Raw genomic sequence first — 270,236 nt, 5'->3', positions numbered from 1 at the left:
TTTTCCTAGGAGCCACCCATAGCCAACCCCGTCTAGCCCCGCTGCTGCCTCGCTGCGTGACCTTGAGAGTCACTTGGCCTCTCGGAGCCTCAATTTTCTTATCTGTCAAATGGGGGGGTCCGCGGGAGAAGGTCCCGCTGAGACGTGGCTGGGAAGAGCCGGATGTGCCGCGGATGCCGCCCCCTCCCGCGGTTGTCCAGGGCGCTTCAGCTCTCTCCCTCCCACCCCGGACCCGGCCGCAGACTCTGCACCCACCAATCCACCCGCTGCCCCCAGCCCGCCTGCGTCGCCCGGGGTGGGGGGAGGGGGAGCCCTAGGGGCCCGGCCCTCTTCTGCCCAGCGCCCCGCCCGCTCTCGCTCACTCACTCTTGGGACCCGCGGCACTGAGCCCGCACCCGGCCGGGCCGGCGCCACCTCCGTGCGCTCCCGCCCGCCGGCCTCGCTGCGGCTGCGGCTCCCGCCCGCTCTCCGCGCCGCGGCCCCGCTTCCCGCCGCCCCGCCCCCGCGCCGCGGCCGCCCCCTCCCCTCCCCGCCCCTCCCGCCCCTGCGCGGGGCTCCGAACCGCTGGCTGCGCCTCCCCCCACCGGGGGCTCCCTCTCGCCCCGCACGCGGCGGGCCCTGCGGCAACTTAACCCCTCCCCTGCCGCGCCTCCTGGGAGGCCAGGGCCGCGGGCTGGGGCTGCGCCACCCGCCGCGCGGAGGGTGGGCGAGCGGAGGTCAGGCCTCGCGGGGCGTGGAGGGGGGGGAACTAAACCGAGAGCTCTCTCTCCCCACCCAGACGCCCCTATGCCCCCCGCCCTGCCTGGTGTTGGGCAGAGGAAGCCGGGAGGGGCAGGAAGCGGACTGCGGTGGGGAAGGGGCGCCCCGCCCAGCCCCCGGCCCGGGTTCCTGTTTTCGAAGACAAACCGTTCCCACGGGGCTAACCGGACCCGGGGCCGGGCGTCTTCCTGCGGGCAGAGGGGGGCACAGACCTGGTAGAGATCGGGGGCGTGGGGACAGCGGGTCCTTGTGATAGCCTGGAGCAGGGGCTAGGAACATTTGGGGACAGGGGCCTGTGGGAGGGAGGAATGAAAACGCGGCTACCTGAAAACGTGGCCTCGATGTCTGGGGATGGGGGCGGGGGGGCTCCAGTTCATACAGTGGGGACGGGATCCGGAAGCCTGGCTCCCCACGGGGCCAGATGGGAAGGGGCAGCTGCAAGCCGCGGGTGGGTTCTGCGCAGCTTGGAGACTGGAAACCGGCGTGCGGGTCCCCCCACCCCCGGCAGGGAGGAACTTGGGAGGGGCAGCCACAGGCAGTTGGGGTCCCCACAAGCCAGGCCCAGGGGAGCCGGTAACCATTTCCGGCGGTTTGGGTTCAAACACACTCACTGTGAAACCACGGGCCCCAAACCTGCCTTTGGAGGCTTGCCCTTTCCTGCCTCAGGGCTGGGGAGGCAGAACCTCCCCTACACCTCAGTCTTGATAATATGAGGCCCAGGAACAGGCCGTTTCTGGTCCTCAGTTTCCCCAAAGTGGGAGGGGGCAACACTGGCCTAGCCTAGACGGTCTGTGAGTGTCCCCCGCCCTAACTCCCCGACTTCAGACCAAGCGTAGCCACCTGCTTAGAGACCCTTAAACGCCGCAGTGGGGCGGGGCTAAGGGCGGAGTCCAAAAGGCGTCAACCACCCACAGGCTCCTCCCCCTCCCAAGTCCTGGCCGGGACAGCGTGGATCCTCGGTAGTCCCGGAGGCCTCTGCCCAAGTCCCAGCTCCCGGCCCCGGTGGGCTCCACCCAGGAGACGCCCCGCCCTCGGCCAGCCTGGCAGGCCGCTGACCTAGTATGGACACAGCTCTGGGAAGAGAGGCGTGGAGGGTGACGCCTGAAGGAGGCTGGAGAGTCTCGGCCCCGCCCCCATGGGCTGCCCCCTCCTTCCGAGGGGACGCACCTGCGGGTGGAGGGGTGGGGCACGGTGACTGCGCGGCGGCTGTTAGGCCTGCCCAGAGCTAAAAATATTTCCCAACAGACAGAGGAATAAGGAGGCTCCCAAGGAGAATCAATTTATTGGGGAGTGGGTGCAGTCGGTGAGACCCATACTAGGAGGGGCAGGGAGCCGGAGAACAGGATGGGAGCAGCGTCCTCAGTCATGCTGGACACGAGGATCTTGACGCCGGGGGAAAATGGGGGGTTCCAGGAAAAGGTTGAGAGATCTAACTGTAGTACCCCCCTCCGGACGAAGAGCTGGGGTTGGCCCACCCAAGGGATTGCAAACAAACTCAGGGGCCAGTTTGGGGTCCGGTCTGGAGGCTCAGATGGTCTTGTCAGGGGCTGGCAGGCGCGTGCGTGAAGGCTCTATGCCCCAGATATCCTGGGCGTACTGGGCAATGGTTCTGTCACTAGAGAACTTGCCTGATGCGGCTATGTTGCGGATCACCATCCGCGTCCACTCTCTTGGGTTCTACAGGCCAAAAGACAGCTCTGGGTTCATTCTGCCCGTGGGATCCCCAACATCCACCACAGCCCAGCCAGGGCCACCAAAGCCTTGCTGACCCCTGGCCCAGGACGCCTCACCTTGTACAAGGCACTGACTTTCTCCTGGCATCTAATGTAGTCTTCGTAATCTGCAAAGACTTTAAACCTGGAAAGGAATAGAGAGGCAGGGAGTTCCATGAAGTCAAGGGCCAAGCCCGTCCTCTCCTGGTGGTCTTCCGGGGGCCAGGAGAGTAAAGCTGCTTCCAAAGGAGCAAAGGAGCCTGGCCCCAACTGCCCAGGACCGCTGCCCAGCCTCCCCACACCGCACCTGAGCCGTTCAGCCCAGCAGCCCCACCTGCACGGTTCCCTGGCCAGTCAGCTCACCGGTCATGGTGCATGAGCATGTTGACGATGTTCTTGAACAGGTCCGGCTGTTTGGGGGAGAAGAAGCCACTGCTCAGCTGCTCAATGATCTGCCGAAGCTCGGGAATTCGGTCATAGTACTCCTGGGCGTTGTACCTGTGGGGAAAGAGCGGTCAGCGCCATGGAAAGGAGTTCCTGGTTCCTCCTCCCAAGAAAACCCGAGAAGTCCTAAGCGCCAGGGTCAAAACCCAGGCCCAGCCTGCTGCTGCCCTCTCCGGAGCAGCTGCACCACCTCTGGCGGTCCTTCCCTGGCGGCCCCCTCCCTTCTCTGCCCAGCTTTTCAACCCCCTTCTGTGCTTGAGGCCCCAAACCAAGTGCTCTTCTGCACACACACCGCTACCTCTGCTAACCAGTATGTTTCCTTCCGGAATGCCTGGGCTCAAAACCCTCCCCAAGGCCAGTCTCATCTCTTTCCTTCCCTCCCCACCTCCATCCAGCCACTCAGGCCAAGGAGTGGGTGCAGTGGGTCAGGATCCACAAATACGAGGGGGCAGGGAGCCAGAGGACATCCCTCACCCCGATCCCCAGCACTGACGCTGGAGGCCACTCTCCTCGCACTCCGGTGTCAGCCCACACACTGGGGCCCCCACCTGCACTTTGCCTCCTCCTCCCCTGCAGTCCAGTCTCCACCTCGCAGCCAAAACCGTCCTTCTGGAGCCTGCTTCTGAACATGTTGGATCTTGCTCAAAACATGTCCTATCTCCCTCCTGTCCAAAGGACACAGTCTGAACTTCCTAGTCAAGCCCAACAGGAGAATTTCCTTTCAGTATTTAATGCCAGCTCTCAGAAGCAGTTGGGGGGAGCGTAAACTGGTACCAACTTTCTGGAAGGCCATTTGGCAACATGCATCAGGAGCCTTAAGAACTCATACTTTAAAAAAAAAAAACAGAAAGAAAAGAAAAAAAGAACTCATACCTTATTTGACTCAGATATATCCCCTCTACTAATTATCTTAAGGAAATAAAGATGGAGACATGGGTGTAAAAGGATGATCATCACAGGGATATTTACACTGCCGAACAGCAGAAATCAACCTAATGTCCAACACTATGGAACTAGTTCAATAAGTTATGACACCTCCATTTTGATGGAACCCCGTGCAGACATTTAAAATATTTTAAAGATTGGGGCGCCTGGGTGGCCCAGATGGTTAAGCACCTGCCTTCAGTTCAGGTCATGATCCCGGGGTCCTGGGATCGAGCCCCACATCGGGCTCCTGGCTCGGCGGGGAGCCTGCTTCTCCCTCTCCCTCTGCCTCTCCCCCAGCCCATTCTCTCTCTCTCTCTCTCTCTCTGTATCTCTGTGTCTCAAATGAATAAATAAAAATCTTAAAAAAAATAAAATAAAATATTTTAAAAACTGTTTAATGATATCAGGAGTCAAAATTGTGTGAAGGCATCAAAATTGTACAGGTGTTGGTCCCAACTTTTACAGATACACACACATAGGTAAGTATGTAGAAAAAGAGCTGTGACTTTAAAAATGGATGATGAGATTATGAATGACAGTTATTTTATTCTTTGTGGTTTTGTATGTTTCCAATTCAGGAGCATGTATTGCTTTTATGATAAGGAAAAAAATATATTTTAAAATAAATTTTAAGGGCGCCTGGATGGCTCAGATGGTTGGGCGTCTGCCTTCGGCTCAGGTCATGATCCCAGGGTCCTGGGATCGAGTCCCACATCGGGCTCCCTGCTCCTTGGGAGCCTGCTTCTCCCTCTGCCTATCTCTCTCTCTCTCTCTCTCTCTCTCTCTCTCTCATGAATAAATAAATAAATAAAAGTTTAAAAAAAATAAAATAAAATAAATTTTAAGAAACATAAAGCCAGGAAAATATCTACTTTGAAAAATGGCATTTCCGACCACAAACACAGCTGTACATACTCTACTTATATTTCCCTTTTTGCCACAGCTGCCAGGGGGTCAGGATTTAATTTTACTTCCAGAAATTCCAGAAATAATATCATGTCCTAGGATTGATATAATTTTCTTTTCCTTTGCCTTGAGTTCTGTGTGGCTTCTTTCTTTTCCTATGCCATTAACCTCATGTGTTATAAGTTACCTCAAAAGTTCTCCAGAATCCTGAGGGCCAAAACTAAGACCGTACACAGGCTGGACCAGCCTTTCCAGGCATGCCCTCTGGCCCCCCAAGCCCTACCCTCCAGGAGCCACACCTCGGTGCCTCCTGCCCACGGACTGTGAACTTTGGAGCCCTTGCCCCCCATACCCTCTCTGGTCAAGCTTTTCCACATCCTCCACCCGCATGCCGAAGATGAAGAAGTTCTCTTCTCCCGCCTCTTCCGCCATCTCCACATTGGCCCCGTCCATGGTGCCGATGGTCAGAGCCCCATTGAGCATGAACTTCATGTTGCCCGTGCCTGAGGCCTCAGTGCCTGCTGTGGAGATCTGCTCAGAGAGGTCAGCGGCGGGGATCACTGTGGGGAAGCAGCAGGGGACAAGCTCAGCTCCAGGAATAGTCCCACCCCAGCCGGGGACTGCGGAGTTAACCGGATTCAGAGCGCCCTCCACCCCAACCCTACAGAAGTCACCCACTGAGTCTCCCTCTCATCACCAGCCCCCTGTCACTGCTTGGTGATCCTTGAACACCTGAGATCTACCCTGGACTCTCTCCCCAACCCTGCCCCACTGTGTGTGTGATTTGAAGGGCAAATCTTCCCTATCATTTCTGCCTGAAATTCCACCATGAGAGGGGGACATCCTCGTGATTTGAGCATTGTCCTCTCCAGATTCTGCTTCCAAGTGCCAGCATGCTAGGAACAGGTAACCAATAGCTCTTCCTGGCACTGAACTCATCAGAGCCTCTCTCTGGTGGCACCCCACCTTTCTCTGCCAGCGAGACTCGGTAGTTCTCCAGGAAGATCACACGGAGGCGGTCTCCTACCACCGGGTCATGGTTAACCACATCCCCAATGGCCGTGATGAGTTTGATGATCATCTTGGCCATGTGGTATCCAGGGGCAGCCTGTGGGGGCAGAGTCTGGGGTCAGCCCCACAGCACGGCCCCCTACCCCCTATCCTGCAACCCAGCCAGGTCAACCTCAACCTGGGTGTCGAAGGACCAGAGCCACAGTCTGTGTCCTGGCTTCTCACCTTCCCTCCAATCATCACAGTTCGGGGCACAACAAACCTATTGGGTTCCTGCTTGATGCCTGTAGAGAAACAGAGCAGAGATCAGTGGACCAGGTCTTCCCTCTGGGTAACCCCTCCTGACAGCACCCATCCAGCCAGGGCCTTGGCCAGGAGACAGTGGACCTGATTTGGGCAACCACTTGCTATGTGACCTCAGATCTGCCATTTTCCCCCTCTCTGAGCCTCAGTTTGCCCGTCTATGAAATGGGGATAATCCCATGTCCCAAGAGTTGTCCCAAGGCCAAAGGAGAGACATTGATTAGGAAGTATGGAGTACACAGAGGAGAGCCCCAAGAGACCAAGTGAAACCCTGCCACTCACGGTTGTACAGGGTGATGATGTGGAGGCAGTTGAGGAGCTGGCGTTTATATTCGTGAATTCGCTTCACCTGGATGTCGAAGAGCGAGTTGGGGTTGATATGGACTTTGTATTCCTTCTCTAGGTATGCAGCGAACTTTAACTTGTTTTCCTGAAGGGAGGGAGGGAGAAGAGCTCACCAACAGGCCTCAGCCTCAAGAAATCCTACAGTGTAATTTCTTTCCCAGAAAGGTGGAGGATGGGAGTCTCGCTTGCCGCCCCCTCCACGCCTGCCCCAGAGCAGACATTGCTAATCAATGTCAGCACTCTTCCAGGGCCATCAGCTGATGCCTTCTCGCCATGGACTCCAGGCAACTTCTACCAGGGGCCTGAGGTTGCAGGAGAGACGGGCTCCCCTGGCCATTCCCGGACACAGGCAACCGGCGCCTCCAGCACGCTCCCTCCCACGCTTGGCACGAGGGTCCCGGGTTGTCGCACTGCCTACCTGCTTCACTTGAGCCACATCCCGGATAAAGGCTTCATCATCCACAAAGGAGAGCAGTTTGCGCAGCTGGTCCAGGTCTGAGATGTAGTCCTCCCCAATGCGCTGCGGGAGATGGCGGTCAGGCCTATGTCCCTCTTCTGTCCTCCCTCACAGAGGGGTCCCTTTCCAGGTCAGCCAAGCCCTGTCCCCGGCAGACAGCCCCTCCTTCTCCAGCCTCCAGCAGAGGCGTGGGGTGTGCACAGCCATCTTCCCTCTGGACCTTGAGCTCTGATGGCTGACCCCACCTGACCCCAGCAGGCCTTCCTCCTGGCCTTTTCCTCAGACAGGCAATGACCCCGAAGCCCTGCTCACAGTCTCTGCCCCCTGCCGGTCTCACTTCTGATGTGACCTGCTGATGACCCTCTCCATTAGACTGTGAACCCGGGGGCCCCCTACAGTGACCCACCTCCACATCCATACACAGCTGATCCCTGTAGTGACCCGTGTTGACTCCTAGTGGCCATACAGTGACCTCTCACCTCAGCAATGACCTCTGCCAGCCCAGGGTTACACATAACTAGCCAGCGACGAGGGGTGATGCCGTTGGTCTTATTCTGGAACTTATGAGGCTCCAGCTCGTAGAAGTCCTTGAAGCTGCAGGATGGGGTTGGAGGGTCAGTACTCGTCCCTGTGGGATGAAGGCCTCCTCCCTGAGGCCTTACCCTGCTTTCTTGCTGAGAGGGGCCTGGAGGTGAGGGGGTGGTTGTGTGTGAGAGGGGGTCATCTGGGGACAGAAGTGTTCTGGACATCAGGGCCACGATGCTTATAAAAGCCGTGCTACCTGTGGAAAGGGCCAGCAGGGGTCAGGTAGTGCCCCTCCCCCGCCCCCCCCCGCCCCCCCCCCGCCCCCGGCCCCCGGCCTGTATGTCAAGGAGGTGGGCCAGGGGCGGGGCCAGCGAGAGGGGCGGGGCCAGTGGGAGGGGTCTCACGGAGGGGCCAGAGGGAGGGGCAGGACCAGCAGGGGGCGGGGCCAGCGGGAGGAAAGGGATGTGTCTCACATGGTCTTCTTGAGGATCTCTGAGTGGATGCGAGCCACGCCGTTGACCGCGTGCGACCCGGCGATGCACAGGTGGGCCATGTTGATGCGCTTCACTGTGCCCTCCTCCACCAGCGACATGCGCCGCAACCGGTCTACATCCCCTGGGAACGCAGCTGCCACCCGCTATGCGGCGACAGCCCAGAGCTCAGGCACGGACCTGTAACCCAGGTCCCCAGCCCCATACCCCCAGAGCTCCGCGCATAGCGCCCCCCACCCCCTCACCCCCGCTAGTGTCAGGATGCCTACTGCGAGAAGCCTTCCCCAGCCCACGCCCCCAGCCCAGGGCTCCTCCGCTCACATTCAGGAAGCGCTGGTTGATCTCATAGATGATCTGGAGGTGGCGGGGCAGCAGCGTCTCAATAAGATGCACGGGCCAGCGCTCCAGAGCCTCGGGCAGCACAGTGTGGTTGGTGTAGGCGCAGGTCCTGACTGTCAAGTCCCAGGCCTGATGGGCAGGATGGGGAGTCAGGAACCCTGGGGCCTAACCGCCAGGGCTCTCTACACGCACAGTATGCAGCCAGGAGCCTGGGCCCTGCCACCGAGGAGCAGGTTTGAGGACACTCGCCCTCTGGGCCTCACACTGCGGTCTGTTCCACGGGGGCGGCACTCCCATATTTCCGCTTCTCACACTGGGAAGGGAACCCTGGGACGGAAAGAGGGTCAGTCACTCCTGAAGCTCACCTTGTCCCAGTCAAGCCGCTCCAGGTCCACCAGGATCCTCATCAGCTCAGGGATGGCCAAGGAGGGGTGGGTATCATTTAGCTGGATGGCCACCTGTGGAGAGGGGGGCTGGGAGTCAGTCTGGGATCCAAACCACGGCTGTGATCACTGTCCTTTGCCCCTTCGAGCCCCCTCCAAGGGCCCACATGGCCCCAGGGCAGAGCTGGGGGTAGAAGTCCTCAGAGGGGCAGCTGTGGGCAGGAGGAGGGGGGCAGTCCCCAGGTGATGTGCCCATCGATTGAGGGTCCTGAGCAGGGTACCCTCAGCCTCTACTTCCTCCTCTATAAAATGAGTGGGGCAGGCGGAGGCTGGAGGGGAGAGGTGGCGGCACACACGTCATGGGAGGTGTGGAGAGGGGCCCTCCCTGGGCCCTGGTACCTTATCCGGAAAGGCATCGAAGCTCGTGCGCACAGGGTCGCAGCAACCGAACTTGGAGGACTTGAAGCGGCGGATGATGTCCTGGAGGGTGGCGGCCACTACAAAGTACTCCTGCTTCAGACGCAGCTCCTTCCCCTCAAAGAACTGGGAACAGTCCAAGGCAAGGTTAAGCAAGTCAAGGTTGGGGGGGTTGGCTAACACTGCTGCGGGTGGGGCCAGGAGACTCCTGCCCACGCCGAGGCCCTTGAGCCCTGAATAAGCCCCACCTCCAGGGCCCAGGGGTCTTTCGCCCACCGAGAAGTAGTGGCGGGGGATGGTGTTAGGAGGGAGGCACACAAGGACCGGTATTGTCAGCATCACCAGGGAACAGCAGATCCAAAGTGCCCTGCCCTAGCTTGCTGTCCCCAGGACTTAGGTGTCCTTTTAAAGAACTTGGGGGGAAAACAAAGACACACAGGAGCCAACAGTATGTCCCTGGGTGCAGGGCACGTGGCTGGCTCAGTCAGAAAAGCACGTGACTCTTAATCTCCAGGTCGTGAGTTCAAGCCCTGCATTGGGTGTAGAGATTACCAAAAAATAAATAAACTTAAAAAACAAAAACTATGTCCTGGGTGTGACTAGGGCACCCAGGGACAGTCCCTCCCAGTCTTTGCCCTCTCCCAGGCCCTCAGGCTTCCTGTCCCCAGCCCAGGAGGTGACATACGTTGTCATTGGGGTACAGGACACGCGAGATGTTCTCAGCGAGGTTTCGATCCAGCACAGCTTGGATGTAGCCACCGACGTTGACTGAGGGGTGAAAGTGGGGACAGCGTCAGGCCGGGGCTGAGTGCGGGTGGGGTGGGCGGGGCTGCTGGTGGCCAGGGCTGGACTCACAGTCCTTGAGGTTGAAGTCATTGGGGGCCTTGGCCGACCACAGGCGCATGGTGTTGACGATGTTGTTGCGATAGCCGGGTACCGGCGTGTCGTAGGGCATGGCCAGCACCACCTGCAGGGGTGTCGGGCTTGGTGTCAGGAGCTAGGTATCTGCCACATGAGTCGTGGGGCCCTGAGAGCTGGCATTCCAGCCTTTGTCCTTGTGCTTTGCCAGTTCCCAGCCCTGGGTTCCCGCGCCGACTCTGGGTGACCATGAGCAAGCCTCTCAGCCTCTTTGGACCTCGTCCATAAAGAGAGGACCCCCCCCCAGGACCTCCCCACACCCCCCACCCCACCTTGCCTGGATGCTTGTGAGGATTACAGGGGGCAGTGATGAGCCCGGAGCCCGGAGCTGGGCTCTCTGTTGTTGGTGGCCACCCTGCAGGGATGGGGATGAGCTGGCCCACCTGGTCTGAGCGCAACCTAGAGGACTCTCTGGGCGCATGAGAGGGCTGGGGGGAGCCTGGGGCCCTGCTGAAGGGGACACAGATGTCAAGGCCATCCCAAGGGCTTATGCCCGCTTGACCACAGGGCTAATCGGCAGTATCTAATGCAGGCCCCACCTCCCGCAATGAGCAGACGTCAAAAATCGCCGCCAATGGTTCCTGCTACCACGGACCTGGGGGCACATCCACGCCCACCAGGGGGCAGCACCCTTTCTCCCCAACACTAAGTCACTGAGCCGCGGACTGGAACAGAGTGGAAGCTGCAGCTCAGAGAGGGAAGGGACTGGCCCAGGAGCATAGAGCTTGGTGGGCAGCCAGAGCCCCTGCGGAATCGTTATCACGATGGCAGCGGAACCAATGCCTGAGTCTGGAAGCCAAGAGGTTTCTGTGCAGCCCTCTGGAGGCCCATGACCTGCAGCCACAGCAAGAGAACTGACGGGGCTGGGATTCAGACACCTGGTTTGGCTTTCGGCTCCCTCTAACTTGTCGTGTGACCTTGAACAAGTCAGTTCCTCTCTCAAGGTTTTCACTTTCTCCCTGTCCCCCTTTCTGGGCTGTTGCTTTGCTCCCCATCAAGCTGCCAGTTTCGATGTGCTGGGGAGTCAAGTCACCGTGATTATTCTTGGCTGAGTCTTATGGGGTGGAAAGGAACCAGGTCAGGGAAAGGGCACTGGTGGAGCAGGGTGGCCTCTCTCCTCCTCCTGGGCTCTGTGCTTTGGCCTGGCTCCTCTGTGATCCTGTCTCCAGCCTCTCCTGGCTCCAACTGTGTGACCTTGAGTAAGTCACTTAACCTCTTTGAGCCTCCGTGTCCTCCATTATAAGTAGCCCTGGGTCCAGTAGCCTCCAGGCTCTTGCCCTGTATCTCCTTGTTTTCTTCCAGAGCCTCCCCACTTCCCTCTCCCTGGCAGCTCCCCCAGCTCCCTCACCTGTGTGTCTACCCACTTGGCCCCCTGGTTGGTGTGTTCCACTCGGCCATAGAAGTGCACCGGCAGCGTGAACTCGGGGCGGCCCTTCTCCCAGGGGTTTCCATAGCGAAGCCAGTCATCAGCCTCCTCCATCTGAGCCCAGGGCAGGGCGGGGAGAAAGGAAGGCAGCGTCAGACCCAGGCTCAGACCCAGACGTACACCACAGGGGGCAGTGGGTAGGGCAGGAGCCAGAGCCTTGGTATGCCCTCTCTAGAGTGTAATTTAAGGGCCCTAGGGTGGGTCCCTGGTCTGGTGGGGTATCCAATGGGACATGGCATGTGTATATGGGAGTCTGAGAGGTTCCATAGGCGTGGACCACCTGTTCCAAGAGTGACCAGCAGGTTTTGGGGCCAGGGGGAAGGGACAAGGATGCTTTCTGTCAAAGCTGAGGCTGGTTCTGGATCTATCCAGAGGTGGATGACCCAATGGGGGTCCTCTCCATCATGCCTGGGTCCCCACAAGGCCAGGGCCCAAGGTTGCTCACCTGCCAGCCCCCGCAGATCTTCTGGTTAAAAATCCCAAATTCATAGCGGATCCCATAGCCATAGGCAGCCAGGCCCAGTGTTGCCATGGAGTCCAGAAAGCAGGCTAGGGGTTTGCAGGGAGGTGGGTGTCAGGGACCTGGCAGAAAGGAACCCTACTGCCCACCCCACCCCTGCCACCCTGCCCACTTACCGGCCAGCCGACCCAGGCCCCCGTTGCCCAGCCCCGCATCCTCCTCGATCTCCTCCAGCTCCTCCATGTCCAGGCCCAGCTGGAGGGGGGAGGGTGTGGCAGTGGTCAAGGCCAAGGTCCAGCAGGTGAATCCCCCAATTCCTCAGCTTGCCCCACTCCCTGCCCCGCTCCCAGCCCCCTCCACACCTGGTAGGTAGCCTCATCACAAGCATTCTCCAAGGCCAGGTTCACCATGGTGTTTTGTAGTGTCCGTCCCATGTAGAACTCCAGAGACAGGTAGTAGATCCTCTGGCCGGAGAGACAAGTGCAGGGGAGGGGTCAGGGCTGCCCAGCAGCATTTGGCCAGGCCTCTCACACCTCCTGTCCCACTCCTCGGGCCCGGCACGTGCCAGCCCTGTCTCCATTTATTTTCTCCCCATCTCAGGCTTCCGGACCCATCGGGAAGGTTCCGGCCCAGCATTTCCTCTGACTTTGGACACACGGCTTTTCTTCTCTGGGCCTCAGTCTCCACATCTGGGAAATGGGGCTGCCCTATCTACCTCGGGGATTGAGGTGCTTAGGAGAGGTGAGAACCCCTGCCATCTCACACGAGCCTCCCGACGGCCCACCAGGGAGTCAGGACGTGGAGAAGCCCCTCCAAGTACTCCCCCAGAGGGGAAGGCCAAGGTAGCGGAGAAACCAGTCATTTGCTCAAGGTCACCATGACTCACGGCTAGAGTTGGCCACCTCCTGTCCTTGTGGTGCCCAGTCCCCCTTGGTCCTCAAGCCTCAGCCCCAAGAAGAGGACAGAGGATGCTGACGGTACCTGGCCTCCTGGTTTCCTAGGTTCCCCTCCCTGGCCCACTCGCCTGCCCCTCCCCCTCCCCTGCCCACGAGTGTCAGGTTGCTGACATTTACCATGACCCCAGCAGACACTTGATCCCACTACCCCAGCTGTCCCGGCCGCACACCAGCACCACCCACTCCACGGAGACACCACGCTCATATTGAATGACCCGGCCTTCCACTTCAGGTCCAACCCAGGCCGCAGGGGTCTTCCCGACCACCAGAAGCCCCTCTGCTCTCTGAATGGGCACTTGCCTTTGCAACCAGCCTGCCTGATCTGAGCCCTGCAACCTGCCCGCCACCCTGCCCCTGGGTTTCTCTGCCCGGGGTTGTCCCTGCCCCAGCTGCACTTGGCACTCCTGCTCCTCCAACCTCAGCAACCTGGAAGGACCCTTTATTCGAAGGACCCCCCACGAAGGGCCGCCACTTCGTCAGGATCTCCCGGGTGGGGGCCCCAGCCCATTTCCCACCCGGGGCGCCCCAAGCAGCACCTTGGGGTCCTTCTCGTAGTAGTGCTGCTGCGTGCGGATCCAGCGACCCACGAGGTGGTCGCGCACGGTGTGGGCCAGCGCAAAGTAGTAGTCCCTCGGGGTGGCCACATTGCGGTCCTTCACGAGTGTGAAATGGAGGTGCCGGTTGAAGTTCTTCTTGAGGTCGGTCACATTCTCCACGCCAGCCAGGCCACGCACGCTGATTTGCTTTCTCTTCTCCTGGTCTGACAGGGGCCGGGACATGGTTGCGGGAGGGCAGGCCTGACTGATGGGTGGACAAGCAGCCTCGAGCAGTGCCTCTAGCCAGGGAGTGGAGATTCCCCCCCTGGCTGCCTGGGGTTTTAAAGCCTGGCTCCGGGCGGCTTGCCCCGCCTCCCCCTGCAATGGGAGGGTCTTGGCCTGGCAGCTCAGGGAGCTATTTTGGGGGCAAAGGAGGAGGGGGAGAGGGGAGAGGGGCAGGGAGAGCAGGCCCAGCCTGGCTCATTCACAGCCTGGGGCTGACCCACTTCCTCCAGGCCTCGCGCACTGGGGTCTTCTGTGCCTGCCTCAGAGACAAGATGCCGGCATGTCGAGTGCTGCCTGAGAGGCCTGAGGCTTCACTGGAGCTCAGGGGCTGTGCCTTTGGCGAAGAGGTTGCCCTGATCCGGGCCCTTTCCCTGGGGGTTGTGGATGAAGGGTGGGGCCAGATTTTGGCCTCATTCAGGGCTCCTGGAGAAGCCAAGGAGGGCTGTCAGGGGGCAGGTGTCAGGAGGCTCAGCCTTCATCAGAGCAGCTGGGCTTCTGTTTTAGACATTTGCCCAAAGACCACCAACCACCAGCTGGAAGACCTCTGGTCAAGCTTCCATGGTGGCCCTCCCCGGGGACGGGGCAGGGGACTGGGCCTAGGTGGGGAGGTCATATGCTGTGGCAACAGGGGCCAGGACACCCCCATGCAGGCTTAAGGGCCAGGAGCCGAGGGTCAGCTGAACAGAAGAGGTGTAGCCAACAAAGGACACTGGGTGCCCGAGAAAAGGGGGACCAGGACTCTGGGTTCCAGGGGGTGGTATGGAGGAAGGAGGTCGCCTGAGGCAGGGCTACTGCCCCCCCCCAAAGCTGAGCCACCCTGAGTTCCCCCTGTTGCTGTCCTTCAAGGAGCTCTGAAGTGACCTTTTGAGAGGGATGGTGGTCAGATTACAGGCCAGCTTTGGCTAGGGACTGCCAGCCTAGAGCAGGGGCCTCTGGGAACTGTAGTCCTGGGCCCACAGTGGTGGAATAGACAAGCATCCCCCACTGACTCATAGTACTGGCCAGTGGTATTAGGTCTCCCTGTGACACAGCTGCCAGGTGACTGGAGCCCTCCTCCCCTTTGTTCCTCCCACCCGGGCCACATACGGGACCGGAATTCAGTGGGCCCAGGGATCACAGCTGTGACCTTACCCGTAAACTGGGAGCCTCTGCACCCAGAGCTGGACACCACTCACTCGTCTTCACGGCTGGGCAGCTACGGGACTGTCCCCAATCCACTGCTCATGCCCTGGCCCCAGCACTGATTGCTGTGCGACCTTTAGCTGGTTGCTTTACTTTTCTGAGCCGTTGAATTCCTTCATCCAGTTTATACTCTCAAATGAGAATATAAATTCCTGCCTCCTCCAGCTGCTGCCTCCTACTCTTGTGGAGGCAACTTTGGATCCTGCTTTGTTCTTTGAGCAAAAGGAGCCCAGGGCTTTGTGCTATTTCAAAGGATGCCTGGGCCTCCCAGGGCAGTGGGCTGGTAGAGAGGGGCTGGGTGTTCTGGTCTGAGGGCCAAGGAAGCAGGTCAGAGGCCTGGACCAGCTGCAGGGTGCTACTGAGAGCCTGGTTTGGGGGAAGGCTGAGCTGTCTTCGAGGACATTCTGAGCCACGGCAGACCCAGGCCTGGAGGTACAAGCTTAGCATGGGGTCTAAACTCCGAGTCTTCCAATTCCCGAGCCCTGCTCTCCCCTGCCCCCAAACAGCATTACGGTGTTGATCTCCCATAGCTGCCATGCTTCAAAGTGAGAAAAAAGATCAGGAAACACCCAAATGTGCCTACAGATGTAGTGGGAATATAGAAAACTTCCTTACATTTCACGGTATTTTCCAGTTTCTCCTTTTGGTCTTTTGTATGCTCTAGTTCAATAGGGTGCTTGGTGGCTCCGTGGTCTCTTCTGAGCCCCCATCCCCAAGGCTCCCCGCCAGGGCTGTGCCTCTGCAGGGGTCACCCACCCTCCAAGAACCTGGTCTCCAGCCTTGGCTCGCATCTGGGGCTGCTGGGCCCGGGCTTGCTCTCAAGAGGCTGCTCTGAGTCAAGCTCAGAAGGCTCCTTGGTGCTTAGTGCTCCCTGGAGAAAGCCACCCGTTATCTGTGCTGTCACCTCACACCCCTGTTGTGGCAGCGTCCTGGCCACACAGCTCTTCTACTGACCCCTAGTTGCCTACCAGTTTCTTTTCCTGCCACTAAGGACATGCTCCCAAACCATTCCCAAATTCTCCTACTCCCCAGTTGAATCCAGTGCTCTTCCAGCCGACTGGTTCTGATGCCCCGCTCTGCATCAGCGCTGTGCTCGCCCTTCTTCGGGGCTCAAGGCACTTGCTCAACTGGGACTTGGCCTGTTTCTACTAGGAAACAAATTCCTTTTTTAAAGTAGGCTCCGTGCCCAACGTGGGACTTGAACTCACAACCCTGAGATCGAGAGTCCCACGCTCTACCGACTGAGCCAGCCAGGCACCCAGAAATTACTTTTGATTTCTCCACCTTCCTTCCTTGTGGGTCCCTTCCATCTTTGCTGTCTGTGCCCCCCCCCAAACTGTTTCCAGGCTTTTTCCAGGGGTGACCCCACCCTGGGGCCCCTCCGTTTATTTTGCAAGCCCCAGCCCAGCATGAGACCTTGAAGGCTCAAACTGACCCACTTCATGTCCTAATGTCCTCTGCAATTCCTCACTCCCCCGTGCTGCGGGTGCAGATCAAGCTGGAACCCTGGAAGCACTTAATCAACTTGAATAACCCAAGGTTGTTTATGTCTTACTAGGTTTCTAACCAGAAATCCTGCCTCCTTTTCAGACCAATCTTGGGTTTCTCCAGAGCCCTAACGCTGACCTTTCCCAACTGGTATTCCTTTCACCAACCCAGCTGGGGGGAGGGGGGGCGGTGCAGACGGGAACAGACCTGGTGGAGCTAAGGTTTTTTCCTCCACCCGAGGTGGTCTGAAGGTGGGTGGGAAAGCATTTCTCCTCTCTGCCCACTCTGCCACAAAGGCAGGTGCTCCCTGCACTTCTGAGGGCCAAGCCTTCCTGCTGTCTTCCATCTCAAGGTCTGGAGCTCCTTGGAGAAAGGCCTGAGCCCGATGCCTTAGTTAGCCACTTTGTTCCTCTCCAAAACCTTAACAAAAGCTGACAGCAGGGAGCCGGGAGGGAGCTAGCACAGGAATGGAGCTGGCCCCGGGGGAGGGGGGGGGAGACGGAGGAGATAGCTAGGCTGCGGTTAAGTCATTTATTGATTTTATTTCTAAAACCCACATAGCGCCACTTTGCCTCTTCCAGAGCTTCAAAGAGCTAATTAACCGCCCAATGAGCCCACCAGGGAAACCAACCTTGTGGGGGAAGCAATGAGGTGAAGCCAAGGTCAAAGAGGGTTGCTAGGCCCCAAGCCCTGCCCCCATTCTGTCAGTTAAGGACAGAAAAAAGATCATTCTCTCCTTTTAGTCAAGTGAAGTTTCAGTCTTGGTTAGGGAAACCCACTAAACTTGCCTTGCTTCCGAGGCTTTGTTAACTCTACTGGCCTATAGCCAAGTAGTCCAGACATCCCGGACAGGGGGCCCACACAACCCGCTTCTGCTCCAAAGAGCTGTGGTCAGATCCAACTTGAAGGTAGAAAGCAGCCCAGGCCAGAGGTGTCCCCACTGCCAGGTGCTGGGGGCAGCAGAAGAGTGCTGTCCCTTAACCTCCCCGAAGGAAGGAAAGGCAATCAGGGAAGGGCAGGCTCAGCACGGCAACAGCTGGGTAAGGACCTCATGCCTTGTGGAGCCCTGACGTGGATTCTTCGGGTGCCACAACCAGCACTGCCCACTGCCCCAGATGTGAAAGAACAAGACAACCTGAGACCCCCGCTGCGAAGTGCTTACAAAGCACAAGACAGGGCATTTTTTTTTTTTGCCCCCAGCCATCCCCAAAGCCTGCAGTGCCGGCAGGCTGCAAGTCACCAGCAGAGAAAGAAAAAGCCACTTGACGGTTTTAATTTTAGCTGCTCTGTGCCTCACAGGCAGGATTAGTTAGCTTGACCTTTAGTGCTGATGCCTCCCTAGGCCCAGGGCCTTCCGTCAGGTGGTAGCTTCCAGGCAGAGATCGCAACCAGAGCTCAGCAAATATCGGGGTCCAAGCCCCAGGGAAAGGCCTTCAAAACAACAGGGACCAGGGGATTGAGGGGTGATGGGGGTGGGTGGTGGTGGTGAAGAACCTGGTTCTCAGCTGTGAACCAGTAAACAAGGGGGAGATGGTGGGACCACCCACATACTCAGCTTCCACCAGCAAAGCCACACATAGGGATGCAGGCAAGAGGCTCCCTAATGAAGGTCCCAGGGGTTCCCCAGAGAGAATGGGATGGCTGGGGCCAAGTGCTGAACGTGGGCAGGTGAGGTAACTTTGGAGCTGCTGCTAAGGGTACAGGGGGTTTGATGAGAAAAGAAAAATGAAGAAACAGACCCAGAAAACCACACTGCTCTTTTATTCAATGGAACATCCCCCTTTTAACGCAGTGTTGAATCATACACCGAAAAAAAAGCCCAGAGAAATTTCTGCAGATAAACCAGTGAAGAGAACGCGCATTATACATTATTGTCAACATAATCACTCCATGAAGGGGGAAGGGGAGAAAAAAGTAGAATGAAAAACAAGGGGCTTAAACCCCTAGACACTGCAAAACATTCAGACGTTTGGGATTAAAATAAAATTTGAAAGGAAACCTTCCAGGAAGGAGAGGAACAAATGGAATCTGAGGCAGCTCAGGTGCTCAGGGAGCAAGGAAAGGACTCTCCAGGGTGGCAGACAAGACCAAGGTAGCTTGGGTGGCCCCACCTACCACTGGCAGGGGTGCCAGGATGGGTGTCGGCCCGGAATCTGGAAATTAACCCACTACTACTCTACCAAGGTGGCAAAAACAAAATGTCACACTACAAAAAAACAAACAACAAAACTGGGGTGGTCATGGCAACCTTGAAAATCTTAGAACCAAAAGTAACCCCCCCTTCCAAATAGCCTGACATTAATGGCCAAAGTTTGCGCCTAAAACCATTTGCTCCCTCCTCTCCTTGGGAAGAGAAGAACAAGGAATGGAGAAAAAGGAAAGGAATCTAATTGCAGCAGAAGATCGGGGAAGAGCATCTCCTTGGACGGAGTCTGAAGAAAGGAAGAGATACGGAAATAACAAAGGAAAAAGAAAAAATTAATAAAAATTTCACGATATGGAGCCAGCGTGTTCCGATTCCGTCCACAAAAATAACTCAGGCTGCTTTGCCGAACCATCCTGTCCACCAGGGGCGCTGCTGAGGCTGTCTGCCTGGAAGGGTCACCAATGGGCGCGGAAAGTCCTCACTCTCATGGCTCGGGCCATCGCCGCCGCGGGGAGGGATCCTGGCGGCCCGGTTTGGGGAGAGGCAAAGGGAGTTGGGTGAGGAGAGAAAGAAGACAAAGAAGACACTCGATGCTACGGGGCGCCAGGAGAGCCCAAGCTGGCGCCCCTACTATCGCCTGCCCGTTCCCAAGCGAGTCCTCAGTCGCTTGGCCCAGCCCGGTGCGTGCACACACACACATGCGTGCACACAAATCACATGCGTGCATCCCAATGTCTGGCTCCATATGGTGAGGTTCGGCGTGTGTTTAAACGAGACCAATTCTCTCTCTCTATAATATATATTTTCTTAAAAAAAACCGAGTCTAGTTCTGTGGTGGAGGCGGTGGGGGAGCTGGAGGCATCCCGAAGGGCGGCATGCCCGCCACCCCCATGCCCATCATGGTGACAAAGTTAGAAGGGTCCATGGGAGGCGGAGGAGGAGGGGGCGGGGCATACATCATGCCGGCGGAACCAGGCGGCGGAGGCGGCGGAGGGGGAGGGGCCCCGGGCGGCAGAGGCGGCTGGACCCCGGGGGGCAGGGGCACCATAGTGGGGTTGCCTTGCATCTGAGGGGCTCCTGGAGAAGCTGCGGCAGCCGCCTGCTGCTGTTGCCATGGCGGGATGGACCCTGTGCCAGCGCTCGTGGTGGTAGTCGTCGTATCTGGGGTGGTAAAGAAGCCCAAGGTCACACGCGCGGGGGCACACCGCGGCTCTCTGCGGCTGCTGCCTTGGGATGGGGGGGCGAGGGGCGCCTGCTCCTTGCTTGGCATGCGGTACGGTGGTGGGGGGCGGGCGGGCGGGGCTGTCCTGGCGATGGGGAGTGGAGGGGTGGGCAGGACTACCCTGGGGTCAGCCTCGAGGTCTCTGGGCTTAGCAGAGCAAGCCCTTTGTCACCAGTGCCCCTAGAAGGGCTGAGGGGAAGGTACCAGACACAAGAACCGGCTCTGACATCCCTCCGCCCATCCGCCGCCACCACCGAACGGCACATTCAACCTCAAGGCCACAGCTACTCTCCCCACAGCCCGGTCCCAGCCCTGCCGTCTCTCAGGCCCCAATCACGTCCCTGTGCGCAGCATGCAAGCACCCTCCCCACCCCAGCCTTACACACAGGCTCGGGCCAGCCAGCAGCCGGCAGCTCTCGCAGCCCAGCCCAGCCCGTGACAGCCTGGATTTCTGGCACCCTACCTACGATGGCAGGTTCCCTCCAAGTCCCCCAAAACCGCTCCCCAGACACAACCACGCCAAACATCAGCTCTCTTCCCCAAGACCCCCAGGGGCCACGAGGCCCTTTCTGCTTACACCCCCAGCAGAGAACGGCGTCTCCTCCCTGGCTGTCTGCCTGCCTCTGTGAGCCCCACCTCCCCATCCCACCCACCCCCACAAGCCCCAAATAGTCCACTCACTTTGCTGCCATGGCAAGGGGGTACTGGAAGCCATACTGCTGCTGGGCGGAGGGGGTGGCGGAGGCTGCTGCTGCTGCTGCTGCCATGGGGGAAGAGGGCCAGAGGGAGGGGGCGGGGGCTGCCCACTGGGCGGCGGCGGCGGCGGCGGCATCATGCCCATAGGCGGCGGCGGCATCATACCTGCAGGAAGGCGGACGCGAGGATGAGGCCTCAGGGGAGGAGAGGGACTCGGGACGGAGACCCTACTCCCAGGCCCAGGGCATACCCCAGAGTAAGCAGATGACAGGCCGTATTACCTTTTCCTTGATGCAGGCGATAGACCCCAGAGCCCACAGGCGTACTTCCCAGGTACTGATCTTGATGGAAGGAAAGAGCAGGGACTTAGCAGGACATTTGAACTGGCCAGGGAAGATGCCCCCACCGACAGCTTATTTGGTTCACACAGCTCGCAACCACTACCCTTATAAGAACCATTCTGTCGGGCGCCTGGGTGGCTCAGTTGGTTGGGTGACTGCCTTCGGCTCAGGTCATGGTCCCGGGATCCCGGAGTCCCGGGATCAAGTCCCACATCGGGTTCCCTTGCTCAGCAGGGAGTCTGCTTCTCCCTCTGACCCTCTTCCCTCTAGTACTATCTCTCATTCTCTCTCTCTCAAATAAATAAATAAAAATCTTAAAAAAAAAAAAAACGTTCTGTCAAAAGCTCATGATTTAATGTATGGTGATTAACATAACAATAAAAAATTTTAAGAAAAAAAAAAAAGAACCGTTCTGCAATCTGGAACCTTGCCTTTAAGACGTAGGTCTGTGTCTACCCCACACACAAACCACTTCCTAAACCAGGATGAAGTCTTGCTCCTTCTGGAGCCCCAGCCTTGGCAGGAGACCCAATGTAATACCCAGCCACTTTTGAGAGCTGCTTCTGGTTCGCAGCAACCTGACGTCACCCTTGCTTATCCCAAAGCCCCAAGGTTTCTGGTCTGACACTTACTTACCCATTGGAGGAGGGCCATGATGCCCAGGTGGGTGGGGGCCCTGGTTCATCGGTGGTGGTGGCGGCTGCATCCAAGGGGGTGGGGGTCCGTTAGGGTTGTGCTGCATGGGATGTCCACCATGCCCACCTGTCAGGCTGGGTAATGGGTGTGGGAAGCTGTGGGGGCCACCTCCAGGCCCACCAGGACCACCTCCATGCATGCCATGGTAGGGCCGACTCTCTGAAGGGCCAGAATTCATCCAAGGTGGGCGGCTCTGGGTGGTAGACATGAGAGACTATGTGAGAGCATTTCCCGCCAACGTCCCCGCCTGCTCCCCCTGGTGGCAACACTGTTCTTTCGGCTGTGCCAAGAGGACCAAAAACACAGGAGGACAGGACCTTCCTCAAGTGAAAGATCCCCAAACATCCTGACACCCGGAAGAACAATGTTGCCAGCCATGTCTGTCAACGTGCTCTACCCAAAGCACCTGGTCACAGCCCTCAGTCTCTGAGGAAGAGAATGGGGGCGGCCAGACCACAAGAACCAGCCCCTGAAACTCACCGGTGGAGGTGGGTTGTTGGCGGGAGCAGCAGGTCGAGGTGCACTGGCCAGGGGCGTGGTGGCGGGCCCAGAGGTGGAGCCCACAGATGCCGGCACCGGTGCTTCGCCCAGTTCAGCCATAAGAGACAAATATTCTTTATCCATCCGTGCTTTATCCTGAGCTGACTGGGGGTCACCAGGCCTGAAGACAGGATAAGGAACACAGAGAAAGAGAGAGAGAAGAGAGAAAAAAATTCATTAAGAAGTAAAGTTCTATCCTGTAGAAGAACTGACTTAAGAGTTTTTTGAGGAAACCAATCATCCTTTCTAACCGTTCCTCAAAATAGTCTCATCAAGTCCTCAGTTCTGTGCCCAGCTCTGCATCTGGGAGACCACATGGATTTCTGCCACAACAGAAAAGATCGAGAGCACCCAGCCAGCCACACGAGCCAGGAAAGCACAGGCTCTTCCAAAGAGCAAACCTTCATCAAATCCTACATTCCCAGTTTGAGGGAAGGAAGGCCTATGCAAGACTAGAGCACCTGCCAGGTTTTCCAAAGGAGAACAAAGTAGAAAAATGTTGCTATCAAGTGCTGGTTCAAAACTGGTCAAAAATCCAGATGGCTTCTGAAACCGATCCTAAGCAGCAAAAAGTAGTTAATACTGAGCCACAGTGGAAACATTTACACTCAGGATGGAAATTTCTAGTTTTCCTGAATTGAAGATGAGGCACAAAATACTGGCGTTCGCACAAGCTGCTTCTCATCATCCCAGGCTTTAACATCACACCAATACAGACCACATTCACAGAAAGGAAGCTTCTCCAGAGTCCAAAGGTTAACAGCAACCAACCAACACACTCAAGAAATGTCTTGAACACCGCGGCTACAAAGAAGCCATAATCCCAGGCCCTCACCTTTGGAATTTGCAATCGGAAGCAATGTGTCCAGCCCCACCACACTTGGTACACACTGTGGTATTGGTAATGCTGCGTGTCTCTGAGCTCTGCCAGGGTCTTAAGATCCTGTCGAGGACCAAGGGGGGGAAAAAAAAGTCACGTTAAGGGCTACGGCCAAGCTTCCTACTTCCACAGGTTCTTCAGCTTTGCACACTTTCCACTCTAAACTGATCACAGACCTGTTATCATCTTCCCGAAGGGTCCCATTCAAGCGAGCCAACTCCCGAAGCTGCATCTTCCGTAGATCATTCTGGTCCTCAGGGGTCTCAATACCCTGCTTCAGGATGTTTCTTATCTAGTGGAGATGCAAGGGGCACAGTTACATAAAGCGCTGGGGCCACCACTAGATTTCTAGCAAGAAGCTTCCTTTCTGGCTGCCTCACCTGTTCCACAGCTTTCTTCACATTCTCCATGGTGTTGGCGGTAACTAGGGCATGAAGTGGCTCATCCTCTCCAGGGAGCATCTGGCCATCTTTGCGGCCAACTTTCCCTTCTTTAACAGACCCTTTCCCCCGGATCATAATCTTGGCATTACATTCCTTCTCTATGTTCTTCAAGGTGTTCCCTCTATCAGGGGCAGAAAAAGTTGAATTATTAGATTTGATAGGCAAGTTCCCGTGCCAGAGGGGACAGAGTGGGCAGATCACACCGGCAGGAAACCATGAGTGCAAGAGTTGGATTTTCCCACCAAGAGCTCCATGATCTCTTTTGAGTTAAGGGCAGCCACACCAAATCCACAAGATTTGAGTTCTCTGCAGTAAAATGGGGTTGAAGAGATTTTCTCACAGAAAAGTGTGAACTCCCACCAAAAACAGGAAGGGAAGCCATCAATGGCACCCAGCTGGGCCTCAGACCCACACGGCTCACGGTTTCGGAACACTCCTGTAGCCCACAGGGTAGCAGTTACTCACCTGGGCCCAATCAGCAGACCCACAAAGTTGATTTCTGGATACTCGTCTTGTGGAATCATTACTTTATCGCTCACGCGCGTTGCTGGAGGTCTAAAAAAGAAAAGACTCATAGACTCTGCATGTTTCTGAACAGGACACAACCCACAGCTTTTAGAACTAACCCTGCTACCATGTATTAACTATACACGATTTCAGGACAAGAGGTATGACGTTAGTACCAAAATAGTTCCACCAGATCACACATGATCTGTACGTGTCCTTGGCCTGGACAACCTAGCCCCTCTGCTTACTTGTAATCTGCAGGTGGCTTGAAATCAGGGTTGAGGGCAACCATCTCCGTGATGAGGTTATGCCGCTCCTCTTCAAGCTTTTTGCGTGTGCGGAACTCGCGGGTGTTAAGCCGCTTCCCCTCGCTATTGTAGATGGGCTCAGGGGAAGGGGACCTGTGGGAAACAGATCACCGTTACTGCTCTGCCTTCACTCTTCTCATCCCACATGGGCTAAAATTAGTCTTCCCCAGCCCCTCTGCCTCTCAGACCCTAACACAACACTCTTCGGAGGAACCGACCGTAACGTGTGCTACTCAAGATCGTGTGGAATGGGGAGATGAAAGCTGGCTTAGCATTAGGGGGACTGGGGTGTGTGTGAGAAAGAAAAAAAAGGTCTTGCTTCTAAGTGTTGAGAAGAAAAAAGTCTGTCCTTCTGGGGGAAAATCTTTGGACTGTAAATGGCAAGGACAGTATCATCCTCTGGAGTCTTCTTGCCAAATATGGATTTTTCATTTTAAAAAACTGTACATTATTACAACTTTATGAACCACGGAAACCCAAAAGTTTAGGTAAAATGTGAACTCTTGCAGAGCTCGTGCCCTATCAGGAAGAGTGTCTGCACCCCTGCCACATAGTATGAGCTCTTTAACCCAATGCAACTGGGACTCAAGGCTGCTGCAGCTACTTGGCCCCACAATGGAGAGAGATGGTTCAAGGCTTCGTCTCTGCTTTTCCTTCAATGGCCTGGCTGGCTGTGTCCAAGGCCCAGGAGTCAACCTGTTTTCTGGCTGTTCGAGGTTGGGGAGTCTGGGTAGAGAAAAACGTTAACGTGCTAAAGCAGCTTCTGCTAGAGGCTGCAAATGCAGATTTGGTCAAGTACTTGTCTAGGGTCTGGACCTGCAAACGGCAAGGGGAAAACCTAGGATTCTCCACCAGAGTTTACAAGTCCAGAAAGCAGATTTTCTCTCTCTCATTTTTTTAAGGAGTAAAATGCTGTTGCTACAAGTAAAAAATAGTAATGATAAAATGGTCAGTTTACCACAGCTGGATTTTGCGGTAATAAAAAAAGAGAAGTTACACTCCTAGAATTCTGAGTTGAGATTACAAAAAGGACCATAGCTTGATATTCTGAATGAAAATTTAGTAGCAGCTGCAAGAAGGGAAGAGACCATGTGGATCAGGTTATTAAAAAAACATCCTGAAAGTAGTCAAGACTCCTATACCCTTGGTTTAGTTGAGAGAACCTTGCCTAGTTGGAGAGCAAGGACTGAACTCGGCTGCTCCCACTGTCTTCAGCCTAAAGGGAACCATGTCATACCACGTTACACACACGATGGAATAAAAGGTCAGGTTTGTTCATGGCTAATGACGGCTAAATGACACCTCCGTTTCTAGCGTTTATATAAACTGTTAACACAATCCAATAATAATGAACAAAAGCAAACATACCCCAGCTCATTAGACTATCATCTTATACATTTAAGTCTACAAGAGATTTTTAAAACATTTTTAAGTGTGCAACTTAAGCAACATCAAAATAGCATAGTGGCTTAATATTGAGAATACACCTTCTTAGGAAATAACCTCAGTAAGGTAAGAAACTCATGCAGTTCCCTCCAACCTGGGCTCAAAAGCAAAACCAGTCAGGCATTAGGCCCTCTTTCAAACTGAATACAAGGGAGGAAAAAACTGCTCTGGTTTTATTTCTAACGTGCTTGACGTTTCTAATTCCCACCCCGTAGCTGTCTAGAATTAAGCGTTTCTGGCTAATCAACAAAACAAGGTTTACCAGTACCAAATTGGTCATTTAAAAGCCTCACAACAGTTTAATCTCTTCCCAAATTGTGGATGTGAAAAGGCAAAAGCTAATATTCTAGAGATTAGACTGGCCCAACTTCTTCACTTCAAAGAGGCATCGTATAAATCAACTAAACTCTAATCCCATTTCTCCAGGAAGCAAAGGTTTGTTAAAAATTCAACCTTTTGAGGAATTGCCTGGTAACCTGTTAGACGTATTATAAAGGGAAAAAGGCCAAAAAAGCACTCAACAGTTGTGGTCTACAACCTACAATGCAAATCTTTAAAAAAAAAAAAAAAAAAAATATATATATATATATGTATATATAAAACACAACACAACCCTCCAACCAAAATCTGCAGGTAAAAAAATAATAAATTTCATTAAGTAAAATTAAAGAGCCCATGTGGAGAGATTAAGTTAATTTGTTCCCTGGCAAAGGGCAGCAGAAAGATGCGTAAGTGAGTGGCTTCTAAAATCATTACATCATCTTCCTGATTTAACAAGCCATTAATTGGGTAATAAAAGCTAAAAACACTACTTTTTAAAGTGAAGTGTTTTCAACTATGCCGCATGCACTAAGAGCAATTTCACGGAGAGGGAGGCATACTGCCCTTCTATTAAATGGACCAGATTTAGCTGTTCAAAGTTCAACCAGCCAATAAAATTCCTGGTTAAAAAGTTCATTTCCCTCAGACTTTTTACTTTTCAAAGGTGAGAGAAATTGTAAACTGAAAGGACATGACCACAGGTGTTTGAAGACCACACTCTTAAAAAATAAAGGTGATTTAGGGTTGGTTGCTAGCCTTCCCAAAACAGGCGAGAATATTCTGGCCCCTCCCAATAACCCCAGGCAATGGCCAAGGCGGAAAATTCACTGGCAGTGAAGGAAGCTGGTTAGAAATCTCATCTATTTTAAAACCATCTCAAAACCATGAGCAGGAAGACTGCAGCAATGAGCTAACCAGACTGAGCTTCTGGTCTGCTCAAATTCAGTGATGCTCAAAAATATTCTTAATCCCTGCACCGTGTACCTGTGAGAAAAGCTCTACACCCTCGGCTTTCAACCAAAGCAGTTACTGAAAGGCTGGTTAACGGGCCACCTCACTGTCCCTACGGGTGGGTAAATCAGGTTAAAATCTACGTGCTTACCAATTGGAAACCAGATGTCCATTTTCCCGTAACTTTTTATTCTGCTAGTAATTAAGTTTCATTCCAATTTTCTAACTGACGACGACTGACCATACGGATTGCTAATTAAACCCTAGGCCCCAAAATGGTCAGAGTATTATCACAGTCGTCTTACTAGGATTTCATTGAACTGACACAATATGTTGCCACCAGTAAAACGTATTGAGAAAAAGGTAAAAGCGTTACTGTCAGCTGGTTAAAACTGTTTCCCAACCTGTCCTCAGGGTTAGGGGGGATGCCCAGGTCTCCTGTGCGCAGTTTACGAGTCAGGTCTTCTATCTGCAGTTGCACTGGAAGAAACCAGGTTAGGAAAGAAAAAAAAAGGATGGAAAAAAGACAATGTTACCAAAAAACATCTCAAATCTCAACAACAAGCATGAAGAACTCGGAGACTTTGAAAGGGACGATTGATCAGTGAACACATTGAGGCAAAAACCCCCAACCACCTATCGGCAGGAGTCCATTTACATCTATAGGTATTTTTCACTTCAAAATGGTTATCACTTAAGGAAGCAAACAGTTTGTTGGAAGAGGGGTTAGCAGTATAGACTGTTCACTAAGGCTAACATCAAAGCAATTATTAGGTGTTTCACCTCTCCCTCCCCTCCAAGGCTTGCTATACAATTGGCACCCAGAACAAACCATGTTATGTTATCACCAATACCCTGTTCCCAACCAAATTACTTCGAGGGCAAGACTCTTGAGAGTTTATTTTTCTTCATTAAATATTAAGCATAGCCCAAAATGAAATCCAATTAACGTGGGACAAGGAAAAATACCAGTTGAGCAAAGATCATTTTCATTGATACCAGGTTCAAAATTCCTTCAACATGTAAGACATTTAATAACCAATTCAACACCTCATAAAAAGCCCATTATACATACTCAACCAGATCCGTACTAATAAGGATCTCCCAAAACCTGTTGCTTTTATTCAAGTCTTAGGTAACAATCCATATACCTTAATCAACCAGTAACCATAAGACGTTAAGAAGTCTGTTCTCAGACTTGCTCCTCATGAGGGGAGTAAAAGTAGGGGATGTAGAAAATATAAAGTGTGGGTCAAGGAGAATGTGCGTGGCCCTCAGATCTTGACAAAATGAGGCTGTACATAAAAAGGAGAGGAAGGTTTCACAAAAGTTCAATGATTCCAGGGAAATGTTACCCGGGTGACTTCTCAAGATAATGGCCAACTGTAGAGCCAGATCACGGTCTTCAGCGTGCTGAAGAACCACCTGTTTCTTACCTTTGCGGCATCTGAGAGTTGCGAGCAGGCATCTCTAATAAGGACAAGTCTTAGTGGGTTGGGTTAAAGTTGAGCTGGCTCCAAAACAGGATTAATGCATGTCTTAACCCAAGATAACCTTCTAATTTTAAATACACCCCACAGGGCTATACCACATACCCATTCCAACTCCAAAAAACTGAAAACCCACATTCACATCAAGAGAAGATATTGGGGGCATTGTACAAAGCAATGTGTACCCTGAGAGACAGAAGATGAATTAAGATACATAGATTCCCTAAGCTCTTCTATGCCAGAAAACTTCTGACTTGACAGTCAAGTATTTAGCTCAAGAACTCAAGGTGAAAGTCAGCTTCATGGAGGCAGGCAGCCCTCCTAATTGAACTGTAGGGGTGTGGGGTCTGACCTGAGGAAAACTGGAACTTACATCAGAAGTTTGTGATCTTTCTTGGAGCTGAGATCTACACTGGCCTCTGCTTTGGCTCTATCCATTTTCATTAGAGCTATAAATACCCTCAGGGCTCAGTGCCTTAACTCCCTGCACAGGAAGAGAACTGGAGATGTAGAGAGTAAGTCTGTTTCCCCCTCTTTCTAAGTCTGCTTGTGTCCTTGGAATGTCATTCCACTAAGGACATTTCCACAAGGTTGTAAAGACCCAGGCCGATCTAATGAGACAAGCGGGTGGGTGGAAGTAAATTGAACAGTGGGGAAAGAAGAAATATTAGTACTGTGAAAACAAGGTACAATTCCAACACCTCAAAACTCTCAGCAGTTAAAAAAGGTAAGATATAACGATCCTCAAGAATAACACATGCCAGCCTTGAAGCTTTTGCTCTGTGTACAGCCTCATAGGCCTAGGCGGCCTTTGCCCTAATTTACTCCAAAGGGGATGTTTATTTGGTTAGTAGGAAATGTTCATCGAGTGAACTTTTTGGAGACAGCTGCAGATACATGAATAAAGATGAAACTCGCATTAAAAACCTTATATTTAAAAAAAAGTAATTTTGAGATTAACTTCATTTACACTGTGGACAATTATTGTTAATTCCTGAAATTTCCCCACAGATAAGATCTTTTATCCTACCACCTCGTTCCATATCCAAGTAGTACCCCTTTCCCAGCAGAGTTCTTTGATAGTAAATAATAAAAGAGCCCTCGTTTTAAGACAGCTCTCCAAAGACCAAACCAGAAAAGATGCTGAAGGAAAGGTTAAATTCAACAAAATGGTAAAAAGGGGTGCACTGTTCAACACTTTCAGGACCACTCTTTGATTAAACTGAGTTTTTCTTTTCAGAAAGTACCTATAAAAAGTAAAAGACCACATTTGAAGGGGAGGGAGAAATATGAAAATGGTGAAAGGCCATGCTGTGAAAAAGGTACTTAGTTTATAATACCTGCAGTGTTCTCCACTGGGGCCGTGTCCAGAGAGGCAGAAGACACTCACCTCACCAAATGGCAATGACAGCAGCTGAAAAGGGTGGGGTGGGGTGCTGGACTGGGACTACCCTCACTCCTAAGTGGGTCCCTCTACCTTCCTGGCACTCATGGAGAACACTGCTGTTACAAACAGACCAAAACAAGGAGCTTCAAATGCAAGACTTACAGAGTAAAAACTGATGGGTTACGTCAAAGTCACGAAAGTACACCTGACCGTACCTCATCTCAAAAGAACAAGACTTTAAGGTCTCAACTTATAACATGTAAAATGTTGCTCAGAATAAATCGTATCAATCTAACAACGTATTTGGATGCAGAACGTGTATTTACCTATATACGCTCTCTCTTGCTCCCTCGTCAGTCCGGGGGGGATGACCGTAGGCATTCCCGGAATCACCGTCTTCTGTTCCATTGTATCCTGGTTCCAGCGGCTCCTCTTCCGCTTCTTACTTGGGAAGTCTGAAGGCAGATAAAGTCCATCAAATGCAAATATAAACCAGCAAACTAATTACCAACAGGCAGTTCAGGATACTTATGATACTAGACACGACCTCGGCAGACTGGGAAACTGAGAACTCGACCTAAAATGTATATGGCAAAAAAATGAACACAAACCCGAGAATTCAGAGACACACGGCCACCACAAGGGTACCTGGCTCTGGATACGAAAAGGTAACATTTCACATTTATAATACGTATCCAAAAAAACCGTGAAGTATGTAAACAAGCAAACACATCTTTCAGATATGCGACATCAACCATGAGTGTTTTAAAAGCCCCAGGGGAGACAAGGTATACTGAATAATCATACCTTGGTAAAGCAAGATTGGGGAAACTGCTGATTCTTCTCACCTCCACTCCCCACCAGTCACCTTTCTAAATGGGCCGAACACAACCAAACCTAGAATTTACTAAACGAAAAAGCCCAGTTCTTCAACAAGATCACTTTTTTCTTCAGAAATTTAGCCAAGATAAGGATTCAATTTTCCTGGCCAACTAGACACTTAACATCTGAACTCCTAGAGGGTGTATCAAAGTCTGACAAAAAAAAAAAAAGCTATACAACAGCAGCCAAATCCTCCTCCTCTGATACAAAGGTATAAACTCCATACACTTTGGTACACGTAAGTCAGTTCTACTTCCCAGGGGAAAGCCCCAATAACTAAGGGGAGGCATACCAGACTTCTCTAAGATAAATGGAAATTAGGAAAAAATTCCTTCCTCCCAGACCCAACCACAGTCTAAGGATTTTTGACCTCTTCTTTCACTGTAGTGAAAACCTCGCCCTACTACAGAAAGAAAAACTACTCTTGCTACTTTTCTGCCTTTTGAACTTCTCTAGAACCAGGAAGGAGGAGCTCCACATTATCAGCTGACCCTTTCATGCCCTCCTGACATGCACACCCAATACCCCGTCCACCAAATCAACCTACTCGACACCGCTCTCCTATACCAGGGTCTAGAATACGACAGAGACACCCCCCCCCCCACACCGACCAGATTATAGTCGGGCCACAAAGCCCGGCCGCCACACTGCGCCTGCGCACAGCAACCCTCCGCTCTCCCCCACCCTTCCAGCGCGCGTGCGCACTCGGGGCCCGAGAACCGGGCCGCGCGCCCCGTGGCGCCTCCGCCCGGGGCCTCCCCGTGCGCGCGCGCGCCCCTGCCGCGTGCAGCCTCCGTCGCCGCCGCCGCGCGCCCCTCAGGCGGCCGGGCCCGTCCGCGCGACGCCTCTCGCGCTCTCTCGGCCCGACTCACCTCCTCCGCCGCCGGCCGGGCCCGGCTGCTGGTCCTGACGGGGCGGTTGGGGTGGCGGCGGCTGCGGCGGCGACACGCGCTGGTAGAGCGGCGGCGGAGGGGGAGGCTGCGGCGGCGGGTACGAGGAGCCCGGGGAGGGCGGCGGCGGCGGCGGCTGCTGGGGAGGCGGGGGCGGCGGCGGTGGCGGCGGCGGCAGCGCCGCGAAGGGGAAGGCCGCGGTCAGGGCCCCCACCGAGCCCACGGGCGGGGGCGGCGGCGGCCCGGGCACCAGGAGCCCCGCCCCAGGCCCGGGAGCAGGCGGCGGCCCCGGCTCGAAGCCCCCTTTGGGCCCGGAAAGGGGGGGAAGGCCGGGGGGGCCCAGCTTACCCAGCGGCGTGGCGTTCGCTCCGGTCGCCATGGCGCCCCCGGGGACCGGCACCGGCGGCTCCTTTTAGGCGGCGGTGGCGGCTTCCTTTTCACGAACCTTCCGGGGGGAGGGGACCCGACTGCGCTGCCGCGGAGCGCGTCCTCTCACGCGGCGGGCGGCGGCGGCGCGAGACGCACAAAGAGGGAGGAGAGAGGGCGCCGCGGGGGCGGGCCGGGGGCGACGGGTCCGAGGCCTGGATTGGGCCGAGCCGAGGCAAGGGGGTCGAAATCGGCGGCCTCCAATTGGTGGAGCCTTAGCCCTCCTCGATGCACGCTGGGATTGGCCGGACCGTTAGGCCAGGCGAAGAAATGGCGGCCGAGCCTGGCGAGCTGGGAGGTGTCGCAGCGCGCACTTCATTTGTTACTGCGCGAGCTGAGCTCGGAGTCCAGAAAGGAGGGGATAGGGTGGGGTAAACTCTGTGACGTAGGGGCAAAGGGCTTTCTCATTGGTTGAAGTTGGTTGAGTCAATCATTCTCAGTTGCGTCGTAGTGTCGTGGGATTGGCTGTCGCTTGTTCGATTCTTTTTCTACTCCCCTCCCACGGGGAGCAGCTTCGCTGGGATTAAGCGAGAGGTCGCGGCTGTACCCCGGCTGAACGAGATTTGCCGCCGGGGAGGAGTGGAGCAGGAGCGCGCATGCGTAGACGGGGCAAAGCTACCTCTCCGCCCTACGCTTCAGGGTCGACCCCGGGGTCCGGCGCGGAAGCCCTAAGTGACGTCAATTCTCGATTCCCATGGTAACCCGGAACCGAGGGACGGGGAAGGGGCCGGCGCGCGCCCGTAAACCGGATCCGTTGACGCGCCTCAGGTAAAAAGGGACTTCCTGTTTTCTTAAAAAAAAAAAAAAACGTATAAAATAGTCTTTTTGAAGGATCAAAGCAGTATCTGGGCGTATGGAAGGACACGTAATCTTAGGCGGAAAACAATATAAAGTCAATTCCAAGATTAATTTACAAGCACATTGCATTTCCATTAGAATCTCAACTGGGTTGGGGGTCGATTACATCATCTTAAAATATAATTTTGAAAATAGTGGGGAAACTTGAAAACGAGGTTGAAGAGGAACTTGCTTTTCAGACAATAGGAACAGCACACAAGACAGGGTAATGAAACAGTGATTTTGTAGGAAAGACAGATTAGTGCTACAGAATAGAGACTGGAAATAGATTGATTCCCCATATGTAAGTAGACTCAGTAAAGAAAAAATTTAGCTAACAGATTGTGTAGGGTCCTAAATTAAACAATAAAACAGACCTAGAATACAATACAGGCGACTACCACGGTCATCTAAAGGTAGAGACTTTTAGGGAAACAAAAACTCAGACCAATAAAAGATACAGTTGATCACCAAAGAAATTAAAACTGATGAAAGTCAACAGACAGTTACACATTAGGAAGATATACTTGCCAGACATGATAAAGAGCTAATAAGCAAAGAAGTCTCAAAAACTAATTACAAAATAAGACAAAAACAATAGAAAATGAGCAAAGATTGTAATAGGCAAGTCTCAGAAGAGCAAATCCAAATAGCAAAAAAAAAAAAAAAAGGAAAAGGCACCAGTACCCACCCTCTGCAGGAAAATGCAAATTAAGGTGATAAGAAGGAATCTCTTTATATAACCATCAAAATAGCAAACAACCAATGTGCTAACACTACTGAGAATTTATTTTTTGGAAAGCATTCGTTATCTCTTAAAATTGTACCCCTTTCAAGAAAAATTAAAAATAAGCCTTTTTAATGTATCAGTCCCACTCCTGGGAATCTGCCCCAAAGCAAGGCGTGTGATTATATAATGTAATGTGTTCGTGGTCTTCTACTGCATTTACTGCAGCACTGTCTGTAATAGTGAAAACCTGGAAACAAAGTGAGTTTCTTTTAATAAGTGAAGGGTTCAATAAACTGGAATCCCTAACCTATTTTAACAGGCAGACTTGAAAATCAGTTAATTCATACCAACTGATTTAGAGGGACGTCTGTGCTGTTACTAAATAAGAAAAGCAGAGAGATATTACATGATCTTGTTTTTGTAAAACCCTGTACATGTGTGCATGTGCCTGTCCGCGTTTGATTATGCGAGGACAGAGAAAGCTATAGAAGGGTATACGCAGCATGTTATTAGTGAAGACATTGGAGAGGAAAACAGGTTACCTGGAAATTGTTCCATACGTTTCAAGAACTCAACGTATTTTTAAAATATGCCTCATGGGGGGCACCTGGGTGGCTCAGTTGGTTAAGCGTCTGCCTTCGGCTCAGGTCATGATCCCAGGGTCCTGGGATGGAGCCCCGCGTTGGGCTCCCTGCTCAGCGGGAAACCTGCTTCTCCCTCTCCCACTCCCCCGGCTTGTGTTCCCTCTCTCACCGTGTCTCTCTTTAAAAAAAATATATGCTTCTTGGGACACCTGGGTGGCTCAGTCATTAAGCGTCTGCCTTTGGCTCAGGTCATAGTCCCAGGGTCCTGGGATCGAGCCCCACATCGGGCTCCCTGCTCCGCGGGAAGCCTGCTTTTCCCTCTCCCACTCCCCCTGCTTGTGTTCCCTCTCTCACTGTCAAATAAATAAAATCTTAAAAAAAAAAAAAAGACTTTAATAAAATCTTGGTGCACCTGGGTGGCTCAGTGGGTTACGTGTCCAACTCTTGATTTCTGCTCAGGTCATGATCTCAGGGCCATGCGATCAAACCCCCCCGCCCCTCCCCCACTGGGCTCTGCTCTCAGCAGGGAGTCTGCTTGAGGCTTCTCTCTCCCTCTGCTCCTCCCCCTGCTTTACAAGTTTTTCACTCTCAATAAACAAATAAATAAAAATCTTAACTAATATTACACTATATGTTAACTAGAATTTAAGTTAAAAATTGGAAAAAAAACATTGCAATAAAAATAAACTGTGCTTCATTCTTTTTAAAAATTTATGACAATCCCATTTTTTAAACATATAACTATGAACATAAATGCATTGATAGGAAAACACCAAATTTCTTATTTTTTTTTTTTTAAGATTTATTTATTTGAGAAAGAGTGAGCAGGGGGAGGAGCAGAGGGGGAGAGAGAATCCTGAAGCAGACTCTCCACATAGTATGGAGCCCGACATGGGGGTCGATCCCAGGACCCTGGGATCATGACCTGAGTGGAAATCAAGAGTCGGATGCTTAACCAACTACACCACCCTGGTGCCCCAGAAAAATCACCAAATTTCTAATGGTGGTGGGATCTCAGCTAATTTTCTACTTTTTTTCTCCTATTTCTATATGTTCTATATTCTACTTTAATTTTCTTATAGTGAGAAAGTATTAATAAAAATGAAGCTAATATGGACAAGAAAAAAAATATAAGCTGTTTAAATCATCTGTTTGAAAATGAAAGAAAGTTAATTTCTTCAGTAAATACAAATTCTCTGGAGGAAGAGAGAAAAGAGTCATTCCATGTGTGAGCAGCTGTTGAGTGCAAGACAGGTTGGATACCAGAGTAAATGAAACACAGTTCCTGCCTTCCAGAAAATCAGTCTAATAAAGGAGAAAGACAAATGCACAAATGAAAATGTACTTTTTTTTTTAAGATTTTATTTATTTGACGCAGAGAGAGAGAGAGTGAGCACAAGTAGGGGGAGTGGCAGGCAGAGGCAGAGGGAGAAGCAGGCTCCCCACAGAGAAGGGGGAGCCCAATGTGGAACCGGGATCATGACCTGAGCCAAAGGCAGTCGCTTAACCAACTGAACCACCCAGGTGCCCCGAAAATGTACTATTTTTTTTTAAGATTATTTTTTTAAGTAATCTCTACAACCCTCATGGGGCTCAAACCTACAACCCCAAGGTCAAGAGTCGCATGCTCTACTGGCTAAGCCAGCATTATAATGATGCTCCTGGGGCGCCTGGGTGGCTCAGTTGTTCAGCGTCTGCCTTGGGCTCAGGTCATGAACCCAGGGTCCTGGGATCAAGCCCCACATCAAGCTCCCTGCTCCGCAGGAAGCCTGCTTCTCCCTCTTCCACTCCCCCCTGCTTGTGTTCCCTCTCTTGCTGTGTCTCTTTCTGTCAAATAAAATCTTAAAAAAAAATAATAATAATAATGATGCTACCATACTGATCTTGGTAAAGGCTACAACTCCGTCTGACGTCTGCTGGGCCAGTCCTTCTCACTGCCCTCTAGTCATTTCAGTTGCATTTCCTCTTTTATTTTTTTTAAGATTTTAATTATTTAAGAGAGCGAGAGAGCACAAGGAGGGGGGAGGGGAAGAGAGAGAGGGAGAAACAGACTCTCCCACTGAGCAGGGAGCCTGATGTGGGGCTTGATCCCAGGACCCTGGGATCATTACTTGAGCCAAAGGCAGACGCTTAACACCTGAGCCACCCAGGTGCCCTGTGATCAATTTTTATGTGTTCCAAGGGCAAATTTAAGAGCTAAGAGTTTAGATGTTGGCTACTCCAGGCACTGTTTTGGGTTTTCTACATAGAGTAGTAGTTTATTTCATCTTCACAACCACCTTCGGAGATGGTTATTATCTCTAATTTATAGATGAGAAAACAGGCACCGAGAGGTTAAGTCAACCAGCCCAAGGTCGCACAGTCTACCAGTATAGTCTACCAGTCCAAGACTCCTGTTTGGTCAGAACGGGATTGGAATACCGTCCACGCCACTTTCTGGCCGAGGACCATCAGGCTAACTCTTCCCAGTTTTGAGGCAAGTTGGAGCCTTACAGACCCAGGCCAGCCATCCACCAGCTGGCAACTAGGGAAGTAATTTAATCTCTCCATGCCTTAGTTTCTTTGTCTGCAGAGTGCAGACATTGACACTACCCCTACAGGGTACTGTGCTCCTTCACTGAGATCAGAGAGCACTGTTGGTTTGAATAGGATACCTCTTGAGTTGCAGGGGCAAGAACTACACACAGATTTCAGACACAGATGCCTCCAGATTTTCTACAAGGCTGCAGTACAATAAAAAAATAATATATATTGCTTTGTCCCAAGATCCTGGCACAGAGCTTCAAATACCTTTAGGATTTCCTGAGTGATAAGACACTCCTTCCTTGGGCGCCTGGGTGGCTCAGTCGGTTAAGTGTCTGCCTTCGGCTCAGGTCATGATCTCAGGGTCCTGGGATCGAGTCCTGCATCAGGCTCCCCGCTCAGCCAGGGAGTCTGCTTCTCACTCTGCCTCTGTCTGCCGCTCTGCCTACTTGTGCTCTCTCTGTCAAATAAAATCTTAAAAAAAAAAAGACTGTCCTTCCTTATTCATAACAGGCCCCTTTGGACCATACCAGACTTTAAGCTAACAGGTGACACATTGCCATCTCCGAGAGCCCTGGGATAGCTTGAGGGTGCTGGCTGATCAGAAAAACCAGCCAACTTTCAGCCCCACTTCTGGGGAGGGGAAGGGGGCTGGAGATTGCATTCAGTCACATGGCCAGTGATTTCATCAACCATGACTGTATAATAAAACCTCAATTTAAAACTCTGAACAGGGGGGCGCCTGGGTGGCTCAGTCGTTAGGCGTCTGCCTTCAGCTCAGGTCATGATCCCGGGGACCTGGGATCGAGCCCCACATTGGACTCCCCTGCTTGGCGGGAAGCCCGCTTCTCCCTCTCTCACTACACTGCTTGTGTTCCTGCTCTCTCTGTCTCTCTCTGTCAAATAAATAAAATTTTAAAAAATAAAATAAAAAAACTCTGAACAGGGCCTCCGGGGTGGCTCAGTTAAGCATCTGCCTTTAGCTCAGGTCATGATCTCAAGGTCCTGGGATCAAACCCCACATTGGGCTCCCTACTCAGCAGGAGAGTCTGCTTCTCCACTTCCCTCTGCCTCTTACCCCCATTCGTGCTCTCTCTCAAATAAAAAAATAAAATATTTAAAAAAAAATAAAAACTCTGAGCAATGAGGTTTGAAGAGCTTCTCTTCAACATACTGATGTAACAGGAGGTGGTACATACCCTGACTCCGCAGGGTCATAATAAGCTCTTGGGCTCAGGACCCTTCCACACCTTATTGCATTTCTTCATCTAGCTAGTCATTTGTGTTCTCTGCAATAAAACAGTAGTCATAAATGTAGTGCTTTCCTGAGTTGTGTGTGTCCTCCTGGCAAATATTTGAACCTGAAGGGGCATTGTGGGAACCCTGAATTTGCAACCAGGTTGGACAGAGGTGTGGGTAACATGGAGACCCAGGACTTAAGGCTGAACTCCTTAACCTGTGGTGTCTTCACCAACTCGGGGTAATTCGTGTCAGAATTGAATCGAATTGTAGGACGTCCAGTTGGTGTCAGAGAATTGTCGCTGGAATGTAAAAGGTAAAAAGTTCCAGCCCTTCGTACTAATCTTTGGTGTTTTCGGTCTTTTAACTCTGTATCTTATAGTTCAGAAACCCCAGCCCTTGGTGAGATTGATTGGTAGTATCTTGGAGCTAGCTAACACTATAGAAGGAGCAAGTCCATGGCTGTTTGCCTCTGTGTCCACCCTTTGGAGAGCCCCACCTGCAATTCCATTACCTGAATTAGGAATAATATCTACCATGGAGTGAGGGATTCACTGTGCACTAAGAACTTTTAATAATTTTGTCTTTCCTGGAAAATGAGGTTTCTTTACCACTTCCTATTATTAAAGGTAATTTGAACCGGGGGGAGATAGGTAGTGGAATTTGTGCCTTAGGCACAGACTAGAAATAACAGCATAATAGGTACGTGCAGATCACTTATCTGATAAAGGACTTGTATCCAGACTCTCAAAAACTCAACAAGAAGACAACCTTACTTCTTAAAAGGAGCCAAAGATTTGAACACTCTTCTCTTTTTCTTCTTTCTTTTTTTAAAAAGACTTTATTTTTAAGTACTCTCTACACCCAATGTGGGGCTCAGACTCACACCCCTGAGATCAAGAGTCACATGCTCTGCCAACTGAGCCAGCCAGGCGCCCCTGAACAGACTCTCTTCCAAAGAAGTCCTATAGATGGTAAATAAGGACAGGAAAAGATGCTCAACATCAGTCATGAATGAAATGCAAATGAAAACCACCATGAGGGGCGCCTGGGTGGCTCAGTCGTTAAGCGTCCGCCTTCAGCTCAGGTCATGAGCCCAGGGTCCTGGGATTGAGTCCTGCATCAGGCTCCCTGCTCCGTGGGAAGCCTGCTTCTCCCTCTCCTACTCCCCTTGCTTGTGCTCTCTCTCTCGCCGTGTCTCTCTCTGTCAAATAAATAAATAAAATCTTAAAAAAAAAAAAAACCCACCATGAGATTCTACTACACATCTGTTTGAGGGGCTAAAACGAACCAAGACCGACCATACTGAGTGTTGCCGAGGAAGTGGAGAGGTTAGAACTCTCCCTATCTTGCTGCTGGGAATGCAAAATGAAAATGGTACAACCACTCTGGAACAGTTTTGCAGTTTCTTTTTCTCTTTTAAAAGATTTTACTTATTTCACAGAGACGAGACACGGAGAGAGGGAACACAAGCAGGGGGAGTGGGAGAGGGAGAGACAGGCTTCCCGCGGAGCAGGGAGCCCGATGCGGGGCTCAATCCCAGGACCCCGGGATCATGACCTGAGCTGAAGGCAGCCACCTAATGACTGAGCCACCCAGGCGCCCGGTTTCACAGGTTCTTAAAAAGTTCATCAACACTCACCACACGATCCAGGCCTTGTACTCCGAAGTATTTATCCAAGAGAAATGAAAGTATACGTCCACACACAAGACACACATACATGAATGTTCATAGCAGTTTTATTTGTAATAGTCCAAAACTGGAAATAGCCCAAATGTCCAACAGGTGACTAGCCAAACAAACTGTGGTACATCTATGAAATGGAATAGTACTTGGAAATGAAAAGGAACAGCTATGAATACACGCAACAACATGGGTGAATCTCAGATAATCTGCTCAGAGAGGCAGAGAAAAAGTGCATACTGTACGATTCTATATAAGTTCTGAAAAATGCAAATTCATCTATAGTGATGGAAAGCAGTTCAGTGGGTACTAATGAGGAGCAGGAGGGCATGATTACAAAGGGGCAGGGGAAATGGGGTGGGGGTGGTTTCCCATGTGTAACGTGTCATCATCAGCACATTTTCAACACATGCAGGGTATTGGATGCCAATTTTCCTTCAATAAAGCTGTTTTTTTAAGATTTCGTTTTTATTAAAGATTTATTTCCGTGAGAGAGAGTGTGTGCTCCTGCGTGCAGAGGGGAGGGGCAGAGAGGAAGAGAGAGAAACTCAAGCGGATTCCGTGCTGAGCAGAGCCTGACCCGACCCAGGGCTCAGTCTCACGACCCTGAGATCACAACCTGAGCCCAAACCAGGAGTCGACGCTTAACCAACTATGCCACCCATAGTTGTGCCCTTTTTAAGATTTAATTTTTTTCTAATGTCCTTTTTTTTTTTTTTTTTTAAGATTTATTTGCCAGAGAGAGAGCACACAAGCAGGGGGAGCGGCAGGCAGAGGGAGAAGCAGGCTCCCCCCTGAGCAAGGACCCCGGGATCATGACCTGAGCCGAAGGCAGATGCTTAACTGACTAAGCCACCCAGGCGCACCTCAGTTTTTATTTTTAAGTAATCTCTACACCCAATGTGGGGCTCAAACTCACAACCCTGAAATCAAGAGTTGCATACTCTTCTGACTGAGCCAGCCAGTCCCCCTCAATAAAGCGGTCTTAAAAAACAACAGAAGAAACTAGAGAGAGAGATCTGCCCGTAGTTCTACTCACAATGCTGATTTCATAACCTAGGAAAGGATTATCCTGGCTTTTTTTTTTAACCCATTACAAGGTTTTATTTTTTGAGTGATTATATTTAAACTTACATTTTATTACATAGTATTTGATACATACAAAAGGATGTGTGGCACCTTGTCTGAGTTAGGGACTGTCATACCTCGAATGCCCACGAACCCACCACCCAACCTGAGAACCAAGATTTGACCAAAACCCTTGCAAACTCCTGGGGTCCTTCCTCATCGCTCCTCCACTCTCCTCTCCGAGACCATCGTCTTGAATTTTGTTCTTTTTCTTCCCCTGATCGAATAGGGTTTTATCACATGTGCCTGTCTCACCAGACAATAAATGGTTTCCTTTTGCTGGTTTTTTTGAGCTTTTGAAAATGCGACCGTACTGTGTAGTTTCATGTGATTTGCTGTTTTGAGTTCAGTATTCAATCTCTGAGGCTCCTCCGTGTTGTTGCATTTTGTATATTACAGGATTTTCAATCCTCCCCATGGCCCTGCAGGCCGATTTAGGATTTGCTATACGGGGAAAACACAGCTCAGCATTTGACAGTAGCTCTCACAAGAACAAACACGGCCACTCTGACGCAGCAATGTCGCTTCCAGAAAGTCACCCTACAGGACACTTGAATGGCCAGAGTGGCATGGGCATGGTATTTATTGCACAAGGATATTTATTGCAGTGTCCCTCGTAATATCAAAGTCGTAGAAACACAGTTAACATCAGTAGGGATCTAATCGCAGTGAGTGAACAGGAGTTGTGGGAAAGTTATACAATGGAACACCACTAGCTATGAAAACAAGGGGAGGGGAGCACTGATGATGGAAAGCTCTCCAGGACAGATTTTAAAAGGGTAAGAGCAGAACAGTGGAATGTGTTACCGCACATTTAAAAAGGGGAGAAGAATAAATCATACGGAACTGCTTAAATACTTCCAGAAGGGTTCAGAAGTAACTGAGACCTAGGTGGGACACTTTTCATTGTATCCATTTTGTATTCTTTTAAAAAATAGCAGACCTTGGACAAGGGCTACCTATTTAAAAATACATAAAATAACACTTTCAGTCTTTTCAGTGCAAATTCCCAGCTTCCTGGTCTTTCTTTGGCTTGTAGCCAGCCTGTGCTGCCAGTGAATATTTTATCAGAAGCCCTTGCTTCCCCCCCCCCGTGCTTCCCCCCCCCCCGCCCCCGCGACCTCCCACTTTTTGGCATGTTACACTCTCAACTCCCCCAAAGCCCCTTTGCCGACCCGGGTGGCAGCCACGGGCCGGGGGGCAGCCTGCCACAAGGTGGCGCTCTTTGCGGGCCGCTGCTTTGTAGGAGGGAAGGTCGTCCTCTCCCTGGCACCTGGGGCGAGGGTCAGGGGCCTCTTCTGAGTGGGAGCTCACCTCCCCGCCCCCGGCACTCCTCAGCTTAGTCCTACACCTCCACCAGGAAATCTGGAAAATGGGAAGTTAGGAATCATATCATGTCACTCCACCATTTGGCCCATCAAACGTCCTCCAGGCAGGTGCAGACTTCGAGAACTTGGGAGGTGCCTGTCACCCTCTTTTGGGTCTCAGGGAGAGGGCAGGTGTGAGTGCCAATGTACAGCTCTCTCTCCCTCCCCGTCTGACAATCTATTTCAGCCAAAAAACCTTAGGAGTCAGAGCAGTCAGGGCTCTGCGGGGCGGCAGACAAGGGGACAACAGAAGAACCGGGGATGGCCGGGGCCCCTGGCAGGGGCAGTAGGGACTGGGCCGCTGCAGGCTCTTCACCTAAGCTGCCATCTGTCCACCACCCACCCACCCATTTGCATCCATTTATCAAATACCAACAACCCACCAGGTGGAGAGAAATTCTTAATTCAAACAGTTGCCTTGAATATCAGAAGAAAGGTAACTGGGCCACATTCGAGACCTGAGCCCTGGGCCTTTGCTCAAGCTCTTCCCCCAGACCCAGGGCCTTCCCACCCTATGCAGCCATGTGTGTGCACCCGACCTGTGTGTGCACCTGACCTCTCCTTCAAGGCTAGCAGTCATCCTACCTCTTTGGCCTCACCTGCCCAAAGGCTCTGGTCCAGAGCAGCCTGGTCAGTGCCTGGGGCAATGGAGGGGGGGCTTCCTGGCCTGAGGATATGGAGCCCTCTAAGAGGGAAAAAGTGCAAGAATGACAATGCAAAGCAAAAGGTCAGCCGCGGGCAGACAGATGTACCCTCGAGATGCAGGCTCCAGCAAGGATTGCTGCCTTCACTGGGGGCTGGTCCACATCTTGGTACTGACCCCTCTGTGAGCCCAGGGTCTGGCACTGAGGAGGCTGTCTGGGAATACTTGTTAAATGGACACAGGCTAATCTTCCCAGAGTCTAGCCTGATGACGGAGCCCATGCTCTGCCGTCTTGGCCTGATGGAGCACACTGATACCTAGGCAGCAGCTGGGAGGCAGGGAGGCAGCCCCAGGCTTGGGCAGGGGACACAGGTCATAGCAGGCTGTGTCCACAGACCAAAGCCCCACTGGCAGTGGGTGGCGCAGCCAGTGGCTGGCCCCTCCTAGGCCCTGGCTGCCTGGTGAGACCCTGAACAGGGCAGGGGTGCCCTGGATGAGAGTCCCTTTGTTCAGCTTGGCCTCCCCCCCATCTGCATGGTTCCTTGGCCACAAAAGAGCCTCACACTTCAAAGCTGAGGGCCCATCCTGAGCAGGAGAGCCCGGGAAGACAGTGCCCCTGAGATGTCTTTGGGCCTCTCCATCAGCTCTGCCAGGCTCCCCCATCACCTGAACACTGGGCCCCCCCCCTTCCCTGGTGCCACAGAGAGATGTGCTGGAGGGAAGGAGGGAGATGAGACAGTGGGCTCAGCTCCCCCGGACAAAGAGGGATCAGTGGAGTAAAATCAAACCAGCTTTTAATACCAATATAGTCTCTCTTTTAAATACCACGTTCCCCAGGACAGGGTGCAGGGGCAGGCTCTTGGCAGGAAGAATGGAAAGGAAATGTGGAACAAAATGGAATGGGTCACCTGGGCCTGCCCCCACCCTGCCCGGGGACCCTTGCCGCAGGGCCTGAGCTGCCCACAGGGGAGGGGGAGGTGACAGCAGCTTCCTCTGGTCCAGTTTTGTGGGGGGCCTGGGGTGGGCTTCCCCCCACCCCCAGCCTGCAAAACTCTTCTCAGGATTATTTCTGCCCTTCAGACCAGCAGAGCCTGGGCTCCTCTGACCTGGGAGGGGCCCCTTTTGCCTAAAAGGGAATGCAGCTAAGGCCTGGGGGCAGCGTAGAGGGGGATGCCCCTGGCCACGCCCGGCCCTCTCAGTAACTGCTCTGGTGGCCTGTGAGGATGTAGAGGTTGCTGTGAGCCCCTGGGTTGTCAGTGGGAATGCTCTCGAGGATGATATCCCTGGAGGGGAGAGAGAACCGGAGGTGAGGCGGGCAGGGAAGACCTGTGGGCACATCCATATGGCCTCAGGGGCTTCTGAAGGGGCGGTCGGGGCACCGCGTCCTACCTGTGGGCCCCAAGCACTCGGAAGATCCTTGTCTCGTCTGTGATCTCCTGGGTCACCTGGGAAGAAAAGGGGCACTGAGGCCACCCCAGTGGCTCTTCTCCCAGGAGGTGGCGCCCACCAGGCCAGGGGCAGCGAGGGTCCAGAGTTCCACTCACCTCGTTGGTGTCCAAGCTACGGCCTTGCATCCCATGGCTCCAGAAGGCCAGCACACTGTCTTGCAGACACACTAGGAGGCATCAGGCTGCCTCAGCCCTGCACCTGCCCTGAGGATGCTGGCGCCCGCAGCCACACCCTGGGCCCAGGTCTGGGCCAACGAGGTCCTCACAGACCGCAGGTGACAGGTGTGTCACCTCTTGAGAGGGGCTGGGCACCTGCCTCCTTGTCCCACTGCCCACCCTGCCCCGGGCCACATCACATGCTCTGGGCTGGGGACCTTCCCGCCCCCCCCCCCCCATCCAGCTCACTCACCCACAGTCTCAATGGGAAAGTCAAAGGTCAGCACGGGCGCCAGTGTGGCCGTGGGCTCACCCAGCAGGTTGACCATCCTCACGCAGCCTGTACAGGGAGAGGGCTGGTGGGTGCAAATGGGGTGGTTCCCTTCTGGGGAGGCAGACCCACATGCACATGGCTTCCCTCAGCCTCCCCTTAGCCCCTCCACTGCCCTGAGCCCTGACCTCAGGGGCACTCACGGTCAAAGCAGACTAGGACTGTGTCCCTGTCCACCTGGATCACCTGCTGGGCGGTGCCCGGGAGCCCCTCTGCAGGCAGACAAGGGAGACACGGCCTGGCTGAGCCCCGAGAGGAAGACCTGTGGGCACGGCTACAGCCAGCCGTCCCCACAAGCGCCTTTCAGCCCCACAGCGGCCCGACTGATTCCCGCACAGCGCAGCTGGGGCGACTGAGGCTCAGAGCGGCTGAGTGAGCCGCCTGCAGGCGCACAGAGAGGCAGAGGTGAGTCCCAGGGAGCCGTGGGAGGGCAGGGTTTCTGGAGCCGGGAGAAGCACCACGTGCGACTCCACCACTGTGTGACCACAAGGCTCTGAGCCTCAGTTCCCTCACGTGTAACCCAGGCAGGACGATGCCGACCTTGCGCGGCTGTCGTGAGGAGTAAGAATGAAGGCCTGCGTGGGAGGCCCCTGGCTCAGGGCCTGGGGCACAGCTGGGCCTTAGTCCAGCGCACCCGTCCTTCTTGACCCACGGCCACTCGCTCTCCTCCCGAGCTGTCCCGACCCAGTGTCCTGCTTCCCTGCTCAGAATGAAGGCCCCCGGGCCCGCCCTGTCCAGTTTGCAGCACCCTAACAAAATCTTTTAGAGAAGCCCCGCTGAAGGGGGACTGGGAGCCAACAGCTGTGGTGAACACAGTCCCCTGCCCTCCCCCTCTCTGTGACACACACACACACACACACACACACACAGCCCTCTGGCTCACCAGGCGGTATGAGGACGTCAGGCGTAAGACCAGCCTCCAGGGGCAGGACGTGGAATAGGACTCGGCAGCCCGGCCCCTCGGGGCCCTCCGCCCCCACGCACACCTGCGGCAGCTCCTTCCCGTCCAGCACCAGGGGCTCCAGCATCCCCGCGGGGCTGGGCAAGGGGCTGGAGAAGTTCTGGGGGCAGCAGGGGTGCTCAGGCCTCCATTTCTCCCCCCAGGCCCACTGCCACCATCCAGGGCCCCCCTCCGGCTCCGCCCCTGGCCACCCCGCACCTTCAGCAGCAGGAACTTCTGTAGTGGCTCGTACCACTGCAGCAGGAGCAGGCTGGCAGGCAGGGCAGCCAGCAGGAAGGTGCTGCCCGTGTAGGGGTTCCGCACTGCAAGAGAGGCAGGCGGTGGGGACCCGGCCGCGCCCGTGACCCCAGCACCCCCACGCCCGGCTCTTACCCACACGACACTGCAGGCAGCCTTTGGTGTCTGGAATCTTGGCGGACAGGGCAAAGCGCCTGCAGGGGTGACGACCGGGGCGCATGTCATGGGTGCCATCCATGGTCAAGGCCCCACAGAGCCCTGAGATGGGCACTATCCCCTTCCCTGCCTGATGGGGGAGAGCCTGAGGCTCCAGCACCCACCTCCACAGCCTGCGGCCCAGGGGTGTGGGCACAGAAGTACCTTTACCTGTGCCACTTTGGGCAGCTCACTTAACCTGCCCCTGCCTCAATTGCCTCATCTGGAGAATGGGGGCAACCGTGGCACCGACCCCGTAGTGAGGAGAAGGGCTTCCGGCAGAGCCCGGCACGCTGCGTGCACTCACGCAGGGCTAGCTTCTCCCATTCCGAATGATTGCTGCCCGCCTACTGTCCGTCACTGAAAATCCTTCTGAGGCAAAGGCAAAGTCTAAAAGCAGACGTGAATGAAGAAACAAGGGCACGGAGGGGGCAGGAGCGGCTTCAGCCCCGCGAGCACTCACGGCAGCCCCCCCTCCGCCTGCCACATGGCACACGTCACAGAAGGGCAGGCGGGGCCCAGGAAGATTAAGACTTGCAAAAAAACCACGAACAAACGGCCTGCCCTCGCTGAAGTGACACCACAGGGAGCCGGCCGGTGGCTGGCTTCGGTGGCAGGGGGAAAGTGGGTAATGTCCTTGCTTTGGTTACTGGCTGTCCCCCAAGCCCTCAAGGAACCTCCTGAGCCTGTTTCCTCCTCTAGGGAGCAGGGTTACATGTCTGGAGGCCTGCCACCCCCTCCCCGCAACCCGGGCCGTCTGCTCCTGTCTCCTCTCTCCCTTTGTTTTGTCCACTCGCCCCCCCAATTGGCCTCTGGATGGGGCAGAAGCAGGTATTTTTGTATCTGTTTTTTTCTCCAAACAATTCTGGCTCTCTGCTTTTTATGTGCAAGGTGGACAGCGTGACTCCGTGACTTTCCGAACACACACCCGAGCTGGGGCTCTGACAGGCCTGTTTCCTGCAGGTCCTGGGACAAAGCAGAGGTTTGCTCGGGCACCGAGCTCAGGAAGCCCCAGGGCTGCAGGGCTCCAGATGCGGTACATGAGGAGCCCGCCGCAGGAAGGGCCTGGGCCCACAGCTCTCCAGCTGGGGTAGCCACTGGCCTGACCCCTCCCACCGCCCCTACCAGCCCCCACCACCGCCCTGGGCAGGGCAACATCTAAGCCTACTGCCCAGACCCCTCCTCGAATTCAGCCACACCTAGCCTACGGTCGATGGAGGTCCCACTTGCACATCTCAGACTCAATGTGACAACACTGAATTCTGCTCCACCCATACCTGATGACAGATCTATCCTTCCTGCTGCCCAGGCCAAAAACCCTGGAGTCATCGACTCCTCCTTTGCTCCCATCTACCAACTGTCAGGAAATCCTACTGGTTCAACTTGCAAAAGAAAACCAGAATTCAGCTGCTTTTCATCTCCTTCACTACTACCCTGGCCCACGCCGCCATCACCTCCCACCTGATGGTTACAAGAACCTCCTGACAGGTTTCCCTGCTTTCCCCTCACCCTTTCAGTCTGTTCTCAACACAGAGGCGACAGGGATGATCCCCTCAAAACCTCAGTCCCTGTCACTTTCCCCCCGGATATCGACAAGGCTTGCTCTAAGTCTTTACTCAAACAGCACCGTCTCAGAAAGGTCCTTCCTGACCACCTTGTTTAAAACCACCATCCAGGCCCCACCCCTCCTGGTCCTTCTCCCCACGCTTTAATTTACGTACCACGGTCCCCTCGGCACCTCACCACAGAATACCCTTTTTATGTTGGTTGTTGTCTGTCTCTCGTGACAAGAAAGTCTGGAGACTACGAGGGACTCTTTAGTTCACAGAGGCCCCCAGGCACGTACTAGGTACTGAGGAGATACTCTCTGAATGACTGAACAAGGGCCTCTATCTGGACAACTCCCCCCCTCCCCGCTGACGCCTCCTAAAACACACGACGGGATCCGCTCCCCCAAGGTCTCCCAGTCCCTCCCTTCTCCCTCCTGCTCACTCTGGTCAGGCCCCAGATCCTCTCAACCCCACTTCCTGAATATGGCTCAAGTCCGTTCATCTCTCACCACCCTGTAGCTTAACGCCCACCGCTTCAGGTCACTACACTGGCCTCCTTCCCAGGTGCCCGCTCACCAGCCTCCCCCTCCAAGTCTTCGTGACCACTCTCAGCACAGCCAGCCAGCAGATGCCTCTAGTCTTCATCTGTCTCTCTTGACGCCCCAGCTCTAGGAGAGGGCACGTGACCCAGGCCTGCCCCCCGCCCCCACCAAGCTCCTCATGCCGTGACCACAGTGACAGGCTCAGAGTGGGCAGGGACTTAAGCTAGACCATGAGAAATGGCCCCCGGGGTTTGTGGGAATTACTTGGAAGCAGAGGTTCTAGTACCACAAGCCTGTTAGCTAATGGAACGCTGGCCTGGAACCACTGCCCTCCCTCCCTGGACAGGAAAGCCTACCTGAGAACGAAGGTGATAGGGGAAAGCAAAGCCAAGAGATTCCTGATGAAGCCATTTAAGCCTGGATCCAGCTGGGCCTAAAGCTAACCCTACTCCTGAACTTGCAGTTACACGAACCACTAAATTCCCTTTTCTGCTAGTCAATCACTTGCATCGCCTGCAATAGGAAGAGTCCCGATTGGCATACTGAGGGATCCTTCTAAAATGCTCCCAGCACTGGGGCACCTGGGTGGCTCGGTCGTTAAGTGTCGGCCTTCGACTCAGGTCATGATCCCAGGGTCCTGGGATCGAGCCCCGCATCGGGCTCCCTGCTCCGCGGGAAGCCTGCTTCTCCCTCTCCCACTCCCCCTGCTTGTGTTCCCTCTCTCCATGCGTCTCTGTCAAATAACCCAGCACTGCTGCCAGTTGAACAAAACCCAGATCCTGGGCCTGGCATCAAAGGAAGGGCTCTGCCACTCATGCGTCTTCCCCTCAGGCTGCTCCGCCCTCTTCCCCCAGGCCAAATGCCTTACATCTCCCCAGATCACCCACAAGAATTTGCTGGTGCTCTTCCCCTTGCTGGAATGCCAACCCCAAATTCATCTGCCCGGAAGCCCACTGTGCACTTGCCAACTCCACGCCCTCAGGCGGCCAGCCTCTCAGAGGCCTCTGCGCCCCACCGCCCCACCCCGAACCCCCTGCTCTCCCCCAGGCTCACTTCAGGGCCAGGTTCTGATTGTCAAGGATGCATTTGATCTGCTGTCTCCAAGCCCAGCTTAGGACCAGGCCTACAGCTAGCGCTCAGTACCCTCACGACCAAAACTGCCTCACTACGGTCTCCTCGCTTACCTATGGGCCTGGTGGCCCAGGGCGGGGGCTACCAAAGCTCCGACAGATGAGGAAAGTAGGTTCAGAGAGTCAAAGCCACGTCTGAGATCACAAGCCCAGTCACAGGCAAGGCCATATTCCAACCCCGGCTTGGCCCCTCTGCCTCCCCCCTTCCCACCCCGCTGCACATCCAGGCTCCCCCAGGGTCCCTGACCTGGGGATGATGCGCTGAGTGAGGCGGTTGGTGGGGAGGGAGAGGGGAACCTGTTGCTGGAGTCTTCGCTGCTCAAACAGGCCTGGGAGGTCATGGGCCCAGATGTGCGTGGATTTCCCTGCCAGGGAGGGAGAGAGGGGCTCAGAGAGTGTGGGCCGGTGGGATGCAGGCCCTGGCCCCCCGCCTGCCCCAACCTGTACCTGAGAGTGACAGCAGCACATTATTCACGCAGTAGAGCCAGGTGCAGCGGTGTGAAATCAGCTGGAGGCCACAGAGTGGTTGATGGACAGGGAGTCAGCACACCAAGCCCCCCAGGACCCTCCCCACTCCAAAGCCAGCCGGGCCTCACCTTCTCCAGTGTATCTTCATGCAGTTCATGCAGGTTGAGGGTGTAGATGCCTTCCTCGGCCCCCACCACCAGGAACTGGTCTGCGGGGGTGGGAGGGTGGGGGGGTTTACGGGGTCAGAGGTCAGTCACACCCCCTGGCCCAAGCTGGGGATTCCGGGCTCCTGCTTCCTCCCTGCCCCGCCTACCCCGGGTGACAGGGTGAATCCAGGTGACAGCAGCGTGGATCCGCAGGGGGCAGCCATTGAAGACCTTGGAGAAGCAGGCACCCATCTGGGGAGAAGGCAAGAGGCCAGCGAGGAAGACAGAGGCGGGGGAAGGCAGTAGGCTGGGGTGGGCAACAGGAGGGCAGGGCTGTGGGACAAACACTTACATGCACTTTGGGGGTTGGGGGAAGCCCGTGACAGGACGATCTCTGGAAGGGTGGGAAAGAGTCAGGGCTGAGGTGGCACCCCCAGCCTCCCATCTTCCCAGCCCCTCTGGAGCAACCCCTCACCTCAGGATCCTCCCTGTGCTTCATGGTGGCCCAGGCAGTGGGGAGCAGTGGGGGGCTGTTAGGGCCTGGGGGAGGTGGAGGTGGGGTTCCTGCGGGCACAGACAGGCTGTGAATTCCAGCTCTAGCCCCACCCGCTCCTGCCTCCTGGTCCCCCAAGCCTGGACTCACCCAGGGGGCTGGACAGAGGGTCTTCAGCTGGAGGCTCAGGGGGGCACAGCCCCAAGAATGGGGCCCGCTTGATGGTTCCTATAGTATCGTCTGGAGAGTCCAGCTCCTGGCAGGAGAGTCAGGGGACTGAGCCTGGCTGTCAGCAGGACCCCATAACCTGGCCCTACCTACCCCAACCGCAGCCTCTGCAGCCCTCTCCCACTCCCTGCTCCAACTTCCCTGCACTCCACACCTGGAGTTCGGAGGCTGGCCGCATGGTCAGGCTCCTGCAGGGACAAACCAGAGGAACACGAGGTGTGAGATGTGACCGGGCCCCAGGCCCGGCTGCCCGCCCACCGCCTGCAGCCCCAGCCTGTCACCTTTCCTCCAGGGCCTCCTCAACGGACTGCAGCAGGCTCCTGGGCAGGAGGGGGTGAGGTCAGAGGTCAGCCTCTTCTGCCGCTCCCACCCTCCCCTGTAGCTTCCCTCTCCCTCCCCCACCCTCCCCTGTAGCCTCCCTCTCCCTCCCTCACCCTCCCCTGTAGCCTCCCTCTCCCTCCCTCACCCTCCCCTGTAGCCTCCCTCTCCCTCCCTCACCCTCCCCTGTAGCCTCCCTCTCCCTCCCCCACCCTCCCCTGTAGCTTCCCTCTCCCTCCCCCACCCTCCCCTGTAGCCTCCCTCTCCCTCCCCCACCCTCCCCTGTAGCCTCCCTCTCCCTCCCCCACCCTCCCCTGTAGCCTCCCTCTCCCTCCCTCACCCTCCCCTGTAGCCTCCCTCTCCCTCCCTCACCCCTCCCCTGTAGCTTCCCTCTCCCTCCCCCACCCTCCCCTGTAGCTTCCCTCTCCCTCCCCCACCCTCCCCTGTAGCCTCCCTCTCCCTCCCTCACCCCTCCCCTGTAGCTTCCCTCTGCCTCCCTCACCCCTCCCCTGTAGCTTCCCTCTCCCTCCCCTACCCTCCCCTGTAGCTTCCCTCTGCCTCACTCACCCACTCAGCTCCTCCTTTCCCAGCAGTGTCCACTCCTCCTCCCACTGCAGAAAAACCAAATCAGAAAGACCAAAAGAGAAGCAGAGAGAAGAGAAGCCACATAAGAGGGTGATCGAGAGACTGCGGGAGAGAGAGAACAGACAGATGAAAAATGACATGGTAACAAGCGAGAGAATTGTGAGAGGGACAAGAAGAGACAAAGAAACTATGAAAGAGGAGGACAGACAAACGGCAAGAGGGGACAGACGGGCAGCAAGAGCCAGAGCTGGTGGGTCAGACAACTGGGCGAAGACACAGAGCCAGCAGAGAGAACCGTGCTGAGCGCGTGGGATGGGGGCTCAAGTCCATGATAGGCCCATTTTTTAGAAAGGTGAGGTCACCATGCCCAGGAAGGAGCTCCCCCCTTTCAGTGTCACGGGCCTCAGGGATCTGAGGCGCTCCATCTCTAGTCCAGCTCCCTAGGCCGCCCTTGCACACCGCCCTTCCTGCACCACCAGCCCCCTCACCAGCTCATTTAGTGGGTCTGTTTCCTTCCTGCGTGGGGCGCCAAATTTCACCTGGTGAACTGGGGGGCCCAGGGTACACGAGTTAGCAAGGCGGTCTTCCGACTGACCCCCATACTCACACCAGATCCCCACACCTAGCCCCCTCCACCAGATTCAGACACACACAGCCTCTGCCATAGCCTCCCACCAGATCCCCCCCGACAGCACCCCCCACCAAATCCACATACACAGCCCCCCGAATCGACACATAGCCCCCCAAGTCCACACAGCTATGCTACCAAATCCACACACAACCCCCCACCAAATCCAAATACCAGCCCCCCACTCTACATACAGCCTCTCCCCAAATCCACACTCAGCACCCCCATCAAGTCCACACACCCCCCACCAAATTCATCTACACAGCCCCCAACCATAACCAAACACACAAGTCCCCACCAAATCCAAATCCACGCACACAGCCCATCAAATCCACACACACAGCACCCCGCCAACCACATCCACACACACAGCCCCCTCCACCAAATCCATACACACAGTCCCCACACCAGATCCACACACACAGCACCCCCCAACCAAATCCACACACACAGCCCCCACCCACCGAATCCACACACACACACACACACACATGCATATACACACACATAGGCCCCCACCGGATCCACACACACAGCCCCCCCTACCAAATCCACACACACAGCACCCCCACCGGATCCACACACACAGCACCCCCAGCCAAGTCCATATACACAGCCCCCCACCAGATCCACGTGCACTGCCCCCACCAGATACTCACACAGCCCCCCCCCACACACACACACAACCTCCCGAGCAGACTCACACTGGATCTCCGAGGGGGTCCTCTCGGCCGGGCCGTGCTGTCCCCGGGAGTGAATGGTGTCTGGAAACATGTCATAAGTCTAGGAAAGAACACAAACACGAACGGTTGACACACACCCGGCACTCGCCTTCCGCCAGGTATCACTGGAAGTGCTTTACCCACACTTTGTTTTTACAATAACTCTCTGAGATTATTTTAAGATTAAAGATGAGAAAACCAGCACAGAGAAGCAAATAACTGGCCAAAGATCACACAGAAACCAGAAGAAAGCTAAGCTAGCATCAGGTCAGCTTAAGCCAAGCACAGGAATTTACCAAGTGAGGGGTACGGTGGGGGCGGGGCAAGATGGGCCCAGGAAAGATCTCTAATGGGTGGGCTCGCCTGGAGGGAAGCTCCCAGTGCTGGAAATAGGCAAGTTAAAGGAACCTGATCCATATCACCTCTGCATTCCTTACCACCTGGCCAGGCCAAGATCCATTCCTCAGCTCCCCTCACTTACCTCCAGGTCACAGTCCTCTGGGGAGGGGGTTCCCAGGTGGGGGTCATTGGCTTTGTCCAACAGCTGCGTGAGGAGAGCCCGAGGGAGGTGCTGGGCTGTGAATGGATGCTAGAGGATTGGGGGGGAGGGGCACAGGTTGGTTCCTGGCCTCCAGGGCCCTGCTTGCAAACACCTAGGCTCCTGCCCTGCCCCCATCTCCCACCTGCAGAAGCTTCTCTGCTGTCGGCCTCTTCTTGGGGTTCTTGGTCAAGGCCAGCTTGAGGAAGTGGTGGAAATGCTGGGTCCTAGTGGGCACAGGAACCCCCGCCCCCAGACCCAGGTTAGCCCTCATGTGGGGCATCCTGTGAGCTCCAGAGGAGGGAGTCTGCTTCGGGAAGGAGCCAGACCAAAGCCAAGGGCAGCTGGCCTAAGCAATCCTGCTGTTGGGGCACAGCAGCTCCTCTACTATAACCATCTGCCCTTCCTCCCTGCCCACACCAGTCCCCGGGCCGAGGGGCAGGGCTCAGGCCCCTCCCACAGATGGTCCACAAAGGCTGAGAGTGCGGGGCTCCTCAGGTTGCACCCTGGGAGTTGGCAGAAGGTTCTCCACCCCCATGGAGACTGCTGGAAAGGAGGCCCCAGTGGGGGATGTAGGCCCTCACCAGCGAGTCTTGTCTCTCAGCCTGGGCGGCTGGAAGCTACTCTTCGACATGAGCATCAAGGCCCTGTGGAGAGCACAAGGTCAGGGGACAAGGTCAGCAGTGCCCTGGAGGTCAGGCAAGGGGCAAATAAGTGTTCAGCGGACCTCATGGGGTGCAGGTGGAATAGAGGGGGCTGCAGCTCGCCCAGCTCGATGGCGGTGATGCCCAGGGCCCAGACATCACAGAGCTCGTTGTAGCCTCCTTTGCGTTCCACAGCGGCCACCTCTGGGGCCATCCTAGAGAGGGGGTCACAGATGGGATGGCCAGGTGCCCGACCTGTGCCCCCCCTCCCCCCTCAGCCCAAGGCACAGCCTCACCAGTATGGAGTCCCAATGAAAGACCTCCTCTTAGCCACAGATGCCGTCAGCTCACCTGATACCCCAAAGTCAGCTGCAGGGAGAAAGAGCTGCTCCCACCCGCCCTCTGGCTACCACTCCCCACCCACCTCCAGGGCTGAGGCTCGGAATGCACCTGAAGGGTTCAGAGAGCAGGCGGCCCAGGTTCAGCCACAACTGCCACACGTTCTGAGGCAAGGCCAGGGCCCCCTCCGGGAGGGGTCGACTACCTTCTATCCCTGACCAAGGGTGTAGTCCCAGGTTAGACTCCATACAGACCCAACCACATCCAACTTCTAGCGGGAAGGAGGACGCTTCCACTTTCTCAATGGGGAAACTGAGGGTTAGGTGGTAAAGTGACTTGCTCACGGACACCCAGAACTTAAAGGCAGACCCTAAGACTCCATAAGCTCCCACGGAACCCTCACCCTGATTGTGTCCCCGGGGTACTGACCCAGTTTGACATCTCCCTGGAGGGTGAGGAGAAGATTGGCTCCCTGTGGGGATGGAGGAGAGAGAATCCCATCTGGTGCTCCCCAAGAGCCTCCCCCTCCCTCCCGGGATGTCCTCGGCCAGACCCCTACCTTGATGTCTCTGTGGATCTTCCCCTGAGAATGTAAGTGGTGCAGCCCCTGGGGACAAAGAGGAGCTCCTCAGAACAGCCACCCAGGACTATCTCCCCTTTCCTGAGCCCCCTCTAGCAACTGGGGCCCCCCACCCAAGCAGCTTCCTCCTCCCCTCTCCCCAAACAGGAAGTGACTGAGCCAAGAGGGAAATGTGCTGCTTCCGGCAACAGGGCTGGGGCCCCTTCCCCCCTAGGACCCACAGCCCCTCAGGCCAGCCCTGCCTGAGGCACTCCACCCACCCCCCAACACACACACACACACACACACACACACACACACACACACACGCACACGCACGCGCTGGCCAGGCCAGCTGGGCTCCCTGAACCACAGCTCCTGGGGACTGGGGGTGTGAACAGCCGTACGGGCCCAGCTACCTTCAGTGCCTCTCGGCAGACATAGGCAATCTGCCGTTCCTCCAGGGGCCCGGTGGCTGAAACGGAAGGGGTGAAGACTGGCATGGAGGTCAGGAGGATATGCTGACCTTCCCAGGCCACCCTGTGTGGGGGGAAGCAGCAGGCACTGCTAGATGAAAGAGGTGTTGGCCACATCCCCTCCCTGCACAGCCTGGGATAGAGCCCAGAGAAGGACACCAATGTCTCAAGGTCACACAGCCAGTGAGGAGTGGAGAAGGGCCCAAGCCCAGGACCTCAGCTCTCCTCTCCTGCCCCATGCTGGGGAAGGGTGGGTTGGGAAAAGGCTGTGGCCCTCTGGGGCCTGGAATCCTGGCCCTCACCGTGGTAAATCTCCTGCAGGGACCCCCCTCCGCAGAACTCCATGCAGATCCACAATCGGTCATTCCTGGGGGGGGTGCACAGAACTGGGGTGGGCACATGGCAGGGCCACATGGGGGCTGCCTGGGGGTAGGCAAGGGGATGAAGCAGCCTCACCTGAGGTAGCTGCCAATGTAGGCCACCACATTGGGGTGACGGCACTCACGCAGGATGGTGATTTCCTGCTGGAGGGAGCTGGTGTCGTCCCCTGGGGAGCACAGGGCATCATGGAGGGGGTGCATAGGGATTGCTCTAACTCAGTGCCCCCATCTGCAAAATGGGCACATCCGCGCCAGAAAGATCCCAAGTGACAATACCCTGGGGCCTTCCTCTCAGGGGGCCAACTCTCAGCGCCCGTCCGGCGCTGTGCCCTCCCTCCAGCGCAGAGGCCCTGGCCCCGGGCCCTCACCTGGGTCTAGCTTGACTATCTTGACCGCGGCCAGTTCGGACGTGACCGTGTCGCGGGCCTGCAGGGGCGGAGGAGGTGAAGCAGGATGAGGAGGGGCGGGGCTGGGGGCTGGATGCGCGGTAGGGCGCAGAGCCGGCACCCTCCCCGCCGCTCTCCCGCGCGTCCGGCCGCCTGGCGCACCTTGTAGACGTCGCCATAGGTCCCGGCCCCCACACGCTGCAGCAGCTCGAAGCGGTCGCGCGGATCCTGCAGCGACACGTCCCGCAGCAGCGCCATTGCCCGGCGCCGGGCGGGCCGGCGGGCGGGCGGTCGTGAGCTGAGGAGCCGCGGAGCCGGCGCGGGGCGGTGCGGGGCGGGGCGGTGCGGGGCGGTGCGGGGCGGGGCAGGACCGCCGGGGCGGGCGCGGGTGGCTCCGAGGCCGCGGAGGCGGGGCCGGGGCCCGGGGCGGGGCCGGGAGGGGGATGCCCCGCCGCCCGGCCGGGAGGAGGCGCCCGCGGGACAGGCCCTCGGCGGGGAGGGGAAGCCCCGAGGCCGGGCGGAGCCGACCCGGCAGAGGCCGTTTGGCCAGCCACCCGTTCCCTGCGCCCTACAGGTGGAGAGCCCGAAGGCCAGAAAGCAGGGGTAAGAGGGGGCCCCTCTCCCTCGTCCTGCCCACCTCTCCCGCAATTTCCCCGATGAAACACGGACGTGTATTTTTTTTTTTTTACAAAATGTATTCATCTTCCTTGGAACTGAAAAATAAATCTATGTACAAAACAGGAAGAGATCAGGCTCCCCTCACCCACTCGCAAACCCCTGCAGATTTCCTCCGGAGTCCCCTGAGACGGGCTGGACCTCGGGGAGGTTCCCAGAAGGTCGGAAAGAGGTCTGCTCTGATCTGGGGCCAGTTTGGTCAGGAAGGGGGCGGGGCTCAGGATTCACAGGCCGGAGACTGCGTTTCGTGTCCCAGACTCGCAGGACAGAGAAGGGAAGAAGCTAGGATTTCCCCAAACTCTGGAAGTTTAAGTTCTTTGGGGTAGGGGGCTTGGATTCCCAAGGGATGGAATTCTGAAGTGCGAAAATGTACTCCTAGGGGTTGAGCGGAGTCCCAGGTTCCCGGGTTGGAGACGGGACCTGTGCTTCCGGGGTGTAGGGCGAAACCTCAGCCCCACGGGCCCGGGAGCAACCGTGAGCAGCCCCGGTCTGGCCCAAGGTTAGAGCCTCGGTTCTGAGGTGGGGCCCTGTTTCCAGTGCTTGGACCTTTAAAGATTAATGATGGCGCTCAAAATGAGGTTTCCATTGGCCGGCTGGGCTTCTGGGGCATGGGACCTAAATTCAATGACCGACAGAGCCCTGGAGTAGCCTGTACTCCAGCAACTTGCAGCCTGGGTTCCGGGTTGGGGTGGGGCCTGGAGGAGGGGCTTAGGCCCCCTTGGCCCAGGGGAGGGGCTGAGGCTCGAGGGGCGGGCGGGGGAGTGGGGGTGACTGGGGTGGCGCCCTCCTCCCCACACCACAAGGGCTGACAGGTAGTTCAGAGGCCCTTGCGCTGACGCTTGAGAAAGGAAAGAGTGTAGTCGCTAGGTGTGGACACCTTCTGCTTCTTCATCTGCACTTGAGACTGCGCCGTGAGCTGCAGCTTGATGGCGCTCGAGTTGATCTTGGTGGCCACCAGCAGCTCCTTCATGCCCTTCATCTTCTCGCTCTGGAAAGTGAGCACCGGACCCTCCGGTGGCGGCGACGCTGCGGGTGCTGGCGCCGGAGCCGTGCTGCCTCCTTCAGGGCCTCGCGCAGTGCCGGGGACGGTCCCTGGGGGCTTCCGAGGGGGTCCCGACATCGCCCCCTGGCCTCCGCCAGGGCCCTTGTCCAGCGCCGGCTTCTTAGGCGGCGGCGGCTCCTCGGGCTTGGACTCACGCCGCGGGCCTCGCCGCCGTCCCTCCCGGGCTTCCTCGCCCCACAGCTCCTCAGCCTCGGCCGCCTCGGCCTCGCGGCTCACAATGCGCACCTTCTGCCGCACCTGGACAGGGAGGAAAAGTGGAGGAGAGGCTGCAGGCCGGCGGCTGGAACCCCAGGACCAGCCTCGGCCGCCGCGTCCCAGGGCCTCAAGTCTTATCTGCACTCAAAGGGGACAAGCCAACACTCTTCAGGACCACAAAGGTTCTGCCTCGGCAGCTGCCATCACCCCCTGGCCCCCCCCACAAGCCACCCTGCACAGCTGCCCCTCACCTGCCCCTCAAAGCGGCCTAGGGACTGCACGAGGAAGGTGGCCCAGCCCACGTGCAGCACCGGGGTGGGGCTGCCCTCTTCCCACTTGCAGATGCCGTCATAGAACCGCAGCAGGTGGGCGAAGCACTCTGGGTCCTGGAGGGCAGAACCCTGGCTCTGGGTCCCCTGGGCAAGAGGAAATGAGGGCGCAGGTTAGAACCCCCTCCCATCACAGGGCACAGTCCAAGCCCCTTGCCTAGGCAGACAGCCCTGGCTTCAAAAGAGGTGAGCACAGCGGCGCCTGGGTGGCTCAGTCGGTTGAGCGACTGCCTTCGGCTCAGGTCATGATCCTGGAGTCCCAGGATCGAGTCCCGCATTGGGCTCCCTGCTCAGCGGGGAGTCTGCTTCTCCCTCTGACCCTCCTGCCTCTCATGCTCTATCTCACTCTCTCTCAAATAAGTAAATAAAAATATTAAAAAAAAAAAAGAGGTGAGCACAGGGGAAAAGATCACTTAGAACCTCTTTCCTTTTATAAAACCAGTCCTTAGCCAGGACTTGGGGGGAAAGCAGAAGCCATCTCTTACCTACACCCCATCCCCTCAACTGAATGAGGGGTATGCACCATGAGAGAGATGGGCTTCCACCCCCTTTACCTGAAGGCACAGGGTAGAAACCCCTAAAATAGCCTCAACTCCCTCAGAGCCAGGCCGGGGACCCCCTACTGCAGCAGAGAATGTAGCTCTCCGCGCAGAACCACCTTCCCCCGGCAGGCCCCAGTCCTGCACAGTAGCCCCCAGTCCTACACAGCAGTCCCTGTGTCCTGGGATGGGGAGCCCTGCTGGGGGTGGGGGGGGTGGGCAAGGTGAACACAGGCTGCAGCTCCAGCTCTTCACCTGGGTCTGCTCCCCTGGCCGCTCCTCGCCGGCCTCCAGCAGGCTAGCTGCCTCCTTCAGCAAGTTGGGGATGACATCATTGGCTACTTCAAAGAACTCCTTGTAGATCTCCTCATCTTCACGGCAGTAGTTGTAGCTGTGAGAGCAGTAGGGCGCTGTGAGGTCCGGGCCATGGCAGGGATCCCCAGGGACCTGGTGAGCGGGTGGGGTCTTCACTTGGAAATGACGGGTCTGAGCAAGGGGGGCGGCGTGGGGCAAGGCATGCGGATTCTACTGCTGGATGTCAGTGGTTGGAAACTGGGAGGCCAGGGGAACCAGGGAAAGGTGTGAGGCCCTCATCAAGGGGTCCCAACCTCCTGCGTGATGGTGGCCTTGGCTGCCTAGGGACTGGATGGAAAGGGGATAGGGCTAGGGACCTAGGCCTCACGCCTGGATGAGGGTGGTTGGGAATTAGGTAGAATGGGAAGAAAGGCCGGCCTGAGGCCCTAGTGGGGGGATCCTCACTCCTGGATGACAGTGGCCGTGTCAGCCCAGGCCTGGAGGGCTTCGCGCACATTGCGGTTGCGGCAGTGGTAGCCAGCCAGGTACATGTAGGGGTAGATGTGCTCATCCCGGTAGTAGGTCTTGGCTGAGGCAATGCCCTGGGGATAGAGCAGAGGGACCTCAGGGAGCAGCCCCAGTGGCCCTGGATGGCACAAATCCAATTGGGTCACACCCATGAGGCGCAGTAGGCAGATCCCAGCGGGTCCTGCCTCCAATCTCACCTCCACTCCCTTCTATCCTCTCTGCCAGGTGCTCCTCCCCAGGGTCTGCACAACTCCCTGCTGAGGCCTGGGCCATGCTGCAGGGGGCAGGGACCCCCAGAGAACAAGGGCTAGGAAAGGGAAGGGACCCATCCTCCAAGCTTGGGGCATATCCATTTCCCTGGCTTTCTGACACACTCCTACCCAAACACCAAAGCCTTCTAAGCCCAGCCCAATGTCCCTCCTACCCCACCCCCCACAAACTTAACAACCCCTCCTCAGTGCTCCCGCCACATGTGACCTCTGTTATACTCTAGGACAGTAAGAGGCAACAGAAAAAGCAGGGCTGAGGGGACAAATTCAGGCCCCACCCCTCCCAGGCTGGGGAACCCAGAACATCCCTCTTCAGACAGCCCGGACTACACTGAACATGCATATGCTAAATACAAAATGGGAAATGGAAGGGCAATACCCCCCAATACACATAAAGTTCCTCTCTCCTCACCTGCCCCCTCCCAGTCCCCAGGTAGAAGGGGACCCCAGCTACTGTTGGGCCTCCCTTCTGTACCCTCCTGAGATGTCCCCACCTTGTGGTAGAGGGTGAGGGGGTCTGGCCGGCCAGGGGTGGGCTCCAGTTCCTCCAGATCTGCCAGGTTCCCCAGTGCCATGGGGTACCTAGGAAGGGGTCATGAGTCCAGGCTGCCCCCCCAGCCCCGAGGCCCAGCCTGGCCACTTCCCCCTACTGACCTTTCCAGATGTCCCAGGTCGTAGAGCAGCCAGAGCAGCTTCTGGGGGGGGGGCCGAAGGAGAGAGATATGAGCTGGGGGGAGGTGAGGAGGGTCTCAGTCTACCAGGCAGATGTGAGTGGCATACCAGCAGGGACCTCCCACCAGGTGGGTGGGGCCAAAATTCAGGAACCAGCCCCTTATGGGAGTCAAAGCCCTTTTGCATCTCAATTCTACTTTCCCAAGAACCCTGGGAAAGGCCAGGCCAAGAATGAGTAACCCCTGTTACCAAAGGGGAAGCTGAAGCTCAGGAAGGGAAAGTGCCCCCGCCCATGGTCCCACAGGCACCTCTCACCTGCTGCAGCTGCAGCAGCTCCAGGGAGTCGGTGTGCAGGTCAATGGAAGGGTTGATGGCACACACCATAAATGCCACCTCCATCTTTCGGTCACAGCGCATGTATGATCCTTTCAGGTACAGCCAGCTCTTGGGAGAGGACAAGACCAGATGTCTCAGGATGGCCCCACCTGTGCCTGCTCCAGGGAATGACAGCCAGGAAAGGGGCACTCCCCCTTCTCGGCACAGGAAGGTGGTGCCAGGAAGAGGGGAGGTGGCTCAGACTAGAAGAGGAGAGTGTGAAATGCACAAGGTAGTGGGAGGGGGCATACCCGCTCAGCCACACCCGCGTTGACTGTCTGGCCCCTGCGATCTTCGTTGCCCTTGCCATGCCAAGTGACCTCAGCTGTCTGTTCTCCGTTGGGCCCAAACACTACCCAGGCGTGGTCCTCAGACAGGGCCAGGTGGACATCCCGGAGACCCAGAGCCTGGCAGGCCCCCACTACGGCAAAGGCCACACCAGAGCTGTCCAGTTTAGTGCCTGTGGACGGGAAGGGCATGGAAGAGAGTCCTCTGAGCACTGATCTGGGGAAAGGGGCCAGGTGGTGATGGGCCATGCTCCCTCCCACCCTCACCTCCAAGCCTGTACCCAAACCTTAGATGGTCCTGCCCATCAACGCTCAATCCCTTTCCTCCTATGTGTTCGAAGCCTCTCCCTCCCCCTTGACATGCTGCAGCGAAAGACCTTCTTGGCTCTTCCACAGCTCCACCCAGCCTTTGACCCTGTCCCTTCTCTTTCTCTGCAACCGTACTGTTTTATTGTGCCTATTAGGTTATAACAGGGACAGCAAAAATGGGACCCTCTGGCCAACACTCTTTCTTCACACACCCACTGGTAGATACTCCTAATTTATCTCTGTACTCTTTTCCTGCTAGGCGCAGAAGCAGCCTGATTCCTTCTCAACGTGGCTCTCCAGGACCTGACTGCCAGTCAACTGGGCTTGGAGCAAAGAAGAAAGTTCTTTGCAAGCCCTGAGTCTTAAGCTCCTTGACACGAAGCCCCTCCCTCATCCGTTCACTTTCATTTAAGTGTCTCAAATGTAGCCAGATTTTGGCTCCTCTCTCCCCAGATGTGCTCCTGCCTTTAGTGCTTCATACTGGGCTGAGGGTCTCCTGTAGCTGCTCAATGGCAGGGATGGGGGTGCTGAGGAGGCAGAGTCAAGTGACTGAGGTGCAGGCCCAGCCCTGCCATTCTGTGCCTTTGGCATGTCACTTCCCTTCTCTGTGCTTCAGTTTCCCTAGCTGCAAAGAGGGTAATAACACTTGCCCCACTTCACAAGGCTTACAGATCTTAAAGGGCTCTGCAAACCATACAGTGTTGTGAAGAGGTGGGCCAAGGTTCCCAGGTGAGACAGGATTCTCCCCCTTTGCCACCTGTCAGGCTCCAACCTGTGATGAAGCTGAAGAGGGATTGGATGTGGGCCCGATCCTTGAAGTAGGAGCGGCTGAGGCTGTTCCAGATGACATCGGAGACCTTCTTCACCAGTTCTCGGCTGGAGACACCCCCCTCTCGCGGGTAGAGAGACAGGTCGACGGCGCCACGGATCTGGGCGGTGAAGCGGGCATACAGCGCGGCGATGATGGATAGGTCGGCCACCGGGAAGTAGGTAAGCCCGCCGGGTGGGTCGGGCGCGGGGCTGGGCTGGAAGGTGAGCTCGGGCACATTGGTGGGGATGACGCGGTTGACAGCTAGGAAATGCTCCACGAAGCCCAGTACCAAGGATAGGAGCACCAGGTCCGGTTCCTCTCGGCCCAGCTCGGCAGCAAACAGGCGCACCACGTCGTCGATGGAGCGCAGCGGGAACAGCGTCTTCTGAGCGGCCTTCAGCCCCATGGCGGCGGGCCTCGGCCTGCGGGCGAGCCGGAGGAGGGAGGGTCGGGCGGGCACGACCGGGGAGCCCCCTCCCAGGCTCGGCTAAGGTTCTACACGCCTATTCCCTACATTCTCTTGCTTCCCCGCCCCCCTGGCCCTCCGCTCATCTGTTCCCCCTCTTCCGTCGGAGACCCCTCAGCCGAGGCTGTAAGGGCCTCCTCGTCCCCCACAACCCCAGGAGCCGCGGCCCCGATGGGGGTCCGCCTCTAGGACCCCGCTGGGGAACCCTCCATGGCCGCTCCGCCCCCTCTCTACGACCGTACCCCCGGACACCTAGAGTCCGTCCGGAAGGCGCCCCTAGGCCATGCCCCCCAAATCCCAAGGAGAGTCCTGGCCTGGGTCCCCCGCGCCCACCTCCGCGCTTACATCCCACACAAGGCACCGCGGCACCCGCCGCCTGGAGCCTGCTGGGAAATGGAGTTCCGCCCCTTGGGCAGCACTGCCTGCCGGGAAGTGCAGTCCCGGGCCCTCTCCTGCCCTTGCCGCGTCTTGAAATGGTGGTCGGCCGACTGTCCGCGGTGGCTGATGGGAGTGGTAGTCCGCTGCTCTGGGCTCCCCGGCGGTAGGTGAGGAGTGGAGGCTGCACCACCTTCCTGAGATCCTCGGGGATTGGTCACGCCATTTCACGCCCCCCAGGTAGGCCGTGAACCGCGGTGCATTCAGGGAGATGTAGTCCGGGGAGTGACCCAGACATTCCTCAGGCGGTCCCTGCGCTTAGGCTGTCACGTGAGGTCAAGATGTGAGGAAAACTGGGGCGCCTGGGTGGCTCAGTCGTTAAGCGTCTGCCTTGGCTGAGGTCATGATCCCAGGTCTTGGGCTCCGTGCTCCTCGGGAAGCCTGTTTCTCCCTCTCCCTCTGCCTCTGCTGTGTTCCCTTTCTCACTGTGTCTCTGTCAAATAAATAAATAAAATCTTTAAAAAAAAATGTGAAGAAAACGGGTACTTTCAAACACTGCCAGAGTACTGTAAGTGCGTTCAAACACTTGAATTGGATATTTATCAGTATCCGTTAACATGTAAACGTGTCTGCTGTATGTCTAGCAATTCTTCCCTAGTTCTGCTCTTGAGAAAATTTAATATATGTGCAAAGATGAACATCTGAAGAATCATTATTGTTATTTGTAATAGGGTAAGAGCATGTTGTTGGAGGGAAAAAAGCTTCAGAACGATATGTATGGTAAGATACTATCTATATTAAGAACATTTTTATTTTTTTAAAAAGAGGCTTTTTTAAAAAAAAGATTTTATTTATTTATTTGCCAGAGAAAATACAAGCTTGGGAGTGGCAGGCAGAGGGAGAAGCAGGCTCCCCACTGAGTGGGGAGCCTGATGTGGGGCTCTATCCCAGGACCCCGGGATCATGACCTGAGCTGAAGGCAGATGCTTAACCAACTGAGCCACCCAGGCACCCCTATTAAGAACATTTCAAAACTTCAAAATAATACTAAATAATTTCTACAGAATCATCCATTCACCTTCCTTATTCATTCAACAAACAGATTTTTGGTGCCTGTGGGCCAGGCACTCAGTCCTAGGCACTGGATATATAGCAGTGAGTAAAGTATCAAATTTCTGCCCTTCTTCACGTCTGTGGGTATTTTCCCCCCAATCCATAAGCCTAGTCTAATCATGAGAAAACATCTGGCAAGCCCAAACTGAGGAACATTCTACCAAACACTTGACCAGTACTCTTCAAAAGTGTCAAGGTCATAAAAGATGAGGAAAGACAGAAACTTTTGCAGATTAAAACAGAGTAAGAAGACAGGACAACTAAATGCAACATGGTGTTCTGGGTTGAATTCTGGGACAGAAAAAGGACATCAGTAGAAAAAAATGGTCAATAGGGTGGCTGACCGTCATAGCCAGGACTGAGGGCACTTCGAGTATGGGACTTTTAGTCTTAACACCAAACTAGTCAGGGCACCTGGGAACCCTCCTTGTGAAATTCAAATAAAGTCTGTGGCTTCGTTCGTAGTTTTCATCAGTTAGGTTTGATAAATGTATCACTATTAGGTCAGATGTTAACATTAGGGGAACCTGGGCGAAGAGTATATGGGGGATGAGATCACCAATGACCTAGTTCTGGGGTACTTCTTCGCATAGAGATTAGGAGACCAGGAGGAATGAGCAAATGAGACTGCCGGAGAGACAGGAAGAGAACCAGACGAGCATTTGTGCAGAAGAAGATGGACCACCGAGACAGGGGTGTTACTGATAGTGTCAGACGCTGTTCATAGGTCAGCAAACTGAGCATGGAAGACTGACTGGATTTGGTTCAGGGGGAATGCCTGGTGACCACATTAAGAGCAGTTTGGGAGCAAAAGCCTGAAGTTCCTTGGCTCAAGAAAAATGAGAGGAAAGAAATTGGAGACAGTGCTAATACTCAACTCTTTCAGGGAGCTTTGCGGCAAAGACAGGAGAAAAATAAGATGGCAGCTGGTGGGTGGGGCGGGGGAGGGGGAAAGAAGGTCAAAGGAGGTTGTGGTGGTGGTGTTTAATAGGGGAGAATTGCAGGACTGATGGCCTTGAATGCGTGGAGGGAATGGGAGTTCCTGAGTGGCAGGTTTGGCCTTTGTTAGGAGCATGAACAGTTTCTCTGCAATAATTGGAGAGAAGGCAGAATACATGGGAACATGTCCTGGTACTTTAATTTTTTCAATGAAAACAGGAAACCCAGTTGGTTATCTCTTTTCCTCCACACCTTTGCTCAGATGTCACCTTCTCAATGAGGCTGACCCAGACCTGACCAGCTTACTTGAGATCACACTCTGTGGGGCGCCTGGGTGGCTCAGTCGGTTAAGCATCTCTTTCTTTTTTTTTTTTTTTAAGATTTTATTTACTTATTCATGAGAGACAGAGAAAGAGAGAGAGAGGCAGAGGGAGAAGCGGGCTCCCAAGGAGCAGGGAACCCGATGTGGGGCTCGATCCCAGGACCCTGGGATCACGACCAGAGCCGAAGGCAGACGCTTAACCATCTGAGCCACCCAGGCTCCTCTCTTTCTTTTTTTTTAAAGATTTTTTATTTATTTGAGAGAGAGAGACACAGAGAGAGAGGGAACACAAGCAGGGGGAGTGGGTGAGGGAGAAGCAGGCTTCCGGCTGAGCAGGGAGCCCGATGCGGGGCTGGATCCCAGGACCCTAGGATCCTGACCCGAGCCGAAGGCAGACGCTTAACAAATGAGCCACCCAGGCGCCCCAAGCATCTGACTCTTGATTTTGGCTCCGGTCATGATCTCAGGGTCCTGGGATTGAAGCCCCCCTCCTCCCCTGGGCTCTGCACTCAGGAGGGAGTCTGCTTGTCCTTCTGCCCCTCCCCCCATGCTCTTTCTCTCTCAAATAAATAAAATCTTAAAAAAAAAAAAAGATCATACTCTCCAACACAAAATTCTCCTTCAGTCCCTCCACCCTGCTCTACTTTTCTCCCCCCTAAATTACTCACATCTTCTAGAAGAGAGTTTCTCAACCATGTTACTATTGACATTTGGGGCTGGATAATTGTAGTTGGGGACCGCCCTCTGTGCTGTAGGATGTTTAGCAGCATCCTTGGCTTCTACCAACCAGATGCGAGTAGCACTTCTTCCCCCGTTGTGACAACTAGTAATGTCTCCAGACATTGCCAAATGTCCCCTGAGGGGGAGGGGGGCCAAAATTACCCCCAATTGAGCATATTATATAACCATTCCAGCATGTTATATAACTTACTTATTTGTTTATTGTTTGTCTCCTACCACCAAAATATAAGCTCCACAAGGACAAGATATTGTCTGTTTTGTTTATTGATGTGTCCCATATGCCCAGAATAGAGTCTGGCATATAATTGGTCTTCAGCAAAGATTTGCTGAGTAAATAGATGCATTATGCAAAAGAGTAACTATAGTGATTGACCTGGAATTTATGCTGCGTGAGGAGAGACGTAAGGACACATGAGGGATGAGGGACAGCAAAAGTGTGGCAAAATCCGTGGATTGTAGGTTCCGGTGGGGTCAAAAGTTTACCGGAGTTGGGGTGATAGAGCTGGACAGATAGGCGTGTTGGTTAGAGATGCTTGAGATAGGGATGCTTGGGACTGAGATTACGGGGAGAGAGCTGCTGTTATTGGCAATGAAAAGACCTAGCCCAGTACTTCCAGTAGAAATATAACATGAGCTATATATATAACTTTAAAATTCCTAGTAGCTATTGGGGCGCCTGGGTGGCTCAGTCGTTGGGTGTCTGCCTTCGGCTCAGGTCACGATCCCAGGGTCCTGGGATCGAGCCCCGCATCGGGCTCCCTGCTCCACGGGAAGCCTGCTTCTCCCTCTGCCTGCTACTCTCCCTGCTTGTGTACTCTTCTCTCTCTTTTGCTCTATCCCTGGCAAATAAACAAATAAAATCTTAAAAAAAAATAACGTCTGAAATGTTATTTCAACTTGTAATCGGTATAAAAATTATTAATGATAATTTATATATATATTTCCACACTAAGTTTTTGAAATCTGCTATGTATTTTATACTCAGAGCACATCTCACTTCAGGCTAGTCACTTGTCAGCGGCTCCACAGCCCATGGAATTGGTGGCTCTCGTGCAGGTCTGGAGCAGCTTTCCAGGATGGCTACAGGAGTGTGTGGCTTGGGCAGAGTGGAAGACACGGTCACGGGACCCAGGGCTGGATCATCTGTTTGTTATGGCACAGTCTCTAAGAATGAAAACCGGAGCAGGAGGGAGAGAGTGACAGGAAGCCAGGAGCTAGAAATGGTCAAAAAAGGAACGATCCATGGGTTGGGAGATGTCAGAAACAAACTGGAGTGCACGCCAACTTGAGTTTTTGAAAGGAGGGAGGAGGATGTCTGTAAGCATCAATGAGAATCATGGAGAGCACCTACCCCACCTCCAGGCCCAGTGATAGAAGGTGGGGGGCAGTAGTGACCTCAGGGTTCCTGCTAGAGCAGGGGGTTAAGGACCATCTACAAAAGGGGATAAGGACATGGGGGATTTTGCTGAAGACGGACCAGGAGCCCGGAGGGCACCGTGGAGAGCTATTAGGAGCTGAGCATAGAGATGAGGTCAGAAAAGGGGACGGCCAGAGTATGGAGAACCTAGGACGCCTGAGTCCCTTGCCGTGAAGCTGAGGGTGAGGGAACCTGCCAAGAGTAAGGAAGGCCTTGAAGCTCTGACTTGATTCCCGCTGATGGAAGCAAGGAAGCTGCAGGAGGGTGACCCCTCTTGATGTCTGGCTTATATGGCAACACATAGACATAAACTCATCTCATGGGGGGAGGGAAGAGAGTCACAGGGGAATTCACCCTCTAATTTACCTCTCCTCTAATTGCCTCTCCCCCCTACTTGAGTTCTTGTTCACTCTGCTCTCTCTTTCTCCCTCTCAAATAAACAAACAAATAACAGGGAAAAAAGACCAAAAGAAAAGATTTTATTTATTCGAGAGAGAGTGAGCATGCACACATGAGCAGAAGTAGGGGGGGTTGCAGAGAGAGGAGAAGTAGACTCCCTACTGAGCAGGGAGCCCACTGTGGGGGCCCCATCCCAGGACCCTGAGATCATGACCTGAGCCCAAGGCAGATGCTTACCAACTGAGCCACCCAGGTGCCCCAGCTACGTAATATTCTTGACAAAAACGTTAATGGGGAAACCATCAGAAAAATGTAAATTGCAGTCCATTCAACAAAATAACAAGCCTGGACCCTTAAAAAATGTTAATATCATGGAGACAACAAAAACGGGAGGCCAAAAGAATTGTTCCAGGCTAATGGGAGACTAGAGAGCCTAGACCAAATGCAACATTTGATCCATAATTAGATACCCGATTTTTAAAAAATGGTATAAAGAACATTTTGGACACAGTTGTACCATGAACTGGGCAGCTTAAACAACAGAAAAAAATAGAAATGTCTTGTCTCCCCATCTGGCATTTGGAAGGCTGAGGTCAGGGTGTCAGTGGGGCTGATTCCCTCTGAGGCCATGAGGAAGAATCTGGTTCAGACCTCTCCCCAGCTGCTGGGGGTTTGCTGACAATCTTTGGTGGTCCATGGCTTGTAGAAGCATCACCCCGATCTCTGCCTAAAGCTTCACATGGTCTTCTCCCCGAGTGTGTGTCTCTGCATCCAAGTTTCCCCCTTCTTTAATTAAAAAAAATTGGGGGGGTGCCTGGGTGGTTCAGTTGGTTAAGTGTCTGACTTTGGCTCGGGCCTTGATCTCAGGGTCCTGGGATCGAGCCCCGCGTCAGGCTCCGAGCTCAGCACAGAGTCGCCTTGTCCCTCTGCCCCTCCCCGTTTGTACTCTGTCTCTCAAATAAATAAAATCTTAAAAAAAAAAAGGTAAAAAAAAAGTTTTTAAAGTAAACTCTAACCCCCATGTGAGGCATGAACTCACAACCCCAAGATCAAGAATCACACGTTCTATCGACTGAGCCAGCCAGGCGCACCCAAGTTTCCCTTTGGAAAAGGAACCGGTCATATTGGATCAGGGCCCACCTTAATGAACTCATTTTAACTATTTCTGCAATGGTTCTCTTTCTTAGTAAGGTTATACACTGAGCTATTTGGGGTTAGGACTTCAACAAACAAATTTGGGGGGATCACAGTATATCCCATAACAGATTGTCATTAAATAATATTGTTGCATCAGTGTTAAATCTCTTGAGACAGTAACAGTAACTTCTGGTGGCTCCTTATTTATTTATTTATTTATTTATTTATTTATTTATTTATTGCCAGAGAGAGAGAGAGAGAGAGAGAGAGAGAGAGTGAGAGAGCACAAGGAGGGGGAGTCGCAGGCAGTGGGAGAAGCAGGCTCCCCGCTGAGCAAGGAGCCCGACGAGGGACTGGGGCCCTGGGATCATGACCTGAGCCAAAGGCAGAGGCTTAACCGACTGAGCCACCCAGGCGTCCCCACCTTTCTTTGGATCTACTTATTTAGAGAGAGAGCGCGATGGGGGAGGAGGGGGCAGAGAATCTCAAGCAGACTCCCTGCTGAGCACGGAGCTAGACCCTATGCTCGAGCCCAGGACCCCGAGATCATGACCCAAGCCGAAATTAAGAGTCGGACACTTAACCAACTGAGCCACCCAGGCGCTGCACAGTCGCTCCTTATTCTTAAGGGATGCCCAGTGAAGTATTTAGGTGCTCAGTTCAAGACGTCTGCAACTTACTTTCAAATGGTAGCAGGATACACGCTATGTACACATGCAGGTATTGACAGATATGGAGGCAAGGCAGAGGCAGCAAAATGTTAACAGTTGGTGAGTATAGGTGGAGAATCCAAGGAGTTCTTATTTTCTCGATCATTCTGTAGGTTTGAAATTTGTCCACATAAAACATTGGGAGAAAATTAATTATATTTCTTTATTTTTAAGATTTTATTTTTAAGTAACCTCTACGCCCAGCATGGGGCTTGAACTCATAACCCCGAGATCAAGAGTCGCCTGCGCCACTGACTGAGCCAACCAGGTGCCCTGGGAGAAAATTAATTTTTTAAAAATGTGGAAATCTTTTGGCTAAATCATTGCTGGGTATCTGGGAAGCAGCATTTCCCCAACTTGGAGAGGATGGCTGCGGGCCTTAGCTTGCAAGAGGTCTCGGTGTCCCTGCCCCCTCTCTGGGGTTCTCCATCTCAGTGGGTGGAAGCAAACATTTCCAGAATGGGCTGAAGGCATTTTACACTCATTGCACCAAAGTCTCGCCAGAACCTCCCATGAAGTGGGTTTTAGGATCCCCCATTTACAGATGGGGAAACGGAGGCTTAGAGAGGTCAGATAACTTGTTCATGACTGCACAGCTAGACTAGAATTCAGGTTGTGTGACTCTCGAGGCTGGAATTCCCTGGGCACCCTCCAACTCCCATCCCCAAGCAGATGTGACACTGGGGTCCCTTTCCTGGTACTTTCCCCAGTTTAGGGCTGGCCATGAGTCTCAGGGCATAGCCCTCAGCTCCCCAGGCCTGCCCCGGTTCCAGGGTCACAGGCTGTACGCTCCTTCCTCACGCGCCTCTTGGGTCCTGTCAGTCAGGGAGCCTTGAGCTAGGAACCAATGAGAGTCCTCCCACGCCTACCAGCCTGGGTGGGGCAACAGGGTGCTGGCACCCCTGGTGTGCCCTACAGATCCCGTTCTACCTTGCTCCACCCAGCTCCGTGCCCCCAAGGCTGCGCTGTTTCCGCTGTTCCCGGAGCTGCAGGGAACAGGCTCTAGTGTCCTTTGGCTGCTGCTTGTGTTTGGAACGAAGGGAGGCGGGAGGTGGAGGGAGGGAGTCAAGGGAGGTATGAGGAATTTATTCCTGGGCTGGCTGCCTTTCTGCTCAACCACAGCCAAGTCCTACTGAGAGCCACAGTGACTATCAGGGGACACCACTGCCTCTTCCTGCCTGTGGGGGCTAACAGCTTCCCACCCGCTAGGGCTCAGGAGCACCGCCTCTCCTTGGTGGGCTCTACGACCACTGCCCACACTTTTGTAAACCGTCCCTTTGCTGTTGAACTGTCCTCACCCCCATCTGCATGTGTCACATGACTCCTGAAAGTATGGGGGAGACAACTCAGTCTGTAACTGTCCCTGACATCCCTGTTCCTCCCTCCATCTCTGATCTTCCCCCTCCCCCCGCCCCCATTTTGAGCCCCACGGGGACAGATCCAGGCAGGGAGGCCAGCAGCTTAAAAAGTCGTCTTTATTGGTTTCTTACTGCCTCACAGAGCATCAGGGTCAATCCCTCCTGGGAATATGGCGTTTGAAGAGATAAATACTTATTTTGCCCCCAACTTGTCAGTAGAGGGAAGTTTAATAAAAATAGTAATATAATAACAATAATAATGACTATGATCAATAATAAAACGCCCCCTATGATCCCCTAATACACAGGTGGTTGAAGCTTTGAGAAGAAGGACCACCCCCCTTTCTGGGAGGGGCCAAAATGTACCTGGAGACCCTCCAGCGGCCCCCATCAGGTGCCATCTCCCACCACGTAGCCTTTATAAATACCCTCCCCATCCCATCCCTGTCTAGGAATGATCTCCCCCGTGGGCGGATCAGATGCAAGGTCAGTTGGTTCTCAGGGCCCCTCTCTGTTCCCAACCCCGCCAAGCTCCTCCCCAGAGAGAGAGGGCCCCTATCAGTAGTGCTCTCCTCCCGGGCCCCCCTTGGCTCTCTGCTCTTCACTGCTCCTCCTTTATCCCCCTCCTCCTCTGGATGCCTCTTCCCTCCTGCCTCTCCCACTTCCTTCCCTGCCCCTTCCCTCTCCTACTTCCTTCACCTACATCTTCCTTCACTTACAGCCTCCCTGCTCCTTGTCTATCCTCCTTTCCTTTGAAAAAAAAAAATATATATATATATGTATTTTTTTATTTTGTAAGTAATCTCTACACCCAACGTGGGGTTGAACTCACAACCCTGAGATCAAGAGCCACATGGTCTACTGACTGAGCCAGCCAGGGGCCCCACTCTCCTCTCCTTTGGATCAGACTCTGCCTTTCCTACCTTGACCCCGAGCGGAGACGGCAATATGCCCCAACTTGGCCTCACCTAGAGGCTAGACGGTCCACAGCCAAGAGACCCCACATTGTTCCCAGGGACCCAGTCCTTCTCCATCCCTCACCCCAACTCTTGCTTGCAGGCCTTCTGAGGCTTGGCACTGGAAAGGAGAGCTTTGGCACAATCGCCCCTGGACTCCAGGGCAGATGGGCCCCCAGGGCAGAAAGGGGGCCATCCTATTCCCAGTAGCTAGCACAGACAGGGGCTGGGAGCAGAGGGGAAAGGCCGGATAAGGGCTGGGAGTCAGGGCCCCCAGGTCCTGGGTACCCAGACCAGCCTCCGAGTCGCTCTCCAACCCAGGCCCTCCCTGAGTCCGAATTTCCACACATCCCGGGCCAGCCGGAGCATGGCATTCCTCAAGCTCTTTGCTCGTTTCTGTCTCTCGGTCCTGGGATCGGGGTGGGCCCTGCCAGAGGGTGTCAAGGGGAGCCCTCTGACTCAGGGGCTGGGGGGAGGCTCCGGGGCCGTTCTGACACCTGGAGGGGAAACAGAAGGAAGGACTCTTTTCTCACCAGACCAGTGGCCCCCAGGGGCCTTCCCAGGACCCATCACCTCCTGCATCCAGACCCTTGGAGGAGGCCAGATGTGAGGTGGGAGTGGGGCTGTAGGAGAAAAACCCTGGAGCCCAAATCAAAGTCCCTCTGTTCATTTACTCTATTCTTCCTCAGTCAACAGACACGCTTTACTCTGGGCAGGCAGAAGACAAACCTGACCTTCGCTATCAGGGAGCCCACAGTTGAGGGAGGAGGACTGGCTTCGGAGGAAGACCATAGCACAGAAGGACTGACAAGGAGGGGTGGAGGGAGCAGGGCACGGGCCCTAGGGAGGCTGGTGGCTGCCAGGCAACCAGGTGATTTTTGGAAAGGGTGCTATTAGTGCAGAGCTTTGAAGGTGGCCTGGATGTTAATGAAAGGGCCTTCAAAGAGGGTGGACGTCAGGGACAAGAGCCGGAAGGTGTGAAAGAATATGGCAAATCCCAGAGCTCTGAGTGGCCTGGTGCGGCTCCACTGGGGGTGGCAATGGAGAAGTGGCCTGAGGGTGAATGGGAGCCTTCCCAGCTCCCCTTATGTCTTCCCCTGTCCCCAGCCAGAGTGGACTCTCCTCTGATCCTTCCACCTCAGGTTGGGCCTCTAAAGAGTTGCCCTTCTGTGGCACTCTCCCCATGTGTCAGGCACCCTGCTGAAATCATCATCACCTCATACGGTTACCACTTCTAGAATAATCTCAAATAATAACCTCATTTATAAGTGAAAGAAGCTGGACATCTCGCCCAGGGCCACACTCCTGGGACAGTCAGGGCCAAGATTCCCACCTAGGCCGACCTGCCTCCAGGTCTCTGTTGGGGCCCACTGTGGGGAGAGTCTGCTTCTCGTAGGATCCAGGGCAGGGATGGGCTCAGCTTGTTCTCTGGCTTCAGGTCCCAGCACAGGGTCTAGCACAGAACAGAACTACCTGTGTTTTTACATGGGAGGGGAAAACCCCCATCAGCTCACCTGTATCAGGGAGTCTGCGGGGCTCAGAGATCCCTGGGGGCAGGACACGGACTCGCTGGACAGAGATGTCCAAGGCTTCCTCTTCACTGCTCCAGGAGCAGGGTGGGGGCGGGGCGGGGGAGACACAAAAATCCAAGGTCAAATATGAGGGGTCCAAAGGGCGTGGAAACTTTGGGGAGGGAAATGGGAGGCAGTGGAAGCAGCGGGGTTGTCCTTACCGGCGTCCGCGTCTCCAGCGAGCCCGTCGCTGCCCACGGAGGCTGGGCGGCGCGAAGCCTCCGAGAAGCTATGGGGACGCTGGGGGCCGAAGCCGCGGGTACCTCGGCCCTTCCCTTCTGGAGCCTGTTGGGGGACAATGCAGAAGGGCTGAGGCCGGGCGGCGCACCATCCCAGGGCAAATGAACCGCAGTGGGGCCCCCAGCCTGGACGTGCTGAAGTCCCGGGTCCGAGGTAAGCAGAGGGCTGCGATCGGCTCAAGCGCGTCAGGAAGGCCCGTGATTGGCTGAGCCTCACTAGGGAAGCTCGTGATTGGCCCCGGAGAACTCACCCGGGGCAGGTCCCTGGCGCTGGGCTTCCCGTCCGTGGGGCCCACGTGCACCAGGTGGTTGAAGTTGGTGGGCGGTGAGATGAGCTTGGAGCGCACAAAGGGGTCCTTCAGCATCTCCCTGCGGGTGGAGGGAATATGGGGGGGAGGGGCGGCGCAAGAGATCTCCTCGGCCCTCTGCCGAAACGCCCCCGCCCCTGGAACCGGCCGGGGCTTCGCCCCGCCCCCAAGCCTGGGGGGGGCCCCGCCCAGCCGCCGCGTCGCGCACGCGCACCTGCGCCGCTGCTGCCGCTGCTCCTCAGACACTCGGAAGAAGAAGTGGCGCTTGCTCTTGGTGCGGAGCAGCTGGCGCCGGCTGTTGTCAGTGAGGTCGGGGATGTCGAACTCGTCCTTCTCTGTGGGAGTAGCAGAGAGCCGGACGGTGCTCCCAAGTCCCCAGGGCCCGTCCGCTGGAGCTCAGGGTCACACATCCACACGTGAACGCACACACTCCGCACTCGCTTGCACACGCACGTCCTCACCTGCCAGCCGGTTCCTGAGGTAGGTCAGGCGGACCTTCTCCGTGCCAAAGAGGAACAGGGAGCCCTCCGGGTTTAGGGGTCGCACCTGAGGCAGCAGGCACAGAGGTCAGCCGTGCTCCCCAACTGCACCCCGGTCCAGGGCCAGGGAGGGGTCTGGGCAGGCCCTCACCTTCTTGAGTGGCACCGTCTGGACCCATTCTGCTTTCCTTACATCAAACACATCGATGGAGTTCTCGCTGAACACTGTCAGGTAGGGGGCTGCATAACCTGCGGGGCAGGAGACCGCGCTCGTCAGGCACCTCTGGGGGCTTGTTTCCTCGGCTGTGGCCTGGGGAACACCCCCCTGTGTCCTCCGCCCTACAGTAACTTCCACGCCCAACCAGAGGTCCTTTTGAAGACTCCAGGTTGCCCCACCCAAGGTCCATAAGGAATCAGAGATTACAGCCATGGAGCACTCGCTCCCTATCTGGCATGCCAGGCAAAGTTCCAACCACTTGGCAGACTTTTTTTTCCTTCACTTCTTAAACAACTCTGGGCAGGTCGTATTATCACCCCTAACTTACAGATGACAGAATGGAACCCCAGAGCTAAGTAAGGGCCACGGTCACCCAGTGGTGAGTGAGAGCTGGGAATTAGCCCTGGGCAGTCTGATTCCAACTCCCACAGACGAAGTCTGGGCTGCACCCAACCCACAGGCCCAACCCCAGAAGAGCCACTGCTTGTGAAGGGAGCTCTGTCCCTGTCTTCTAGCCTGGACACCATCTCACAGTTACCTCCTCCACTGCCCTGTTCATTCGTTCATTCACTCATTAATTCCTCCAAACATTCATAGCCCCTAAGGTGTGCTTCCCTGGGCTGGGTGCAGGATGGGATGAAGAAACCAGCCCCAGCCCATTCCGTAGGCCCCCACTGTACCAAACCAGTCATTAGAAGAAGGTGCGAAAAGCAGTAGGGCAGAGGTCTGCACACAGAGGTGGGGGAGCAAAAAGGAACAAAGGACCAGCAATGGGGGAAGGCAGGGCAGGGAGCGTGAAAGCAGTAATGACAATGGCAGAAATCATGGTGGTCGTTTGCGGAGAGCCTACCAGCTCCAGGCCCAGAGCTGGCACTGCGGCTGGACTTGGTTAAGAGTTTGCCAGGTACAGGAAGAACAGTTCAGGCAAGGGGGGAAGAGCATGAGCAGAGGCCTGGGAGAGGAAGATCTGGGGCAGCCCACTGAGGGCAGAGCAGGGGGTGGTCAGGCAGGAGGACCCTCCACAGCCTGGCCCTCTGCAGGCCTTACCCCAGCCCGTGGGCACTGCTGGCCACAGCAACTCGTGGATGCGAGACTTGCGGCCGGCGCTGTCCACATAAACCCCCGCAGTGGTGAAGAGCAGCAGGAACTCACTAAGGCTGAGCTCCACGGCGCCCAGTGCCTCGCCCAGGCCCCCGCGGGACGGTGGCAGCTCCTCAGGCACCAGACCGGCCCCTAGCGCTAAGGGCGCAGCCTCGTTGAGCAGCGGGTAGAGGGCGAAGGCACCGGCGGCTCCCACGCACAGCCGGTCGCCCAGCAGCCCCAGGCTCTGCACAGGTGCGGGTGCCTGCAGCTCTCGGATGCGGCGCTGCCAGGGCCCTGGGCCTGGGCCCAGCTGGTAGCAGAGCACCTGGCGCTTGACGGCTACACAGAGAACGGGGGTGCGGGCCTGCAGGATGCGCCCGGCTGCCAGCACCTGGCAGCCTCGAGACTCGGGGATCTTGGCACCCACCACCTCCGTGCTCTCCAGCTTGGCCAGGGCGAAGAGGCGCACGCTGGGGCCACGGCCGCACAGCACAACCAGAAGGCCCGCCACAGGGCTCACAGCCAGCCGCTGCACCCGCCGGCACTCGCCCACCTGGAAGATGTCTTCAGGGTTGGCAAAGGAGAGTGTCACCAGCAGGTGGGTGAAGAACAGCCCCGTGCCCATCCTCCTCTGGCCCCTGGGGCTGACCCCCACCCAGCTCCACCCTGGCCTGTACCATTGCTATGCAGGTGGATCACAAACAGCCCGTCCTCGGTGCCCAGAGCAAGCCGGTCCTGGTCTAGTAGGGGGAGGGAGAGAATCAGGGGTCAGGGAGCCCATCTGCACCCTCCCTGTCCTTGCTGAGCCTCAGTTCCTCCTGAGGACATGGGGATGGCAATCACAGCTCTCTAGGGCAGGGGCTGGCTCAGGGCCGCGGCCAGCTGCCCGGGGAAGCCAGGAGGCACTGCTCCCTCACTTCCTCATGGAGGTTCCGCTGAGCGCCAGGCTCCTGGACAAACATAGCAGCTCCACAGGAGGTGGTGTGAGGCTCCCCTGTGGTCTCCCTGCTGCCAATAAGAAAGCCGGGACGGGAGCCCTCATTCGTCTCTTGCTAAAAGCCTTTGCTCTTTTCACTCACAAGATTCTTTGAGAAAAAGCAGAAACTGAGGCACAGAGAAATGGAGTGGCAGAAGCCAAGCCCCCGGCCCCCTGGCTCAGGCTGCCCACACAGCCATGCCCAGGGGAGGGTGACGTCCATAATGTGGAGCGTCCGCAGCTCATGGCTGTAGGGACTGGGCAGGGACCCTCCCAACAGGCCCAGACTTCTCCCCGGAGCCCGCCCAGGGCGATGCCCCTCAGCATGCGGCTCACCGATGATGGCGGCGCAGAGTGCATGGGGCAGCAGCGGCAGCCCATTGTCATAGGCTTCCTTCAGTGTGTACACCGGCCTCGGCCTTGGCCGCGTGTCCAGCAGCAGCCGCTGCAGCTCGCCCAGCACCTGCAGCCAGCGCTCCCGCTCGGCCTCGCTCTCGGCCAGCAGCAGCACGGTGCACACGGCGGGGGGCACGGTCAGCTGGGAGGCTGTCACCTGTGGGCAGGGACCCAGGCTGCAGGGCTGTGGGTCGACAGCCGGCCATCCCCTCCCTCCGCCCCAGTGCCTCTTAGCACCAGGTGAGCGGCCAGGTGCAGGGCCAGAAGCTGTCTTATAGTAGGTGATTCGCCAGACAGGACGGTCAGAGCGTCACACCAACAAGGCCACAACCCAGAGCCAGTGCCGTAGTCGGGGAGGGACAGGGCATCGTGGGAACACACAGCCCCAGGCCGACAGTGAAAGATGACCTCCCCGGGGAAGAGACATTTCTGCTGGAGCCCAGGGGGTGAGTGGAGTAACCAGGAATGGTCCAGGCTAAGGAGAGGCTCGGGGGCGGCCTGAGCCGAGCAGAGCAAACAGGATGGGAAGGGTCCGTGGTTATAGGGCACTTTTGGAACTGGAGAAAGCGAGCCGTGTTCCAAGCAGAGAGAGGCTCCAGAGGGAGGCCAGGGAGGCCCACAGGGTCAGAAATATGAGGCCTCAAGGCCACGGTCAGGAGCGCCCTGCGGGCGATGGGAAGCCACAGAAGGATCCTAAATGAGCAGAACATGGCCAGCTTCACAAACGGAAAGCACACTGCACTGTGGGATGGAGGGTACCGTAGCCATCCTTGTGGAGGTGGCGCGGGGGTGGGGTGGGTGGGGGTGGAGAGGGCAGCCACGGAGAAGGACACAGAGAAGGGTGGCTGGAGCAGGGCTGCATGGAGGCGGATGGTGGCCCGGCCCAGCCTGCCCGGCACTCACCCTAAAGATGCGGGGCAGGTCCCTGGACTGGGCGTGGATAACATCAGAGGCCAGGACCGGGGTGGCTGAGAACTGGGGGTCCCTGGGGAGGTCCATGGAGTTGGTCAGAGGTCACAGGGCCCCTGGCCGCCTCCCCCCACCACCATAGCCCTTCGCCCCTGCCAGGCACCCACCTCAGATCGAGGGCCTGCAGCAGGGCCCCACTGGCCGGGCTGAGCCGTGGGTCAGGGGCATCAAACAGGAGCAGGCGGGAGTCGCTGAGGGCTGCGAACACGCGCTGCCAGCCGCGCCGGACACCCGAGGGCCGCGGCACCTGCACGGGGGCGGGGGGGGGGGTAAGGCAAGCATGGGAGGGCCTGCTGGGCTCGGCCCCGCCCGTGCCAGCCACCCCTGCCCCCTCCCCGGCCAGCTGCCCCCTCCCCGGCCAGCCACCCGCTCACCGACAGGAAGCCCTCGTAGGCCGTGCCCGTGCCCGTTTCGGGGTGCACTCCCAGGGCTGCGCGGAGGAGGTCAGGGGGCACGGGGCAGGGCGGGGCCTGGGGGGCACACGCTGAGTGACAGAAGTAGCCACAGGCTGTGGGGAAATCAGGAGAAGCCGGTGGTGTGATGCTGGGTGGGGACAGCCCAGAACCAGGACTCTGAACTCTCACCAATTTTCCCATCACGTGAGAAGAGACAAAACAAGAGAGCAAAATGGAGCAGCGGAAACGAGCCGCGGAAAGTCAGGGTATGTCAAGATTAGGGCTGTCTCATTCCTTCCACCCAGGGACGGGAGGGGGGCGTGAAGGTGGGGGGGGGGGGCTCACCATCACAGCCCAGGCCCTGGCGGCCCAGGCCCAGCATCAGCGAAGTGCAGCGGAGACACTTGGTAGGGGATGGGAAGCTCCGGGGCCGCAGCACGTGTGAGCCAGGCTGGGAAGGTGGGACAGCCCGTTACCCTCGCCTGACCGTGGCCTCCCAGGGCCCTGCATCCCACCCCCAAGGCCAACCTGAGGGGTCAGGTGGGATGGGGGAATGGGCCCGTGGCAGTGTGAACCCAGCCCCAGTGAGTCTGTCACAGCGCTCAAACTCACTGCCACCGTCCCCCGTGGGCTCTACCAGCCATCATGCCCGTGGAGGGACCCAAGCAGGTCCTTGGAGACCTGGCAGAATGGCTTGGTGCCCCCAGCCTCCTCCACCCCTCCAGGTGCTGACCTTTGCAGGAGGACCTTCTGCAGGGGCAGTGGGAGCAGCAGGTGCCTTGGGGAGCACGGCCTGAGGGGAGGCAAGCAAACAGGTGAGGAGGGCACAGGCAGCCGGTGGGGCCCAGCCCCCCAGACATGGGACTCCCGCCTGTCCTCACCCCCAGGCGCAGGCTGCGGCGGCCCTCTGGCCTCAGCTCTGGCTCCACACCAGGCCTCAGGGCCTCCCCTGAGAGGCCAGGGTCCTTGGTGGAATCCTTCTGGGGAGTGAGATGGGGTGGGGGGTAGGGGGGAGTCAAGGCCCCTGTGCTTCTCCCCAGGACTCCTCCCAACCAGCCTGCATGCACAGTTCTTACCTCTGAGCTCCGGAGGGACAGGAAGGGAATCAGGGAGTTCGAGGGCTTAGAGTCTGCAAACAGAGAGCACAGGTCACTGGGGGTGGGTCCCTGGCCCAGGCCTAACACTCGTTCCTGAGGAACTGGGGGTCAGCAGGAGCCTCAGTTTCCACCTCGGTGAAATGGAGCAATGACTGCAGGCCGTGGTGGGCTCCGTAAGTGCCAGGCAACAGTGGGGTAAGCAGCAGAGTCTGGAACGAGCTCTTGTCTCCACAGTCCTGCAAGGCCATCGTGGGCCCCCCTTGGTCCCCACGAAGCTTGAGCGGGGGTCTCGCTCCCAGACAGGCAGGCAGACGAGCACTTACCCCCTGGGCCGCGGGCCGCTAGTCCTTCCCGCAGCGCAGCCAGTTCCTGCTGCAGGCCCTGGTTCTGCTTCTCGGCCTCCTGCAGGCGGCTGGGGGAGGGAGAGCTCGTCAGAGCCCCCCACAGACGTCTGGAGCCCCCTTTGCAGGGCCTGCCCGTGCTCTCACCTCTCGGCCTGCAGCTGGGCCTCTTGCATCTGTGTCAGCCGCTCCTGCAGGCTCTGCTTCGCCCGGATCTCAGCCTCCAGGGCCGACTGCAGCTCCAGCCTGGCAGAGGCCTCCATCTTCTGCAGCCGCCGGGCCTTCCACTGGTGGTCCTGGTGGCCAGGGGGCGTCCAGGTAAGACGCCCCCCAGGGCCTGGGCTGCCTCAGAGGCCCCTCCCACTCGAGCGCACTGCCGTCCATGCCACCTGGCCAGACTCAAAGCTCTAGACTGGCCACTGACCCACTGTGAGCTCAGGCAGTCACTGACCTTCCATGAGCTTGGTGTCCCCGCCTGCCAAGTGAGGCTCCTGGCACGCCCGCCCCCCAGGGTGTTTGCAGGGGCTCACCAGCGGCCGGGGAGGGAGCGTCTGGGTGCCCACGTTCCGCAAGGACTCCAGCTCCTCAGCCATCTTGGTGGCCAGGGCCTGCAGGTAGCCTCTTGAGACCTTCTCATCATTCACCCTGATTGGGAAGGCGGCTCAGGGTCCTGGCCTGGACCCTCGGCCCTGCCTGGGCCCAGCCCCTCCCCGCTAGCCCCTCGGCCCCCACCAGCTGAGGATGTCTGCGATCTGGGCCTCCCAGTTGCTCTCCGTCTCCCGCCGTTCGCCCTCCAGCTGCTGCTTGCTCTGTTGCTCCCGCTCCAGCTCTTCCACCAGCTGGGGGCCAGGCGGGAAGAGGGGTCAGTCCCCAGGGGCCCCCACATGCCCCGGAGCCCCATCCGTGTCCACCCTAGTTTACCCACCATAGCTCGCCTGCCAGCTGTGGGTGCCACTGGGCTGGGGAGACCGCCTGCTCTGGGACCCTGGCAGCTCGGACTGTCCACCCGGCCAGCTCCCCACCCCTGTCCCACTGCCTGTAGTTCTGTCCGCCCTCCGTCCGCCATGCTCACCCGCTCCTGCTCCAGGCTCAGCCGCCGGTTCTCTTCCTGTAGCCGGCACAGAGCCTCCTCCTTCCCACTCAGCCTGGGGAAGAGAGGATGACTCGATGACTCCCAGCACAGGCCCTCCTCCAGTCCCCCACCCGGCAGCCCAACTCACCCGCGGCCCCGGGCCTGCTCCAGCTGCACACGCAGGGCAGCCACCTCCTTCCTCAGCTGCGCTTCCTGAGGCCCGCCCTCAGGCAGCCCCGTGCCATTGGTCTCAGAGGCTGTGTGGATGGTCTTGAGGATACAGAGAGCGATCAGGGCAGGGGCCTGAGGAGCTATGGCCCACTCCACTCCAGGGACCCAGGTGGGGCCCTCAGGGCCCTGAGTAGGTCGGGCCAAAGGAAGTGTCCCTTGGAAGAGGGTAAGACCTCACTACCTTGACCCGGAAAGATTCCTTCTCAAGACTTCGCTCCCTCTGTCTCTGGAGCTGTGTCACCTCCCGGCAGAGGGCGGCCACCTGGGCCTGCAACTGTGACGAGGCGTGGGGGCAGCCACTGCTGACCGTGTCCACCCCAAGCCACTCCCCCGCCTTGCTACAGACTCTGGGGCCTGCCGGCCACAGCAGGAATGCAGGCAGTGAACCTCCAGCCGCCGCCCGCCCCCCCCCAAACGCATCCCCTGGCTCGGGCCTCAGTCAGCCACAGTGGGGCCACAGAGGCACGTGGTGTTGCCAGCACCGAGGCCTGAGCTCCCTAGGCTTCCTCCAGCCACCCTGGGGGGCCACGAGGGCAGGGCTCTGCCGCTGTCCCCACCTGCCCCCATCACTCACCCTTCTGCTGTTGTCCTGGGCTTCCTCCAGCTGGGAGCTCAGGGCCTGGGTCTGGCTGGCTGCGGCTGCCTCTCTCTCCTGGGCGTCCTGCAGCCTCTGGAGCAGGTCCTCCTGCCGCTCCCGGGCTCTGCGGAGCTCCTGTGCCTGCCCCCGCAGCCCTGCCTGAGCCTCGGCCAGCTCCTGGGCGGCCCGAGAGGAGGCGGGGAGGGCAAAGCCTGGAGTCAGCACACGGACCCCCTTAGCGTGGAGCCCTGGGCCGCGCCCCCACCTCACCAGGCCCTCACCCGGACGAGCCGGTCTCGCTCCTGCCGTAGGTTGCAGTCCTGGCCCAGGCTACCACCATCCATCTGGGCCTTGCTGTCCTTTGGTGTCTCTGCCAGGAATCGTCACTGAGGCCCACACGTCCTGATAGCCTCAGCCAGACACTCTGCATGCAGTGGCTCACAGAACCCCCACCACAGCCTGGGAAGTGGGTCTCCTTGGCCCATTTTCTACGTGTAGGCTCAGAGAGTTTAAAATACTTCTCTGAGATCACACCTCATATACAGGGTCAGGGCGGGACTGGAATCCAGGTTGGACTCAGGTGTGCTGGGGAAAGCCGCTCAGCCTCCAGGGCAAGCACGGGGGAAAGAGGTGGGGTGGCGGGGGGGGGGGGAGCGGGATACCTGACAGCCTGCCCTGTAGGGTCTGCACTTCCTTCCGTAGGCGCTCCAGCTCCCGGTGGTCTGAGGAGACCTGCAGGGCCTCTGCAGAGCAGGGGCACCCGTTGGTGAGTAGCTAGTCCAGCAGCAGCTCCCGGGTCAGACCCACCCGGCCCGGCTGGGGAGCCCGTACCTTGGAGCTTCTGGCTCAGCTCCATCTTCTCCTGCTCCAGACAACGGAGCTGCTCCTCGAGGCCAGCCAGCTGCTCAGAGCTGCTCTCAGGGCCCGGACTGGGGACAGCAGGGCGACCCGTGTTGGCAGAAAACCCTCCCCCCCAATAGCCCGCCATCTTCCCGCATCCAGTCGTCCGTTCATCCAAGAAACACCCTCTGTCCGCCAGCTCTGTACCCAGCCCTGGGCTCCGTGCTGGCAGAAACAGACCAGCCTGGACCAGACCCCAGCCCAGGGCTGTGCCCGAAGGTCCCCCAGACCCAGGTTCAAGCCCCAGCCCTGGCCCTTTTGAACAGTCACCTAACATATCTGAGGAACACCTCAGTTTCCTCACCGGCCCTCTCGCAGGGACTGGCACCAGGATGGGGTGTTTTGGGCCAGCTGGCCCCATGCCCAGCACACAGTGGCGCTCGGGGTGCGGGTCAGACGCCTTTGCTTGCACCTCAGAGTGCCTCCTCATCTCAGTCTCAGGCCAGCCCCTCGAAGGAACTCGATCACCCAACCCAGTGTAAAATTGGCATAAAGAGGCATAAAGTGCAGCTCAGGGACTTGGAGGGGCCCATCTAACTCTAGGCCTCTGGTTCTGAGTCCAGGACACTCTCCGCCTGCGTGGAGGGTCCTCTAAGGGCCAGATGCTGGGATGGGACCCATGGGGGGCATAGGCAGGGCTCCACCAGAACTTGAGGACATGGGAGATATCTTCCCGAGGGCTCAGAGCATACTCCCGGAGCACCTGTCACATGCAGGCACCAGGTAGGCCATTCAGCCTCTTTCCCGGGGTCCCAGCGGGCCACGTTCCCAGTGTCCTCCAGGCCGGGCCCCCCTCTAGGTATGTGAGGACGAGACTCACCTGCCCGAGGTGTAGGTGAAGCCCACGAATGGCAGGTGGTGGCCGGAGAAGGCTCCGTGGGAGGGTGGTGGGAGGGTCCCCTGCAGAAGGAGAAGCAGTGTCACACTCAACAGGCAGGCCTGGCTCCAGGCTGAGGCTCAAGACCCAGGGGACTCCCCTGGGACTGGGAGTGCCGACCTCCTCCTGCTCAGAGGGAACTGAGAAGGGTGACGTGGCCCCCGCCTAAACAGACCACGATTCCCATAAGCCTTTACGGCCATGGCCTCCCACGTGCCGCTAGAGTCTTCTCCCTTACAAGACCTCTGGTTAACAGGATGACACTTGAGGTCCGAGGACCTTCAGCCGTTACAACCCACCGTGGCACAGGTGAACCCGCTCAGGTGAACCATAACGCCCGTGAGCCTCTGGAGTGCGAGGGCCTCATCCTCCACCCAGCAGCTGCTCTGGAGAACTTCTGGGGGCTCCCCACAGCCAGCAAGGGTCCAGGCAGTGGGACCCACTACTCACCGGATGGTTGAGGGTGTCGTCGTCCACGTCAAAGTTGGAAGTGTCCACGGGCCCACGAAGCTCAGGGATGTAGGGAGCAGTGCTGGTTGCCAGTCGCTCCCAGTCCACGCCTTCAAAGAAGGGGTGGTTCCGGAAGTCGTCCAGCCCCCCGCGACCCAGCCGCCCCTCCTGGCGGCACAGCAACTGGCGGATCAGGTCCCGGGCAGTGGCCGGCACGTCAGGCACGTCCGAGGGAAACTGCAGATGGTCCTGCAAGCCAGGGGGAGGGAGGGGTGCAGGTGGGCGCCCAGGACCCCACCCCCACCTGCGGGCGTCCCAGCCGTGGGGGCTCAGGACTCCTGCTGCCCTCCCAGAGCCCCAGAGCCTGGCAGCCAGACCTCATGGTTCATGATCTTGCCGTAGGTTTCCACCAGGGATTCAGCATAGAAGGGCGTCTCCCCGAAGAGCAGCTCGTAGGCACAGACGCCCAGGGACCACCAGTCACACTGTGGGCCGTAGTGGCCTTTGCCTTCCTCCATGGCCTGCAGGATCTCAGGGGAGATGTAGTCCGGCGTCCCTACTGCCACTGACGAATCCACCTGGTGGGGGAAGGGAGGTGAGGATGCCATGAGGACAGCCTTGGGCTTGGCTAGGCCTGATGGCCCCTCACCAGAGCCCCTGGTCTGGCCCTGACACCACCACCGCCCCCCCTCAGGCTTAGCCAGCCTGCTGACCCCACCTGGGGCCTCGACTCAGTCCTTCCTTCCCCTGGAAGCTCTCTGGGCCGGGTGCCCCTGCCCTCACCCTGGGGCCTTACCATACCACTGTTGTTGAGACGGAGGCACGAGCCGAAGTCAGCCAAGCGGATGTGACCGTTCATGTCCAGTAGGACATTGTCCGGCTTGACATCCCTGGGGGAGCGCAGGGGAAGAGGGGCTTGACATCAACCGCATGTGTAGGTGTGTGTTCAGGCGCATGCCTGGATGTGAGTACATGGGCACATGCAAACCCCAGCGCGTATCTGCTCACACGTATTCCCGTGAGCACACAAGAACGGTGTGTATGCATGCATACGGTGGGGGGGCCGGTGGGGGGGGTGGAGGCTGGTGGCGAGGGCTCCTGGCTCTCAAGAAGGAAGAAGGTGGTTAGATGGGGAAAAGCCGACCCGTAAGGATGATCTCTGGCAGCAGCAGGGCACGCTGTGGGGGATGCAGGAGTCAGACTTCCCGGGTGCAAACCGCTAGCTGAGTCACCTCGAGCCAGGTGCTTACCTAGGCTAAGCCCTGACTTTCTCACCTGTAAAGTAGGGACAAGGGCAGCCCCCATCACATAAGCTTTTTAGCATGAGGATTCAAAGGCGTCATGTGTACGAAGCACCCAGCATAGGGCTTGGCATGTGGGGGTGCTCAGCAACTGTCAGCTGTCCCCAGGGCAGTCAGCAGGTGGGTTGGGGGCCCTACCTGTGGACGTAGCCCAGCTGGTGCAAAGAGTGGATGGCCAGCACCATCTCAGCCAGGTAGAACTGGGCCAGCTCGGGCGGGAGGCGGTCCTCAAAGCGGCTCAGCAGAGTGAGGAGGTCCCCACCTGCATAGTAGTCCATCACCAGGTACTGGATGGTGGTGGAAAGGGGGATGGGCAAGAATCAGACAGGGAGGGTAGGGGGGTACCTGTCCCAGGGCCCTGCCTCCTGCCCACCTCCCCATGGTCCTGAGGGGTTCTGGGAAGGCGAGAGTGTCTCCCAGCAGCTCTAGGGTCGCCAGCTTCCAGCCAGAGCTCAGGCAGGGGCTCCAGGCCCAGCAGCTGGTGGGGAGTGGAAGCCTCGTGGTTCCCACAGGAGGGGTCTCTCTCTCCTCAGACCCAGCATCTCCTTTGTCCCCAGGCAACACCCTCCAACCTTGCCGAGTCTCCTCACCAGGTACTCGTCATCTTGGAAGGCATAATGCAGAGCAGTCACCCAGCGGCTGTCCCCCTTCACCAGAACGTCCCGCTCCTCCCGGAAACAGGCAGTCTGCAGCAGGTTTGGGGAGCGGGGGAAGCGTAGGATCAGGGCCCAGGAAACCCTCCTCCCCAGCTCACGGGATGAAGAATAAGTAAATCTAGGAGCTGGGACCGAGGTTGCCTGTGTGAGCCAGGGCCTGTGCTCTCTGGCTCTGGGTCTCAGTGTTACCATAAGGAAAATGGGAACTATGCTAGCTTCTAAGAAAGGCTTATCGTGGGGAAGCAATGGGGGAGGTTGGCAGTTGTTGGGGTGGGTCCTCTGCGGGCTCAGCAGCCTCGCCTGCCCCATCCCCAGCATGCCCTGTATGCCCCAGGGGCAGCACACCCGCCCCCGCCCCCTGCCCCTTGGTGGGGTGCCCAAGTCCCATCGGACCCCAAACTGACCTCAGCCCTCTTCAGCATCTCCCACTTGTGCAGCATTTTCATGGCAAAAATCTGCCCACTGTCCCTCTGCCTCACCACGGCGACCTGAGGCCATAGGGAGCACCGGGGTCAGCTCTGCCCAGGTGCGAACCCCATCTTCCCACCTACCCCATGCCTTTTGCTCACCTCCCCGAAGGCCCCTCGGCCGATCACCTTCAAGATCTCGAAGTCATCTCTCTGTAGCCTCAGCTCTTTCACCTTCGCTACAAAGGGGCTGGCTGAGGGGCACAGAGTGGGGCTCAGGGAACCCACAGGGAGGGCCCTGGCTCCCTCTCTTGCCTGGGGAAAACAGAAGCTGCAACCCCCAGGAGGCCAGAGCAGGGATGGCCTCCCCAGGGGCGGCCTCTGGCCAACTTGCTAAGAGGGACTGCAGACCCCTCATTCGTGAGTAGGAAGCACAGAAGGTGGGGTCTGGGCTTTGCCGACCAGCTGGCCCCCAGACCTCCTGAAATCCGTGGTTCCCTGGACCCACATCCCCAGACTCGAGGCATTCTCAGTCCCAGGGGCTGATGGAACTTGTAGTCCTTCCCAGTCTGGGGTTGACCCTGGCTGACCAGGTCACCCTGGGGAGGAAGGGGATACCGTTCTCACCCTCAGCTCACAGTTCTTGGCGCCTAGCAGGACCAGGCCTGGGCCTGTCTTGGGAAACTGGACGGACAACATTCCTTGTCCCCAGAGTCTTCCTTGCCACCGGGAGCTGTGAGCCCTGGTCTTGGGACCCTACAGGCACGGAGGTACCTGGCTGGGAGTGAGGCCTGAGGCAGCCCCAGAGGACAAGTCACACAGTGGTTCCGCAGGGCTCTGGGAGGACAGGCTTTGTGCTCCCCATGTGGGGCCTTCTCAGTCTGGAGGCATAAATAGGTCTGCCCACGTTCTCACAAGACTTAAAAACGGAGCCAAAAAACCTTTCCTGGCGCCTGATGCTGGCACCTGAGGGAGCGAACACTCAAGATCTTCTCCAGGCCTGACCAGCCCTACAACTCTAGGCCCTGCCTCCCTCTCTGGACTTGGCTTTCATCTGGGCAAGAGCCTCCTCTCCCAGTCCCTGATACTCCCTTGAGGGGCATCTCCAGCCACTCCCAGGCCTTTTCCAGGCCGGGAGAAGCCACGAGCCTGGGGAGGGAATTGGAGCCTGGAAACTCAAGGAGGCAAGAATGACTGGTGGGGGGTTGGGGGCAGCTGCAGTCTGGCTCCCTGCCTCAGTTTCCCCCTGCCAGCAGGTAAACTCCCTGCCAGCTGGGCGGGTCTGTGGGTGGGACAGAGAGCTGCTCCACAGGTTTATCAGGCAGAACCCCCACAGCAAGGGTGGTGTGGAAACTTCTTTACAGAAATTAATTGTCTCCTTCCCAGGTCTGTGTGTGCCGCTGGGGAGGAGCAGCCCGAGGCTTCCAAGGGGGAACTAAGGCCAGCGTGGCTACCTATCAGCCAGACAGGAGCCAAAGCCTGGGGCCCATAGCCAGGAGGATCACGGTCCCCAGGACAGGCTGCCCAGTCCTCTGGCCTTGCCGCAGGGGACAGGGGCTCTGGGCAGGAGCAGGGACGAGGTGGGGCAGGAGCAGAGTGAGTCACTGCCCTGCTGGTTACCTCGGGAGATGTCAACAGACAGGTCCCCATGCTGGGGTCCCAGGCGGAGACGCCAGAGGCTGGCAGGGAGGAGCACATGTGTGTGCAAACACACACACACACACACACACACACGTGTGCATGGGCATCACAGCAGGTGATGACAGCACGGTCAGATACACATGAGTAAGGTGCAGAAGTGACAGGGAGAGTGGCAGGCACCGGAGGCAGGGGCTTCCTGGCTGCCCTCACCCTGGAGGACAGGGCTGGGCTGGGGGCTAGCTCACTGGAATGTCTTGCAGGCCCCCAACCAGGCCAGGCCAGGCCTCGTGCCGGCCCAGAGCTAAGGAGTGCCAGGAACGCTAGTCACCCACTGGACAAACACCAGCCTCACCCCACCCTCCGGGCCGGGCCCCTATGCCCTCCCCGCCACGGCCTGGCCTGACATAACCAGGGAGGCCTGGGGCTCGTGCCAGGCCGGTGTCCACACCGGGTTGAGGGTTGCCCCAGGTCAGCCACTTCCGGTGACTCAGAGGAGTCAACCACGAAGGGGTGCAGACCCACCTCCAGCCAAGCCCCCCTCCCCGGCCCTGGGGAATAGACCTCAGGAAGTCTGGCCAGCGACCTGCACAGGGAAAGGAGCTGAGGTTAGTTCCTGTGTCCAGTTTGGGGTGGCCTTGTATGCCGAGAGATGGAAGTGTGTGTGTGGGAATGTCTGCAAGTGTGCAATCCCTGTGGATCTGGGAGTGGAAGTAGGCAAGTGTGTAACAGCCAGTGCAGTTGGGGTGGTGTTCAGGGTGAAGTGTGGGGCTCCCCAGGTCTCTCCTTGAGCTGTGAGTATCTCAGCGTGTCCGTGTGGTATGGGGGAGACTGAGAAAGCGGGTGTCGGTGCGGGAGACACACAGGGGTCTGCGTGTGTGCCTGTTTGTTCTCCAGGCTCATGAAGTATGATGTGTGAGCGAGGAATCCCGGATGTGACTCTGTAGCCATGTATTGTGTACCTGAGTCTGAAGTCTACACTTGGGACCAAACTTGCGTTGTGTCTGTGTAAGTTGTGTGTTGTGTACACGCGCCAGCTTCTGTGAGCGGGAAGGAGTGTGTGTGTGTCTGAGAGAGGGTAAGGTGTGCAGCTAACCGAGAGGGCCCAAGGGGTCGGGCGGCACGAATCGGGGCCGGTGCGGGCTCCGCGCGGGGAGCCCGTGGGGGTGCCGCTCCCTGCGGGAGGGTCTGTGGGCGCAGGGCGCGGGGGGGGGTGGAGAGGGTCCCGGCACGGTATCCCTCGGGCCGCCCCACCTTGGCCCCACCCCGGTCCCGCCCGGGTCACTCACCCCAGCTCAGGAACTGCGCCACGTTGCGCTCCCGCCGGAGGGGGGCGCTGCTGAGCTCGTGGTGCAGCCCCAGCAGCAGATCCAGGAGGCCGTCGAGCCCGGGGCCACCGCCGGCCTCGCCCCGCGCCAGCCGCTCCAGCGCGCGCAGCCGCCGCTCCATGGCTGCGGCCGGAGCCCCGCGCCCGGGCTAGAGCCGGGCCTCCCGCATGCCCGCCCGTCGGCCCGTCCGTCTGTAGGTCCGCGGGTCGTCCGCGAGTCCTCCCCCCACCCCTCCCGCCCTCCCCGCTGTCACCTTCCTCCGCTGCCGCCTGCGCGCCCACACCTGGGCGCCGCGCCCCGCCCTCTGCCCCGCCCCTCGACGGACGGGCAGGTGAGCGCCGGCCAATGGGAGACGCGACTGGAGGTGAAGGTGGGAGGGCGGAGGCGCGCGGGGGCGGGGCCAACCCTTGGCCAGGAAGTGGGGGGGCGGGCCCCGAAGAGTAAACTCCTGGCTGGGCTGGACAAGGGGGTCTTCCCGTAGGGGCCGGGAAGGCTGCCTGGATTTCCGCGCGGCCCCAGACGCAGCCGTACCCGGCCCTTCGCCGGCCCCTAACCTAGGTAGGGGATGCCCGGGGCAGTTCGGCTTCCCTCGCCCCCCTGGGACAGCGACTGCCTCTCCCTCAGCTCAGGGAGAGGGGGCTGGAGACGCCCGCGGCCCCGGAGCCGGATGGGAGTTGTAGTCCCCTCAGTCCTCGGGATGCCCAGAGCGCTTGGCACTCCCCCCCCGCCCCGACTCCCAAGGGCTGGCGGGGAGAACCTCGGTAGTTTCAGATTTCATTCTATTTGGATCGTTACAGCCGACCTGGGAGACAGGTAGGTGAGGCGGGGATGGTTACACCCATTTGGCAGATGGACACACTGAGGCTTGAGAAGGACGAAGGTGAATGGAGAGGCTGAGGGTGAGGAGGCCCCGCAGCTAGACCCTGGAGTGGGGCTGGGCTGGCAACTCCACCACAGGCTTTTCAAGCCTAGGCGGGAGCAAGGCCTGCGGCCGGCCTGGGACATAAGGACCAAGAAGAGGTGGAAGCTGGGCTGGAGAAGGTGGGCGAGCGGAGGGACTGATTCTGTCCAGTGTCATTTCTGATTTTTGCCCAGCTGGAGACAGCTGGTCTGGACCGGACGCCATGGGACTGTGGGTCTGTCCAAGAGGCGGGAACAAGGGTGGGGCATTTTAGTGGCTTTAGACAACAAATTTTTCCATTAAAAGATCTCTTTGGGGTTTTTGCCTGCCCCCTCCGACGGGGACCTCCTCGAGTCCAGACAGGGTCATTGCCAGCGTTGGCGGAGGAGGCGCTCTGTGAATGTCTGCGGAGCTCAACTGAGCCTCTCTGGCAGTACGCAGGGGACTTTCTGTCAGGCCTCCACTATGCTGCCCTCTGAGACCTGCCCTGTGGCTTCCCTGTGCCCACCGTCAGCGAAGTGGGGAAATGGAGTCAGGCTGTCTCACTCACTTCCGGCAGGGAGTGGAAGCAGGAGTTCTGGTGTGTTCTCACCTGAAGCATTCTGGGTCCTCCTAATGGGGCAGGGTTGGGGTGGGGCCCACAGGAAGATTCCCTCCCACTACAGGCCACAGGGGGGCGCCAGAGACCAGAGGAGGGCCAGGTGCTCAGGCCAAGTCCAAGTGCCCGTCTCCTAAGGAACTCGGGTAGGGAAGGTGTCCTGGGTGGGAAGATGGGCCATTCCTCACAGCCCCTCTTGGCCACCCTGATTCCCTGCCCCCCAGCCGGCCACAGCCCCCAGGGGTCAGCAGTCACGGGCCAACCAGTGAGGCCTCTGGGTCCTGGATCACTCCAAGTGCGACCTCTGGCAAGTCCCTAGCCTCTCTGAATGCTGTTCTCAGACAAGGCTATCCTCTTGCTGAGAAGACTCCATCCCCACGGGGGGGCCTGGCTGGCTCAGCCCACCTTATGGTGACCTGAATGCCTGGAATTCCTGCCTTTTACTGGGGGCTCCCCCACTAAAAACCATCACAACACAAGCCCCCGGCTGAATCCGTCCGTAGAGCCTGGGACTCTTGATCTTGGGGTTTTAAGTTCAAGCCCCAGGGTATAGAGGTTACTTAAGAAAATTAAAAATCTTAAAAAGAAAAAAAGATTGCGGGCGCTTGGGTCGCTCAGTTGGTTAAGTGTCTGCCTTCGGCTCAGGTCATGATCTCAGGGTCCTGGGATCGAGTCCCACATCAGGCTCCTTGGTCAGTGGAGAGTCTGCTTCTCCCTCTGCCCCTCCCTCTCCCTCTTGTGCTCTCTCGCAAAAATAAATAAATAAAATCTTAAAAAAAAGAAAAGAAAAAAGATGCCATCTGCACGTAGGACGGCAGAAAGGAAACTGAGTCACAGGCAGCAAAAGCTGAGTACTGCTGAGGTCTGCTTGGACTCAGAAGGGACTGGCACTTGGCACTCCCCACCCATCCGGTGCTTGATTCTATTTGGTCCTGTATTTGTTTTGTTTTGTTTTGTTTTTATTAAAGATATTTTTTTTGTTTATTTGACACAGAGAGAGAGAGACACAGCGAGAGAGGGAACACAAGCAGGGGGAGTGGGAGAGGGAGAAGCAGGCTTCCCGCGGAGCAGGGAGCCCGATGCGGGGCTCGATCCCAGGTCCACTGGGATCATGACCCGAGCCGAAGGCAGACGCTTAACGACTGAGCCACCCAGGCGCCCCCTGTTTTCGTTTCTGTCACATCCTTGTTCCAAGCCTCAGTTTCCTTGTCTGTAAAGGGGGTTGGGTTCCCTGCCCACTCCTGTGCGGCCTCAAGGTCAGAAAGCCTCTCAGGACTCAGTCGGTGCCTGAACTCCTGCTCCAGCCTCCACAAGCAGCCCGTCCTCCAGCCCTGACGGCAGAAAGTTCTTGCGCACAGCACTGCTGTGCCTCAGTAGATCTGTTCTCTGAGCTTTTGTGAGCCAGACCTGTAGGGCCACAGGTCCTTGCTCCAGGGAGCCCTGGGTGGGAGGAGGATCCTGGCCCAGGCCAGCGGGTGCTCACCGGGTGAGTCTGAGCAGGAGACCGCCACCACCTCCCTCGTCCCCACTGGCCTCTTGGTGACTGCTTGTGGGAGGCCCGCCCAGCTGCAGGGGCTCCTGCTCCCCCATAACCTCTTCCCTCCTCTGAGTCCCTTTGGTATGGAGGTGCTGGCACCATCTCTCACCCAGCCCTGTAGGGAGCAGATCACCTGGATAACACCTTACATTCCATTCCTATGGTGCTGCTTCTGAGCACTTCAAAGTGACTGCAGATCTGTTATCTTCAGGAGGAGGGGGTTATTATTTCCTTCTCTTAATAGAGTAATACTTTGAGGCCGTGGAGGTGGGAAGTGGGCGGTGCCAGCTTGCCACCTGACCCAGGCTGCAGGTGTCTGCCAGTACCTGGCAGCAGGAGGGCAGCGTGTCGTGCCCAGATGCTGGCGACAGGGGTGAGGACATAGTCCTCGAGGACATAGTCCACAGTGGACTTGACATAGACTTCTGTCAAGGTCCTTAGATGGCGAGACCCAGGCCTAGCAGGGGAGAGAGGCTGGCCCAGATAAGGGGGCCCCAAGTAAGTGACAGGGAACGCAGCTTCTCCCGCCCCCAGACCATAGCCCTCTGAGTCTGCGAGGGGACCAGAAGCAAGCCAGGCTCCAGGGTCTCTTGCATCCATGGCCATATCTTAAGCCTCCCCAGCCTGGTCTGTGGCTCCCCTTTCCCCCAAGGTCGAGCAAGATGCAGCCCCAGTGGCCGAGGCTGAGCCCCTCCCAGCCCTGCTTGGGAAGCCACTCTCAGCAAATGGTCCTGCAGGGCTAACTAGGGTGCCAGACTGCCCTTGCCCTTGCCCTTGGCCACAGCAGAAGCAGTGACCCACTCCTGCCCCAGAGAGCCAGGGAAAACCAAGACGCTAGCTGCGGCCTCATCCAGCCCTGCTTACTGTTGACCAGGCATTGGCCTTGGGCAAGTCACTTCCTCTCTCTCTCTGGGCCACTGTGTGCACAAGGGAGAACTGCCCAGCTCGGGCGTGAGAGGCAAATGGTCCACAGGATGGCCACCAACGGTTGCTGGAGCTTGTTTGTCTAGTTAGAGTGTGGGGTTGAGGGGGGCTGGTAAGTCGGGGGGGTTCCCTGTGTCCTGCTGCTCAGGCACTTGGGTTTTATCGCCCTGTCTATTGGGGTGGCTTTCCGGGGAAGGACTGATAGAGATGGTAGGGTTGAGGGCCCCCACTCCCCAAGCTAGTCTTGGCAGCCCCGCATGCCTGCTCCTCCGCCCTCCCCAACACACCAGGGGTGTGTCCTTTGAAAAGTCCAAAGCTCCAAATGGGTGGACATATGGTGATTTCATCATCCTGGTTTTTCTTCCAAAACCCTTCTCTGTGCTGCTCCAACACGCTATAGGGGCTCCCACGCTCCACACAGCGGCTGCAGCCCCACGTGGTTTTATAATTACCAATCCCTCTGGGTGCACAGGAAGCCAGGCCCTCAACCCCCTTGGCCACCGCCCCTCTGGCCCATGGGCGCCACCCAGTCTGCGAGCTGCTTCAGGGAAGGGTGGGTCCTGCCTGCTTTGTTCTGGGAGTTGGGTGCGGTGCTGGGCTCCCTGCACCAATCCTTACCACCCTCCTGACCAACCACGGTGGGCCTCTGGAGCTGGGCACCCCAGGGGCCTTCCCTCTGTGAAGCTGGGGTCCCTGCATTTGGCACACGAAGAAAACAGCCTCGGGAAGAGAGAGGCTAAGTCCTAACAAGTGGCCGAGCTGGGATTCTAACCACCCCTGCCTGGCCTGAGGCCTGCTTCTGGGTACTTGCTCAGCTGGGGTGTTTCGAATGCAGAGGGGCAGCGGTCTAGGGAGGCAGGGAGGAGGAAGGGATGGGGGGCCAGCCCTCAGGAGGGTGGCCACATCTGAACCTAGAAGACCCCCCACCAACTATAAAACACAGACCAGGGACAGGAGCTCTGAAGCAGCAGGGGGGCAGACACCTGCCGAGGGCCTCTCCTTCAAGCCTCAGATGGGCATCCATTTCCTGGGGCAGCACCCCCATGCTGAGGTTTCCTGGGGCAGCAGCCCCATGCTGAGAGTGCAGGCCTCGGCTGGAAGGGGCAGAGCGGGCCAGCAGCGCCTCTCACCCACATTCCGTAAGAATTCCGAAGTTGGGTTTTCCTTCTCTAACAGCTTGAACGAGCATGCTCTACCTCTTGGGTGACCCCTGGAAATTGAGGACTGTCCCAAGCCTTCAAGGCCCTGGGCTGGAGTGACCTCGTTGGACCTTCAGTGTGGGGTTCTCAAACCTGAGTCTTTAGCACAGACTTTGGGGACACAGCGAGCTTCCCCACCCCCCCCCTTTAAGATTTTGTCAGAGAGAGAGAGCACAAGCAGGGGGAGCAGCAGGCAGAGGGAGAGGGAGAAGCAGGCTCCCCGCTGAGCAGGGAGCCGGACATGGGGCTCAATCCCGCAGACCCTGGGATCATGGCCTGAGCCGAAGCCTGACCCACCCAGGCGCCCCTCAAGCTTTTCCTTTTTAAAGGCTGCTTTCAAGAGCCCATGTTCTGGAGTCGGGCAGACTGGGTTTGAGTCTCCCAGCTCTCCCGAGTCTCCACTCCCTGGCTGTGAAATGGGGAAAAGTGACCTCCTAGGTCTTGGAGGTCAAGGCAAACCTTCTGAGTGGTAACGGGAGAGCTGGTGGGCCCCCCCCACTGGCTGGGCCACTGGCCATCAGACCAGGCGCCTGCCACACGAGCTGCGGCCCACAACCTGGCCCTCCAAAGCCACGGGCACCTCTTTGTGCTCTGCCGTTTGCCACACATGGGCCAGCCTGGACCAGTCTCCACCCAGACTGCACCTCGAGTGTTCTACCTTCCAGGGCGCATCAGCTTCCGATTTGCCACCCTTCCCTCCCCTCCGCTGGAACCAACAGTCCCGGACCCTCGCAGGCCCCACCCTTCCCAATTGTGTTTTTGTCGGTGCTGGTGTGCCTCTAGGCCTGTCTCCAAGTCACCCTGGGGCTAGCGTGGAGCACACTAAACCCTTGTCTCCTTGACCCCTTCTGGTGCCCCCCATCTGCCCGAGGCAAGGGATGGGGCCCAGGTCGGAGAAGCTGTGAAGGTGGGAGAATGTGGGTACCTTCTCCCCCAGCCCCTGGGGGGCCAGCCTAGCCTGTCCCCAGAAGTTCTCCTGACTTTACCCCTTCCCACTCTCTGAGAAGGCAGCGGCTGCCGCCCAGTTGAACATCGCAGGGCAGGGACCACCACCGCACCCCGGCAGGCTTGCCCATCGGTCTCTGCGGGCACCTCGGCCCTCCACATGCTCTGCCAGTGTCCCAACAGGCGCTGTGTGGGGCAGGTCCCTGGAAGTGACAACTGAGCACCGAAAGCTTCAGCACAATTAAACCTTCTTTTAATGCAAGAAAAAAAAAGCGGTCTTTGGTTGCTTTTTCTTCCCACAGGCAAGTGGGGATGAGCCAGGACACCTCACAGTGACTTCCCAACCAGGAGGCTGCCCCCGCCCTCACCTAATACTGCACACAATGGTGGGCCGAAGCCAGCCACAGGTAACGCAAACCCTGCAGAGGCCCGGGGAGCAGCCCTGGAGGGCGGGGGGCGGGGTGGGTGGTGCCAGAAGAGGTCCACCGGAGTCCCTGAGACCTACCCTGGGAGTGCCTGGTGGGAAGCGTGCTCCCCCCACCGCGGTTCCAGCAAGGAGCCGGTGAGTGGAGCGCATCCCGGCCCTCCGAGGCTGTGCTGGGTCCCGGCCCCCCCGAGGCTGTGCTGGGAGAGCCCGGCCAAGGCAAAGCTGATGGGGCAACCGGCCCTGGCTGCTCACTGCCTCCAGTCCCTCGTACCTCAGCCTGGAGGGAGGTTATTCGAAGGGCATCCAAGACGTCCGCTGCCCCGCTTTGCTCAATAGGAGGAGAGAGCTTCCACGGGGAATGAACGGCGGTGCAAGGAGAGAAGGGTCGGGGTTGTCCCTGGTCTCTGCTGTCTGGACACTAGGCCTGGGCTGGAGCACCAAGCCAGGCCAGACTCATGAGGGCCCACCACCCATCCAAGGTGGGGGAGGAGGTACACCAGAATGTTCCAGGGGGTGAAAGGAAGAAGCAGAACACAAACCGTGGCGTCACCGACAGGGTGTGCTCTGCACATCCAACAGCTCCTGGGTGGAGCTGCCCCCTTGTTGGAGTGTGAGAAAGCAGACAAAAATCACAGCTTCTGAACAAGAGGTTGGGAAGTTACTGGAAAAGTCGGTCAAGTATGAAAGGTGTCACTTTACAGAACAAAACTAGCTTATGTTTTTCTGGGAGACGTTCTCGCATCCCCCTCATCCCTTGGACCTCATAAAAAAGGGAGTTGGGCTTGCTTCTGTGACTGTCAAGCTGGGGGGTGGGGGTGCGATGTGAGAGCAAAGAGCAGGGCCCGTGCATGGGGGCCACCGGGGAGGGCAAGGCGGAAGGCACCAGAACCAGCTTAATCCAGGAGCAGGGCGAGGGGGCAGAGCTGGACAGGGAAGGAGCCAGTGGCTCAGTGAAGCAGTACTCAGCTTAGAAACAAACTGGAATCCTGGGGTTCCTGTCTACACACGGCAGCTGCCGGGGGGGGGGGGGGCAGTGGTGGTGAGCCAGGGGGGGCACGTGCTGTACAGCAGAGCTGGAGGTGGGGGGTGGGCGGAGGACAGGGGCAAGAAAGAACGCTGCCTCTAACGTTATATATTAAAAATATCCATAGTTCTTGTGCACAAAATTCCATCATTCACATACAAGTATATCGCCCACCTCCCTGCTGGGCCCACGAACAGCCTGCAAAGAAAGATGGCGGTTTTCCTTTGTAAGAGCCGAGGAAACTCTGCTCAGTCTTTCCGGCCCCTCGCCACCCCCTAGTGGGCCCGGCCGGGCGGGGCGGGGCGGTCACTCGTGCCTCCGCTTGGACGGCGGGATCAGGTGCGGGGGCAGGTCGGCGGGTAGCTCGTGGCCCTCCAGCTTGACTTTGATGAGGTGGTTGGCCAGGGCAAACTCCTCGTCATCCAGCAGCCCGTCCTTATCCACGTCGGCCAGCTTCCAGATCTTCCCCAGCACGGTGTTGGGCAGCTTGGACTTCACCATCTCCTTCTTGGCATTGGCGCCCGTGATCTTGCCGTTGACAGGCGACAGCGTGTAGAAGATCTCATCGTAGGTGGGCTTGTCCTTGCCCACCACCCACTCCACGTCGTCGATGCCCTCGCCGGCCCCCTCGCCGTAGCCGTGCCCGAAGGGCCCGTTCATGGTGCCGTCGAAGGCGCCGCCCTTCACGGCCTGAGAGGGCATCAGGGACTCCTCCTGGCGCACCATCACCATCAGCCGGGCGATGTCGTTGGCCAGCATGTCGTCCACCGTGTCCAGCAGCTTGGGCTTCAAGGCCTGGAACTTGCTGAAGTCCTGAGTCTGCAGGAGCTCCTGTGGTGGGCAAGGGAGGGGGAAGGGCTGGGTCAGGTGTCCACGGACTCCAGGCAGAGTGGCCGGAGCAGGGGGTCCCGAGCCACAGAGCCGGCCCCAGGTCACGCCCCCACCGAGGCTTGCCCCTCAGCCTTGGCTCCCCAGTCTGTTTAGTGGAGATGGGAACAATTCCTTCCCTGAAGGGCTGGCGGGGGGGGGGGGGGAGCCAGGATGGTGCTGGAGGGCCTGGCGCCCCGCCCTTTCCCCACCCCTGGGGGTGAGTCACCGCATTCCCCTCTGCGGTGTCATGGCCGCTGAAGTCAGGGGCTCCCAGCTGGGAGGCCCCATCCCAGGGAGGGCGACGAGCGGGGGACAGCCATACCTGCATCTTGCGGAGACTCGGGAAGTCCCCGGGGGAGATCTGATGCTCCCGCTCGATCTTCTGATAGATCTCTCCCAAGTTGTTCACCAGCTCCTTCTTTTTGCTCTCTTTCCCGAACACGTTGGGCATCTCCTTCTTGAGGGAGCTGATGATGTAGGCGTGCACCTGGAGAACAGGAAGGGGCACCGTGTCGGGAGGGGGCCTGCGCCGGGCTGCCCCAGAAGGCCAGGACCGTCACGTCACCGGGGACCGCCTGAAGCAGTCCAGGACCCATGCTCTCTGGGGCGCCGGGTGCACCCCCAGCTTCCTGTCCCGCGGCGGAGATGCAGAGCCCGCCATCCCACACGCGCACACCGGTGGCCGCCGACGTCGAGTTCTCAAAACCCCAACACAGCCCGAGTTCTGCTCAGTGTATCACCCGGACAGCTCGGCGTGAGTAAGGACTAGGAAAACCACATGAGCCTTCACCCAGATGTTCTGAAGTTTATCTGAGCTCAGTACCTTACTTCGATGTTTGCCAGCGAAGGGCAGCACACCCTTCACTTCCCCATGGCGGGCTGGTAATGCTGGGCACCCTCCAAGGCCACGGGCCCTCAGCGCCCTCTGCCTTGCCAAGTAACGTCTGGGCATGGAGGGCTGCAGCCGGCCAGCCTCCCCCTCCTCCCCCCACTGCCAGCTCTGCACCATCGAAGCCCCTCCCCCGGCCTGACCCTGTGTGCGAACGGCCCGAGGGCAGCAGGTCTGTCACAGAGCATGGCAGCGGCCCCTTTGCCCATCACGGGCCCGTGCAGGTTGGCACAGAAAGCCGTTCGCTCCAGGAAAAGGAAACAGCCTGGAACCGCAGGTGCGGGACGGGCCGAGATCGGAGGCCCTGGGGTTTTCCAGGCGTGGTGACTCAGGGTGCCCAGAAGCCAGGCGATTACACATCATTTCTGCAGATGAACGGGGAGCCCGCCCTTTGTTCTATCCCCGAAGGAGGCTTCGCGAGGGCATAGGCGGCCCTGCTGGCAGCGGGGGCGGGGGGGGGGGTGCTGGCCAAGGAGGGAGCAGCACTGCCCTTCCCTGCAGCCTGGAACCGGGAGGCCAGGAGCCAGTGATGCGGGTTTTCTCACGGGGTCCCTCTCAGAACCAGCTCCCCACATTGGGAAGCTTCCAGAAGTGAGAGGTGGAAGACCCCAGAGCAGAGTCTGCAACCTCACTGTGCATACAGATCCCCAGACGGCTCAGGTGTGTGGGGTGGGGCCCGAGGGCTCGCGCTTCTAGCACGCTCCAGTACGGTCCACGAGCACTTTGGTAACCAGCGTGGAGACACAGACTGGTGTTAGAAAATGAGAGATCAGTTCTTTTTACTCAAGATGGTGAGCATCAAAATGCTACCTGACTTCAGACCTCGAGATGGGTGTGGGGCGGCCTGAGCCGCTGTGTGTGGCCCACAGCGGACTCGCAGAAGCCGGAGCTACGCTCGGGCGGCTGGCTCCCGGAGGCAGGAGCGAGGGCCGCAGGGCTCCTCCTGGCTCTCCCCGGAGGGGGCCTGCCACCTGCAGAGGAGGCGCCACTCCCCAGGCCTTTACTCGGGAGCCCGGGGCCACCGCTGCACCGGCCACAGGATGCCTTCCCTGAAGCCCTAGCCCCGCACCCACCCCCCCCCCCCCAGCCAGGAGGCAGCTGTGAACACCCCTGCCCTCCGCGGCCACTTCATCAGAGGAGCGGTGAGGCACTGGGTCCCCGCTGAAGCCGAGCATGATCCACGCATGCGCACGGTGGCGGCCCGCGGACTTCTCCGCGTGGGCTCATGACGTGCGGTCGCGCTCAATCAGGGGGTGTTCTGCCCCTCTGCGTCTGAGGGGCCCGCTGGGGGCATCAGCCTTCTCTCCCAGGCCCAGCCACGCCGGGTCTCCCTGAAGTACGTGGCCCGGAGCTGAGATTCCAAGCTCTTGAGCAATCCAGCCGCCGCCAGCAGGTACCAAGGGAGGGGCCGGATGGTTTACGAGACCTCTGGGGGCTGAGGCCGCCCAGGGTTCTCCCTCGGCCCACAGGATTGCACCCCATCTCTCCACTAGCTCCTTCCTGTCCTGGCTTATGCGTCAGCACCCACCCGTGGCCTCCCAGTCGCCTGCTTCTGGGGCATCCCACGACAGGACAAATAACCGTGCCTGACTTCCCTTTACATGTGCCGCTTTCCCGGTACCACTGGTGCGCGCTGGAAGGGCAGGGACTGTGCGAGTCAGTCCCCCTGTGTCCCCAGCACCCCGCACACACGGAGTGCTCAATCAACAGGCCTGGGAGGGGAAGCCGATGAGGACCGGAGCCGCACCCCCACTGGCTCCCCACTTCCCAGGCCACCCCTTGGCCCAGTGTTCCCTTCCCGCTTAACGTCGGCATGCATCAAGAAGACTCAGTTGAGCAAGGGCCACAACCCATGGGCGCACAGAGGACCCGTCCCCGTCTAGACACAGGGCAACATAGGTGTGGCTGTGGGTCTGTGCGGATGGGTCTCGGGCATCCCAAAAGCCATGGCAGATCAATCCTGGCCCCAGGTGCCAGTCCCAGCCCCCATGGGCCCCACCCAGCAGGGGGCCCTGCCCCCACCCCCAGTCTACCTTGGCCAGCCGTGCCCGCTTGATCAGGTCATTGAGCTTCCTGAGGGCAGCGTTTCGGGGCAGAGACTGGATGTCTTTGAAGAGGTCCTGCTCCTCCGCCTCAAAAAGCTTGCGATTGTCAGGGATGAGGAGCGGGTGGGACCAGAAGGAGCCGATGTATACCCTGACCACCTCGGGGGTGTTGATGATCTTCCCCAGGGACCACATGAGAGCCCCATAGACCCGCATCAGCTGCTGGGTCTCGATCTGGTCTGCTTTGTTCAGCACCACGCGGATCTTGTCCTCATGGTTCTTGAGGGCCTTGATGACCTCGGAGAACTCATCAGAGATGTCCAGCTTGTGGGCATCGAAGAGCAGGATGATGCGGTCGACCCGCTCGGCGAACCACTCCAGGACGGCAGCGAAGTCGTAACCTGCAGGAAGAGTGGGGTGAGCTTGGGGGCACCGGGGGCCAGGCTGCTCTGAGAGCTCTCCTCCCTGACCTGACCTCGAACTTCTCAGCCTGGTGTCATTTAAATTTCCACCATGTGCCTCACGGGGCCAGCACAGCACCCCGAGGGCAGGGGCGTCAGGTCCCCCCTATTTCTGTACCCACCCGATACCCTCGCCCAGCAGCACCTGGCATGGAGAGGTGAGCCACCGATAAATAATGCAAGAGAAGTCACAAAACCCAGGGGCGCCTGGTTGGCTTAGTCCATTAAGCGTGTGCCTGAGGCTCAGGTTATGATCCCGGGGTCCTGGGATTGAGCCCCGTGTCGGGCTCCCTCTCTCAGTGGGGAGGCCTGCTTCTTCCTCCTCCTCTACCGCCCTGGGCCCCGCTCATCCTCGCTCTCTCAAATAAATAAATAAAATCTTAAAAAAAAAAAAAAGAAGAAGAAGAAGAAGTCACAAAATCTGGGCTCTAAAGTGGCTCAGACCAGGGCAAGAGTGAGGAGGCGGAGCCCAGCAGCGTGGTGAGAAGAACGAGACTCGGGGGCTGCCGATGCCAGCTGGATGCCCTTACACGACAAAGGACAGTAAGGAACAGCCGGGACACCTGCAGCTGCTACGCGTGGGGTGCTCGTGCTGGGCCCCCCTTCTCCAGGAACCTCACTTATTCTCCACAACAGGGGTTGGCAAACTGCAGCTGGCCCATCACCTGTTCCGTAAATAAGAGTTGGTTTTGTTTTGTTTTTTTTTTAAGATTTTTATTTATTTATTTGACAGGGGGAGAGGGAAAGAGAGAGGGAACACAAGCAGGGGGAGCGGGAGAGGGAGAAGCAGGCTCTCCGCTGAGCAGGGGAGCCTGATGCGGGGCTTGATCCCAGGACCTTGGGATCATGACCCGAGCCGAAGGCAGACGCCTAATGACTGAGCCCCCCAGGCGCCCCCCGTAAATAAGAGTTTTAGCGGGATACGGCCACGCTCCTCCGTACCGTCTGTGCCTGCTCTTGTCCACAGCAGCAGAGTTCAGCCACGGCAGAGACCACAGGCCTGCAGGCCAAAAACATTAACTCTGACCCTTCAGAAAAACTTCCCTGGCCACTGCTCTACAACAAGCCTACGAAATGCTACACACCACCATGCCCTCTCTAGGCCTTAAATGCGTCTCTAAAACGAGGTAGCTGGACTAGATCACGTCTAGCTCTCAAGTGTAGGCTACGCGGTCTCCCAGCGTCCAGTGGAGGCCCCTTGGTGGGCGGGGCCATCAGCAGCAGAGACCACGCACTGTAGTTCTTCCCTTGACAACGGTCTCAGGGCCCCCCAGTTTAAGGGGCCCCCCAGTTTAAGACCGCATTTTCTAGCCTCTCCTGTGGCAGAAATGAACAAGGTCTATGAGACCTTTGTCCTTTTCTCCCTTCCTGAGGAATGAAATGCAGATGTGATAGCAGGGGCTGGAGCAACCACCTTGAGTTCAGAGATGAAAGCTGAACGTTCAGGATGGCCTGGACTGTTATTTTCCACCCAACTAGCTGATATCTGGTTTAAGCCAATGGATTTTGGGGCCTCTCCAACAGCAGTTTACCCTAAATCCTATTTCACAGTCACGCCTCCTTTTAAAATGTTTCCACTTCTTCCACGGCCCCCAGAAGAAGTGAAGGTTCTATTTCTCATCTTTTATTTATTTATTTTTTAAGATTTCATTTACTTGAGACAGAGAGCACAAGCCAGAGGGAGAAGCAGACTCCCCGCTGAGCAGGGAGCCCGATGCGGGGCTCCATCCCAGGACCCTGGGATCATGACCTGAGCCGAAGGCAGATGCTCGACCTACTGAGCCACACAGGCACCCCTATTTCTCATCTTTTAGGAATAAAGATGAGGAGACGTAGGAAGACCAGGTGACAACAATGGCCTAAGAGTCTTTGGGAAGCTTGGGTCGAAGCCCCCGAACTACCGTGTCCTCTCCGGCTGATTCTGGGCAAGCCTCCTCGTCTCTGGGCTCCTCCTTGTTCTTCACCTGCTCCCCACAGGCCACCTCAAATACAGGCCGGGCCTCTTAAGAAGCACCCAATACGCCCCAGAGTGCAGTCAGCCTCCGAAAGTAGGCCGGAGAAGCTGCTCTCATAGAGAAGAGCCCGAGACCCTGCCCAGAAACGGGCCCACCAATCTCGTCCTGACAGCCTGCTCCTGACAACGTGCTCGCGACCCTCTGACCAAAACGGGATTTAGCCACGCATGATCCAGACTGCAGGTTACACAAAAGTAGCAGGTAGAGGGGGAGAACAACGAAAAAGGACAGAGTGAACTACCGCGCCGTTGGGGGGGGGGGCAGCCCTCCCCACCCCTCCGGTAAGGAGCCCGCTGAGTGGGTCATCAGAGTGGTATTCGGCTGCTCCCAGTCCTGCCAAGCCTCCCGGACTGAAGGCAAGTCAGCAGCCGGGCTCCCCAAGAGGCTACCTCCACTCAGGCCAGAACCAGGCCCCCATCGCAAGGGCTCTAAGATAAACAGTTAACACTGGGGGTGCGCCAAGGGGTGAAGGTCTGCTTGGCAGGATAAACATTCTCGCCGCCAGGCCCCCCAGGTTCAAGTGTGCTTCAGAGCCGTCTGTGCGCCCGAAGCCACAGCGTTCCAAGCCTCTCCCCACACTTAAGCACTTGGAAAGAACACAGGCTCTTAAATAAGCCAGCCCTGGATTCGACTCCCGGCGCCGGCCGCTGACTGCGACCTGACCCGAAGTTCTGAACTCCTGAGTTACCATTTCTTCATCTGTAAAATTCCAAAAACAACTCCTCCTCCTCTGACCGTAGGGGGGGATTAGATCAGGTAACACAGGGGGATCCCAGCACAGGCCTCACAGGCAGGAGGGGCCGAGGGGCTGGGGACAGTGGAACCAGTCAGGAACTGAGAGCCGCTGAAGTTCAGCCTGGTTCTGAGACCAGTGGCCAGCTTTCGTCCTGGGGGTGAGACACCGGAACCTCAGGAAAACCCCAGATTCACTGTTTCTGTTGACTTAGCACGGCAGCCTCGCGATGCCAGCAACGGGCAGTCTGTTCCCCCCACAGCACGCCAGGGAGACAGGGTGCTCCGATCAGAGGCAGTCCCTCAACCAGCCAGAGTTTCTAATGGGGGCGGGGTGGTGGGGGCTGGGCAGTAAGGTCCCGGTAAATGTGAACTTGAGCCTGGGCAGGGCAGCCATCGGCCTTCCCTAGGCCCAGGCAGAGGGTTGCAAACAGCCGGACCACCTACCACCCAACTGTCAGTGCTCAGAGAGTGGGAGACAGCCTGGAGCCAGCACCCAAGGCCGCCGGGTGCAGAGGACATGGCCACCGCCACCATCTCCCCCCTGGCCCCAAGAGCCACAGGACAGCATGCCCAGAGAGACGCCCCCAGCAGAAACCGAGGACGGGAGGGCCGAGGAGCAGGCGAGGGAAGCGGGCAGGGAGCCTTTTATGGCTGCCTCTGGGAACGGCAGGTCAGCCCTGGAAAAGCAAGGCCTCAGGAATGAATGACAGTTCCCTCTCAGCAAAAATGAGGCCCAACTCGTCCTCTCGTCACACTGCCTGTCCTCAGACCACCGCACGCTGACGGAGCACAGATTCGCAGAGCTGGGGAGGCAGCGATGCCGGATGCAAGGTGCCTGGAATGGGAATGGGGGGCGCCCGGATGGGCTGGGCTCCAGCCCAAGTTCGCTCTGGCCCCACAGTCAGGGCGGCGCACAGGGAGCTGAGCTCACCCCCCAGACTCCTCCCGAAGTGGCCTCACGCCCCCTCCTCCACTGGTGGGGGCCCAGGAGGACTCCCGGAAAGACAGAGAGAGGAGGGGGAGGGGTCCCCAGGGCAGAGCCGAGAACCCCAAGTGCCCCCTCCTGCCCCGCCCACAAAACCAGTTACCCGCCAACACCTCAAGTTGGAGCCAACAGAGCTCTAAGTCCTTTTTTTTTTTTTTTTGCAGGTAAATGAAATTTCCTGTTTATTATGAAAAACGCTCCCACTTTTGGGGAGGGAGACATGGTGGCTGGCCAAGTACGTCCACGGGGTCACTAAAAGGGTCACGGCACGGGCGGTATGATGTCATCACAGGCGTATGACCGCACAGGCCCACCCAGCCCCCATCTGTCCACCAAATCCTCACTCTGGCCTGAGAGATGGTGTCTTGAAAGACGCCGAGGGCTGGACCTGCAGCAGCAGCCGCGAAGCCTCAATCGGGTCTGTGCCCGTGGCAGGGAGGCCGCGGCCACCACTCAGCCCGAAGCGGGGCGGCAGGGGACAAGTGAGCCGGCGCCCCCACCCTCAGCACTGCCCGAGGCGGTGAGCCTCCAGGTTTCCGGACCCACGAGGGGTCTGCCTCGGTGCCAGGATGCGTCTGGCCACTGAATCCACAGCGGGAGGAAAAGCCGGGGCCGTCTCTGCTACGGGACAAGCTCTAGCGCAGAAAATTCTGGGACTTTGAGGACATTATAAACTAAGCCGGGCACAAAAGGACCAACGCTACACGATTCCATGCATCCGAAGTCCGCAGAGACAGAAAGGAGAGCGGTGGGAGCCAGGGGCTGTGGGGAGGGGGATACGGGAAGAGTGGTTAGTGGGCTTACGGCTTCCGTTTGGAAGATGGCAAAGTCTGAAAGGTGGACAGTGGAGACAGTCCCACGACACCACGAATGTACTTGATGCCACCAAACCGTGCATGTAGAAGGGTTACCGTGGTAAATCTCAGCGCACAGGCATGCACCGTCGTGGGGACGGGGAAAGAGGGGACAAAGAAGAGTCGCTTGTGCGCTCAGGGCCACCCGGCCTCGGGAAGTAAGCACACGGGCCCCGTGGACAGGCCTCCGCTGTTCCCAGCCAGCCTCCTCCGGACCGCTCGGGCTCCTCACCAGTCGGCCGTCCGGACAAGAGTCCCGCTCCCCACCACAGGCACAGAGGCGGAAGAGAGGAAGTTGTCACAGGTCCTCGCCCTCTCCTGACACCCTCCAAACACAGGTAGTTCCAGCAGCTGGTGGAAAAGCTGCTTCATACATTCCAAGTTTCTAGAACATCAACAATAGAGGGCTTGTCTGCAATCGACTTTTGTTTCCTGCCATTCAAGCTGTGTGGGCCTTGCTTATTTCTTGCCGTGGCTCCCACCATACACGTTTCCAACCGGTGCCGGGCCCGGGACAGGGGGGCACAGGAAGGCAAGACGAAGATTAAGGAGCTGAGAGAGGACCGACATGGCTGCCGCGCTTCCTCCAGCGGGCACACTCTTCAGCGAAGGACTTCCTTGGGGTGGCTCAGTGGCGAGGAGAAAGGGGCCTCCCCATTCCTAGGTATTTACCCGAGGGAAATTAAGAAACTGAAATCCACCTGTACGCAAATGTTTGTAGGAGCTTTATTCAAAATTGCCCCAAATTGGAAACCCAAAGGCTCTTCAGCAGGCCAATGGGTAAGACATGAGGGTACATACACGGAACGGGAGCAATGATGGGTCGACGCTCATGCTCTCGAATACAGGAAAAGCACACACTAAGTGGAGGACAGGCACAGAAGGCTTGTATGGACATCCTGGAGAAGGCAAAACCTCAGGGATAAGTCTCAGGTCCGTGAGTTGCCACGGACCGGAGGGGACTACAAAGGGGAACAGGGAACTTTCCAGGCTGATGGAAAGACTAGATTTGATCATGGCGGTGGTGGTTATGCAACTGCTTCCTAGAGCCGTGCGCCTAACAAGGGCAAAGACCTCTGCAAATGTGACCGGGAGATGGGCAAAGGGCAGGGAAGGACAGATGGACTCTGGAATGAGGCCGGCACTTGAATCGGAGCCCTCTCCTTGTCAACCAGCTGCATGACCCCAGCAGGCCACGGCCCCTGTCCGAGCCTGTTTCTTTGTCTGTAACGGGAGGGTGTTAAGTCTCTAACGTGCGGGGCTGCTGTGGGCAGCAAGGGAGTGCCTGGCACACTGTGAGCACTTGGTAAATGTTTGCTCTTATTTACACAGAGGAATTGTATTTTGGGCTCAAGGAGCGCAGATTCTGAGCGGTGCGTAGGCGAGGACCACTTCTCACGCTCGAAGAATGCCTCGTACCACCAAATATAAATGGAACGTTCGCAAGCGCTCACACAGCTGCTCGAGCCGGCTGTCGACTCGCAGCCTCGGAACGCACAGGGGCCGGGCGCCGGCTGGTACCAGTCCTCCGCGGGCGGCGGCCCACACCCCTCGGCAGAGCGCCGCATTCCCACCAAAGGCTCGGGCCAAAAGCTGTCCAGGGGACCGGGGGGGGGGGTGGGGTGGGGAATGGCGGGGGTGAGAGGGAGGCTTGGAGGAGGCTGGGGGCCTTGGGAAGGGAAATTCCGGCTGACTCAGTGTTCCCCTAGCCTCTGGCCTCCTCGGGATGTTAGTCAGAAAAAGGTCTTTCTAATCAGTCTGGGAATCCCTGGATTTTTGGGTGTCTACTTGTAATTAGCTGACATTGGCTGAACATGTCACTGAGCACTAGGTACTAGGGCAAGGGGTTAGCACATGGGCTGCAGTAACTCCCCAGGGTCCCCGGCTCCTAAAGTATTGCGCTGGGGCCTGAACCTTCTGTCATCATCTGTACTGTGGGCGCTGGGAATCCAAGAGGGATGCAGCACGTGGCCTAGCCCAAGGCCTGCAGGCAACCTCATGGAGCATTCTAAGGGCTGCAGAAAACCCTGACCTGGATGGAGGGCTTTTAGGGGTGGGGCAGCTCCGGAGGTAGTCAGCACAGGGGTCAGCAGGAAGGGAGGGCTGCCCACAGCGCGGCCCCATCTCGGAGTCAGAGGACTCCGTTCTGCACCTGGAAGGCCCTACCTGCCTAATGGGATGGCTTCCAGGCTTGGAGGGAGCCTGGGAACCAGGGACAGTCAGCAGGAGGGCAAATGAGAAGCTAGGGGACCAGCCAGCCTCGACCAGGGGTCCTACACCCACCCACAGAGGGTGTGGGGTGGAGGGAGCGATTTCTGGCTAGAGGCAGAGAACAGGGAAAAGGAAGAAGATATCAGCATGGTTGTTCCAAGCCCTGGACCTCGGGTCCATCTGTGAACTCAGAGTCTGATTTCAGGGCGGGAGAGAAGGCAAAGGCCTGTCAGGAGAGTGCAGAAGCCCTGCGCGGTCACCACCTGAGGGTCAAAGACTCGCCCGGTCTGCGCTGTCAGCGCTCCCAGGAGCCGAGCTGAGCCGAGCCGAGCATCCGCTCTCAGCAACCGGGTGGCAGGAGCACAGCTCCTGCTGGGCCCGCAGACACACGCTAGCCCATGCGGCAAGCCTCGGCCTCCTCATCTGCAGAGCAGCAGCGTCCTCCCACGGGCAGCTGTGGGACAGCTAAGGGGTGCTGGCTCCCGAGGCGAGGACGCAGATGGTATGCAGAAAGCCGGGCACAAGGCCGGCTGGGCGTCGGTCCCCAAACCCAAGTTTAAGGAACGCTTCCCCGCTGACGCGACTCGCGTGGGGGAAACCAAGGCGCAGAAGTTACGGCCAGCTCGCAGCCGCGTGGTGACAGTGGCAGGGAGAGCCCTGGCCAGGACCCTGAGCCCCAGGCAGGGGCCTCCACCTGAGCCTGCCCCCCGGGGACCCGCTCTGGGAAACCTCTGCTCTGGCTCGTGCCTGTGCAGGCGTGGGCGGCAGCCTGGGAGCCAAGGGCGCCCGCTCCACCGGGCCCCGGGTGCCCTTTGGAATGCCCTTTATCAGTCACATAGCACTCAAGAATGAATGTTGTCCCCACAGATCACCCTTCTCTGCTGACATACGAGAACGTTTATCTTTAAAGTCCCTCAGATTAGCACAACGGGGAAGTGTACCCTGAGACCCCCACGGAAGCCTCTTCTCTTTCCCGGAATAATTCTCAGGGGTCTCTCGCAGAGCCTGGCCTCTATCCTGACTGCTCTGGGCCTGCACAGCCCCTACGTTATCTTTCCAGACAGTATTTCCTGCACACGTAAGGGACCATGGGGAAAAGGGGAAGAAACCAGGAGGGGCCTGGCAGATACGATGGGAAATGGATGTAAATCTAATTAACAACTCTAATGCACAGGCAACCTCCAAAAGAACCTTCTGTTTCCAGGGAACGAGATCGGCAGACCACAGAAGCGCACGCTGCTTGCCCAGGACCCGTGTTTTCTGCTGGCCCTATCTCGCTGAGAGGGAAACACCTGCTCTCCATGCTGTCAGCAAAGGGAGCAGACGGGCGAGCTGGCCGGGGAGCCTGGAACGCACTGCCCTCCCCTGACTTCCTCTGCTGGACAGGGCAACACGGGACCTTTGCGAAGACTGGTGGGCGGGGCCTCCAAGCAGAAGGCCACTCCTTCCCCGCCCAGCTAGCGGCCACCTCCCTTGAAGATCCCGGCCAACAGAGCGGAGAGGTGCTGCGTGATGATCTCTCTCTGGATGATAAAACGCCGACACCATGGGGCGCCTGGGTGGCTCAGTTGGTTGGGCGACTGCCTTCGGCTCAGGTCATGATCCTGGAGTCCCGGGATCGAGTCCCGCATCGGGCTCCCTGCTCGGTGGGGAGTCTGCTTCTCCCTCTGACCCTCCCCCCTCTCATGTGCTCTCTCTCTCTCTCTCTCTCATTCTCTCAAGTGGATAAATAAAATCTTTAAAAAAAAAAAAACAAACGCCGACACCAAACACTGCAGAGCAAATCCCAACTTGGTAACTTTTAGAAAGCCCTCCCCCAATCAGAGCAATGCCCTTATCTTTAAGCCCCACTCCTCCTTCCTGCCCATGATAGGGTGGGGGAGGCCTTGTGCCGCCCCAGGACAGAGAGGGGCCAGTCTCACACCTGGAGGGGGGCAGAGGCAACCAGGGGTGAGCCTGGCGTCTCTTGCTGGCCTCCTCCTCCAATATCTGCCACCTGCATGGACAGCTTGAAGGCCAGGACTGCCTCGCGCGCCACATCCCCCACTGGCACAGCCAAAGTGCGCCCTGTGTGCCGATCCCCCGCCTGGACGGCCCAGGGAGGCGCTGCGGGGGTGCCCGTCCCAGAGGGCGCAGGTCTGGACATCACTGCCCACCTTTTTGCCAACCAGGGAAGGAGGAGGCAGCGGGGTGGGGGGGTGGGGGGGTACATCCCAGCAGACAGGACCAGGGTGCCCAAAGCAGCAAGACCTATACTCCCAACCCGTCAGCCCACTAGCCTCTCCAGACCCAGGCTGACGTGTCAAAGACATGCCTCCCAGCGGGGGAATTCCACGGCACTGGTGGAAAACAGTGGTTACAGGGGTCACAAGGACCCTACGCCCTTTCCCTCAAATGCCATAACCCCCAGCTCTGAAGGCCACAGTGAGCACAGCCTGCTGAGGTGGTGAGGCCTCTTCTGGTGAGCTACTGTCCCTATCCAAACACGTGTACACATCGACTGACCCCTGGGCTGGGAGCACCGTGCGCACCCCAGAGGTGGCCTAGTTCTCTAGCCCACGGCCCCAGTCAGAAGCAGCCCCTCTGCCTGCTCTTCCAGATCATTACGAAGATAACACTGCGGAGCCTCGAAGAAAGTCCCTCTAGGATAACTCAGGCCTGGAAGTAAACGGAGAATAAATCCCCCCTTGTGGGTCTTCTTAATGCTTACCAGACTTTTTTTTTTTTTTTTTTAAGGTTTTATTTATTTATTTGACAGAGAGAGACACGGCGAGAGAGGGAACACAAGCAGGGGGAATGGGAGAGGAAGAAGCAGGCTTCCCATGGAGCAGGGAGCCCGAAGCGGGGCTCGATCCCAGGACCCTGGGACTATGACCCGAGCCGAAGGCAGACGCTTAACGACTGAGCCACCCAGGCGCCCCATTTACCAGACATTTTCTTAAAACCAGCTTGGAACAACAAGAGCAGTAAGGAAAAACAACCTCACCTTTTTATTTTTAAAGTTTTTTTTTTTTTAAAGATTTTATTTATTTGAGAGAGTGAGCGAGAGAGCGAGCGAGCGAGCGAGAGCACGAGCGGGGGTGGGGAAGAGAGGGAGAAGCAGACTCCCCGCTGAGCGGGGTATGCGAGGCAGGACTCAATCCTGGGACCCCAGGGATCATGACCCGAGCTAAAGGCAGACGCTTAACCGCAGGTACCCCTTCTTTTTTATTTAAGTAATCTCTATACCCAACGTGGGACTCGAACTCACAACCCTGAGAGCAAGTGTCGCATGCCCCTCCAACTGAGCCAGCCAGGCACCCCTAGCCCTCGCCTTTTTAGAAGGGGTCCCAAAGCTGCTCCCATGAACTCCTAGGATTGTCTTTATCCTTAGGGTGCAGAGCCTAAGAGCTTAAACCAGACTGAGAGATAGAGCAGTTTCAGGATGCTCTGATGCAAGCCCTTGCTGGCAGGGGCCCAGAGCCTGGAAAAAAAAAGAGAAGCAAGGTTTCTCAGCACCAAGAACGGGGCCCCCGCCCCCTCGGAGCCACAGCAGACATAAACATCCCCCAAATACCAGGTCGCTGGCTTCAAATGCAAAGCTGACCAATGCTGGGCAGCCCAGAGGGAAAGGGGCACAGGAAAGATTTGTAAGTTAATGATACACAAATCCGGCCCCTTCTCAACCCCTGTTTGAGTGCTATCCTATTTCATTTTCACATCTGCAGCTGCAGGCTCCCCTCCTGGCCTGCCCTCATGCTCCTGCCAGGAAGCATTCAGGCCCCAAGGCTCCCCGCCCCTCCACAAAATGGAACAGCAGCAGAAATATAACCCAGTTCAGGCTCATCCTGAACCAGATCTTCAGAGTCCAGACAGCAGTTGACACAACCGGGGGCCTGGAGTACCAACACTCGGCACGAAAACCTTCCAGGCCCCGGGAAGGCTGCTGATTACCAACCCCGAAGCAAACTGAAACACTTTTCCAGGAGCCCCTAAACATTTAACAAATTCCTGCAGCTCCTCCTTCCGGCTGGCTTGTTCGGGTCCAGTGTTTCCTCACAGACCTGCTGGGCTTGCCAGGAATTCTGACGGCGTCAGGAGGCAAAGCTTTTACACACCAAGTAAGGTGAGGGCGCCCCAGGGGAAGAGCAATGCTGGCCGAGGTACCCAGAGCTCAGACACGGAGTGACTTCCCGTGACCTCACAGCCAGCCCCAGGTGCCATCTCGCCAGCTTGCCCTCTGTCCCAGCATGCCCCGGGCGTTGGAAACACGAGAGCCACGCAAAATAGGCTGTGCTCTCCCCCCGACAGCTTAGTAACCTCGGCACAGGGAGCCAAGGGAGAGAGCAACTTCTGCCCCTTCGGGGTTCAGGGCGCTGGGCAGACACGGGCTGATGTTAAGACGGGTTCTCGCTTGGGCTGAGAGGGACCTGGGGGGCAGCATGTGGTCCGCGTCACAGACCGCAGAGGGAAGGCGCCCTGGGCTGTGTCAGAGCCTGTTTACCTCTGCTGATGCGCTGTTTCTCTCCAGACAGGATCCCAGGAGTGTCGATGATGCTTATGCTGTCCAGGACCGGGTTGGGCAGCTGGGCACACATGAACCTGCACGGGAGCAAAAGCCGGAGGGGAGACGTCAAGACTCAGCTCTTGAGGCTCCAGAAGTGACAGGGGGCTTTCTGTGTACTCTCCTCTCCACCTCTGCCTTCCTTTCCCGAAGCAAGGCATTTACAGGAGGTTTTCTAGTGTTTCCAGGGGTGGCCCCTGAACTCTGTATTGTCTTTTTTGTTGTTGTTATTTTATTTATTAGAGAGAGAGAGCACGAACGGGGGGAGGATCAGAGGGAGAGGGAGAAGCAGACTCCCTGCTGAGCTGGGAGCCCGATGCAGGGCCTGATCCCAGGACCCTGGGATCATGACCTGAGCCAAAGGCAGACGCTTAACTGACTGAGACACCCAGGCGCCCCTGAACTCTGTACTGTCTTAACTGGGAATCCAACCAGTGGCTCAAACTGGCTTGCATCAGCATTTCCCTCACATTAGCTTTTCCCCCAGAGTTCAAGAGTTCAACTTTCAAGTTGCTGATGTGCTAGTGAAAACTGCACGAGCCTAGGACACCGTTCAACTCCAGAAGGGAAACAGAAAGGTGACCCTGGGACTTTAGCTAGCTAAATTTCCACACACTGAAGGTGGGGAGAGGCTTTCCTGCTGCTGCTGGGACAAGCCCACCCCTCCCACCCAGCTGCTTGGATGAAGGGACAGCAGGGGGCAGCCAGTACAAGCTGGGGGACACGTGGGCTGGTTGGCGGCGCCGGGAGTACAGACACCATTCTCCGAAAGCCGGAGCAGGCCGAGGAAGAACAAATGAAGCCACAGAGGCGCTGGCAACTCCTGAGTGAGGGCTTAGCCATGTGTGCCTGAGTTCCCACTGAGGGGAGAACAGCCCAGAACAGCAAGGGGCTGTCCCAACCGATAGCAGAAATTCTTTACTGGACACAGAAAAGGCTCCTTTAAAAAAACTTCCCTGAAAAAGACACTGTGAGCAAAGAAAATACTGCCCCTTTGTCTGCAGGATGCAGGCTTAAAGCCGCCTTTCCAATTGTGGGGAGGAATCTGAGCTGGTAAGGTTCTGCTTTTGGCCCTACCCACCCCCCAACTCCCCCGCAAGTGACCAGTGGCCAGGCCCGCGGCACCCGGCCAGGGTGAGGGGTGTTGCCTGCAAGCACAACGGAGCAAAACCGGCTGACCCGCAGACCTCGGACCCGGTCCTCACTGTTGCCAGCGGCAGCACACGCACGCCCTGATCGTGGCGCACCACCTGGGGCTCCTGCTAGGGAAGGGTCACAGAGGGAAGACCGAATCAAAAGAACCTGAAGTAGAACTGGCTCTGAAAAATAACAATACATAAAACCGCCCTGTAAAGGAGACCTGCGAGTAAGGTAACATCGGTAAGACCCAGAAATGCGATGCCCCGCAGTCCTGGGAGCTTGGCGGGGGAGACAAGAAAGGGGGCAAGCAGTACAGATGCAGCCGCCTCATTTCCACCACCAAGGACACACTGACTGCCTCTCGCCCCGCAAGCGGCTGGTGGCAGCCACACAGTGAGTCTTCCCAGGATGCTCTTAGGACAACGTGACTGTAGTCTGTCTCGGTCGGCTCCACTGGATTTTAGTCTTAGGGCAGCCACTTAGAGTAAAAAGGGCAGAAAGTCAAGTTCATGGCTCAATGGGTCTCTTTAAGCTGCCCGGAGAGGCTGTGTCAGCCAGAGAAGAGCCCCCTTTGTACGGCTAGAGCCGGAGGCACTCCATGCACTCCACAGGCTGACACAGCTCGGGGCCCTGCCCCAGGGCAAAGCCTGTGCCCTCCCTGCCCCTCGGCTGATAAGACCCCTTTTGGCAGGGCTGTTAGCGATCGAGAACGCTCTGGAGATGAAGTGGCAAGAGGGAAATAAGGGCCGCCTGGCCGGCTCAGTCAGTAGGGCGTGCGACTCTTGATCTCAGGGTCATGGTTCAAGTCCCATGTTGGGCGTGGAGCCTACTTTTAAAAAATAAATAAATAATAAATAAAAGTGTGGGTCTTGAATCCTGTGGCACCAACATCATCAGAGTGTCTGTCTTGGACCCAGCATCCCTGACCTGCGCTTTTTTTCCGGGCAGAACCAACAGCAGGTGGTAACCGGAGGCATCAAGGCCGGTCAGCCAGTGAGCGCTCCATTAAGCTGCCCTGGTGAGCTCAACAAATCAGCAGAGCCCTCCAAGCTGGGGCTTCCTGAACCACCTAGATGACGTCTATGATCCCCTCCAACTCTGAAACTTTAGGTCTCCAAATTCAGAAACAGGTTGAGTACCCCGTTTCTCCTTTCAAAAGCAGTCTGCTCTCACAATAAGAAGCGGAGGCCCAAGGACAAGAAGGTGTACTTATCCCTCCTTCTAGCTTCCCAAAGTTCTGTGTGAAAGGCAAGACCTAATAATGCTCGGAATTCCCAGCACAGCAGCCAAACTGCGCACAAGATCCTCTGGTGCCCACCAGCTAAGAGTCTGGGCCAATCGCCCGTGTACGGGCACGTTAATTCCGAGACACAGGTATTCTCTGGAGGAGGGCTCAAGGCGAAGAGGGTCATGCCTCTCACACGAAGGGCTTTATTCAGCTCCTGCCGTGACACACCAATGCCATCAACCATAAAACAGGAGGCCGGGCTTAAATGCCCAAAAGGGGCAAAAAAACATAACAGGAGTCTGCCTGTACTCTCTGTTAAAAGTCAGCTCTGTGCACAGAGCTAGGCTGGCCACTGGCCTGGATCAGGAGCAAGCTGGTTCACCCCGTGTGGCTGGACAGTGTCGGGAAAGGAATGTGATCATACGGGGCGGAGACTTGGAAGGCAAGAGTCAAGGATTCTTTCCTAGGTCGTCCCTGACACAGACTTTGAAAGGCATGTGGAGTCACTCCTTGAATGGGGGCTGGTAGGAAAGGCAGATCTGTGAAGTCCTTTGGTCTTCACATGTCCCTGGGGGCAGGGGTGGGGACAGGGATTTTAGAACCACTGACAAGTGCCTTCGAGCTCCTTTAGAGTAGCGTGAACTTGACTCCATAGAAAGACCAATGTTTTCCATTCCCAGCATCATGAGGGTCCGAGTCTTGGAGGGTGACCCGGATCATGAGGAGGCCGATTTCACCCATCTAACTGGGGAAACTAAGGCCTAAGAAGGTTAAGGAACCTCTTAGTGAGCGAGTCAGGGCCCAGATCTCATTCCAGGCCTCCCAGTGCTACAGACTGAGGCTGCTTCCTGAAACCCCTAAAGGAGCACAGACCCTTTCGAGCTGCCCCCCCCCCCAGGAGAAGTGTTCACACTCCATCTGCCTGCTACCTCGCGGACTGCCCCCAAACTCAGCAGGCCACAGCAGATCCTCCTTGTCCCTCCCACACAAAACCAGCGGTCCCGGGGGCAGCACAGCAGCAAAGGGAATGACGGAAAGTTTCACATATTTTTCCACGACACTTAGGCAGCAGCCACTTGAAGGAAGGGAGGGGGAAAGGGGTTGGTTTGAATGAATTCGGTGCATCCAGTCTGGGACTACACTGGGAGGAGGTGGAGACAGGAATCTCTCACCTTCCCAACGCTGACCCCGGTTCTGAGGGAAGTGGGGCTGGGATCTGCTGGAAGGTTTGGGAGTTAAACTGATAACCTGGAAAGTTCTGGGGGTGACAGGGGCGGGGGAGGGGGCGGCGATACCCTCCCCCCAGACCTCCGGGTGGGCCGAAGCGGCAGGGGCCCTTGTCCCAGGGAGCGGTCGCCGAGGGGCTCGCTAGGGCCTCGGAGACAAAGGACGATGAGGGGAGGCGGGGCCGGGCCGCGGCCGCGGTACGCTCGGGACCCGAGTGCGGCCCCGGGGGTCCCCCTCCGCCCCCCTCCCCCGGGCAAGGGGCGGGTACCTGTTGAGGAAGGCGTTGCCGAAGGCGTTGAGCTTGCGGAAGGGGCGCCGCGGGTCGACGACGAGCGCGTTGCCCGGCACCACGCCCTCGGTGGGGCCGTGCATGACCGCGATGAAAGAGTCGGTGGTGGGCTCGGGCCCGATGCGCATGCCCGGGAAGTCCTGCTCGATCAGGTGCCGGATGAAGGTGGTCTTGCCCGTGCTGTACTGGCCCACAAGGAGCACCATGGGCTTGTTGTCGAAGTCAGCGTCCTCCAGCGCGGGCGAGTGGAACTCGTGGAAGCGGTAGTGCTCCTCCAGGGGCAGCAGCTTCTGCGCGTACAGCTGCCGCAGCCCCTCGGCCACCGTCTGGAAGAGCTCCGGCTCCTTCTTGCGGCGGGCATCTTTGCTGACCCAGCTGAACATGCTGCCGGGGACGGGGCTGGCTGCTGCGGGGCAGAGCGGCGGCTGAGAGCGGGGCGAGGGCGCGGAGCCGAGGCGGGGCCCGGCCGGCCGGCGGAGGGGCGGCGGGGAGCGGCCCGCAATACGCAGGCGCACGGCACGGCCCGCGGAGCGCCCTCCGCGGAGTGGAGCGCGCGTCTCCTCGTGCGGCCTTTATAGGGCCGGGCCCCGCGTTCGGGCGCGCGCGCGCGCGCCGCCGCCGCCGCCGCTAACCGCGCCGGGCCGCGGGGAGCAGGGCCGGGGAGGAAGGAGCCCCACCCGCGAACTCCGCGCCACGTCCTCCCCTCCCCTGCCTCCCATTGGCCGATTCCAAGTATCGCGAGCGCCGCTCGCCGTACTCCCCGCCCCCAGCCCGGGTGCCGAGGCAACCGCACCTGTTTTCGGCCCGCCCTTGGTGGAGCAGCTCGCGCAAGTGTTGCGGTTGGGAAGGCGGAAAGCGAGGGTCGGGCGCGAAGAGGTCCCAGAGCCTACGTGCCTTGCAACATCCGCGAGACGCCGAGTTAGACACCCGGCTCCCCGGCCGCGCGCCCCACCCGCAGTTCCCCCACGAACGGTCCTCCCTCCCCCGCTGGCTCGGAATTCCCCGGAAGTATCGGCGGACCCCCGGGGCGGGGTGCGGGGGGGGGGGGCTCGCGCCTCCCGTCCGAGCTACCCTTCCTTGCCGCCTCCTCGCCCCTGCTTTCCTGATACTACTTCCTACCCCTCTTCTTCATCTGCTTTGGGAGAGGGAGAGAGAGAGTGGAGGAGGCTGAGGGAGTGGAACATCCGAGGTCGGCTGGTAACTGGGGAAAGAAGAATGGGGAGGGAGGGAGAGGTCCCTGGGGAAAATCTGACCAGCAGCAAGAGGCCTGAGCTCCCCGCAGGCCGGTGGGGCTGGGGATTGGAAGAGGGACACAAAGGACATAGGACATGTGGGGAGAAGAGATGGCCTCTCTGAGGAGGCTGCATCTGTGGGTGGGAGAGGGTAGGGGTACACAGGAAGGCCTGGACGCTTGAGTTTTGAGGAAGTGAAATCGGAAATTCCCTATGTCCGGGGGAGGGGAAATGTGGGGCAACAATGAAATCTTGTGGGAATTTAGGGGAAATTAAAATACCCAAATACTTCTGCTTTCTTCTCAGGGTCACCACAAGTCACCCTCTTTTACTCTGACCTGTGGCCCCCCCCTTACCAGTTCCTGGCTGTTCCATTACACTCATTCCCCCGCCATCATTCCTGGCCACACATCGGCCCCCTTGGCTGTCCAGGTTGGTGAGAATCTTCAGTGGGTGATGTCAGAGCTTTGGGGGACTGTGATTGTTAGGTAACCAGTGTCAGGACACCAAAGTGTAGGAGGAGGGGGTGGGGGTGTGGGGGGTGCAGTGGTGGGGTTGGGGGGAGACTCCTAGGTAGATCTAAAATGCACCATGTCCAACTTTCTGGCTTCTGGGAGATGTGGGATGGAGGCAGGAACTCAAACCTGAGAATGAGCCGAGTTCTTAGGGGAGCTGGGTCAAGTGGGAGCCAGAGAGGGCAAAAGGGGAGGTTTTGCTTGCCCGCCCCTTGTAGGATCAGGCCCCAGTGCCTTCTGAAGAAAGAAAATGTTCAATCCATCGCCTTCCCCTCCCCCCTTTGCCTCCCTGACCATTGGAGAGCCCTGTCTGCACTCTTAAGCCTCTGGCTTACTGCTTTTATTTGGGATTTCGTTAGCATTCTTTTCATCAATACCAGTAAACCAGAAGCCGCAAGACTCTTTTCTTGGTGGACTCCTCAAAAGGCCAGAACTCCTGGGCAGGGCTGTCGCCAGAGGCTGCATGCTGGCTGGTGATCAGAAGCCTTGGGTGGGCCCAGTCCAGACTTCCTGGGCCAGCCTTAGAAGCCAAAGGACTTGCCTCCTCCATGGCGCTTTGAGGGGTCCACCCCGGAGATGTAGTTTTTGGGCTGTTCCAGGGAAGGGCTTGCGGCTGAGGCTCCTGAAAGAGGTGGTTGTTCAATGGCCTGAATGAGGCTTCAGGAAGCCCCCTCTCGGCGGAGTTCGCATTGACCCGCCGTGGTCTTCACATCTCCCCAGAGTCCTCTGTGCTGGGAATAGCTAGCCCGATAAAACTGAAAACAACAAAATGTTCCTGGGTTATTTATACATGAAACTCCAGCCCCTGTTTGTTTTATATGGCGGCTTGACTTTCTCCAAGGAGCGCAAAGAACTGAAAGAAGGCATCTCTCCCCCTCAGTGAGGCTCAAGAGGACAGAAATTAGTTTCCCCCATTTCATGGAGTTGGCACTCGGGTCTTGGGCAGCTTCCTGAGCTAGTAATTCCCAGACTGTGAAAATGTCCTAATTCTCTTTTTGTTGTTGGAGCCGGCTGAGATTCTGTTCGGTGGGAGTTTTGTAAATCATGAGTGAAGCATTTCACTTTTGGTTTCTCTATTTCACTTTCTGTCTGTCTTTGCCCAGGGCCGTGACAAAAGACTAAGGAAGCGTTCAAATATTTTCCTTTCTCGTGGAAATGAGGCCCGTCCCCCACTCCCAGGGTTTCCTTCTTTCAAATTCAGAAACACACACCTGCACAAGTGGGCCTTGTTCTCTAGGTCTGCACGGAGACTGCTCTCAGCAGAAAAGACCTACCTGCTTTCCCTCGAGGTGATCTGCTCAGTCCCATAATGGCCGGGTCTACAAAAGGGTCTATGTACAAGGCCCCTAAAAACAAAAAAAGGGAGAGGGAAAAGAAAAACAGACTTTTGTCCAAATATGGTAGAAGAGTCAGGCTAGAAAAAAAAACACATGGGTTTGTGCCTGGGATGAGGAGTGGTTCATTCTTCCTACCGAGAAAGTCTGTAGACCCAGCTTTTCTTGCAGTCAGAAGGAGTAGATTTGGCCAACAGACGAGTTTTGTCAAACCAAGGTAAAGAAAGGGGGAGGTCTGTTCCTCTGCGGTCTGGGGTCTCCAGCGCCGGCTGCAAGGGCATCCTCTGCACCCTGTGAAGCCTCTCTCCCGAAGGGGTACGGCAGTGCATGTGGCCATGGGGCTAGGGTCCTGGTGACAGTTGCTGCGTTCTAGGGGCCTCTGAAGGTGTCCCGCGGCAGGGGTAGGCCCAGCTTGGAGGTGACAGGGTGTCAGGGCTGCTCGGGATCTCTGCTTTCAAATCTCAAATGAGAAGAGCCCAAGGCCCAGGGATGGTGAGTGCCTTGCCTGGAGTCACTCAGGCTGAAGAAGAAGCTGGGCCTTTGGAATCTTAACGCCCTCTCCACGCTCAAATCTTGAATTTGCAAGGTCAAGGTCAAGGTCAAGCGGGCGGCCACGCAGAGGGAGAGGGTTTCCAGAACCTCCTTTCCAGATGCAGGCTGGGGTGAACTCTGTCTGTAAGCTCTGCAGCCTGGGGGCCCGTGCTGCATATCGACAGGGTGCTGTGTATACAGAACCCAGTAGTGCTTTGCAGAGCTGAGCCACAGAAGCCTCTGAGCACCTGTGGTAGACACTCCACCCACTGCTGGGCTTCCCAGCATCCCTTCTTACAGGGGCCTCCGGGGCAGGGGCTGCAGCTGAGCACAGGATGCAGTGTTGACACTAAACTCCCTGGGACAGCTCAGGCACCACCTACGGGCTGCCCTCCAGGTCTTTGCTGTGGACACATCCTGTTGGGGGACTCCATGGGAGGTTGTTTTATTATTTGGCACATGAGAATTCTGCTTTCTACAGTGATAGTATCAGGGGTCCTTTGGCAGGGTCTTGGGGTCTCCTTACTCTGTGCTGATAGAAATGGAGGGTACAGGAGAAGAAATGGCAGGACGATGCTGAGGTCAGCAGGGGCCACTGAGGATTCGAGGAGGCCGTGGGGCGGTTAAGAGGCTGCCAGGGCTCGTGGCGACGTCAGAGACAAGACGAGATTTGGGAGGTTTGATCTGAGCAGTCTGAGGGGGCACCTGAGGGGCTCAGATGTTGCTGCCTGAGAGACCACAGGTGTAGCTCCACCTGTGTGAGTGCAGGCCACTGCCCTCCTTGCGTCCCCTTCACGCACGCTTTTCTGCTTCAGCTCACTCTCCCTCACCATAGCCTCGAGCCCCTGTTGCCCCATGGCGGGAGTGGGGGGGGGGCTACCCTGAGCCTCTGCATGGGCCTCACAGGCTGCGGGCTGGGGAGCAATTCTGTGCCCAACAGGGTGTCACACGTGTCTACCAGGGCACAGGCCCAGCTCCCTTGGCCTCTGGCCCAGCCCCTCACACCCACACCTCCATGGGGGTCAGACATTGTGCCCAAGGCCACCCTCCAGGCATGTCTGCTGACCTACATCTCCCTCTTCCTTCCCCCACATCAGTCTCCATGAAAGTCCCACTGAGCTGGGTGGTCCATGCAGCTGCCCCAGGTGACCTGGCTCTGCCAGGAGTCAGTCTCTCACTTCCCTTTTGGCCCAGCTGGAACATTTCTCTGACCTGCGTCTTCTTCATCCTGCCCTAAGTACAGGCAATGAAAATGGGTCATCTGAAAAGAGACTGGGAGCTGGGGAGCTGAGAGGACCCAGTCCTGCCCAAGCTCCATGCTTGTTCTCAGGAATAACGTGTTGGGACTTGTTCAAGGGCAGGGATGCAGCAAGACCCTTCCCAGAGCTGGCGTCGAGCCTCCGTTTCCTGCTCAGCTAGCCTGGCCTCTGGCCCCTTGGTTCCAAGACCTCGCCCTGAAACACCCCATCACCCTTTGCTAATCATGGTAGGCAGAATTCCAAGCTGTACCCAAGGTTTCCCACTCTGGTGTACACAGCTGGTATAGGACCTGGGATTGTGACTGATGGGTCTACTCTGTGATAAGTCATGTTCAGTGGCACAGTTGACTTTATTTTGTTTATTTACTTAAAAGATTTTATTTATTAGAGAGAGCATGCGTGTGTGCACGAGGAGGGGGGAGGGGCAAAGGGAGAGGGAGAAGTAGGCTGCCCGCTGAGCCGGGAGCCCAACGCCAGCTCGATCCCAGGACCCTGAGATCATGAGCCGAGCGGAAGGCAGACGCTCAACCGGCTGAGCCACCCAGGCGCCCCCACAGTTGACTTTAGATACGAGATTCTCCCAGTGGTCTGACCTAATCACAGGAGCTCTTGAAAAGCAGAGTTTTCTCCAGCTGGTTGCAGAGGAAGGAAGTCAGAAATTCAAAGCTCAAGAAGGATTCAATGTACCAGTGTTGGCTTGAAGATGGAAGGTGGCCACGTGGAAGGAATGTAGTGGCCTCTAGGAGCCGAGAGCTGACAACCAGCAAGGAAGCCCAATCCCTGCCAGAGGACAACGAGAACAGGCATGGAGGGAGACTCCCTCTACCCCTGAGCCTCCAGCTGAGAGCTGGGCTAACACCGGATCTCAGCGTCCGAGACTCTGGACTTCTGACCCACAGAATTATGAGCTAATAAATGGTTGTTTTAAGCCACTAAGTTTGTGGTGGGAAGACTGCTGCAGCAGTGGATGTGTCTTTTGGTCAACTGATGATTTATTCGATTGGCAACACTTGGCAGCCATTCAACAGGCGACGAGAAAAAAAGAAAGGAAATTAAGAGTGATCGTGGAGTCAATAACTGAGAAAGCAGATTGCAAGACTGAACACAGTGCAGCCTGGCTCAATACACACACACACGCACACGGTTCCCAACCAGAGGTGGTTTTGCTCCCCAGGAAACATCTGGCAATGTCGAGACATTCTTGGTGGTCGCAACTTGGGGAGCATTGCTGGCATCCGGCGGGCTGGAGTCAGGGATGCCGCTTACCATCCTACAATGCATAGGAGAGCCCCCAACAGAATTATCCAGCCCCGAATGTCGACAGAAGGTTGAGATGATCCCACTTGCACCCAGCCACTGTTGTAGCATAAGGATAGTGCAAGATCAGGTTCCGGTCCCACCAACTGTGTGATCTTCGGTAAGGCTTGAGCTGAGGTCTCTGGGACCAGCTGTAAGGAAAGCACCTACTTCTAGGAGTAAATGAGTTAATGTACAATGTGTGTAGAACAACAATGTCAGCTAACTTGAGTGATTACAGGAAATGTCTACAGGGCTATGCTTGCATCATAGGAGCTGGGGCAATTTTTGTTGACTTCTATATTGCTCAAATTTGATATAATGGACATCTTTGACTTCCTTAACTGGGTGGAGGGGGGGAAGCTGAGGGACAAAACAACTGGCCTGTACTCTCCAAAAATGTTGAGATCTTGACAAACAGAGCAAAACTGAGGACAGTTCCAGACTAAAAAAGGCTGAAGGGACCTGGCGACCACATGTGAGGTCTGATCTCCATTTATTGGGACAGGTGGTGACATTTGAAAGGGGATAGCAGGGGCACCTGGGTAGCCCAGTGGGTTAAGCGTCCCGACTCTTGATTTCTTCAGCTCAGGTCATGATCTCAGGGTCGTGGGATGGAGCCCCAGGTTGGGCTCTACACTCGGCACAGAGTCGGCTTTGGATTTTCTCTCTCCTCTCTCTGCCCCTCCCCCTGCTTGTGCTCTCTCTCAAATAAAAAGATAAAATCTTAAAAAAACAACAACAAAAAGAAAGTGGATGGCATGTTCGATCGCATCACAGTATTGCTTCACTGTCGCCAGGCCTAAATTTGGTAACTGTATCGTGGTTGTGTAAGAGATTTCATTTTTGGGCGGGGGGGATACATGTTGAAATATTTAAGGGTGAAGGGTCATAACCTGTATAACCTCTCAAATGGTTCAGAGGAAATTTGGGAGGTGTGAGAGAGAAAGAGAAAGAGAAAGCAAATGTTGCAAAATGTTACTACTATTGGTGAATCCCGGTGAAGGGTAGATGGGTGTTCATTGTACTTTTCTTGCAACTTTTTTGTTTTGTCAAAAACAAAAACAGGCCTGTGACTGGGTGCTCCTCCTTCAGGCCCTCCGGGGCCTGGGCCAGTGTTACATTTGCTGCCCGATGCCCGACCCAGCAGTGCCAAAATCCATTTATAGTAAAATGGAGAAACCAACTGTTTTCTATTCATACAGTGGAATGCCGCACAGCCGTGAATGAACTGAACGTGAGCAAACCATGGCCCCAGCGACCTCCTGGGGACAGCCGGACCCAGCGGCAGGGTTCCATTTGGATAATAAACACATACCACCACCAACAAAGACAGGCAGAATGAACGTATATTGTTTTAGGCTGCATACACCGGGGGTGGGGGGTGGGGTGGTGAACCCCAGGGAAGGGCCATGAAGTGATGATCATAAAGGGCAGCATTGTGTTTACCTGGGGAGGGGGTCACCTGGAAGGACACTTGTGAGGGGGGGCTCTGAAGCACAGAGATTTTCTTTTCTTTTTTTAAAGATTTATTTATTTAGGGGCGCCCGGGGGGCTCAGTCGTTAAGCGTCTGCCTTCGGCTCGAGTCCTAATCCTAGGGTCCTGGGATCGAGCCCCGCATCGGGCTCCCTGCTCCTCGGGAAGCCTGCTTCTCCCTCTCCCACTCCCCCTGCTTATGTTCCCTCTCTCGCTGTCTCTCTCTCTCTCTGTCAAATAAATAAAATCTTGAAAAATTTATTTATTTGAGAGAGAGAGCGCGCGCGCAAGCGTGGAGGGGGGAGGGGCAAAGAGAATTTTAAGCAGACTCCCTGGTGAGAGAGGACCCCCCCCCACCCCCGCCCCGCCATGCCTTGATCCTCGGACCCTGAAATCCTGACCTGAGCCAAAATCAAGAGTCCGAAGCTTAACCGACTGCACCACCCAGGCGCCCCCAGGGATTTTCTTTTTTGAGTGGTAGTTACACAGGGACTTACTTTATAATTACACAAATATACACTATACATTTATGTTTTATACACAAATAGCAGCTGTAAAAGTCCCAGCAAGGAACCCCCCACTTTGTGCCAGGTGCGCCCTGAGTGCCTGGGACCTGCCACTGTGTTAAGGACGCTGACTGACCCTTGTGAGGGCCTGGAGGGGGCCTGGAGGGGGCCTGGCGCCCGCCTCGGACGGGCTGGGGAGGAGGACCGGGAGGACCCGCCCCACCCAGCTCGGGAGGGACGCGACCCAGTGCACCCCCTGGTGGTGGCTTCAGGGAGTGAGGCTTGTAGAAGAGCGAGTTCCCCACCGCCCCCAACCCCATGCCTCCTTCTTTCAGCACCTTTCCCCCTGTTATTCCCTCCTCTTCCAGTGCTCACCACCTGTTCCTGGGAGTCACCTCAGCAAAAGCTGGACTCGCACTCACCTCTCAGGGAGACTTCCCCAATCAAAGCCGCTGTACTCTGACCTTTCCTTCCCCCATCGGCCTTTCTTTGCGGGTCCAAACGGTGAATTTGCATATCCTCTCCGGACACCTGGTCGGCATCCTGTCGTTTCACACATGTGTGGTGAGGGTGAGGGCCGGCACTCACTGAGGGCCTCCCACCTGCCAGTGCTGGCTGACCGCCCGGCTTCGGATGCCTGCCTCCCCCCAGGCACCTCCATCCACGCATCAGGCAGTCCTGCAGCTTTGCAGTTATGAAGATGCTACCATGTGCCAGTCTGAGGCTACAGGAAACCAAAAGTCAGTAGCTGGTGCCGCCCGGGGTTCACAAGCTGGGCGGGAAATAGCTAGGCATTGGTGGCGGCTGTCATGGGGGACTCTAAGAGAGCTCACAGAACAGCCTGGGAACCAGCGACTGGGACGGCGAGCAGCAGGCATCCTGGAGGGCTCAGGAGGAAGTGGGAGCAGCATCCCGGCGAGGCAAGATGGGCACAGGCCCAGGGCCTGTCGGGAAACGGCCACAGGTCAGGGGAGAGAGAGGAGCCAGTCCGAGGCAGCTGGATCTGCCTTGCTCAGGAGTTGGGACGTGACCTGCTGGAGCTGCAGATGCTCCGTGGAGGCTGAAGGAGGTGGACACCCAAGGCAGGGGCGGCTGCCTGCCACCACCTTCCACCCTAAGCCAGTACTCTGGGCCTGTGGCCTGACAGCCCCGAGAGGTCAGAGTTCAGCTCCTTGCCATTCGGCCAGTGTATCTTGAACACCTACTATGCTGGGGCGGGGCAGGCAGGAGGACTGAATCATGGACTTTGCCCTCAAGGAGTCTCAGACCAGCACCAGGATATCAGATAAGGGCACAGAGGGGCGCCTGGGTGGCTCAGTCATTAAGCGTCTGCCTTCAGCTCCGGTCATGATCCCGGGGTCCTGGGATCGAGTCCCACGTTGGGCTCCCTGCTCAGCGGGGAGTCTCCTTCTCCCTCTGCCCCTCCCCCCATTCATTCTCTCAATCTCTCTCTCTCAAATAAATAAAATCTTTAAAAAAAAAAAAAAAGATGGGCACCTGGGTGGCTCAGTCGGTTAAGCGTCTGCCTTCGGCTCAGGTCATGATCCTGGAGTCCCGGGATCGAGTCCCGCATCGGGCTCCCTGCTCAGCGGGTAGCCTGCTTCTCCCTCTGACCCTCTCCCCTCTCATGCTGTTTCTCTCTCTCTCTCTCAAATAAATAAAGAGAATCTTAAAAAAAAAAAACGCAGAGCTCTCAACCCCACAGGAATAAGATGAGGGGGTGGTGGGAGAGGCCTACAGAGCCCAAGGTGCGGTGGGGGTGGGCAGCTCCTGCAGTCATGGAAGGGCCCTCTGAGCAGGGCCTCAGTAGAGATGGGGGCCCAGGGAGCCGGAGCAGATAGGGCAGTGTGAGCAAAGCCACACTGGGAAAAGTGAAAGTGTCATAAGGGCCGGAGAGGGTGGCTGGATGCTTGTCAGCCGCATAGTCCATGGAGAGAGAAGGTTTGACTACTCTGTGACTTTATTATTATTATTATTATTATTATTTTAACGATTCTCTTTATTTATTTGACAGAGAGAGACACAGCGAGAGCAGGAACACAAGCAGGGGGAGTGGGAGAGGGAGAAGCAGGCTTCCCGCCGAGCAGGGAGCCCGATGCGGGGCTCAATCCCAGGACCCTGGGACCATGACGTGAGCCGAAGGCAGATGCTTAACCATCTGAGCTACCCAGGAGCCCCTACTCCGTGACTGTAGCAAGATGTGCACCCTCTATGAGTCCGTGTCTTCATCTCCGGAATAGGCTCATGACCGTGGCTTTGCAAGGTCATCGAGCTGACCCCAGGGGACTGACGTGAGCAAGTGCTCAGCACACAGAGAGGGCACAAGAACCGGCTCCTATTATTATGCAATTTGAACTTTATTCTTAGGTCTATGTTTCCAGTTTTGGAAAGTTTATCTTTTAAAATATATATTTTTAAAGATTTTATTTACTCATTCATGAGAGACGGAGAGAGAGAGAGAGAGAAGCAAAGGGAGAAGCAGCAGGGAACCCGATGCGGGACTTGATCCCAGGACCCCGGGATCATGACCTGAGCCGAAGGCAGATGCTTAACCATCTGAGCCACCCAGGCGCCCTGGAAAGTTTATCTTTTGGCAGCAGAAGCCTTTTTATTCAAATGAGAATGTCTCCAGAACTGCATCGTATCGAAGCCGGGCAGGAGTGAGGCTGTGTGGGAAGCTGGTGCGGGGCCTGGGTCTGCGGTCCTGACTGCTAGGGTGCCCAGCTGGTGGCGGGGCCGGGGGAGCCTGGGGGTGGGGGGGTGGGGAACCCGAGAGAGAGGGGGGGGCAGGGAGGGAGCAAGTGGAGGGAGGCTGGGTCCTCGTCCTGGGGGGAGTTCTGACACAGACTGGGGCCCAGGGCCCTTGGCCCCTCTTGGCCACACGGGACATTGGTGGTGCTTCCTTGGGGTGCAAGACAAAGGCTTAGGATCTGTTCAGACATTTAGCGAGCACGCACCTGGGCCTGGGCTGGGCTGGGAGCCGAGCTCCCAGGTGGTGGGGGGGATGGACACACTGAGGGAGTTCTGTCCTCTGGGGAAGCACAGGGTGCTGGGGGCGCCCAGGTGGGCAGTGGGGATCAAGTGGGCTTCAGGAAGGCTTCCTGGAAGCAGCAAATGCTTGGGCAGAGCTGGGAACAGTTAGTAAGGTGAACCTGGCCAAAAAAAAAAAAAAAAAAAGCTGGAAGGGCGTTCCAGGCAGAGGGAACAGCATGGATAAGGCACAGAGGCTTGCCACAAACAGTCCATATAGAGGTGGGGCCCTAAAGCAGCACGGGCTCACAGGAGGGGAAATGGAAAGGTAGGAATTAGACAGGAGGGAGTTGGGCCTGAGTGCTGCACTGGGGCAGCAAGTCTTCATTGCCCTCTGGGTCCCCAAAGCCCTGTCCCTTCCCCCACAGGTCCCGGTGGCCGGCATTGAGGCGAACATACCTGTGACCTATGGAATTGGCAGCCAGAGGGGAGAAGAGAGCACTGGCTGTCAATTCATAGGTCAGAGCCCTGTGCACTCGGTCTCAGGAGCCCGCTGACGGCCCACCGGCCTTGGCCATGCTGGGCCTGGGAGCGTGGCCATGGAGGTCCCTGCTGGTCTGCTGGGCAGCAGCCACCTCTCCTCCTCCGTGCATACTGGCCCCCATCCCCAATAACAGCAGCCCCACTGGAACCAGTGGGCACTTCCACATGGAGTTGCTGTTACAGGGGGTGAAAACCGGCTGGAGGCCTGGGCCCTGCCTGCCTGGTAGCTGCCCTTGGGCAGAAGTCTGGGGAGGACCTCATGCCCACCCATCGGGTCCATGGTCTTTTTATTGAGGCTCCTTATCATCCGCGGCCCACACCTCGAGTCCCTGCACCAGCCCCCCCCTTCTCTGGGCGAAGTCCAGGCTCAGCCCCAGCTCTGCTCATAAAGCCGGGAGTGGCTCTGATTTACAGCTCCCGGGCAGCCTTTGCCCACTCTGCCACCCCCACGCCCTCTGTCCCCAAGTTCCTTGTTTCCTCCTTTCTTTCCCAACCAGAGCGGGGCCTCAGTTCCAGGTTGGGCCACGGCGGCCTCCACCCTCTGCCCTTTGCCCACCCTTCCTGCCACAACCGCAGGGCAGAGGGACAGCGAGGGACAGCTGGGCATCTGTCAGTCTCCAGGGCCCAGATTCCTGGGGATGGCCCCAGATGAGAAGCAGGAGGCAAGACTGAGAGGGGTGGGGGTGCAGGGGGGAGACAGAAAGTAGGAGAGTGAGGCAGAGAGGCCAAGAGAGAGGCAGATGTGGAACAGGAGGGAACTGGAAAGGAACAGAGCAAATAGGGACAGAGAACGGTGAGGGGGGAGGCAGGGGGAGAACAGGGACCTTGATGCTGATACACAAACCTGCTGCTGACCGCATGCTAAGAACAGGGCTGTCACAACCACCATCGGGAAGAACACTTAGCACCTCAGTGGCCTGAGAGCCAGCAGGGGTCTGGGAGCTGGGTGACCTTGAGCACGTGGCTTAACCTCTCTGAGCGGTTGGCTGGTTCCTCACGTGCAAATCAGGGCCTGTGAGGCCTGTCCTGCCCTCTGGCTTGACTGGTGGGAAGCCACCCTCCCTTCAAGCTTTGGTTCCATCCCCGCTGTGGGGAGTGGAAGGGGCTGCTGGCTGTGGTCCCTGAGCGGGCCCAGGACCCCCAGAGGAGCGGACTTTTCTCCTGCAAAGTGTGTTTGCACCCACCCTCCCATTCCGCAGACAGGATCTGGCCCAAGAGGTTTCAGTGACAGGTTCCAATGCCAATCCCACCCCCACCTAGGGGACATTTTGGAGAACCCAAAACTTCTGGAGGGGAGAGGGGACCTGGGACTCTGAGCCTCGAGAGTGGACTTGGGTAGTGGAAATGCCCAGAGAGGCAAAGGAGGCTGCCCAAGGTCACAAAGCAGGGCCTTGAGGTCCGTCCTGTCTGGCAACTTCTCTGAAGTGGCCTCCTTCCTCTTGGGATGCAGTCAAGGTGGGATGGGAGGTCCCTGGGCAGGAGTCCTTTGCCTGGGAGGACAGGCCTGTGAATGAAGACACCATAGCAGGGGACACCTCCCACCCGCTTGAACCCAGAAGGCCCTCCCGAAGACGCCCAGGAAAGGCTAAGCGCCAGGCTTGGCGGAGGCAGTGGTGGTGGCCGCCCAAGCAGGAGTCCCGGCCCTCTCATCTCACAGGGGGAAATGGGGGCCCAAGGCTGGAAGGGACTTGCGTGGCTCACGCGGCAGCTGCCTAGGCCCTTTCCTTTCTTCCTCAGAAGGCCTGGGGCCCCTGCAGCAGGCGGCTGGGCTCAGGACAGCCCTGGGCTCAGGGGATGTGGGGGTCTGACTGCCCGGGGAAGGCTCTTACCTGGGTGCCTGGCTGGCCCTCGGGGCACAAGGAGGAAGTAGGGGCACCCTGGGCCCAGTGCCTTTTGAGCCGTTGGCCCAGCCCCTGGCGGTGGTTAATGATTATCCTGTTGCCTGTCAATAGGGATCGCAAGTGTGGTTCGAAGGGCATGGAACCCTGGACTGTGCCCAGGCAGGGTGGGGCACTTCTAGGAAGCACCAGGCTGGGCCACCCCCCCCATCCCCTCCGGTGGCATCAGACCCCAGACCCCAGCCACCCACACCCTGTCTTCTTCCACTGGCCCCCCGCCCCGTCCGTTTGGCTGACTGCCCCAGGTGACCATGGGCGGCCAGGACCCCCGGAATCCACCTGGACAAAACTCCTGCTCTGTTCACTTGGTACCCAGACACAAAGGGGACAGCAAGGACACAGAAGGGACCAGGGGGATCTTTGCTCCCCCGAGAGAGCTGTAGATGACCCTGGCAAGTGAGGGTTCTCTAAGTCTGTGCCTCTTAATCTGAGCCTCAGCTTCCCGAGGCCCACCGCCCACGTGCTTCGGCGCAGTGCTGCCGGGGAGCGAGGTGGGTGGGGCATGCTCAGATTAGCCCCTCGATCTGAAGAAACAAGGTATGTGTGCGTGGGGGGCTGTAACGGGGTTTTCCCTACCCCAAGTCAGGAGCCCTGCTAGCCAGTGCCGCCCCAGCACCCCTCCCCGTCTAGTGCCCTGGAGCTGGGACCCCAGGGCAGAGGCTCCGATCACGGGACAAGGCTTCTGCCAGGGATGGCAGGAGCAGCCTCCAGGGGGCGCAGCCCTCCAGGAGTGGTGCCCGGGTAGGGATCACCAGGAGGGGCCCGAAGCTCAGAGACCCCGGGTGTAGCCTCAGACCACATGGGCAGGGTCTGAACCTTCTTGGGGCACCCCACCGCCTGACCCTGTGCTCCGGCTCAGTGTCCTCCTAGCTGTCCCCTCACCCCTGGCCCTAGGTAAGGCTGGATCCTGGGCTCTTGCAGGGCTAGAGCCAAGAAACATTGTCTGGGTGAGGTAGGCTCCAGGCCCCCTGGGCCTCTTCGCTCAGCCCCTGCCGCACAGAAGTGGGGCCGGCAGCGGCGAGGGGCAGAGTGCGGACCGCAGGCCAGTCAGGGGTTCTGCAGGGCCGGACAGCTAGCTGGGGGCCAGTTTTAACCTGCTGGGCAGGTGTGGTGACCCCTGGTAGGAACATGGGGGGATCCTGGGTACAGAGATGGGGATCTGGGTGAGAGCCAAGGTCAAGGCTGAGGCCGGGGCAGCGCAGGTACACAGGATGAGGGGGCCGGCGGCGGGCACAGTTTATTGCACTTCATGCAGATACTGACCCACACGCTCCAAGGAGCTTAAAAATACATTGACCCCCAACAGTGTGTGTCCCCCACCTCCCCCTAGACGCAGAGAGACACTTGGCTGAGTGGGGTTGGGTCTGAGGGTCCAAGAGCCTCCGTCCTGGGACAAGGCGGCAGTGTGGGCCCAGGCGGTGGTGGAGGCGGTGTCCTTTCTCCCCAGAGGAAAAGTGCAGAGACAGGGCTGAGGCCCCAGGCAGGGAGGCCTCGTTCTCACAGCGACTGGCGGGGCGGGGCGGGGGGGGGGGGCAGGCAGGGTCCTTCCAGGTCCTTCCCGAGGGCCCGCCCGGCTGTGGGCCGAAAGCTCTGGGCAGGCGCAGGAGCCAAGATGCCACCAGGGCTGGCCGGGCGAGGTGGGGAGCAGCGCCCTTGGGTCCTGGCGCCCGGTGCTCAGTCCTGGCCTTCGTCCGAACGCCACTTGAGAGCGTGGTCCTTGTGTGCGTCGGGGAGGATCTGGTTTCGCATCCCCCCGAGCAGACTGGACGTGGCCTCGGTGGCTAGAATGAGGGGCTTCACCACGGTTGGGGGCAGCTGGCGGATCACGCCGCCCACGGCGCCCGTCAGCCCCTTCTGCTCGTGGCCCCGAGATGCCACATCACAGATGGTCTGAGCCGTGTCCAGGATGCCCTGTGGAAGTCGGAGGTCAGGGCGGGGGTTTGGGGGCGGCGGCGGGGGCGGGGGGAGGTGGGTGTGGGACTGGGAAGCGGGCAGGGTCTCATCACCTCTCGAACCGTGTCATAGGCCTTCGCCACACCCTCCCGGAGGTCAGCAGGCTGGTGGCCCCTTCGGAGCCTTCGCACCGAGCGCTTGTCCTGCAGGGAGCGGGCGATGGGCGCTGCCGGGGACAGGATGTCGTACACGGTCTCAGCTGTGGCCTGAGGGGACACGGAGGGCACCAGATGAGGAGAGCCAGCCCGGGCACACACACGAGGCCCCTAGGACCCCAAGCCAGCCCCAGAGGACCGTGCTGGAAGCCCCGGGCAGCCCGGGGTCGGGGGGCATCACGCTTCCGCCTCCCCCACGGCCGTGCTTTGCGGTACGGCTCCTGCATCCTGCCGATGCTTCCAGCACCCAGGTCGGGGGGCTGCGGGTGGACGGCATCCTTCCGAGGGCATTCTCCTCATGTTCTCTGGACCCCAAACCCTCCTCAGGTGGACCACCACATCTGGGCCCTTGCCCCGTTCGTGAGCTGCCGCCCGTGTAGCTTTCTCGAGACCGAGTGCACCGTCCCCCCTACCCTGCCCCTTGTCTGGCCCTGCCAGCTCTCGGGGAAGCCCGGGCGGAGTGCTGGGGTCCCTTAGCTCGCCCCCACCGACTCTGATCTACCTTCTTACGCTGGCTGCTCTGTTCCTTTTGCCCCTCACTTCTCACCGTGCCTCCTCAACCTAGCTGTGCCTCTGGGGGGCTCTCTGGGGCCTTATCCTTCCAGCCTCCTCGCTAGAGACCTCGCCCCCGGCCTGCAAGGGACTGGGCGTGCAGATCCCAGAGAGCCGGGAGCTCCCCCTTGCATCTGCACGCTCACCGCCCCACAGAGGCCTGCCCATCCTCGCCCTTCCACCAGCGTTCACGGCACTGAACTAGAGCTGCTCGCAGGACAACTCCCGGGCCTCCCTGGGGATCTGTCTGGGCCTAGCCAAGGGCGGGGCCTGAATGAGTGAGGGCCAGTCTGCGCCGCGGTTGTCCTGTCTGTCAACAGAGCCACACCCCCTTCCCTCCTCTTCGAGAGCTGGCCAGGCGCAGACACCCGGTGGGCTAAAAGCATGCAGGGCACCCACCCCCCGAGGAGTTGCTGTGGGCCCCAGGCCGGTCACTGGGCCTCTCCTGTCTCATAAAATGGGACCGCACACCCAGACTGTCCATCCTTAGTAGCGCTTTGGGGACAGAGCAGGCACCGTGGAGCAGACTCTCCCTGCCCTACCTGGCCTGGAAGCAGGTGCCCACTCACCTGGATAGCCTGCACCAGCCGGTTGCTGAGTTCCAGGGCGGCCGAGGCCGTGGACGAGCCAAAGGAGGCAGCCCCCCGCTGCAGCCCCCGCATGAGGCGCCCGTCCCTCCTGTACTGCTCGATGGGCAGCCAAAGCAGGTCCCGGAACCCTTGAACTGCAGGGACCGGGCTGTCAGAGATGCCCGAGGCTGTGCTGCCCGCACCGACCCTGACTTAGGACCTCCTCCCCCTACTCCTGGGGGCAGCTTCTAGGCTGCCCAAGAGTCAGAGCCGTTTCCAGAGCCCCCACAGCCAGCCACTCACAGAGCTGGACAACTGAGTGCATGGGGCCTACACCCCCCAGCAGGCCGGGCAGCTGGTTCTTGCGGATATCCTGCAGCCACTCATTGAGAGCGTAGCCCAGCACCTTGTCCACACCCAGGAGTCTGGGAAGGGGAGAGGAGAGGAGGGTACAGGGGCAGAGCCACACACTGAGGGGTCCGGGGGCCAGGACCCGCGTGAGGTACCCCAATGCTCTCCATAGCAGGCCCCCCAGCCCAGTGCAAAGGATGACCGTGCCCACTTTACAGAGTGGAAACTGAGGCACCAGAGGAGTGAGGACTTGGCCAAAGCCACACAACCAGTCAGGATGTAGCCAAGGGAAGACAGGAGACTGGGGGTGCTGGAGGGGATTGGGGGGGCTCACCCATGTCGGCAACAAAGCCGCTTCAGCTTCAGCTCGGAGCAGTTGAGCTGGGCCAGGCCGATGAGGAGGCCAGCGAAAGTGCCCTGCGGAAGGAGGGATTTGGGTTCACACAATTCAGCTCCTCGGAGCCCCTGGAGGCCGGCTCAGCAGGCACTACTGCCTGGATCAAGCCGCGGCCCCCAGAAGACGAAGCCACACCTGGGCAGAATGGGGACCCCCGAGAGGGATGGCCCAGGCAGCCACTCCGCGGGACAGCCCTACTCACCACCTGGTCCATGGTGACGTGCTTGCCGTGGTAATCCAACCAGATAGGCACCTCGGATGTGAAGCGGAACTCCCTGGATGGGGAATAGGGAGAGGGGGCCTTCAGTGCCTGCCCCTGCCCCCCTGCAGCCTGGGCGAGGACCCCCCAGCCTTCAGCCCTACCTGAAGTAGATAGGCTGCTGCTCAGCAGAGGAGCTGGGTCCACCGCCCGCGGCCTCCTGGGAGCTGGTCATCTCGGCGTCCTCAGGCCGGCCCTCCTGGAGGCTGCCGGGCTGGACTCGGGTCTCAGGGCGAGCTAGGGTGGGGGACACCGATGGGGGATGGGCCCAGGGATGGCTGGGAGGCGGGAGGCGGGAGGCCCGGGCCCTCCCCTCCCAGCTCAGCCTCTCACCCTCAGCGGATGTCTCTGCAGAGACCATGGGATTGATGCTAGCCACCAAGCTGGTGAAGAAGTCCTTGAGGAAGAGCAGGGCGTCCTGCCGGGGAAGGGGCAGGTCAGAGGGGCCCAGAGGCAGTGGGGCTCACCGCGCGCTCTGCCCCCCGTCTGGCCTACTCACCTGGTCCACGTTGAGCCGCAGGGGCATCAGCGAGACCCGGAGACAGCACTCAGGCCCCCCCAGGTTGGTTGTGGGGGCCACGTGCAGTGCTTTGATGGTGAGCTAGGGGCAGAGGGCAAGCTCTGGGAACCCGCCGGGCCTCGGGCCCCTGCCCCCACCCTGTACCCCCACCCCCGGTGCTGCATCTGCACACGCTGGTCCCTCAGCTGGGTCTGCCTGAGCCCCAGCATTCTCCCAGGCTCCCAAACCCCCTGCTGTGTGGGCACACACGGCCCTGCCCGCAGCGGCAAGCGGGGGCGGCCGGTACCATGTTGGAGTGGGCGCGACGTGGCATCCGCTCACTCGTGTGCAGGTACAGGAACTTGTTGATCTGGGAGGAGGCCAGCCGGTCCCGGACCTCCAGCTCCTGCACAATGAACACCTGGCGGGACAGGGGCCGCTCCTCGAGCTCCTGGCTGGGGGCCGCAGGGCCTGTGGCTGGCTCCACCGGGTACACCTCGTGCTGGAAGCTTACCTGCGGGGCAGACGGACGCCTGAGCCGGGGAGGCAGGGCCCCGCCTCTCCCAGCCCCCACTCAGCCGCCCACCAGACTGCCTCCCCAGCTGTCCCATAGTCAGTTCAAACCCCGCTTGGCATGCTGAACTCTTGACCTGAATGTCTCCCCTGAATCTCCTTGCTCCATTCCCTTCCTGTCACCCTAGAGGCCCCTGTGTGCCTGTCACCAAGCGCCAGCACCGCCCTTGTCCACACACCCAGAGGGATTTTCACACAGCACACACCCCCTCGGGGCCTGGAGGGGCCCGGCCTCTCCCTCCACCTTGCTCCTGACACGCCAGCCCCACTGGCCTCTCTCTTGCCCCTCACAGAGCTCAAGGCCCTTCTCGGCTTTGGAACTTGGCCCTGGACTTCCCTCTCCCTGACCCAGTGCTGGCTCCCCAGCCCCACTGGCTGCAGAGAGCCCCCGAGTTTGCTCGGCACGACAGCCCCGTGTGCTGGGGGAGAGGGCCCGCATGGCCTTGCCCTCAGGAAGCAGCACCTCTGCCTGCACCGCCTTGTGTCGCCCGGCCTCCCAACCTGGGGTTCCTCCCCATCCAAACTTCCCCAGGATCGGACCGCTGTCACCGGCTCCGCGGCTGCCACCATCCTGTGCGGCCACCGTCTCCTGTTGACTGCATCTCACTCTAGTATAAAAGCCAGAACCGTCCTGTGGTCTGCGGGGCGGTTGGCAGAGCGGTCGGCAGCCTGGCTCCCAGTCAGACCCACGGCGCCCCCACGGCCCGGCTGCAGTCCTGCTGGCCGCGTGGCTCCAACACGGCAGGGAGGCTCCTGGCCCCGGCCTTCGTGCTGCGCCCTCTGCCCGAAACCCTGTTCCTGCCCCCTTCCACGGGTCTCTGCCAACGGCACGGTCTCAAGAAGACTGTGCTGATCCTCCCCGGCGCTCCCTGTGCCCCCTCCCTGGCTCACCTTCCCCAAACACCGATCCCAGTCCACACCATACGGATCTGTGGCTCCCTCCACTACCACACACGTGATGGGCAAGCAGGGCTCTGTCTGCTGTGCTCGCTGCTCCCTCCATCGTCTAGAACAGCACCTGGGGTGCCGTGTGGCCGCTGCTCTGCAAGCGCTCGGGGACTTGGTGCCTGACCAGGGACCCGGAGCCAAGTGGCCGTGGTGGCATGCTGGCTGGGTGCCAGCGATGGGAGGGCCTGCCCTGTCCCCCTCCCAGGTGGCTTTCTGGACTCTGAGCCCCCAGCTCACCTTGCTGAGCTGGATCTCCATGAGGACGTGGTGCTGCCTCCCAGTGCCCCCCTGTGTACGCCAAGAGTTCTGGGGCCGGTTGGGGCCGGAGCAGCGGGAAGGAGAGCCCCTGGGGCCCATGAAGCTGCCTCTTGCCCTGGAAAGAGAGACAGAGGACAAGCTGACTCGGAGGAACCCCCTTCCCGTCAGAGCGGGCCCTTCAGCCTGGGGCAGGAAACCCTCTCCAGCCTCAGCCCTGGGCGGGGTCGGGGGGGGGCGGTAAGGAAGGAGGAAGAACGGGGGCCACTGAGGCAAGGACACTGCTCAAGGTTATCAGCGGCTGAAGGTCAGAGCCGGCCCCCAGCCCGGACCCCATCTCCCAGCTGGGTGGGCCCCACGCCATTGCTGCCACCTGCACCCGTCCCTACCTGGGGCCAGGGTGGGGGCCGAAGTCCCTGCCCCCATAGAGGTGCCAGACGAGCGAGACCTCACGGAGCACCACACGGCTGCTAGGCACGGGGAAGTGGGCAGGCGCCCGCAGCAGATCCGTGCTGCCCAGGGGCCGTGAGAAGTACCCGTCCTGCACGACAATGGGGCCTGGATGCAGCTGTGTCACCACGGGCTCCCCATCTCGGGGCTGCAAGGAGGGGGCCGAGTGAACATAGGTGCGGACACCTTCCCCAGTCCAGGCCACCCTCTCCCAACTTCCTCCCCATCCTCGTACCCCCCCCCACTTTGGACAAAGGATGACTGTCGCGGGCCACCGTCCCCAGAAGCTGTGTCGGAGTGCTCTGTCCAGGGGGGACCTAAGTGCCCCATGTTCTTGCCAGTCCCGTCTCCCCGGGCCTGGGTCTCACTTGCATGTGACATTCCCATGGGCTCCTGGGGGCCAGCCGGTCAGCACCCCGGCAATCAAAAGGTTCCCCTCCCCTCCTGCCAACCACCCTGGCCCTCTCTTTCCCTCCCCTTGAGGTCCTGTCCCCCTCTGTCCTGGACGCCATTCCTTCTTCCTCTGGAAATCCACTTGCTCCTTCAAGGCCCAGAGTCAGAGAGACTGCCATGGACCCAGACCCACCTCCTCAGTGACAGAGACCACCTCCTAGCCCTCTCCCAGCAGGAGCTCTAGAAAGGTGCAGCAGGGAGCCACCCTCTCCTTCCACTTGCGGGCCCTGCCCCGCCTGCCCCCCCACACACCGGGATGCCCAAGCCAGGAGCATCAAGGATGCAGAACTCGTCACTGTCCAGAGTGTCTCCATCTCCCTCTTCCTTTTCATCTTCCTTGGCCTCCGAGCAGGACCCCAAGCTGCCAGCGGGGGGCACAACAGGGGGCGAGTGGGGCTGGGCCCCACTCCGTTCACCTGGGAATAGGTAGACTGACACAGGCGAGGCCTGAGGGGGGGGGCCACCTGTGGAGACAGACACCAGTTTTGGGGGCGATGCCTGATTGTGTCCCCCGGCCCCAAAGCACCACTGCGCCCCCCCCACCCCGCACCTGAAGGCTGGGTCAGCTCCCGCAAGCTGCGCTCAGTGTCCAAGAGGGCGTCGGCCAGGTCCCGCTGGTTGATGAGGGCCGTCTCCACTGGAGGGCAGGAGGGCAGGGAGGCAGGGCTCTCGGAGAGCTGGGCCGGGCAGGGGAGGAGTCACAAATGAGGGACACGGGAAGGAGGGGAGCCCCTCCTCCGAAGCCAGGCCCCTGGGGGCTGCGGCAGGAGAGTGGGCCCGGCAGAGTTCCGGTCGCCTGTAGGGCCAGGCCTCACCTGTACCTTCTGGCCGGCGATCTCCGTGGGGCTGGGGGCCCGGGGAGGGGGGTGTAGGTCGCCCTCACTCGTTACGTACTGGAGCAGGTTGACCAGCAGGGCACAGGAATCTGCGCAGCTGTGCACGTGCACCACGTTGTTGGAGCAACGCAGTTCGAACAGCGGCTGGTTCTGGGGGGTGCGAGGGAGGGGGAATGGGGCACCATCAGCCCAGGCTTCATCCCCGCCACACACAGATAGGACCCGGCCAGGTCTTCCCGGGGCTGGTCAGTCTGCTGCCCAACAGCTCCACTGAATGAAGGAGCAAAAGGAGCCCAGGGAGTGAAACCACCCAAGGAAGCAAGAGTGCACTCCCCGCGTGAAAGTGTTCCAGTGCCCAGGCCTTTATCGCTCACCTCAGCCTGGCCACGTGGGGCCTGTTACCTCCATTTTACAGAGGAGGAAGCAGGCCCTGCAAAGGCCATCTGACTCCCGAGGCCCTGCTTCTGCCCTGGCTGCAGCTGCCCCCTGGTGGTGGGGTTCATATTACGGCACACCCAGGCTAGGCCTGGCCCTTCCCAGGGGGGCCACGAACCAGAGCCCAGCATGGAAGGGCAGGCAGTGATCGCAACCTGAGCCCAGACCCAGGGAGCAGAGGGAGGAGAGAGTGCAGTGGCAAAGGGTGATCCCCTGAAGGCTCCCTCGGCCCTTGCACCTGCTCTGGCTCCGGAGGACTCTGGACAACACTCACCAGTTTGCCCTCGGTGCTCCCCTTCCAGGTTTTAATCACAAGCTCCAGAAGGTCAACATCCAAGACACAGACATAATCTGAAGCAGAAAGCAAGAGAAGCTCCAGTTGCTTCTTCACGCCCAGCCCCTGGCCCACCACCAGAGCAGAGAACCTGGCGTTTCTCTAAGTGCAGCCCTTGCGTGCGTGCATGCGTGTGTGGGTGCTAAGAACCCAGCCAGCAGCTAGGTGAGGACTTCTGGCTGCTCTGGGTGTGGCCGGGGGCTGTGGGCCCTCAGAGGGGAGGGAGCCCAGTCCAGGCCCTGCCCACCTCGCTGCAGATCCGGCGTCTCCACCTCACACTTGTCGGACAGGTATAAGGCTGAGTCGTCCAGGATGAACCTGGTGGGGAACAGGGCTGAGAAGGGCCCAGGAGCCGCTGCAGGCTGCAGCTCCATGGGAGCCACGGGGTGGGGCCCCTAGAGACAGGCCGAGGGGAGCCACAGGGGGTCCCAAACCCACAAGAAACTAGTGCTGGGTCCTCTCTGGCCTCGGTGTTCTTATCTGTACACTGGGGAGACTGGCCTGTCTCCTGCGCCGCAGGCCCAAAATAGCGCATGCTTGCTTAGGTCAGAGGGCAGGTAGCTCTCTCCAAGCATTTTCTGCTCCTCCTCATCTAGGCCTCGCAGCGGCCGCAGGAGGGAAGTGTCCTGCTCCACCCCCCCCACCCCCACAGCATTCATTGTTCTTTCAAAGTCAGTCCTTATTTTAATGGCAACACAACACAAGCTCTTTTAAGATATTTTAAAACACGGGAATAAAAAATAATCTCTAACCATATTCCCTTAATCCCAAATTCTGAGAAAAGCGCCCTGTGCATTCTCTTCATCTCTTCTGTGAAGCCACAGACATGTATACAAATAAACCTTTATAAATCTTAAAAAACATCACCACCACGTAGAGCTTTCTATCTCGGGTTTTCAGCACATATTGCATTACGGCATCTCTCGTGTTTTTCAATGTTATTCTTCAACTTGACTTTAATGGTCGGGTCAGCCATGTCTACTGACTCAAGTTGTCATCTGGGGGCATTTAGATTGTTTATAAGTTTTAAATTCTACTACAAAGGCATCGCATTCCACCTCTGTTATCTTTATATCCTTAGAACAAGCACGTCAGTGAGCCGATCAGGTTAGAGAGCACAGATGTTTTTAAGGCTCTGCTGAGGAGGTGCCAACTGTTGTCCGGGAAGGTGGAACCAATTCTCATTCCTGAGGGAGGGATCATCACCCAAATGTACAGAAAGGCTCAGAGACTGAGGACACAAATCAGGTAGGCAGGACGCTGGGGAGTAGCAGTTGCAGCCTAGTTTGTGTGTGTGTGTGTGGGGGGGTGGAAAGTGAGCTGGGTGGGGGTGGTGCATACCTGAGCAGGAAGGTGGAGGTGTCCATGATGATGTTGCTGGAGAGGGTGAAGGTCTCAGCGGTGACAAGGACACGCACAGGGAGGTAGAGGGGCCTGGTGGGGGGTGTCACACATGCACTAGGGCGGGCTCCTCACACACAGAGAGCCTGCCCCCCGGCCCCTGGCTCTTGGCCCACCCAGCCTGGGTACCTGTAGTCCACGGCGCAGGAGAACAGGTGAGTGTGTAGGACAGTAATGACGGTAGGGGGCAGGTAGCCCAGCACTGGGTCATCAAGCACATCTAAGAACTCCAACAGCTTTGGGGGCCAGGACAGGAGGGGTACCGAGGATCAGGGGCCTCTTCCTTCCTCTAACCCCCTCCCCGCGCCCCAGCATGGCTCCCCACCTGCTGCCCATCAGCTGCTACCATATCCCTTGCCCAGGGGCTTTGCTGGGAAGTCAGCTCTGGCCCAGCCCAGGCCCCTCACACTGGCCTCCCCCCAACTGTAGAGACCTGCCTGCCCACACCACTTTCGCTCACCTGGGAGTGCCAACTCTGTTCTGGTAAAGCCATGAAGTGGCGCAGGGTGGCCCTGTGGAGCCTCAGTGTCACCAGGAACTCCTGGAGGTGGGGCACAGTCAGCACGGGGTGGGGGTGGGGGCTAGCCCACCAGGCACCAGGGAGGCAGTTGCCCTAGCCAAGTGGGTAGACCAGAAGCAGGCACTGTTGTACCTTGACATTCTTGTGGGGGTCCAGATGGATGCGCACAGCCGTGGACAGCATGTGGGGACCGCGGCCCTGGCCCTTGGGGCCCGAGGCTCCCCGTTCGGTCACCCCTTCCTCCGATGGGTAGATGGTTGGGGCCAGCTGGGCCGGAGGAGCAAAGTTGGGCAGCTCCAGGCGACTGGGCAGCAGGTGGTCATCCACAACCGCTGGGGAGGCAGCTGGTGAGCCCCCTGCCAAGCTGGCTGACCGTCCCCTCCACCCAGGGCCACGTCCCTCTGGCAAGTCCCCTCCTTTCACACCTCGGTGGTAGAGCTTGGCCTTCTCGGCTTCTAGGCAGAAGTAGCCGAGTCCCGGCTGGCCTCGATACTGGGAGACGCTGAAGATGGTGCCTTGCTCCACATCCAACACCAGTTCCCCGTGTGAGGTCTCTAGCCGCCTCCCAACCTCGTCCTGCAAGCAGAGCACGTGGCGTGGCCTCACCAGGGCCCTCGGTAGCCCCCGCGCCCTCAGGGGGGGTGGTCTCTCGGAGCCCTGGCCTGAGTAGGACCCGCTCTCGCTCTACCCAGACTCTGCTGAAGACCTAGAGCAGCACTTGTCTTTTTTTCTTTTTTTTCTTTTTAGAGAGGGAGTGGGGAAGGGGCGGAGGGAGAGGTAGAGAGAGAAGGTCTTTTTTGAGTGGGCAGCGGGGGAGAGAATCTTAAGCGGGCTCCACGCCCAGTGTGGAGCCTGATATGGGACTCCATCTCAGGACCCTGAGATGACCTGAGCCGAAATCAAGAGTCAGACCCTTAACAGACTGAGCTGCGCAGACACTCCATGACTTGTCTCTTTTGCCAGCAGGCGAGTCATCCCTGCCCTATCTGCCATCCAGCATGAGCTAGGGGGCCATGAGGACCCCTAGCCTGGTGCCTTACGTGTAACGGGTGCTAATGGGGTGTGATGGATGGTTGGGGAGGCATGGGTGGGTCAGTGGGGGTGGTGGGTGCGTGCTGCTGGCCAGACAGACCACTCTCAGCCACACTGGGGTTTCTTTTCCCAGATTCCCAAACTGGAGCTGCTCACACTGGTCCTGCTCTCCTGCCAACGGTGGGTTGGGGGGCGCTGGAGTCAGCGGGGCTCACCTCCCCAGGGCTGCCCTCACCTTAGTCTCACAGAGGGCTGTGATCCGACCCTTCAGCACTGTCACCAGTGTAGAGAAGGTACTCTGGGAGCGAGGACTTGGGGACTCAGGGGCAGGGGGCTGGGGAGCGCCTGATGCCCCTACTGAGAAGAAGTGGGCATCCTCATCATCCGAGTCTGAGTCTGGGGTGAGATCAAGGAGCCAAGTGGGAAGGAGACCTGGGAGGGCTGCCCCAGCCCTGCCCAGCTCTGGGGGCCTTGGGGCCCCTGCTGGGGCATCCCTCCTACCCAGCTTGAAGGCTGACTTGCACATCTTGAAGTTGTCGTGCCAGAAGCCTGAGGGGCCCGGGAAACCAGCAGGGTGAGCGGCGGGGTCAGGGGTGGGAAGCAGGTCCGCAGGCTCCCACATGAGCAGGTCGTTGTTGATCCTGGGGCAGGTGGATGGAGAGCAGCAGTGAGGGTGGCCCAGCCCAGCCCCTCCCCACGCTCCCCCTACCCACTTGAGTCACCACCTGTTATAGAGGCTCTCGTAGACCTCCTTGCTGGGCAGGAAGATGTGGGCGCTGGGCAGGAGCACTTCCAGGCTGCAGCGCGACAGCGCCAGGGCCCGGCTCTGGAAGGTCCTCATCTCCTCAGGGTCTCCAGGAATCACCATCTAGACAGGCGAGCAGGCAAGGCATCTGAGACATGTCAGGGCCTGCTTCTGGCTCGGCAATCAGACCCTGGTCTGCACGCTGACCTCCTATCATTCATTCATTCTCATTCATTCATGGGAGCCCCTCTCTGCTGGGATGTACGACAGCCAGCTCGTGCGAAGTGCTGACCGTGTGCCAACCCTGTTATGAGGGAGGACCTCACGTGTGGCAACTCCTTTCTCCTCGTGATAAGCCTGTGACACAGGTCATTGTATCCACTTTCAAGATGAGGAAACTCATCTGCGTAGAACTCTGAGATTAGACCAGTTCCAAGAGGATGAAGCCACCGAATGGAAGAGCCTAGATTCAAACCCAGACCTTTTGGCCCCGAGGCCAGGCCCTTAACTGTCTCTCACTCAACTCTCAGCACCTTCAGAGAAGAGGATCCTGAGGTCCAAACACACACCGTCAATAGACGGGCTTGTGGTCTTCCCCATCAGGGACCTGTGCCTTCCAGGGCCTGCCCTCACCAGTGTCCTCATGCCCAGGCCCCATGAGCTGGGGTGCTTTTGACTCCCCACTGGTCTAAGATGATGGAAGACATGAAACTCTAGCTGGTGCCACGTCACGCCAACTCGTGCCCCAGGTGGTCCTGTCTTCATATCCCACAGCCACCAAGTGGCTCCCCTGGGTTCCAGGGGCCTCACCTCCTCCGTCTCGTACATGGTCCTCTTAGAGGAGAAGGGCGAGGGCTCAGGCTCCCGCAGCTCACATGGACTCTCAGCTGACAGCTCCAGCAGCTCTCCCTTCTCAGGGGCCACTTCCCACTGTGCGCTGCTGAGCTGGGGCCGCAGAGTCACCACTACCCTGCCAGGGCACAGGCCTGTCACTGGCCTGCAAGGCCCCCCTCAGCCCCGGATCCCACCTCGGGAGCCACCCTCAGCAGCCAAGCAATCTCCTGTCCATCCCTTCCAGAGCCCCCACTTACTGGGGCAGGAAGTATTTGCGCCCAGGGCTCTTGGGATCCAGGGCTTTGGAGACCCGCAGGCAGGGGATGGGTGGCTTCTCTCCATCTTCGTAAGTGCCTGGAAGAGTAAGGAGGAGTTGGGGCTTGTCACGGCTGCCCTTCCCCATTTCTTCCCCAGTGGGGGCGGGGGGTTAGTGGGGGCCTGAAACGTCCATCATGGTGACTGTCCCTTACTGTTTACGGGCCTGCGCTCTCCCTCACACCCACAATCTGCAGCAGGCCAGGGATAAAGGGTCCACTCTGCCCACTCTCAGTCCCCTGGGGGGCTCTCACCATGCAAGTCGGAGCAGGTAAGTTCCAGGCGGGTGGGGCCGGGGGGGCCAGGACCGCTGTTCAACTCTGACCGGAACTGGGGCTCACTCAGCTCCAGCCGCAGCTGCTCGGCCCGCACAGCCCGGCCTGCCCAGGGGTCCCGCTCGGGCCGCAGGTCGGCAATGGGGAAGCGCAGCTGCAGCGTGGCCCGGGGTGCTGAGAGCCGCACCACCGTCTGCTGCTCGGCAGCTGGTGCGGGTTCTGTCTGCAGGAGGATGGGGGGGGGGCGGGTATCAGAGCTGCTGCCAGGGGACCTGCCACTGAGGCTCTGAGCCAGAGGGTCCGCGCCCGCTCCCTGCCCCAGCTGGGTATCTCACCAGGAGGCCGGCAGGTGGCTCAGGAGGGGGTATGGTAGCCAGGTGCAGCAGAGCAGCAAGCCGGTCCAGGGCCCCCAGCTCCACATCTGCCTGGAAGTCAGCCAGGTCCAGGGCCAGTTCTGAGTGGCAATGGTAGGCAGCGGGGCGCCGGGGTCGGCTCTGAGGGCGAGGGTGTTCAGGTCAGCGAGGGCTGTGGGGTAGGTGAGGGCAGGATGGGAAGGGACCCCCTTGAGCAAAAACAAAACACAGAGCCCTCCTGGGGGGTGGGAAGGAAAGCTTGAGCAGGGGACCTGGAGATCCTCACCGCATTGCCTGAGAAAGATGACCATGTTTGTTTAATAAAAGCCACCCGATATCTGGAGACCCGCAGGGGTTTGCCAAGATGAGCCAGGGAAGCGGCAAGAGCCAAGGGGGTGCCTTATGTAGGGCCCAGCTGTCTTCAAGGGCTCCCAGATGGGGAGGTGTGCTCTAGCTGAGCACGGGCAAGGGCGGTGGAGGGTGGGAGCAGGGAAGTAACTGCAGAGGCTGAGAGGCGAGGAACAGCCAAGGGCCCGTAGGCATGGGGTGAGGTGGGTTACCTTGGACATCCGGCGGAGAGTCTGTGTGTGACGCAGGTGGGCACAGGGCCGAGCTGAGGCCTGGGAACTTAGGGTGCTGGGGAAGCTCAGGATCTGGGATGGGACACAGGAGGCAAAAGTCAGGCCGAGCCTCCACACCCACTGGAAGCTGCAGGCCTTGCCACATACACACTTGCTCTTGGCCCTCACCTCTGTGTACTCGGCCTCTGACGTGTCCCTGGGCCACAGGCACTCCAGCACCTCGAGCTGCCCAAAGTGCACCTGTGTGCTGGTAGTCCTTCGGCCCCTGCCTGTCCGCAGCTCCCAGGACAGCTGCACAGCTGTCCCCGTTAGCCTGCGGGGAAGAAGCTGGGCATCAGAGGTTGGGCTTGTGGGGCGGAAGGGGTCTCTCCTTGGGCCCCTGCCTTGGGCTTGTACCGGACATGGCTACGGGGACAGGCCCTCTGGAAGCGCGGTCGGAGATGGTGGAAGTCACGGGAGCCGAAGGGCGCATCCTTGGTGGCATCAAACTCCGCAAAAAAGTGGGTGGTGAGGTCAGGTGGTCCGGAAGATGGGGCAGACGTCTGCAGCAAGGTCAGGGTCATGCCCCCCAAGGTCATCTTCACCAGCGAGTCAGGGCGCAGGGTATCCGGGAGGGGCGTGGGGGCCGTCTTGCCTGAGAGGATAGAGGTTTCGCCAGGGGCTTCCCAGAGCTCGTGGGTACCCCAGGTAGAGGGACGGTCAGACACTGGGCTGCGGGCTGGGAGAAGCCCTGGCCCAGATGGACTGTGACTCTGGCACGGGGCTTGGCTGGGCAAGGCTAACCCCAGAGCCTCGTTATGCCAGGTACTGAGCCTAGGCTCAATCCAACCCTCTCAAGGAGCTGGAAGAAGTAGAGTGATAAAGCACTCGGGCCAGCACCTGACATATGTGATCTCTCAATAAACATCGACCAAAACATACATAGCCTGCCAAGGTCAGATCTTAGTATGGCCTTCTCACGGAAGGGGAAACTGAGTCTCCAAGAATTTAAGTGCTTGGCCCAAGATCACGGACTTTGAAACCTGGCCTCTATCCATTGTGTTACCAGCCTCCCCTGAGCATCCCCAGGGAACCAAGTAACCCACAGTGGACAGCTAAGCATCGATGGGGGCCTCCTACATGTACATGACATCACATGGGCCCTGAGGCCTTTTCCAGCTCCTCTTGCTCCAGGAGCACTCACCAGCTGGGTGGGCATGGGCAGAGAGCCGGCAGGGGGCCATGTCGCTGTGCACAGAGGGTCCCAGGTCTACATCCGAGAGGGAGAGCTCAGAGAGGGCTGAGGCCACACTGCTTGTGAGGCCCGCCATGGAGAAGAAGAGGTCTGTGGGCCAGGGCAGGGGAGGTCAGGGAAAGCCACACTTGGCGCCCGTGACTCCTACACCCTGGCTAGCTGCCTGGACCACTGCCAGGTCTGGCCCCACACCCACCAGTGTTGTCCAGGTTGACAAGAGGGTTGGTAAGGGGTTCTGGGCTGAGGGGCTCAGCCACAGCCCCTGCCTGAAGCTGCTGGTTCAGGTCCTGCTCAATCAGCCACAGGTCTTCAGCACCGAGCGGGCGGCTCTTGTTCAGCTTGTCAACCAGGTCGTCAGGGTCTATGGAGGAGGACACTTTTTGTGTCAGTCCAGCCTAGCCGGCCCCTCCCCAGCCATCCCATCCCCTGGAGGGCCCAGGGGCCTTACCTGCGAGGCTCATGGCACTGAGCAGTTCTTGAAGCTGCTGGAGCTGCTGAGGCGTCAGGAGCAGGTGCAAGGAGCCCAGCTGTCCAGCCACCTCCAGCTGGGGACAGAAGGGGCCAGAGGGGCCAACCATGGAGCCTACACCTGCCACCTCGGCTCTCTGAGAGCCACCGCCCACCTGCCCTCACCCAGAGGAGGGAGGATGCCAGTTGCCAGGCTAAGCTCCAACACCACCAAGGAGCTGTGTGACGCTGGCCACAACTTGACCACTGAGCCTGCTTCTCTACTGCCCAGAAGACAGTAATTTCTCCCACTCAATGACCCTGCTTTGTATGGGGCAAGATCAGCTCTGCTGAGGAGTATGCTGAAATGGGCCACACTCCCTCCTCCACAGGGGCTGGGGACCCACCTTGGGGCCTGGGAAGGCCTCATTCTGCTTCAATTTCACCGTCAATTCCATATACCCTGAGCAGCTGCCGATCTGCAAGGGGGGTTTCGGGGGATCTTCCTGGAGGCAAAAGGAGACAGGAGGGAAGCGGTCGAGAAGATGAGGTCAGAGATGGTCAGAAGGGATGGGGCGCAGCGGGGCAGGGAGAAGGTGGAGATTAGAAGGAAAGAAACTGTGGGGATCAGAGCCAGCCCACCTGCGGGGGTAGCTCCTCGAAGTGCAGGCGGACTCCTGCCAGCTGCAGCAGCTTGTGCAGAAAGGCAGGAGGCTGGTGCACGTCCACTGGAGGCGCCTGGCTTGGGTCCCGCACTGCCTCATCACAGTACTCCAGTCTGCCGAGTGTAGGATCAGCCCTCGCCCCAGCCACCCCAGGCTGGAGCCCTTCTCCCCACGCGGTACCCTGTTCTAGGGGCCTGGGGACCAGAGAGTCTGGCCAGCAGAGCTGCCCCATCATAGCCAGGCCATCCTGGACCTCCATGGCCAGCCCTTGCCCTTCGGACCCTCAGTGTGTAACCTGATCCTCGGGGTGTCCCAGCCACCTTGGGCCCGTACCACTTGGCCCCTGGACACCACTCCAGACTCACAATATGGTCTCCCTCCCACCTGAGCCACCACCCAGGCCCACCCAAGATTTGCTCTGCTACTTCCCGGGAGCCCAAGGTGGGGTTAGGGGCAGGGCCAACACCATTCAGCAGCCCCTCACTCCCCCTCATCTTCATCCCAGCCCACCCCGCTAGGCATACCCCTACCTCTGTACATGGACTTCTACTGCCACGCCATGCTCCCCATCACCCGGCGAGTGCTCCACCCTCACGACAGTGTCCAGGAAGGTCACCTTGATCCTTCGCAGCACTGAGGGGTGGAAAGGGGTCTCAGGCCAGGCGGAACAGCAAGGGGCAGGCAGAGTTTCCCCGCTGGGGCAGCAGTGTGACCATCCTGCTGTCTGGGGCCCCTGTCTTGTGGGCTATGGAGGCACAGGCAGCAGGGCAGCAATGAGAGGCCTACTTACCAGTCTCAATGGTCTGGGCAAACATTTCCAGTCCCTCCAGGGGCTGTGGGGGCTCCGAGGGCTCGGGCAGCCCGTCCCGAAGGCACTCCTGAGCCAGCTGCAAGCTCGTGGTCATGCATGAGGCCCAGCTCTGAGAGTCAGCAGCCCCTGGCCCTGTGAGTAGGAAGAGGGTCTCAGGAGAGGCAGGCCTACTCAGCTCCTGGGTGCCCAGGCCTACTCCTACCACTTGCTCCCCACCGCCCCCAACCCCAGCCTTGCCCTGCCCTCACCTGGGCCCCGACGAGGCTGCAGGGTGAGCTGGAGGCCTGACACGTGCACGGTGCAGTGGTCAGTGAGCAGCGCAGCCCAGGGCACGGCCACCTCGATAGAGCCCACGAAGCCTTCCACCAGCTCTAAGGGTGATTCTATGGACTCCAGCACTTCGTTCACAGACTAGGAGCAGGGAAGGGACAAAGCCGGCTCAAGGAAACCCCAAATGTGGCTGTCTCCTTGGCTGCCACACTCCTTGTTAGTCTGCTCTGACCTTGGAGAGCTCCCTTGTTCTCCCCGTCCCCACCATGTGCTACTCCAGAGTTCTACCCTCGCTTTAGCTGATTCCTACTCTTGGCCCATCCAAACATCTTTCATCCTTTAAGCCAGAGGAGGGGGTGCTTGAAGCATGAAGAGGAAGCCAGGCAGAGAGGACGGAAGGTGGCATGATCGAGGCACGGGAACAGCATGTGGAAAGGCCCAGCAGAGTGCACCCACGTTCTCTCTGGGCAAGTATGGAGTTCAAGCGGAGTATGCTGGAGAGGCTATCAGAGGACTGAACTGAGGCAGAGGGGGACCCCCCCCAACTCCAAACATTTGGTGTAGCTGTACCTCTTTGAGGTACAAGGCTGAGAGCCCCTGGTTACCAAGAGGGAGAGAGCACCATCGCCATCTGGGAGCTAGGCAGCAACCCACCTGCCTGGTCCGTGTGATCTCAGGTGCTGTGTGGTACCACCCAGAGAAGTTCCCAGTAAACACTTGTTGGATCCAAGAATAAACAAACACATGGCAGAACTAGAAGGCTTATAGAGGTCAAGTTGAAACTCCTTACCCAGACATCCACAGATGGGAAACTGAGGCCTAGAGAGAAGGAACTAGTTTAATCACTCAGTGTAGTGTGAGGACTGCAACTGGGAGACAGGCCTCCTCTCCTCACCCCATCCCAGGACCCCCAGGCACTCAGCTTCTTCTGGGGTCTTCAAGGCAGGGGCTGCAGGCTGAGTGGGGGGGGGGGGGGGCTGGCTATGAAAGCACCTGCTTTTCACCAGGGGATAACTCCTCCCTGGAGGCCAGCCCAGAAAGCAGCCTAGCTCAGAGCCATTTCAATCCCCACCAAGAGGGCAGGGCAGAGCAAGGCAGGATGGGAGTGTTTTCTGGGACTGGAAATAGAAAGCAGCAGCCTAGAGGTCTTGGCCATTTCTTTCAGGCCAGTCTAAAAGTCAGCGGTCACAAAAGGCCTCCACTAGGATTCACAGACAAGAGGATACGGGAGGTGTCCCCAACTCTGGGCTTGGATGTCTCCCTCTGCCTCTACATTTGCTCAGGAAGTCCTGGCCTACCCCTAAAGCTCAGCTTTTCCTGCCCCAGACTGCGTTTAGGCCAAGCACCCTGTCTGCTCAGCCAGAAAATTGAGAAGCCCCTGACCCCACGCCCACCCCTGCTGCTCTGGAGTGGGGGGTTGACCCCCTGCCAGCCCCGGCCTGATGCCTCTAATTGGTGGCTCCTTTGCAACTTCCCAGTTCAGATGAGTTGAGTCACTGCCCCTCACCGCTCCCAGCCTCGGGCTTCCGACCCAGACCTATTCCTCCCTGCCTCCCCAGCATCTCCCCTGGCCTCCTCCCTGCCTGAAGCCAAACCTCTCCACCTGTCCTCAGGGGCTTCGCTGCAGGTAGGGCGGCCGATTCCCAAGCCCCTCCCCAAACACCACTGGGTCCATCCCACTCTCCCCAAAGCAGGAAGTAGGCAGCGGAGGCAGTCACACGAGGTGTTGATCAAGACGGGTGCTGACGCGGTTGTTGACATCCCGGTCCTGAGGCGAACCCCACCCACTTGGCCCAGGATCCGAGGGTCAGGAGGTCAGAGCACCTTTCCCACGGGTGCTCTCAGCAGGCCTCCAGACCCCTACACCAGCCTTGCCTTACCAGCTAGCGGCAAGGCTCCAACTCTGTCACTGCCCTGGACGGGTTCTGTCAGAGCCCCCTAGTTCCTTCGCTCCCTCTTCACCTTCTCCTTAGCTCCTGAGGACCACGCTTCTCAACTCGGGCCCCCAACTCGATGTGCTGACTCTGGCATTCTCCAGACAAGTGACATCCCCTTCCTCAGCCTGTTTCTCCTACTGTGAACTGGACGCAGGGACCCCCCCCCCCCTTCCCACCCAGCTTCTGGCTCTGAAGCCGATCAGTCGCCTGGAAAGGGCCTGACTCCCACAGCCCCTTCGCGCCCTCTGCCCGGTCCCCCAGCCTGACCCTTTAGCCAGGATCCTCAGGTCTCTGCGCACCGCTCCCCCGCTTCCCGATCTTGGGCCTCGTTCCTCACCCAGATCTCCAGGTGGATATCCCGCAGGGCAACACTGCCCTTGTACAAGTCGAGGCTGAGCTGATCCAGGCTGAGGTGCTCCTGGAAGAAGTGACCCAAGTAGTGGTGCAGCAAGTAGCGGCATACCCGCTCTTTCACACAGTTCGACCATGGCCACAGCCATCGTGACATCTCGGAGACCGCCGGGCCCAGGCCGCCTCCGCTCGCCGACCGCCGGCGATCCCTGTCCGGCTTCGCTGTTCACTAGAGCCCCGGGCTGTCCCCGCCGCTTCTCTCAGCGCCAGGCCGCGCCCCCGGACCCTCAGCCACGCCCCCCACGCTCACTGCCATTCGCCGTTGTAAAGGGCGAGGCCTAGTGATTGGCCGCGGGGGGCGGAGTCTTCGAGCACGAAAAAGGGACTGGACTCTCTGCATGATATAGTGCTCCCAATCCTGATTTACGCCTGCGTAAAAATTCTGTGGGGGCGAACCTTTAGCCTCCCTTCTACGGGCTCTGGGAAGGCTGCGGCTTGAGGTGCCAGCCCCGCGGAGGAACGCGCATGTGCCGACTGGTCCACCTCCTCGAGGTAGTTGGGGAGAATTTAAAGGGACAATGTCTCATCAAACTTAATCGGAAGCTCCCCAGAGGAGTAAGAGTCTGTGTGAGAGCTCCAGCACGCGTCGTAGAAACAATTAAGTGAGTAAGCATTTGCATTTTACAAAACGCTTTACCATCTTTTATCTCATTCAACCCTTCTAATCCTCTAAGGTGGCGATTTTACAGATAAGAAAACCATCTTACAAATAAGAAAGCAAATTTGTAAAGGTTGCTGTTAAGTCCATCACCAAGGAAATCTTTTTTCACCCCTCCTCACCTGGAATGCTGATCAGGACATTTACCCACCCTCCCTTCTCTCTGCTTTTGGTCAGGCCTCCAGCTCCTCTGAAAAAAACAATGGTTTTTCTTATCTCTAACCTAAAGTTAATAACGAAAGGATTTTAAATCCCTTGAGCAGGGGTCTATTGTTTTTGTACAATTTTTATTTGCTTTTTTTTTTTTACATTTTTAAGTAGTTGAAAAAAATCCAAAAAATAAGATTTCATGACACGTGAAAATGTCATAAAATTTACATGTGAGTATCCATAACGTTTTAGTGGAACACTGCCACACTCGCTTGATTAAGTACTGTCTGGGGCTGCTTTCTTGCTACAGCAGCAGAGTTGAGCACTTGGCGCAAGGGGGGTGGGTAACTTCAAAGCCTCAAATAATTGTTTTCTGGCCATTTACAGAAAGTTTGCCAACTCCTGCTCAACAGGGTTGGTCACCCAAGCCCTCTTACATCCTGGGTGACTTAAAGGATACCCACAGGTAATTATAATCCTATTTTAGCCTTACAAGGGAGGGGGACTCTACTGCAATCTAATGCTAAAAGTCAGCCTGAAGCAAGGGCAAACACCCTGGCCTGAGGGGCAGGGACCTGGAGTCCAGTCCTGTGTGGCCTAAGGCAAAGTCACTGTTCCTCCAGGAGCCTGTTCCTATCCCCTGTGACCTGGGGTTGGGTTAGTAGGTGGTATAGCTCATTTACTTGGAAGGGACTAAGGAACAAACTCAAAAGAGAATCTGGGGAAGCCCTGGGAAGTTTCCATTCAAGGAGGCAGGCTAACAGGGAAATGCTTGTGGAACGAATCAAAAAAGATCAGTCTTTCCCCATGACAGGCCAGGGGCAGTGTTGTGTTCATCACATGTTTATTAAATTAATAATAATTAAAGTGATAGACACAATGAATTGAGCCTGTGTGATGTCCTGGGCCATGGGCTTGTCACTTTATAGGCGTTACTTCATCTGCTCTTCACCACACCCTTGGAGGGAGGCACTATTAATATCCCCATTTTACAGGAGAGGAAAACTGAGGCTGTGTGTCTAAGAGCCTATGGAGCAAGTGAATGAACAAACATCACTTCTCCCAAAGGCAGTGGGGATGGAAGGGTGTATTCTGGAGTCCAGGGAAAGTTGTCCTGATGTCCAGACTAAGAGAAGGGGTCATTCCCTTGCTGTGAGAATGGGGTGCATCATGTACAAAGCTTGGGAACACAGAGCCATTCTCAGTATCCAGGCCCCCAATCCGGGTGGCTGCTTCTTGGGCCAGCTTCCCTCCAGTGAGGCTGTACTCACGTCTGTGACGTAGCACAGTGTCTGCACCACAACAGAGGAAAAAACAGGACTCAGGGGCACAAAAGTCTTTCCTGCTGCCTCCCCCAGTGTGCCATGAGATCCACAGAAGACCAACTCCAAAGACCTAGTCATTCCACAACCTGGCCCGGGCCTTGGAGCAGGAGCTGAATGGGAGAATAAAAAATACAGAGTAAGGAGAATGGTATGTTCTCAGGAGGGAAGGTGGTGTGGGGGCCCCTCATATATTTCTGGGATGAAGACCCGGGCCATGGTTCCTCTCCACAGAGATAAAAGGGGGGAGGGTCAGGCTTTGTGGGGCCTTGGGGGGAGGCTCTCCCTTTCCCAGGGATGGTCCACCCCGAAGAAGCCCCTCAGGGAATTCCCTTCAGTGGCCTTTGGATAGGTGTGGAAGGGATCATGGAAGGTAGCCTGGGGGCTGTGGCTTTTGACTTGATCCATGGTGGAGGGCCTGGATTTTGCATTTTGTCTAAATTGTGGTAAATTACACATATCAAATTTACCATCTTAACCGTTTCTAAGTGTACGGTTCAGTAGTGTTAGAGATACTCACATTTTTGTGCAACCAATATCCAGAACTTTTTCATCTTGGAAAACCGAAACTCTGTACTCATTAAATGACAATGCCAAAACGGGTGAACTGTGTGGTATATGAATGATATCTCAATAATGATGATTTTAAAAAGGAATTTTTACCCAATACCCCCCAGGTGACACTGTATCTATCTTGAGACCCAGTTCAAATGCCACTGCTTGTAGGAAGTCTTACGTCTTCCACCATTCAGGCCCCCAAATCCTCAAATGGAGCACACCCTTTCTATAAAACATGAACCCTCCACACTCATTCTGGCCTGGAGACCCTCAGAGTTCAGGGCACTAGCCTCCAGGGAGCCTAGCGTGGGAGGCTGGAGCTGGTGCCCTCCTGACTCAGGCTGGGAGACCTGTGGTCCTAGCTTTGCGACCTTGGGCAAAGCACTTCTCTTCTCTGGGCCTGGGGGTTCTCACCTGGCTGGAGAAGGCTCTGTGGGCCTGCTGTCCCCCAGCTTTTTCTGCACGGATGTGGGACGGGCTTCACTTTCTGAGCCTGGGAGGTAGGCAAGGAGAAAATTGTGGGTTTTCATTTGACAGATAAGGACACCAAGGGCAAGGTGGACAAGGCCGGCTGAAGATTACCAAGCAGGGGGGCTTCTGGCAAGCTCCTCAGTCGTAGAGCCCTTACCCCACCTGGCTAAACTACGGCCTTTGCTTTCTGTTGCTCCAGCAGGTGGGCACCTCTCAGGGAAGATGGCTGGGTGGTCACCAAGGCTTAAGGCAGGGTAAGAAGACTCTGAAAATGGCCCCAGTCCCGTTCCCGACCTCAGTGTCCAAGTCTCATTGCCCGTTCCTGCCGTTTACATGAACCAGTTAGTTGTTCATCCCAGGCAAAACTTCTGGGTGGAGATTTCACAGTGTAGTGTAGGGGATGGAGTTAAGAGATATAAAGGGTGTTGGGGTCCAGGGTCCTAAGAAGGAGGCCCGAGACTGTAGGCCAGGAACTTTTGTCCAGAATGCCAAACTCCTGGAATCCCAGCTGTACCTTGGATGCCCTGCAGTAGAATTTTGAACCAGAGACCCCACTATCACATCTTAGGGCCTAGAGGGGTGAAGGGAGGTCTGTCCAGGGAGGCCAGCTTGCCTGGGGTGGGATGGCACGCCAGGGAGCACCCCCTGCTCGGATGCTTTGCCATATCCACGCTGGCCCTTTAAACCCTACACCATGATGTCACCATAGACAGCAAGGGATGGGAGGGGGACTGCAGGCCTGAGGGCGGACTGCATTTCCCAGCAGTCTTGGGTGCACCACACCTCTCCCAGCAGGCACTGGTTCACCGCAGACTATTTAACCAGTTCAGTGCCCGTTTCCAAGTGGGTTTGACGTGTCCGGCCATTCTGGGGTGAGGGTGGGATTCCGCCGCGGGTGGAATGCCTGGGGCACAGATGAAGCGGGCCAAATCTTTGGGCCTGGTATAGGATTGGGCCTTTCTCCCGTCACGGTCCTGGCCTCACCCCCAGCTTCCTGGTGCAGACTTCCGAATCCTCTCTTCCGATGCAGTCTCCTTTCTAGAACGTGGGAGCCTAGCCCCAGTTGGACCCCATCCCGCTCTGCTTAAGCTTTGACCCCAGGCCCCTGCAGGGGTTACCCCTTTGGTCTGGCATCCCCCTTTAAGCAGCGCGGGGACTACATCTCCCAGTGGCCCTGGGAACTTTCTGACGCAGCACCCCCCTCCACCACCCCCCACCCCAGCCCTCGGGGAGGTGCGGGCCGGGCGGGGGGAGGTGACTTGATGTCATCCTGAGCAGCTGGGCGGCGGGTGCCGGTGCGCACAGAGCCAGGGCTCCCGCAGCGCCGCGCCGCGCTGGGTCGGGTCCCAAGACTTGAGGAGAGGTCTGCACGCTGCCGGGGTAGCCCAGAGCGCACCGGACGCCCGCACCCCGAACTGGGGCTGAGCTGGGGGCATGCTCCGGCTCTCCCGGAGCCCGAGAGAGAACCCAGGAGCGCCGCCACCCAGAGCCAGCGCCCGGAGCGGAACCGCTGCGAAGGAGACCTGAACAGCCGCCCCTTCCCCACCTGCAGCCCCCGGTGGTTGGGGACGGGAGTCTGGGCTTCTGAGAAGTGAGTGTTCCCCCCCACCAGGAGGCAGATGAGATTTGGGGGGCGAGGAAGGAGGAGCTGAGGTGGAGGAGGTTGCCAGATTTTAGGAGGGAGGGGTGGCGTGGGGATAGGGCCCCCATTCTTGGGGAAGTCGCTGGTGGCCTGGATTAGTGGAGCAGAAGGGGGCCCCATTCTTTTAGGGGCCAGGGATTAGGATGGGGTTCCCCATTCTGGGGTAGGGGCTGGTTCGGGGGATAGGCCCCATCCCAAGAGGGGTTGTTTTGGAGCCTGGGATCTTAAGGTCTGGGAGAAGGGTGGGACATGGCTCCTGTGGGAAGAGACTGCACATGTATTTAGGATCTGAGCGAGGGTAGGAGGGAAAAGAAGACTTGAGCACTCGGACTTGGGCAGCCCCACACACTGTCTTTCCTGGAAGAACTGACAGGCTCTCTCTGTTTCTTTTGCTGGTCTCTCTGCCCTGACTGCATTTTCAAAAGAGCCAGGGTGAGAACCCTAACTGGACTCTTCGGGACCCCCAGGAAGGACCTGAGGCCTGAGCCATCCTCCTCTCTACTCTGCCTGCCCCCAGGACTGGGCAGTTGCCGAAGGCCCTGGCGGGGGGGGGCCCAGACTGTGGTTGTGTGCCCCCCCCCCCCGCCAGGATGGGCCCAAGTTAGTCAGCCTCACCCCATTCGGCATCCTCCAGGCCCAGAGGGAACCCCAGGGGCTCTGAAGGCTTGACCCACCACCTGGCCACCATGGAGACAAAGCTGCCCCCTGCAAGCACCCCCACCAGCCCTTCTTCCCCAGGACTATCTCCTGTGCCCCCACCCGACAAGGTGGATGGCTTCTCCCGCCGTTCCCTCCGCAGGGCCCGGCCCCGGCGCTCCCATAGCTCCTCCCAGTTCCGCTATCAGAGCAACCAGCAAGAGCTCACTCCACTGCCGCTGCTCAAAGGTGAGCCCTGCTGCTGGCTGCCAGGGTACCTGAGTCCCACAGCGGGCAAGCAGGGCTGCAGCGTGTAGTGACAAGCCCTGGCAGCCGTGATTAGAGGGTTTAGATGGCCCCTTCCAGGCGAGGGACTCCACCACTGGAGATGACCCCCACCCCCAGGCCTCCAGCCTTCTCTGCTGACGCATGGCCTGACTGGCCTGTCATCTTTGGAGGTGGGGCATCTGGAAGTGGCGCCACCCTGGGGGGCAGACCAGGGCCAAGGGTGGGGCCCAGAGCCTGGGTTCCAGGAGGCCACTGCTAGGGTCCTGGAGCAGGTGCTCAGCATGGCTCCCTGTGATCACCATGTAGTCTCCCCACCTCTGGGTCACAGGGCCCTCAACTGGCTGAGCCAGAGAGCACCCAAGAAATCCTCAGGCCCCACCCTCCTTCTCATTTCTGGCTCTTAGAACAGAGCGCCAGCTATGAGAGGGAGGCATGGTGGTTTCGGGCACCTGTGGAAAGCCCGGGCATCCAGGGTCTCTTACCTTGCTTTAAGTCAGGCCATCATGCTGTCTGAGCCTGGGTTAGGAGGAAGAGATGCAGCTCCTTTACCCTGCAGGAATGGAGGATGGGACAGGAGTCATTTGCTCCTTGCAAAGAGTGGGGGATGTCACAAGAGCAGGGGGTCTGGGGGCAGGGGAGGCTGCTCTGTGGATTCGGAGGGCACACCGATGCCCAGAGCCGTGGTAACTGGGGCGCAGGCTCAGCCTCCTCCCTTCTCCCCAGATGTGCCAGCCTCGGAGCTGCACGAGCTCTTGAGCCGGAAGCTGGCCCAGTGTGGGGTGATGTTTGACTTTTTGGACTGTGTGGCTGACCTGAAGGGGAAGGAGGTGAAGCGGGCAGCACTGAATGAGCTGGTGGAGTGTGTGGGGAGCACCCGGGGGGTCCTCATTGAGCCTGTCTACCCAGACATCATCCGCATGGTAAGCACCTGGCCCCTGACCTCTGGGGGAGGGCTTGGGGGACATGGAACCCTACTGACCTGCTTGCGGTCCTCTTCTTCTGCAGAGAATACCTGCCTCTCTCTGGCTTAGCCTCAAGGCCCCCATCTTTCTCCCCTCCCCCCATCCCCCAGCCCCACTGCGTCTGGCCTGAGTAGGTCCCTCAGTGCCTCCTGGGCCTGACCCACCCTACACTTGGGCTTATGCTCTCCTGAGGCCTGGTGTGCACTCCCACCATGCCCCTTACTGCCATGGCCTGGCTCAGGTGCTGCTTCTTCCGTGAAGCTTCTCAGTGTTCGAGCTGGAAATCTCCTTTGTGCTGACTAGAGTGTAGACCTTACCACTTAACATCTTGTCTTCCCTGCTGGACTGTGCCCAGTAGAGGGCAGGGATGTGTCTTGTTTATTTCTGGGTCCCCAGCACCGCCCCCCCCGCCCCGGCCCAGGGCTTCCGTGTGTTCAGGTAATGATTGATGAGGAGTGACTTGCTTGCAGAGGCAGGTGCTGAGGCTCATTAGAACTTTGGATAAGAGACCTCCTGACTTCTGCCTTTGAGGGCTCTTCCTAAAAGAACCCTGATCCTGCCCTTCAGATCTCAGTGAATATCTTCAGGACCCTACCACCCAGTGAGAACCCTGAGTTTGATCCTGAAGAGGATGAACCCAACCTGGAGCCTTCCTGGCCACATCTGCAGGTGTGGGGGGCTGGGGAAGGCAGGACGCTGAGTTTCAGTAGAGGGGAGAGGGTCAAGGAGACTGGCAGAAGGGGGCCATACAGCAGGGGGAGGAGGGAGGCTGTTCCTGAACTCACCTTTTTGTCTTGCCCCCTCTCCCAGCTGGTATACGAGTTTTTCCTGCGTTTCTTGGAGAGCCCAGATTTTCAACCCTCCGTGGCCAAGAGATATGTGGATCAAAAGTTTGTGCTGATGGTGAAGTGGGGAGCCCAGGCCGGGTGGTGCCGTGGGACAGGGGCAGGCTCTCTGAGGGGTGTGGGGATAGGATGGAAGCGACCTGGGCTTGGCCTCCCCCCCTGACCCCTGACCCTGGGTCCCCTAGCTCCTGGAGCTATTTGATAGTGAGGACCCCCGGGAGCGTGAGTACCTCAAGACCATCCTGCACCGGGTCTATGGCAAGTTCCTGGGGCTCCGGGCCTACATCCGCAAACAGTGCAGCCACATCTTCCTCCGGTGGGTGCCTGCTGCCTGCCCAGCTGAGACCTGGGGAGGGAAGGGAGAGCTGTAGGGGAGAAGATGGAGGCAAAGGCTCCCGTGAGGTCAGCAGGGCAAGGGTATTTATTTCCATTTTACAGATGAGGAAATACAGACTGAGAGAGATGGACTGGTTTGCAGGGACTAGGCCAGTCCTGGGGGCCTAGGATCAAATCTTCTGACCCTTATTGTGCTGAGCCATATAAAGACCCAAATAAAAAGATTCTTTCTGCAAATGTGTATTGAGCAACAGTGCCCACTGGGCATAGGGGCCCACGTGGCCTTGTAGTTGGATTGGCTTTGGAGCTCAATGGCCTTTTTGAGTTTGGTTCAAATGTTTCGGTGAACGTGGGCAGATTATTTCAGTTCTCTCATCTCTAAAATGGGAATGATAGCTCTACTCACCCCGGGACAGTCATCAGGGTGAAATGAGACAATGTCTCCAAAGCACACAGTATGTAGCTCTTTGACCAAGGCTGGGACTCTGAAACATTAGCTCTCGCTCTCGCTCTCGCTCTCGCTCTCTTTCTCTTTTAATATTTTATTTATTTATTTGACAGAGAGAGACACAGCGAGAGAGGGAACACAAGCAGGGGGAGTGGGAGAGGGAGAAGCAGGCTTCCCGCCGAGCAGGGAGCCCGATGCGGGGCTCGATCCCGGGACCCTGGGATCATGACCTGAGCCGAAGGCAGACGCTCAAAGACTGAGCCACCCAGGCGCCCCTGAAACGTTAGCTCTTATGGTATTGGCGTACAAAATAGCTGAGAGAGATCCCTGTCCTCCAGGAGCTCCAAGTCCATTAGAACCCTTGCTTACTAACTTTGGGGGCAGGTGTCATTGAACTGCTGAACCTCGATTTCTTCATCTGTATAATGGATCTAATAAGCCCTATCTCTCATTATAATTTTGAGAAGTACGTAGCACAGAGTAGGCGCTCTAAGTGTTTGTCATTCTTTCAGTTGAAAGGCATGAAGAGCGAAGGATGCAGGCTAGGTGCCTGCTGACTGGATGGGGGCCAGAAAATGAGAGTTAGGGTCTGGGGGAGAAAGAGACAAGTTAGAATTCCTCATAGAAGAGGAGTTTGAGCCCCAGTGCCTGGGCTGAGGAGGGTGATTCAGAGGTGGGCGTGGATCTCAGTGGGGCCTGGTTTGGGAAGGGAGCTCAGCCTCTGGGGTTGGGAGAGAGTTGGATTAGTGTGCAAGGTGGGGTGGCGGGTAGGATGGCTGAGGGAGACGGGGCCTGCTGTAATTGCTCTGAGCCCTTCTGCATCCTGCTCTTCTTCTCGCAGGTTCATCTACGAACTTGAGCACTTCAATGGTGTGGCTGAGCTGCTGGAGATCTTAGGAAGGTGACTCTCTGGGCCTTGGCTGGAGCATCAGGATTCTGGGAGCGAAGACTGAGGCCCGGTCATCTGAGCCCTCCTCCTCTCTTCTGCCCCCTCCTCAGCATCATCAACGGCTTTGCACTGCCCCTGAAGACCGAGCACAAGCAGTTCCTGGTCCGGGTCCTGATTCCCCTACACTCTGTCAAGTCACTGTCTGTTTTTCATGCCCAGGTAAGGCCCAGGCCTGGCCCTGCCGCAGCAGAGAGGTGCCGACAGAGTCAGGGCGGCCGTGGGGTCAGCCCAACACTCTGCTCCAGCCACACTAAGTCATGAGCTCATGGGATCCTCCCTCACCTTCTTTTTCTTTGCTAAATCTGTTCCATCCACTTTAGATAATTTCCACAGCACTTTAAGGCTGATCTCAGACATCAGCTTTGTGCAGCCTTCCCAGCCTTTTCCGTCCCGGCCTGCCCTAGGCAGGATTAAACTCTTCTCTTTCCATATTCCCGTAGATTGTGATGTAGATTTCAATTATGGAAACTTTTGTGAAATTTATAAGGGCTAGTTTGCAGCATGTTCCCGCTGGGGGCACGTGGTTGTGTCCCTGCACACAGAGCGTGGTGCCTGGCACATCCGAGGTAGTCGGCTAGTCAGTAAATGTTTGGTGAATGAGAGAGGAGACACAGTGAGGGAGCAAACACCTGGTGTCCTGTCATGGTCCCCTCCTGACCCCAGTCTTCTTTCTCTCTACTCCCCCCCCCCCCCCCGGCTCAGCTGGCCTACTGTGTGGTGCAGTTCCTGGAGAAGGATGCCACCTTGACAGAGCACGTGAGTACCTCGGGGCGGGGCGGAAGGCAGGCCTCACCCCTGCAGGTCTGACTCCTTTCTGCCTCAACTCCCACAGGTGATCCGGGGGCTGCTGAAATACTGGCCAAAGACCTGTACACAGAAGGAGGTATGAAGAAGGGCTCTGATGTCCCCCAGAGGGGGGTCAGGAGGGCTCTGGTTCCAGAGGGCAGCCAAATGTGTTGGGGGGGGGGAGATGGGAAGTGCTGTCTCCCGTGTCCCCACCCCCAGGTGATGTTTCTGGGGGAGATGGAAGAGATTCTTGATGTCATTGAGCCCTCCCAGTTTGTGAAGATCCAGGAGCCGCTCTTCAAGCAGGTGGCCCGCTGTGTGTCCAGCCCCCATTTCCAGGTATGGGGTGGGAACAGGTAGGGGTGGGAGCCAGGGTATGGACGAGGAGGGCAGACCAGTCGACCTAACACAGCTCCCTCCACCCTCAGTTTCACCCTCTCGACCTGCCAGGGTCTGATAATGGGGAGATGCTGGACTTAAGGTCAGGAGACCTAGGGCCAGGCCTCAGATATGCTCCCCACGGGCTGAAGGGCCCTGGGCAATCACTTTGCCACTCGGATCTGATGAAGCTTCCTCATCTGTGAAGTGGACCACAGTGATCTCTTCACAAGGTGGTGATGAGGACTAAAGAGAGTGTCGGGCCAACCTATTGGGTAGACTGGAGTGTGCTCCAGAATGGGTTCTTATCCCCGCTCCCCTCTTCTTTGTGGCTTTTGATTCCGTTAGTCCCACTCTAGTGCCCAGCCGGGCGGTTCCACTTCCCCAGGCTGGCTGTAGTTGCTGTTTTCTGCACATGTGCGCAGACGTCCGCCCATTCACATGTGCCTTAACCTGGTGGAAGTCAAGTCTTCCTCCCAGGGACTCTGGCATTTAAGTTTATTAAATACCTCATGTGATTCTTACAACAGCCCTGGGGAGATAGCTATTATTAGCTCCATTTTACAGTTGAGAAGACGGAGGCTGAGAGGTTAAATGCCTCACCCTAGGACATCTGTCCAGGGTGTAGTGGAACTAGGATTCAACCCTGAGCGTTGGATTGCACATCAGTGCTCTTTTCTTTTCACTACATTGCCGCCTCCTGTGGGTCAGACGAGCCCTGGGGATTGGGTGTGTGGAGGACAGGGCTCCCTGGGTTGTGGGGGTGGGGGGTGGATATACCGGGCCTTGCACCTGCAAGGGAGGCCACTACCAGGCGCTCACTCTGCCACCCTGCTGCCCCAGGTTGCAGAGCGGGCTCTGTATTTCTGGAACAATGAGTATATCCTGAGCCTCATCGAGGACAACTGCCACACTGTGCTGCCTGCTGTGTTTGGGACCCTCTACCAAGTCTCTAAGGAACACTGGAATCAGTGAGTGCCTAGGCCTTGACCTAACCCACAGAAGCTGGGTCCAGGGCCGGCCAGTCCAGACCTGAGAGGGTCAGGGATGGGAAAAGGGGCAGGTTGAGAGCAGTGCCTGCGGTGTTCAGAGCGACATGTGTGTTTGGGGAACAGGGGTGGGCAGAGCGCTAGGGAGGGAGATGGCACCAAACGAAGCTGTTCCCATTTCCTCACCCCTCCCCGGACCCTGTCAAGAACCATCGTATCTCTGATCTACAACGTGCTCAAGACGTTCATGGAGATGAATGGAAAGCTGTTTGATGAGCTCACAGCCTCCTACAAGCTAGAAAAGCAGCAGTGAGTGTTGGACTGGGCATGGGGGGAGGGGAAAAAGCAGGATGGAGCCGGCTCCTTGCGGCTGGAAGGAGCCTAGGAGGACGGCCCCACCTGCTGTGTGATCAGATGCTTAGTCTCTCCCTGTGTTCCTGCTGGACCATCCATGCCCAGCTCCCCACTGCATCCCCTCCAGTCGTGTTCCCAAGTCTTCTTCCAGGTCTGGAGCCTCCTCCCGTTCAGCTCCATGACCACAGGCCGGGGCTGGTTTCCCAGTGCTCTTTTCCTTAAGCGGAAGGTCCCGTAAAGTCCCTTTACAGTTGGGTGGTGGTGAGCGAAGCTGGACGGTAGGTGGGCCCGGGTAGGGGAGCTGCCTCACCCTCTCTCCCCAGGGAGCAGCAGAAGGCCCGGGAGCGTCAGGAGCTATGGCAAGGCCTGGAGGAGCTACGGCTACGCCGGTTACAGGGGACCCAAGGGGCCAAAGAGGCACCCCTCCAACGGCTCCCACCCCCGGTGGCCACCAGTGGGGGTCAGAGCTAGAGATCCCCTAGAAGGGGAGGAGCTGAATCCAGAGCTATCAGTCCCTCCATCCCCTCTTCCTACCCAGGGGCCCACAGAGACACACCTACCCCTGGCCTTGCCAGAGCGGGCTTGGAGGGCTCCCTGCCTGGCCCAGCGTGGGCAGCTTTCACTGTGGGGAGAGGAGGAGAGGAGATGGTGGTCCTGGCAACAGAACTCGCAGGCCTTTGTGGCAGGACTTGACCAGGGCAGGCTTGACCGGGAAGCTGCCACTGGGGACTGCACCTGCCCCGCACAGCTGGGCTCCAGACTGCAGGCAGGTTCCCCCCCTGCTCCTGCCTAGAGCAAGGGGACTCAGCCCCTCGCCTGCCCCGCCTCGTGCCAGCACGAGGTCCTTCCTCACCCTACCATGGGATCCATGGTCTATTTATTCTCCCCAGCTCACCCCAACACATGCCCCTGGGGCGTCTTCTTTCCCTCCCCTCCCTCACCCTGTACTTCCTTGTCCCCTTTTTATTTATTGGGCAGGGGGAGGGGTGAGGGCACAGGCAGAGGAGATGCCCCGTGTCCTAGGGTGGGGGGGGTGTCACAGTTACCATGGTCTGTCCCCCTTCCCCTGGCTGGGGGTAGACTTTAAATAAAGAGAGCAACTTGAGAACTGCTTGCTTTATTTAGGGGTAGGGACAAAGAGGGGAGTGAAACGGTGACAGACTGGTTGGGAGGCCAGGCCGAGGCAGGGGAGAGGCAGAGACTGGCCTCTTCTCAGGAGTGACAATCACAGAATCTTAAGAGAGCGGAGCTGTTGTCCTCGAGGAGGCTCAGGATACACAGGACATACTCCAACTCAAACCCTCTGACCAAGGCGGAGGAGGAAGGGAGAGGACGGGCTAGTAGCGTGACAGGCGACACATGTCACACTGGCAGGCCCTGGCCGTGAAGATCTCCAGCTCCTCCCTCCGGTCCCCCCCACACTGCAGCTGCACCTTCACCTGCAGGAGAGGGGGACCCGTGTTCCATTCACCTTCCTTGGGCCATCTGCGATCTCCGTCTCCCCTGTCTCTCCCCATCCCCGAAGAGCCACTGCTGGGCTGGGCTGTCTCACCTTCTTCAGGCCACTGATGGTACAGCACTGAGAGACGGAGGTCACATTATGTCGATAGCCACTAGCCACCAGCACGGAGTACCGGGAAGGGAAGGCGCTAGACTCACAGTGGCCCACACAGGCCTGTGCCACATGGGAGCCCTGGCAGGTGCCTTGGCGGTCACTTCGCACTGTCACATTGAAGGCTAGAAGGAGACAGGCGAGTGGGAGACAGCGCCTCTGCAAAGCCTCACCTAGCTCCTGTCGCCAGAACCTCCGCGTGGGTCCATTGAGGGTGCTGCCTGCCCTTCGGTCCCATCCATTAGCGCTCGGCTCCCACCCAGGCTGTCTGCTCCCAGGGTTACTCACGGTGCAGGTGGCAGCCTGGGATGGCCGCCTGGCGACCCCAACCTTCCGTGACCGCCAGGACCAGGAGGCAGAGGAGCAGCATTTGGGGGGATGCCATGGGGATCTGCAACACAGTGGGCAGCTTGCTGTCTCTAGATAAGTGTGCAGGCGGGAGGGGCAGTTCTTTACTGTGTGCCTCCTGGTGAATGAGCCAGGGTGAGGCTGACCTTTCTGACTGGGGTGAGGCAAGCCTGTGAGCCGGGCTGTCTTTTTCCCCCGTAGCTGCCTTTGGGTGCATGTTGTGTCTGCTTGTGCGTCTCTCATGATGGGTGTGAGTGTGAGCAGCTGTCAGCCCACGGCAGTGATTCTCCCCTGGAATCTCCTGACACCTGGAGTACAAACATCTGCCTCCCTCCATCGGCCCCATTTACAGGCCCCAGGCCCTCCCCAAGCTCCTCCTGCCTCAGGCGGCTTACCACTTCCAAAGCCCGTGAACCGAGTGGCTCGCGGAATGGGTTCCTCAGGTCTTCCGCTCGTCTCCAGACAGCGCCGGTTCTCCGGATTTTTATTTGCCAGCGTCCTGGAGCCACGCCCTCTTGGGGATCAGCTTACAGGCCTGCCTCCCGAGCAGAGGCCTCGGAGCAACCCCACCTGGGAGATCCGGCTCTTCTCTGAGGTGTAGTCCTCAGAGAGTGGCTTCTGCCGCTTTCTGCTGCCTGAGGTCCCGGGCTGGGGGCAGTGAGATGTGGAAAAAAGCCCAGGAGCTGCTGGAGTGGGCGGCTTGTGTGCACGTGGGGAGAGGACTCAAGACTGGGCTGAGTTGTGGCCGCCAGGGTTCTCTTCTCTGCTGTGTGACCTTGGGCAACACACTCCCCTGTTCAGGGCCTTGCCACCCCAACCCTAAAGCCACTAAACTCATTCTTGCTTGTCCCTTATCCACTGCACAGGAAGAGGGTTGGAAGGATATTTTTATGGGCAAAGGAACTGACACCAGTAAGGGCCCCTTGAGATATGCTGGGTGGCAGAGTTGGGGAGAATGGGGGGTTCTAAGTCCATTTCAGACCTTCATTTTCACTCGTCCTCCTGGGGGTCAGCCACAGAGGGCGGCTGCCCCTAGTCCCTGGAATAACAGGGACCTGACTCCTGGAACAGTCTGAGGCTGTCAACACCAGCAAAGCCCATCTTTTGGTCCAGCTCTGGCTCAGGTTTTACAGGTAAAGCAGCTAAGGCTCAGAGAAGGAAAGCTACTAAAGGTCACACAGTTGACGTCAGGCCAAATCTGCTCTCCATACGTGGTGCTAAATTACACTTGGGGCAAGAATGTGGCAAATGGAAAAGATCCCTAGTCAGCAGTAGCTGCATGGGCTCGGGCCGGCCAGGGATCAGAAAGAAGCCTATGGTGATTTGGCCCCCACGTCCCAGGGCCACTGCCTCACTGATCTGCTCAGAGAGGCAGAGCCAGCCGCACACACCACCCACCTTCCGTTGTTCAGACGAGAGAATCCAAACCAGAGGGGAAAGTGACTTTGCCAAGGCCTCACTGTAAGCTCGTCAGAGTCAGAACGGCACTCAGATCTCGAGATTCTGGAGCTGTGCCTTTCAGCAGCTTTGTAAAACAGGCCACGTTTGGGACAGGAGGACAAAGGCTATAAACACAACTTGTCCTTAATCTTCCAGTTTCCCTTCGGCCCTTCTCCCCTCAGGACCTGGGCCTGTCTACAGCAGCCACGTCTTCTCCCCCTCCAGGGTAAGTCAGCCAAACAAGGGGACCCCAAGGGACCTCAGCATTCCAACCCCATCTCTGCCATTCGTCACAGAAACCTTCCAGCGTCTGACAGACCATCAGCTCTGTTTAAAGACTAGAAGTGACAAGGACTCATCTCACAAGGTGGCCCATTCTAATACTGGACATTTATAACAGTGAGATTCCTTTGTTCTGAGCTAAATTGAGTTTCCCTATATTCCCATCTATTTGATCTGTGGCCACACAACACAAGTCTAACCTGTCTGTCCCAGATCAGCCCTTGGGTTACACGAAGTCAGAGCTTGGGTGCCCTGGTCTTCTCCAGGGCCCCTAAACTGGGCTGACTTGCAGTTAATCTGAGAAGCTAAACTGCATTACTGTCAAAAGCCAGAGGGATAGGTGAGTGGAAAGCACTTATCTACTGAGGGTGCACTTAGGGGCCAAACTGGGTGAATTTGGGATAGATGATATCTTGAGGGTCAGCTGGGCTCAGGAAAGTGAGTCTTATAAGACCCCATTCTCAAGCCCTGGCGGGGAGGCTAAGGCTAAGGTTTGCCGTCAGCTACAGACCCCACCCACCCAAAGCATCCCACCAACAATAACTAAGTAGACCCAGGGGAGAGGTTTCAGGCATCGCTTCCCTGTATCTTCAGGGAAGAGTCTGCTGTCTCTCTATTTCATGAAATTCAGTCAATAACTCTTCATAAATAATTTATTTTCATTACGATCCTAAGTGCTGGAGATGAAAGACCTAAACTGGCCCTCAGAGCAACCCACTTCTTAGACTAGAACATTTTAGGAAGTTCTTTTCTCAGTGTTTTAAGTTGAAAAGAAAAAAAAAATCCATTGTAAAGGGGCAAAGGATAGGACAAACCCACAAGAGGACTCGGGGAGTTTGGGGCCTGCATTCCCCATGACGGAAATGTCATACACAGAGGACGGAATGCGAAGAGTCACTGCGAGAGGACACTCTTCCCACTGTTGCATCTGGCAGGTTCACTGCCTGCTCTTTCTGAAGAAATAGCGAAAGGGGAAGAGAGAGCTGTGGGAAAGAGAGCAGAATGGGTTGAGATTCTAGAGGTCCCTCCCTTCTCCCAGTCCCATTAGGGGCATTAACAAGGGCATTTTTACTTTGGGGAACCACTGTATGGATTCAACTCTGGAGCAGCATTTGAAAAGGTACCCAAAAGCTAATTTGGCTTTATACTCAGGAGTGGGGCATGAAGAAGGAGAATTGCAATGGGGCAGCTGAGCTCTAGAGAGAGAAAGGGATTTGCTAACATTCTGCAAAAAGGACTCTGAAGATTCAGAGGGGAGAACGGAAGCATTTTGGTAACCGAAGAATTCTGAATGGCCCAACAATAAGAACAGTCTCTGTCCAAGGAGAATTTATGGAATGAGGTCCAATGCTAGGCACCTTGGGGTGGGTTGTGTAAAAATGAACAAGACACAGTCTTTATTAAATCCAGTTAGGGTCCTTGTGCTGAGTCTCATTTCCATCATGTATCCTGGGGAAAACAGAAATTATGCAGGTAATCTGCTTTCTTTTCTAATTTCCCTGAGAGACTCAATGAGGAAGACTCTGGAGCTAGACACTTCGTGTGTGTGATGGTAAGAGAGACACCTGTCCTACCTTAGAAACCCAAAGAAGCCACTGGTTCCCAGCTCTGGGGGTCCTTTAGGTGGAGATGGGTTGTTTTGCTGCAGTGGGGGGATAATCCGCCCGGCTAGGCTGTCCTCCCACTTAGAATCTGCAAGGAAAACAGTCAGGGAAAAAGTGTTAGTCTGTGGGCTTTCATGTGACATCCAGTGTGGACCAAGGGCAGCCTCACACCAAGACTCGTTTGAAGCCAGGTGACTTGTTTGTTCTGACCCTCCTAATTTCATCTCAGGAGATGTTATTCTGACCTTGGAGTATTTTTAGGTGGGTCCCTGAGATTTTTACACCGCTCAAGTCCTAGCCATCCACCACAGATTGTCGTCTTCTCATGGAATGACGACTTGTTGAAGAACTCATGTGCTTACATCCTAGCATCCGTGACAAGTACAGTCCTTCCCGAATCCTTCTGCTAGACAACACCTTAACATGCATTCCCAGCCCTTGCCGAGCGTCCACTGCACCTTCAATATTAATACTAATACGTATCCCAGAGGGAAGAGGAGGAAAGACAGCTTCCTAAAGATTATTCTCCAACAAGACAAAAAAGTGAAACACATCCCTCCCAACTTTTCTGTAAAACTTATCACCCCACATGGAAATGTTTTCAAATAGTGGGAGCATCATTTTCACCATCAGAAGCACAGGAAGTACATGCATTGTTTCCCTTCACTTCTCTTGGGGGCTGGGGGAGCTTTTATTATTCAAGGGCAGGTCCCCAGACCGGAGGATGGCCAACAGTCATCTCCATGGGAGCAAGACACATCACCCACCCAGTGTGCCCACACTCAGAACTCTATGCTGCTCTGCTCATCAGAGAACTGAAGAGGACAGGATTATTACTAAAAGAGAATAAATTTCCCAGAACCTACCCTGTTCCTGGGTATCAGTGATATTAAATGTTGGGGTCTCCTGCCATTCCTGCTGGGTTTTTCTTTCTCTGTTCTGATGAAAAGAAGACCAAGAAAAGTTTTAAACTTTACTCCTATAGAGCTTGGTGAAGTCAATGAAGACTTCATAGGGGAAGTGCTATTTGAATGGGGACTTGATGGACGAGTGGGATTTTGTCATAATGAGGGTGAGGAGATAGTCAGAGAGGGTAGGGCATTTAGATAGGGACATGATGTACAAAGGCATACGTTAACAAGTAAATGTGATGTGCGTGGCTACAGCTGGGGCAGTGTAAACATAACTATGGCCTAAGCAACCAGCACACTAAACTCAATCTTTTCCCTGGGCTACTCCTTTATAGATATTCTTTCGTACTTTGAAGGGGACATCCTATAACCTGGTTCCAAGCCCACAACATTTCCAGTTGACACCCTGATATTCAGAATCATGGTTCATATGTTTTCTTTGGAATTCCCTGCCAACTGGCCACTCCCCTCACCTGGAAAGAACCTGAGGGCCTGACTACCTAGCAGTGCTGAGAAGTTCCTTGAGCCATTGTGCTGGTGAAGAATTCTACAGCAAGGGACTACAGACTGTCAAGGTGGGTCAGGAGGCAGAGACATGATAAGCCTCTAGGAAAATTAGGATGTAGCCCCCATCCGAGGCATAAGCTGTATTTTTCTTTTTTAAGATTTTATTATTTTTTTGAGAGAGACAGTGGGCGAGCAAGAGAGAGAGCCCAAGCCAGGAGGAGAGGCAGAGGGAGAAGCAGACTCCCCGCTGAGCAGGGAGCCCAATGCAGGGCTTGATCTCCAGACCCTGAGATCATGACCTGAGCCGAAGGCAGACACTTAACTGACTGGGCCACCCAGGTGCCCTAAGCTGTATTTTTAAGAGAAACTTTTCCACAAAACTGCAAATTCCAGAACACACAGGCTGCTACCTAAGTAATATTCCTGTAAACGTGAAAGGGAACTCTGGGGAGGAAGGAAACCACCTCTTACCTCTTCTAAGTCTCCAGGTACACTGGCTTAGAGGGGGACAGCGCTGATTTGTAGCTTGAGGAAATGATTCTTACAAATTTAATGACACTATGGTTTGGAGCTTAAATTCTGCTGCATTGGCCCTAATGAAAGCATCTCCTTAGGTTGGCAGTGGGGAACAGAAGGGCAGAGGCCCTGGGGAAAAGGTAAAGATCTCCCAACCAGGGGAGATTCCCCTCATGAGATAGTCTAGCATTTGTGCTCTCCTGAGAACTTGACAAATGTCTTTTTAGGCAAATGTCGTAAGAAAGGAAAAACACAACCTGAAATAAGACTGAGAGTACCATCTGGGACATCCAACAAGACATAATGCACTTACTTCTCTGTATGGTCAGGGCCAGATCTGCTTGGAAGTACAGTTCAAGCAGAGGTGGCAAAAAAACAAAAAAACTACCCACATGATAATCTGTTTTACTTCTGAACCATTCATCAGCTCTCCCCCACTTTTTATCCTTACAAAGTCTGGATCTCTAGTCTGGGACCTGAAGTAATAAAGGGAATTGGCCTGCCTTTCCTTCCCATTCTCCCCAAAACACCTCTTATGAAAGAGAGACCTTATTCAGATATGTGCCATGTTCTTCTAAGCTTTCCCCGTACCAGATCCCAGTGGTGTCATGTTCAGACATGACAGTCCACACTGATGTGACCCGACACCCTGAGTTCCCCAAAGGGGAGAGAAAATATTAAGCATTGGACCATAGGAGCAAATTCAATTTTTCCAGCTCAAGTGACTTACACTGAGAGTCACTGTGATCAGTCTAATTCAGGAGAAATCCTCTCTCTGGGAACAGGGTCTACAGTGGAGACCGTCATTGGGCTTTGAGTCAAAATCAATAAACATGTTCCTTTTGGGTTTTTTTTCTTCTCATTTTTTTCTAAGCCCAGTATCAGGTTGAAAAGGTAATTATGTTGAGTAAGAAACTGTGGGTACTGTTCTTGAGGGAGATGATGTGTCAAACTAAGAATAGGAAGGTATGAAGGATAGAGAGTGAGGGAAATGTTCTTTTAATAGTAATTATCTTGGTTGTATAAAGCGTCTTTGTTCTTCAGATCTTCATGTACTCCTCCTGTACTTTCTCATTTCTTTTTCTTCCTTCTTGAAAGGATGGGAGTATAGAAGAGGGCGATCATCTGCCTATAATCACTCAGTGGGCCAGATGGCTTTGCACAATGGGTCCTGTGCCCTGCCCCTACCCACAGAGGCAGAGGTCCGAGTCCCTAAGGGTTCCCTCTTCCCCGAGTCCCTAAGGGTTTCCTCTTCCCCCAGTAAACAATAAGTTACTGGAAAGAAACCAGGTTTTACGTGTTCACATGCACCCCAGCAACTAACACAATACCTTGCAAACAGGAGGCAGAATAATAATTTAGATATGAAAATTACTTTACTTTTCTACTTTAAAAATGTTTTAGGGAGGGCGCCTGGGTGGCTTAGTTGGTTAAGCGACTGCCTTCAGCTCAGGTCATGATCCTGGAGTCCCGGAATCGAGTCCCGCATCGGGTTCCCTGCTTGGCAGGGAATCTGCTTCTCCCTCTGACCCTCCCCTCTCTCATGTGCTCTCTCTCTCTCTCTCAAATAAATAAATAAATCTTTAAAAAAAAAAATATATATATATATATATATATATATATATGTTTTAGGGAAATCCTGTGATCTTCAAAGTGGCATTAAGTCCTTCATGATCCAGCCTGTGCTGACCTCTTCAGTAACATTTCTTAGCACTCTACTTTAACTAAGCTCCAGGTACACTGGCTTGCAGTCACCAAATGCACTGTACTCTCTCCTCTTGGCCTTAGTTCTTTGAGCTACCCTGGGAACCCTCCCTCACACCCACCTAATTTGGGTGAGGTTCTCCTTTGTGGTTCCTTTGTTCCCTGTACTTCCTTTATTCCTGTATGTAGCACATCTATCAATAATTGTCTGCCTAGCTTTATACCATTGGCATTTTTAGAGGAGAGCATGATATCTCTAATACTTGGCACACAGTAGACACACAGTAAGTCTGTTGAATAAATGCTTATATAGATATACTGATCATGCTATGGAACTTGGGAAGGTGAGGGAGGTGAACTGGGAGTGTTTAAACACTGAAGGTCAGAGCTACTTTAGAGCAATAAGTGAAAAGTAAGAAAAGAGCACAAATAACAGCTATTTCAAGAGGGGAAGAAAAGAAAAAGAGTGCTCTTTTAGAGACTACCATGGAAAAGCAGCTCCTAGTACCCAAATGGAGTAGCAGCAAATATAGAAATATCTAAATGGAACCTCACAAATGAAATCCAATACTATCGGGGCCAGCCCATCACTGCCCTAAATGAAGTTTTTTCTTACCAGTACCCCATGCGATACATGCCTAGCTCCTCTATAAAAACTAGATGTTCCCAGGCTCAGACCCCAGTGCAGATGATGGCAAAAAGGTTTCTAAAATGAAAAAAATTCTCTACCGGATCCCACCACAATTCAGCAGACCTGTTTTCTTATCTCACTGCAGAGTACAAGAAGCAGCTTTTTAAGCTGAGAAGAAAAGACCTTTTAACAAAAGGATTCATCGATGTATGTATTACGTGGCCACTTTGGGGACAGGTTGTGGCAAGGGTGGAATGGTTGGATGCTGCTCTGCGGATGGTGAAACCTGAGAATGAGTTCAGTCAGCTCAGTCTGTACTTAGGACCAAGAAGTGCTGGTAACAGGAATCCCGACCTGTAACAGAGCAGGAACAGCCAGAAGCCTGAAAGCCTCCATTTTGGTGCTTACCCTCCTGGTTTCCATAAGGGGCTTCTTTTTGCTGGGGCCTTGGCTGGAAATCCCCATCTTGGCCCTGAGGTGAGGGAAAAGCCCAGGAAATGTTACCGGCAGCAGCAACATCACCACATTTAAGCAAATGTAGCCCAAATGAATATTTCAGCAGGTTGGCTATTTTTATAACACTCCTGGCCTGCAGAATAAATTGTGTGGCCAAATTCTCTTTGGGTGCTGCTTTAATTCACAGCAGAATCCCAATTTGAGACATTTAGTGATCTAGGGATTGAGAAAGGAAAAATGCGATTGACAGCAGGTAATCAGATTCTGAAATACTTGTCTGCATCAAAACCCAGAGGAAGGCAAGATCTGAGGCCTCATCCCCATGGAAAATTCAGTCAAATAGAACCGAGCAAAGCTTCACACCCCTAAGTACCTTCACATTCCACCTGGCTGGGAAAGAAATTTCCTAACTCTTCCCTGACATGTGCATTTGGAGGGTAAAGGGCTCGGCTCCCTCATGGTCCATCCTCACTGCTGTGTCCCCCCATGGTCCCAGGAAGGGAGCAGCTGCTCTCTGTGAACATGGGCTGAAAGCACATTGGGCTGGGGAGCAAACCACATCTTGGATTATTCTAGCTGCCCTCTTTGGGTGCTAAAAAAGAATGACTGTATTACCTTACTGACTCACTCTGTCCCTGACAGAGATTCAGAAGAAGAAAATAAGTACCCTCCACAATACCAACTTTGACATGTTAGGGATGTGTTCAACATTGCCCCTAATGTTGTAGCATCTCACGCAGTAATTGATACATAACCTCTTGCAGACATTTCCATTTTAGCCTACTCCATCTCTTAAGGTAGAATTCCAAAAGTTTACTGCTTACTAGGTAAAATAAGAATTATATTTTATTTTTTTCTCACTCTCTTGAGGGTTTCTCTGCATTCTTGTATAATATTCTGGGACTTCTTAAGTCTTATGCCTTCTGGTAGTATGACCATACTAAATGCTCACTGAGTAGGACTTGGATTCAATTGTATAGATCTGATCGCATTTCCTTCCAGCCATTGTCTGAGGAACAGAAGAATCCTACTTTGCTGAGGAAGGAATTGTGTTCAAATTGTATTGCAAATATCAACTTGTCTCCTTCCCTTAGTCCACCCATGGAAATAGGCAAGTACCAATGAACCCAAGACAAAAAGTGACTCACTGAAGGACAAGTTGCCTGGCAGCAGTAGCTGGCAAAGCCTAACCAGGATGCAGGATTTAGACTCTCTCCCAACCCCACTGACCTGTCCAGTGCTGGCCTGCTGGGGGAGCTGGGCACTTCCGCTCGTTTTCGTTTCCTCATCGTGGCTCCTGTTTTCCTCTCTGCTAGGACCTTCAGAGAGGAACCCAACTCCTGTGACTCCTTTTCCAGAGCTGTTCACAGTTCATGAGGGCACAGTGAAGAGAACTCCCCATCTTTAAATTACCAAAAGTGACTTTTAACACCAGCTTTTCAAGTAAGGATAGACATTCTGTTAGAGACCGTCTCAGAAATCTGGCCATGAGGAAAAAGATGGTCTCATGTATACAATTCTGACTGCATCTGAGCAGCAACAAAGGGGCAGAGGAAGAGATCAGAGCAGAACCTTTTGGACAACACAAGGCAATAAAGGCAACTGTCATCTTGTACAGAAAAGGCAAACTTACCAATCCAAGAGGACTGTCGTTGATTGGCTCCCCTACAATAGGAAATTTGAATGTCATAATGGATCAAGATGCTGTTCACTTGGATTTCTAGCTATCATTTAGTTCTCAGAACTGGTCCTAGACAAAAACCTCTGTGTCTGCCCTTCTCCTTTCTGCCTGGTACCACTTTTGCTAGAAATATAGTGTCTTCAAACTCTCCTCCTCCCGTTTTAGAACTATTGTCATCTACAAGCTCAAAAGTATTACATTCATACTGTATTCTAATGATATGCCACTTAAAAGGGAATGATCCTTACTAAAAGAAACAAGGCAGAACTTCAGACATCAGTGATAAATGAACTGGGGAGATACTTTGAGGCAAGGCCTTTGCACTCTTTTCCAACTCAAACTGGCAGGTATCTATTTGTCCCTCTATGTGTAAAAATAGAAATGGCCTTCAGAGATTAAAAACTGGGAGATGCCGGGGTGCCTGGGTGGCTCAGTTGTTAAGCGTCTGCCTTTGGCTCAGGTCATAATCCTAGGGTCCTGGGATCGAGCCCCGCATCGAGCCCCATATTGAGCTCCCTGTTCAGCTTGAAGCCTGCTTCTCCCTCTCCCACTCCCCCCTGCTTGTGTTCCCTCTCTCGCTGTGTCTCTCTCTGTCAAATAAAGTCTTTTTTTTTTTTTAAAGATTTTATTTATTTATTTGACAGAGAGAGACACAGCGAGAGAGGGAACACAAGCAGGGGGGAGTGGGAGAGGGAGAAGCAGGCTTCCCGCCAAGCAGGGAGCCCGATGTGGGGCTCGATCCCAGGACCCTGGGATCCTGACCTGAGCCGAAGGCAGACGCTTAACGACTGAGCCACCACCCAGGCGCCCCTAAATAAATAGTCATAAAAAAAAAACCAACTGGGAGATGCCTTTAAGGATACCCCTAAGGTGAAAGGCACTGCATACTCTAAAATGGAAGGAAGTATTTTTATATAATAGATCGCTTTCACTGAGTGATTACTGTCAGTCAGACTTTGTACTCCTTTCCATCTACCAGTATTTATATATATGGAGTCCTTTTAACAACCCAATGAGATAGGTGCTATTATTATTCTTCACCATTTCACAAAGGAGGCACAGAAAGACTAACTAATTCATCTAAGGTCATACAACTATTAAGTGGCTAATCCACCAGGATTTGAACTAGGCAGTCTGGCTTGGAGCACTTTGTTCCTAACCTCTGCACCGTGCAGTGTTTGGGCCCAGTCTGGCTGACCATTTTGCCATATTGAGCTTGCACTGCTAACCATGGACATTCAACCTTCCCTATTTCTTCTCTACCACTAACTTCCATCATTCTACTTACCAGGTGACGGGTTTTCATGAAACCATTTCATCTCCACATATAGAGTGAAAACGAATGGATAAGGGACCAAGACAATTTCCCTATGTTTGAATTTCAGGTGGGACACTCTCTCCCATTTGCTTTTATCTGGGAAATGGTGCTAAGGAGTGAGGAAAGAAGTCAGTCAGTATGAGTCCTTGAGTACTATTTTAGGGATAAGACCCTCTCCTTTCCCTGGTTTGCCCCGTGGGTTTGCTGCTTCCATTGGAATCTACAATGCGACCTGCAGCTCGTTTCTATCCAGAAATGAAAGGATACAGGGAAATATAATGAAGTGCTCTGTAGCAAATGGCTGCAGATTGTCCAAGTTTCCCAAGACTACACGAATAGAATCCTGAGAAGAAAAAAAAAGTTGAAATGACTTTAATACCGTCTGGTCCCAGCCAATCTTTCCATTTCTACCTGTCACTGTTTTTTCCATACTCTATATTCTATTAAAGCTGAACTACTTGCTGTTCCCCGAACACGCCTTCTGCCTCTCCATTTCTGTGTTCTTGCACAGTCTGTTCCCTCTGCCTGAAATGCCCTTTCCACCCACCAGCCTATGTCCAAATTCCACCTATCCTTTAAGGTCCAGTTCAGAAGCTATCTCCTCCAGAAACTTTTCCCTGATTTCCCAAGTTGTAAATTAACTATTAGTCTCAAACTTCACAGCAGTTAGCCTTGAGTCTTTACTACATCCCATCCAGATATGTTTTTTCTTACTGAGAAATCTCCTTGAGCTAGAATATATACCTGATTTATTTTAGCATCCCTTCTATGATGTCTACCTCAGTAAGTGTATACTGACTGACTGACTAATACTAGTATTTATTGATACGTAGTTATTTTACTTTAGCTTAAGTTCAATATTTTCTTCTACTCTTTTCAAATCTTAATTGATTAGTCTCTAATTAACCTATGCTTATTAGTATACACCAACTAAACAATTTGGTATCATAAAAAGACTACTGGATTTCTATGGGGGAAACATCTGAACTTCAGTCTTAGCTTTGTCATTTCATCTCTCTAAGCCTCAATTTCCTTGTATTGGGCTCACAACAGGTAGAAATGATGCCTTATTTATCTTTGTATTCTCTGTACTACCATAGTATCTGGCTTATAATTTTAAAGTTTATTTATTTATAATCTCTACGCCCAACACGGGGCTCGAATTCATGATCCCGAGATCAAGAGTCATACGCTCCACTAACTGAGCCAGTCAGGAGCCTCTGGCTTATAATTTTAATAGCTAATATTTATTGAATAATCATGATGTCAAGTGTTATTATTTTTATACATATTAACAGTCACAGAGACCTTATGAGATAGGCACTTCTCTTATCCCCATTTTATAGACAAGGAAACTGAGACAAAGAGAGGTGAAATAACTTATTCAGGGTTACACAGATAGTAATGGTGGAGCCAAGATATGAACCCAGGCAGTGGGGTTCCAGAGTTTACCCTCCTAACCATTAGGCTCACTGCCTATCAATAAACGTTTTCTGAATAAATAAAAGAGGATGGAAACATCTGACTCAAAACTGAGAGTAAGAACATATAAGAAGCACTTTGAAAAATTTGGTAGGATTATAAATGTAGACAGATGCTTTCTAGTTATGATGTACTGAGCTACTTACTATGCGGCAAGCATTGCACACATCTATTTCTAATCTTCACCACAATCCTGGAAACAGGTATTATTTATTAACTTCATTGACAGGTAGGAAAACAGGCTCAGAGAAAATAGGTAACTTCCCCAAAACCCCAGTGTGAAGGCAGAACTTAACTCATATCCAGATGTGACTGGCTCGAAGGTCTATGCTCTCTCCACTTTACTATGCTGCCTTGAGCTGTTCTCTGCCAGAATTAATTGAAGCAGAGTGAAATAAACTTTGCTCTGCTCACAATTAAAATAAGCAGAAAACTGTCATGGTCCTACATTAAAATAATTGTTATTTATAATGATGTCTATGAGCTCCTGCAAGATTCTAATGTATCTTTTAACACTTAGCCAAAGAGCTATAGATAGATACCTTTAAGGCTATGACTTAAATTTTTGGTTGAAAGAGTTTTGTTTGTATATTTCATTGTATTCAAATTCTTTGAAATCTGGCAGCAGATGTCTTCATAAATTAGAACAGCCATAAATCACTGAGTTGTGAACGTAGAAGAGAAATAACCTAGTTTAGCACTCTCATTTTATGTATAAGGCAATTAAGACCAAGAGAATGATTTACTGGGGGGCGTGCAGCTAATCAGTAGCTCAGCCAGGGCTGGAATCCAGGGCCAGCATCCAGAGCTCTAACTCCTTGGACAATGCTTTCACCAATTTACAAAGCTGTTCACTTGCTCAATCTTCTTCCTGTGGGAGAACCTAACGCTGGGTAGAAAAGGAATGAAAATGAAGTGGGAATAAAGCAAATTGCAAATGTTTCCAATTAAAGTGAAGACACAGCAGTCTTGTCTGTGTATTTACAGTTGAATTTCCTGAACGTCAAGTACCAGGCAGTGGTTGGGAGGGTGAGGCTTCCCAGAGCCCTGGAAGGCGGCAGTCTTCCAGAAGCTTTCTCTATGCTGGCTGCCACAAAAGAGAGCTGAAGAGGGCTGGGAACTCTGGTGGAAACAATAGAACTCAGCCTCAAAGGTGCTGACACTTCAGCTAGAAGAACTGAGAAAGGATACAGGCTTTAATTTCCCTGGAAAAACAGTGAAGTTTCTTTGCAGAGGAAACATGGCAGGGAGAAGCCAAGTGATCAAGTGGAGGCTGTGACTCAGTTCACAGGAAATAATTAAGATCTGGATATGGACACATCTTTGGTTTAAAGAGTAACTTTCCCAGAAGTTGTCTGCGTCTTTCCCTACCTCCAGCTCCTGGACGATGACTTCCTTATTCTCTATCTCTTCCCCTCTAGAAGGTAAACAGATAAGACATAAGTACACCAAGAAGGAAAACTCTGAAGACAGTAGACTCTACGGTCAGTAAAGGGAAGACAGTAGAGTAAAAATGACACTTCCACTGAGCTACAGAAACATAACTAAGTAACAGTTGTGTGTGTTGACTCAGGGCTCATGGGAAAAAGTTATCACTTAGGTGGTGTAATCTGACAATCGGTAGAAGGATATACCAAAATATCTTCTTCATTAACCTGCCAAGACCTGACATTTCCACTGTGAAAGTTAATAATTTGTTAGTCGAGTTGTACTCAAGTGTAGTCTGTGGACTACCAGGTGTCCTCAAGACCCTTTCAAGGGATCTCCAAGGGCAAAACTATTTTTATAGTAATAATAAGATGTTATTTGCCCTTTTTTGCTGTGTTAATATTTTAATCGTTAGCACAAAAGCAGTGGAGGGCAAAATTGCTGGTGCCTTTGCACAAATCTAGCCAGTTGCACTAAACTGTAAGTTTAAATTGTGGTCATTTTAACTACCACACAGGAAAAAAAAATCCAGCTTCATTTAATGTATTTGAGGAAGCAGGAAAAAATTAATAATTTTATAAAATCTCAACCCTTAAATACACGTCTTTTTAATACGTTATGTGATAAAATGGAAAGTACTCATACAGCACTTCTGCTGCACACTGAAATACGACGGTTGTCTTGAGGAAAAGCACTTGTGCAATTGTTTAAATTGCAAACTGAACTAGCTGGTCTTTTCATGGGATGTTGTTTTACTTCAGTGATCAGTTAACAGACAAACTACAGTTGTTTTCAGATTTAGGAATGTGACATTTTCTCAAAAATGAGCTTATCAGTTCAAGGAAAGCAACGGACAGTTTGTGTCAATGATAAATTTTGGGATTTCAAGCAAAAATTTGAACTTTGGAAAACTTCTATGCACCACACTGAGGTTGACAACTTTCAAATATTTAAATACTTTTCTAAGATTGGTAGGGATATTAGCAAATATGATTATATGATATTGTATAATGAAATGAGTCGACATTTGGATGATCTATATAAGTCAGTGAACCAATATTTTCCAAATGACCAATGAAACACATCATGTTACAAAATCATTCTAGGTAAAAGATTCACTTACAGAACAAGACAGACCAATAGCTTTCAATGTAGCAGAGTTCAAAAAGTTCACTGATACAATTCAGATTCCATATTGCAACTAACCTTTAAAAAACTACCACATTAAAGGAGAGCCTGGGTGGCTCAGTTGGCTTAGCAACCAACTCTTGATTTCAGCTCAGGTCATGATTGATCTCAGGTCTTGGGATCAATCTCCGTGTAGGCCTCTGGGCTCTCTGCTCTGTGTTCAGTGCACAGTCTGCTTGAGATTCTCTCTCTCCCTCTCCCTCTGCTCCCCAAACCTGCCTGCCCACTCTCTTGCTCTCTATCTAGACAAATAAAGCCTTAAAAAAAAAAAAAAGAACAAAACAAAACAAAACAAAAACTACCACATTAGGGAAGCCTGGGTGGCTCAGGCAGTTAAGTGTCCAACTCTTGGTTTCGGCTCAGGTCATGATCTCATGAGACGTGAGATAGAGCCCCAAACCCGGCTCTGTGCTGTGTCTGCTTGGGATTCTTTGCCTCTCCCTCTCCTTCTGCCCCTCCTCCTGCTCACGCACAGGCACACATTCTCTCTTTCTCTCTCAAATAAATAAATAAAATCTTTAAAAAGAAAAAGACACTCCCTCTGCCTCTCCACCTGCTCTCTCTCAAATAAATAATGTTTTTAAAAAACTACATTAAAACAAAACAAAACTACCACTTGTTAATTTTTAATGCAGGGTCAAAGAATATCCACAATAATCTGTGAAGGCTATTATCAAATTCCTACCCTTCCCAACTACAAATCTATGTGAGACTGGATTTTTTTCACATAACTCAACCAAAAAAAAAAAAAAATTCACAACAGATTGAATGCAGAAGCAGATATAATCTAGCAGGCCTCTAGTAAACCAGACACTAATGAGATCTGCAAAAATTTAAAACAATGCCAATCTTCTCATTAACGTTTTATCTTGGAAAATATGGTTATTTTTAATAAAAATGTGTTAACATTTAACGGATATATTATTTTAAATTAATATACTTTAAAATTGCGGTAAAATATATACAACCTAAAATTTGCCATTTTAAACATTTTTAAGTATACAATTCAGTGGTATTAATTACACTCATAACCATGGTATGCAACCATCACCACTACTTCCAAAGTTTATCTTCCCAAACAGAAACACTGTACTCATTAAGCAATAATTCCCCATTCTGCCCTCCACCCACCCTGGTGACCCCTAGTCTACTTACTTTTTTTTTTTAAGGTTTTATTTATTTGACAGAGAGAGACACAGCAAGAGAGGGAACACAAGCTGGGGGAGTGGGAGAAGCAGGCTTCACACTGAGCAGGGAGCCCAATGTGGGGCTCGATCCCAGGACCCTGGGACCATGACCGGAGCTGAAGGCAGATGCTTAACAACTGAGCCAACCAGGCACCCCCCAGTCTACTTTCTATCTCTATAAATTTTCCTATTTAATATTTCATGGAAGTGGAATCATACAATATTTTTCCTTTTGTTAGTGGATTATTTCACTTAGCATAATGTTTTCAAGGTTTATCCATGTTGTACCTGTATCAGAACTTCTTTTGCAATTTCTTTTTATGGCTGAATAATATTCCATTGTATATATGTATATACCACACATATAAGCGCATTTTGTTTATCCATTCACTAATTTGATGGACACTTGGGTTGTTTCCATCTTCTGGCTATTGTGAATAAAACAGCTGTGAACAGTGTTGTACAACCACCTGCTTGAATCCCTGTTTTCAATTCTTTGGGGCATACACCTACAAATGAAATTGCTGGGTCATATGGTAATTCTATGTTTAACTTTTTGAGGAACTGCCAAATTGTTTTCCACGGCAGGTGCACTACTTTATATTCCCAAAAGCACTATACAAGGTTTCCAATTTCTCTACATCCTTGCTAACTGTTAATTTTCTGGGTGGTCTTTTTTGTTGTTTTTTGTTTTTTTATATAGCTATCCAGGTAGGTGTAAAGTGGTATCTCATTGTGGTTTGGATTTGCATTTCCCTAGTGACTAATGATACTGAACATCTTTTCATGTGCTTATTGGCCATTCGTATATCTCCTTTGAAGAATGTCTATTCGTCTTTTGTCCATTTTAAAATTGGTTTATTTTTTTGCTGTTGAATTGTACTTCTTTCTATATTCTAGACATTAAACTCTTACCAGATATATGATTTACAAATATTTTTCTCCCATCTGTGGGTTGCCCTTTAACTCTGTTGATAGTGCCCTTTGATGCACAATTAAAAAAAATTTAGTTGGGGCACCTGGATGGCTTAGTCGGTTAAGTGTATGCCTTCGGCTCAGGTCATGAGCCCAGAGTCCTGGGATCGATTCCTGGATTGGGCTCCCTGCTCAGCAGGGAGTCTGCCTCTCCCTCTGCTCCGCCCCCCATGCTCTCTCTCGCAAATAAATACATAAAATCATTTAAAAAATTTTTTTAAATTTAGTCAAGTCCAAATTTATCTAATTTCTTTTGTTGCCTATGCCTTTGGTATGGTATTTAAGAAACCACTGCCAAATTCAAAGTCATGAAGATTTGTCCCTATATTTTCTTCTAAGAGTTTTATAGTTTTAGCTCTTAAACTTAGATCATTGATTTTTTAAAAGATTTATTTATTTATTTTTAGCGGGGGAGGGGCAGAGAGGGAGAAAGAGTCTTAAGTAGATTCCACACTGAGTGTGGAGCCCAACATGGGTCTCAATCTCATGACCCCAAGATCACGACCTGAGTCAAAACCAACAGTTGGTAGCTCAACCGACTGTGCCACCTAGGTGCCCCTAGATCTTTGATCTATTTTTAGTTAAGTTTTGTATATGGTATAAGGTAACGGTCTAACTTCATTCTTCTGCATGTGGATATCTACTCTTCTCAGAACCATTTATTAAAGAGAAGAGACTGTTCCTCCCCTACTGAATGGTCTTGGCACTCTAGTCAAAAACCAATTGGCCAGGGTGCCTGAGTGGCTCAGTGGGTTAAGCAACTGCCAGGATCAGGTCATGATCCTGGAGTCCCAAGATAGAGTCCCGCATCAGACTCCCTGCTCAGTGGGGAGTCTGCTTCTCCCTCTGCTCCTCCCCCTCTCCTGTTCTCTCTCTCTCACTCTCAAATAAATAAAATCTTTAAAAAAATTTTTTTTAGAAACCACAGATGTGAGGGTTTATTTCTGGGTTCTCAATTCTATCCTATGGTCTATAAAGTTGTCCAAAGGCCATACCATACTTTTTGATTACCTGTAGCTTTGTAGTAAGTTTTTAAATTGGGAAGTATGAGTCTTCCAATTTATTCTTTTTTAAGATTATTTCAGCTATTCAGGGTCCCTTGAAATTCCGTATAAATTTTAAGATGGGCTTGTCCATTTTTGCAAAATATGCCACTGGGATTTTGATAGGGATTTCACTGAATCTGTAGATTGCTTTGTCATCTTAATAATATTATGTCCTCCAATCTACAAACATAGACATCTATTAATTTAAGACTTTGATTTCTTTTAGCAACTTTTTGTAGTTTTCAGTGTATAAGTCTTCCATCTCTGGTTAAATTTATTGCTAAGTATTTTTTTCATATTGATGCTATTGTAAATGGAATTGTTTTCTTCATTTTGTTTTCAGATTGTTTTTTGCTAGTGCATACAAATACAACCGATTTTGTATGTTGATTTTGTATCCTGAAACTTTTCTTAATTCATTGATCAGGTCTAATAGTTTTTCTGTGTACGTGTGGATTCTTTAGGATTTTCTACATGTAAGATCATGTCTTCCACAGATATAGTTTCACTTCTTCCTTTCCAATTTGTATGCATTTAATTTCTTTTTCCTAATTGCTCTGGCTAGAAACCAGTACTATGATGAATAGAAGTGATGAAAGTAGGCATCCTTGTCTCTTTTTTAAAATTTTATTTATTTATTTGACAGAGAGAGACACAGCAAGAGAGGGAACATAAGCAGGGGGAGTGGGAGAGGGAGAAGCAGGCCTCCCACAGAGCAGGGAGCCCAATGAGAGGCTCGATCCCAAGACCCTGAGACCATGACCCGAGCAGAAGGCAGACGCTTAACGACTGAGCCACCCAGGTGCCCCACTGTTTTTGATCTTAAGGAAAATGCTTTTTTTTTAAAAATGAGTATGATGTTAGCTGTGGCATTTTCATATATGGCCTTATCATATTGAGGAAGTTCCCCTCTATTCCTAGTTTATTGAGTGTTTTTATCATGAAAGGTTGCTGGATTTGGTCAAATGCTTTTTCTTTTTTTCTTAAAGGAGGTAAAAGTTTATTGAATACACCTCAGGGGGGCAACAGGCAGGACAGCAGAGGAAAGGCTGTCTGCCTCAGATGCTTTTTCTTTAGCAATTGGAATAATTATGTGATTTTTTCCCCCTTCATTCTATTAATGCAGTGTACTCTATTGGTTGACTTCTTTTTTTTTTAAAGATTGTACTTATTTATTTGAGAGAGAGAGAGAGAGCGTGCACAAGCAGGGGGGAGGGGCAGAGGGAGAAGCAGACCCCCCCGCTGAGCAGGGAGCTCAATGCAGGACTTGAACCCAGGACCTTGGGATCATGACCTGAACCAAAGGCTTAACTGACTGAGCCATCCAAGTGCCCCTATATTGGTTGATGTCTGTATGTTGAACCATCCTTGAATTCCTGGGGTAAATCCCAGGTATGTGAACAATGCCAATCTCCTCACTAATTTTTTAGAAATACAGTTGTTGTTTTTTTTTTAAGATTTACTATTTATTTTAGAGACAGGAAGAGCAAGAGCGGGGGGGGTGGAGGGAGAGGGAGAGGAAAAGAGAGAATCTCCAGCAGACTTCCTGCTGAGTGTGGTGCCTGATGTGGGGTTTGATCTCATGACCCTGAGACCATGACCTGAGCCGAAATCAAGAGTCAGATGCTTAAGTGACTGAGCCACCCAGGTGCTAGAAATATACTTTTAATAAAATATATTATCTGTTAACATTTAATGATACATTATTTTTAAATTAATTAATAAGTATGTTATTTTAATGTTTCTGTTTTAATCTTTATATGATACATATTGACAGGTATAACCCACATAATCAAGACCTCTTTGGGATCCTCGATAATCTTAAGAGTGCAAAGAGATCCTGAGATAAAAAATCATGAGAACCACTGCTCCAAAGATATGCCATCACTAACTTAGAAACTTACCTGAATAATAATATGTGGAATATAAAATATCTGGGAGAGTCCTACAAGATGCTACTTCAGCCAGTCCCCTGGACTGAGTGAAGGCAGAGAAGGGATGACCTGTTGGAATGTACTAACCTGTATTTGCAAAGGCTACTCTCCTAACTTTAAAATTACCTGATGTTGTTGCCATATCTAATTTTGAATTTATACACATTGGGTCCTGCATGAAGAAACCTCGTCTCTGGAAACGGGTAGGTGAAGGGTTTTAAACTCATTGCTTCCAAATGATAGCCTAATAAAACAGAAATATTAGAGAATTATTAAAAAGCTAAAGATGGTTCCTTATCAACTTTATGGTATAGGAAAGACAGCCTGCCCAATATATAGCATCTCTTCATGAGTAAAATGTCCAACACTCAGCCCCACTGTCCCAGGCTCAGTTTTTATACTAATTTTCTGTATTAATCACTTGGACCATTCTCCTACCTGCATGGGAAAGATATGGTGATTGGGGATAATCTCTGTACTTGAAATCAAAAGACGTGAGTTCAAGGTTTGTAGTTTACCTTACACCTCGGGCAAATCACTTCTCTCCATGAGACTAGTAATAGCAACATCTGATGACTCACAAGGTTTTTGTTACGATTAAATCTATCTCCCAAATATCTCTTGAATCTCTTCTCCTCCCTTGTCCCCACTTTCCCTGGAACCTATGCCAGTGTGAAGAGGGCTCAAGTCAAATAATTAAACAATCCAAATGCACCAATAGGTGGCATAATTAGAAAGACCTCTGCTGTTAATTTTAGATGAAGTTAAGGGATGAGCACACTTTCCAGCCACAGCTAACACAGCAAATAAGGATGTACACTAATGTTTTCCAGTGCAGCCGAGGAATGCCTTATCTTTCCTAGCTCTCAACCACCCTTCCTCTTCACTGCTTGTGAGATTGCCCTGTGCCACAAGAGTGCCTACTATCCTCCTAGCACTTACTAGTTTCACTTTTCCTATTCCAGAATCTCTGCCCACTTAAGGTCCTCTCTGAGGGAAACTGGGGAAAGGGGGCATGTCTCGTCTCCTCCAAGAGGGCATTTGGTACACACTCAGAAGTAAGAATCAAGCACAGAAATTAGTGATTTTCTAAGTCATCAGGACTTTTCTGTGTCTCTTTTTACTTGTAGAGATAATAAACCCTGCATTTTCTGTCTCTTCATGTGGAAGTTTAAGTAATAAATAATGAGATTTGAGGTCCAGAGCTCCTGAGGATAAAAGCTACCTACACACAACACAAAGTATTGATTTCAGAGGCAGCTAAGATGGGGTAGACAGACAGGCACAAAGAGAGAATAATTTAGGTTTGAACCTCAGCTCCAACGTCCCTCCTTGGTTTCTCTAGGCCTTGGTTTTCTTGCTTATACAATAACAACAACTAACAACAGCTTTTTGTTATGCCCTATTGTAAGTGCCTTACATATCTCACTTAATCCTCACAATAAGCCTGAAATCAATAGTCTAAATTTGATAGATAAGGAAACCGAGGCACTGAGAGATGAAGTAACCTCCCCATAGCTGTATGAAGGTTGGAATCAGGATTCCAAAGTGAGGTAATATAAGGCCAGACTTGATACTCTTATCTACTTTTCCACTCTGCTTTCTGAGGATTTTAGTACCCCCCCAAAAAAAAGATAATATAAAATCATTTTGTAAGTACTAAAATATTATGTACATGTAAAGGACTATTTTCATTATTCTTTCCTCCATATTACCCCAATACCATTTCTACTCAGCAAAGAAAACTCTTGTATGGTGGAGTCAGGAGATCTATGTGCCCAAAGCATGGAATTTCCCACAATTTCCAAAGTTCATATCTGGGACTGCCAGTAAAGAGGTATCCCAGTGTCTGATCTCGGCTGCTTTGGATTAGAATGACAGGAGGCTGGAGTCAGAGCCCATGAGACTATTTAGACTAGAACTGCAGTCAAAAGTGAAAAGAAATAGTTGGTGCCAACTGCAAAGTTACCAGAGGGGAAATATTGTTCATATCCTGAAAAAAAAAAAAAAAAAAAAAGCTTGCTGATTCTCATGTCCAAGGCATGGCAGGAACCCAGCTAGATTTGATTGTGTTTTTGGTGCTAAGGTGACTTTTCTAAGTAGGAAAGGAGTGCACCTGGTGAGACTTAGGTTGCGGCCACAAAAATTTAGCTTTTAGTTATTCAGGGGGTTCTCCTACAATGCAGTCACCTCTCACCACAGATTGAGGGCTGGGGGGATCAGAGCAAAGGAAATGAAGGACATTTGCTGGAAATGACAATCCAGGGAGGAAACTTCGTGTATTGCACCACAGCTGGCTGTCTGGAACAGGTAAAAACAGCCCTCTCTGGCTGGAGCCTGCCTGTTAATTGCTGGCTGCCTGGTTCAGAAACAAACACCACACACTAATTACCTCATTTGAAAATAAAGATTAGACAGCATAATCCAAAAGAACCACATAGTAGTAGTGGTTCAAAGATTTCACAAGGTTATTTTCCAACATGAGTACTGCAGTCATGATGACACTGTGGGATCTTAACAGATGAAGAGTCAGACTCTCAACCCATTTTTAGGTGATCAAAAAACATGATGGGTTTAAAACAAAACAAAAAAAAGTTTAGAGGCAATATGCATTCGTTGGAAAGACATAAGATTTGGAATTGGAGGATCAAGGCTTGAGTCCTAGCTCTGCCTCTTATTAGTCATTAGACCCTGAGCAAGTCACTTAGCCTCATCATTTCTCAGTTTCTACACCTGCAAATGGGAATCCTATCTACCCCTGGAATTGCTGAAGGATTAAATAAGATTATATTGTAAACAGCACTTCATAAACTGTAGAGTATTATATAACCATTAGCTGTTTTGATAGATTTGAAGTTTCTCTCTTAATGCTTCACTAGCAAAGCAAATTTAAGAGAGGAAAACCATCTTTAACCTCAGTGCAAAAATTTGACACATCCCAATCAAGAAACTTTCTTGATTTTTTCTGAAAATTCCCAATAATTAGATTTAAATGACACATTGGCAATGATGTTAGATTTTTAAGGGTTTTTTGTAATTTGTTTCACATAAAGAAACATCTAGGTCAATGCATAGAATCTAAAGCAGGACTGATGCTATATGAGGATAATGATATTAACTATTGAGATGGAAGGAGATGATAAGGAAGTACTGTCACTAAATATATCTGGCAACACTTGATGGAAAAATCCTCCACAAGGTTAAAGAATAAAAGAGCTTTCATAAGCATTTATTCAAAATACATTTACTGGGCAGATCTAATATGACAGGCTCTGTGACCAATGAGTGTGGGCAACAACATAGGGAAATCCCACTGATACTGTGAATTTACTACCCAAGTTTTAAAACTGAGATTGAAGACAGATGACCAGCTTCTCCTTCCGCCTTCACAAATCCTTGGCTGGTCTCAGAGGTCTGCCTGGCTCTACTGAAGTGTATTCAGACTAGAGATTCTATAGTAGAGAATATTTCCAGACTCATGGTTGCCTATAGCCTGAAGTGGCCTTTGTTTTAGAGGGTATGAGAAGAAACTGATTTCACCAAAGAAGGAAATAAATTTCACAAGGTTACATAACTCAGTATGGAACCAGGATTAGCACTCCCCAAGACTGCTGATTCCTTTGGCCCACACATTTTCCATTACAACACATCACTCTGTCAGTCACTTTATTACACTATAAACCCTGGTCACTCCCATAATTGTGGATGACTCAAGATAAACTCAATCTGGGCACAAAGGCATCAAACCAAAATGTTAGCTTTTCTGATTAAATGTTCTTAGAATTATTTCTTGGAGGTGTTAAAGGGTCACATTCACATTTGTTTGTCTTCAAGCTCTATTTTCAAAAGGAACTATTCTGTTTCTTCACCTTGCCGGGTGACTAGGATAGCTGATGAAATAATGCAGCTATAATTGCTTACTGTAATGCTCTACACATAGATTATTCTTTAAAAACAAAACAATGTGTTAAGATATTGGACAAGAAGAGACTAATCTAAGACTACTCAGGATACTTTCATGCTTCTCGATGTCATTCTTTCTCATTAGGTTTCTTCCTACTCTTTAGACACAATCTTTAAAATGCTCTTGGTATTTGTTCAGGAATAGATTTGCTCTTGGAACTATCAGATTTTGTTTTGTTTTGTTTGAGAGGGGAGGAGTGACTAAACCTTCTAACAGAGAGGTAGGAAGATGCCCCAAAATGAAACCAAAAGGCCTACTGGGACAACTCAATAGACCAGAAAGGAGTCTAAGTTAATCTCTCACGCTACTTTTTGCACCTAAGTGCCACTTCCACCTACATCTTAACCATCCTAAATGCTACTGGAAAAACTACCTTTGGTCAATAGGTCCAGAACTGTGCTCCTTATTCTGGAAAAGCAATAGAATGGTATCTCATCTCACCATCCTGCCTAGTAGTTGTCGCTTGTTTAATGACAACCTATTACATTCACATCACACTGCAGCACTCTAAACATCTTCCCAGCCCCAGGAACCCAAAAAGCATTTAGATGTAAAACTGCAGGCAATGAAAGACATTTTATTTTTTGGTTACACCATTGGGTGAGTTGCCCTGAAGCAGTACATGTAGGGATGAAATATTTAAAGAGGGGGGGAAAAGCATCAGTAGTTTCTGAAGGGCAAATGGTAGAGAGAATAGGTAGAGAAAGGAACATCTTTTATAATTTGAGCTAAAAACTCTTTGAGTCTTTGATGTACATATCTCAAGGGTCTTAGTGACAGAAGAATGATATAGGAAAGTGTAAAAAGAAAGCTTCTAAAATATACAGCTTTGTTCTTGCCATGAAACAATGGCATATTCTGGGGCGCCTGGGTGGCTCAGTTGGTTAAGCGACTGCCTTCGGCTCAGGTCATGATCCTGGAGTCCCGGGATCGAGTCCCACATCGGGCTCCCTGCTCAGCAGGGAGTCTGCTTCTCCCTCTGACCCTCTTCCCTCTCGTGCTATCTCTCAGTGTCTCTCAAATAAATAAATAAAATCTTAAAAAAAAAAAAGAAACAATGGCATATTCTGAAATTAAGTTCATAAGAAAATTAAATTACTTTTTATGTAAAGAGAGCAAATTTCACACAGGAAATTTGAAATATTTTACTAACTTTAATCCAATACTGGTGAGATACTGGGGAGATAAGAATTTTATTTACAAAAAGATATATCTGGCTTAAGATCATCATCTAATTTGGCCCAAGATCATACAAGAGCAAGACAAAAACGCAGATGTATTGCTAAAGCAAGACAGTCTAGCTGATTATGAACTGGCCTAGACTCCATATTAGCCTCAATTCTTTACATTTTATCACCTAAGCCTAGCTCCAAAATAACAAAATCAGTTATTATTGCTAAGAAACATAAAGCTTTGTACTTTGAAAAACCATCAAACCATATGGATCTGATGGTGAACAGATCTTAACAAACAACCTCATATTTATAAAGCACTTTCAGTGTATATAATGCTTTCCTATCCTTATCTCACAAGATCAAAGAACTTCTATTAAAGTAGGAAGGGCAGATTCGGCTACCTTATACTCTAACTGCTCTCCTCACTTTTACCTGATTTGGTTCTCTCAATCTCATGTTCATTCAACATTCACTCAGCTCACAAATATTCGAATACCTACTATGTTCCAGAAATGAAGTGTCGGAGATACGGTGGAGAAGAGTAAGAACTTGGTCCTCACCTGCAAAGAGCTTACAAATAATTTTAAAGTTTGATGACTGCCACAAAATAGAATAGGGTGATATGGCAACATGATAGAGAATCTAACCCCAGAATGGAAATCATGGAAGCCCACTCTAAGTAACAGACTCACATCTGAGGGATGAGTATGAGTTAGGAAGGCACAAATAGAGAATGGGTCTGGGGTGGGTACAGGAAACAGCAGATGTAAGAGTCCTCAACTGGGAAAGAGCATGGCACTTTCAAAAGAGAGAAGTATAGTAACCCAGAACATAATGGGCAAAAAGGACAGTGCTATGACATTAACTCTATACAGATAAGCAATGAGTTAGTCAGCATACATTTGAGAGTCTACTATGCACTAGGCACTGTTCTGAGCCTGTTTAGAGTAGGTAACAAGAGAGACATGATAACTTGTCTTTAAGGGCTTACATTTTAGGAAGTATGGAGAGCAATAATAAACATATAAATATATAAATGTAATTTGAAGTACTCCAAGTACTATAAAGAAAATAAAATAGGGCTTTATAGTAAAGAGTGACCGGGAGGCTGGTTTAACTACTGTGGCCAGGGAAGGCCTTTCGGACAAGATCACAATTGAGTTAGGCTTTAATGGAAAGTGGAACAACCAGGCAAAATCAAGGGGAAAAGCATTCCAAGCAGGAAAAAAAAAAAAAACAAGCAAGCACAGATGCCCTGTGATGGCTGGTTTAATGGACAAAAAGTTCAGTGTGACTGGAGCACAGAGAATGAAGACAGATTAGAGGGAGATGAAGTCAGAGATAGGCATAAACCGGATCATTTAAGGCCTGTAGGCCATTGTAAAGAGTTCAAATTTTATGCTAAGGGTTTTATAAAGAAAAGTGAAATGATTTATGCTTTAGAAAGATGAACTGTACATGGGGCACTCTGGTGGATCAGTTGGTTAAGCGTCCAACTCTTGATTTTGGCTCAGGTCATGATCTCAGGGTCACGAGATAGAGCTCTGCGGTGGGCCCCAAACTCAGTGGGGAGTCTGCTGGAGACTCTCTCTTCCTCTCCCTCTGCCCTCCCCCACCCCCCACCCATACACTCTCTCTAAAATAAATAAATCTTAAAAAAAAAAAAAAGAAAAAAGAAAGATGAACTGTACAAGGATAAGAGTAGAAACAGGGAACCATTCAGGAAGATTTTGTAGTAATCCTGGGAAAAGATGCTGCTGATTTTGACTGGGGAGTCTCAGTGGTTAGCGACTAGTTGAATTTGGGGTATATTTTAGACTGATGGCCTAGGTGTGGGAATCAAGGATGGCTCTTATGTTTTTAGCCTTTGTTATTTTATTAGGTGGATAATGGTACATACCCTTTACTGAGATGAGGAAGGATTCTAGGGAAAGAGATCTGGGGAGAAAACTCCACTGTTCTGTTTTGGTTAAGTCTGAGAGGACTATTAGACATCTCGGCGGATATGCCAAGAGGGTGGTTGCCTAGTGTACAAAGGAAGGAAATCAGGATGGAAATATAAATTTAACTCATCAGTGTTTAGATGGTATTTAAAGCTACCGAACAGATGAGATCATCTAAGAAGGTATAGCTAAGAGAAGGGATGAAGGCCTTACTTGTAGTCCAGGTTATGGCTTGCGGAGTCTACCCTAAGAGCAATAGGAAGGCACTGAAGCGTATAATAAAGAAATGACCACACAGATGTGAGTTAAAGTAGACATATTTATATATCTGGCTGTAATGTGGGAAATAACCCCAGACAAGAGCAGATAAAAAAGGACCAGGACCAGCCTGTGGTTCAAGGCGGAAGCTAGTAAGTAGCCTGGTCTCGTCACTGGTTTGGAAGATGCCTAGGAAGTTGTCTAGTTATGACTGGGTGAACTGGTGGGGGGAGGCAGAGAGAACAAAGATGATTCCTAGTTGCTTGAGCAACTTATTGAGGAGAAAAAAAGTGCCACTTCCTGGAAAAGGCAGCCTTAGAAAGTCAATTTTTGAGGGGAGGAGGTGAAGTCCTTAACTGGGACATGCTCAATTTCCAGGTGCCCGTTTTGAGATCGCCAGAGAGAGATTTCAGGTAGCCTGCTGGGGTACTGTGGTAGGTCTGCTACCTGCGGATGTGCAGAGGAAGGAACGAAAGTTCAGAAAAGCCAAGGATGTACAGCAAGGTATGCCCGCTTGGATCTTTCCACTTTCTCAGATGCCAAGATTCAAAACCCGGAGGCGCTGAACACAGAAGTCTCACTGAGGGCCATGACTCAAATCCCTACCTCCGAGGTTCAGTCAGGCATTCGAAGGCAGAAACTCACTGAGATCACTAAGACATGATGTGACAAGAAATGTCTCAATGGGACAAGTCTTGTTTTCATGGCAACCGCGAAGCCGGGGTCAGAGGGAGGCTGCAGACCAGAGCGCACGCTTTCCTTCCGGGGAGGGTGGTGTTCCAAGCGGGGGGGGGGGCGGGGGGGCCACAGAAGCAGCTCCGGGCTCCGCGCCGCTCAGCCGGGGAGGCGGGTCTGCACCTGGCGCCGCACAGGCCGCCGCCGCGCCGCTGCCCGGCCGCCCCGGCCCTCCCTCGCACCCTCGCGGCCCGCAAGGGGCTGTAACTCTCGCGGCCAGCTGCGGAGGCAGGGGCTGTAACTCTCGCGGCCAGCTGCGGAGGCAGGGGCTGTAACTCTCGCGGCCAGCTGCGGAGGCAGGGGCTGTAACTCTCGCGGCCAGCTGCGGAGGCAGGGGCTGTAACTCTCGCGGGCAGCTGCGGAGGCAGGGGCTGTAACTCTCCGTCGGGGGCAGCTGCGGCGCCGGGGCTGTAACTCTCCCTCGGAAAACTAAGGCAACGAAGCGCCGAACTCAGGGGGGCACCAGGCCGCTGTGGGCCGTTACCTCAGACCCAAGAACTTCCCGGGGGCCGGCGGGCTCTTACACAGGGTTCTTCGCGCCTCATAAAAGTGGCCTTGGCCGAAGCTGCCACTACAGTGCGCCCGGAAAAGGAGCTGGCGTCGACTGCGCACGAAGCGCGGCTCGCGAACTCACTCAGCCTCTCGCCCGCGTTTTGGCTCTTGCCGCGCGCCCGCCAGGCGTTCTGCGCGCGCGCAGCTGCGCTCCTCACACCCCCACCCCACTCCCCCACTGCCGGCCGGGCGTTCTGCATATGCGCAAACGCGCTTCCTGGCCTCGCCCAGTTGGCGCGCGCTCTGAGGCTTGGCCACGATGTGCGCGTGCGCGGCGCGGCTACACCGCCCACCCGTTGGGCGAAGCCGAGGCTGGGAGTGGCCGATGGCCCCACCCGCTGGAATACAGGCTCCCGGCGCCTTTTTGTCACTACTTCGCCTGTCCACCGATTGTTCATTTAGCGCACATTCCGTCCTTGCCGTGGTCCGGTGGGTAGCTGTCTACTGCAGAAATCCTACTACGTGTCGAACATCGTGCAGGCACTTTCCGTACTCGCTCTCCTTTGATCCTGACCACCGTGTTGTAAGGCAGTTATTAATATCCTAATTTTATTTTATTTTATTAAAAGATTTTATTTATTTATTTGAGAGAGAGAGAGAGAGCACATGAAAGGGGGAGGGTCAGAGGGAGAAGCAGACTCCCTGCTGAGCAGGGAGCCCGATGCGGGACTCGATTTTGGAACTCCAGGATCATGACCTGAGCCGAAGGCAGTCGCTTAACCAACTGAGCCACTCAGGTGCCCCAGAAACCCAGGGGATTCTAACCAAAAAGTCTTATTACAACCCCAAATGACCAAACATCCCACTTCCTGTCATCTACAATTACGGGGTGTCAAGTGAAATAAAAGGAACACACAAACACTTAGAATGAGTAAGATGGAACTGAAGTGTCCTCTAGCAGACACAGACACACACACTGCTGATGAGGCATGAGAGCAGCACCTGGCGAACCGGAGGTGGCTTTCCAGCCCATGTGGTCCACTTTATTTCCTTCCTGTTTGAGGAGGGCACCAGACCCGTGTTGGGCACTATCTTTTGTGATGAGGCCAGGCTGCTTCCACTGGTACTCTGACTGAGGTCCATAATGGGATGCAGCCAAAGGGAGGAATTCTTACCTGAGATAACAGGAGACCCTTGGGCCAGAAAAGGGGCAGAGCCAACACCTGAGCAGGAATGTTAGGTGCCAAAATTCCAGGAAGGAACTTAGAGCAAGTGACATTATTGGAGAATTGAGCTGTGGTGAGCATTTCAATTAAGAGGGTGGATTCAGGAATTTGGAGCCAGTCCGAAAAAGGGATAACAAATATTTACTCAATCAACAGATATTTATTTGAATAACTATAAGCACTATTCTAGCCCTTTGGTGATGCTGAGGTGAAGAAGACAAAATTAACTGTCATTACGGAGATGACCCTGATCAAACTAGATGAGAGGACGGTAGCTTGCTATCGTGAGCCAACCAAGAGGTCTGTGTGACCCACTGACCTTACCTAAAGAGATAGAGGTGACACAGACACTGGCCACTGCACAGAAGACAGTGGGAGGGGCACCACTTGTGGGCCTGAGGACTGGCTTGTCCTTTGGGATTCTTTTTTACTTGAAACTGGTATTACATTTTTTATTAATTTTTAATTTTTTAAAAAAGATTTTATTTATTATTTATTCATTTGAGACAGAAAGACAAAGTGAGCATGAGCAGGGGGAGAGGCAGAGGTAGAGGGAGAAGCAGACTCCCTGCTGAGCTAGGGAGCCCTGGGGCTCAATCCCAAGACCCCGAGATCATGACCTGAGCTGAAGGCAGATACAACCATCTGAGCCACCCAGGCACCCCAAAACTGGTATTACATTTTTTTTAATTACATGTAGTACAATTCACTGTTTTTGGTGTATACGTCTATGATTTTTTTTTAACATATGCATAGATTCAAAGATAGATCAGAATAGAGAACAGTTTTGTCACTCCAAAAAATTACTTCAGGTTACCCCTTTGTGGTCAAACCCTCCTCCCACCCTCAACCACTGGCAACCTGTTCTCCACTCCTAGTTTGGCCTTTTCCAGTGTGTCATGTCAATGGATTCATACAGTATGTAGCCTTTTGGAATTGGATTCTTTCTCTGAGTGATAAATTTAGATTTATCCATATTGTGTATATCCATAGCTCATTCCGTTTTATTGCCGAAAACTATCCTATTGTATGGATATTCCACCACTTTTTTATTATTTGCCTATGGATGGACATTTGCATTATTTTCCATTTTTGGCAATTTTTTTAAAGATTTTATTTATTTATTCATGAGAGACGGAGAGAGAGAGAGAGGCAGAGGGAGAAGCAGGCTCCCAAGGAGCAGGGAGCCCGATGCGGGACTCGATCCCAGTACCCTGGGATCATGACCTGAGCCGAAGGCAGACCCTTAACCGTCTGAGCCACCCAGGCGCCCTTTGGCAATTTTTTTTTAAGATTTTATTTATTTATTTGTCAGAGAGAGAGAGAGAGAGAGAGCGAGAGAGCACACAAGCAGCGGGAGCAGCAAGCAGAGGGAGGAGCAGGCTCCCCGCTGAGCAGAGAGCCAGATTCAGGACTCCATCCCAGGACCCTGGGATCATGACCTGAGCTGAAGGCAGATGCCAAACCAACTGAGCCACCCAGGTGCCCCCATTTTTGGCAATTTTGAATAGAGCTTCTATAAGGATCAACATCCCAGTTGTTGTCTGAACTTAAGTCTTCCTATTTGTCAAGTAGATACCTAGAATGGGGACCGCTGGGTTGTACGGCAAGTGTACGTTTGACTTTATTAGAAACTACCAACTGTTTTCCAGAGTGGCTGTATCGGTTTGCATTCTTACCCACAGAGTATGAGAGTTTCGGTTGCTGTACATCCTTGTCGGCACTTGGTATTTTCAGTTTTAATTTGGGGGGGGCATTCCGATAGATGTTAATGGTATCTAGTTGTAGATCTAATTAGCCTTTCCCTCATGACTAATGATGTTGAGCGTCCTTTCATGTGCTCTTGAGATTCTTGAGAATTAATAAACCCATACCCCAACTCAGAAACCAACCCACAGTGCTAAAGAGACTTCTGTGGATTCACGTTTGGCCCGACAGACTGGAACATTTTAGCAGCAATGCTCAGCAGATGACAATTGGATTCAAAGCACATATGCCAGGTCTGTCAAGCCAGCAAGCAGGCGGCAAGAGGCTCCTGGCTACTAAGCACTGTCTCCTCTGTTCCAGGCTTTAGGGAGAGAAAAACATTTCCTGCCTTTGCCTTCAGATGTCCTCCTTGTCAGACTCTACATCGTTCCTGCCATGGTTTTTCCCCTGGACCTCCTATTTAACATTCTCCCTTTCTTCTTTCCTTTGCTAAATAACTGTTTATTGAAAGCACACTGCGTGCCAGGCACTGCGCTAGGCTCTAGGGTCATAAAGTTGAAGAAGATGCTTACTCACAATAGGTTCTCATTCTAATGGAGGGATTAGCATAAAGCAGCTTTTAATTTTTTTTAAGATTTTATTTATCTGTGAGAGAGAGCGAGCACACACAAGCAGGGGGAGACGCAGGCTCCCTGCTGAGCAAGGAGCCCTATGTGGGCCTCGATCTGAGGACCCTGGGATCATGACCTGAGCCAAAGGCAGACAGACACTTAACTGACTGAGCCACCCAGGCATCCCCCTAAAGGATGATTCTTAACCAGCCAGGAGTCAGGAGGGCTTCCTGGAAAAGGAAACACCTAAAAGGAGTCCTGAAGGATGGGTGGCTATTGGGCTAAGAGACACAAAGAGGGCATTCCAGGCAGAAGGGACAGCCTGAACAAAGGCCGGGCAATAAGAAATAGCATGCTGTGTGTGCACTTCTGTGAGAAGCTCAGTTTTACTCAGATCTAGGGATGGAGGAGTGGAGTGGCAAGCGATGGAGTTAATGAAGGAGATGGGGCTGGATCATGGAGAAGCTTGCGCTGAGGCACTTGAATTTATCCCCAAAGCTATTAAAGTGCTTTTAAAAGCTAGGTTTTGGGGGCACCTGGGTGACTCAGATGGTTAAACATCTGCCTTAGGCTCAGGTCATGATCTCAGGGTCCTGCTCAGTGGGGAGCCTGCTTCTCCCTCTCCTTCTGCCCCTCTCCTCCCCACCTGTCCCCTCCGCTCCTGCTCTCTCTCTCAAATGAATAAATAAAATCTTTAAAATAAATAAATGGGGCGCCTGGGTGGCTCAGTCGTTAAGCGTCTGCCTTCGGCTCGGGTCATGATCCCAGGGTCCTGGGATCGAGTCCCGCATCGGGCTCCCTGCTCGGCGGGAAGTCTGCTTCTCCCTCTCCCACTCCCCCTGCTTGTGTTCCCGCTCTCGCTGTCTCTCTCTGTCAAATAAATAAAATCTTAAAAAAAAAATTAAATTAAATTAAATTAAATAAATAAATGAAAGGTAGGTTTTGGTGGGGCACCTGGGTTACGCGTCCAACTCTTGATTTCTGTTCAGGTCATGATCTCAGTGTCTTGAGATGAAGCCAGTATGGGGTTCTATGCGTGGAGCCTGCTTAAGATTTTCTTTCTCCCTCTCTCTCTGCCCCCACCCCACCCGCTTATGTGCTCTCTCTCTCTCTTAAAAAAATAATTAATTAATTAAAATAAAAGTTAGATGTTGGTTTTAGAAATGCCTTCCTTTTCTGCTCTGTTGATTCTAATTCATCCTTCAAGGCCCATCTCAAAGTCCACCTCTTCTTGGAAGTCCTCTCCGATCCCCCTAACCAGAAAGATTGGCTCCTTCCTGGGGCTCTTTGTCCTGCTTTGTACTTACTAATCAGTCTGCCTGGAGGGTGGGAACTATAATTTGTCCCACTTTGGGCTCCTCATGACACCTGACGCGGGGTCAACACAAAGAAGGTGCTAATGTTTGATGAATGTGAATGAATTTGCGAATGGAGAAAGTTTTCTGGGCAGCCCAGCTCTCCAATCTGATTAGACTAGTTCTCAAATTTAAACATGTGTCAGAATGACCTAGAGGGTTTGTGGATTCTGGTCTTAGCCTCCAAGTTTCTGATTCATAGGTCTGGGAAGGAGAGGGGGCCTGAAAATGTGCATGTTGAACATGCAGAGTGAGTTCCCACGCGATCATGATGCTGCTGGTGAGGACCACACTCAGGGAACCTTTGATGTGGCTGTGGTTACAATTCAGGTGCTCCTCACAGCCAAGCTGTGGGCCAGGCATTATCAAGGGGCCCTCGTTGCTGCTGCTTATCACAACCATCTGACCACCTGACCCTTCAGAGCATCTCTTCCTGGGATTTCCTTAGTCTTGCCTTTGTCCCGCCCCTTGGAGCTGGAGCTGGGCCTTAGAGTGCCCTCTCCTGGTTCTTTGCTCCCAGGGACTCCCCAAGGCTTCTCAGAGGAATGCTGGTCACATGGGTTCCTTTTTTTTTTTTTTAAAGATTTTATTTTTTAATTGACAGAGACACAGCAAGAGAGGGAACACAAGCAGGGGGAGTGGGAGAGGGAGAGGCAGGCTTCCCGCCGAGCAGGGGGACGCAGGGCTCGATCCCAGGACCCCGGGATCATGACCTGAGCAGAAGGCAGATGCTTAACGACTGAGCCACCCAGGCGCCCCTCACATGGGTTCCTTAACAGGCTTCTCTCCCACTAAATAGTTTCACCAGTGAGCCCCAGAGGACAGGACAAATCCTGGGTGTGACGTGTAAAGAAGCCTGGGATACAGCACAGCTCTTCCTAATAGGTTCAGAAAGGGGTCTTGTCCCCTTTAAGAGCCACTGCTTCCTGGACCTCTGCAGCTCCCCATCTCCCTCTCCCAGGCTGGGAAGGAACTGCTTAATTAACAGCTCCACTTCCTGCAGCACCTGGGGCTCCCCCTCCCCTCAGCCCCTACCACTTCCCTTTGGGCTTCCCAGGTCAATTCCCTACCAGGGCCAGGTGATGGTCCTCAGCCCTCTGCTGGGGGAGGCTGAAGGCCAGAGACTGGCCTGGTGGGGCCACAGGGAAAACTGACTGGTGCAGAGGGGCAGCCCTGGGGGTAGGAGCAGGGGGATTTCCTAAGGGAAACTATCATTTGATTGGCCGGTTTTCTCTCCTTCTTTGAGTGTTGGGTGTCTGGGTTCTCTGCAAGACTGTGAAACCCTGTGACTGCCCAAGCGGGAGCCTTGTAGAGCTCAGGGATGCAATGTGTTGGGCTAGGTCTGCTCAAAGAGGCCTTAGAATCCTTCTAGGCTCCTCCAGTGCTGTGCAGCACTGCCGGCAGCCCCAGATGGAGTTGCAACCCGAGCAGCTGGTGGGCTGTCTATCCCCAGGTCCATGGCCAACAGTGAACACACCTTCATTGCCTCAAGCCTGATGGGGTCCAGTGCAGCCTCTTGGGAGAGATCATCAAGCGTTTTGAGCAAAAGGGATTCCTCCTCATTGCTATGAAATTAATTCAGGCTTCAGAAGACCTTCTCAAAGAACACTACATTGACCTGAAGGACCGACCTTTCTCTGGTGGCCTGGTAAAGTACTTGCAATCAGGGTCTGTGGTTGCCATGGCCTGGGAGGGGCTGAATGTGGTGAAGACAGGTCAAGTGATGCTCGGGGAGACCAACCCTTCGTACTCCAAGCCTGGGACTATCCATGGGGCTTTTGCATCCAAGTTGTCAGGAACATTACCCATGGCAGCGATTCCATATAGAGTGCAGAGGAGATTGGCTTGTGATTTTGGCCTGAAGAGCTGGTGGATTAGAAGAGCTGGATCCGTGGGCGACAAGAGAGCAGACCTCAGTGCTTTGCCCACTCCATTCCCTCTCCCTCTCATGGGCAGGGGGCCAGGGTCTAGCAAATCCAGTTATTTTTGAGAACTTACTTATAATCTGGAGGGGAACTGGGAGCGCTCTCTGTTCAGTATTATGTGCTACCATCAGATTAAAATGTTTCATTCCTCCCACCCCCACCCCCCCCAAAAAAGAGAATCCTTCTGAGCTCAGCTTAGACCTTGGAGGCCTTTGTGAATTTAGTAAAGAGAGTTGATTTCTGCTGGTGGTGTCTGCCATAGGACAGAAGCAGAGAACCCCAGCAAGGAGGTGAGAGAAACTCTGGAGAGACCCCTTTAGAAGACTGATCCTTGGAAAGGCTTTGTGTTTGGACATAACTGAGAGCCTTTAGGGGCTCAGGTGTGCCAAGGATCCTCCAAAGAACATGATCTAGACAGTAGGTCCCCGTCCCAGCCCAGGGAGTCACATTGCCAGGAGGCCAGGAGGCACTCTGCATTTGTACCAAGGATTCCAAGTGGTTTTTGTCTAAATTTAAAAATATATATCATGAAAATCTTCAAACCTATAGAAAAGTTATACACCTACCTCTCTAGACTATCATTCTGATTTAACTCTACTTGCTTCATCACATACCCATTCATCTACCCATCCTTCTTGTCATCCATCAATCCATTATTTTTTGAGAATTTCAAAGAAGTTGCAGACATCAGTATACTTCCTGTAAATACTACAGCGTGTACTTCATTAAATAGGAATCATATTGATTTATGAACTTTTTCTTTTGAGATAAAATTTACATGAAATGAAATGACTAAATCTCAAGTGTACATTTGCTACGTTTTAACAAATACGTATGCCTGTGTAACCCAAATCCCTATCAAGATATGGAACATTGCCAACACACCAGAAAGTTCCCTCAAACCCCTTCCCAGTCAATCCCTGCCCCCGCTCCCACCACCACCACCACCACCCCCAGAGGTTACCACTATCCTAATTTTTATCCATCATAGACTGTTTGCTTGTTTTAAAACTTTATATAAATGAAAGCATATAGTGTATACTATTTTGTGTAAAGCTTCTTCAACTCAGTGTAATGTTTTTGAGATTTATCCATATTGGTGCAGTTTGTTCCTTGTGATCACTGAATAATATTCTATTGTGTGAATGTACTACAGTTTATTTATCCATTTTTCCAATTGATGAGCGTAACTATTACAGCGATTGTTATGTTAATGACATAGGAAATGCCTATGCTATTCTTTTTTTTTAATGCCTATGCTGTTCTATTTTTTTTAAAGATTTATTTATTTATTTGAGAGAGCGAGAATGAGAGAGAGAGAGTACATGAGAGGGGGGAGGGTCAGAGGGAGAAGCAGGCTCCCCGCTGAGCAGGGAGCCCGATGTGGGACTCTATCCCAGGACTCCGGGATCATGACCTGAGCCGAAGGCAGTCGCCCAACCAACTGAGCCACCCAGGCGCCCTATGCTGTTCTATTAAGGAAAAAATTTCAGGATACAAAATTTATATACAATATGATCCTAACTGTGTGAAGAAAATAATTCATAGGAAATATGCTAAAATGTTAACAGTGAGCTTTGCTATGCTCTAAAAACTATTTTATTAATTTATTTTATTTTATTTATTTTTATAAATAATTATAGATTCACAAGAAGTTGCAAAGACAGTACAAATATACACTTCACAAATATACACTTCATATACACTATACACTTCATCCATTGTCCTCAGTAATTACATCTTACATGACCTAGTACAATATTAAAACCAGAAAAATGTCATTGCTATAAAGTGTGTGTATAGTTCAGAATCATTTTATCAGGTGTGTAAATTTATGTAATCACCACATGCAAGGTACAGAATTGTTCCATCACCTCTAAGATGCAACCCTTTCTAGCCACACCCATCTCCTCCCCGACCGTCCCTAACCTTTTGCAACCACTAATCTGTGCTCCATCTCTATAATTTCATCATTTTAAGAATGTTCCATAAGTGGAATCATGCAGTATGTGGCCTTTTGAGACTGGTTTTTTTCACTCAGCATAATGCCCTTGAGACCCATCAAAGTTGTTAAGTGTTATCTGTAGTTCATTCCTTTTTATTGCTGAGTAATATTCAATGGTATGGATAACACCCCTCCCCCCCCCACTTTTCAAATTCCTACTGAGCATGAGATGTTTTAATTTTTAGGAAAAAAGAAAAGTACTGATGGGAGGGGGCAATGCATAGAGAAGCAGTTCACGCCTTCAAGGAAATGTGTTGAATTAAATAAGAGAATTTTAGGCTTGGGATGCCCTTGGCAGTCACCTAGGTAAGTTTTTTATTTTGCAGGAGTCCTCCTTGCAGTCCTGGCAGGTAGTTGTACAGCCTCTGTGTGGATATTCCTAGTAACAGGGAACTCATTATCAAATAAAGCATTAAATCAATAACAAAATATGCCTTTCTTCCTAGAGCCTGGGCATGACTGAGAGAAGATCTTTGTCACAGGTTATCTTTGCCCTACCGAGGGTTTCTTCCCTGTCTCCCCTAACCAGGTAAACATAAGCCCAAGACAGTGAGCAAAGCCTGCAGAGCCTGAGCAAGCCATTGGATATGCTAGATCCAGGAATGGACTCCCCAGGGGGATTTCAGTACTCATTCGCTTAGAAAAACAAGAGGCGGCAGACCTTTTAAAATAGAATGAAATTCTGCATGAGCCCACACACAAACCCACAGTCCCCTAGGAATAGTCTCCTTTCTGCATTGTAGGATGCCCCCCAAAAGGCACTGAACCACTAGTCCAAGAGGAAAGGTCTCAGATTCTCACCTGCTTCCAATCCTTTGTAGCTGACCTACAATCACTTTTTCCTTCAGCTTTCCTCGAGAGCAGACTCTGATCTGTCCATGGTTCTGACTGCTAATGTATTTCCCTGGAAGGCAAGGCGAGGGTTCTTTCATTCGTTCCTTCATGATAACTAGCATTTATTGAGTACTTACTATGTGCCAGAGTCTGTGATATGCTCCTCACATTTAGCCTCTTTTTATTTAAGTCTACCAGACATAATGAAGAAGAGCACAGATCATACACATACAGCTTAGTGAAGTTTCATACGGTGAATTCATTTCATACAGTGCACCAAAACGAAGATCAAGACATAGAACGTTATCAGCACCCAAGAAGGCCTTTCATCTCCCCTTCCAGGTGCTATCCTCCAAATGTAACCACTGCCTTGACTCTTAACAGCATAGATTACTTTTTTTCCTACTTTTGAACTTTCTATAAATGGATCATACGGATTGTCTTCTCTTTGGGGTCTGGCTTCTATAGCCCAACATTATGTTTGTGAAGTTTATTCGCATTGTTCTAGACAGTTGTAGTTTATTCACCCTTGTTGCCATGTAGCATCACCTTGTGTAAAACGTTCCTCAATTTATTCATTCTACTGCTGATGGGGCATTTGAGTTGTTTCCAGTTTTCTGGAATATCACTGATGGAAACATTCTTGCTCATGTCTTTAGGTGAACATACGCTTTTCCATAATATATAAGATATTGTATATACATGTATATATGAATATGTATACACATACACACATATATATTGGATGGGAAATGTGGTACATTTTTCAATTCCCATTTTTCAGATGAGAAACAGAGGCTTGAGGACGTTGAGCCAGGAAGTAGTGGAGCTGGGACATGAATCCTATCCTGTCTGGGATTGGAGCTCAAGTTCTCTAACCATCATGCTTTACTGCCTCCCAAGGCATGGGCCATTTAACAGTATTCATGATGTCGGGGCGCCTGACTGTAGAACATGCGACTCTTGATCTTGGGGCTGTGGGTTTGAGCCCCACGTAGGGTGTAGAGATTACTTAAAAATAAAATCTTTAAAAAAGCAAAAAGTACTCATGACGTACTGGACTGGTTGCTGCCATTGAGGGAGACAAAAAGATAGGAAGGCACAGTCATGCAAGAAAGAAATTGATAGAAGGGTGTGATAAGGAGTCTGAGGAAAAGGGGGTCATTTTTTTAAAAGATTTTATTTATTTGACAGAGAGAGACACAGCAAGAGAGGGAACACAAGCAGGGGGAGCAGGAGAAAGAGAAGCAGGCTTCCCGCGGAGCAGGGAACCCGATGTGGGGCTTGATCCCAGGACCCTGGGATCATGACTTGAGCCCAAGGCAGATGCTCAACGACTGAGCCACCCAGGTGCCCCAAAAGGGGGTCATTTTTATCTTGGAAGATCATAGGAGACTTCCTAGAGGAAAAAAAAAAACATCTAAAGAGGAAAGATGGGGGCAGATTCTGGGCATGTCAGGGTGATGAGGGAAGGAGTGCCAGGCTGAGAGAGTCTGGGGACAGAAGAAGAGGAAGTCCTCCTAGAGTCACAGCTACAAGGCCCTCAGAGGTCACCTTGTCCAGTCCCCATTGTCTACTCACCCATTTTTACATTGCTGGCTTCCAAATTTATATACCCAGTCTTGAATATTACCCTGATTTCTAAACTCTTTTCTATTTAGTTGGATGACAAATAGGCATCTCAGATTAACATTGCCAAGAGAGGGCTCCCGATCTTGTCCCCACACACTCCAAACTGCTCCTCTTCCAATCTTTCTTGTTCTTTGGAACTACCAGCAACCAACTACTCAGGCGCCCAACCACAGCATCATCCTTCCTTCCTCCCTTTCCCTACATCCAATCCATGAGCGTGTCCCATCAGCTATATCTACAAAGCCTACTCTGAATGTGATCTCTCCTTACCACCTCCCCGCTACCACCCTGGTCATGATTACCATCATCACTCACCTGGATGACTACAACAGCCTCCTCCCTGCTTTCCCTGCTTCCATGCTCCTTTGGAAGGCCACAAGGAGAAGCCTTCTTTGCCTCTCCCCGCTTCTGGTGGTTCCAGATGTTCCTTGGCTTGGGGCTTCCTAACTTCAATCTGTACCTCTGTCTCCACATGGCCTTCTCCTCTGCACCTTGTCTTCCTATTATTGGTGACCTCCTCCTATTGGTCATTAAATTTCGGGTCCACTTGGATAATCCACAATGATCTCATCTTAAGATCCTTAACTTAATTACATCTGCAAAGATCCTTTTTCCAAATAAGGTCACATTCATAGGTTCTGGGTGGACATATCGTTTAAGGAGCCATCATTCAACTGAGTACAGAGGTGAATCTCAGAAGCTAAAAGAGTTTAAATTGAGTTTAAACTTTAGTCCTCCAGTGAGTAATTATTTTTCAAAGCATAAAAGACTCTTGGCCTGCACATACTTGCTATCTCAGCACTGACTGTCCATGCATCACTTCAAAGGTCATTCTGAGGAGGGAGTGTCTGCATTGTGTTTGCTGCAAGGCTAACTTAGGGCTATGAGTCTAGCCAGGGGCCTTGCCGCAACCCCAAACCCACCAGATCATTGCTGGGGGTATTGTCCTTGCTACTAAGGGGCCAAAATAGTTTCCTTCCAAAAAATGACCTCCCCAAAGAGAGCTAGCTACCTGCTATGCTGGTGACAAAAGGAAAAAGAAGGGATCCAAGAAAGTGCTGGTTCTGACCAAGGATGGTAGGCAGCCTCTATGATGGATGATCCCCAATGATCTCCCCACCTAGTTTTTATGCCCTTATGTAATTCCCCTCCCCTCAAGCATGGGCTGGAGATACAATATAGTAAAATTGTCAGGATGTTATTTCTAAAATTTCCGTGGCTTCTCAATATATTGCTCACCTTTTCTCACCCTCTAGCTTTCTTGCTCTGAGGGAAGCCAGTTCCCATGTCGAGCAGCTCTGTGGGGAGGTCCCTGTGGCAAGGAACTAATCTCTCCAGCCAACAGCCTACAAGAACCTGAGGTCCTTGGTCCAGGGGCCCTCAAGGAACTGAAGCCTGCCAACAGCCTTGTGAGTAAGCTCAGAAGTGGACCTTCTGAGGCCCGCAGACAGCCTATGCGTGAGCTTGGAAGCTGATCTCCCTGCCCCAGATGACCCCTCCTATGATGCAGCCCTGGCCAACACTTTGATTGGAGCCTGTGGAAGACCCTGAGCCAGATGCCCCCCACTAAGCTGTGCCCAGATTCTTGCCCCACAAAATCTGTGAGATGATAAAACATTTGTCAATTAAGCCACTACGTTTTAGAGTAATTCGTTGTGCAGTGATAGACACACTCAGATCTAAATTCCTAGGATATATTCGACTATGTGGAAGCCTCATGCTATAACAGTAGCTGTGTTTACAAATTTGAGGATTCACAGATATTAGCTCATATCCCTTCTCAAGAATCCTACAACATCTCCTCCTACTCCTTTTCTTTTTGTATTTTTAAATAAACATATCAAACTATAGTGACAGTTACACATTCTATTTTTTTCTGCCTCATGTGTTGTGAGCATTTCCCCATCTCATTAACTATTCTTCAAAGCATTCTTTATTCCTCGCACCTCTTCAGCAGCCCATTATAGGAGAGCGCCAATGTTAATTTAGTCACTCCCCTCTCTTATTTTTGAGTTTTGAGCTCAAGGTAGGGTTTTAACTCCTTGGGTCACATCTATGAGTACATGCCAGCCCCTTCAAGCAGGGCTTATGGGAGGAATATGGGGTAGGTGGAAGGCAGGATCGTCTGTGTTTAAGTGCTCCTGATGTTGCATCAAGTCTGTGCCACTTCCTAGTTATGTGTCCTTGGGCTGGTTACTTAACACTCCCAGGCCTCAGTTTCCCCTTCTGAACAGTGGGAATAATATCCATACCTACCTCACAGAGTTACTGGAGGCATATTAGAGGCATAACCTGGAGTTAACCCAAGTAAAACACAGCACAGTATCTGACTATATTTAGGGTATATGGACACAAGCCAGACCACAATATCCTCACAAACACACACTCCGCTCCTCGTTGAGTCCTGGTCTATGGTGCATTATATCAGCTCTTGTTCCAGACTCCAGCTGGCCTCCAATCAAAAGCACCTTGGCTTTCCTCCCACCAGTCTGCTCTCCATGAACCTGTGGTGACCCTGGCTCTGGCACCACCAACAGTCCTGCAACCATCACACCAGGCCTAGCTGTGTGGTCCTGGGCAAGTTCAGCCTGTCTCTGGGTCTCAGCTTCCTCATTTTCGATATGAGGAGGGGGTTAGATTGGGAGGTCCCTGAGGGATTGCCCACCCCTAAACTCTAGACTATTACCTCTTCTTTCAAAGGCCCTTCAGCTTCAACCATGCCGAGTACAATCAGAGCTTTAAAGAATGGGCCAACGCAAAAAGAATTGGAAAACATTTTAATTTATTTACCATAACATGTGTGCCGAGATTTGTGCTCAGCATCCTGGAGTGTGTTAAATACTAGCATAGTGTCTGTTTATATGTGCGTGAAAATCTGGGTGAAGATGGGGCGCCTGGGTGGCTCAGTCAGTTAAGTGGCTGCCTTTGGCTCAGGTCATGATCCCAGGGCCCTGGGATCGAGCCCCACATCGGGCTCCCTGCTCGTTGGGGAGCCTGCTTCTCCCTCTCCCTCTGCCTGTCTCTCTGCCTAGTTGTGCTCTCTGTCTATCTCTCTGTCAAATAAATAAATAAAATCTTAAAAAAAAAAAAGAAAAAGAAAATCTGGGTGAAGAATTGGGGTTTCTCATCTCAGGCCCCTCACAGAGCTTGTCCTGAGTCTGAGTGAGAACCCACACCCACCCACCCCCAACCCCTACCCCAGCAGATACTGCAGCTGAGCTCCTGCTTGGGAGAGGCAGGGAGCTATCTGGGAATAGCCTGGGGAGCTGACCCTGGAGAATCTCCCAGAGGTCTTGGTATGGCTACAGGTTCCCCTCCTGCAGAAATCCCTGGGGGGACTGTTCCAGGCTTCTCCCCAACTCCAACCCACAGGTTCAGTTCCTTGGCACTGAAAACACTGCTAGGGAAGAAGAAGTCCACTTCTGGGCTCCTGCTTGGCCTCTCCCTATCCCTCTAGGACTCTGGACTAGCCCCAGCTAGGTTGAGGTTTCAGGAACTGCAGGGCTCCCCCACAAACCAGAAGAAAGAGCTCCTTCCCGTTCCCAGCACATAAACCTCACACCAGCCCCCAGTTTCTAGGACTTCAGCTCCTAGGGTGCCCGGGCCAGGATCCCACCAGGAGAAAGAGGAGCAGATGGTGGTGTTTCAGGTCCCCAAAATGTCTGTGCGACCTTGGGCACATCACATGGCTTCTCTGGCCTCCGTCTCCTTATCTAAAAAAGTGGTGTGATCATCTGGATTTTGCAGAATGACCATGAAGATGAAATACAATAATGGCGGTGACAGGGCCTGGCAGTGCTGGGCAGCAGTGATGACGTTCTCCTCCTGGTGAAATGCTGGGCCAGCTGGTCAGCCAAGAAAGGGAACCGCCAATGGTAAGGGAGGAGATGCCAGTGTGCTGAGGTTGCTACTTCAGTCCAAGGAAGGGGCTAGCTCGGCTCGCAGGGATGGGTTAGAAGTGGACTTGAGCAGAGGAGAGCAGGGGGAAAGCCAAGACTGGGTGGGGGCTGGGATCCACACCCAGCCCTTGCTGATCTGCTGCCGATAAGGCCGCGGGCTTGTACTCCCCACCCTGCAGGCAGGCCAGCCCCAGGGCAGTTGAGAGGCTGTCAGGTGAGGACCCCAGCTTCCCTCTGGTGGGGTGCTCCATCACAAGGGGCTGTAGAGGGGTGGGCTGGGCTGGGGGACTGGGCAGGAGGGTGTCGAGCTTGGAGGAAGGCCTTGGCAGGCTGGATCCAGTGAGCGAGGCTGACTGGACAGGGCTGGGGCACAGTTGGGCAGGAGATGCGGTGACCTGAGTGGAGTCAAGGGACAGAGAAGGCAGAGGGGACAGGGGGAGGCCAGGTGAACTATGAGGCTGTGGATCTGGAGAGAGCCGGTGAGCCGAGGGAGAAGAGACTGAGGTCTGAAACAGGCCCAGCTGCTCCTGGCAGCCATGTTGTCCATGGAGCATGGAGTCCGGGGGCCGCTCGGTCTGGCCCGAGCAGCCAGGGGTCACTGGAGCCAACCAGGTGGCAGAGTCCATGAGGCACAGGCGTTCATGCGCTTGCAGGGTCCGGCTCCACCACACCAGCTCCGCCTGCAGGGCCTGGATCTCCCTCCGCAGCAGATGGTTGTGTTTCTCCAGGGTCTCGTGCTGCTGGGGACAGAAGCAGATGGATGGGGGAGGGGACGTCAGCCAGCATGAGTCGTGTACCCCGTCCCTAGCGTCCTTAACTTAGAGGGAAAGGTATATTGCCAACGAAATGTCTCCGCGAGGGCCCCTTGGCTCCTCTCTGGCCGGCTCTCCACAACCACCCAGCCCCTCTTGCCCATTCCACTCCTACTGGGGCTCCGATTGGCCTGCTCTTCATCCTCACCACCGGTCCCGTGGGCCAGCTGGTCTCCACCAGCCGGCCACCTCCACTCACTTGAGAACTCCACCAGTATCCTGACTGGGGCGCCCCTGAAACCTCCCTGTTCTCCTGGCCCAGAGGAACAGTTTGGCAATTACGGGATCAACTGTACATTCAAGTTCAAGTCCTTTAAAGGCTCCCACGCCTCCCTGTGCACCGTGGCCCCAGCTCACACCTCCAGCTTTATCTCTCTGACTTCTCCTGCTCCCCTTAACTTCCTCTCCCTCCAGTGGACTCTGCTTCCTCACCACATTACCTGTCTCCTCTGCCTGCACACTCTTCCAGTACCTCCTCCCCTGGGCTAATCCCGACATGGCCTTCTCACGACAGCTTGGAGGTCATTCTGTTTTGCACACTTCTAGGCTGCTCCATGCCCCTGTCAGATCTCCCTAGTGCCCAGAACTGACTCACGGAGGCACTGTGGGAGGAGCCTCGGGTAGTGTTTCAGAGGGTGGCAGCATCGGAATGTTGTATTCGGCACCCCCGAATCAGCATCTGGTAGGTTCTGTTCTGCTGGACTCTGAGTTCTGAGAACCTACTGATAGCGTGCAGTTCTAAACGACCCTTTATAGTGACAGCAATGAAAGAGCTTTCTTTCCACAGCTCCTAAGGCTGAGTGACTTCCTCTGGTTCCCTCCCCTACCTCATCCCTTTTGTGGACAATTTTTATTTATCTTTTATTTATTTTCTTTTTTTCATTGATTTGAAAGAGAGAGAGACTGCGTGAGCAGGGGGAGGGGCAGAGACAGAAGCTCAAGCTGACTCCTTGCTGAGCACAGGGCCCTACTGGCCCCACGCGGGCTCCACTTGGGGCTCGATCTCATGACCCGTGAGATCATGACCTGAGCTGAAACCAAGAACCGGACACTTAACCCACCGAGCCACCCAGGCGTCCCTTTTGTGGACAGTTTTTAAAAGGAGAAGCCACAAGGGTGTTTTACATAAAAAATGTTGCTGAGAGCATGAACTCAAAATGCTAACAGGCCTCAAAACCACTAGCAGCCCTACTTCCAGGCTGGTCTCTGCATGTGGAATGATATTTTTAAAACATGGCATTAGGTCACCTCTCACCTAAATTCTCCAAAGGCTTCAATTCACCTCCAGAAACTGAGTCATTTGCTGGTTCACTCCTTCGTTCCCGCACCATCTCTAGGCCGCTCACGTGTTACCTCCTCAGGGAAGGCTTCCCCAGTTAGGTTTCCGTCACCCCACCCTCCCCGCTCCCTTGCCTCTGCCCTGCTGTATTTGGCCCCACAGCGCTTATCACCAGCTGACATCCCCAATCCCCCATGGATAATTTATTTGTCTGTCTGGCTCCCCCATGAAAATATGAGCCCTGGAGAGGGTGGGGTAGGTTTTTGTCTGCTGGGTTCGCAGCTGTATCGCCGATGCTGAGAAATGTACCTGTCACATGGAAGACACTCAATAGGCCTTCTTAGAAGGAGTGAACACATGAATGCATGAAGTCTCTACCCTGCCAGGCGGGCACCATCCTGGTCCTCACTCACACATGCCCACGCCAGCACTATTTCATTTGCTGGCATGCCTTTTCCTACCTTCATCCGTTTGGAAAACTCCTATGCATCTTTCAAGACCAGCTCAGACTCCATCTCCATTATCACCCTGATGCCACTGGCTATGTGTTGCCCCACCTTTGTGCTCCTAGAGCACTTTATTCTGACTCTATCATCTGCTCCACAGGGCACGACCGAGTTCCTTCTGTTTGTCGGGCACTGCTCCAGGTGATGGGGAAACAGCAGGGGACAAAATAGTTCCCTGCCTTCATGGTGCTCCTAGTCTGGTGAAGGAGACGAGCAATAGACCTCAAATATGTAAGTTCAGGGCTAACAAGAAGAATAGAGAAGAGTAACAGGTAGCCGGCTCTTTAGATCATGTGGTTTAGAAAGGCCCTTCGGAGGAGGTGACATTTAAACCAAACAACCGGAAAGAAGTGAGGATCTAGCTGGACTGTGGTCTGAGGCTAGAGAGAACAGTCTCTGCAGAGCCCCTGGGCTGGATGTGGGTGGTCATCGAAGGAACAGGGAGAACAGGGTGTGGGGTGTTAGGGGAGGAAACAGCACAGGGCCTTTGGTAGGCAGGGCTGTAGAATTTCACTCAGCACTATAAGAACTAAGGTGTAAGCATTTTTCCCAAGGGCCAGGTCCTCAGCCCAGCTCTGAATCCTTTCCCTGGGATGGAACCGGTGATGTCCTTTCTCTCTGCCACAGAGGAAGAAGAAAAGCTCCAAGGGTCAGCTTACCATCCAGGGTCAAATTACCATGCAAGGTTAAGAGGCAAGTACAGTGGAGCCCTCCCAGACCCCACTGGGCTCCTTTGCCTCCTTTAGTCTCCACAAGGGTCCTGCCAGAGGGGGATTATGGTCCCCGTTTTTGGATGAGGTCAGTGAAGCTCAGCGAAGGAAGTGACTTGTAGCTATGAGTGCCACGGCTGGCACTCTAAAGCAGCCCATCTTAACCCTGAACGAGTTTCTCATAGGGTGAGTGTTTGTCTCCTCTCCCTAGATCTGGAGCACCTCAGGGGCAGGGCTGCGCTGCGGACACAACTTTGTGTCCCCAGAGCCCAGTGCATGTCTGGCACAGTTTGTACTTAGCACCTCTCTCAAGCTCAGGCAACCTGGAAACATACAGCAGTGGAGGGAGAGCCACTCACAGGCATGGAGGTAGGGATGGAGGAGAGGTGGCCAGGCCAGGAGAGTGGAGTCAGGGTAGGGAAAGGAAGGCATCCCCCACCTGGTGCAGGGCGTCCGCCTTGTCCGTGTGCTTCTGCCGGCTGCGCTGGGCGGCTGCGCGGTTCTTCTGCTTCTTCTTCAGCCTCTGACACTCCTCGGGGTCCTGCAGGGTGTGAGGCAGAGGGCTCAGGGGTCCCGGCAGGGGCTTGCACCCTCTGTCCAGGCCATCTGTAAAGCCACACTCTCCACGATCCAATTCCCCAAGAGTCTCCTGTCTCCTAGAGGCCCCCTCTGGCTTTCTGGGCACCCACACACGGCATCGCTCGCAGGTACACCTTGTTGGAACACCTGCCTCACCCACACGGCCTGCTTACAGCTCACAATGGGGGAGGATGAATGGAGAAGCCCAAAGCCTCAGTTAGAATGCAGACAGAATGGACTTCACACCTACACTCTACTTAGCAGCCATCCTGCTTTGGGCAAATCGCTCCCTTCTGGAGCCCCGCTGCCTCATCTGTACAAGGGCCACAAAGCAGGCTTTGTGAGCTTCACCAGCAATGGCAGGACCAGGGTCCGATTCGGCTCTGTGAGCCCAGGCCCAGCCCAGGCCCAAAGCTGATATTCAGTGCCTCACAGATATTTATTGAGCACCTACTGTGTGCCAGGCACCGAGTGAGGGGGACAAAACAGCAAATCAAGCAGGCAAAAATCCCTGCCCTCAAGTTGCTGACATTCTAGTGTGGCAGCAACCTGGAAGGAATGCATGAGTGGACCCAAAGCTTCCCAGCAGTGCCCCTCCCCCTCCCCTGGACCCCCCCCTTAGGGGCTCCGTGAAACTTACACAAAGTATTTAACCCCAATGCCCCATGTTTTGGAAGGTCGGGCAAGAGAGAATGTTGGAGACCCCGTAGCCCAAATCCCCCTTCCCCTAGGTCACTCTGGGAGTGCGTTCTGACTGTAGGGAGCTCAGACAGGACCCAAGACCCTGCCCTCCCTGGCTGAGAACTCCATGTTGCTCAGTTCATGGTCACAAGAGGCCCATCGCAGGTTCTGGGAGGGCCAAGAGACTGGAGCCTGGGGGAAAGACCTGCACTTGACAGAAGGAGATAGGCTTCTGGTACTTGGGTCCTGGGAGAGGAGCAGGGCCTCCAAGGGGAGCCATGCCGCCGGAGAATTTGGGGAGGGAAGAGAATGCTCCCATAAGGGCAATGAGGGGAGGGTGGGTGTGGAGACAGCACTCTTCAGAAGCCGTGTTCTAAAACGGGAGCCTGGCTCTGCACTATGAGAGCAGGAAAGCCCTCACTTCAATCCCCTGGGGAAACTGAAGCCCAGAGAGGGGATATGTGGGTCCCACGGTCACACCGCCCGTAAGCACAGAGCTGGGACTAGAAGCTCTGGCCATGTCCCTCCCTGCCTAGGAACTGGGGACGCTTGGCCATATTCCCCGTCTCATCCCCTGTCCCTGGTTCCCTGTACTCACCGTCCTGGTCAGCAGCCCACTGCCCCCACAGAGGTGCATGGCTTAGGCAGGGGGCGGGCAGAGGCTCAGTTCGGGTGTCCCTCTGCCACTGTGACCTCCCAGTGCCCTCTGGGGGCCCAAGGAAGTGGCAGCTCTTTAAATCCCCGGTGACCACTCCGCCCCCAGCAAACCAAGTTTCAGTTTCTTCTAAAGCCACTGGCTGCTCAGAATCCCTGGCTCGGGTTGGCTCACGTGGCTGGAATTTCCTAACATGAACTGGCCTTCCGGTTGGGTCCCTTTTCTGGAAGGAGAGTGACGGCAACAGAGGGTGGCCAGAGGAGGGGACACCAGAAGTCTGTTATTGGGGAGGGGGTTGTGGGGGAGGGAGGGCAGGCGGCCAGGCACAGAGCCAAGAGGCGAAGGCAATGGGGAGCCGAGGGCTCATGTGCGACACGGGAGAGTCTCTGGGGGCCGGAACTGCCGGTGTCCAGGTTCGCTGCCCACCTCTGGCCCGTGGGAGCTGCGCAGCTTTGAGAACGTGATTCATCCTTGCTGATCTTAGTTTCCTCATCTCTAGCGGGTGTAGGGGGATGGGACAAGTAGCTTCTCACAGCTTCACGGAGGAACCAAGCAAGATAATACAACCACCCCCAAACCCTCTGAGACCGATGTTGAGGCAAGTGTGCAAAAATAAGCAATGGCCCTTAAATAGGAGAACAGATGGATAAATTACTGTGTTTTCATTCAACAGACCACGCAGAAGTAGAGGGAGCGGTGTCTAGCGGTTAGGAGAACAGCCTCCAAGCTATGTGACTTGGGGACATAATTTCACCTTTCTGGGGCGCCTGGGGGGCTCAGCTGATTAAGCGTCTGCCTTCGGCTCAGGTCATGATCTCGAGGTCCTGGGATCAAGGCTCCTTGCTCAGGGGAGCCTGCTTCTCCCTCTTCCTCTGCCTGCCGCTCCCCCTGCTTGTGCTCTCTTGCTCTCGCTCTCTCTCTCAAATAAATAAATACAATCTTAAAAAAATAATTTCACCTTTCTGTGCCTTTGTTTTCAAATCTATAAAGGGCGGATAAAAATAATTCTGTCAGGAATGTGAAATGAGGTGAGGCGGGCAAGGCACCTGCAACCGTGCCTGGTACAGAGGAAGAGTTCGACAAATACTTGCAACTATGATCTGCTGGGCGATTCAGAGCTGCACTGAGCATTGTGCCTGAGAGTCCGTCACGTCCAGTTGTTTGAAAATCACAAGCTGCAACAAGATCCGAACAACACCATTTTTGTAAGGTTTAATCATATGGATACGCATATATGCAATAAAAGTATAAAAATGTGCATGGGAATGAGAAACATGAAATTCAGAATGTGGTGGCATGGGTGCACTGACACACAGGGATTTAGTTGTGTCTGTGGTGTTCTGTGGCTTAAAAACTCTGATAATATTATCTACATGTTGGGGTACACCTGTTTCCTTTTTTTTTTTTTGTCAGAGAGAGAGAGAGAGAGAGAGAGAGGCAGACAGAGGGAGTAGCAGGTGTCCCACTGAGCAAGGATCCCGATGCAGGACTCGACCCCAGAACCTTGGCATCATGACCCGAGCTGAAGGTACACACTTAACCGATGAGCCACCCAGGCGTTCCTGAAGTGTTTCCTAATAAATACTTCTATTAAAGACTTAGCAAACCCAGAAGCCTCAGGCAAACCAGCATGGTTGTTGTATCTCTAAGGGAGACCGTGCACGGAAGGGACATCTGTCTGGGGGACAGAGGAGCCAGGAACCCCGGTCGGAGAACAGCATAGCAACTGATGTGCGGTGCCCAGGGTCCCATGGTCTGGTTACTAGAGCACCTCGGGATTGTTTCTGAGTCCTGAGGGCTCAAGGCTGATGGTGTGGGATCACAAGAATGGCAAATAGCGTAGATGTGATCTTCTGATAGGTAATGGTGTCCTGCAATGCGGTGTTGAGGGGTTCACAGCTGCCTCCCAGCTTCTTAGAAAAGAGCAGGGCAGATGAGTCACAGCACCTGCCGTGCTGTGATTGATTAGTGATGTCTGCCTTAAGCGGGGCTGGGGGAATGGCCACCCCCTGCTCTGCCTAGAATTGGGCATGAAACCAGTCTGGGCTTTGGAGTCAGACGCGACTCTGATACTTGGCACTCAAAGGTTGATGACCTGCAGCCTCAACGTTGTCATACGTACGCTGTGGATGACAATGAGATCATACCTATTTTACAAAGTTGCTTTGAAGATGGAAAGGAATGAGCTGAGAAGAAAGCTCTCTGCATATGGGAAAGTGCTATCCCCCTAGAATCCATTCCCCCTGGTGAGATTTGTGGGAACCCAGGATTAATGAATCTTAATTTTAAATGCTCAGGCCGGTGGGATGGGTATGACAGCTGGGCCTGGCCCTCCTTGCTTGAAAGGGGTCGGGGAGCAGAGGCTGAAGTGGGGCACCCCATGCAGGGAGGCTGCCTCGATGACTCTGGATGATTTTTGTTCCTCAGAAACCAAGAGGGCCAGGTCGTCTTGCCTGAGGCGGGCACCTAAGGGACTCATTAAGCCAGTCCATGAGCTCCACAGGGAAGGATCTGGAGAAGCCACACACGTGATGTAACCAAGGGAAAAAAAATCTGCAGGGCAGGGGGGGCAGTGGCTAGGGCCCAATCGTTCCCCACCTCGGCCCCCAGCCCCAGACCTGGACCCCAGTCTTTCCCTCTGCAGACCCTAGCTTTGGGTGGAAAGGAGACAGTCAGCAAGTGTGCCTGTGGCCTCTCTCAGGAGGCCACAGCCCTGGAGGAAGTTTGAAGAAGGCAGTGTTTATGGCTGGCTCTCCCTAAGGCGTGTCAGGGATGAGGGACACAGAATGGGTAATGTTTAACCACGAATGGCTGTGCGTGGCTTCCCCAAGAGGTGGACGCCCTCCCAGGCCAGCAGGGCAGGCTTCAGGGTCCTCCAGGGCAACCTCCCACTTAGAAGGGGGAAGGGACTAATGCCCAGAGAGCCCAGGTGGACTGGAGGGAGGGGGCAGAGCTGGAGGGAGGACACATCTCTCTCCTCTGAGCCCTGAGTCCTCGTCCACGGCCAGGGCGGGAGGTCTTGATCCTCTAGTTCAAAGCCTGCAGGCCCTGCGAGGGGAGGCTGGAAGGCCTCCCCACACCAGAGCTACAGAGTGAGCTCTTGGGCAACGGGGTCGTTTCCTGTCTTACTCTCCAAAGTATCAAACACTGCCTCCACATAAGGGGTGATCAATTGATGAATGAAAGAATGCAAGTCCCGCAGACAGCTTGCCTGAAACCCCAAAAGCTTCCTGGACGAGTAAAGAAACTTCTGCCTTACTCATTCCCACAGGACCTGCCTTGGATTCCTGGGGGGGGGGGGTCTCTCCTCAACCAACCTCCTCGTTTTACCAGCGAGGAAACTGAAGCACAGGGAGGATACAGTCACACAGTTGGTTTGGGAGGAGCCCTGTCCCAGTTCCTTCCCACACCTTCCGGGCTTGGAGAGATGCTGGGGGTCTCCAGTTGTCCAGGAATGAGGACCCTCTGTCTAGGTCTCCCCAACCGCCCACCGTGTGCACCCCTCAGTTGAGGCCTGGTCTTCTCAGGATAGCAGAGAAAGAGGCCAAGTGGCTGCAGATGGGGCTGAGGCTGGCTATCGACTTCCCACTTGCAACTGTGCATGGACCTGCGTGGGAGCGAAGCCTCGGCCCACACCAGTTCACACCCCACCCAGGGTGTGAGACACACACCCAGCACATCAGCTGGCAAGGCGGGGTGGGGCGTCCGTGGCAGCAGAGGGCACTTCCTACTGGGGAGATCAGAGAAGGCCCTCCAAAGAAGAAACTCTTTAGCAAGGACATTGAAGGATGGGCAGGCTCCATCCTGGGGCCTGGAACTTGATCTCGGGCAAGTCACTTAACTCTTTCTGCCTCTTTTGTAAAGTGGGCATAATAATATAAGGATTTGATGAAGTCATATATGTAAAGGGCTTAGCACAGTGTCTGGCACATAAACATCGGTTCAAATTTTAATAAGGCACTCAATAAATAAATACCTGAGAAATTTTTGTTCACATAACCAAAGGCTTGTATTTTAGTTATTATTATGTATTTTAAGAAAAAAATGGTGGAGGGGCACCTGGGTGGCTCAGTCGGTTAAGCATCTGCCTTCGGCTCAGAACACGATCCCAGAATGGGAGTCTTGGGATGGAGCCCCATGTTGGGCTCCCTGCACAGCGGGAAGTCTGCTTCTGCCCCTCCCCCTGCTCCTTCTCTCTCTCTCTCAAATAAAAAAATCTTTAAAAAAAAGAAAAAGGGGCGCCTGGGTGGCTCAGTTGGTTAAGCAACTGCCTTCGGCTCAGGTCATGATCCTGGAGTCCCGGGATCGAGTCCCGCATCGGGCTCCCTGCTCAGCAGGGAGTCTGCTTCTCCCTCTGACCCTCTTCCCTCTCGTGCTCTCTGGCTCTCATTCTCTCTCTCAAATAAATAAATAAAATCTTTAAAAAAAATTAAAAATTAAAAATTAAAAAAAAATTAAAAAAAGAAAAAAATGGAGTACATGAGGGATGAGATTTTTTTTTCCTAATGAAATACCTTTTTAGTGGAAAAAAAAAGTGTTGCTGTCCACGTGTAAGCAGCACTTAATATTTGATGTCAGTTGCTCAAAATTTCTCATGCTTATAAAGGAGTATTAATAACAGATGGGAAATTAGGATTCTCTGGATTCTTAGTTTTCCGAATGATCTAACTCAAGCGTAAGTCACTGGCAAGTCTAGAGGGTAACAGCTTTAGGCACAGCTGGATCATGATGCCCAAACCATGTCATCAGGAGCAAGTGTCTCACCCTCACTCTTCTAGAAAGATGACCACGAGGAGGGTGCATCCCACCCCTGCCACTTTCCCAGAGGTTCCCACAAAGGGCCAGGACTTGGTTTGGCTTAAGTCATGTGGCTATTCCTGACATCAGTCACTGCGGCCAGGAGATAAAGTAAGATAGGCCAGGCAGGGGTCTTAGGCCCATCCTGGAGCTCAAGAGAAGGGGTCAGCCCTGTTTTAACCCTAGGGACTATGGGTGAGGGAAGGGCAACCCCCATAGGGCTGTTGGCAGGAGAGGGTAACAGATACTGGGCTGACGCCACCACCTTGGCTCAGACTCAGACATGAGGAAGCTGCTGCTAGAGATGCATCCCTTGGTAGAGTCACATTCCCCAGATGGGATGGACTCCATGCCCCCACGTCTGACACCAACCCTGCACCCTCTCTTTCCTTTGCTTCACAGGGACCCGTGGGTGGAAAAGCGGAGGGCTGCTGAGGGAAAGATTCCAAGTGAACCGAATGCTGGGCAGGGACTAGGGCAACGACATCGTGGGGACTCCCCAGGGCCGAGGGAGGAAAAGACTCACTTTCACTTCAGCACAGCACCCTGTGAACACTCATCCCAGCTGCAATCTGCAAATAGCCCGGCTTCCCAGGAACTGGGTGACTTCACCAGGGCTCAGTGACGCTATCACTGCTCACCTGTCAGTGGGAGCTGGGGCAGGGTGTCCAGCCCTCGTCCTGCTGGGCCCTCTGCTGCCCCCAAAGCTTTGTGCTTCTGATTTTCTGTTCCCTGAACATATACCTCTTTCCCAGAAACGGACTCAAACTTTTGGGAGTGGGCAGGTAGTGTAAATAATCAACAGCTGAGCGCTAGAGTCAGCAAACCTCCCAGGGCTTCGCAGGGTGTGGCCCTGGTGACCGCAGCTCCTGGATTTTCCAGGTGGTCCAAGTCCCAGACAGGCTAGGGTTCAAATCCCTGCTCTGCCACGTCCAGCTGTGTGACCTTAGACATGGCCCCATGGTTTCTCTGGGCCTCAGTTTCCTTGTCTGTAAAATGGGGATAATAGCCTTGCTTTGCCAGCACTGTCATGATGACGGAAACCACGGATGGAAAGCAGTCACCAGGGGCGCCTGGGTGGCTCAGCGGGTTAAGTGTCTGACTCTTGATTTCGGCTCAGGTCATGATCTCAGGGTCCTGGGATTGAGCACCTCGTTGGGCTCTGTGCTCGGTGTGGAGTCTGCTTGAGATTCTCTCTCTCCCTCTCTTTCCCTCTGCCCCTCCCCCTGCCTACCTTCTCTCTCTCAAAATGAATGAAAAGAAAATGTTAAAGAAAAAAAAAGAGAGAGAGAGAGAAAGCAAGCAAGCAGTCACCAGCAAGTTCCTTCTTGTCCCAGTGTCCCTGGCTGGCTCTCCCTTGTCACATCTCCTCTGTCTGCTGCACATAGCAGAGAGGCCCATGCTGGGGACCCTGCTAAGATCCTAGACACTAGAGAGGAAGGGCTGTCACCCTGGCCTTTGAGGGAGCCTCTCCACTCCCCAAATGGCTCTCCCTCATTTTGTCTTTGGTGTTGGACACCAGGAAGGCCTTGCTCTGAGGCTAGTGGAGGAAGGTCATAAGCCAGAGCCTGGAGGGCTGAAGTGGGGTGGGATATACAAGCCCAACTCAGCGTGGCCAGTGTCCCCCAAGCAAGAGACAAGAGAGCACTTGCCTTCCCATCCCAAGTACTGTACCAAGGGCGCCAAGAGCTTTGGCAAGGCAGCTTGGTCATAAGTCGTGGTCAGAAGATTCTGGAGATTGTCCATCCAGTCTCCTTGCTTTATGGGTGGGGAAAGTAAGGTTCGGCGAGAGAAGGGGACTTGGCCAGGTGCAAGGACATGGCAGAATCCGGCTGACAGGTTTTGCCACAGCCCCAGCAGGCTTTTTTTTTTTTTTTAAAGATTTTGTTTATTCATTGACAGAGAGAGAGAGAGAGCGAGAAACAGAGCACAAGCAGGGGGAGCTGCAGGCTGCAGAGGGAGAGGGAGAAGCAGGCTTCCCGCGGAGCAGGGAGCCCGATGCGGGGCTCGATCCCAGGACCCTGGGATCAAGACCTGAGCCGAAGGCAGATGCTTAACGACTGACCCACCTAGGCGCCCCCCCCCGCCGCCCCCCAGCAGGCTTTTACCATCGTGCTCCTCTTGATCCAGCTCATGGCTTCTGGCTCTGGAGCAGAAATAATGAGGACACAGAGCACCCTCAGGAGGATGGGGAACGTTCCTCCTTCCTGTGGCGGAAACCCGCTGTGGGTCTGCAGGGGAAAGACTGCTGACCCACGGTGAAGTACCCATGAGGATGGGGCCTCCCACAGGTCCCGGGCCGGGGGTCCTGAAGCTGAAGGGGGTCCCCACGCAGAAGAAAGCCTAGGAAAGGGTCCCAGGAAAACTGGATCTACAGGCAGCTCACGTGCTACCAGGCACAGGGCCTCGGGCAGCCTTGTGCCCTCTCTGGGGCTCAGTTTTCTCATATGTAACGTGAAAGAATGTGACAACTCACCTTTCAGGGCCCCTTTTGCTGTGGCTGGAGGCTGGGGCTGGCCTGAGGCCTTCTGGGAGATGGACACCTTGCAGCCTCAGGAGTCTGTGCCATTTGAGAGAACAGAGGGGGCTTTCTATCAGACAAGGGGACACTGAACTGAGGGTGGGTACATGGGCTCGGGAGGCCTGGGCCCTCTCCTGGTACTGTCACCTGTCTGACTCCCACTCTAGGCCTCAGCTCCCCGGGTGCCCAGGTGATGCCCTTTTCAGTGTGGGCCACTCTGGGAATTGGCCCCTGTGGGATCTCGGCCGCCAAGGTCTGGAGGCCGAGAAGCCTAAGTGGTTAAGAATAAGGCCGACAGGGCTCAGTTGCTTTCTGGCTGAGTGAGTTGCTAGGAAGCAGTTAACAGACCCTCTGCCTCTGTCCCCTTTACTCAACAGATATTTACTGAGCATCCACCACGTGGCAGGCCCTGCTCTAGGTGCTGGGAGACATCTGATTAAAGAAAAAAAAAATATATGGGCGCCCGAGTGGCTCAGTGGGTTAAGTATCTGCCTTGGCTCAGGTCGTGATCCCAGGGTCCGAGCTGGGCTCTCTGCTCAGCAGGGAGTCTGCTCATCCCTCTTCCTCTGCCCTCCCCCCTCCACCCCCCACTCATGCTCTCTCTCTCTCTCAAATAAATATTTTTTTTAAGTTTAAAAAAAAAAAAATCCAGATTCAACACCAGAGGTGGATAATCTGGGAGGGGGAGATGGAGGAAGGTTGTCCAAAGATACCAACTTCCAGTTGCAAGATAACTAAGTCCTGGGGACGTAATGTGTGACCCCAGGCCCGTGGCTAACAGAGCCGCACGAGGTTTAGGAAAGTTAAGAGAATGAATCCCAAGAGTTCTCATCACAAGGAGAATTTTTTCCTTTTTTTTCTCCTTTTCTTTACTGTATTTACATGAGAAGATGGATATTAGCTAAACCTATTGCAGCAATCATTTCACCACATTCGTAAATCAAACCATCACGCTGTACACCTTAAACTTATACAGTGACGTAGGTCAATTATTTTACAATAAAACTGGGGGAAAGAAATCCAGATCCCTGCCCTTTGGAGCTTCCGTCCAAGGGTGGATGGAGGGGTGGGGGAAGATAAATGTAACAACGTAAGGGAATTATAGAGGCTGCAGAAGGCCTTAAAGTGTCATGTAAAGGATTTAGGGAATGTGAGTGGGGGATTAAGGGGTTTCAAATATAAACAGCACAGTCAGGGTGGGCCTCAGTGAGACATTTGAATAACACCAAAAAAAATTTTTTTTTGAGACATTGGGTGTTTGAGCAAAGAATTGAAGAGAGGCAGGTGACCCGGGAGTGTGGGTTAGGGGCAGTGGGAATGTGCCCATGTGTTGGGGGATTGGTAGGGGCAGGGGGAGGAGTAGGTGATGGGGGGAGAGAGCCTCGTGGGCCATTCATACAGGCCTTATGAGCTGCTGGAGACCTTGGGCTCTAACTCTGGGAGATACAGGGAGCACCCAGCAGACAGGGGAGGGCTTTGAGCAGAGGAGGGACAAAATCTGAGCACAGGATAAAAACGTCCCTCTGCCTTGGGGAGAAGGAACAGGAATATGGTGGGAGGGAGAGGCTGTGGTAGTGATGGGGCGGGTGGAGCTCCTTCGTCAAGTAAGGAGAAGAGCGGAACCTGCCTCTCAGGTTGCTGAGGTAAGGCGTAGCCACTGTGCACCCCGCCAGGCGCCATGGCAACGAGAAGCCCACAGGCACGGGTGAGGTGAATGTGTTTGTTGGAAGAGCTCAGGTTCTCAAGTCCCTTCCCCACTCCTAAGGTTCTGGAAAAGCCTGAGGATGTCATGTGCCCTTGGATGGATGACAAAGGTGTGTGTAAACAGCTCGTTTTGTCATCCGTAAGTTGGAGAAGATACCTCCTCTCCCTCCCACATGAGGCAGCTGGGCTAAGGACTGGAATGAGTATGCATGAACACTCTGGCTGGCCCTGTGAGGCATTCGGCTGTGGCCGGCACCTCGTACACACCCACTGAGGACAGGGGCTTTTCCTGGATCCTTACGGCTTACAGGAAGATCAGGGGTGGGAGTACTAGAACAGACCCGGGCAGAACTGTGGTCTGGAGGTTGTGGCCGTTCCAGGGATTAGGTTGCACACTCAAACTTCCAGTTCTTTGTTTACTGATTAGTAGGGCAAAGCCTACACTTGGGTATGCTGCCACCAAGTGCTGGTTGGTGCTTCTGTCATATGCTGGTGCTCCACAGATGTGTCTCACCAGAGAAAAACAGACTTCCTTTTATCAAAACTGTAACTTTAAACAATGTCCATGAACATTATACTTTAGAAGAATCAAATAGAAAATTCATCTAGGGCAAATAAATAAATAGGATACTTAGGTATGGTTCTTGCCAGTGCTTAATGACCAGCAATTTGATTAAGGCAGGGTCTTTTCCCCGGCTTGCTGTTGTTCCAGGATAAAAAGAGTTGTCACTTTTCTTTTATGATTATAAAGGTGATACATGAAATGTATTGCTGACTCAAAAAGGCTACACCACTTACAATTAAAATTATAATGCAAAAATTTCCTCCCCAGACATTGGGTAAACACGCATGCCTTTTTAAAAGGCATCTAGGGGCGCCTGGGTGGCTCAGTTGGTTGAGCATCTGCCTTTGGCTCAGGTCGTGATCCCAGGGCCCTGGGATCGAGTCCCACATGAGCCTCCCTGCTCTGTGGGGGGCCTGCTTCTCCCTCTGCCTCTGTCACTCATGAATAAATAAATAAAATCTTAAAAAAAAAAGGCATCTAGAACTCTGTCCTCAAGTTACAATCCACTTATTTAGCCTCCAGAAACTCTCCCTTCAACAGCAGGTTTCACAGCTGACAGGATTTGGTATTTCAATTTCCCGATTCTCTCTCGTGAATATATACATATTCACAGTTATATATAGCTACAGCTCTATAATCTTTCCAGTTTTCTCCCAAAGGTATTCCCTAAAGATTTTACTTCCTTAAGAGCACGCTTTCTTCCTTTCAATGAGGCAAATGAAAATACTGCCTGCCACTCACTAGGCCCCTGCACTTGTCTTTAAAAGCCCTCTGCCCCTCCCCCCCGTCTAGATTTCTAGCTATAGGCAATTATTATTTTTTTAAGATTTTTATTTATTATTTATTTTAGACAGAGAGCAAGAGAGAGAACATGCGAGGTGGGGGGCAGAGGAGGAGGGAGAGGGAAAGAATCTCAAGCAGACTATATGCTGAGATCATGACAGGAACCCAAGCCAATTGTCCATGCTTAACCGACTGAACCACTGAGGCGCCCCCAAGCAATTATTATTCAAAAGTTAAATACAGGGCCGCCTGGGTGGCTCAGTCGGTTACGTGTCTGCCTTGGGCGCAGGTCATGATCCCAGGGTCCTGGGATCGAGTCCCGCATCGGGCTCCTTGCTCAGCGGGGAGTCTGCTTCTCCCTCTGCCTGCCGCTCCCCCTGCTTGTGCTCACTCTCTCTCTCTCTCTCTCTGACAAATAAATGAGTAAAATCTTAAAAAAAAAAAAAAGGAAGGTTAAATACAGTTACAGCCTGGACTGCTATTTCACAGAGCTTCCAGTGTTTTTTGTTGTTTTTTTATTGATATCCATTATAATCCCACCCTGTGGCCCGTGGGAAGCTGCAACAGCTTGCACAGGGCAGGGCTTTCATCCTGACATTTAAACAAGGATTTCAGTACTAGTGGTAGTCATAAAGTAAAACAATCCAGATGTGCTTAAGGTAATGGTTTTAAGTTTCCCTCAAACCTACTCCAGAGCTAACAGTCGAATTGCAGTGATTTTCAAACTTTCATGACTAGGACTCTAAGAAGTACACATGTACATATAAATATCTGGATTTGGGGGGCGCCTGGGTGGCTCAGTTGGTTAAGCAAATGCCTTTGGCTCAGGTCATGATTCTGGAGTCCCAAGATGGAGTCCCGCATCAGGCTCCTCGCACAGCAGGGAGTCTGCTTCTCCCTCTGACCCTCTCCCCTCTCATGCTCTCTCTCAACTCTCTCAAATTTTTTAATAAAATCTTTTAAAATAAATAAATAAATATCTGGATTTTCCGACAAACATGACTTACCTTTACTCCACGGGTAAAGGCAGCGATATTGTCTAGTGTCTTCATTCCATGTAATTTTTTTGCTAATGCTGCTAGGTTGAACCATATGAAACTGACATCTTTGTAGTCAAAATGGTAAAATATGGGCGATTTCATATGGTTCAACTAATTTGTGACACTAAAGTAGTTTCACATTCTGCTTAATGGGCTGCATCCTGCAGGGAAACATTGTTTCATGGGTCATTGTTTTTACTGTTATTTTTAATATTAAAATGGCATTGAAAATGTTTTTTTCTTTTCTTTTTTTTCAAAGATTTCATTTATTTCTTTACTTGAGAGAGCAGGAATGAGAGAGAGAGAGAGAGAGATCATATGAGAGGGGTAAGGGTCAGAGGGAGAAGCAGACTCCCTGCTGAGCAGGGAGCCCGACGTGGGACCCGATCCCGGGACTCCGGGACCATGACCTGAGCTGAAGGCAGTCGCCCAACCGACTGAGCCACCAGGCGCCCCCAAAAATGTGTGTTTTTTTTTTCACTTAACATGGCATGACATCTTTCCATGCAGGTACATTATGCTTCATCTCGCCCTTCTCAAAATCTTCATGGGATCCACCGCATAGGTGTATCCCAGCTTAGGTAACTGATCCCCACTGAAGGCACTTAGATTTTTTTCCCAATGTTTTGTTGTTCCAAACCCTGCCACAGTGAACTTCCTTGTCAAAAACGTTCACGTGCTGGTGCTGGGATTTCTGTCGCATAGACTCAGGGAGGCAGGATGGCAGGCATCATGTGGTCTTAGTTGTGTCTCAAAAGCCTTTGAATAGGAGTCAGGCTCACTTTCTTCCCTTGCATGTGCTTGGTGGAGGGTAAACTGTACTGACCCAGGGGGCTCAGCCAGGCACCCTGTTCTGTCCAGCCCTCATCTGTCCACAACCTTCTTCTGCAGGACTGGAAGCTCAGGCTTGCTCCAGACTTCTCCCTCTCTAGACCAACACTACGGAGAGCCCCTAAAAAATAGGGCATTTTACTGTCAACCAGACCTGAGTTTCAACTGCTGCCCAAGCTCCTTTTAAATCCTCTGGACTTCACTGTCACATCTGCAAAAAGGCAACAAACCTCCCCAGGTTGGTGGGAGGATGAAGTAGAAAACGTGGAGTGCTTTATAAACAATTCACAGAAATCAGCCATTATCTTCGGCTGGTGAGGGACTGTTCTTTCCCAAGCAGCAGAAAGAGCCCTCTGTGTGTCGTCTACTCACATTTACCCTGGTAGTTGGCTGGGGGGTAGGGCTCAATGTAAGACAGTAAGCTTAGCTCCCCCTTCTGAGTTTACAATTTACCTAGTCCCTGCCCTCATTTTCTTCACTTCTTCAGGACTTGAGCGCTGAGGTAAAGAACCAAACTCTTGGACAAAGTCATTCATTCAACAACAAATATTTATTGAGTACCTACTATATGCCAGACACGGTGTAAGCATCATGTGCACCTCAATATTCTCACTGCCAAAATGAAAAACAGTGCTTCTCAACGGAGAAACGATGGGCATCCTGGGCGGGACAATTCCTTGCGCGGGTCGGCCCCCTACCTTCAAAACGACAGGGACCGTACCTTGCAATTGGGACAACCCCAAAATGTCCCCGCACGTTTCGAAACGGCCCCTAGGGGGCATTTTCGCCCGCGATGAAGAATCTCCGGCCCACCCTCGACGAGTCCAGGAGACAGGGAAACGGGGAGGCCCTCTAACTGGCAGGTTGAGGATGATGCCGAGGTCCACGACGAGCCGTATCTGGACCATGTTTCCGGGGAACGGGGCCCCGGAACGAGCTTGTAAACCTCCTTGGGGCTCTGGATTTCGACTCCTGAGTCAGAACTCCTGCTTCCTATGTAGCCAAGACACAACCGGGTTTCCGTTCCCAGCCGAGCCTAGGTTCCTGGGGAGGAAGGAATGGCGGTGCCCTCGTCCCCCAAACCCTCGGGAAGCGAAGGGTTAACGCTGGTGGCCCCGCAGAAGCCCCCAGCGCCGCTAGAGGGACCATCTCAGCTGCACCTCAGGGCGGCTTCGCGGTCACGTGAGAGGAGGGCGGGACCAAACGAGAGGCCGGCCAATAGGCTGCGCTGTCGGTGGGCGTGATAGCCAATAGGAGCAGGGAGAGGGGTCCCGGGACTAGGAAGAAACGGCGGCCGGGAGGGGACTACAGGGACCATGGGGCTTCTGACCATTCTGAAGAAGATGAAGCAGAAAGAGCGGGAGCTGCGACTGCTCATGCTGTATCCTCCCGGAGGCCGGAGCAGCGAGGGTAGCGGTGGGGGGGCTCCCCACCGGGCAGGCGGTGCCAGGCGCCCCCTACCGGGCGCGGGGTGCGCGGCCCGCGCGTACCAACTGCCCATTGTGCGTCACGCACGTGGGCCCTACCAATCGCGCCGGCGGGGGGCCGGGAGGAGGCCGTACCACCGGCTCGGGGCGGGGGGGGACTCCGTTTCCAAGGCCAAAGGTGAGGGCCTAAAGGCGCAGCGGCGGGACCGGATGTCCCTATGTAGGGGGGGAGGGGGACCCGGAGGCGACTCGGATGTCACCACCCGTCGGTCTGGCTCGCGCGTGAGGCCGCTGTCCTCCCTGCCTCTGACCTTCCTCCCCCCATCCGAGGGTGTCAGGCCCCGGCCCCGCCCTCAAGGTCGGAATCCCGGGGGCGTGCGGGCCCCGCCCTGCGCTCCTAGGGGAGGCGGGTGTAGACCGCGCGGGGTGTTTTTTCCGTGTGTAGAATTTCTCGGTTGTGACCGCACGGTATCCTCCCCAACCGCGACTGACGGCTTGTAGGCCCGAGGGCCCCACGGACCCTCTGAGTCCCGTTAGCGGGCGCCTGCCCTCTTTCCCCCTTCTCTGTGCCAGGCCCGATCGGGACTCTGCGATCCCAGAGCTGGGCGGGTCTCACCCGGAGCTCCCCTAGCAGGGCAGAGAAGACATTTAAGTGCGCAGATAACTTTATAACATTCACATCATGTCTGTTTTAAAGAGCTCAGAGAAGGGCACAGAGAATTCACGCACCCAATTAAATATTTATTGAGTGCCTACTGTGTGCTCGGCACTGTCCTGGGAGCTGGGGTAAAACGGCAAAACAGATCCTTAACCGTCATGGACGGTCTATAGTGCTGTGGGGAGAAGGACATTAACAAAGTAAATAGGTAAAAGGTATAGGATGCATGAAGAATTCAGTTTAAACAAGGTCAAAGAAGGCCACAATGAGAAAGTGACAGTTGAGTAAAGACTAGGAGGTGAGGGATGAACCATGTAGATACCTGGGGAAATTTGTTTAAGCAAAAGGAACAGCAAGTGCAAGGTCTGGAAGGAGGAACTCAGCTGGTGTGTTAAAGGAATGTCAAGGAGGGCCGTGTGGCTGGAGAGAGTGTGCAAGGAGATTAGGACAGAGCGGGGACAGAAGAGCCACCTCATGTAGGGCCTTTTGGTTCTTGGCTTTTCCTTTAAATGAGAATTGCCGAGGGGCAGCGGGATCAGAGATTAGTTGCCGCACCACAGGCGAGGTGGGATGGTGGCTTGGACTGGGATGGAAGCGGTGGGGTGATGGAAGTTGGGGGACATTCTGACCAGAGGCCCAGCAGGTATCGCTGCTGGATTGGACTCGAGTGTGGGAGGGAGCGTGAAGTCAAGCCTGACTTCTAGGTTTCTGGCCTGAGCAGTGCAAAGAATGAGGAACCACTTGCTGAGTTGGGGCAAGGGGCAGGGAGCAGGTTCAGAAAGATGGGAGCTCAGCGTTTGGCCATGCAAGATGCCTCTGGGACATCCTGTAAGTGTCAGATGGGCAGCTGCATAGAGGGACTGAGTCCAGAGGAGCAGCTGGGTGGGATGTGTACATTTGGAGTCATCAGCATAAAGATGGTATTTGAAGCCTGGTCCTGGGTGAGAGCACTAAGGGGTGAGTGTGGACGGAGGAGAACTGAGGCGTACCTGGGTAAGAGGTCAGGGCGATGGGAACCAGGTAAGGGAGTGGAGGAAGGGGCAGGCCACTCCGTCAGGTGCTTCTGATGGAGAGGAAGCTGGGGGGGCTGAGGACTGCCCAGCCAGAGCACAATGTGAGGTCTTTAGAGACCTTGGCAGGAGAAGTTTCAGGGAAGCAGTGGGAGCAAAAGTCTCATGGGTTCAAGAAAGAGCAGGATGGAAACGGGAGAGGGTGAGTATGGACAGAGGTTTTGAGGAGGTTTGCTATAAAGGGATCAAGAGAGGGTGTGGTTTGCTTCTCCTAAGGTGAGAGAGACACCGGCTTGCAGCTGATGGGAATGATCCAGGGGATGATGGGGTTCGGAGGTGGGGGGGGTATATCGGAGGCAAAGTCTGGGTCTCCGGAGGGCTTTTGTCATCCTCATTCTACTGGTTTGAGTCACCTGGGCCCCCTCCCAGCTGCAAGCCCTCTTAAGTGTTAGAAGGATGGGATTGGGGGGAGGGGGTTCTTTCCAGCTGCTGAACTCCCCCTCACGTCGCAGCAAAGGGTTTGGAACATTCCAGAAAAAGGTGAGGGTGGCTACCTCCAGATACTTACTCTTGCTCTTCCCACTGTCTAGAAGGCTCTTCCCTTAGTCCTTTGGAAAGCTGGCTCCTCCTTGAAGTTTGGGCCTCAGCTCGAGACTCTGAGAGAGTTGCTCGAGCTAAAGAAAGCTCCTGTGGAGGCCCCCTCCGAAAGCCTCTCAGCTGTATTTCTTACACTCCCCAGGAGCTGACGGTGCCTTGTTTCCCATTTGTTTGCGCTCTATCGATTGTCTCCGTACTAGAATAGGAGTTGCACAACGGTGGGGACTTCGGCTCCGGGGTACCCCCAGCCCCAGAAGAGGGCCTGGCACATAGTAAGCATTCACTAAATATTGTAGAGTAAACTAAGGGACCTTTGGTTAGGTAGAGATGAGCACTCTCGATCCTTTCCCATTTAGCGTGGGCCAGTAAATTGTGTGTCAGGCACGGGCTCAACTAATGTGCTACCTGGTGGGAAATGACTCGTTCCCTAAAAGAGGGGCACCGGGATGATGTCACCATCCTGCAGAGCACGGGGACTTCTCCTTAACCTGCCGTGCTCCAGCGGCCTGGACAACGCTGGCAAAACCACCATCCTCAAGAAGTTCAATGGGGAAGACATTGACACCATCTCCCCAACGCTGGGCTTCAACATCAAGACCCTGGAGCACCGAGGGTAAGCAGGGACCCTGAGGTGGGCTGGCCCCGGCGTAGGGCAGGGAGCGCGGGTGAGGGGCCAGGCTGACCCTCTTCGCCACCCCGCTTCCCGCCCAGATTCAAGCTGAACATCTGGGATGTGGGCGGCCAGAAGTCCCTGCGGTCCTACTGGCGGAACTACTTCGAGAGCACAGACGGCCTCATCTGGGTGGTGGACAGTGCTGACCGTCAGCGCATGCAGGACTGCCAACGGGAACTCCAGAGCCTGTTGGTGGAGGAGGTGGGCAGGGCACCGGGCTAAGCAGGGGAAGCCAGGCTTCCAACAGCATCCGGGCCCCGAAACTTGGTGCCCATGCGTGGGTGTGTGAACACCTTCCTCAGCGGATCCCCTTAGGGGCACCTAGGGCGGGGGTCTCCTTCTCCACAGAGCCTCAGCAGGTGCCCAGCACCCTTGGGGAGTCAGAGACCACCTGTACGCTTGGTCCCAGGGAGCCCCACAGTGCTGTGGGCAGGACGTGCTATGAACTGAGACCTGGGTTCATGTCCCTTTGATGTCACTGCTCTTCAGCACCCTGAGCTTTAGGTTCTGCACCTTGAATGGGGCTTTAGGGAGGATGACTCGAGGCCAGTGTGTGAAGCTCTGGGAGGCAGTGGATCCTGGCTCAGGAGTTGGACTCTTTGCTATGTGACCGCAGGCAAGACACTTAACCTCTCTGAACCTCCACGTCCTCATTTCTAAGATGGGCATTAGAATTAGGGTGATCTTATAACTTATTGTCTGGCCCCAAACGCTTTCCTTTAAGTAAAATTTTAAATTTACAGAAAAGTTGCAAAGATAGTGAAGAGATACCCCATATACTTTTCATCGTGCTTCCCCTAATGGTAACATCATACATAACCACCGTGCATTTGTCAAAACTAAGAAGTGAACGTTGGCAAGTTACTCTTAACTACAGATTCTTTTTAGGTTTCACCAGTTTTTCCATTGCTATCCTTTTTCTGTTCCAGGTTTTGATCTGGGTTACTACACTTGCATCTAGTTGAAAATCAGGTCACTTTTAAGAACAAAAGGGGGACTTGTTAATAATTACACAGGGACAACAGACATAAACAGGACTGTTCTGGGCACACAGGGACGCGGTCATCTGGTCTAGCACTAGCCACCTCCAGGGGGTGCCACGCAGGTCCATTGAGATCATGGCTGTCCATGCTCAGCCCTGGCCTGGCACCCCGAGGCCCTTCATCAGGCCCAGATCCACCTACCTACCTGGAGGGACTCCCGGTCAGGAACAACATGTGGAAGTAACTGGAAGCCAAGGCAGAGAGTGAGGCCCGGTAGTGAACGGCGAAAGTGCTACATGACCTTGGAAGAGGGAAAGGTCACTCCCAGCAGACCCTATGGCCCCGGGACGGACGATTGCATTCTTTGTACAGGTCGGGTCATCACATGGGACAGTCTAGAGCCAGAGGGCTCAGGAATCATCTTGTCCATCACCCCCTCCCCATTTATGGAGGAAGAAACTGAGGCATGGAGAAGAGAGGTGCCCGCTGGGCCCCAGCCTAGGGCTCCCTCCCTGCCACCCGCCCCACCCCCATGTATGGCTGGACTCACAGGCCATGTCCACACCGCCTACCCGACTTGGGCCTCTTATACCACCCCGGGGCCTTGCCCTGATTTTCCAGGTTGATCTCTGACCCCACCTGATCTGGGTGATTAGAGGAGGGGCCGGGCTGCCCTCTGAGCCCCCACGCCCCCCACCATTTCTCTCCCCCAGCGCCTGGCTGGAGCCACCCTCCTCATCTTTGCCAACAAGCAAGACCTGCCCGGAGCACTGTCCTCTAACGCCATCCGTGAGGTGAGTCCGGGCCTTAGCATAAGCCCAGGGAGGGAAAGGCGCACGCGTTTCTTGGTTCCCTTATTTTAAAAAGCATGTGTTAGCTCCTCTTGTGTGGCAGGACCTATGGCGGACACCGGAGATTGATGGATAAGGGCTAGTTGTGCCCCACAGGCCGGGGGAAGGCAGACGTGCAAACGTCACCCTACAGGATAGCAGCAGCCAGCCGGTAGTGAGCATGGATGGTGAGCGTGGATGAACCCATCCAGTTCTCACCCCAGCCTCCTGAGGGAGGAGCCATTATGATGGTTCCGCAGATGGCCAAGCAGGTTTAGAGAAGTGAGGTCACTCGGCCAGCGAGCAGACAAGTCAGGATTTCAGGGCAGGCCTGTGGGACCCCAAATTGTATCCTGCCTCCTACTTCGGAGGCAGGATTGTTGTTCTCCTCAGTAAACTGGCCAGCAATCCCCGGCTCCCTGGGCTTTGGGAGGAATGGATGGGAAGACGATTGCTCAGGAGCCCACGTTGCTATGCTGTTACGAAGGGGGGTGTGGCGGTGTACCCGGAGCCCAGGTGCCCCGAGGAGTTGACAGATCCTCAGGGAGACTTCCCCAGGAGACTTCTGAGGGCCCTGGAGGGAGGCACGGATTTCCCCTGGGCCGGGAGGGGGAAGGGGCTGTGAGTGGCAGGGCCCGCGGTCACCGGGGCCCGCCCCCCTCTTCCGCCCTCCCAGGCCCTGGAGCTGGACTCCATCCATAGCCACCACTGGTGCATCCAGGGCTGTAGCGCCGTCACCGGGGAGAACCTCCTACTCGGCATTGACTGGCTCCTGGATGACATTTCCAGCCGCATCTTCACGGCCGACTGAAGCATTCCGGATGCCCCCCACCTCACAGTCCAGCCCCGCCCCCGCCCCCAGCCCTCATCAGGCACCATCCATGGGGGAATGCGAGTCAGCCAGCCTGGCGAACACCCCCAACCCCGCGCCTAAAGCTGCTGCTCTGTGGCCCGCCGGCTCCCGTGGCTGGAGGGCTGCCGCCCTGGCTCCCGACGCAGCCCGCCCGCAGCCGCCCTCCGGAGGGGAGGGAGAGGAGAGGGCCGGGCCCGGGAGGGGGCTGCCTCTGCTGCTACCAAGGCTGTGGGCCTCATCCTTTGCTCAGCCGTGAGAATAAACCGTTCCTTGCCCCAGTTCCTGGTGGAGCCGTTTGTTGCTTCCACAGCTCTCCAAGACCCACCCCCAGGAGCCCGCAGGGTAGCGGGGCACCGAAAGGGACAGATCGTTCCAGTCAGAGGGTTCACTGCTGCTGTGTCACAGGGACACACGAAACGTTACAGAAGCATGGGACAGGGCTGCAACTAATTCCATTTGGAAGAGTCCAGGCAGGCTTCCCGGAGGAAGTGACATTGACGTTGGGTGGGCAGGCTAAGTAGAAGTTCTCTGTGTAGAGGAAGGGGGTGGACAGTTTACCAAAACAGTAAATAAGAAGAAGGGACACAGCCCCACATCAGGGCTCATGATTTGCTGAAGGGAATACGGGCTGAATTTCAACTCCCCAACTCCCCACCGTAGCCAGGAACCCACAGGCAGCGGGCAGCGCTGGCTCAAGCAGTGGGACCCATGTGACCGAGAAATGAAGCTCAAGGGCTCCTGGGAAGTGGGGAGGGGAGAGGACTCGGGTGTAAGGACGTGATCGTCAAGCAGGGCTTGCTAACCGAGCAGAGCAGGGAAGGGTCTTTTTCTGAAGACTAAGGCGCTCTCTGAAGCAGGGTTGCCCCGCAGGTGACCCGACAGATGGGTGTTTTCACAGGGCCCCCTGCTCTGGTCTTACCTGGGGCTGCTTACTCCGTTGGGTTCTGTTCGAAGCACTCCCCGGCATCATCACATTGAAGAACAGCCCTAAACAGTACAGACTTTCCAGATCCCGTCTATAGGGGAACTGAGCCTCCGGGAAGGAGGTTACGTGACTTGCTCAAAGCCACCCAGCTGGGAAGTAGGGAAGCTGGGATTTGGACCCAGCACATTTAACCACTACGCCATACTATTCTAGGTTTTTGTCTCTGCTCAAAGCTCAGCTGGCAGAGAGAGGAGGCCTGATGTGTCTAATGAGCAAAGAGTAGTTTTCCCAAGGAAAAGGTGAGGAAGAGCCACCGAGATTTGCTCCTAAACTGGCACCAGGATCCCTTCCTGGAGAGGTACAGATGTGTGCAAAATCTGGGCTCTGTTAAGAAAGAAGAAGGGAAATTGATGTTGGGTAAACAACCTTAGAACATAAACTGTCCTTTAGCGTAGAAAATTAAAACCCCCTGCCCTGTCCTCTGTGCAAGACAGACATTGTCATCCCCGTGCTACCCAAGCCCTGTGGTGAGTGAACAGACCCAGGCTCCCGAGCCAAAGCCCAGCCCTGCCACTCACTGGATGATGCTTAACAAGTGCCTCGCGTGTTTGTGCCTCAGTGTTGTCCTCTGGGGAAAGATAAGGCACCCACCCGCTGAGGGCGGGACAAGGACCAAATGGGTGGGTGTCTTGTGTGTCATTGTCTAATGTTAGCCATCATGTTCAGTATTTGAACCGGTAGGAGCTCAAGCAGATCCAACCAACGGGAACTCAGCCATCTACTGATCTGGATGAGCCACCCCAGGGGTCAAGTCCTCCTGGGGGCCCTTAGTCAGCAGCATCCATGATTTAAAAGAGTGAATTCTGCATGGTTAGAGACAAGGAAATAGCAAGGTTATACTCATTACCAAGGCTTGTGGATGGGGGATCTGAGCTGTGGCAGCAAGTCTGCATCCTGTGGTCAACCCAGTGGGGGTGGGAATGTGGGGGGCCCGACTGGCAGCTGTGCATTTGCAGCTTTCCTCTCTCCTCCTTACGGCTAAGAGGGCTCTTCTGTTTGCTTCTCCTGATGATGGAAATAGTGGAGTTGGAGTCTGAAGGCCAGGGGACAAACTGATCTTCATAGGAATGGGCTTGGAGGGGACAGGGCGAAAGAAGAGAAAATGGAGAGAATTGGGAGCAGGGTCAGGGAGGGGAGGGAATGATGGGCAAGAAGAAGACTTGGAGCCAGTCCTGCCGGGAGAGCTTGAGAGAGCAGAAGTGATGTCTAAAAAGGGTCTCTAGAGGTGCGTGTTGTTCAAGGGGCCGCCACCCATCTAAGCCTCCTCCCAAACACCTCCCAGATAATCTACCCTGTGTCTGAGCTTCCATGAGTCTCATCTGGGACTTGGCTTTGTCTCTTTCTGGAAACTGGCCATGCAGTGTCCACTATAAGAGCGGCCGCTTCACCCACACTACCAGTTTGAAGCTTCACAACCTGGTCATTGTGGTATCGGTCAGGGTCCTCGAAGGCCTGCCCCAGACATGGATCACAACTGCCTTCAGCAGAAAGGATGGTTCTTGGAAGGATACTAAGAACTCATAGAATCCCGATGAAGGCCTCAGGATGCGGGACATCAGGTTTGGAAAAAAGAGTGCCCAGAGGCTGGGCAGCTCAATCCACAGCCAACACCGCACATCAGGAACAAACTAGTGCCCTTGCCAGGCACTGTGCCCTCTGTCCCTCACTCAAGAAACTCAAGATTCAAGCTTCAGGAGAGACTCCCCCCACCCCCATCCAGGGCGGGGCAAGGAAAGGAGCTGGCACCTTTGGATTCTGGGTAGGAGGCTGAAGGGCTACCCCTAGAGAGAACTACCTCCAAACAAAGATATGGTGCTAACGGATAGGTGGGGCTGAATGCTGGACAGACCAAGCAGGGGAAAAAAGAATCATCCTCTGCAGTAGATTCTATTATAAACATCCCTTATAAACACTATAAACATTCTAGAGATGAGAAACTTGGGCTCCAGTAGTTAACGGAAACTCATACAGCTGGTAAGAAGTGTGACTTCAGAACCTATGAAGCCATCCTGCTTCTCTGGAGTTCTTTTTTGCTTCCCCTACCCTTGCAGAAAATATGAATTATCGAATCCTATGGAGGGAGACAGGGAAATGATTTGGCTACATCTGGCACGCACTGGACACAATAAAAGTTGGGTAGGTAGATAAAAGAAGGGAACTGGGAAGCAGAGGAGAAGTCGTTTGGACACGTTGGATGGGGCGGGCTTGAACACTGGTCAGAGCTGAGTGATCCAACCTCCCCAGTCCTCAACTCTTAAAAATCACCTAGTTCACGCTTTACCAGCCACTGAGAACTTTGTAGACGCTCCCTGGCCGCAAGCCGAGGCCGAGAACTGCACCGTCACTTGCGACCGGCTCCCTGGGCCCGGGGAAGGCGGACGCAGGCCACGGACAGGCGGTGGCTGGCGAGGACTGACCCGGAGGGGCGGGGGCGGCGTGGAGAAGGCGGAGGCCGGCCGGCAGCTCCACTCCGGCTCGGCTGCCATGTCCCGCCAGGCGAAGGACGACTTCCTGCGGCAGTACACAGTCTCCGACCCCCGGACCCACCCCAAGGGCTACACCGAGTATAAAGTGACCGCGCAGGTGAGGTGGGGCCCGACGGGGACCTTTACCCTTTTAACAAGGAGGGGGCAGTGTTTTACTTTAAGGCAAGGCACTGCTGGACGCTCCCTTTTTAGACGACAGAAATGCATTTCCCCTTTAAGGGGAGGCTGCGCTAGGAGACTTCGTTTACATCTTTAGCCATCAGGGGGTGCGACCCTGGGAGGGCGCTGTCCTTTTAAAAGGGCGTGGACGGCAGTTCTCTGAGTGGGAGGGGTGGGTTCCCACGCCCAGCGTGTGGTGTCTGCACATCTGGCTGTGAATTTCTTTAAATTAACACGAAAACTCTGGCTCAGCCCAAATATTAGTTAGTTCTCCAATCTCTTGGAGTAAGTTGTGTTAACTGGTTTGTTTGATATTTACATAAAAGCCCTCTTTAAGAGTTTAATTTTTAATTTTCAAAAAAATACCTGTGACTTTAAAAATTCATACAGCTCGAGAATTTTCAAGAGTAAGTCTCTATCTTCACAGCCCCGGCAGGAAGTCAATAGGGAAAGACTAAAGTTGATTCCGAAGCAGTAACAACTTTATAAGCAGATTTTATAGATACATAGGGGAAACCATGAGAAGAATTTCAAAATAGAAACCGTATAAAAGACTATCTGTAGAATGATATCCGAGAACTGGTTGGGAGAAGACTTTTCACTGTAAATTGTTTTGTCCCTTTAGCATTTTAAACTAGGCAACTGTTAAACTGGTGCATTTGTAACTATTAAAGGGAAGCAAAAACACAAAGGCACTTCCAAAGTGTATACCTCTGCGCAGGCAGTGCTCAGATCAGGATATAGACATTTCCTTCACCCCAGAGACTTTCCTTGTATCTTTCCAATCCATAGTTCTCCTCCCACAGAGGTAACCACTGTCCTGACTTCTGTCGCTGTGGATTAGTTTTGTCTGTTCTTGAACCTCATCCGAATGAAATCATTACACAGCAAGTACTCACTTACTTGTGTCTGGCCTTTTTCACTCTCTATGTAATGTTTTTGGAATTCATGTTGTTGCATGTATAAGTAGTTTGTTCTTTTTTATTGCCATGTGATAGGAGTCCCTTGTAGAAATATACCACCATTTCTTTATTCATTCTCCTGTTGTTGGGCATTTGGGTTGTGTCTAAAAAAATCTTTAGTTGTAACGAGTAGAGTTGTATGAACATTCATGTACAAGTCTTTTTATGGACGTGTGCACCCATTTTTTTCTTGGTATGTACCTAAGAGTGGAATTGCTGGATCATTTGATAGCTACATGTGTAGTTGTCCTAGAAATTACCAGTTTCCAGGGCACTGTTTGCTGTTGGTCCTAACTGAAACTGACAAAATATTTAAAAGAATGTTTAAGTAGCTCTGTGGTTGGAAGTTGGCCAGGTTGGTGGCTGATATTCAGAGTCTGATAAGAACTTGTGGGGTTGTTTTGTTTGTTTGTTTGTTTGTTTGTTTGTTTGTTTTGGCCTTTATCCCTATGCTAAATGTACCCAAAGGTACAGAAAAACCTTTCAACATAGATGGATGTGTCAGTCTTTTGATATCTTTTAGGTGGCAATCCAATTCTCTGAGGAATTAAAAACAGCTGTCCTTGTTTTACACCTTGAGTCTTTTTTAAAAAAGATTTTATTTAATTTTTTAAAAGATTTATTTTTTTTTATTTATTTGTCAGAGAGAGGGAGAGAGCGAGCACAAGCAGGGGGAACAGCAGGCAGAGGAAGAAGCAGCTCCCCGCTGAGCAAGGAGCCTGATGTGGGACTTGATTGCAGGACCCTGGGATCATGCATGACCTGAGCTGAAGGCAGATGCATAACCAACTGAGCCACCCAGGCGCCCTGGAGCATGCAACTCTTGATCTCAGGGTCATGAGTTCAAGCCCCATGTTGGGGCTTAGAGATAACTTTAAAATCGTTTAAAAAGAAAAAGAAATTACCAGTTTTCCAAAGTGGTACGGTACTTCAAAGTACTTTTATAACCCCATTCTCACCAGCACTTGGTATCATCAGCATCTTCAATTTTCGGCATTGTAGGTGTGCCTGGGTGGCTCAGTTGGTTAAGCATCTGCCTTTGTCTCAGGTCATGATCTCAGGGTCCTAATATCAAGCCCCACATTGGGCTCCCTGCTCAGCGGGGAGCCTGCTTCTCCCTCTGCCCTTCCCAACCTCTTGTGCTCACACTCTCTCTCTCTCTCTCTCAAATAAATAAATAAAATCTTTAAAAAAAAAAATTCGGCAGGGCACCTGGGTGGCTCACATGGTTAAGCATCTGCCTTCGGCTCAGGTCATGATCCCAGGGTCCTGGGATCGAGTCCCGCATCGTGCTCCCTGCTCCTTGGGAGCCTGCTTCTCCCTCTGCTTCTCTCTCTCTCTCTCCCTCCCTCTGTCTCTCATGAATAAATAAATAAAATCTTTAAGAAAAAATTCGGCATTTTAAGTGGGTGGATGTGTAATATCTCATTGGAGTATAATTTGCATTTCTCTGATGACTAATGATGTTGAGCATATTCTCATTATCTTATTGGCCATTCAAACACCTTCTTTTGTGGGAGGTGCCTGCTCAAATATTTTGCCCAATTTCAAAAGTTGAGTTGTCTTTTTAGTATTGATCTGTAGTTCTTTATATATTCTGGATATGACTCCTTTGTCAGGTATCTGTATTCCTCAACAGTTTGTTTTTTTTTAAGATTTTTATTTATTTATTTGAGAGAGAGAGAATGAGGGACCGAGAGCACGAGAGGGAAGAGGGTCAGAGGGAGAAGCAGACTCCCTGCTGAGCAGGGAGCCCAACGTGGGACTCGATCCCGGGACTCCAGGATCATGACGTGAGCCGAAGGCAGTCGCTTAACCAACTGAGCCACCCACAGGTGCCCTTCCTCAACAGTTTTTAAATCTAGTTTCTTTTACCCAAGATATTGCAGGCCAAGTCTATTGTGAAAAGCAAAGGCCAGGGTTTTGGTCCCTACCAGTCCCTCTTACTTGGTATGTGACTTTTTTTAAATTTTTACTTTTAACTGAGGTATAGTTGACATACAATATTATGTTAGCTTCAGGTGCACAACATAGTGATTTGACATTTATGTTCAGTAGGAAATGCTCACCATGGTAAGTGTAGTTGACCATCGGTCACCATACAAAGTTATTGCAATATTATAGACTATATTCCCTATGTTGTACTTTTCGTCCCTATGACTTACTTATTGTACAACTGGAAGTTTCTACCTCTTAATCCGCTTCATCTATTTCACTTACCCCCTCCGTCCACCTCCCCTCTGGCAACCACCGGTTGTTCTCTCAAAACCAGAGTCTGTGTCCGGTTTTGTTCTTTAGATTCCACGTATAAATAAATCATGTAGTATTTGTCTTTCTCTGTCTGACTTATTTCATGTAGCATAATACCTTCTCAGTCCATCCATGGTATCACAAATGACAAGATTTCATTCCTTTTTATGGCCGAGTAATATTCCATTGTATATATCTATGACATTTTCTTCATCCATTCATCTGTTGATCTATTGATGGACACTTAGATCGCTTCCATATCTTGGCTATTGTAAATAATGCTGCACTAAACATAGGGGGATATATATCTTTTCGAATTAGTGTTTTCGTTTTCTCTGGGTAAATATCCAAAAGTGAAATTACCGTATCCAGTGGTATTTCTATTTTTAATTTTTTAGGAAACTCCATACTGTTTTCCATATTGGTGCACTGGTTTACATTCCCTCCAACACTGCACAAGGGTTCTCTTTTCTCTACATTTTCACCAACACTTGTTATTTCTTACCTTTTTGTTCTGACTGGTATGAGGTGATATCTCATTGTGGCTTTGATTTGCATTTCCCTGGTGCTTAGTGATGTGGAGCATCTTTTCATGTGTTTGTTGCTTATCTGTATATTTTCTCTGGAGAAACGTCTATTCAGGTCCTCTGCCCTTTTTTTTTTTTTGATATTTATTGAGCTACCTTTACTAGTGTCCTTCCTCCCCTCCTTCCTCCCTTCCTCGAGCCAGTGGGGGATGCAGAGAGAGTGGGAGAGAGACGGAAGCTTAAGTAGGCTCCACACCCAGCTCAGAGCCCTACATGGGGCTCAGTCTTACGACTCTGAGATCATGACCTGAGCCGAAATCAGGAGACCCACACTCAACCAACTGAGCCACCCAGGCACCCCCTCTGCCCATTTTAAAATTGTTTTGTTTTTTTGGTGTTGAGTAGGAGTTTTTTTATATATTTTGGATATCAACTCATTATCAGATAGATCATTTGCAAAACATGCTGTGTGATCTTGCACAGGTCACGTCCCCTCTCTGCCCCTCCACTTCCTCATCTGGTAAATGGGTCTGTTAATCATATCTGCCACCTTGGGATCTAGGATAATTAAAAGGAGATGTTTGGAAAACTATCAACCCAATGTTTATAGCAGCAATGTCCACAATAGCCAAACTGTGGAAAGAACCAAGATGTCCATCGACAGATGAATGGATAAAGAAGAGGTGGTATATATACACAATGGAATATTATGCAGCCATCAAAAGGAATGAGATCTTGCCATTTGCAAGGACGTGGATGGGACTGGAGGGTGTTATGCTGAGTGAAATAAGTCAATCAGACAAAGACACGTATCATATGACCTCACTGATATGAGGAATTCTTAATCTCAGGAAAACAAACTGAGGGTTGCTGGAGTGGTGGGCGGTGGGAGGGATGGGGTGGCTGGGTGATAGACATTGGGGAGGGTATGTGCTATGGTGAGAGCTATAAATTGTGCAAGACTGTTGAATCACAGATCCGTACCTCTGAAACAAATAATGCAATATATGTTAAGAAAAAAAAAGAAGAAGATAGCAGGAGGGGAAGGGTGAAGGGGGGTAAATCGGAGCGGGAGACGAACCATGAGAGACGATGGACTCTGAGAAACAAACTGAGGGTTCTAGAGGGGAGGGGGGCGGGGGGATGGGTTAGCCTGGTGATGGGTATTAAGGAGGGCACGTTCTGCGTGGAGCACTGGGTGTTATACGCAAACAATGAATCATGGAACACTACATCAAAAACTAATGATGTAATGTATGGGGATTAACATAACAATAAAAAAATTAAAAAAAAAGAAAACTATCAAGTAGTCCACGTTGTGGAGTGTTATTTTCTAATTATTATGATTATACCATAGTGAGTACGGAGTCTTCTTCCCAGCTCAGACCCCATTCTTCTCTTCTAGAGGTTGCAACCCCAGTGATGTTTTCTTCCGCCCAAAGGAGTGTTGGCCCACAGAGGCTTCCTCACTTAAAAAAGGGAGTGGCTCCTGGGACAGAACCTCATTCTTTAGAGAACTGGAGGTTCTTTGGTTTCGGAAGGAGATGCAGGGACTTGGCCCGTCGAGGGAAGTGAGATAGTGCTGGCTTTGGCAGCACACATATAAAATTGGAACGATACAGAGAAGATTAGCATGACCCCTGTGCTAGGATGACACGCAAATTCATGAAGGAACGGAGATAAAAGTTGGGCTGAGGACCAAGGGGTCTGGATGGGATCCTGCCATCTGGCAGAGGAAGAAACTAGCACGTGATAGAAAAACTGCTTCAGGTGACACAAAGCCTTGAAGCCAGGACACCTTGATACCAGTGGCCAACAACAGCCAAAGGCCACAACGAGGGCTGGGAGGTACCTGGGGCATCGCTGGATTCTACTGGGCGATGGGGTGTCAGATGTTGGTCTCTGGTCTCACCTGGTTCTCGCCTTTCTTCCTCAGTTCATCTCAAAGAGGGACCCAGAGGATGTCAAAGAGGTGAGGCTCCTGGGAGGAAGGGGGACCATTCCCTAGTTCCAGATGCAGGAGCAGCAAAGGAACAGGTGGTAACTCCTCGGCCCTGGGAGGAGCAGGTGCGGTGCCCCGACCCACGCACGCACTCAGGCATGGCACGCACGCGCTAGCCCAGGCTGGGGATGGGGAAAGCCTCTTTCCACCGCCACCAATGCCGGCCTGGGCCAAGTCTTGGGTCCCCGGCAGGTGGTGGTCTGGAAGCGGTACAGCGACTTCCGCAAGCTGCATGGGGACCTGGCCTACACCCACCGCAACCTCTTCCGCCGCCTGGAGGAGTTCCCGGCCTTCCCCCGCGCCCAGGTGTTTGGTGAGTGTTGATCTAGGCATTCAGGCCAGAGATGGAGGGAGAGGTGGGCAGAGGGGACCCCTGTTGGGTGGGGGGGGGGACTGGAAGGGGGGCCAAAACCCCCAGCAGAAGCACTTTTGGGGAGGGCCCTTAGAGACAGCCTCATTTCACACATGGGGAAACTAAGGCTCAGAGCAGCCTAGCCCTCGGTGTGTGTGGAGCCTTTCAGCATTCCTTCTTCCTTAGCCCCATTTTCAAGACAAGGCAGCTGAGGCTCAGGGTCATAGAGGGGCTTGGCCTGTAAGTGGCAGAACCAGAATTCCTCCCCAGGAGCTGGTGTCTGCGCCGTCCAAAAACAGCAACTGTGAGCCGGAGGTGGTGAGTCTGAGCCGAGGTGTGCCGAATGGGTTGAATGCACCCTGAAGTAGAATGTAAACTATGGCGATAATTTATATATTGATCACGTGTACAAATGAGACTATTTTGGATATACCGGGTTAAGTGGAATAAATTATTCAAGTTGAGTTAACCTGTTTCTTTTTAACGTGGCTACGAGAAAATTAATAATTGCACATGCCACTCGTGATGTATTTCTGGTGGACAGGACCGATCTGTCAGTTGGGTCTCTGGACTCCCGTGAGATATTCTTTCCCAGCAAGGCGAAGGGCTGCTGCCTGCAGGTCATGCAGGCCGTGGGCAGTGTGGCCGGCTGCTAGGTCAGAGGCAGCTCATTCCGCAGCATGCCTAGAACAGAGCAGGGAGACTGTGAAAAAGGAGCTACTTGCGGTGTGACCTTGGGCAAGTCACTTCTCCTCTCTGAGTCTTCCTTTCCTCTCCGTTACATCAAAACCATCTGAAATTATTTTGTTTCTTGTTGGTTGCCCACCCACCTCCCCTGTCTAGGATGGGAATCCATGAGAGCAGAGACCTTGCTTTCCTCCCATTCACCTTCTGAACCTAGCACATTAGTAGGTGCTCCGTAAACATCTGGTGCATGGAGGCCTAGGGGGCTTCGTCCCTGTTTGCAAGCAGCCCACGCCCACCCCCCAGGAGGAGCTTGCTGGGGGGATGGCCGGCTGCTGGGATCCTCTCTGGCAGAAGCAGGAAAGTGACCCCTGTGGCTCCCTGTTTCTCTCCCCACCCCTTGTCCTGGGGGGCGCTGCAGGCCGGTTTGAGGCCTCAGTGATTGAAGAGCGGCGGAAGGGGGCCGAGGACTTGCTTCGCTTCACTGTGCACATCCCCGCGCTCAACAACAGCCCCCAGCTCAAGGAGTTCTTCCGGGTATGTGTCCCTGCTTGTCCCTCCCCAGCACCTGGGAGGCCTACCTGCCGCCTGGGCTGCACCCTGAGACACCCCCCACCCCCTCCCCCACCCTGTCCCTGTGTTTCTCTCCTGCAGGGTGGGGAGGTGACCCGGCCCTCCGACGTGTGCAGAGACCTGCACATCCTGCCGCCCCCTCTGATCCCCACACCGCCCCCTGAGGATACCTGGTTGCCCCAGCCGCTCCCCACAGAGAGGAGAGGCCTCGAGGAACTGGACGTGCCAGGTACCTCAGGGTTGGGAGGGGAGCCAGGGAGGGAGGGTCTGGGGGTGGTGGAGAACACACGCTTCCTTCTCAGTGAGCTTTGTAAAAATGCTGCAGTATGTCCCAGTTCCTCTACCACTAACGTGCTGAGGAGCTCTGGCCAGGCCATTTTCCTTCTCTAGGCTACAACTTCTTAGTCTGTAAAAGGGGTACCACCCTGACAAGGAGTGGGCTCGCCTATGCCCGTGGGTGCCACAAGGAGTTAGGGAGAGGGTAATTGCATTTTGAAAGCTGGGAAATGATAAGGACGGGCATGAATGTCCCCATTGATTTGTTCCACAGCAGATCCGCCACCATCCAGCCCTGCCCAGGAGGCCCTGGATCTCCTCTTTAACTGTGGGAGCACCGAGGAGGCGTCCAGTTCCCCTGCCCAAGGCCCCCTCACAGAGGCTGAGCTTGCCCTCTTCGACCCCTTCTCCAGGGAAGGTAACAAGCTGGGACAAGCAGAGGGGGGCAGAGGTGGGGGCAAGGAGGGTGGGCAGAGCCACCGACTAGCGTGTGTGGTGCCTGTGTAAATCCTAGAAAGACGCCCCACTCCGGGCAGTTGGCAGCCTTAGTGAGCGTTGGAAGCCGGCACCCCGGTACCAGGGCTCATGAGCTGGATGCCCCTGGACAGTGAGCAACCAGGGAGAAAGACAAGGGAGATCTTCTCAGGGACAGGTGGATCTTCTCCCCAAAAAAGCTCTGGAACAGGCAGGCATCACACGGTCTTGGGAGGATTTGAGTTCCTTCCGTTGGAAGCCCAAGGGGGGGGTTTCCTGGCCGGCTTAGGGTCGCGCTGCAGATCCTGAAGGCAGGGGAGGCCTGTTGGTCGGGGGTGGGGGGAATGAGACCCGGGCTCAGAGAGAGCACAGGGGGCCCAGGCACGTGGGGGCGCCACAGACCCGCCATAGAAGGGGGAAGCCCCCTCCTACAGGAGGCCCAGGCACATGGGGGCCCACAGACCCGCCATAGAAGGGGGAAGCCCCCCTCCCTCTTCCCATGGAGGTCTGGGTCCTGGAGCTGAGCTGAGAGTCCCAGGCTCTGAGACACTGGAACTTTTCTTTTCTTTTTTTTTTTTTTTTAAAGATTTTATTTATTTGAGAGAGAGAATGAGAGAGAGAGAGCACATGAGAGGGGGGAGGGTCCGAGGGAGAAGCAGACTCCCCGCTCAGCGGGGAGCCCGACGCGGGACTCGATCCCGGGACCCCGGGATCATGACCTGAGCCGAAGGCGCTTAACCGACTGAGCCACCCAGGCGCCCGGGGAGGGGTATCCTTTTCCTCTTCTTGTTCTGCTTCCTCCCGTCGCTGTTCCTTCAGCCCCTCCACAGCTGGGATGGGGAAGGAGGAATTAGGGGGAAAGGTGAGGGTGGTACCACCGGGGCCTGCCTGCCTTGCCCCAGCTGAGCCCCCAGGGGTGGCCAGTGGCCAGATGCTCCGACAGGAGCCTGTCAGGATTCCTAGGACGTAGCTCCTATCACACATTCCCTTGGCCCATAAGAAAACTCCTGAACTCTGGGACGCCTGGGTGGCTCAGTTGGTTAAGCGTCAGGGTCCTGGGATCGAGCCCCGCATCAGGCTCCTTGCTCAGCGGGGAGCCTGCTTCTCTCCCTCTGCCTGCCGCTCCCCCGGCTTGTGCTCTCGCTCTCCCTCTCTCTGACAAATTATAATAAGTAAAACCTTAAAAAAAAATGAAAGAAAAGAAAACTCCCAAACTCTTGCCCCGCCAAAGCCTGGAAGTACAGTTTGCTCAGATGCTGCCTCATCTCCTTGCCCCACTGTTGTGGGCACCTCCAGCAAGTCCCTCAGCATCAGAATCCTCCCGGCAACGAGCTGGCACTCATCTCTGTCTTCAACACGTGCCTCAAACTCTCGTCCTCATGTTAGGGCATCCCAGGAACCGCTCTGCCTTCTGCTCCCTGAGCAACACAGGGAGGGCCGTATGTCCAGCTGGGAAGTGAGAGGGCATCTTCCTTTCCTGCAGGAGGCCTCCCAGTCTCCTCATGGGGTCACTGGGATGGAGTTAGAGAAATGTCCACCCTCCCCTCTCCAGACCAGTGAGTGGTACGCCATGGTGCTCCCGATTCTGGCACTTTCCCTCCAAAGGCCTTTTCGCCAATGATGGACCAAATCTCTAGCTTTCTCTTGTATAAGCTGCAGAGGGGATGTTTGGCCCCCTTTTGGCCAGTCCTGGGGTATATAAGGAGACCTTCTCTCTGGAATGTGAGGACACCCACCACCCACTGTCTTCATGTTTGGGTCCTCAGCTGAGGTTGTAAGACCTGAGATTCTCTGCCTCTGTTATTCTGACATTCCAAGGTTTGGAGCATTTCTACCCTTGGCCTGGCTTATTTGGTCTGGCGTCCTTCAGTTAAACTTTACGGAGGGAATTCTTAGATTTGTAGATCAACTGTAGTCAGGAAGGAAGTAGGCGCAGTGACCCAGACCTCGCAAACTAATGTTAATATGTACCTAAAGAATTAGGAAGGTAATATGGTTTTTACAAAAGCACAGGAACTTGGGGCGCCTGGGTGGCTCAGCCGTTAAGCGTCTGCCTTCGGCTCAGGTCATGATCCCAGGGTCCTGGGATCGAGCCCCGCATCGGGCTCCCTGCTCCGCGGGAAGCCTGCTTCTCCCTCTCCCACTCCCATTGCTTGTGTTCCCTCTCTCGCTGTGTCTCGCTCTGTCAAATAAATAAAATCTTGAAGGAAAAAAAAAAAAACACAAAAGCACAGGAACTCTACCAATTAAACCAATCATGGCTAGTCTGTTATATATGAATGGCTTTTGAATTGCTCAGGCACTGCTTCCCTCCACCTGGGGTACAGCATCAAGGCTGGTACCTTGATGGGCAAGAGAGGTCTGGGGATGGGCTGCAGGCCCTGGGAAACGGAGGGCAGTCTGGCCTGAGCCCTCCGTATCTGATGGTAGAAGGTGCAGGCCCCAGTCCAACCCACATGGGTGAGCTGGCAGCGGTGGAGGCAGAGTCTGAAAGGCTGGACCAGGAACCCTGGGAGCCCGGAGGGCCGGAGGAGGAAGAGCACGAGGAAGACCGGCCGGCCCCTGCCTATCTGAGCCAAGCCACAGAGCTCATCACCCAGGCTCTGCGGGATGAGAAGGCAGGTGCCTACCCTGCAGCTCTGCAGGGCTATCGGGACGGCGTGCACATCCTGCTACAGGGCGTTCCTGGTGAGTACGACCGGAAGGTGGAAGGTTAGGCCTAGAGTCTCAGACGGTGGAGTGAAGGGAAGGGAAAGTGAAAGACAAGTCAAGGATCAGAATTGGTCATCACTGACAAGCTGTGCAACCTTGGGCAGTTTCTTTACCTCTTGTGGCCTCAGTTTTCTTATTTGTAAAATGGGGAGAATAGACCTGATTCTCAGGGAGGTAGGGAAAGACACATGTTGATGCTCTGTGAACTGTAGGGGGCTAGACCAGGGGTTTTGAACCCAGGGATCTGAGCTGAGCCATTCTCTCTCCACAGGTGACCCGTCACCTGCCCGCCGGGAGGGTGTGAAAAAGAAGGCAGCCGAGTACCTGAAGAGAGCAGAAGAGATCTTCCACCTGCACCTGTCCCAGCCCCCCTCCTGAGAGGGAGTGAACCTGCCCGGGACTGGAGCTCCAGCACTGCCAGCTCTCCCTAGGGCCTGGCCTGATATCCTGGTCTAGTAACACTAGGGGTCATTTCTTTATGTAACTGGACCAAGAATGAGACAAATAATGAATTCAGAGCTCCTTGACCACACGTGCCACTTTGGAATTAGGACAGAACACTTAAGCCGATCCTGCCTGTCTTGCGTGGCCAGCATCCCTGGTCCTGAACTGGCTGTTTACCCATCTAGAACAGGGGTCTGCAAACCATGGCCTGCAGCCACATCTTGCCCACGGCCGTTTTTTGTAAGTCCCATGAGCTAGAATGGTTTTTACATTTTTTAATAGTTGAAGAAAAACCAAAAGAATAGTATTCTGTGACAGATGAAAATTACATGAAATTTAAGTATTAAAAATAAAATTCTGTTGGAACACAGACTCCTTCACTTAATATTGTCTTTGGCTGCTTTCCCACTACAGCAGCAGAGTTGAATAGTTGCTGAGTTGCCCAGTTGCGACCTTCAAATCCCAAAGCATTTACTATCTTGCCCTTTGCAGGAAAAGTCCGCTGACCCCTGATCTAGAAAATGGGGAGAATAGTCTCCGGGGAAACGAGAGTAGAGAATGGCAGGAGGCCGACTGAACCAGGTTATTGGGTGAAGGGAATGATGAAGAGGAACCCAACTTGGGGTTACCCATTTTGGAAGGTGCCCAAAGGCTAAGAGCGAGGAGGGTTCGGGGTTCGGTGGGCTGAAGCCTGGGAGGGCGTGGCTCCATTCCTCCCCCGCCCCTCCGGCGAAGCGATTGGTTGCGGGACGGACTACAAACTGGCGCATCATGGGAGTGGGCTGGGCTGGGCGCGGTGCATCCTGGAAGCTTTGGCGGCGTCTGAGTCGGAAGTGGCGGCGCTGAACTACGGCGCGGTGTGTCTCGGGAGGCCAACTCCAGGCTTTGTGGGAGCTGACGAGGCTCGGTGAGAGGACGGCGGGGGCGGGTAGGCGGGGCCCGGCTGGGATCAGCCCGCCCCGGCGCCCGAGCCCCGGCCGGCCTCCGCCAGTCCTCGTGTAGAACGGGGCGAGTGGCCGCCATCGTCTCCGAGATGTTGAGGGCTTCTCCTTTCCCCTCAGCGCCCCCATGGCCGGCTGCGAGCTGCCCGTGGGCACTTGCCCAGACATGTGCCCGGCCGCCGAGCGCGCCGAGCGCGAAAAGGAGCGACGGCTGCACCGCTTCGAGGTGGCGCCGGGGGGCCGCAGCGACCCGCCCCGCGCAGACCCACAGCGCGCCGTGAAGGAGTACAAACGGCCGGCCGCCGGCAAGGCGCGGCCCCCGCCGAGCCAGCTGCGTCCGCCGTCCGTGCTGCTGGCCACCGTGCGCTACCTGGCCGGCGAGGTGGCCGAGCGCGCCGACGCCTCCTGCGCGGAGGTGGCCAGCTTCGTGGCGGACCGGTTGCGCGCCGTGCGGCTGGACCTGGCCCTGCAGGGCGCGGGCGACGCCGAGGCGGCGGCGGTGCTGGAGGCGGCGCTGGCGGTGCTGCTGGCCGTGGTGGCGCGGCTGGGGCCGGACGCGGCGCGCGGCCCAGCGGACCCGGTGCTGCTGCAGGCCCAGCTGCACGAGAGCTTCGGTTCTCTGCGGCGCTGCTATGGGCAGGGCGCCGGGCCGCATCCCCGCCAGGCCGCCTTCCAGGGTCTCTTTCTGCTCTATAACCTGGGTGAGTCGGGGTCTCGGCGGCGGGGCGGGGGGGGGGTGCCTCCGTGGGGACAGTGGAGGCCGGGGAAGGAAAGAGAAACTTTACAGTCTCACCATTAGCTCCCTCCCCATCCCTGCCTTCTAAATGTGTGTCGAGTCAATGCGCAAGATCCACGGAACCCGCCGCCCCGTGGGCCTTCTGGCCTGTCCTTTCCCCTATTTGGGTTTTTGTTTGTTTTTATTTTTTGGTTTTTTGTGGGTTTATTTGGAATAAAAGTGGAGAGGACGGGGTTGGAACGGAAAAATTGGCCTAGTGATTTTCAAACTTTTTTTAACTGTTCAGTGTTGCAAAACAGCCGAGAATATATCTGACACAGAAGTTTCAAGACATTAGATCCTTCCAATGGATGGTTGGTGCATTCTAATAAATTCTATTGTATTTAATTGTAATCAAATGCTCTTGGTTTCAAAACCCACTAATGGGTCAGAAGCCTCAGTTTACAAAAGTGGCCCAAGGTTCCAGTGTCCATGATTCTCCTGGAAGCAGAAGCAGAATGTCCTCGAAGAAAAGGCTTTACCGGGTTGACAGCTGAGCCCACTTCCTAATCTGTGCAGCAGCTAGGGCAGTGGAGAAAGGGCCGTGGGTTTGAAGTCAGAAAACTTGGATTTTGTTGTGTCAAATTGTACTACATTCGAACTCTTAAGACAGTCTCAGGCAAGTCGTGAACTTATCTGGGCCTGTCTCCTCATCCAAAAACAATGCCTCACTGTTATGAGGATCCAGACTGTTTGAAGGGGCTCTGGCAACTCATTCAGATAAGGCTCTGGAAGGGGCTGGTAGAAAAAAGGGGGCGAGAAGGTGAGCTTGGCCCAGGGGAGGGGCGTGGCCAGAGTGGAAGGTAGGCGAGCCAAGGTCGGAGATGGGCCTGTGGTGGTTGGCCAGAGGTGGGCCTGGCTGAGGACCCCAGCCTTTGGGAGAAGAGATGGGAGGAGGCCCGGTAGGGGAAAGACGAGGAGTTCTCACCCTGGCTTCTGCCCTCACAGGCTCCATGGAGGCCCTTCATGAGGTTCTGCAGCTACCTAATGCCCTGCGTTCCTGCCCCGCTCTGCGCAGGGCCCTGGCTGTGGACTCGGCCTTTCGCGAAGGCAACACCGCCCGCCTGTTCCGTCTGCTCCGGATCCTGCCCTACCTGCAGAGCTGCGCGGTCTGGTGCCACGTAGGCCGTGCCCGCCGGGGAGCCCTGGCCCGCCTCGCTCGGGCCCTGAGCACCCCCAAAGGCCAGACCTTGCCTCTGGGCTTCATGGTCCACCTTCTGGCCCTGGATGGCCCCGAAGAGGCGCGGGACCTCTGCCAGGCCCATGGACTGCCCTTGGATGGACAGGAAAGAGTTGTGTTTCTCAGGGGTCGCTACACTGAGGAAGGGCTGCCACCTGCTGGGACCTGCAAAGTGTTGGTGGGGAACAAACTTGGAGGGCGCACCCTGGAGGAGGTGGTCATGGCTGAGGAGGAAGATGAGGGTGTGGACAGACCCAAGTCCCCAGCATGAGGAGAAGGCGTGCACTCTCCCAGAGCCCAGGACTGGATCTGAGCACTCAGGTTTCTTTTTTCGTAATTCCTACACAATAAAAGGTTTTTGTAGGAATAATAACTATGCTTGGTTTATTTGGGGGAGAGCAGGGAGGTGTTGAGACCCGATAGGGGTGTACAGGGAGAACAACTCAGACTATCCATGCTGGGCCTCAGTTTCCCTGCTCGTCCCTGAGGGGTAGCTCTGGTTGGCATTATGCGTCCCATCCTCACCCACCCACACCAAGAGTGCCACTCCCCACCGCTCCTGTCTCCTGTGCGTCACCCTTTGCCAACCAAGAGCCAGAATGAGGAAGGCTTCGCTCCCCTCAGGTGTCCGCAACTGGTGGGACCCTAAGCTGTTGTCTCAGAAGCTTAATAGGGTCCCATGATTGTGCCTCAGGTTGGCATCAAGGAAGACTGGGACACACCCAAGAACGACTGGGTGGGACAGGTTGAAGGACGGTGGGGAGCTGGGGTCAGAGGTCAGCCACAGGCCTTAGGGTGGCTGCTGCGCCCTCCAGGGCCACCACCAAGATGCTGAGCTGCCTCTGCACTTCAGCCCAGGCTGCAGATCCAAGGCCTGTGTTCATGGCCCTGGAGCAGGCGTTGGCCAGGCCGGGGAATGTGGCCACGGAGCCGGTGCGGGGTGCCCAGAGCACATGGCTGACGGGAGATACGGGGGAGAAGCAAAGTCACTCGGGGACCAGGAAAGAGAGGAGCTTCAGCCTGGAACGGGCTCATCTGTATACAGCAAGGCACAAAAGCGCCTCCCCACTGCCTTTGAGAGCTGGGGCCCTTAGAGCAGTGGTGGTGAGAGACGTAGGTTACAGTCCCAGGGTGACTTTGACTGATTTGCTTCCCATCCTTTGAACTGATTCCCCAATTGTTTCAGGGGGGTGGGTTGTGTTCTAAAGGCCAGATTCTCCTCCCTCAGATGGGTGCCCATTGCCCAGCCTCACCCCACTGCACTTCCCAAGGCTCACCTGTAGTAGCGTTCCTCTGGGAAGGCTCGCGGGTTTAGGAAGGTCCGTTCCAAGAGCATCAGCTGGTCGTTGAGCATCCGGACCTGCAGGGGGCTGGAAGTGGCAGGACCTTTGTCACCCTGGAACCAGCAGCCCAGCGGCCAGCCTGCATTCTGCCCCGGATGCTGCCCTCCCAGACACCCACTTGCTGCCCTTGCTCACTCAGGGGTGCCCTTATGCAGTGCTGATATGTGCTGGTCCAAGGCTGCAGCTGCCCCCTCAAACTTCTCCACTGCAGTCACCAGAGGCCCTGTGGGGAACAGCCAGCATCTTAGCCCTGGAGGTGCAGGGCTCCCCATACCTCCCGTGTCAAGGGGGCTCCATACCCAGGCTGATGCTGTGCTGCTCCAACAGGCCCCCCAGGTTCTGCTGGGCAGCCTGCAGAAAACTTCGGAGGGTCTCTCCATAGTCACTGACATTCAGCGGAAGGAAGAGGCTGTCACTGAGCCTAAGCAGCACGCTCCCTGCTGTCCGGGCCACAGCCTGGTGGCTGCCGAAGCCTGCAGGCAGGGTGACCAGGCCAGGGCTCAGTCTTCAGCCCATCCTCCCCCAGCCTCAGGATTCCCTTTGCCCCCCTCCTCACCAGGGTCCACAAATTTGTCCACGTAACCAAAGGTGTCGAAGGCCGTGTGGTAGGTGGGGTAGATCCTGGCTGAAGTCTTGCTCTAGGGGAACAAGGCCAAGGTGACAGGCTTGGGATGAGAAGTGAGGGGGAGGTGTACCAACAGTGAGCTACAACATAGGGACATTACTCAAATCATTGCTACAGCCATGAGGTAGGTTCTAGAATTCCTACTTTACAGAGGAGGACACTGGGGCTCAGAGAGACTGTCGCCTGCCTGACCTCACAGCTAATAGTGGCAGAGCTGGGCCAGCTGCCGGTTTCCCATTTCACATGCAGGAGAAGAGCCTGAGGCTGGGGAGTCAGATGAGAGGATTCAAACCCCAGCTCCACCACCCAGGAGCGGTCTGGCCATGAGGGGGAGAAAGGGCTTTTGGGAGCATCAAGCAGGGAGACACAGCTGGGGCCCTCCACATCCCTTACCTCACTTCACTCTGCACACCAATGCAATGTTTCATACTGTTATTTAATCTATTCTGGGGTAAACATGTTTTCATTTTTTAAGATCTCTGGAATCAGAATGCCTCTTTTGTTTTAAGATTTTTTTTTTCAAGTAATCTCTACATTCAGCGTGTGGCTTGAACTCATGACCCCAAGATCAAGAGTTGCATGCTCCATGGCTTAAGCCAGCTAGGCGCCCCAGGATGCTTTTTAAGTCAATGTCATCCTACAACCAACTGGCAGTATGTCGCCCCCCTTCAATATTGCATATCACAATGTTGCATCTTAAAATCAGTAGTATCTTAAATTTGATAAAATAACATAGGCGAGCATAAACAGATGCTCAGAGAGGTTAAGAAACTTAGTGGAGGGAGTACAGCTACTGAGTGGTGAAGCCAGACTGTCTGCACTAGAAAGGCTCTAAGAGAGGAAGGGGATGGGGGAGCAACGTACCTAGCTGGGGGACAGAGGGGTACCACTCACCCGGTCATAGGTGTAGGCGATGTCCATGGAGGAGATGCCCAGGAAGTGAATGAACGGAGCATAGTCGCTGCCGGCGCCCAGAGAGCCCAGGCTGCGAAAACATAGGTGGTTGGGCTGGAGGGCGCTGGGCCAGCCCGCCCTCCCCGGTCCCCTGTCCTGGCCCTGGGCTCACCTGGGGACCAGGCCGTAGGCTGAGCTGCTACGGTTGGAATACCGGATCCAGTTGTCGTAGATGCTGAGGCCAACCGGACTTGGTGCGGGGATCTGACCGGAAGAGGAATCCAGTCTGGGGCTGGCCCCTCCCCAGGCCCAACAGGCAGTCCTCCGCCGGGCCCACCGGAGTCTCCATCCTAAGCACAGGCCTGCGGGTCCTACAAGTCCTGCCCCACCCCCCACCACCCGGTCCCGGCCTCAGTCCCACCGCCAAGCCCCTGCAACAAGGACCAGCTCCAGCCCCGCCCATCCCGCCCCCTTTCACCTGTTTGGCGGCAGCGAAGATGACGCCCTGGACCGGAGGCGTCCCTTGCGCCCTCAAAGTGGCATTGGCTGTGGGAAGACCAGAGAAAGTATTCCGGCCGCCGCCCCTTCGTTTCTCCTCCCCCTAGTCAGCCCAGCCGCGCCGCCCCCCCCCCCCCCCGCGCCCCATACCAAACACCGAAATGTCCACGTTGATGTAGGCCACGGTGCGCTCCTGCAGCTTGCTGAAGAATTCCTGCGGGTAGGGGGCCCGAGGTGAGCCCAGCCAGGCCCCGCCTCGGGAACCCCTTCACCACCCGCTTCTCAGGGCTCACTCACCTCGGTGAATTCTGTGGAGCCAATGAGCCCAAACTCCTCTGCCCCCCAGCTCGCAAACACTATTGATCTGCGGGGCCGCCAGGTGCCTGGGGAGGGGGATGAAGGGCTGGAGGACACGGCACCCAGATCTCGGGGTGGCTTGGGGGAGATGCTAGGGACGTGGAGAACAGGAAGGGCCGGTCCGGGTGGGGCAGCCAGTGACAGGAGGTAGGTCCTGCTGCCTCTCTAGCCCAGCCTTCTCCGAGGCGCGGTCCTCCTTTTCCCAGCCTACCCCCGTGCTGGGACCCCGCCCCAACATTGCCCTCTATACCGATCTCAGGGGGTCCCTTCTGCCAGAATGCCCTGCCTCCCCCTTCCTTAGAGGTATGCTTTGAGTAGACCACCCGGCCCTCCATCCCCAGCTGTCTCCTTCGCGCATCCCATGCCAAACTCTCCGGCAACTTTCTCCACTTGGTGATAATACAGTGAAGTTCTCCTTAGGGCGTTATCCATATTGAGTCAGTCCTACAACAACGCTTTGAGGGATAAGAGCCTTATTGTCTCCATTTCACAGATGAAACTGAGCCGCACAAAAGTTAAATGACTTGCCCAGAGTTACACAGCTGGTAGGCATAGAGCCAGAGTTCAAGGCCAGGGTCCGGCTCCAGAGTCCGGGGGCTTAAGGAATTGGCCACACCACCTCGCACAGCCTCTGGCAGCCTACAGCACCACATGTTCCTGGTTGTGCTCCCCTCTTGAGCTCCAACTCAGTACCCTTTGATCATTTCTCAGATTTTTGCTTTAATTTTATCTTTTTAAGTAGGCTCCATGCCCAGCGTGGAGCCCAATGTGGAGCCCAACTTGGGGCTTGAACTCAGGACCCTGAGATCAAGACCTGAGCTGAGATCAAGAGTCCAACGCTTAACCGACTGAGCCACCCAGGTGCCCCCTCAACTTTTGTTTTAAATGAAAATTGTAAAAGTATAAAAGGATTATATGCTTTCCATGACAAATTCTCACACTCTTTCCTGCCCAAAATGCATAACCTGAATCTAATCAGACGAATCCAAACTGAGGGACACTCAACAAAATAACATCAAGATCATAAAAGACAAGAACTAAGGAGCTACCACACATGCAATGTGTGATCCTGCATTGACCCTTGGGTCAGAAATTTCTTTGCTCTAAAGGTCATCATAACATCATCATCAACACTGTTCATTTCCTGATTTTGATCATTATACTGTGGCTATGAAAGAAAATGTTCTTATTTTTAGGAAATACACAGTGATATGTTTATGGGTAAAGGTGCAGCATTTCTGCAACTTTCAAACACTCTAGAAAACAATATAGAGAGAAAGAGCCAACACGGTAAAATCTTAATAAGGAGTATTTGGGTGAACTGTGTCCAAGGCTCCTTTGTACTATTTTGGCAAGCCTCATGTATTCTGAAATTATTTCAAAATAAAACACCTGAACAACAGAGAGAGAAATTCCTACACTACCAAAGGGGGTAAAGCCACACTCCCAGCCTCTTTCCACAAGCTTGCCCCACTCTGCTATCAGTTGATCTCAACCACACCTGTGGATTTACTTGATTTCAGCAACTCAGTTTACCTCTGGAGTCTCTTTTCTGACCTTGGAGATCAGCACCTTCAACTGCCTGCTTGCCCTCTCCCCAGGAATGTCTCTTAGGCACCTCAAAATCAATATGTGAATGGGGACACATGTACAAAGATGTAATCTGTGACATCAGTACCATAAAGGGGAAGGACAGAGCTTTATAGGAGTAGAGCTTTTGTATGAGATTAAGCTGGTATCAATTCAAATTATATAGCTATAACTTTAGGATGTTGTATGTACTGGAAGATGAAAAAGTTCTAGAGATGGATGGTGGTGATGGGTGATGATGGGTGCACAACACTGAATATACTTAATGCCACTGAATTGTACACTCAAAAATGGTTAGAGGGCGCCTGGGTGGCTCGGTCATTTGGGCGTCTGCCTTTGGCTCAGGTCATGATCTTAGGGTCCTGGGATCGAGCCCCACAGCCGGCTCCCTGCTCAGCTCTGAACCTGCTTCTCCCCTCCCCTCCCCCACTTGTGCCCCCCCAAATAAATAAATTAAAAAAATAATAAACTTAAAAAAAAATAAAATAAAATCCCATACCATCTTCCTGCCAACCTCAGACTAAACTCCAAACTCCCCAGCTGGGCTGCCACCTGGTCCAGGCCCTCCTTTCCACATGCTGTGCCCTCCACCTGGATCCCCCACCCCACCCCAAACTGCCAGCTCCACAGGGAGGCCTTCCTGAGCTCGGGCTTGTGCCCAGAAAGCCCCTTAGATATTCCTCCTTATAGCGCAGACCCCGGTTGTCTCTGCATGCAGCAACTCGGGTGTTCACTGTGGGGGTCTGCTGTGCCTAGAACTGGCCGGGCACACAGTAGGCACACGGGACATACTTGTTCAGTTAACGACTGTCTGTCATCCCCGCCTGAACTGGGCCGAAGCTCCCCGAAGGCAGAGCCTGGGCACCGCCTTGCTCCCGGCGGCGCCCGGCCTCGCTCCACTGGAGGGGCACGGAGGCTCTCGGAAGCCACTGCACGAGTCCCCATACCCCACGGGGCGACTTGAGTGAGGCCAGGGCTGGCGTCCATGCAGGTCGGCCCCCAGGGCCCTCGGGCTTGGCACAAGTGGGCACCGGAGCATGAGACAGAGGAGCTGGGACAGGACTCCTGCGAGCTCAGGGAGGTGTCCCTGCTGGGACAGCTCGTAGACCAGGGACCGGGGCCGCCTCACCCTTCTTCAGCAAGGTCCCCAGGACTCGGGAGAGCTCCAGGAGGACGGCCGTGCCACTGCTGGGGTCCACGGCCCCGTGTACCCAGCTGTCCCGGTGGTTTCCGTACAGCACGTAACGGTCTGGCGAGAGGAGCAGAGACTCAGAAACCAGGGGGGAGGGAGTGTGGGCGGGGCCAGCCAGGAGGGGCGCGGGGGGCGTGGTCAGAGGGTGCACGGGGCGGGGCACGGCCCTAGGGGCTCAGGGAGGCCTGAGGGGGTGCTCACCTGGCTCCACCGCGCCGCGGATGATCCCCAGGACGTTGGAGGAGTTCCGCAGCTCCAGGCGGTTGTGGACACTCACGTTCACCTGGCTTAGGGAGCCAAGGGGGCGACCAGAGTCTTGGCCCTGCCCACGCCCCCTCCCAACCCAATGCAGGGGAAACTGAGGCCCAGAGAGACAAAGGGACACCACCACGTCTCTGGCCCACAGGTAACTGGAGAGGCAGCAAGGCCCTCCCTCAGCACCCTTCCCTGTCCCCCCGCCCATGGTTAATCCAAAAACCAAAGCTTTTTGTTGGCTTTTTCCTCTGCCACCTCTCATACCCTCTGCTCCTCCGCCTCCTCCTCCTCCTCCTCCCTCCCCCCCCCCCCCGCCTCCGTTCCCCACCCTGGCCCCAGGCTGGAAGCCCTCCTTCCACTTAAGTTATAAGTGTTTTTGTTTTTTTTTTTAAGATTTTGTCAGAGAGAGAGAGAGAGAGAGAGAGAGAGAGAGAGAGAGCCCAACAGCTGGCAGAGGGAGAAGCTCCCCACCCTGGCCCCAGGCTGGAAGCCCTCCTTCCACTTAAGTTATAGGTGTTGTTTGGTTTTTGTTTTAAGATTTTGTCAGAGAGAGAGAGAGAGAGAGAGCCCAACAGCTGGCAGAGGGAGAAGCAGGCTCCCCACTGAGCAAAGACCCAGGCATCCCTTAAGTTACAGTTTTAAACTAAAGTTTACAGTGTCAGTTGGTGGCCCAGACCCTGTCTCCACCCTTCTTCCTCCCCACCCTGAGGACCCTGGGACTCAGTAGAGGCTGGGGGCCCTGGTAACCCCCACTCTACTCTTGGCCAACCTGGAGGAAGGAACGAGGGCAGAGGGAAAGAAGGTGCACAGCCCTAGGGGTTCTCATTCCCTAGGCCCTGAGCCCTAGTCCCAACCCTGGACTGCTTCCTGGATGCTCTCCAGACCCCTCGCTAGGACCAAGTCCCCCATCACGCTGGGAGTGCGGATTCCAGCAAAGGAGCTGGAAAAAAGGTGAGAGTCCACAGACCCCCAATGGGGGACCCCAACTTAGGCCAAGGATTGGGCGTGTTGGATGCTCATGTGATACCCCAGGCCAGGCCCCTTTGCTGAGAAGACTCCATGAACAATTTTCCAAGAACCTCCCCCGCAAACACCCCTGCACAAGCCAGTCCTCCTGAGAGGCAGGGGGCCCTTGGCCCCCTCCCCTATGTACTTCCCCACCCGTGTTCTGTTTGAGCAGCACAGAAATAGTAAATGTCCTCTATTCACCAGAAAAGAAAAAAAAAAAAAAAGAGGAAGCAAGCCCCGCTCTTGTAATTCCAGTTCTTTTCATGGACTCACTCAGTTAAGCACTTATTGGATACTTAGCGGATGCGGGCACTGGGCAGTGACTGGGACAGACACAGCCCTGCCCTTGTGGGACCTCCCTCCCCTGAGCAAGACAAAGCCTGAAAATCAAAAACTAATGATGTAACGTATGGTGATTAACATAACAATAAAAAAATTAAAAAAAAAAGACAAAGCCTGAGGAACTGAGCAAATGCAGGGGTGAGGCAGGGTGGGGAGAACACTAACAGGTCCACCCGTGAGAGGTTACCGGTGGCAGGTGGGGAGATTGGTGCTGGCCAGGAATGGCAGGAGTGTGGGGAAGGGTGTTTCAGGCAGATGGAACAGCAAGTGCGGAGGTCTTGGTTTGGGAATGAGCTTGGTGTGTTCAAGGGAGGGGGTGGCTGGAACGTGGAGGTCAGAGGTGAAGAGGGGGTGAAGCTCCGCAGGGCCTTGTGGGCCACGCAGCTGTTTCATTGGCTTCCCTAAAGGCAGGACAGGTATTCTGGAGTCAGGGGAAGGTTGGGAGAGAGAAGAAAGGGAAAGGCTAGGCCTTGAGGTGGGCAGGGAAGCGTAAAAAGGGAAGAGGAGAGGAGCCTTCAGGAGGAAGGGCCCCGCCTCACCTGTCTGCTGGGAAGTCACCATCAGACCGGAAGCCAGGCCCCAACTTGTAGTCACAACCCAGTGCTCCCTGCCAGGCAGCCGGGGCCACAGTTCCCTGGAGGTTACTGGGAAGGAGGTGAAGGGTGTGGGGATTGAAGGTTGGGGGCCACTGGAGGGTGAGCAGGGGACCCCGGGGGCACCAGAGCTTACCAGAGAAGGATTTTTGCATCATCGAAGCCAATGGGTTGAGTGGGAATTAGAGGAAATCCAGGGGCAGCATCAGGGTCCAGGCGGAAGGAAGAGGGATTGGCTGGAAGGTAGGGAGTCAGGGGATCCCCAAAATACTCAAAGTAGGAGCCTCGCTCCACCCCAGACGGAGGCAGGTGCCAGGAGTTTGGGAAGGTCTCATTGGCGGAGCTCTGCCCATCGTTGATGTCTGCGGGGTCCGTGTATACCAGCACCCCAGCGACCCCGTACTTGGCAGCGTTCACAGCCTGTGGGAGGTAGATGAGGCTGTGTTTAGGGCAAGGGAGAAGCGGGCTCAGGTCCTGTTCCCTGCTTCCTTCCTCACTATGGAAGATCTGTCTTCCCATGGGCAAAGGATGTTTGCACCAACCTTTACTACAGTGCTGCTGAGGTAGCAAAAGACTGTGGGGCATAGGCGGGCTGATGCTTATCAGTGCAGTGGGTACAGAACGGGGGCATTGAGCCATGGCCCGCCGGGTGGCTGCTCAGGGGGCAGGGTGTGCTCGCGCAGCCATGGGCAACGCAGCCCTGTTCACAGGAGCCAACAGGTGGGAGTGGCCTGAGTGTCCACCAGCAGGAGGGGACAAGCCAGTGTGCCCCGCGTGTGAGAGAATATTACTCAGCCTCCAAAAGTGATGACGCTCTGACACAGCATTGGTGGGCCTTGAAAACGTGATGCTCAGTGAAGAAGCCAGACGCAAAAAGACAGTGCGTGATTCCTCTTATGTGAGGTTTCTAGAACAGGCAAATTCATGTTTCTAGAAAGTGGGCAAGAGGTTACTGGGAGCTGGGGAGGAAGTGGGGAGGGGAGGTGTGAGTGTTTAATGGGCACAGAGTTTCATTTGGAATGATCCAGAGTCCTGGGAATGGATAGTGGTGATGGTTGCCCAGCATTGTAAAGGTACCTGAGGCCCCTGCATTAAACACTTAAGATTTATTTTATAATTAGATTATTTTAATTTTATATTGATATATTTTAGCACCATAAAAACAAAACAGTACCTCAAAAAAAAAAAAAAAAAGAAAAAGAACAGGGACACAATTTATGTACCAATCGAGAATAATCCCCAGGATGTATTAAGGTGAAAAAAAACATAGCTTGAAACAGTGGATATAGTATGCTGCTTTTATAGAAAAAAAAGGGGAAATAAAAATATATATTCGGGGGCGCCTGGGTGGGGCTCAGTCATTAAGTATCTGCCTTTGGCTCAGGTCAGGATCCCAGGGTCCTGGGATCGAGCCCCACATCAGGCTCCCTGCTCCGCGGGAAGCCTGCTTCTCCCTCTACTGTTCCCCCTGCTTGTGTTCCCTCTCTCGCTGTGCCTCTCTGTCAAATAAATAAATAGATCTTAATATATATATATATTCGTATGCACCTCTTCCAAAAGAAACTGTGGGTAGATCTCCCATAAACTGAAAAAAAAAAAAAAAGGTGGTTACCTCTTTGGAGGATGGCATTACAGGAGAATTTTTCCACTCTAAACTTTTTTTTTTTAAACTGGAAATTCTATAATCCGTATAATTCCACCATGCCTCTTCCCTCTTTTCTTTTTTTTTTCCCCAGCTCTCATTATGGGCACTTCTTTCAAATACAGATAACATACAATTGACTGCCGTCTTCACTTTATAGCACGGAGTTCAGCGGGATGAAGGACGTGCGGTTATTAGACTGCTGTCGCCACCACCCACTGAATTCTTCATCTCGCCAATCTGAAACTCTGTAGTCACGAAACACTCATCCCTATTCCCTTCTCTCACTCTATACCTTTTTAAATTAAAAAAAAAAAAACCCACATTTTAAAAAAATCACAGACGTTGACATACTTAGAATTTTTAGTTGAAAAGATGCGGGCTGGGAGGGAGGCAACAGGAGGGATTTAAGTTGAATTATTCAGAAGAACTACTTGCAGGAGAACTTAGACTCTGGAATAGCAAAGTTGAACATTTTGCCTGATCCACCTACTTCCTAAGGCTCAGAGGGGTGGGGGGAGGCATCCAGGGTCACACAGCACATCATGAGTGGTAATGGTGATGAGGGAACAGAAGGCAAGCTGAGGACAAAGCAGAAGCTGCCACCTACACGCCCCCCCCCTTGGGATATATGTGACATTCCTCAGGCACTCCTGGCTGCCCTAAAGGAAAAATGAATGGTTAACTGATAGAGATCACAGTCCTGCAGGACAGGAGTCTCCCTCAGTTTACAAATGTCCTAGTGGTTTACGAGGAAGAAGCTTTCTTATCAATAACCTAACTTCCAGAGACCCATAACTTAGTTTCCTGAAGCCCTAACATCACCCACCCCTCCATAAAATTAAGGGAGGCGGAGGCGGAAGGAAATGTAAATAAAACTGAATTTCTTTTGAACCTGAGGCCCATTGATAGGAGAAATGTAACATTCCTCCAGGAAACTCCCAACTGTCTTCATGTTAGTGCCTCATTAGAGGGAAAAACAACATTGGCTTGACAATAACCAGGCCTCCGGTATCCTGAGAGTCTTTAGCATATGACAGTCCTTCTGGACACCCCCTTTGTGCTCACCTCCCCAACTCCTGACTATATAAGCAGCCACTCCTCAAGACCACAGGGCGGCAGCTCTTTCTGCCCCCGGGTCATGTCCCTGTGCTTTAATAAGCCACCATTTTGCACCAAAGACACCTCAAGAATTCTTTCTTGGTTGTCGGCTCCGGACTCCACCCCACTGAACCTCACCTATATTCCTTTTTTTTTTTTTAAAGATTTTATTTATTTATTTGAGAGAGAGCATGAGATAGAGAGCATGAGAGGGGGGAGGGTCAGAGGGAGAAGCAGACTCCCCGCTGAGCAGGGAGCCCGACGCAGGACTCGATCCCGGGACTCCGGGATCATGACCCGAGCCGAAGGCAGTCGCTTAACCAACTGAGCCACCCAGGCGCCCCCTCACCTATATTCCAAAACTGCATCAATGGTACAAATGTAGCTCACCTCTTCTGCCCCAGCCCAGGGCTCGGCGCACCACCCAGCACTGCTCAGTCCCCTCCCTGCCTCCTGTCCGCAGCTGGCCCCCACCCCACCCAGCCCACCCAGCCCACCCAGGTCCCTGCCCTGGGGGCTGCTGCTCACCTTGGCCCCGCGTCCTGCACCCCCGTAGCGGGTCAGCGCAATGGTGCCTTCCAGTTTGATGCCCTGAGTCTGTAGATTCATGAAGTCTTCTTCCGTTCCCCGGTTGGCATAGACGAGGAGGCCCTGGTCCCAAGAGGAGGTGATCCTCAGAGCCAGGCCCAGGAAAGAGGGTGAGGAAAGGAGAGCAAGGCTGCGTAGCAGGGTGATGGAGTTGGATTCAATATTCCCACCTCACCCAGAGCTTGTAAGCTTCCCCAGGAACAGAGTCATCCCCGGTTTCCTCTGTGTCCAGGACCCTGAAGCAGGCCTGGTCTTGAGTAGGGGCCATTAGCGTTTGCAGAATGACTAGGTGATGCGCGAAAGGAGGAGCAATGGAGTATGGGGGGAGGGCCCCTGGGCCAGGAAGGGAGAAGCTGGGGTGGAGCCGGAGGGAACTGGGCTGTGGCGGCGGGGTGGCGGGGAGGGGACGTTCCAGGCCCACCTGGGGGGTCCCTGGGGGAGCGTAGGCAGCATATGGTGGTACCACGTCGGGCCCCGCCTGTTCCCCAGTCAGGTTCTGTTCACTCTGGAGGCAGGAAAAGAGGACCCTCCCGGTAGGACTCACTGTGGAGGGGAGGAGGTGTCAGGGCTGGGCCTGGCAGCTCCCCACCACAGGCATCCCCCAACCTGAGCAGCGCCTCACCAACGGTCACGAGGTTGGGCTGCTCCTGGCTGGGGAAGGACAGCAACACTTCATAGGCGGGGGCCTCAGCCGAGTCCAGGCCTGACTCCGGGTCCTGCCAGTGCTGCAGCAGGAGCTGCACGAGGGCCTCATCTCGGGGGCTGGAGGCCAGGTGAGGCTCCCTGGAGAGTTCTCTGTAGGGTGGGCGGACAGATGGCCAGGCGCAGGGTTAGGGAGGTGTCTCTGGCAAACAGGAGGGGAGGGTAGATGGCCCTCTCACCTGAGGTTCTCCCGGATCCTGTTGGCATCCAGATGTTGCATGACGGTCTCAAGGATCTCCAGATCCAGGTCCTGGGAGATGCTGGGGGCTGGGACATCGGCCTCTTTGGGGATGGCAAAGTGGCCCAGGATGATCCCCAGCCCCAAGAGGGCAGCGGCCCCTACCACCCCCACAAGCACCTTCACCCACTGCATCCTGTGGAGTCTTGGCAAGCTGGGGTCACTCCTTATAGATGGTGTCGGGTCTAGTTAACCATTACCCTGTGGGTGGCCCTGCCCTTTGGCCCCCAGCTGGCAAGGAGAGTCAGGGAGCATCCTGCAGGAAGGGCCAGGAGCATTCACAGCCACCTCGATTTCTGCATCAGTCACCTGGAAGGGACCCCCAGGGGTATCAAGTCCACAGAGGCACACTGAGGCCCAGACAGGGGCAAGGTCTCAGCCATATCTCCCAGTAAAACAGAGGCCAAGCCCGAATGGGAACTCAGAGCCCCTGTTAGAGCAAGACTAGGCCAACTCCCTGCCAACCCCACCTCTGTCTCTTCGGTGTCATTTGTAATACATTTTTTAAAGATTTTATTTATTTGAGAGAGAGGATGAGCAGGGAGAGAGGGAGAGGGAGAAGCAGACTCCCTGCTGAGCAGGGAGCTCCTTGCGGGGCTCGATCTCAGGGCCCCTGGACCATGACCGGAGCCGAAGGCAGACCCTTAACCCACTGAGCCACCCAGGCACCCCTCCTCGGTGTCATTTGATTTCCAGCCCTGGCTGCTAGAGCAGGTTTTGAGTTCAAATGCCATCCTTGCTAGACATAAGCTGTGTGATCTTGGGCGATTCACTTAGCCTCTCTGAACCTGTTTTCTCAGCTGTAAAATGGGGATAATAGACCTATTTCACAAAATTGATGCTGTTTCCATTAAAGAAGTCCATATCTATAGAAATATGTAACCAGTGTCTGGCACATAGTGGGAGCTCAGTAAATTTTAGCCACTCCTGCCTCATCTGGATCCCTAAAATGCAAAGCCTGGGGTTAAAGGAAGAAAGGGGATCCAGAAGAATTCTCTGTATGTATCCTGCAGGGGACCCAGCTTATGGGAGGACATGGAACTCTTAGAGAGGGAGGCCGTTCTAGAGGTCAGAGTCAGGGAAGCCCATTCTTCCTTGGCAAGGTGACTTCCTCCTTTCCCAGACCCTATCTGGAATCCATTCATCTGTTCATTCATCCGTCTACCTATTTATCCACCCACCCTCCTATCCACCCAACCACCTACTCTTCCAACCATCCATTCATTGATCTATCAACTCATCTATTCATCCATCTACCCACCCAGCTATCTACCCACCCATCCATCCATCTACCCACCCACCCATTTATCCATCCCCTTTTCTATCCACCCATCCACCCACCCTCCCATCTATCCATTTGTTTATTCACTCCTTCACTAATACCTGCAAGCTTCATTCATTCATTTGGCTCTGTGATAAGACCCATGCTAGGCCCTGAGGAGGAAAAGGTACCCAGATCTAAGTCCTGGGAGACCCAGGGATTCAAGTCTAGCAGGGAGACAGGCGGCTTTGGGCTCAACCATGTGATAAGTGCCCCTAAAAAGGGAGGACCAGTGTGTTTCCAGTGGGGAGGATGAGGAATTCTGTCTAAAAGAGAACATTTGAGGGGATCTTCCAAGGTTGAGAAGGCATTCAGCCTGCAGAGAAGGCATGGGGCAGAAACAGTCCACGCAAATGGCCCAGCACGTGCACAGGCAGAGGGAGAGAAAGACACCGAGTACTCAGTACAAATACTGAGCGTCTTCTAGGCCCCCAGGAGCCAGGCCGGGTTGGGGAGGTCCCTGGGGCTGTGACTCCTCCTACACCCCCCCCCCCACCGCTGCCCCATGGCCTATCCTGCCTTGGGCCTCTGCCCAGCCACGCTGCAGCCACTGATTGTCCCAAAGATGCCTGAAGAGCTGGGGGAGCTAGGCTGGGGTACACTGTGTGTGTGCGCACGCACGCGCGCCATTTCACGGCCCACTCTCAGAGCAGCCCCCTTCCTGCTCCCAACCCTGTCTCATGGGCACCACCTGCCCCTCACCCTCCCATGTCCATCTCCCCATGTGCTGCTGGTCGGGAGGATCCGCATGTTCGCATGGGAGGACTACAGACGGGGTCTAGCGTGATCCGTGACTTCAGGGAGGCACACCAGGAAGCCACGGCTTTTGGCCCGGAGATTATCAGTACTCGGGATATGACCTTGGATCTTACCAGAAGCCCGTCTGTGTAGGGAGCACACACATTCCTGAGGACACGGGAGGGAGGCAGGCAGTGGGAGGGACATCAAGATCGGCTGATAAGGGGAAGAACAGGCGTGGTAATGATACCATGGGGCCCCAGCCGCATGTCCTACACCACCCGCTCCCGGAAGGATTTAGTCCCTTGAACATGGGCTGTTCCAGACAGGATACGTGGACAAGAGTGTGTAACATCTGTGCATGACATCTGAGAACTCCAGCTCAGGCTGTTGGAGTCAGCTGGTGTCTACACTGCTGTAGGTACCGGACATAAGCCTGGTCAATTTTCCTTTCCCCGTCTTGGCTCGGTGGGTGGTGTGGCCCCTCCCTGAACATTCTTTTTTTAAGACAGTGTTATAGCATTATAAGTCAAAGCCAAGGTCTGGGGCACAGGGAGGGGAGGGTTGGGGTTTGTACCCTCCTACAAAACTGTAAGGCTGGGATATGCCTTCATCCTGAGATTCCAAACACCCGAAGTACAGGGAAGAGCTGGTTGGCAACATGACTCAAGATAGATTTTTCCCAAAATTCCTAAAACAAGTAAACTTGAGCTTCCTTTGTCACTTAAAAAGAAAATTCCCCTTTTTTGGTAGGAAAGAAAAGAACGAAAAGGCACATAGGGATTTAAAAGAAACACAAAGAATCGAGTCAGAAGAGATATTATAAAAGTTAGGTTGAGGGGCGCCTGGGTGGCTCAGTTGGTTGAGCGACTGCCTTCGGCTCAGGTCGTGATCCTGGAGTCCCGGGATCGAGTCCCGCGTCGGGCTCCCTGCTCGGCGGGGAGCCTGCTTCTCCCTCTGACCCTCTTCCCTCTCGTGCTCTCTATCTCTCATTCTCTCTCTCTCAAATAAATAAAATCTTTAAAAAATAAATAAATAAAAATAAAAAAATAAAAGTTAGGTTGATTTAGAAGAGTTGCTCTGGGCAGTTAACAGTTTGTTTACCATGAGGAGCATCTAACTCTGAACCTATTGCATGTGGCAGTTAGAAGTCGTTGTGGCGGGCGCCTGGGTGACTCAGTTGGTTAAGCGACTGCCTTCGGCTCAGGTCATGATCCTGGAGTCCTGGGATCTAGTCCCACATCGGGCTCCCTGCTCAGCAGGAAGTCTGCTTCTCTCTCTGACCCTCCCCCCTCTCATGTACTCTCTATCTCTCATTCTCTCTCTCTCAAATAAATAAATAAATAAATCTTAAAAAAAAAAAAAAAAAAAAAAGAAGTTGTTGTGGCAAGAGAAAGCCACGGCCGGCCTGCTGCAGCCAACATGAACATAAAAACAGCCAGACACCATAGGGAAGGGGTAGGGATGAAGGTGGGGTTTGCTTTTTATTTTTATTTTGTTTAAAAGATTTTATTTATCCATTCATGGAAGAGAGAGAGAGAGAGAGAGAAGCAGAGGGAGAGGCAGGCTCCCAAGGAGCTGGGAGCCCGACGGGGTTTGCTTTTTATTATAAAAGAAAAAGTAACTCCTCTGAAATCTTAACAGAGGAAAGGCTAATCTCACACCCAGAGACTAGACACCAGGACAAAATGACAAATGTTCTGACTCCAGGGCTCTCCCCATCTCCTCACAGAGCAGATATGGGAAGGGGACAGTTGAAGCAAACAAGTAATTCTGTGAAGACAAAGGCTCAGAAACCTTATAGATAGGAATAAAATCTAAACTTCTCTTTTGCTTTTTAAAAAATGTTAATATATCAAAAGGCCTGCCTGCATTAGTGACATGCTAGAAAATAATCCCAAGAGCCCCTTATCAGTACCACGCTCAAGTTGACCCACCAACTCTTCTTTCTAAAACTCGGTGTGTACATGTGTGCTTTTAAACCAAAGCCATAGGACGCCTGGGTGGCTCAGTTGGTTAAGCGTCTGTCTTCAGCTCAGATCATGATCCCAGGGTCCTGGGATCGAGCCCTGCATGGGGCTCCCTGCTCACTGGGGAGCCTGCTTCTCCCTCTGCCTGCTCTGCCTGCCCCTTCCCCTGTTTGTGTGCGTGGTCTCTCTCTCTCTGACAAATAAATAAATAAATAAAAATCTTAAAAAAAAAAAAAAAAGAGCTTTTTCTTCTAAGGTAGGTCAATCCATCCTTATGCTGAGCTTGTCTTCAGGTGAGGGCCATTTCACCCCAGGTAAGGGAAGGACTGCACCAGGAGGAAGAGAGAGAGGGGGGCATTTTCCTGCCTGGTTCTCTCCTACGTCTCACTTTCTTTCTTTTTTTTTAAGATTTTATTATTTATTTGACAGGGAGAGAGAGCACAAGTAGACAGAGGGAGAGGGAGAAGCAGGCTCCCTACTGAGCAAGAAAGCCCGACGTGGGGCTCCTAAGTCTCACTTTTAATGGAAAGTTGGTTATAACGTTACATGAAGGGGAACTTCCCACCAAGAGGGGAAATCCTAACCTGACCCCAGAGTAAGTAACCCCACCCCAACACTCAGCTACCTTGAGGAAAGAGCCCTCCTCCTTCCTTCACAAACTGTGCCAGTCCTCTCTGCCTTGGCCACCTTCACTGGGGGAAAAAACCTGACTCTCCGCCCACCTGCACCTGTACCCCTGACCCTGAATGTGCCTGCAGAGTCACATGACCTCCCTGGTCTTGCCCTAAATTTATGATCCCAAACCTCAAGCCAGCCCTCAGCACTGCCCAGCAATCCCGCTGTCTTTCCCTGGTCCCGGCCTGCTCACTCTTCCTCGCTCCTGGAGGGCAAGCTCACCGTCACTCTGCTGCTCAGGCTTCCTGGAACACTGCTCCCCCAGCCATCCTCGGGGCTCCTCCCTCAGGTCCTCCACATCTCTGCTCCAGTGTTGCTTCTCCCTGAGACCTTCCCTACTGCTCCACCTAAGCTGCGTTCCTTCACCTCCCTCAGGCTTCCTCCCCCCTCTCTCCTTCCAGGTTTCTTCATCACATCTGTCCCCATCTGACTTACCCCTTATTTCTCATCTCCCGTCCTCGGATGGAAGTCTTAATGGGGTAGGGGTCTTTGTTTCATTCACCGCTGGATCCCCGGAGCCCAGGACAGAGCCTGGCACACGCTCCAGCTGTCTGGGATTTAAGGAGTGTCCGGGGCAACCTCGAGGGATACAAAAGGTGGGCTCAGAACCCCCGGGAAACAGACCCCACCTGAATGAGCCCCAGCGGGACTGCTGAGCCAGCCATGGGGTGGGGGCGGGGGGGCTGCATAACACGAATGCCCTCCTGAGGTGGTGATGCAGGATCTAACCGTCCTCTGGAGCAGGATGTTTCCAGAAGATGATGCCCCGGGATAGAGGGTGATGCTGCTGGGCTGCAGGGTCGGGCCCCCCTCTCAGGCAGGGAGAGCAACCCCTTTACGCTGGGCAGGCGTTGGGAGCCTGCAGGGGTAGCCCACCCACCCTGCTTCCACAGGGCCTCTGAGGCCAGGGTAGGGGCATGGGTAGACCCACTGGAAGTCGGCTAATGGCCGACACTCACTGGCATGCTAACCACTCACCAAGCCCGCACCAGGTCACTAGTCCTCCGAAGGGCCTCTGAGGTGGGCACCATGTTACAGAGAGAGAAGCACACGCGGTTGGTTACTCAGTTGAGGTTGCGCCGGCTGGCACCGGGCGCAGGAGGAGGGCCCCCTGTCCACAAAGCTGCACCACCTCTCAGTGTCAGAGGCGGGGGGAGAGGAATCCCGGTCTGCCCCTCACGAGAGACTCGGAATCATGGGGACACAGGAGGCTGATTTGCTGA

The 270,236-nt window shown here is 54.5% G+C and overlaps 16 protein-coding genes, 4 long non-coding RNA genes, 1 other non-coding gene and 1 pseudogene across 48 annotated transcripts in view; 9 read left to right on the top strand and 13 right to left on the bottom strand.

Annotated features, from left to right (window-relative positions):
- The window catches only part of RASGRP2 (RAS guanyl releasing protein 2), a 14,691-nt gene extending 14,218 nt beyond the window's left edge, over positions 1–473 (bottom strand). For all 3 annotated transcript variants that reach the window (XM_028118390.2, XM_028118392.2, XM_028118393.2), the window contains exon 1: positions 367–473. The gene's annotated coding sequence lies outside the window, so the exon portion shown is untranslated. The remainder of the gene's footprint in view (positions 1–366) is intronic.
- LOC114220483 (uncharacterized) overlaps positions 1–4,240 on the top strand; it is a 4,399-nt gene extending 159 nt beyond the window's left edge. The window contains exon 2 of the long non-coding RNA XR_003611564.2: positions 2,443–4,240. This is a non-coding gene — a long non-coding RNA (uncharacterized LOC114220483). The remainder of the gene's footprint in view (positions 1–2,442) is intronic.
- PYGM (glycogen phosphorylase, muscle associated) lies at positions 2,014–13,632 on the bottom strand. The gene is made up of 20 exons (XM_028118389.2): positions 13,316–13,632; positions 12,186–12,287; positions 12,000–12,078; positions 11,809–11,912; positions 11,286–11,417; positions 9,875–9,986; positions 9,705–9,787; positions 9,002–9,145; positions 8,585–8,677; positions 8,202–8,348; positions 7,863–8,026; positions 7,344–7,458; positions 6,826–6,927; positions 6,345–6,492; positions 5,985–6,043; positions 5,715–5,856; positions 5,101–5,308; positions 2,835–2,969; positions 2,550–2,616; positions 2,014–2,436 (listed from the first exon to the last, which is right to left on the bottom strand). Exons 1-20 carry the CDS (start codon positions 13,556–13,558, stop codon positions 2,287–2,289), a joined length of 2,529 nt encoding a protein of 842 aa, XP_027974190.1. The 5' UTR covers positions 13,559–13,632; the 3' UTR covers positions 2,014–2,286.
- Positions 13,633–18,012: 4,380 nt separating this feature from the next.
- Positions 18,013–32,186, bottom strand: SF1 (splicing factor 1). Of its 14 annotated transcripts, none has more exons than XM_088017824.1 (14): positions 31,399–32,186; positions 29,971–30,099; positions 27,172–27,247; positions 23,990–24,142; positions 23,700–23,789; positions 23,172–23,355; positions 22,968–23,083; positions 22,747–22,854; positions 21,852–22,032; positions 21,312–21,585; positions 20,616–20,675; positions 20,320–20,499; positions 19,373–19,577; positions 18,013–18,936 (listed from the first exon to the last, which is right to left on the bottom strand). In XM_088017824.1, the coding sequence occupies exons 1-14, from the start codon at positions 31,793–31,795 to the stop codon at positions 18,807–18,809; spliced, it is 2,283 nt and encodes a 760-aa protein (XP_087873950.1). In that variant the 5' UTR covers positions 31,796–32,186; the 3' UTR covers positions 18,013–18,806. The 14 variants fall into 14 exon arrangements, with proteins under 14 accessions (XP_087873950.1, XP_027973706.1, XP_027973705.1 ...); XM_028117905.2 differs by having other exon boundaries at positions 21,312–21,564; positions 31,765–32,183; XM_028117904.2 differs by having other exon boundaries at positions 31,765–32,182.
- Positions 31,987–40,846, top strand: LOC148162591 (uncharacterized). The gene is made up of 2 exons (XR_015766646.1): positions 31,987–32,610; positions 40,166–40,846. It is a non-coding gene; the product is annotated as an uncharacterized LOC148162591 (long non-coding RNA).
- A 2,508-nt stretch (positions 40,847–43,354) lies between these two features.
- Positions 43,355–56,344, bottom strand: MAP4K2 (mitogen-activated protein kinase kinase kinase kinase 2). 6 transcript variants are annotated; one of them, XM_028117939.2, is made up of 32 exons: positions 56,200–56,343; positions 56,020–56,077; positions 55,728–55,818; positions 55,574–55,638; positions 55,215–55,270; positions 54,796–54,843; positions 54,666–54,708; positions 54,194–54,266; positions 53,981–54,112; positions 53,838–53,900; positions 53,399–53,480; positions 53,197–53,304; positions 52,698–52,776; positions 51,854–51,912; positions 51,348–51,391; positions 50,744–50,782; positions 50,617–50,650; positions 50,385–50,490; positions 50,217–50,305; positions 50,094–50,135; positions 49,909–49,993; positions 49,724–49,803; positions 49,575–49,635; positions 49,375–49,492; positions 45,846–45,904; positions 45,672–45,775; positions 45,396–45,573; positions 44,656–44,724; positions 44,435–44,521; positions 44,122–44,192; positions 43,967–44,040; positions 43,355–43,860 (listed from the first exon to the last, which is right to left on the bottom strand). In XM_028117939.2, the coding sequence occupies exons 1-32, from the start codon at positions 56,293–56,295 to the stop codon at positions 43,773–43,775; spliced, it is 2,481 nt and encodes an 826-aa protein (XP_027973740.1). In that variant the 5' UTR covers positions 56,296–56,343; the 3' UTR covers positions 43,355–43,772. The 6 variants fall into 6 exon arrangements, 5 of the variants coding, with proteins under 5 accessions (XP_027973740.1, XP_027973741.1, XP_027973743.1 ...); XM_028117940.2 differs by having other exon boundaries at positions 43,967–44,022; positions 56,200–56,342; XM_028117942.2 differs by lacking the exons at positions 54,194–54,266; positions 55,574–55,638 and having other exon boundaries at positions 56,200–56,344.
- A 367-nt stretch (positions 56,345–56,711) lies between these two features.
- Positions 56,712–63,286, bottom strand: MEN1 (menin 1). Of its 2 annotated transcripts, none has more exons than XM_028118276.2 (10): positions 63,183–63,286; positions 62,345–62,805; positions 61,228–61,436; positions 60,917–61,045; positions 60,584–60,624; positions 60,424–60,511; positions 59,598–59,734; positions 59,094–59,229; positions 58,222–58,386; positions 56,712–58,012 (listed from the first exon to the last, which is right to left on the bottom strand). In XM_028118276.2, exons 2-10 carry the CDS (start codon positions 62,787–62,789, stop codon positions 57,530–57,532), a joined length of 1,833 nt encoding a protein of 610 aa, XP_027974077.1. In that variant the 5' UTR covers positions 62,790–62,805; positions 63,183–63,286; the 3' UTR covers positions 56,712–57,529. The 2 variants fall into 2 exon arrangements, with proteins under 2 accessions (XP_027974077.1, XP_027974076.1); XM_028118275.2 differs by having other exon boundaries at positions 63,195–63,286.
- A 135-nt stretch (positions 63,287–63,421) lies between these two features.
- Positions 63,422–89,993, bottom strand: CDC42BPG (CDC42 binding protein kinase gamma). Of its 2 annotated transcripts, none has more exons than XM_088017957.1 (37): positions 89,786–89,993; positions 87,021–87,112; positions 86,856–86,939; positions 86,386–86,481; positions 85,934–86,082; positions 85,291–85,384; positions 84,872–85,072; positions 84,495–84,743; positions 83,988–84,067; positions 83,099–83,196; positions 82,930–83,010; positions 82,549–82,637; positions 82,265–82,444; positions 81,872–81,964; positions 81,608–81,729; positions 81,460–81,532; positions 81,120–81,226; positions 80,918–81,032; positions 80,535–80,683; positions 80,370–80,458; positions 80,026–80,078; positions 79,831–79,929; positions 79,683–79,742; positions 79,295–79,400; positions 78,929–79,062; positions 78,662–78,801; positions 78,489–78,570; positions 77,526–77,742; positions 76,891–76,953; positions 76,178–76,777; positions 75,065–75,162; positions 74,896–74,980; positions 74,649–74,769; positions 74,378–74,495; positions 74,049–74,172; positions 73,831–73,916; positions 63,422–63,717 (listed from the first exon to the last, which is right to left on the bottom strand). In XM_088017957.1, exons 1-37 carry the CDS (start codon positions 89,943–89,945, stop codon positions 63,526–63,528), a joined length of 4,779 nt encoding a protein of 1,592 aa, XP_087874083.1. In that variant the 5' UTR covers positions 89,946–89,993; the 3' UTR covers positions 63,422–63,525. The 2 variants fall into 2 exon arrangements, with proteins under 2 accessions (XP_087874083.1, XP_027974135.1); XM_028118334.2 differs by lacking the exon at positions 63,422–63,717 and adding an exon at positions 71,464–72,813 and having other exon boundaries at positions 89,786–89,992.
- A 6,166-nt stretch (positions 89,994–96,159) lies between these two features.
- EHD1 (EH domain containing 1) lies at positions 96,160–117,416 on the bottom strand. The gene is made up of 5 exons (XM_028118236.2): positions 116,851–117,416; positions 112,928–113,025; positions 101,172–101,584; positions 98,572–98,736; positions 96,160–98,210 (listed from the first exon to the last, which is right to left on the bottom strand). The coding sequence occupies exons 1-5, from the start codon at positions 117,252–117,254 to the stop codon at positions 97,686–97,688; spliced, it is 1,605 nt and encodes a 534-aa protein (XP_027974037.1). The 5' UTR covers positions 117,255–117,416; the 3' UTR covers positions 96,160–97,685.
- A 248-nt stretch (positions 117,417–117,664) lies between these two features.
- On the top strand, positions 117,665–124,371 carry LOC114220260 (uncharacterized). The gene is made up of 2 exons (XR_015766622.1): positions 117,665–118,535; positions 124,244–124,371. It is a non-coding gene; the product is annotated as an uncharacterized LOC114220260 (long non-coding RNA).
- LOC148162590 (uncharacterized) lies at positions 118,951–125,853 on the bottom strand. The gene is made up of 3 exons (XR_015766623.1): positions 125,444–125,853; positions 119,893–119,964; positions 118,951–119,373 (listed from the first exon to the last, which is right to left on the bottom strand). It is a non-coding gene; the product is annotated as an uncharacterized LOC148162590 (long non-coding RNA).
- Positions 125,854–131,644: 5,791 nt separating this feature from the next.
- Positions 131,645–151,471, bottom strand: ATG2A (autophagy related 2A). 3 transcript variants are annotated; one of them, XM_088017792.1, is made up of 41 exons: positions 151,209–151,471; positions 148,913–149,075; positions 148,644–148,796; positions 148,384–148,486; positions 147,831–147,966; positions 147,596–147,694; positions 147,190–147,286; positions 146,938–147,102; positions 146,691–146,831; positions 145,904–146,141; positions 145,676–145,820; positions 145,487–145,579; positions 144,909–145,067; positions 144,553–144,796; positions 144,241–144,337; positions 143,960–144,119; positions 143,130–143,272; positions 142,906–143,045; positions 142,640–142,800; positions 141,798–141,948; positions 141,505–141,704; positions 141,313–141,393; positions 140,982–141,088; positions 140,793–140,885; positions 139,699–139,769; positions 139,392–139,468; positions 138,662–138,832; positions 138,397–138,523; positions 138,099–138,310; positions 137,333–137,484; positions 136,926–137,061; positions 135,475–135,681; positions 135,168–135,269; positions 135,002–135,086; positions 134,773–134,905; positions 134,612–134,684; positions 134,347–134,429; positions 133,965–134,086; positions 133,662–133,816; positions 132,439–132,591; positions 131,645–132,343 (listed from the first exon to the last, which is right to left on the bottom strand). In XM_088017792.1, the coding sequence occupies exons 1-41, from the start codon at positions 151,377–151,379 to the stop codon at positions 132,107–132,109; spliced, it is 5,736 nt and encodes a 1,911-aa protein (XP_087873918.1). In that variant the 5' UTR covers positions 151,380–151,471; the 3' UTR covers positions 131,645–132,106. The 3 variants fall into 3 exon arrangements, with proteins under 3 accessions (XP_087873918.1, XP_087873916.1, XP_087873917.1); XM_088017790.1 differs by having other exon boundaries at positions 137,333–137,541; positions 151,209–151,470; XM_088017791.1 differs by having other exon boundaries at positions 137,333–137,541; positions 138,668–138,832; positions 151,209–151,470.
- A 3,722-nt stretch (positions 151,472–155,193) lies between these two features.
- Positions 155,194–164,163, top strand: PPP2R5B (protein phosphatase 2 regulatory subunit B'beta). Of its 2 annotated transcripts, XM_028118195.2 has the most exons (14): positions 155,194–156,032; positions 156,509–156,968; positions 157,731–157,927; positions 158,537–158,638; positions 158,780–158,872; positions 159,000–159,130; positions 160,440–160,499; positions 160,598–160,706; positions 161,250–161,303; positions 161,380–161,430; positions 161,553–161,672; positions 162,555–162,682; positions 162,908–163,009; positions 163,378–164,163. In XM_028118195.2, the coding sequence occupies exons 2-14, from the start codon at positions 156,770–156,772 to the stop codon at positions 163,523–163,525; spliced, it is 1,494 nt and encodes a 497-aa protein (XP_027973996.1). In that variant the 5' UTR covers positions 155,194–156,032; positions 156,509–156,769; the 3' UTR covers positions 163,526–164,163. The 2 variants fall into 2 exon arrangements, with proteins under 2 accessions (XP_027973996.1, XP_087873915.1); XM_088017789.1 differs by lacking the exon at positions 155,194–156,032 and having other exon boundaries at positions 156,251–156,968.
- GPHA2 (glycoprotein hormone subunit alpha 2) lies at positions 164,156–166,305 on the bottom strand. Its single transcript, XM_028117977.2, has 4 exons — positions 165,410–166,305; positions 164,955–165,057; positions 164,607–164,791; positions 164,156–164,493 (listed from the first exon to the last, which is right to left on the bottom strand). The coding sequence occupies exons 2-4, from the start codon at positions 165,049–165,051 to the stop codon at positions 164,392–164,394; spliced, it is 384 nt and encodes a 127-aa protein (XP_027973778.2). The 5' UTR covers positions 165,052–165,057; positions 165,410–166,305; the 3' UTR covers positions 164,156–164,391.
- Positions 166,306–167,377: 1,072 nt separating this feature from the next.
- On the bottom strand, positions 167,378–194,039 carry MAJIN (membrane anchored junction protein). Its single transcript, XM_028118196.2, has 11 exons — positions 193,904–194,039; positions 185,431–185,548; positions 178,918–178,963; positions 176,332–176,407; positions 176,035–176,160; positions 174,699–174,730; positions 174,296–174,384; positions 173,018–173,081; positions 169,207–169,279; positions 168,311–168,428; positions 167,378–167,719 (listed from the first exon to the last, which is right to left on the bottom strand). The coding sequence occupies exons 2-11, from the start codon at positions 185,529–185,531 to the stop codon at positions 167,674–167,676; spliced, it is 771 nt and encodes a 256-aa protein (XP_027973997.1). The 5' UTR covers positions 185,532–185,548; positions 193,904–194,039; the 3' UTR covers positions 167,378–167,673.
- Positions 194,040–200,227: 6,188 nt separating this feature from the next.
- LOC114220506 (nucleoside diphosphate kinase A pseudogene) lies at positions 200,228–200,648 on the top strand (annotated as a pseudogene).
- Positions 200,649–207,928: 7,280 nt separating this feature from the next.
- BATF2 (basic leucine zipper ATF-like transcription factor 2) lies at positions 207,929–214,387 on the bottom strand. Of its 2 annotated transcripts, none has more exons than XM_028118278.2 (3): positions 214,231–214,387; positions 212,812–212,913; positions 207,929–209,805 (listed from the first exon to the last, which is right to left on the bottom strand). In XM_028118278.2, the coding sequence occupies exons 1-3, from the start codon at positions 214,267–214,269 to the stop codon at positions 209,119–209,121; spliced, it is 828 nt and encodes a 275-aa protein (XP_027974079.1). In that variant the 5' UTR covers positions 214,270–214,387; the 3' UTR covers positions 207,929–209,118. The 2 variants fall into 2 exon arrangements, with proteins under 2 accessions (XP_027974079.1, XP_027974080.1); XM_028118279.2 differs by having other exon boundaries at positions 207,929–209,802.
- A 13,399-nt stretch (positions 214,388–227,786) lies between these two features.
- On the top strand, positions 227,787–233,837 carry ARL2 (ARF like GTPase 2). The gene is made up of 5 exons (XM_028118277.2): positions 227,787–227,909; positions 230,723–230,833; positions 230,932–231,094; positions 232,590–232,670; positions 233,383–233,837. Exons 1-5 carry the CDS (start codon positions 227,845–227,847, stop codon positions 233,515–233,517), a joined length of 555 nt encoding a protein of 184 aa, XP_027974078.1. The 5' UTR covers positions 227,787–227,844; the 3' UTR covers positions 233,518–233,837.
- A 3,035-nt stretch (positions 233,838–236,872) lies between these two features.
- Positions 236,873–248,815, top strand: SNX15 (sorting nexin 15). 2 transcript variants are annotated; one of them, XM_028118405.2, is made up of 8 exons: positions 236,873–237,127; positions 242,865–242,900; positions 243,123–243,243; positions 244,388–244,503; positions 244,621–244,768; positions 245,093–245,233; positions 247,720–247,977; positions 248,273–248,815. In XM_028118405.2, exons 1-8 carry the CDS (start codon positions 237,029–237,031, stop codon positions 248,377–248,379), a joined length of 1,026 nt encoding a protein of 341 aa, XP_027974206.1. In that variant the 5' UTR covers positions 236,873–237,028; the 3' UTR covers positions 248,380–248,815. The 2 variants fall into 2 exon arrangements, with proteins under 2 accessions (XP_027974206.1, XP_027974205.1); XM_028118404.2 differs by having other exon boundaries at positions 236,874–237,127; positions 245,090–245,233.
- Positions 242,508–242,613, top strand: LOC114220552 (U6 spliceosomal RNA). The gene has a single exon (XR_003611578.2). It is a non-coding gene; the product is annotated as a U6 spliceosomal RNA (small nuclear RNA).
- Positions 248,816–249,256: 441 nt separating the features above from the next.
- SAC3D1 (SAC3 domain containing 1) lies at positions 249,257–251,714 on the top strand. The gene is made up of 3 exons (XM_028118449.2): positions 249,257–249,352; positions 249,507–250,087; positions 251,110–251,714. Exons 2-3 carry the CDS (start codon positions 249,514–249,516, stop codon positions 251,610–251,612), a joined length of 1,077 nt encoding a protein of 358 aa, XP_027974250.1. The 5' UTR covers positions 249,257–249,352; positions 249,507–249,513; the 3' UTR covers positions 251,613–251,714.
- A 397-nt stretch (positions 251,715–252,111) lies between these two features.
- Positions 252,112–264,444, bottom strand: NAALADL1 (N-acetylated alpha-linked acidic dipeptidase like 1). The gene is made up of 18 exons (XM_028118431.2): positions 264,251–264,444; positions 263,992–264,164; positions 263,791–263,912; positions 263,310–263,432; positions 260,175–260,458; positions 259,985–260,089; positions 258,042–258,127; positions 257,778–257,897; positions 254,999–255,084; positions 254,852–254,915; positions 254,682–254,749; positions 254,376–254,467; positions 254,204–254,294; positions 253,241–253,322; positions 252,984–253,157; positions 252,820–252,907; positions 252,619–252,711; positions 252,112–252,298 (listed from the first exon to the last, which is right to left on the bottom strand). The coding sequence occupies exons 1-18, from the start codon at positions 264,442–264,444 to the stop codon at positions 252,112–252,114; spliced, it is 2,232 nt and encodes a 743-aa protein (XP_027974232.1).
- Positions 264,445–270,236: the final 5,792 nt, after the last annotated feature.

This window comes from Eumetopias jubatus, unplaced genomic scaffold, assembly GCF_037043125.1.
Source record: "Eumetopias jubatus isolate StellerSeaLion01/CBP00866 unplaced genomic scaffold, mEumJub1_p1.0 scaffold_13, whole genome shotgun sequence".
NCBI classification, from domain to species: Eukaryota; Metazoa; Chordata; class Mammalia; order Carnivora; family Otariidae; genus Eumetopias; species Eumetopias jubatus.
The sequence above is the reverse complement of the archived record's forward strand: the minus strand, read 5'-3'. Positions and strand labels throughout refer to the sequence as shown.

Bases quoted from the DNA above. Each gene is read 5' to 3' on its own strand.
- EHD1 (XM_028118236.2), bottom strand. From the start codon at position 117,254: ATGTTCAGCTGGGTCAGCAAAGATGCCCGCCGCAAGAAGGAGCCGGAG. The intron at 101,585-112,927 runs GTAAACAGGCTC...CTCTTCCTGCAG, and splicing joins GAAACAGCGCATCAGCAGAG to GTTACGACTTCGCTGCCGTC. The intron at 98,211-98,571 runs GTATGGCTGTCC...TGCCCACCACAG, and splicing joins CGAGTCTCCGCAAGATGCAG to GAGCTCCTGCAGACTCAGGA.
- MAP4K2 (XM_028117939.2), bottom strand. From the start codon at position 56,295: ATGGCGCTGCTGCGGGACGTGTCGCTGCAGGATCCGCGCGACCGCTTC. The intron at 55,271-55,573 runs GTGAGGGCCAGG...CTTCCGTTTCAG, and splicing joins CCTGCAGGAGATTTACCACG to CCACCGGGCCCCTGGAGGAA. The intron at 53,901-53,980 runs GTCCGCTGAACA...TGCTCTCCACAG, and splicing joins TTCCACCTGCACCCCATGAG to GGCCTTGATGCTCATGTCGA.
- ARL2 (XM_028118277.2), top strand. From the start codon at position 227,845: ATGGGGCTTCTGACCATTCTGAAGAAGATGAAGCAGAAAGAGCGGGAG. The intron at 227,910-230,722 runs GTATCCTCCCGG...GCCGTGCTCCAG, and splicing joins GAGCTGCGACTGCTCATGCT to CGGCCTGGACAACGCTGGCA. The intron at 232,671-233,382 runs GTGAGTCCGGGC...CCGCCCTCCCAG, and splicing joins CCTCTAACGCCATCCGTGAG to GCCCTGGAGCTGGACTCCAT.
- SF1 (XM_088017823.1), bottom strand. From the start codon at position 31,795: ATGGCGACCGGAGCGAACGCCACGCCGCTGGGTAAGCTGGGCCCCCCC. The intron at 20,676-21,311 runs GTAAGTAAGTGT...CCTTCCATCAAG, and splicing joins TCATGGCCCTCCTCCAATGG to ATCAGTACCTGGGAAGTACG. The intron at 19,578-20,319 runs GTGAGTGGACTA...TTACCACCCCAG, and splicing joins CCCCTTGCCATGGCAGCAAA to ATACGACGACTACCACCACG.
- CDC42BPG (XM_088017957.1), bottom strand. From the start codon at position 89,945: ATGGAGCGGCGGCTGCGCGCGCTGGAGCGGCTGGCGCGGGGCGAGGCC. The intron at 81,533-81,607 runs GTGAGTTGGGCT...TCTCTTCCCCAG, and splicing joins GAGCAGGCCCGGGGCCGCGG to GCTGAGTGGGAAGGAGGAGG. The intron at 74,173-74,377 runs GTGAGTTCTCCG...GTCCCCCAACAG, and splicing joins GCGCCAGGGACCTGCCCCGG to GCTCCAGAAGGGAAGGGCCG.
- BATF2 (XM_028118278.2), bottom strand. From the start codon at position 214,269: ATGCACCTCTGTGGGGGCAGTGGGCTGCTGACCAGGACG. The intron at 212,914-214,230 runs GTGAGTACAGGG...CACACCCTGCAG, and splicing joins GTGGGCTGCTGACCAGGACG to GACCCCGAGGAGTGTCAGAG. The intron at 209,806-212,811 runs GTGGGGGATGCC...TTCTGTCCCCAG, and splicing joins AGGCGGACGCCCTGCACCAG to CAGCACGAGACCCTGGAGAA.
- SNX15 (XM_028118404.2), top strand. From the start codon at position 237,029: ATGTCCCGCCAGGCGAAGGACGACTTCCTGCGGCAGTACACAGTCTCC. The intron at 237,128-242,864 runs GTGAGGTGGGGC...TTTCTTCCTCAG, and splicing joins AGTATAAAGTGACCGCGCAG to TTCATCTCAAAGAGGGACCC. The intron at 244,504-244,620 runs GTATGTGTCCCT...TCTCTCCTGCAG, and splicing joins AGCTCAAGGAGTTCTTCCGG to GGTGGGGAGGTGACCCGGCC.
- MAJIN (XM_028118196.2), bottom strand. From the start codon at position 185,531: ATGAGTTTAAAACCCTTCACCTACCCGTTTCCAGAGACGAGGTTTCTT. The intron at 176,408-178,917 runs GTAGGGAAAGAC...TTTTCTTCTCAG, and splicing joins TCATCGTCCAGGAGCTGGAG to GATTCTATTCGTGTAGTCTT. The intron at 167,720-168,310 runs GTAGGACAGGTG...TCTTTCCCACAG, and splicing joins GGCTTCTTTGGGTTTCTAAG to CTCTCTCTTCCCCTTTCGCT.
- GPHA2 (XM_028117977.2), bottom strand. From the start codon at position 165,051: ATGGCATCCCCCCAAATGCTGCTCCTCTGCCTCCTGGTCCTGGCGGTC. The intron at 164,792-164,954 runs GTGAGTAACCCT...GTCTCCTTCTAG, and splicing joins CCCAGGCTGCCACCTGCACC to CCTTCAATGTGACAGTGCGA. The intron at 164,494-164,606 runs GTGAGACAGCCC...CCTCTCCTGCAG, and splicing joins CCATCAGTGGCCTGAAGAAG to GTGAAGGTGCAGCTGCAGTG.
- ATG2A (XM_088017790.1), bottom strand. From the start codon at position 151,379: ATGTCACGATGGCTGTGGCCATGGTCGAACTGTGTGAAAGAGCGGGTA. The intron at 144,338-144,552 runs GTGAGAGCCCCC...TTACTCTTCCAG, and splicing joins TACCTGCTCCGACTTGCATG to GCACTTACGAAGATGGAGAG. The intron at 140,886-140,981 runs GTACCCAGGCTG...ACCCCCCACCAG, and splicing joins TCCTGCGCCGTGGACTACAG to GCCCCTCTACCTCCCTGTGC.
- SAC3D1 (XM_028118449.2), top strand. From the start codon at position 249,514: ATGGCCGGCTGCGAGCTGCCCGTGGGCACTTGCCCAGACATGTGCCCG. The intron at 250,088-251,109 runs GTGAGTCGGGGT...CTGCCCTCACAG, and splicing joins CTTTCTGCTCTATAACCTGG to GCTCCATGGAGGCCCTTCAT.
- NAALADL1 (XM_028118431.2), bottom strand. From the start codon at position 264,444: ATGCAGTGGGTGAAGGTGCTTGTGGGGGTGGTAGGGGCCGCTGCCCTC. The intron at 255,085-257,777 runs GTGAGGCGGCCC...CCCCCTCCCCAG, and splicing joins GGGGACCTTGCTGAAGAAGG to GCACCTGGCGGCCCCGCAGA. The intron at 252,712-252,819 runs GTGAGCAAGGGC...TGCCACTTCCAG, and splicing joins CTGCATAAGGGCACCCCTGA to CCCCCTGCAGGTCCGGATGC.
- PYGM (XM_028118389.2), bottom strand. From the start codon at position 13,558: ATGTCCCGGCCCCTGTCAGACCAGGAGAAGAGAAAGCAAATCAGCGTG. The intron at 9,146-9,704 runs GTATGTCACCTC...GACTGTTCCCAG, and splicing joins TCCTGTACCCCAATGACAAC to TTCTTTGAGGGGAAGGAGCT. The intron at 6,044-6,344 runs GTGAGTGGCAGG...GTTTCTCTACAG, and splicing joins CATCATCACCCTGTACAACC to GCATCAAGCAGGAACCCAAT.
- PPP2R5B (XM_028118195.2), top strand. From the start codon at position 156,770: ATGGAGACAAAGCTGCCCCCTGCAAGCACCCCCACCAGCCCTTCTTCC. The intron at 158,873-158,999 runs GTGAAGTGGGGA...TGGGTCCCCTAG, and splicing joins ATCAAAAGTTTGTGCTGATG to CTCCTGGAGCTATTTGATAG. The intron at 161,304-161,379 runs GTGAGTACCTCG...CAACTCCCACAG, and splicing joins ATGCCACCTTGACAGAGCAC to GTGATCCGGGGGCTGCTGAA.
- MEN1 (XM_028118275.2), bottom strand. The intron at 61,437-62,344 runs GTTGGAGCCTGA...TCCCGTCCACAG, and splicing joins CCTCTTCAGCTTCATCACAG to GCACTAAACTGGACAGCTCT. The intron at 60,512-60,583 runs GTCAGTAGGGGG...ACCCCTTCCTAG, and splicing joins GACCTGGGACATCTGGAAAG to GTACCCCATGGCACTGGGGA.